This window comes from Spodoptera frugiperda, chromosome 8, assembly GCF_023101765.2.
Source record: "Spodoptera frugiperda isolate SF20-4 chromosome 8, AGI-APGP_CSIRO_Sfru_2.0, whole genome shotgun sequence".
NCBI classification, from domain to species: domain Eukaryota; kingdom Metazoa; phylum Arthropoda; class Insecta; order Lepidoptera; family Noctuidae; genus Spodoptera; species Spodoptera frugiperda.
Genome location: NC_064219.1, coordinates 6,476,173 through 6,752,334, shown reverse-complemented (window position 1 = coordinate 6,752,334; position 276,162 = coordinate 6,476,173). Strand labels below are relative to the sequence as shown.

Sequence of the window (276,162 nt, the reverse complement as noted above, 5' to 3'; positions counted from 1 at the left end):
GGCGTCATTTCAAATTTACGACATTTGTGGTGCGCTGGTGTAGTGCAGAGCGAGTACGGAGCGAGTACAGAGTGAGTGCAGGGTGAATGCGGGCGAGTATGGGACGTGGCCAACGCATCGATCACTCTTTATTACTACCGACCGTCGCTCTCCAGCATACTGGCGGTAATCGATTGCATGTTCAGTTTTTTTATTAATTCTACATTTCCTATTTATTGGCCGTAACTTTATTTTGTTGGTCCAGTTTTGTTTCGGTTATCTGTTCTGAACAATGGACGTCAATATTTCATTGAGGTTTTTTGCAATGCGCACATAATTCAAACTTTTTTAAACCGCAGCCAATACGCTTCTGTTGTGAAATATGGCTGACTTACAGAAAGCTTACAATATTTTCATGAGAAATAAGTAAGTATATTTACTCAATAAGACCCTGTTAATAAAAGGAACTAGTGAAGTCGACAAACAAACCTATTCATGAAGGGTTTCAGTAAAAAATCTTCTATAGGTACCGAGACGTCGCCGTCGGTCGTTCAAAGTGGATATTTCTAAAACTCACTTCACTGGAAAGAATCTTGGAAAAGTAAGAGGTTTGCGGAAAACTTCGGAGCGGGAATTAACAAAGAACGTGTCGCGACTTGAATGGAGCAGGTCGATGAATGGGATGCATCTTACATACGACCACTGAAATTACGACACTGAGATTTTTCGATTTACGTCGTTGGTCCAGCGAGTGATCGCAAGTACAAGCGTTGAGATCGTAATAAAGATGGTTTCGGGCTGATTTTCTAGTAATGCAAAATATTATTGGGCAGTTCAATTATTTTTGACTAGCTACTTCCGCGCGGTTTTACCCGCTCTGCTTGGCTCCTATTGGTCATAGCGTGATATTTTATAGCCTATAGCCTTCCTCGATAAATACACTATTCAACACAAAAATAATTATTCAAATCGGACCAGTAGTTCTAGATTAGCGCGTTCAAACAAACAAACAAACAATCAAACAAACTCTTCAGCTTTATAATATTAGTATAGATAGTATATCGGTGTCTAGGCACAAGTTGTAATTAGCAAAAAATAGGTGTACCCCCTACGCCTTTTAGGAATTAATACACAGAACAAATCAAATGCTTTTTTTATGGAATTAACCGGTAAACGAGCAGACGGATCACCTGATGGTAACCAATCGCCGCCGCCCTTGAAACACCAGGGTTATTACAAGTGCGTTGCCGGCCTTTTGTGGAATCGGGGATTGGGGAGATTAGGAAGGGGGGTCTCCCTCCTACAAGGAACTCACTACCCCATTGAAAGTCAAAGTGACTGAATAAAAATCTATTTTTAAATTAACAACCTAATGTACCTACACTTTATTCCTGAGACATCTCAATCAAAGAGAACGCAACTACTGCAAATTATGTACTAGCAGCTAATTCAAACCAGTACCCAATATTTGTGAACTCATAATTACAGCTAGTTTCATCATAAATATAATATATTGTTGACTCTGCGTGAAGTTATAGTAGTGTAGGGATGTAACAAGTCAAATGTGATACCTGTTATTTCTGTTATTGTTCCATAAAATCACTATTCTTAATCATTATCATCATCACAAAGACTTTAGTCCTCTTACTGTTCTTAATATCTCTCTAAAATAACAGGTCAGAATTAACAGACATACTAAAGAGTCTCCTACACTACAGTAACAGGTATACGTAACAGGTATCACACTAAATACTAGAATAACAGTTGTTCTTGCGGGTAAATCACAGTTTAGATAACAGTTAAAATTACAGTCTGCTATACGTCACTACTTGTTTTCATAATTAACGGATATTTACCCGTGATTTGCCAGCGCGAATAACTGTTATTTGTACCTGTTACTTGTACCTGTGACGATAAATACGCCTCATGCCTAAATTATAGCAAACATGGGTTGTACAATCGTTCGTATTACGGTTTGCGTTTAACCGCGTTTGATATTGCCAAGCTGTTCTCATTAGAGACCCAATTCGCCCATATTAATTTGGAATCAATTAATTATCTTATAAAGGGTTTATCTTCAAAGCGATTCTATTGTATTAAAAGGGATTGGCTAAAGATAGACCTGTTTTGATTTTTACTTTGTGTGATATACTTCTAGTTACATAGTTTAATATTGGTTTTTAAACCCAAAAATGTAAAAACTTGTCAATCGAACCGTGCAAGACCAACCCTTGGCGGTTGAGAGGAAGATTTTATAGATGGTTGTGTTGGTTTCAATTTTGACCGATCTGTTTGCCGTACATAGATCACATACAAGTGACCACTGCTGACCAAAGGCCTCTTCTCACGCGGAGAAGTATTGAGCATTAATCACCACGCTTGCTAAATGCGGATTAGCGATTTCAAACTTATAATTAGAAATTATAAGAATATAGAAAATATGATATCTTCCTTCATTGATTGTCAATGGTGTCTAAATAATCTTGGAAAGTACATATAAGTCGTAAAAAGTCACATTGGTTCTAACCGTTGTGAGATTTCATGCCTGCACACTCATGCAAGAGAAGCGGGCGTCTTAAACCTCCGGGTTACCATGACATATTATGTATATGAACGTCACTATCATGTAAGAAAGGACAGTACAACACATATCAGTTCTCCATTTCCTTAAAATAAACTTTGTAAGAAGTGACTTCTAGCCTTAATTACGTTCTTACAACAACTGAAACTTCCTTAACAAAATAACTGAGAATTCAAGTAATAACGCTCTACAGTTGTTTGTAACTATTTCTAACCACACAGTAATAAAGTTGGATTAAAACGCGCCACACTAGTGGCAGTCTGCTTCCGACTAGTGTTGGTAGTTAGGTAGCTAACATTTTAACTTATTTTTAATTGATTATTTTGAGTTATAATAGTCGACTAATATTCTTGATACGACCTTTTCTAATACAATAGAAATTCTTTATTTTCCAAACACGCAATAAAGGATTTATGCTCGGTGTATAGCAATGTACTCACCTTTTACTACACGTGACTCATAAACTAATAATATAACAGGTAAAAAATAACAGTGTCAAATCCACTATTTGTCAATTAAATAAACGTACAATACTCATAGCAATAACGATCACAATAAAACTAAGTTGACCCAACACTAAAACAACATCTTCAAACAGTTTCAAGTTTCTCTTAATTCTATTCTTAAACCGCTATTCATAGTACAATATGATTCCCATTCTTGGGAACGTCTATGATTGCCAGACAAAGCGACAGTTGTGAGAACACAGAAGCCACGTCCCAAAATGTTTAATCCCTAGACACAGAGGTTGTGTCGCGGTTTTGGCAACCTCTCCGCTAAGATATGCCGTAGGGTTGTATTGGAATTTCAATGGTTATGGGTTATTTTTGATAGATGTTTATTACATTGTAAGCAATTTATTGATGGGTCTCAAATTATATTAGAAACGTGCCATGTAATTTTTCTTTTAGTTTTTTATAACAAATTTGTGTTTTTATGATGATGATGATGATAATGATAATGATATCATTGTCTATGTGTCTGCGTGTATTATTTGTAGTAACAGTTACAAATAGATACACATTTATTAATACAAAACTAAAATAAGATACTGAATCTTTGTTGGATAGTATTTTGTTGTTAGATAGGTGTAGGCTTTGTTGGATAGGCGCAGTGGCTGGGCAACTGGCTACCGTGCTACGTGTAGCAAGTTTGATTTCCGCACGGAGCAAATCTTTGCCGTTTCAGTTCTGGGTGTCAATGACATTGTATATTTGTAATCGCACCCACGACCCAGGAGAAAATCGTAGTGAGGGCAACGTTTTTAAAAAAAGTATTTTCAGTATTACAAAATCCTGAATTGGATCTCATTCTTATACGTCAGAGACAATGAAAATCAGTGCTCATACTCTTGATTGAATCGTACACCTTTCAATCTTCATTTACTAGCAGAATACGATCTACTCAGAACATATTAAAAAAATCAGTAGTCAGAAGCCAAACTTGAGTATATATGATAAACACGCAAGGATCGTGTACATGAACATTTACCTTAATTAGTGTCTGCAATTAGTTAAACTTTAATTAGCTAGATGTCAACCCTGGAGTCACGCAAGAAAACCTACTTATTGCAGCCTCTCGGAGCTTAAGTTTGTATCACGTTGTTATTTATTACATAACCCCACTTAACTGGCTGTTTTGAACTTTAGTTTTACAAATAGTTAAACAGTTTACTTGGCAATGGTTCAGTGTTATTACAAGTTGTGCTTTAGTACATGTCAATTGTGTTTTATCTATGTTTACATGGTTTTAATGTCGAGTTAAAAGTTTGATTTTGTCGTTCATTTATTTATTTATAATAGTTGTGCAATACATTAAAAAAATATATTATAAAACGCAGTAGTAAAACGGGAGAAACAAGCTACCGGCGGCGGTCAGACTTAAGAGAGTTGAATTTCCGAACAATACGCGCCGTGTCCAGAATATTGCTTTCTGCATCAGGCCCTTGCCCTTGACCCAACCATCCAACGTTAGTCTACTCAAGTATTTGTCGTGGCTTTTGGCTATGAGGCCATTAGCAGATACGACTATCGGCACAATGATTACTGAATCTACTGAATAAAGTTATTTTTAGAGAGAAAAATTATACGTGAGAGTTCATGTATTGCTTTTTACTTTAGGTTACTTGGTGCTTATTTTTAAAAACCCAAACTAAGACTGCGAAAAATAAAATGCTAAGTGCGACCCCGAATTTCCAAAGTTCGTGAAAAATAAACTTCACTCATACGCAAACAAATACAATAATGATTCGAAAGTGTTTTTCCAAGTTGTTTGTAAAAGCTAAAATATGTAAAAAATATGATAAAAGAAGCGACTCGTGCCTGATTTGTTTTTTCCAAAAGTTCAAACGTTGCGAAAAACTTTCTTCGAATCTACACGAAATCTTATTTTCCTGCATTTTATTATGTAAATTCTCTTCAACTTTTTCTCACGTACAAACAAGCGTTTCCGTCTCTATAGAGTATTTATTCCATTTAAAGAACAAAAAAGAACTAAATGTTAGTTTTATTTTGACTCACTGTTTTGTACTGCGATTGCTTCGCTGCTACGGTGCTACGCGGCTACTGCGCTACGGCGCTACGCCGGTACAATGGCTACGAACATGCTACGGCTGAGTGAATCCGAAACTGTCGTGTTCTCTTTACAGTCTGTAGATATAAAATATTCCTTACGCTCTGTTTACATGGGTCGCTGTATTTACTACAATCCTGTAATGAGGCCCGCATGTGAACTTTGTTTACGTTCCCCGTTTGGTACAGTTACGTTTGAAAACATTAAATAGAATATTCTTTTTGGTATTTTTTTTACAAACAGTTCCCAATTTTAGTCCTGAATGTGTATTTAATAAAAAGCTTTCCATTTACATTTACCAGAAATTCTTTCCTAAAACGTATCTTTTTAGTAAATAAACTAACTATAACTTTACTTTACTGGAAAAATATTACAATTAAAACTACATTAGTCACTTTCAATCATGTAACCAAATGTCGTATATTTTTTCAATTAATGTAAGCACACCCTTATTACCAGGCTATCGTTAAAGCACATTGAATTTCCTGAAAAAGTTTTTTAGAACTACATCGTACGAGCAAATGTTTCTACATTCGAAGATACAGTCTTACACAAAGGTTGTGTAAAACGTACAAAATGATGTAGAAGAATGGTGCAAGTAAAAATATTTTAAAGCTAAAAGGAGTCTCTTGGACGTTTTGTGATATTGGCGATAAATTAACCAGTTTTGTAGTGATGCGTGGAATGCGTGCGTGCGTCCATCATCATCGTCATATCTGTCACGAGATCCAGAGATTAGACCTAGGCCTACCAGATCCGGAGCCGCGGACTGTCTAGCGGGAGACCGGGGCTCCGGCTCAACAATCAGGCAGGCAGCAACTGGGAGGTTTTTAGTCAGGAAGAGTCTGACAGTCCCACTCGCCTCGCCTAAGGCAGCAGAAGTCATTGGATGACTTCAAAAAAAGGCCTACCAGATCAGCCAATGGGAATCGACCTGCATCCAGTAATTCCTGATACCTTTATTAGATCGTCGGGTATTTATAATATATCTCTTATATCAATCAAATATTTTACACCACGTACCACCCACGTACGTACAATGGCAATAATTATAATGTAATGTAGATTCCAAAACATTATACCAACCTATATATAAAACAACCCTCCTTAACAATGATCAACAAACCATTCTTATACGCCATCACCGTTCACACTCGGATATCACACCCCGTGCTCAGCATTCTTCTAAGCAACCAACAAAGCTGACCGCTACTCGTTTTCAAAAAACCGAAATATAAAGCCTTTTCCTTGTACTCTTTCCTAATAAATTATAGAAGCGATATCTTAAAGGCGAGTCCATCAACGAATGACCTCTCCCGACTAACACGTTTCGATTTAATGGTTTCAATTTGACCGAAAGTGCTGCCCAAATAAAATGAGTGAAAGAAAGGTCGCCCTCCAGTAATGATATTTTTAGACTAAAATAAATGTAGGTAGGGCTTCTGTCAGTGACAAGATAGAGTTGTATATTATGTTTCTTTTTTTGTATTTAGAAGTAAATGTTTCACATTGAATAGAACACCCACTCCTAACCTTAATAAAATTAAGGTTATCACTTTTCGCTGTTCTTACAAAGTCTCAATAGCATTATACGACACTAATTTTGAGCAAATTGTAGGTACCTACGATATGGGTTATTATCAATACTAATTTGTGGACTAGTGCAGTCAATAGATAGATTACTTTTGTAATTTCGGAAACTGTATCCAATAAATACACACTCATACATACATAACCTCATGCCTGTCTCCCATGGTGATAGACAGAGACAATGGAACACCAATTGCAATGGATCTTAAATAACTCTTTCGTTCATCAACAGTCATAACTCTAAAATGGTTAAGTTCGTTTTTATTTCTGTTTAGGTATTTTTAGTTATAAATATTTTAGTCGTAGTTATTATTATTATTTAGTTAATACAACGCAACGCAAATAGCCCAGTAATACTTTACAACAAGACAGTCATTAAGGAAAATAAAGATTATAGTTTAGCTCTAAAAAATATTCTGCTGTTGTCCTGGACATTTGACAAAACATAAAACTTACAAGTTTATATCATCCAACAAAAATAAAACATTTCAACAAAAATAAAACATTTACGCCATTCCACATCCCCAAACATCACCTTGGAACACAGAACAGACGTTACGAGCCCTTAAATAATTACCTATAAAACCCATTAAAACCTTCATTACGTAAAGTAGCTTATCTCAAATTTCCATATGTTGGTTGGGTTAGAAATAAAATAAGATTTACGCCGTTCCCGGCACAGCGGCAGATATTTATTAGCGAGGCAAACAAGAGCAGAAGAGCAAACTTTATCACTGCTGTAAAAACAGGAAAGTAACCTGGGTTTATAGCCCCTGGAGTGAACGGCTGTAGTCAGCAGGGAACTTTGGATTCTGTAAGGGAGTCTGAAATAAACTAAGTTTTGTAATCTGTAGATAAATATACCGTGGCAAGGTTCAATAGATATTATTACTTCATTTCTGTTTCTTTTTTAACTGACTTCAAATTAAAGGAGTATGTATGTGTGTTTGGGCGCGATTATCTCGTGTTTGGCTAAACTGATTTTGATGCGGTTTTCAGCATAGTATTTTTCAGACTTAGGAGAAGTTTTGGGTATATTATATTATTTGACTTAAAATATGGAGATTTGCACTTTAATTTTTGATGGCGGTGCCCTGTGTTTAATATAAAAACGTATTTATTTATTTATCAATATATAAAAACGTATTTATATATTTGTCTTAATTTCGACTGACATTGCTACGTATGACTATGGGCACTTATTTTATTTCTTGTTATTACCGATCCGCCAATTAACAACTGTGTGGGTAGGAAACTACAAATAAACTTTTTCAGTAAACAGTATATTAAATGCAAACTCATCTCCAGTTGCACCATTCCTTTTTCCAAAGCAAACAACAGATAACAACAGACATCAGCCAACCTTTCATAAAATAAAATAAATCCACAGTATCCAGTAACGGGATCTCAAACAATCAAATAAAAAAAAAAATACAAACAATAAAATATCTTACGACGGCTCCGAGTTGCCGCAGTTCTTGCTCAAGATCGCATAAAATTGAAAGATGGCCGCCGTGCGCAAGTAGTGGGTGGTGTGACATGGGTAGCGCTAGCCCATCGGTCACGGTGTACCAGACAACTTACTTCCCTGCAATTGATTTCGACTTGTGATAGAATGAACAGCTGCACCGCCAGCACCATTTTATCCTAGCAGATTACAAACAATACATCGAATATCGATACAACCGTTCTTTTTGCTGACAAGGTTGAAAATTGCTTCGGAATTGCAACGTGGTTTTCTTGCTGCTGCCGTACTTGGAAACGCTTGTTATTGCAAACCAATTTGGCTGTAATAAGAATAAAAATTGGTTTCGTTTATTTTCGCTACATATTGCTGTTGAAGTTAGAATTGGAATATTGCGTTAAATATTGTTAGTTGTGGGAGAACTAAAATTGGATTGTGAAGCTTAAAAAAAGCTATGCACCATAAAATTAATTTTAAAGAGAATAGATGGATTTCTAAGATTATTTAGATACCACTGACAAACGGTGAAGAAAAACATCGTGAGGAAACCTGGGGTTATAATTTCTAATTATACGTTTGAAATGGCCAACCCGCATTGAGCAAACGTGGTGATTAATGCTCAAACCTTCTCCGTGTGAAAAACCTTGGTCAACAGTGGCCACTTATAGGCTGATAATGTAATAATGTGATGAGTATCTTAAATGGCTGTACAAGATAAATATACGTATAGAATATTAAATTGCCTTCCGTATGTCTTTCTGTGTTTACTCAAGAATCACTCGCCCAATTTACATTTTCAACTCATTACTCCCAATCTTCAGCTCGTTAAGTCCACGTGAGCGGAGCCAGGAGTACATACTTATAGCTGCCGCGTCATATACGATCATGTTATTTCTGAATCTTAATATTATATATTTTATCGAAGGTGTAAATACTTTAATCTCTTTAGTAGATGTGCATACTTTTTGTAAGTTATATTATAAACTAGCTGCTTCCGTGCGGTTTCACCCACCCTGCTTGGCTCCTATTCCTCGATAAATGATTCACTATTCAACACAAAAAGCATTATTCAAATCGTACCAGTAGTTCTGGAGATTAGCGCGTTCAAACAAACAAACAAACAAGATCTAATCTTCAGAATTTTCCCTGCCATTTCCCTTATAATTACTTTTCTAGTTCTGACAGTTTGAGTATTTGTGCGACCCACCCAAATGTTCTTTTGGTAAATATTGTTCATCGGATCAGTCAGCAACAGCCGTTTGGAAAAAAAGCTTTACTAATTTCGTGTCACAGTCATCATGACGAAGTCAGCACGCTGCTCATGATGAAGAGTTATTTTTCTCGAAATATTTACGTAAGTAAACCGTAATTTGTAGTTAATTTAGTATGTCTCACTACACTTATTATAGAACAACTAAAAAAATATTAACACCAAAGAACATAAAAACACTAAAATCAAAAACCTAAACTCAATAAAATTCCAGATCTAAAAACCAAGGAAGAAAATCAAAACGGAAAGAAATAAAATGTAATGGAAAGTGGAGATACCTTCTTTTACCTCATTCCCGGCACTTCACACGGACCGTAAAACTGTGAAGCTAAATTGAAATTGAGGAGCATTGGTCCTATATACCTAGACCTCGGTCCTATATACCGGCGTTAGGACACGGCGTGAAACATTTCCAAGTAAAATGGATGATGTGAAATCTGAGGATGTATATATTATGCTGGTGAATATAAATGCACATGGGTATGGTTTGTATATAAGCCCAGTTTATGTGTTATTTATGTTATTTAGAGGTGATTATTCAATTAATAAATAATCCCTATCTGTGGAATATAATTGAGATTTAACACTTTTTAGTATAGAAAAGATTATGTGCAAAATATTCTTTCGACAAAATATATTTGGTGTTGGATAAATCAGCCCAAAGACTTTTAAATGACAGAGCAATTTTTCATCATCAAAATAATTACCAGCGAAGTACATATTATTTAGTTACGCCCAGTTATCGTTAATTTATGAGTACCAAATAGTAGAATCTTAATATTTCCAAATGCAAAAGTCCTACAAACATTTCACGCGACTGACTAACTAACCAGAGCCCAGAGAACCTCTTGACAAACGAGGTAGTCCAATAAAAACATAGCCCAGTTAATTAAAACACCAAGTACGTGATCCTCCACGCATCGCAATATCGACCTGTCCGTCAATCCCGAACACACTCATGCGGACCGATTCCCATACACGTAATTAAAAACAAAATGAGTGTCCCTACATACATACCTGGTACACACAGATAGCCGACCTTTCTATAAAGGGTCTGGCCCGTAATGAAGTGAATAATCCAAAGCAAGCGACGCGGAAAATTATACGAAATTTCATTTCTAACAAAAATGCTGGAATGAAAACGATCCGACGATCGCCCGTATAATTAATCTTTGCATTTCGATTTCTTAAAGTTGAGAACTGTTTTCAGATCTTTTGAATTGTGTGAGACTGGGGGCCCTAAAAAGCGGGTTTTTTGTTATGAAAGTATTATAGAGGCTTAGTTTAATTAGCGTGGTTTTTCATGAATCAGTTCGTTGAGTATTGGTATAATGATTTATTTTTATTTTTGTACGATTGTGTGGAGATTTATTTATTTGTTTGATAATTATTAGTTTTTGTATTGTGCCGAATATAATAAAGTCGGTTTTAATTTGAGTGGTTTTGTAATTACGTGTTTAATTTTACTTTCATTAAATTATATGTTTGACGAAGTGATCACAACTAAGACTCAGAAGTAAGTAGTTAGAAGCCCTGGGATTAATTCGCAAAATTGATCGCTAATAATGTAGGAATTCTAATGTATCTACTATACGAAATTAAGGGCTAATAAAAAAACTTTGACACGACATTTTTTTTATTAATCGTTGCATCACACTTGAATTTTCTCCTGTATCGTGCATGCGTTTAAAAACATACAAGTTCACATACACATGACACCCAGACCCGAAACAACAATCTGTGGATCACACAGAGAGTTACTCCTTATGGTAACCGAACGTTCCACGGCAGCCAGTTACCCAGCCACACCGTGTCAACCTTGCAGTCAATTAAACAAAACCTAAATGCAACCCCACGAATCAAATACAAAACATAATAAATAAATGAAGTTATTACACCATCAAACAGCTTTAATAAATAAGTTTACAAACAACACCGAAACCAGACGAAATATAGAACTTCAAATTCAATCGACGCAATCAAAATGTAATCACATTATTCTGCTCAACTTGATATACATACGGAATCGAGTAATGCAACTTAGTAACTTGTGAGTAGTACGTATAGTTTGGCGAGAACTCACACTTGTTTGGTGTTGCCAACTACTACTGAGTTGTTGAGATAATGCCTTTGATTTTATAGTCGAACTAGCTGTTGCCAACGGCTTCATCCGCGTTTCCATGGAATAAAAAGAATCCTGTCTCCCAAATCAACTCATATCCTGTTTATACCAAATTTTATCAAAATCCAAACAGCAGTTTCAGCGTAAGTGATGGATAAAACATCCAAACAAACAAACTTTCACGTTAATAATATTACTGTCGCACTCAGAGTCATTTAATGATTACTTAAACTATTCCTTAGTAACGATTTTGTATCGAAAATAATTGCTGAGGACTGGGTTAAGTAAGCATTCAATGACTCTGAGTACGGCGGTTAGTGTGATTTCGTATGATGTGACGATTAGTAAGCACGAGGATCAGAGTAAATGCTTATAGTGGTCAAAATCATGACTTTATAAAATCTGAAGAAGTTATAGCCGTAAAGGCTAGTTGTTAGAATTGTTTAGAGGTATAAACATATAATTTTAAGTCATGTGTACAGATTTTTTTAAATAATCGTGTTTTAATAAACAGACCACAATTTGGTCTACGACAATATTTGTTACCCAACAAGTAAAAATCTACATAATACTGTGTACTGTCAAAAACAAACGCAACATACAATGTAAGGGAACGAAGAATGCTCATTACACTCAAAATCTCCAAAAACTTTCCAAAATAATATCGGTTCTCTGTGTTCATATACTATAGTTAGAAGTTCTACAGAAGAATAGCGGTTCCATAAATATTTCAGAGTTGTGTGGCGAGGGTACGTGGTCTGCGAGAAGCACAAACATGTCCATTAGTCGCGAGTTGAGCGCATTTTTCGCAATTTCCTCCACAGAACGTCCCGGGTAGGGACTAAATTTTTCAATCCTGCTGAACTTATCTATATTGTAGTATGTATTTTTTTATATTCTGACCATACCATTAACTACTACTGGAGTAATAGTTTTCGCTTTATAAGAGAATTCGTTCTTATCTCGTCACATGGCATGTCATATGTTATTATCAGAGAACGCTGCTGTCCACTTTCTGTAAAATGTTAGTTAGTTGGCTTTTACCTACATAACCGAAAGTAGTAGAGGAGGTGACCAATATATTACCCTGTAGCGTTATCACATGTAACTATTCCAAAATAACTATTAATAAAAATATTAATTTAGCGCCGTGCAATGTGTCGCCGGTTCGATTTCCGCACGGAGCAATTCTTTGAGTGATCCACAGATTGTTGTTCCGATTCTGGGTATCATGTGTATGTGAACTTGTATGTTTATAAACGCACCTACAACACAGGAGAAAATCCTAATGTGGAAACGTATTTAAAAAAAAAACCAAAAACATCGGTTTAGTCACGTAAATATACTGATAAAAGCTCTACTAGTCTCGAATCACAGAGGGACTCTTCCTCATGAGCAGCGGGCACGGACGCGGTTACGTCGCGCAGCCTTACACAGCCGGCGAACGATATTCTCTTTTAATATATAAAATTCTCGTGTCACAGTTTTCGTTGCCATATTCCTCCGAAACGGCTTGACCGATTTTGATGATTTTTTTGTGCTTATCCGGTATTTATGAGAGTCGGCCAACATCTATTTTTCATCCTGCTAAATGTTAGGGGCAGTACAACCCCATTTTTTTTAATTTTCCGCGGACGAAGTCGCGGGCAGAAGCCTGTACACATTATTATAGCCTTTATTTTTGTAACATGTAAATATATATGTATGTCGTGACCACAGATATCTTATGTTTCAAACATTCGTTTGTAGATTGTTTCTTTTGGCTGTTGTCCAAGTGCATTGAGCACTACTGATTTTAAAAGTAACCTTTGTCAGGAGTTTGCTTGGAGCGACTTTGTTAGAGAAGCAAAGAAGATATATACACGAGTATATATGTAGTAGGGTATATATAGGTGAGTTAAACTAACTTGTTCGTTTGCTATCTGTTGTCTCTCTGTTAGTCGGATAAAAGGCAACTTTATTTTAGGAATCTTTACGTTTCTTGTGACAGTTCCAATTAAAATCTATTTAAAATCTATCTCTTTGTAACTTTCTTACAGATCTACAACCTCTTCTAATTATTATTTTATGCGCGTGTAAATATAAATATATTTTTGTTTTTACAATATGAAACTTAATATCCTAAAGCTATTTTCAGGTTCTAATTGAATAGGATAGATGACTAAACGTAGATTATTTTAAAACATTAAATACGTATTTTGTTACGGAAACAACAAATTTCAGAGATAAGTTGATTTGAAAAATTGCGTAATATCACTTCTATGTACAATCCACATTAGACAAAGAAGAATCCATCAAAAAGACAAACAGAAAAGATTTAATAACAAAACCCATTTTTGAGAAGCTTCTTAATGGACTTTTAATTATTTATTTACTTTTCGAAAATACGATTCTGAGGAAAAGACAAAAAAAAGCAAAAACATTGCCTCCTTTTTCCTCAAATTATTACAGAAAGGGTAAAACACGAACAAATCCAGTCAAAATAATAAGACATACTAGTATATAAGACATATAGCCAATTATAAGAATTCAAATAAAAATAGTTTCGTATTTTTCTACACGTTACTATGTATTTACGTTAATAAATAACAACATACGATATTGTACAAACAGTAATCGCCTTGAGGGCTCAAACTCTCGAATGTTCGATCGCAAATATACTTTTGTAACTAGCTCAAATACTATTTCGTCGGTCTAGTCATTTTTATTACAAATATCGAGTATAAAAAGTTAGTATTAAGTTTTAGTTTCAATCGCAGATTTTCATAAAATAAAATCTTCAACATACGTTTTCTTATAATTTACCTTCTCCCATTCCCCTTAAATTCCTAACCCCCATTAGGCCGACAACGCACTTGTAACACTCTGGTGTCTCGGGTGTCCAAGAGGCGATTGCTTACAATCAGGTGATCCGTCAACTCCTTTACCGCATTACACCAGAAAAAAGTAAAATGTAACATATTATATTAATGTAAAACGTAACGTATATTCTACTTCTGTACCCTTAGTATGAGTTTATTTACGTCGAACGAAAACTAAATGAGAGCGCGTTCGGCGCTCTGATTGGTCGGCACAAATGAACTAACCAATCACAGCGCCGAACGCGTTCTCGTTTCGATCTCGTTAAGCGTAAATCAAACTCATACTATAAGCCTCTAACTACCAAAATCTCACTACCAGTAAACTACAAAATACATCACAATTTCAAAAAAATCACCCTCTATTACAACACAACACTCATAACAAAACTGACATAACCTACCATACCACTACAACTTTATATTAAGCAACTACAAAAGTACTCTATGTCGTATAAGTTACAACCCTCTTGACCTAAGTACGTTCTCAAAAAGCGAACAGCTCGCAAACGAAGGACCATTAGTTGTAAGAGCTAGACAAATTAAGTAAAGGTGATAAGTTGTGGGCAAGAAACACTGGGCAATAAAAACGTTGCCCGATCTTATGTACGGGAGGTAGTATAAAAGACGTGGACCGAACTACTAGTGTACGAAGTATACGTATGTGTGAGTAAGTTGAATTAATTTATTCTTGGTCCAACGTTCGTTGTGCTGTGACAGCTAAGCTTGAGAACTTTGTTTGATCTTTGACTATTATTTGATGCGTTTGATCCTTGGACTGTGTCACTGACTCAAGCTTGTATAGCAACAATACAAGAGAGAGATAAATAGGCATATAGGCACAATTACCCCTTGCCAATCTTCCTAATTCCCGATTACCCAATAACCCTTAAATCCTTAACCCCCAAAATGCCAACAACGCACTTGTAATGCTTCTGATGGTTCGAATGTCCATTGACGGTGGCGGTTGCTTACCATCAGGTGATCCGTCTGCTTATTTACCGGCAGCCATAAAAAATATACCATAAAAATACCGTACTCTATACTCTATATTTTACACCATTTAATGTCAGATTACATTGTGAGTAATCTACCTAAGTTGTAGCATAACAAAGTAAACAATTTTTTGACCATATAAGTATTCGAACTAGACAATCTCAATCAAAAACGCGACGCATTTAAAAGTCGATCACCCAGTCACTGCACCAACCGCAGACAAACAAAAACTACCAAATGAAATTCACATCCATACTAAACGAACCTTTGCATCCAATTTAGTTCCAATCCTATGTACATAGTCTACGAACAGTCTACACCAACAGTCCTTAAATACTTGAAAATTAAATACCTAACACAGACAACTAAATAAATTTGCTAGAAACATTTCATTTGCGCTCATTTCGAACTGAACAGAACTATCCAAAGAGATCCATAGCCCACATGTAATTGAAAACGCTGTAGCAGAAAGCCCGGCGCAGTTTCCAGAATTTTCTAAACACGACTAGGAAGGAATTGAGGCGAACGTAGTCATTAACGTAACTGCCTAACTACCACTCGTTGTAAACGAGGCAGGCATAGCATGAGTCTGGAATCTTGGCTCAGTTCTAGTTAACGAGTGTTTTCGTGTAAACCCAACAATAAGCGAGCCGTTTCTTAGTTTTGTGCATATTTATGGGGATTTTAAGTACGTGTTTTAGGGTAGTATTGTTATGTGTTTAGTTTCAATGATCATGCCGTTGGTCAAATGGTTCCAAGTACAACCGAGCACAGAGTCTTAGGTCTGGTTTAAATACTTTCGGATTTTTTGGTAATTTCTTAATAATGCCATGATTTTGGAATTGTGCCTGGAGTATGGCACTAAGCCCACTCGCTTAGCGAGACTTCATATCATAACATAGGTAACTGGTGAATAAAGGATATACATTTTACATTTGCAAATCTTTCTAACCTTTCAAGGATTAAAATGCATATGTGTTATACATACAAGTTATATATCGTCATACGTATCATAACAAACACCGATACGACTCCACACTCACCAATACCACACACAACCACTTGACCAACAACAAAACCGTTCAATATATTCAGACAAAATCATCGCAAATCAACAGAACGACCGCTGAAGCAATGAATTATACCGTAAATAAATCAACGGTTGTACTCCCATTTTTCCCCGATCCCATTATGGGTGTGAATGGGAGACGTGAAGTACTGTGGGTCATTTGGGCCATAATTTTACGGTACAACGATACTAAACAGTCCTTTGTTTTCACCGGCAAACTGCTTTTTTGTTGTGAAACAATGTGCTACTGGTACCTACTGGAAAATTATGTTTCTAATTGAAGTTTTGCGTTATATATTTTTTTTCTTGTAAAACACTATCCGCCGTACTCAGAGTCATTTAATGTTTACTTAACCAAACCCTTAGGAATTGTTTTCGGAACAAAATCGTTACTAAGGAATAGTTTAAGTAAACATTAAATGTCTCTGAGTAAGTAATGATTCGTGGTGGCAGAATTTTAACACACCAGCTTCTCATGCATACCAACGGTAAGTACCAATGTGACTTTTTCCGAGTTATATGTACTTTCTAAGATTATTTAGACACCACTAATACACGATGAAGGAAAACATTGTGATAAAACCTGTACTTATAATTTCTAATTATAAGTTTGAAATCGCTAACTCACATTGAGCAAGCGTGGTGATTAATGCTCAAATCTTCTCCGTGCGAGAAGAGGCCTTTGGTCAGCAGTGGCCACTTATAAGCTTTTGATGATGATTTATAAGTAGACTAACACAGTTCGCTCCGCACTTTTATAATAAAAATCTAAAGTTTCCGTGTATTAACAGTGTACAATGTTTAAAAACATAGTTGCTCTCAAATAGTTTCGCGTTTTAAACAAAGTCTTAAAAGATCGTAAAGTTTTAGTTATCTTTGTATTTTACGAGAAAGTTTTAGTTTGATACACCTACAGCGTCTAGTGGCTCTTTTTTAAAGCTAAAGGGGTAAAGCGATAGCGCGTTCGACTTGCTACAATACATTGCGCATATTTTTTTAAATACCTATAACAAGAGACTTGGACACAACTCCAAACATTATCACTGATATAAATCTCCATATTACAAGGTACGCCCTCATCTATTTGCACTTAAGTATCCGCTCGCAATACCAACGGACCCTAATTATGTGGAATTCCATGAAAATCAGACTGTAGTTATTATACCTGAAGAAATAAATTAAAATCTGCTGCAGTGAATGCGACTTAGTAATGCATACGCTACATTTTATACAGTTACACGACAAAATAATCGCAAAGTGCAAAACGTGTGTAAAATCATCCAATGACTTCTCCCACTTTATGTAAGTGCCTAACTAAAAACCACCTACTCCTGTTATGATGAGCCGGAACTCCGGTAACTCACTAGGTAATCCGCAGCTTCAGATTCTATTGTACATAAAAGGTAATTTGATTCTTTGACTATCACTTTTACCGCTATCTTCCTAACAAAGTGTCTCTCTATAGAAAAGGATTCATTATAATACACACGCGATCTGCTTCGAGCTGGACACAGTTTTAGGACATACCCTTTTTTTATGGGTTGAAAATCATACAATGACTTCTCTCGCCTTAGGCGAGGCGTACCCTAACCATAATATTATTATGATGATGATACTACGAGTATACTGCCAGTCAGCCACATAACAATTTACGATTGTTGACCCAATCAGTCGCACCTTAAAAGTAGCCCGTCTACCTCACCTAGGGCCCACCACTTAAAGAAATATCCGACTTCCCCCTCCTTTTACCGCCTGCGTATTTCATAATACTGCACTTCCCTGGTTTTAATTAAACTCCAGCTAGTTCAAGTATATTTTTACTGAATCAAGGGTCTGCAAGAACTTTGAAACTTTCATACAAAACTGTTTTTATTTCTTTCTATACAACTTGTAGGCTTTCATGGAATAAATAATTTAATTGCTTGGTATTCTGTTTACGTGCCTCGATATTGCTATAATTGTGGATGCTCGAAATTCTCACTTGTGATTTGGAGTCTGGAATTATGCCAGGCTATGTGCTTATCTCCAAACACATGGGATTCATAACTGGTGTTAGGTAAACTTATGTAATTATGCGTATTATGCCACATTGCTTATGAAAAGATACAATTACCTACCAAAAATTACTCAAAATATAAGAGTAGAAACAAAGGAGTATAAAGGATATGACACATTTAACAAGAACCGCTCCAATCCAGCAATTAAATTTGAACTTTAAATCGTATGTCGTATGATATACTTTATAACGTCAATAGAAAGAGGTGGTAAGCGCGCTGCAAGCACGCTTGCAGCCTACTTTCTATTGTTTCTAAAATAAAAAATGACATGCCGGAGCCGTGCTTGTTAAGTGTCTTATGACCTTGAAGAGTATTATGTTTTTACGGTGCTTACTAACAAATAATTTGTTACAAATTACCTAACTGCATAGATCTGCTGCATAGATGCAATCTTAAGGTATAAGGTAAAAACATTGTAAACAAAAACCTTAAAAAATATAAATCTTCAGTGCAAAACTGATATATAACATCCACATTTTGCAGCAAAAATAAGGGTCGAAAAATAATACTTATTCATACGTGAAATTGCGGGAATCGGAACAGAGAAACCGCAGAGTAGCCACAAAAATGAACGAATGGTAAAACAATTATAACAGAGTGTGGCGTGGTTGGCGCAGAAAGCCACAATCGTCTGTGGCCGGTAATGGGTATCGTCCATTAGCTTCAGAGATGCGTCGTACAGTCCCCATTACCGACCGGCATGTGTAGAACAATGGAGGGAAATGATACGCTTCAGAAATTGTCTCTATGATGTATTTTTTCGATGGGTAGATAGCTTATCTTTAAGATGTTGTGGAATATATGTATACCGTATATCTAAGTACATAAAAGCCACAATTAACATGTTAACAAGGATAAGCCGGCTCGAATAAACTAACCAATTAGATCGCCGAATGCGCTCTCGTTTCGATTACTTTAAACGTAAAACTAATTCATACTAAGAGTACAGGTGGGCCGGTGCGAATGAACCAACCAACCAGAGCGCCGAAAGTGCTCCCGTTTCGATCTCGTTAAACTTAAAACAAACTGGTACTAATACCTCTGATTATTGTAACTTGATAAAGTAAACCAAATAACACCTATTTTGAGTTAAAACTGGACGAGGAATCCATAGTAGATGATCAGTTCCACGCAGAAGAGACATGTGCATTGATGACGTCACCAACTCATCCTTTCAAGAAGTACCACTCCTCAACCTCCTCTTAATCTAAAAAGAAAAAGACATATGTATATTCAAAAAATAGACAAAAAAGCAAAGGCCTACATAATCATTATCTAACCGCAAACAAATTGATATATAACAGCGTTAAAAATGCTGCATAAAATAAGGATGCACGTAATACATGGATCTACATGAGCTATCCTATTTTGTATGGAGATTGGCTCTTGAACGAGCAACCGCTCTCCCGCCAGCGTCCAGTGCTGAGCCAAATAATACCACAAAACTTTGCATTTTTAATTAATGAATTTTTCTTTCAATATTCATATTGGATTAGCATTAGGTGGGCTGTTTTCTGTTTAAAGCTAATAAACATGCTAATTATTATACTATTCACACACATATACATAACGTTACGCCTTTTATCCCCTAAGGTGTAGGCAGAGGTGCACATTACGGCATGTAACGGGGCACGGCGGTAATGCCACTGTATAATATTCACAAAATTTTCACTATTAATGTTATAAGTTCAATGAAATAGGGAGCGTAAGCATAAGCGTGTTAGGATATACTGGGCTCAATTCTAGGATCCGTGCTACTACTAAGTTCGAAAAGCAAAAAATGCTTAGCAATACTATGCCGACCCGGGAATAGAACCCGAGACCCCTTGCCCGGCAGTCACGCTTGCGACCAACGAAGCAGTCGCTATTATATTATGCCACCAATGCTAAGCTATGTGTACCAATGAATATGCTTGGTGGAAGCCAAACGCATCTACAGCAACGTAGCATAGCACATCTCAGGTAGAAAAACAACCTTGATAAAAAAAAACTAATTTGAAAACGTCACACGTCAATTCAAAACACCGACCGTTTAGCAACAAATAAGCTCACAATCACACACACAAAGACAAAACAGAACCTTCACGCATCTCACTACAAAAACAAAAAACCAGAGATGACATTACCACCATAACACGTTTAAAAAACCATCTTTAATTTCCGCATATCCAACCATTCAGTATCACTTTACGGATTAAAATCACCAGTGAACGCGTGCCCGCATAGTATGGAAGACAATTGTTCACGGGAACATATCAAGCCATGCAATCCAGTATAAACTGACCTTTAAATATGTAGAAGAATCATACAAAGCGAGACTATAGTATACTGGTTTTGTATTACTTGATGTGAACGAATGCAGTTGCATACGTGCACAGATAAACAGAACGTAGCTCGTTGACAGGTCTCTGAATACGGCCGGTGTATGGCATCGACCTAATTACGTCAGTGAAACCGTGAGTGGCTAAAATTGTATTGTTTTCGCTGTGAAATCGATATTAATTTGTGTATTTATTTTGTTAAATGATGATTGTTAGTTTATTAAATAAATATGTTTTATACTTCGTTCAACATAGGCATGTTTTAGCAGATGTAAAAAGAATGAAATGCTAAATTGCATTCTTATCATGAACATTATCAAAAGCCCGCGTGACTACTCAATTGAGTATGAGCCTCCTCTACATAATATAGAGAAGCTAGAAAATTCGAATTGATCTTTTATTTAAAAAACAAACGTTACCCCACACTAGGATTTTCTTCTGTGCCGTGGGTGCATTTTCAAACATACAAGTTCATATACACATGACAAGACTTGTTCCATGCTATTCTACCTTTTACAAGTGAATTTTTCCGCTTTAGATTAGTTTATATCAAGAAAATTAGTTAATTATATTTAAAGCTTTACAAGGTAAGAAGCAACAAAGCAAACTTACTCTCATATTCATAATATTGAGCCGCCTATCACACAGCAACCAAAGCTTTACTAATTGGCCGATATCATAAACCATTCATGGAATTATTAGTCTTCTAACAAAGTTAGCCAATCAGAGCATTGGATCATATTGCTAAAGGCCAATGAACTTGGACGCAGCAGACCAGAAGCATCAAATTTTTACATCAACACACAACTTTTGCTTTGTTTGTATCGCCAACGGACGGTTGATTAAACAGGCTTACATTGATCCTGGCCTTATACACTTGGGTTAAGAGATAATAGACTCTGTTACAAAGGTGTAAGGGTGGTATTGGGTGCATTATAATTGTTGGTATGTTTGCTATACGCTTTGGAAGCTCTCCATGATTCTCACTTACTGACAGGTCGATAATCCCAGTTCGACTGGGGACATATCTAATCATGGTTTGTGTGTTCAATGCAAACGTGTTCAGCTCGACTGTTTAAACAATGTTGTGTAATTTTCTCTTTTACCTTTATTTTTTTTCTGGCTATTTCAGTGGAGCTGACTTATCTAATGGAGCAGGCTGAGTCTTTCGATTTCTAGTGCGGACTAAGTATTACTTTGGGGAATACTTCATTCGCAAGATGTTCACAAGATTTCCAGGTCTGCCTCTGATTAGTTGGAGGCAAACTGCATTCAATGACACCTTTTCTTTTTGAGGTGCGAAAATCATCCAATGACTTCTCCCGCCTTGGGTGAGACGAGAGGGAGTGTCGGACTCTTACTGACTAAAAACCACCCCGTTCCTACTCCTACTTTTCGAGCCGGAGCCCCGGTAAACCCGCTAGGTAATCCGCAGCTCCGGTCAGCTCCTACTATCTGATACCTTTATTATTAAACGGAATAATTACCATTAAGAAAATGCATAGTAAGACTGATTAAATTATCCCCCAATATTCCAAAACAATAAACGAGAAAACAAGACATTATTAAAAAAATATACACGCCACATTTCACACGCTATGATACCAAAAATTCTATTAAGTTTAATCGCTATAATAATCAGGGATACTTTTCCCCAATTATGGAGGGCGAGTGCCTATAGCCTCCTTTAGGGGGAGTCGGAAGGAGCGCCACCTAGCGGAAATTGCTCAGCAACATCAAGTTGCGCTTCATTTCGCTGTGACAACGCTCGACGGGTGTCTGCAAGCAATTCCTGGCTTCCTATGTAAGGAACTATTGTAATTACTCTATCAGACTGGAAATTAGCGAACGAATGACTAGTGGAGTTTGTTTCACATAAATGTGACTGCCTCGTTGTCAGGACTGTCGTGTTGTCTGTGTGGCTGGTAATAAGACATTATATCGTCGATAGCTTCGAGTCTTTTAATCTCTCTTTTTTTTTCAAATTAACGTTCCCCCCACTAGAATTTTCTCCTGTGTCGTAAACGCACCCAGCATTTACAGACATACAAGAACACATACACATGACACCCAGACCTGAAACAACAATTTGTCGATCACACAAAGAGTTGTTCCGTGCGGGAATCGAACTCGTTAAGCGTTACGCGGCAGCCGGTTGCCCAGCCACCGTGACAACCGTGCAGTCTTACTAGTTGTGTTATACTACTTCCATCTCCTCGTAAAAGAAGGTGAGACTATTGTTATTTACCAAGTACTATTCCACACTGTGCTATTACTGACTATGCAAACAAGTTTCCGAAACAGAATAACCATACTTCGCTAAACAGGAATCGAATTCAAGACTTTTAGTCAGCAATCTTCCAAATATGGCTGTATGTTTTCATCCCTTCTTTCACTAAAACTTAGTAACAAAAGTTATAGCTATAAACAGTATTTGTTTGGACTCCTAACTAAATACATAATTCGTGGTAGTGCTAACGCGACCAAGTTTAAGGTTGTAATACGTGAAATAGGTACGAAGTTAGTTTCCTTTTCTCTGCAAAACGGGTGAGGGACTGGCTTTTTAAGTTCAATGGAGGATATAGCTAATGGAGTGTTATGTTGGAAAGCTAATGTTATTTGAAGTAACAAAGCTTGTTAAAATAGAAGAGGTGTGTAAAAATCCTTTTTATTTTTTGAGAGGGAATATCATCCATTTACTTCTCCCGCCTTGGGCGAGGCAAGAGAGAGTGTCAGAGTCTTACTGACTAAAAACCACTCCGTTCCTACTCCTGCTTTTTGAGCCGGAGCCCCGGTAAACCCGCTAGGTAATCCGCAGCTCCGGTCAGCTCATACTATCTCATACCTTTATTATTAAACGGAATGATTACCATTAAGAAAATGCATAGTAAGACTGATTAAATTATCCCCCAATATTCCAAAACAATAAACGAGAAAACAAGACATTTTAAAAAATATATACACGCCACATTTCACACGTTATGATACCAGAAATTCTATTAAGTTTAATCGCTATAATAATCAGGGATACTTTTCCCCAATTATGGAGGGCGAGTGCCCACAGCTCCGGATCAGGCATAAAATCTACTGGACCCCAGTGTAAAAAAAATCCTAGTGCCACTATATACTTAGTATCTATATACGCATAATATATTCCAAAACTCCAAAAAGCAACTTTTACACGAAGAATTAAGTATGATTAAGTAAACTTGTGGTTACCACCTAACATATCAATGACTATGACTCCCATATAAGTGAAACTGATCACTAAGAATTTTTAAAAACAAAAGTGTCAAATCTTTTTTCTGCCGAAAGAATACGAGACCTTATACAGGAGTGACATTACCGGTCGACAGGCAAAGCTGTGAGCACTCCATTAATTACATAATCCTAGTTTAACACCTATTTACGAGCCTGTTTTTCCAGTGCACGAGGAACTTGCACATTTTACGTCCCCCGACCGTAGCAGACTTTATAAAAGTGTAAAGAATATCGTGGAATATTTACTTTACATACGTCAAACGTGGAGAACGAATCCTTTATGCGCCGATGCAATATTCTATGTGGACTCTCCGTGCCTTCCAACTGTATCTGTAAATAATATAGAACGAGTCCACTGACTTCTTTTACCTATATCTATATTCTAACGACCTTTTTCGAGCTATATTTCACCGAGTATAGTTCTAAAAAGGTCAAAATGTACTTCTAAAGGTAGCATTGGCGGCCAGACTGGCGGCTGAGTCAGTGCCATTTTTTTTATGAAACACGCCGGTTATCGAGCATACGTATTACCTGATGGTAAGCAATCCCCGCCGCCCATGGACACTTGAAACACCAGAGGCGTTACAAGTGCGTTGCCGGCTTTTTGGGAGTTAGGAATTTAAGGGTTGTTGTTCGGGATTGGGAAGGGGGGAATTTGGCCTCCGGTAACCTCACTCACACAACGAAACACAACGCAAGCGTTGTTTCACGTCAGTTTTCTGTGAGGCCGTGGTATCACTCCGGTCAAGCCATAACGTGCCGAAGCATGGCTCTCCCACACTTAAAACTGATCCATGCAACATTATAATAATTAGTGGTGGCGCGACCGGTTTGGATGCGCATCCAGTAAATTTATGTTCTACCATCCGAGCTGGTGGCGCCGCCAGATTGGATACCCAGCGGACACCAGGTGAGTAACTCTCTATAGAGCTATATACCTTTGGTTTACAAACATGCAATTTCACTAACACGAGACACCCAGTCTCGAAACAAAATTATAGATCACACACAGAGTTGCTCCGTGCGGAAATCGAACCGGCTACACGTTGCGCGGCAGCCGGTTACCCAGCCACTGCGCTAATTTAACTGTAATTATGTGGCTATTAAACGCTAAACATTGCCTATTATGATCGACAAGTCTTTGGAGCAAATGCATGCTGCATACATACAGCCCTGAGCTTAGTAGCAACCCATAATAACTAAATAAAAAAATTCAAAGGCTCTCTCACATATCAAACACAGTCACCATTTACCCAACCTTATTGTTAAACATAGCACATAAATAACACAAGAATACGAAAATATTACAAGTCGAGCTAGTGCGACGTTGCCAGATCGACAGTTCGCAGATAACATATCTTACGTGACTCGGAGAAATGAGTTTTTAAATGGATTCTCACCGTGTATGCACCGGTGAGGAACTAAGGACTGTTATCTCGCCTGTTAACTAAATTACGAAGCGGAGACCACATGGGTTCCTGCGACGATGATCGAGTGTGTTAGAAAACGTATTACAGTTGTACTCGCTCCGTAAGAGTAAATAGAAGGAGAAAATAAATCCTTCTGTAGTCATATTTAATGCAGCTGAATTTTATTATAACTTTCGTGAGACATGCTAAATTAATTATTATGTTATCGGCTTACTTGTTAGTAGCAGCACGACAATCGCCACGTCGTGTGTTGCGAAATAATGCTGCTCATGAATATGAGCCTCTAACATGGCTTGAAACGAGTCGAGTTCCTTGTCAAACAGCTACGTGATTAAGCCGATAACAATAATTAAGAGCTGAATTTATTTTTGATAAAACATTGATGACTATAGAATTTTATACCTTTTATACGTTAATGAAAATTTCATACCTGCTATGTGATCCAAAACTTAACCCTACACATGTGGTTTTTGGTCAATAAGAGTCTGCCACTCCCTCTCGCGGCGCCCAAGGCTGGAAAAGCCGTAGGATGATTTTCCCCCCTAAAAAATAGATGTAGCTAATCTATTATGGTTGATCACCATGGACCACTGTACAAAACACATTGTTTTCTTGGAACAACTAATATCTAACTACTGTGAAATCAGTCCTAAAGCCCTAATATATTGTGTACTAAGTTTAAACTAGACAAATAAATCAACCATGTAGGAATATTGGTCGACACACGTGCTTTGAACGTTCAGTGAGGGATTATAGTCAAATATATGCATAGTTGATAAATAATTGATACAAATTACAATGATTTATTATTCCAAAAATTATTTACATCAACATTTCAATAGGTGTGAGTGTGAGAGAGCCAGGCTTCGGCACGAATGGGCCAGCTCGACCGGAGTGATACCACGGCCTCACCGAAAACCGACGTCGTCGCCTCTGGTGTTTCAAGAGTCCATGAGCAGCGGCGATTGCTTATCATTAGGTGATACGTCTGCTCGTATACAGGCGTGTTCCATAAAAAAAGGTGTTAAAGAGAATACAGTTTTCATTAATGATAAACATGAGGATGTTTAACAGATGACCAATCTCAACGGCAGAACTCGTAATAAATCACATGTATAAAACGTTCTAATTAACCTAATTTGATAATTTGCACAACCTACATGCAGGGACGTCGTTCAGAATTTATCTTTGCAAAGAGGCATATAAACGCTACCCTTTTACAGCGGCACTCGTCAAAAAGATAAAACTGTCGAATATCCTCGTCGCGTTAATCCCCGTCAAACGCCAAAAGATCATAAAGAACATTTGCATAAAATTTAGTCCATTCGAAGAGAATCCGCGGCCGGCGCGAGATTTTTTATGCGCGCACATTAGGGGACATTACGCGATACGCCTCCGCTCCTACGTTTACCGAAATAATATTTTTCAAGCTGTTGAGTTGCTTTTTATTTCGGGGTTCGCGGCAAATGAGTTTCTAAGCGTAAATAAATCTTTCACTGCCCTCTGCGGGTAAGCGAGAAGTTCCATTATTATAATTTTGTATAAGGCGGTGCTGAGTGACAGAATGTGCGGGCGCAGTTTGAGTTCACCTCGGTGTTGTCACAGGCGATATAGCGCTAGTTAAATACAACAGACCACAGTTGAATATAGGTTAGTTTGTTCGTGCGTCGGTAAGCGGTTAATTTTATCCCGTTGCGGCCGGGCCTCATACTGCGGCGCGATCCAATTGTTGAAAATGAATTACTTTCAACAGAAAATATTGTCCGCGCCATTTGCAATTATTGCGATCGCTTTGGCTGCGGCCGCCGCTGACCGAAGCCTTTACGACTCGTTGTTTGTGTTTGTATTAAAAATGCTACGTTTGCAATATCCATTGTGCAAGATATTAAATTGGAGAAGCGGTTTATAAGGATTGATCTTTTTACGTTTAGTGCTATGTCGTGATTATTAAAATGTTATAATTGCTTCACACACATATTATACATATAATTAGGTATAGAAAAACATCTTTCAGATACTTATTTGTGTTTATATATCGGGTTTAAAGCGAAAAATTCTAAGGAATTAATCATTATTTTTGTATGTCGCGTAGGCAACTTTCTCTATAAACAACAACCATAATTAATAGCATTTATCTTACAAAAAAATGTACTATAATCATACTTTAGCGAGCTAGATTCTATATTCCTTTATCAAAAATAAAATCGATGGAGAACGTAATCGAGCAAGAATATATCGATGCAGTTTACTCCCAAAATAAACCGGTACCTACGTTTATACAGCGCGCACTACGACGTAGAGGAAATTTAATTAACCAGCTCATAAATAAACTTGCTTACATCTTAGTAATAGTAAAAGGTATAAAAATAACCTCCTGTTTCTAAAACTTAGGAAATGTTGCAGTTATAGAGTTGTTAGTACGACTTTCTTAGCACTCACGTAGATACTTTAATGTACTATCACTATGGGGTCTCAATCCACATTGTTGGATTATTCTATGAAACCTTTATATACTATGTACATTAGTCATAGTCATACTACTTTTTAAAACATTAGTACCAATTGCCACCGTGACTGCACGGTTGGTGCGGTGGCTAGGCAACTGGCTGCCGCGCAACCGGTAGCGGGTTCGATTCCCGCACGGAGCAACTCTTTGTGTGATCCACAAATTGTTGTTTCGGGTCTGGGTGTCATGTGTATGTGAACTTGTATGTTTGTAAACGCACCCAAGACACAGGAGAAAATCATAGTGTGGGGCAACGATTTAAAAAAAAAAAAAGGCTGAAGTTTACATAGTTCACATAAATGTGACTGCCTCATTATCAGGGCTGTCGTGTTGTCTGTTTGGCTGGTGATAAGACATATCATCAAAATAGCTTCGAGTCTTTTAATCCATCAGTCTTACCAGTTGTAACAATACGACAACGCACTTGTAACGACTCTGGTGTTTCGGGTGTCCATGGGCGGTGGCGATTGCTTACCATCAGGTGATCCATCGACTCGTTTACCATCTTATCCCATAATAAAATCTACTCTCCGTCATTACAGATCTAACTGACTATAAGTAGATATTATTAGGAAAATAGGTCTTAGTTTATTTACGTAAGGATAACAGATACAGCTTAGCCAAGGTGCAATGTAGGTAATCCCATTTGGACTATATGTAAACATGATACCCGCACAAGTATTTGTCTTACTCGGGTATTGAACATGGCCAATATTTGCTTTAAACAAATATATAGTTTATGCCAATTATAGTAGGAATATTATTCAATGATATTATCCGATATGTATATGTATCATCATCATCAGCCTATAGCAGTCCACTGCTGGACATAGGCCTCCCCAATTGTTCGCCACTTTGCTCTATCACTAGCGACTATGTATATGTATACTAGTGCTATATACATATTATTTGTATACAGTCCCTGGTCACATTATGTATTTTTTTTATTTAATTTGTAATAAATTAAGACGAGTTTACTCTGTATTTATATTCCATAATTATACGTTTAAACATAGTGTTATACAATATATTTATTAAGGAAAAATTTATTTTATAGATTTGCATTTATTTTTTAATATTATACTACATATTATATATTATTAATCTGTTTGTTTCAACGCGCTTGTCTCCAGAAGTACTGGTTCCTATTTAAAAATATTTTTATCGAAGATACTCCATTTATCAAGGAAGGTAATAAGATATAAAACATCACACTACGCTCAATAGGTACCTCCAAACACACAATTTTTTTTTAGATTTAGATAAGTCTAAACCTACTAAAAAAAAGTGTGTTTCTAATAATGTGGCCAGAGTCTGTATGTTAGTTTACATAATCAAACTAAGATAAAATCTATGTACCACACCTACATGTACGGTACTTAATTGCTCGTAAATCAAATAAATAAATAAATAGAAATTCAAGTCCATAAACATTTTTTATCACGAAACTCAAACATTTTACGTTCCATTTGATAAATGGCGAAGATATAACGCGATCCGAATTGATCGTTGAATGATGTTGATGAATATCACTTTTGTATCAAAAGAATTTCAATAAAGCATGTGATGACGTCATACTTACCAAAAGGTTTTTAATATCATGGTGTTTACCATTAACGCTTTGCCGGAGTCTGTGTTTCCTGATGGGTATAACCTGGGTGTCTTCAAAGCCCGAGTGAATAGGTTGCTTATGGCAGACGTGCTCCATCGTAGGCCGCATCATCACTTACCATCAGGCGAGATAGCGGCCAAACGTCGGCAAATTTAACATAAAAAAAAACTTATACCCTAATAACTATTGTATCATCAATTTCGGAGTGATATCGCAATTTAAAATAGAAAGAAAAAATCACTAGAAATTACAAGTAATCCCTAATTCTATTTCATTGATAATACTGGATGTAGGTCGCTTCCATCCGGCCTATCTGAAAGTCATTGGGGGAGACCTAGGTTCAGCAGTGGACGTCTTATGGCTGATATGATGATGATAATGATCAATGAAATAATATCAGACTTTAGGCCTTATTCAACCTCTCGTATATAAGACAATAATAGAAAATATATTGTGTCAGAAAATATCCGCGTTCTGACATACTAAGGTTCAATGTTGCCTTAGTGGAGAACCCAGTATAATGATGTTGGTGGTTTTATTGATGTAAGAATCCCACACTCCCTACTTTTTTCTCCACATAAAAGCTGTCTAGCAAATCTTCCTCCTGTCGTAAAAAAGGACATTACAATTCACGCACATCTAGTCTTTGTATAACGTGCAAATTGCATGATTAGTATGTATGTTCATGACAGTTCCATTGTTACAACAGCAAAACCCAAGACACATACCAAATAATAGAAAAGAATAAACAGCACACAAAGCCGGATAACAGATGCCTAATACTCGTAACACCTGGATATCCTCACGAAAACTTATAAGCAGATAGACAGAGAGATTTATATAAAAGGAAATTCGTATAAGAAGGTTGTAAAGGACGCCGGGACGCCATCAAGAGCGGGCGAGGCGTCAAATCCACAAGTTATTCCCAATATAGCAATATCCGGGAAAACGTCGCGTGTGTCAACCCTGCGGATACATGGTGTACATGGTGCAGTCGTAAATATGTATGTCGATAGATACTTACTAGTACAAGTGTGATATATTGCTCTAGTTTACCGTTTGTGGTAATTAATTACAGTTAGATATATCTAACAATATGTTTTATTTATTTTGTACAATTGGCATGTACGTGTTTTTAATTCTTTAAGTTGTTATAAACAGACAAATAGTTTTTAAGGTCTGATGTAAGGTATGAATTTCTTAGACTTTCTTAGTCTAACAACCTAATTAAGTATTAATTCAATTCATCACTCGTATTACACATATATCACGCAAAATTGTCTCGGAAAATCTACCGTAATATTTGTGAAAGACACCAAAACACACACATGTTCATTATTGTAAAAAAGGTAAAGTATACAAAAATCCAATCTGTGCACTGTGAGAGCATAACTCTACAGAATTCTGTACAGGTATGTAACGCAAAATCGAGTTAGACCCTCGTTCGCATCGTATCAAAATCCTTCATTTCGTAAATCTTGGGAACGAGACGACATGTGGAGGAAAATCTGAAGGTACCTTCGCACTTACGTACGCTTACAAATCTTATTTGTGCTCGTTTCAAACGGAATTCGTCGCGTCATCCCTACTTTTGTTGCCGGCTCCTGCAACATAGACTTACGACACACGCTGTATATTCAAGTGTGGGAGAGCCATGCTTCGGCACGTTATGGCTCGACCGGAGTGATACCACGGCAACACAGAAAACCGACGTGAAACAACGCTTGCGTTGTGTAAGTGAGGTTACCAGAGGCCCAATTACCCCCGTTCCAATATTCTCAAACCCCGATTCCCCAACAACCCTCAAATTCCTAACCACCAAAAGGTCGGCAACACACTTGTAACGCTTCTGGTGTTTCGAGTGTCCATAAGCGGCGGCGATTACTTAACGTCAAGTGTTCCGCCTGTTTGTCTACCGGTTTATATTTAAAAAAATATCTATGTAAATATTTCACAAATTCCCTGATCCTAGAATATCATGTTTAAATTAAAATGTCTGATATATCTAGCCTTGTAGCTTCTACCTCCGAGTGACGCGGCAATCCAATCCAGTGGAGCAATCTCTCGTTATTGCCTCAAGGTGTGGTGTGAATTTGATACCCAACAAAGATATTACATTTAATTCATTACAAAAATGTAATAACTTCGCTTCTTTCATTTCATTGAAAGTGCTATATTACAAGTGGTAGTTACTCGTACATTGCATACTAATCAAGACCAGAACTCAGTGCCATCATTGAGGACTTTAATATAACAAAAGTAGAACTTGAAGGATGTTAAATCGTATCTCAGCAAAATAATCATATCTTCTCTAAAGTAGGTATATTCTCACAAGTAAAACTTCAACATTACTATCAGGTAATAATATAAAGTGACCCGTGTAACGTTTGCTACAAAACAAGCGTACAATTTCGAATCATATGGTGAACTAGTTTACAGTTTACTGACAGCAAAAGGATGCATTTGAAAATGTACCGTGTCGGAGAACACTAAAATCCATTGAAACACAACGTGGATTTTACAAAATCACACTGGATCGCTGGTTGGCTAGAGGCCTGTCTGCAGAATACAAATCCAAAGGTGATACTGACCAGCCCGTATAGACCCCTCATGTCTTTTAAAAATGCCCTCCAGTCATCCTCATAATATTAGGACCCGGGGCTGCGGAAGGTCAAGTAACGGTGGCCAACTCGAGGCGAGCAGGCGACCACCTGAGATTTCAATTTTGCGACGCTGAATAAATTTATTCGTATTTCACCGCCTTCTTTGTTGAACTTATCAACATAAAGCAATACCGGAATGGGAATGTAATGTGATTCCGTTCCTTAAATAATATTCTTGAAATATTTTACCAGGCCAGACAGTTTCGTGATCCAACTCTTTGTTACATATACCTTTTACTAGAACCTGAAATATATGATACATATATCTTGTTTTATTTACGTAAATCGACATAATAGTATTATGGAACTCACAAATTACCATCAAATTTTAAACACTACTCGGTCAGAAAACTTAAATATTACCCAGGATCGTGTACCTAACAGTAAAACTTCGGTCACCACCAAACCGCCAAGGTAGTGCGAGTAATTAAATTAGCCAGTAATCACGGATTCTCACAAAGCTGTCTACCGCACCAGACGAATATTTAAGTACCTACCACTCCAGTATCCAACCCGAATGCATTAAAAAAATTCCAACAAGAGAACTTTCATTTGATTCGATGCATTAATTGCTTCCAACCCGGATAATTGCTTTATTGTTCCAGTCGAACGATTGATAAACCGATATCATTTTACTTGCATTTAATTCCCATTCCAGACAATGATTACGCCGTAATGGGCAAATATAAAGCGACTGTCGAAAAACCCCGCCACGTTTTTAAATACGCCATTTTGTTTGGAGTATTGCCAAGTGGTGCTATCTGTTGACGGCACCGCGAACCGCAGAGCGTTTATCACAAATATTTTAATAGCGACATGACAAACAAAATCTGGCAATATTACATTTTTTTTGGGAAAACTTCGAAACATTTCCATTACATTATCCGTGCTCCTTTCTTGTTTGAATTATTCAACATTCCTGACGTGAGCGAGCGAGAGGGCAAGATAAGCCTCCATAAGGCCTCGGCCTCGAATTTTGCGGGCAGCGGGGCGGCGGCGGCGCGGGAGCGGGAGCGGGGCGGCGGCGGCGGACCCGTTCTCGAAACTAGCGGGCAGATCGCGCGGCACTACAGCGGTGTAGTGTTGTGTTCGTGGTTGTGTTGTCGAGATATTTGTTTTTATTAGCGAACGAAATCTTTTTGATTCAAATTTATTCCTAACGCTCGATTTACTGTGGGCAAAAGAAGAAGACCTACTATAGGGCAAGGAAAATAAATGGCGAGTTTTATCGAAATTATGAAGAACAGAGACAAAATCCCGACAAATTCTACGACTACACTAGAATGAGTGTAGAAACTTTTGACTTATTCTTGAAACTATCAAGAGTGATTTCAGTTTTTGCTTTAGTCTTCAATATTCAGTTCGTTTTTTATTTCTTCCCATAATTGGTTAATTTTTCTTCTATTTTTATGGTTCACATCTTTGCTGTTCCGTATGGGTGTCCTCTCAAAGATTGCCGAAATCATTTGCTCTTGCACGTCCGAGGACATTTTGATACGTCACAAAAAAAAATGTAGGTACACAACACTATACTACAATGCAGACGCGCAACGCGGGCGGTCACCGCTTGATGGAGTGCACCGCTCGTTGCCCGCTCCCGCGCCGCTCCCGCGCCGCTGTTTTCGAAAACCGGTCCATTTGATTATACGCAAAAGATCCTGCCGCTGCCGCGCCGCCGCCGCCGCCGCCCCGCTGCCCGCAAAATTCGAGGCCGAGGCCTTAATGTGATTGCTACAAAATGTTATTGTCTCTTTCTGTGTAGGTCTAAACTTTTTACCTTGAATATTGTATTTTGTAATCACAAATTATTCGTGGACAAAGGCACAATATGTGCTTTGTATCCAGATTACTGAGATTATCATAACATAGTATGATATTTCACACCTAGAAGGATAGATAAGAATAATAGATGAGTACTATAAAGGTTTTCATAAAATATTGTTAGTCTAAGAACAAGTATTCCGTTCAGAGGGCTTAGTACGAGTTTGTTTTACGTTTAACGAGAGCGCGTTCGGCGTTCTAATTGGCTGACTCGAATGAACCAACCAATCAGAGCGCTGAACCCGCTCTCTTTAAACGTAATCTTAGTTCTTTTCGGAAATTGTTAATTGAAACGACATAAAAGTCTCGATTTTCGGCAACTCCATGTTTTCCAAGTATTGCGCTTCGTCCAAGTAGACGCTCCGTTCTAAATTAAGCAAAATTAATCAGTGAAATCCAATAATCGTTTACCCGACTGTAGTAAAAAGTATGATATTTTCACATATATTTCAATATTACCCTGCTCAGAGCTGACCATTACAACAAATTAAATCCCGAACTGAAACGTAAAGACAAAAATTTCTTAGAAAAAGTAAAAAATAAATCTACAACCCCAGATCAAAGAATGTACTAGAAAGAGTAATCCTCGTCGTAACTTGTGACTCATGGCCGCAAGTGAAATGACTTATTGATCTTAAATCGTTTGCTGAGCACTTCAAATCGAATTTCCTACGCCACTCACAAATTTTAGACAGGTTTATACATTTTTTTTTTTTGGTTTAAGTCGGTAAACGAGCAGATGGATCACCTGATGGTAAGCAATCGCCGCCGCCCATGGACAACCGAAACACCCAAGGCATTATATGTGCGTTGCCGGTTCTTTAGGGGTTAGGAATTTAAGGTCTGTTGGGGAATCGGAGATTCAAAAGATGGAAAAGGAATAATTGGGCCTCCGGTAACCTCACTCACACAACGAAACATAACGCAAACGTCGGTTTTCTGTGAGGCCGTGGTACCACTCTGGGTCGAGCCAGTCCATTCGTACCGAAGCAAGGCGCTCCCACACTTTAAGCTGAAAAAAAAATTTTAAACACCCAAATTTTGTGAAAACCGACATCTTTACGCCACTATTGCCTCTGGAGTAAGACAGAGAAGTCAGCCTTTATCTATACTGGTATATTAAAGCTGATGAAAGTTTGTTTATTTGTTTGTTCGGTTTAATTTACGTTTTTATATCTGTATAAGAACGTTGATTGTAGAACGGAGTATAGAGTATCAGTTTCATTCGTTTTTTTTTTTTGTTTCTATTCCAGAAGTAGGTTAAGAGTTTTAGAGCTACCTTACGTAACGTTTATTACTTTTAAGAAGAGAGGTTCTTCGTGAATCCAACATCTAAATAAACATACACGAGATACACTACACGAGAAATTGACTAGCTAATATAACACCGAGGTGTCACTAAGCAAATATAGCTATTTCCGAACCCATGGGTTCACCAGGGTTAGCGGGTTTACCGGGGCTCCGGTTCGAAAAGCAGCAGTAGGAACCTGGTGGTTTTTAGTCAGTAAGAGTCTGATACTCCCTCTCGCCTCACTAAAGGCGAGAGAAGTCATTGAATGATTTTGCGGCTTACCAAAAAGAAAATTGATTCATTAAAAAATTATACGACTCTGTAAATCAATGTCCAAAGAATATTGAAACTTTTATTTCTACTTAATATTCGAAATGAACTGATAAATCAAATAAATTGGCAATCTAGAGCGAAACCTTCTGGCCATTTGAAATATTTACTTCGAATATGGTAATAAAATCGACCAAAACACCAGACAAAGTTAGTTACACGCGAGAAATAAACCAAAATAGTACATTCGTTTAACAGAAACCGTTTTAAAATAAAATTCAAATGAAAAATGTAATTAAACCACTGAGATGTTCTGTTTTTATATTCGAAATGAAAACATTTAATTTCATCATTCACCACTACTGTTTTCTTTAACATTTCAACTAGAGAGCGGCCTAATTAATTACTCAGACTCATTAAAAAACCGTTTTACTGAGTGTTTTTTATTCGCTCAAACCCTAGCGTACCGTTATACCCATAATGCTCGAATTAAAAATACAGACTCCAAAGCTGTGGAATATAAGAATAAATTAATTAAAGTAAAAGGATAAAATACGGTCCTTAATCTGCAATAACTGATTGGAAGAGTCACGATTGTGTCTCTAAGTAAACACCTTAAGCCGTCCGTGATTACGGTAGCTATCCGGGCCGGAGCCGGCTGCCGCCCGGGTGCCTCCGGCGGCGAGGCACGTTACGCCAGAATGCAGAAAATGTGTTCTGTTTTATTAGAGAGGCCAATAAATTCTGTACGTGAGCCGACGCGACGGCTCACCTCTAGCGTCACGTGAAAAAATATACTCGAAGCTCCGTATTCTATAGTGTAGTTCGAAGGTATTCAGAATGTTCTCGATATGTGTATATTTTAGTAAAGATAACCAGTATTTTTAAATACCGTTGGCATGGCCATGGACTAGTGTCGATTACATGAACAACATGGGTATACATACGGCCGGTTATGATAGATTGCAACTTTATTTATAGCGAAACATTTTTGGATGACTGTCCCTCGCCAACGTTGCCCCACGCTCGGATTTTCGCCCGTGTCGTGGGTGCTTTTACAAACATACAAGTTCACATACACATGACACCCAGACCCGAAACCACAATTTGTGGATCACACAAAGAGTTGCTCCGTGCGGGAATCGAACCCGCTACACGCTGCAGTCGGTTGCCCAGCCATCAAGCCAACAGTGCAGTCAAAACATTAATTTCTACACACGACAAAATAAGCTTCAAAATCATGAATAATTTTTCTGACAGTAATAATACCTTCGACAACATGAAAATTGGTAATCTACCACATCAAGCCGTCAAAAAAAGATATCTATTCCGACAAATGAATAGCAATCTCAATACGAAATATGATGTGCTAGGGTAATGTAATAAGGAGAGATTCCACGCTGTAGGCTGGGGCCAAGTATCTGACGTAGACACGTTCACTCCATCGCAGGAACATATTTTGCAATTTCATTTCCCCTGGGAGCCAGACACGGTTTACGCGACACCTTATACCAACTTTAATATTTCTCGTTGTAATCTTTGGACCTGTCCGCCGATGGCAATAAACGATGACTCTTTAAAATAAATATTGTCACGTGTACGTGATATTAAAATGGATGCAGTTTATGATCATGTTTTTAAAACAATTTAAGTGTGGGAGAGCCATGCTTTAACACGAATGGGCTGGCTTGACCGGAGTGATACCACGGCCTCAAAGAAAACCGACGTGAAACAACGCTTGCGTTGTGTTTCGTCGTGTGAGTGAGATTACAGGAGGCCCAATTCCCCCCTTCCCAATCTTCCCAATCCCCGATTCCCCAACAACCCTTAAATTTTCCTAAGGTCGGCGGCGATTGCTTACCATCAGGCTTGTTAAAAAAATAATGCTTTGATGATGATGATGTATCTTTACTATACACTCATACTACTCTTACTACTATTTTTTTACCTTCCTTCCATTTATTCTTAAACATGAACATTAGGCATGATGACGGGGTATTAAAATTAAAAATCTATTTATTAAGTCCGTCAGTTAGGTAATGGAAAAATATTAGACACGTATTTTTTATTTTGTCATAAAGATAAAACAAATCAAATTCTAAGCGTGGGAGCAAATACCTTATTCCTACGTATAAAACGTATCTAGAAGTGACGTTACGTGATGTAAAGTATTTATTTCCGTACCAAAATTAAAAAACGCATGTCTAATAATTTAAAATAATCTACAAGACGGACATTGAAATAAAAATTAGTCATCTACCCTATTGTGACATAAGGTTGTCCTGTAACGGCTATTTAGTTGAGAGAGGTTTCCGATCAGCCGCTCTTGATAAAATACAAAGGGTACCGCATTATTATCTAGGATAATAAACGTCTTCTTTCAAACCAGAAAGATCTTATCAAATGATTCTTCTTTTTTATGAAAAGCTTTTGAATTTACTTTCTTTTCGTTACAGACAGGTAAAGTAATATCAAAATTCTGACCAACTTACTAAGTTTATTTATAGGCACATTCTTAATGTATGTATAATTGAATCAAGATATTATACTGTACACTGTGTATTGATTACGTATGGGTTTTTTTATGGTGGTGTTATATCCTTTAAACAGCGCCTTACTTTTGGGGACAAAAGGCTTTTTTATGAGCTAAGCCCGCTGCAACTTCTCCAAACCATAAAAACAGCGGAACACTGAAGTCCGTCGCGTCCCAGAGAAATTAATGACTGTCTTAGATCCCGCAACGAGATAAACCAGAAGATATTATTAGAGGAGAAGTAAAAGAAGAGCCTCACTTTATTTTACCTGACTAAAACCACCACGGTGACAATTGCAGCACCCGTAAGCGGCACCGGTCCTCTTTAGACCTACTCCGGAGCCCCCACGGTGCAACGCCTGTACCCCTAGTCACCTGGACTCAATGAAGCTTATTTGAACATCAATTTTACAGTGTTGTGTTAACAAATTAAATACTAGAAATCAGCAAACAACAGAACAAGGTATCATTATCTCCATCACTTCGAAACTCCCCGATAAATAAGCCGATAGAATTTACTTTCTACTCAGAAAACGTCCCTATTGTAATCAACAGACTTTTAGGGGGAAAACACATTGAAACTCGGAAAGCCTAGACTTTTTAAATTGAAAAACATTTCAGGACCATTCCATTTACGGCTTACTGTTTTTGTCTGATTCAAAACAAAGGAGGATGTAAATAAGAGTTCGCATTTAAAATTCTCTAAAGCAATTTGAATCTACAATATGTACCGGTCGTTAACAGCGTAAAATCATGTTTTGCCTCCGATATGGATAGGTTACACACACATGTTAGTTTTTTTTTAAAAAAAAAAGAACGTTGAACATAAGAAAACAGGAGAATTTTTGGATCACACCAAGAGTTGCTCCATGCGGGAATCGAACTCGCTACACGGTGCACGGCAGCCAGTTACCCAGCCACCGGGCAGTCAATTTATGTTAGGTACACAAGTTTAGTAAGACAAAACATGAATGGGCACAAATACAGATTACTATTTATTAATCAATTAAAAAGTTTCTCTACTCAGATTCTCTACTCAGGATCAAACTCATATAACGGCACCTATTTTGACTCTTGCTGTATAATCGCCAAACGAACAAAATTACACTTACCTGTACATATCTAAATTGACCAACAATATGAAGAGCTCCAATCAAGCTTGAAACTAGTCGAGAATACCCGTAATCATTTAGGCTGCATTTCCATAGAAGCTGAACAACGCGAAGTTAAACACTTCTGTAGAAACACATATAAAAGTATAACATGAATAAATCACAAAAATATTATCTAGCTTAAAAATAAACACTCCTACTATCTACTCCTCTTGGCATAAATATCAACCGAAAAACGAGATCCAACCAAAAAAAGTATGACATAGAATCCTATAGACATGTCCGGAACATTAATCCTGTCTGTAAGGTATTAAGTCAAATGCAGCGAGCTCTTGGTGGACGGCGGCCATGATTTTTACAAGAGCACCCATTACCACGTTTAATTTAATCCTCACTGTTTTAATTTGACTTGGTAACGCGATAAAATTACTGGCGCGCATTGCAATCTCGAAAATTTTTAATTAATGTTCCTCCGTAATTGTTTTATAAGTATTTTTGAGTTTATATTAAATCCATTCTGTGTTATAGTTAATAAGTATAAGTAGCTTGTGCTTCAGACTTCTGTACATATAAGTACCTAATTTTTTTTTACTCATCTTAGTAGTATATACGTACGTTATTATTACTTTAAATTAAAATAAAAGCAAGAGGTTTTAAGACAAATCTGTTCACTCTTTATTGCACAGAATTCTATAACAGTTTTGAAGCACGAAGTGATATCAGTACACTTGTCCGCATATTCACAGTTCATGTCCCACTGTAGAGCCTATTCGTAGCGCAGTAGCTACGGCTACGGCGTAGCAATTTCCACCGCTACGCGTGCTACGCGCACGATACAATGCACAGTGCTACGTTTGCAGCTTTTATCTGCTACAAGCAAATTTTGCATGAAATAGGCAAAATTGTTATTTTTGTATTGCATTTCATGAAAAATGCTGAACATATCATAGTTTTCGTAAATAAATGATAACAGTCCCATTAAGTCATTAGTTATTGTCATCACATCTGCCACAAGACTTTGGCTGAACACAGGCCTCCCCGACTGATTAGAATCATTCCCATTACAAACATCATAAAACATATCCAATCAAAAAGCCAGTACACGACTCAATTACAACTTCTAGAACGGACAATACAGAACTGGAACTCATAGTAAATTATTTGTATATAGTACAAAAAGCAAATAGTTGGTATTGCAGCTCGTTTGTATGACGGCCCATCCAGTGCATGTGTGTGACAAGGCGCACCGACGCGCTCCAACGAACGCTTTTTTCACAAAAAGCCCGAAACAAACTGACGCAACTTTTTAGAACAAAATAAAACAAGGAACTTTATGTTCCCTGAAAACAATTTAGTTAATTCGTTGCTGTTATACCACTCTTTTTCAGTCCTGAAGGATCTACTTCATCATAATTACACATTCTGTAGACACGGCTATATGTGTATGTAGGTAGGAGTGTATGCATCGTTTTTTCTTTTCATAAATATTAAATTAAGCTCGCTGCGTTCAGCATTTTATTCAGCAAACGAATGGGATGTATTTTGAAAACTAATTCCGAGTGGCAGCCATCAAAAGGTCCGCTATATAGAGAGTTTTGAAAACACGTTAAATTAAAAAATGCTATGGAAATCCAACTTTTCGACGAGTGGTTTTTTATCTCGATATGAAAACCTACACACTACACACCGATGACTGGGGCTCGACTATCTCTAGGTTCGGTTTTCAGAAGAATAATTTTTAGGGAGTGTATTTTTTGCTGTGGCCAGTGGCCGGCGCTACCGTTTTATTGCACACTATTCCGGCGAATAAACGCGGCGAGGGTGGCAGGGGGTAATGGACCAGTAGGGAGTCTCCTCACCCCCTACCCCGTACCCCCTTCCGCGGCTGTATTGGCTGCGAATATTGAATATTTTTGCCGTGTTGTGAAGCTAGGCTATGCGCGGGTAACCACTAATCAGTGGGCCGTGATGTACGACTGTTTATTGCCGCACGCTTTACATAATAAGGTTGTATTCAGCGTTTGAAAGCTGCTAATAATGATTGCCAGCCGGATTATCTGCGATATTTAAGTGATTTACTAATAGAGAAATTACATTGACATACAATAGAAACGTAGAAATATTATAATACTAACACTGCATGTTCTCACGCTTGACAAAGAGGGTTGGAAACCTACCAACGTCAACGGCAAGTAACGATGTGACGTTTTCCGAGTTATATATCAATATATGTATATAACTCGGACTTATATATATTAATATATAATCGTACTTTCTAAGATTATTTAGACATGACTGACAAACAGTGACGGAATAAACCGTGAGGAAACCTGAACTTATAATTTTTTATTACTAATTACTTTACTAATTTACTTATTATAATTTTTTATTGAGCAAGCGTGGTCATTAATGCTCCAACTTACTCCGTACGAAAAAAGTCCTTTGGTCAGCAGCACTTAAATATGACCATTTTTGTCTTAAATATGGTCCAAACTTAATAGACCGATTTGCAAAATTCTAACCCTTAGTCTTTCCATCATAAGTCTACGAAGCAACTGTAATACAGACAAAATAGTAGAAAGTACGCCATTATATTTCCAAATATTTACAATATAAGCTTTCAATAAAAAGGTACACACAATATGAGTAAATAATGTGTGAACAACTGAAACATGAACAAACATTCACTCAAACCCCATACTTGTTCATGACAGGATTTTTAGTGATTTTCTCTTCAACGATGATAACGGGGTAGAGGGGGTTTACGCGGGAAGAGGGTGGAGTGGAGTGAATCGAAACAACATTATAGACTACTTAGAGGTTTTATATTTTGGAAAATATATCTTCTATACCCTTAGTACGAGTTTGCTTTACGCCGCCGGCCAGACCCAAAACAAAAATTTGTGGATCACCCAAAGAGTTGCTCCGTGTGGAAATCGAACCCGCTACACGTTGCACGGCAGCCCAGGCACCGCGCCAAATATGCAAGTTATGTTAATTTTCCCTTGTAGTTTCATTCCTGTAATCGCGAAGTAAAGTTATCAGTGCTACGATACACAATTTAAACATAAATATTCTATTCTTAACCCTACAACCGAACAAGAAACCACGTTTCCAACCCTTCGACCTTCTTTATCGTACTAAATGAAACTGAAATCATTAAAACAAAATAGAGGGCCCAAAGGTCCCAAGATGTGAGTCCGGGTTAAGTAAACGCAAGCCTATTATGGACTCCTTAGCGCTGCCGCGGTAACAATTCCTTTCAGTTTCCTGAAATTACCAACGAGTGTAATGAAACTCTTACTAGCTAAGGAACCGTTTTATTTTAGTAAGGAGAATAGAAAATGTTTTTTAAGGTAATATGTATGTATCTATGCTTTTATTATTTGCACGTTCTATTTTATACACCTCTGCCTACCTCTCCTTGGAATACCTACAAGGTGTGACGTTAGGTTTACTGTTTTATTATTTCCTGTTTAAGGTAAGCGTCCAGAGGCCCGCATCGTACGCATCGCATGCAAGGGATTTTAGTTTGTCTTGTATAGAAACTCATAGAATTGCGTCCACTGATCTGCATCGTACAGACCGCATCATCAGCAATGCCTACATGCGATGCGTACTGATGACGTCAAACGGAATGCGTACGATACGTGTGATTTGTACGATGCGGGCCTGTAGACGTTTTTTTTCGAATTTCGAAAACAAAATCACATATAAAATAAATCAATATTAAATTTTGTGTGAACAGCTACTTGTATTGTATCAAGACTACAGAAAAGCTGAAATGTTGTAGCTTGTCTATGTATGCTACGGATTGCGCCTGTTATAATACCGTATTTGTAAAGCGTGTTCAAATGAGCTCAATGAGAAATATGCAGATTTTGGTTTAACTACTGGGCCTATTTCGCTAATTTTACGTACATTGTCAGCCAAGATGATAACAAATATTTTTATATACTTAACGCTTAATGCTAATATGTTGATCTATAAGTACATATTTCATAACGTAAGTACCATATAATTTCAATTTCATGATTTCATGATTTATCTGTGCACACACATGAGGGCACTCGATGCACTATTCGCATCGCAGCAACCGAATTGGGTTTGCTTTCTAATACATAGCTACGTAGTACCGTACTTTACGAGTATATAGATAGATGTATCATGGATGATGACGTGAAAATCAAGCTTTTTAATTGATTTTATACTGAGAATTTTCTAAAAACCAAAAATCTAATAATACTTTCGCCGACAAGGAAACCAAACCGGAGGACCATTACTCAATAGTCATTCTACACGCTACATAAGCGTTATACCACTTATATATTATATTATTATACCTAATTAATATATTTATGAAAACTCTCATACCAACCATTCGGTTAAGTACATCATGGTTGGTGGACTCCAACAAACGAAACCACTTCACATCTATTCGTAATACACTCGCCTACTTACTGACCTTAATTCACCGCTCGTTATTAATTGAATGTTACCCTTAATTAATTTATTCGAAAACCTAATTGCCCATCGCAATCAATTTGCCGTAACAAGGCCGCCAATTAAACGGTAACGAGGTAATATCAACGATCAACTGTGATATTCAAAAATATATTTCAGATGAAAGAGAAAAAGTTAAGGTTCTTTTTTCGAGGTTCTCTTTACACTGATCTTGCGATAACACGAACTTAATAGCATGAAAAGATTTTTTCTGCTTACACAAAAAGCCGACATAAGATCTAAAGCAAATGTAGCCTAAAGATAAAATACAACCCTACAACCTTGAGTTAACTAATGCCTGCCTTGCGACAACCTCACCGATACCGATCTACTGAAATATTCACACAAATAATTCAGTTTCAACAAGTTTCAGTTCGGCCTTATTTGGTTTATATTAAGTTAAAACTCAGCGCTTTAAATCTCAAACATGCCGCAATGCCTCTTTGAAATTCGAGTCCAACATTAAAACTTCAATAGTTTAAAAAGTAGGTTAAAAATCAAGCAAGCTGCCTGCTCAAGTACTTTGAAATACTCCTGTAACTCACATTCTAACGCATCAAGTATTCCGTTGGAAAAACTTGCGATTTAACGACGTGTCGGACGTAAGACTTGTCGCAAACCCGTGCGATTGTATGCACATTTGCTTACTCGAGTGATGGAAAACTTTAGCAACGTTTTGGTAAAAGTGAACAGTTGTTCATGCGCTTGCTCGGTTTAATTTTATGCTTTGCCGCGTAATATTTTTTACTAAAGAAAGAGTTAAGTTTTTGGAAAGAAATTTCTGAGGGTTTATTACCAGTTTGTTTTATGTTTAACCCTTTAACCGCCGCAGTTGTGTATAAGCAACTATAAAATATTAAGTTGCTTATACACAACTGCGGCGGTACGAAACGGCGGTACGGCGGAACGAAATCAAAACGAAAGAGCGTTCGGCGCTCTGATTGGTTAGTTCATTCGCGGCGGCCAATCAGAACGCAGAACGCGCTCTCGTCTCCTTGTAAAGCCAACTCATACTAAGGGTACTGTTAGGAATAGCGATAAGGGAGAAATAAGAAAACTTTATGCAGATAAGAAGTAAAGACTTAATATTCGGGATGAAATTCGGGTCACCAAAGTTCATCTGCCACTTGGCAGGTCCGCCGTGGACGCTATCTGTGGACCTAAAGCGCCCACCACACGGCAAGATACATGAATTATTCCACTAGTATCTTAGTTACATCGTCTGGCGACCTTCGAGGTATATCTACTTATCGACTTGGATCGATTGATGTCTAATTTTAATTTGTATTCGGAAACGGACCAAAGGTTCGTATCAGCCCTTTCTAGATATTGGCAATATATAATAGAAAGAGTTTTAAACCAACAAATAGTAGTACTTAAAGTTATGTATGCCAATAATAATATTTAAAGCGAAATGTATCAGAAAGTACGATAGAACAGCTATATGGTTCTGGATGATAATGAGGTAGATATTACTTAGAAGCAAATACGTCATTTCTGCGCATTAAACGTACCTCGAAGTGACGTGACACGGTGTTTCAAATCGATAACTAAAAGTATTTACTTGTTTCCGTAAGAAAACAAAAATACATATCTAATATTTTAAAATAATCTACAAGACGGTCGCACAATCTAAAATAAAAAATAAAGTCATCTATCTTATTGTAAACCCAATTCAAATGATGGTGTTGCGGCGCAAACGCCTCACCTAGATAATACAACGATATGTTACTTATACGTCTAATTAATATAATAGTTTTACCAGGCGCAAGGTATCCGTTATGTTAGCCTGTGTGAATTTTGAATTTGTCATTCTACCACCGACATTCTTTATGTACGCACGATTGTAATAAATAGTTGTTCCTTATAATTGGACTTTGATTAGCCCCAGTGTATAGTCAAAATATAAAGATGGAGTCTTTAAACTAATACTCCGCAAATCAAGTTGAATAAGTTGTGCGATTGTATGGTACACTTCGCCCGCCATGCTCGTAGCCTCACATCTGCTGCCCAATGCGTTATGCCTCCAATTCAATGCTCTAGAACGTTCACATGTTTCCACTTCAAAATTTTGCTTTCAACGTTCTGCATCGCCTCATTTTATGCACAGATTTCACGGTAATACGAAACGAATTGTTTTACGATAAAAATACCTTGTGATAACACCATCCTGTGGGATTGAGTCTAAATAAAATTCAATATTCGCAACTTTTTGAATTGAGGAAGAAAAATTGAGATTATAAGTTTTTAAACTGACATGACTGTAATATCATTAAAACTTAAAACAGGATATTTACCATGTTTATTAGTTTTTGTGAGTTTCAGATATTTCGGCAGTATTACAAGCCCCATGATCACAGATGAACTGTTCATCCGTATAAATAGAGATTAGTACTACTCATTTGCTACTTGCAATAGAATCGTTGGATATTACAAAAACTATAATAATGACTGCCTCGTTAGCCGAGTGGTTGCAAGTGCGACTGTCGGGCAAGGGGTCTCGGGTTCGATTCCCGGGTCGGGCGAAGTATTATTACTGGGCTTTTTTCGGTTTTTCGAAAATTTCTCAGTGGTAGCACGGAGTCTGGAAATGTTCCCGGTATATGGCAATAGGCTCACCACATATTACAAGGGACTTACAACATAAATTGTGAAAAGTGGGTGTACACAGTGGCATTACGTGCCATAATGTGCACCTCTGCCTACCCCTTCGGGGATTAAAGGCATGACGATATGTATGTATGTACTATAATAATTGCAACTGGTTGAAATCGACTGTACGGTTGGTGCAATGGCCTGCTGACCGTTCACCAATGATTTGCGGCGGTGTATGGCAATAGGCTCCCCCTCCTATGTACATGGAAGTTGGAACTAATAACATAACTCATGAAAATGGTGTAGTATGTGAACACTGTGCAGTGTACACTTTTATCTAAGTGTATCAAATGAATAAATTAAAAATTAAACGTTAAATATGTATCCTTGTAATAAAATGGCGTGACAATGACAAGCAGAACATTCAATATAAATCACAAAATATACATAAAAAGAAGATACTTTACACAGCATGTACAGTGCGCTCCACAGGAGTTTTAATAACAGGTGTAGCCACAAAGGCCGGTCGGTGCATTGTCTGTGCCTCATCCAAACTGCAAACAAACGAAGTACTCATTCCCTGCAACCACGAGCCGCGACAAACCCCGAAAATATTTGCAACAAGTTTGTTGACGAGCGTACGCTGTGTAACGAACCACCGACGCAGCGAGCCGGTTTAAAAGTTGATAACATGCGAATAGATTCGTCCTGTACCCTTAGTACGAGGTTGCTTTACGGTGAACGAGAAGAGAGTTTTCGACGTTCTGATTGGCCGACGCGAATGAACTAACCAATCAGAACGCCGAACGCGCTCTCGTTTCGATTACTTTAAGCGTAGAACAAACTCATACTAAGGGTACTGTACCCGCCCGGTGTGCAATCGACAAAGTTGGCGTTCGACCATCATTATTGCACTCGGTGTGAGCAACCAAAGGGAAAACGCGGTATCCGGAGCTGCGCACTACCTCCGGCTCGAAAAGCAGGAGAAGGAACGGGGTGGTTTTTAGTCAGTAAGAGTCAGACACTCCCTTTCGCCTCGTCCAGGGTGGGAGAAGTCATTGGATGACTTTCCAAAAAAAGAGGGAAAACGCGGTGGACAGCGAGTTTCGTTCGGCGACGCCCATCCACACCCGTAACACCAGAGGAGAACCAAGTGCGTTATCGTTAGCCGTCACCGGTCTAACCGTACCTACGTAATTATATCACTCTGCGTTGGAAAGTTCTCTATTTATCTTAACTTAAAAAACATGTCAATCATTTGCAGTTATGCCGTGAAAGACAAACAAACAAACATACAGATACACGCACTTTCATATTTCTAATACATATTAGAATGGATTATAAAGCTACATTTTATCTCCTTCAAGCTAAACGCTTCGTATGTAACGCCTGACAACACAAAATGGCGCTAAACTTATATTAAATCGGATTAGATTACGTAATACTGTCAGCAGCTGCATTTACTATTACAAACAGGAAAAATTACATTTTAATAATGTTTTATCACATTACATACCTACAGGGTCGCGGTCTCTGATCCGGAACTGCGAAGGGCTACCGGGGCTCCGGTTCGAAAAGCAAGAGTAGGAACGGGTTGGGTTCTAGTCAGTAAGAATCTGGTACTCCCTCTCGCCTCGCCCAAGGCGAGAGAAGCAATTGGATGATTTTCCCCCTTAAAAAAAAGGTTGAGGTCTACGGTAAATTACTTCAAGAAGGCTAAGCATGTACCTAAGCAAGTACACGTTAACAAACAATCTGTCAGTTTGTCCTCTCAATATGGCGCTGAACTTAATATGTTATTCCCACCCAGTCCACTCCGCTTACGTCACATCAACAGCTGCGCTTGCGATACCTACTCAAAACAGGAAAAAGATATCTAAATGATGTATTATCATTGATATTACCTTGGTAATAACATTGAAATTATATCATATAGATGTCAGGGGCAATGAGAATGGGAAGGAATCAACATTTATAACCCACTGTGTTATAAACGCTGTAAAGGATGACCCGAGCTGTCATCAAGTTTTCAAACACATATTCATTACGCCTTCTAATTTCACGACCAGTGATGCGAGTATGGTATTAACGACATGACTTTCTTGAATACTCGTTCCAACAGCCAGCGAATACTCGCGGCCCACAAATGATCCAGGCGATCGACGATATCTACTATAAGCATTACCAGTTGGTTCTTATAGTAGGCTCGACTGAACCGTTCATCAGGATACTTTATGGTGGAAGGATTCAACAAGTCGTAGTCGAGAATCCAGTAAGCTCGACGAGAAGGCGTCAATGATATGACATCTTCACGACTTTGTATATAAGTAGCTGAAGCAAAGCTTCGGTTGACAGTGACAGACGGATCAGAGGGCATTGGGAAGGTTTGGATAACAATGTCGTATATTTATTGACCACGTTCATCTCTTACGAAAACTTTGCTAGCGTGATACAGAACCAGATCGTCCATCTATCGAATAAATAAATAACTAAAAGGATAATGGTTAAACAAGGGCATAGTAAAATCCATTTCGTTTTCATAGTATATCATAGATGTCGCTATTATATACACTTTAAGTACTAACTATATCTATATTCAAAGAGCCACTCATAGCGCGTGATTCACCATCTTCATAATAATATAAGTGCGCGATCACGGTGCGCGATAAACGTATGTGACAGATAGTGCATACAAATTGTGTACTAGTTATCTGATACATAGCGGCTATCCAAGCATAAAACAAGTCTTTAATAGTAAAAACCTAAAAAGTAGTTAGGAAGGATAAACATTCTTCTTCATCCAAATTACAGCATCAACCAAACCGAATATCGGTGACAATGGAAAAATTACTCCAATTACGGTAAACACAAAAGCGCACGTAAACAAAACGTTAACAAACGATCCGTCGGGTGGTGCGCGGAGATGAGATCTAATAACGAAATACACGCACAGATAAGTAAACAAATAAGCGAGTAATGCTGCATGATGGCAGCCTATTCGCGAGCCGGGGAAGGAAACGTTTAATAATGAGACTGCCTATAAACGGCTCCGTTTCTTTTTATTTTCGCCTCCCTGCCCTTTGTCCTGAGGTTTGCATTTAACATGACCCGCTCTTCGGTGATCCTACGGTTTTATACATGACCATGGAAGATAGATAGAAAGGACGACTTAGTATTATTTTGTTGTTCTGCCTCGATTATAATAATAATAATATTCGATAGTCGTGTCGGCCAACGGATTAATACCCAATAGCCTCGACAACCACCTTAGAGAGCTCGAGTTGGGCAGATGGATCAAGAGCCTGATGCAGAAGGCAGTACTTCTGGACACGGCACGTATTGTGAGGAGGTTTCTGTCTCTGGAGCCCTAACCACCGGTAGCTTGGACCATACTCCCGCTACTGGTCGGCTCGGTTTACTTTGTATTTTGTAAGTAGTATTTAAAAATGTAATTTTAGAGGATTTTAAATAAATATAATATGTATATTCATTCATTTATTTCTCTTATTATCACTTAAGGCGCTGTGCATAGTCAAAATAGGATTGATTTAACAGTGTTTTTGCCCAATGTTTACATGTTAGAGCAACAAAAAAAATATATGTTAATCTTGATCATTTTTATAAATGGACCACCTTCTTCAAAACACGTTTTCTATAAATTTTCTCGATAGAAAAAAATCATAAACTAACCATTTAAATTGAAATTCTAGCCATTGTAACTATATTATTTATGAACATATCTTAATAAAATTAATAACAGTGACGTAATTTAAAATAATAAAAGGATCTGCCGCATTTATTTATCGATTGAAATGAGATATTTGTAAGAATTAATATAATTCATGATAAATAACTCAGAACGAATCGAACAAAATGTCGTCCGATCATGACATCTATTCGTTTCTCTTTCATTCCTACGCGGACCGGCAGTGACCGCTGAGGCGCGCTGCTTGGTGGACCTATGTCAGTTTGTGTCAATCGCCGCTCAGAAAATAATCATTCACTAACATATCTTTTTGCTGTTTGTAATATTTTATTTTGTAATTAGCATTTTCTAAGTTGGGTTGTCAGTATATTTTTTTGTACGAAATCGATTTGAATTATAAGTTGTGTAAATACAATTAATTTTTTCTTATACTATTACCGCGTAGCATGGTGCAGATGACACATTCAGTAACGTTCCGTATCATTCTTAAAAGGAGAAGGGGACTTTTGGGCCCAGCAGTTAACTAGTTGAAATGTATATTAAAAAAACCGTCATATTTTTCTAAGGGAAATCACAAAATATGGTACCTTGTTTCTATCTAGGAAGCGAGAAAACTTAAATTAAGTTGTGTAATAATGTATGTAAAATAATGTATGTATAACGTACTCTTTGATTTAAACTTCTTAAAACACTTCTGTCTGACTTCAGTCAGTCACCGATTGACAGATGACACTTTCCCTATACTTATTATACTCTTTGGATGACACTCGTTCGTTGTGTTTCGTTCTAAGTGCGCACGTATTTTCCATGTTTTATTGTTTAACCCCACGACCTCGGCTTTATAAAGGACTTTTGACGGATCTTGAATCTATAAATTACCTGACTCTCTATTTTGGACAACTGCAACAAGCCTATCAATCGAATATTGACGACATAGATCGCTGTGTAAATTGTACGATTGCGACTGGTCGCTGTAACTCTATTGGCAGAAGAGTCTTGGAAGATGAGGCGACTTTATCAGTTATTCGTCAGTGGCGTGCATCTCAGCCTGTATAATATGGTATCTCAGTTGGGAAAGATACCAAGAAAATATACGTACCCCGAACCCCTTCACAATTCTAAGATGACATTCTCCTAATTATTCAAGATGATTAATACATATTTTATACTAATATTGGTGTTTTATTTATATATCCTCCTGTCCCTTTTTTAATTTTTAAAAGGTTAGTGCCTACCTACTGCTTCTAAGGGCCTATGCACACCACGTTTTTTAAACGCGCCGGGGCCGCGCATTTGTATCGATACAAACGACAACAAACTGCTCTGTAGGAGAAAAACGCACCGTCGACGCGTGTTTGTAGCGATACAGTCGCGATGCAAACGCGCGTGTGTAGCGATACAGACACGCGTGTGTAGCAATGCAAACGAACCTGCGCTTGGTACAGGCTCAGCAGTTGTTTCTATCTATCTTTCTATCTATCATCACTGACAGGACTATTGTAGCCAATAAACCTGATATAGTGGTGATAGATCGGCAAGCGCGCCACACGATGATAATCGATATCACCATTCCTCATGACGAGAACCTCGTGAAAGCTGAAAAAGATAAACAAATAAAATATCTTGACTTGGCTCACGAGGTTGTCGACATGTGGAGTGTGGATTCGGCTATCATTGTGCCGATAGTCGTGTCGGCCAACGGATTAATACCCAACAGCCTCGACAATCACCTTAGGAGGCTGGGGTTGGGCGGATGGATCAAGCTGGGCCTGATGCAGAAGGCAGTACTTCTCGAAACGGCACGTATTGTGAGAAGGTTTCTGTCTCTGGAGCCCTAACCACCGGTAGCTTGGACCATGCTCCCGCTACTGGTCGGCTCCTATTTTTATATTTTTAAATATTATTTTATTTTGTATGTTGTAGTATTTAAAAATGTAAATTTAGATAATTTTAAATAAATGTAGATAAGAAATTAATGAGAATTCAATGTACGCTGCGAGTATCGATAGCGATAAAAAAGATCTTTCTAATGTCCATCCCTAATCATGTGGTACTGAGAGACGTCAACGTCATACAGGCAACTGTCACTAGCGCAAAAACTATAGTAGTAGTAAGTTTATGTAAATTATTGTTCGATTTCGGTTTTAGTCATAAAAAAACAAAATAAAAAAATAAATAAAAATAAAATAAAAATGTATACAACATAATATTGAAAAAATAAGAAAACAAAAACTAATACGAGTAATGAGATTCGATCTTAAGGATCACGGAACGCGATTCTAGACAGCAACGCATTGGGCCAATCGTCCATGAAACTATGGAAGCGAAATTACGCTCCTAAATAAAATGGAATACGCGTATCAATGACATTTGCGCGGTGCACCCCTCAGTACACGAGACCCACTTCACCTGCTTCACCCCCTCAAATACATAAAAGTCGTCTATTCACCGCGCCTTAACAATGAACAGCAATTGGGCGGGTTGTTGATAATGCTAGATAAGTCTGCCAAGTTCAAGTTATTATAGGACACAGGCACGGAGCCTTGTGCCTGTACACTGTCACTGCACAAATAAAACACATTTATTCATATAGAATAGAGTCAGGCGTACTTTGCGGAAATCCATACTAACAATGCAGTGAGATTTTTTAGTTTTAATTCGCATTTGTTAGTATACCATTTATTCAGTTTATGCAATTCGACACGACATACAACACCGCGATTGTCTCGTTGGTCGAGTGATTACAAGTGCGACTGCCGGGTCAAGGTCAAGGTGCAAGGGGTCGGGCAAAGTATTGCTAGGCTTTTTCAGTTTTTCGATTTTTTTTTCAGTAATAGCACGGAGTCTAGAATTATGCCCGGTATACCTATATGGCAATTGGCTCACCCCCTATTACATGGGACTTATAACACAAATTATGAAAAGTGGGTGTACTTTGTACAGTGGCATTACGTGCCGTAATGTGCACCTCTGTCTACCTCTTCGGGGATAAAAGGCGTGACGATACAATATACAACAAGGCGACTCGTGTCGTGCACTTTTTTCCTTACACGGTACTCGTATCTGCATACTCCCTGTCATGTCCTTATCTTTGTTTAACCGTAAACCGCGGACCAATTTTTGGGCGGGAAATAGAATGTGCTTTATCTGACAAAAAGTTGGCAACACCAACGTTCACGGCTGAGATGCCAGGGGTCGTTTGACGACGGTTTTGGCTCCATTATCACATATTTATAGAGTTATTACAGCAACTTGAACATGGACATTTCATTTTATATTAGTTATATATTTTTTTTATAATATAACTAGCGGTTGTATCTACATAATGTATTTAACTTCAACGTCATGCCTTTTAATTCACAAAGGAGTAGGTAGAGGTACACTCATTCAGGGCCGGATTTAGGCGAAAGCCCCGGGGCCTCCACAAGCAGGGGGCCTCCACAATAGAGACTTCGGAAAAAAAAATCTTTCAAATTTCAACTAGTAAACCTAGTAAACATCTCTTCCTTTGATATTTTTTTTTCGCTTTTACCAAAGTACCTACTTAATGCATACGTGATTATTTGATTATATTAATCTTAAATATTAACAGAAATCATTGATCTATATTTGTTCACTCCAATTAGGCAATCAGTGAAATGTCAAAATCTTAAACGGCCCTAATAAGCACTTCCAATTTACTACCCATCTTGAGGGAGTACCCCAATGGCTCAATGGCTCAGTGGGGTGGTACTTGCCCGCAACCTTGGAGGTTGGGAATTCGATTCCGTGTCCATCAACGATTCAACAACAAATCATCAACGATTTTTCGGCAAAAAAAGCTCGAAAGGTTCCGTTCGTTAACACTAAAATTTAATTTCAGATAATTCTTGTTTCCGATTATATTTATATGTTTGTTAAATACTAAGAGAATCTACTTGGTTTCACAATAAATTATTTATTGAAAAACTCGACTGAAAAAAATTGTTTATTTTATTTGGAAAATAATTTGGGGCAAGGGGGCCTCCACTCCTTTGTTGCCCCGAGGCCTCTGGACCCCTAAATCCCTGCACTCATAAGTCATAAGTATCACACACATCATCAGCCTATAAGTGGCCACTGCTGAACAAAGGCCTCTACTCGCACGGAGAAAGTTTGAGAGAGGAGAAATCACCACGCTTGCTCGATGCGGGTTGGCGATTTCAAACTTATAATTAGAAATTGTAAATAGGTAGAGGTACAAATGGGTATTATTAATTACAACTAAGAAAATAAAGATAAATAGGAGTTATAAATCTAATACTATCTAGTTTTATGATAGACTTGGAGGGCTGCGGAAGAATATTTCCCGCACCCACGTGTGAGATGGGACACCGGTGTAATTTATGGTTAGTAAGAGTACTAACTGCCGTACTCAAAGAAGTTTAATGATTACTTAAACTACTCCTTAGTAACGATGTTGTTCCTAAAACAATTCCTAAGGACTGGGTTAAATAACCATTAAATGACTCCGGGAGTACGGCTGTGAGAGACTGAAAGTGCCTTTTGTCCACCTAAGGCGAAGGGGTTCAATGATGTTCCTTTGGATGTGACTTTAAAAAAATCACAATAAAACCAAACCAAAAAGTTATCTCCAGTAATTTATTTATAAAAATACTTATGTGAGTAGATAAAATCATCAGATTAACTACACAACTTACCACAAGACCTCGTGAATCGTGATCTATAGCAGTTGGAATATCAACGAGATCGAATCTTGAAAGATACCTTTCATTAATTCTTAACATATTACCAACTGCATCACTCACGAGTCATTTAATGCTTACTTAAACTATTCTTTAGTAACGATTTTGTATGGAAAACTATTGCTAAGGACTGGGTTAAGTAACCATTAAATGACTGAGTGTGCTAGTAAATAAACTATACAGACACTTACATAGTAACTTCTTAAGTGCACAAAATACATTAATTAATTATGTACAAATACCACAACTAAGTCAAGTCGAATATCAACATTGAAGTAAGCAGAAAGGGTCATAATATGACGGTAATAGAGATGATGACGGAATATGAAAATTCGACTTGTTCGTCAACTCGCGACTGGTTACTATGGTCTCATATAACTGCAAAATTAAAAGATACCTGGACTATTGATGAACACGCGAATTTGACACTCGCCAGTTGACGAACAAGTCGAAAATTCAAAAACTATTTCGTCCGTCAGTTAGGTAATTATAAAATATTTGACACGTATTTTTTATTTTGTCATATAAGATAACAATACTTGGATAAAACGAATCAAAGTTAAGGAGTGGGAGCAAATACGTCATTTCTATGTATAAAATGTACCTAGAAGTGACGTATTTCAAATCGATATATTTTCGAAAGTATTTGTTTCCGTAAGAAAATAAAAAATAATTTACAAGAGGGACATTTAAATAAAAATTAGTCAAAATGTACCCTATTCCCAATATAGTTTTAAGGCCCATATTGCTACTTATTCACAACTCAAAATACACGTATAAAACTTTTAACAGGACTGAGGACGAGTCTGAGATCCCATAAGATCCTAAGTTCGTCCCCTTAGTCAATACTTACAAATATACTAATATATAATAATAATTTAACTAAGACTACTATAAACAATGACAATTATGGACAATTAACAACTAATAAAATATGAAATCACACCTGACCGCAGAGATACAATAAGGTGGTTAACTTTATGATATAACCAGTGCCGGCACCAAGGTCTGAAGTTGGAGTCTCTTGCCTCTCCTGGTGCAAACCCTCAGAACTGTGCTCTACGCTCTGTGCATAAGGAAAGATGAAATTCTTAAATAATTTTACTTGGGATCAGCAAAAAACTAACACTTGATATTGCTTCCCTCAAGTGGGCGCTACAATATTTTCGCCCAGGATATCAGTGGCCCTTACGCCGGCACTGAGAATTTTGCTTGATAAACTTAACAACGCTATGCAATCCAACCTGAGACCGCCATAAAGCATTCGTACTGGCTCCCACTTGATCACTGCACTATTATATTTACATACAGCAAAGAAAATCACATAACCACTATCAAAAGTCAATGTAGAACCAGCTTTACGAATGCTTGGCGCTCTTGTCAATCGCTGTGAATCTTCATGGGGTCAGTGAACTGCGCAGTTAGGATGTAGAACAACGCTGGGGCAGGCACCAGAGATAAGTACCACAATTCCTTGAAACCAGTCAGAGAGATGATCCCATAAGCATGTATCACCCAATGACCCAATAGTATAATCAGGTTTCTCGTGTTGGTAAGGGATGACATCAGGAGCGCTGGCGCTGTCTGCTCGATTTTGATTGAGAAATGCGATGCTGATGTCATCATTGATATTATTATGATGATGTACGGGAATGAACAATCTGGAATACGAAAATTAAATAATTAATGTCCGAATACTCAAACGCTACTCAATTTTAAGACACTCTCAAAACTAGTTCTGTCCCTATCAATTCTTTATAAAATAACAGAGATAGCACGATATTTAAGTACAACTTAAAATTGAGTAGCATTTCAGTATTCGGGCGTAAGAGTAGTTAATTATTTGTTGTTGTTGTTATAAAAATATTAAGTTAAGAATGTCGTACAAAATTCGGTGAATAGTAACCATTTTGAAAATACCCATATTTTTATCTTGGCACCGTCGCGGTATATAAAAACAAAAAAACTTTAATACTTACAAATCAATCCCGCAGCGACAGTATGTATGAGCACTAATATAGGATAGAAGTACAGTGCGCAGTATATTGCCTTCTTGCCAGGATTGACCGAGTCCCATGTCAACAACCACGGCCTCAATGTTATTGTCATCAATAAACTGAATGCATATATTAGTAGGACGACTGTGTATCTAGAAAATTATATAACAAATTGTGTTATAAGTATTTTATTCATGCCAAATTCCAAAGTTGCTTCATGTGATACAAGACGATAACACATAATTATCAACTCATAATGAACCTCAAACCTTAAAACAAATAAAATACTTTACCAAGAAGTTTCTAATAACAAGATACTTACAAAGGGTACACAGCCTCCTGAGTACAATGCAGGGTCTCCTTATAATCAGGTTGAGGGTTATGCAGTAATGTGTACCAGTCAGACAGTGCCTTAGGAGAACAGACATGTAAAGCTATAGTGCCTGTTGGGGGCAGCACTAGTAAAGCTGCCAGCGTGCCTGTTGCAACTTCCACAAACGCACATATGTGTTGAACCAGAATATTTTTGGTGCTGGAAAGTTAAATAATACTTTAGATACAAGAATGTACTTTCCTAATACTGGGTTAATAGTTACCCAAATTTACAGTAAAATATGGGCTATACAATACAGTGTGCTGGGATTACTTTGTCACAAATTCTATAACCAATAGGAATCTAGTTAAAAGTGTATATTAGATTTTCGTCTGTCTAAAAGTTTTGGCCAAAGTTAACCTGTAGGGTCGAAGAAACCAGATCTTTCAATATAGTATTGATTTTAAATGAAGTGTTGATATTATTATTTCAAATGTTTGTTAGTGACTGTTTTTCTGATTCATAGATTATTCTAATTAGTTTAGGTCGCGATAGGATAATGTCTAATAGGAAAGAATGAGGTCGGTGGTGTATTCATATGGGCTAGAATAAGAAAATTCGCATAATAAATAGGCTGAATACACTCACCCCTTGGCCACAGCAACCATGTCTATAAAAAACCAATGCAGTACCATAGGTAATAAAACCATGAACCCAAGATACAGGCCGTCATATAAAGTTGGTTTATCGGTACATGGGACGCAGTAGCTGGTGGAATTAGTGCGAAATCCTCGAGGGCAAGCACCGCAGTCGCTCCACGACCCATCATCGAGTTCAGTGCGACCGCAGTACAAGCCAGGACATGTTCTTACAGCAGTCATTGTGCCACACCAAGAGGCGATCTTATGTTTCTACAATAATAACTAGAACATTTGTATTTCAGTAAGATTTTATACAAATCAGGATAGTGGAACACAAAACCAAAACAAGTTTTGATGGTTAAATGACATTGACAGCTAATGACTTTTAAAATAAAGTTACCAAATTATGTTATTTTGAACTTGCAACATTATATGTTTGGATAAGTAGTCTTTTTAGACAAAGAAATGGTTAGTTTAAATGTAAAATCAGGATTGCTAGGAAAACACAACACAACTTGATATTTACAATTTTTTTATTATTATTAAACATTAGTTACAATTTTTACTCTTAAAATGTACCTAAGGGAAAGTACATGTTTAAATTAATAAATTATAATGCCTTAAACTTTCCTTTTGTTTCTAATTCACCCGTATGGGTGAAGCGAGAGCACAATCTTTTTAAAATAGCTCGTATTATTATGTACGCTCCAAAGAGTGTTACAAAAGTAATCAAAAATAGATAACAGACAACATCCAGAAGATAGTATTTAAAGAAGGATACACCAACAGCTGGAGAACGAAGGAGACGAATATTGCGGTGACGTAACAGGTATTCAGTCCACCACACAGCATTGTCAGGGTCAGAGACCATGGGATCGAAAACTGCACTATTCAAAACCGAAATCGCCTGTTTATATCTGAAAACAAAAAATATTATAAACCTATTATTATTTTCCATTTAAAGTAAAGAGAATAGAACGTTCATGGATTTTTATGAATTTAGTAGGTATAGCTTAATATAAATCAAATTGAACTTACTTTTCAGTCGAAGCCACCTTAGTTATAGTAGCCTTAACAGTTTCCTTATCCAGGTTATAAGGATCCAGAATTTCTCCAGCCCCATGTCTCGTAATCTCGTTAATAAAGACTTTTCTAGACTTGACAAGCGGGAGCCCAATTATTGGTACTTTGTAGAAAACAGCTTCTTCTAGGGACCGAGCTCCACCATGCGTTATGAAGAGCTTGACATTGGGATGAGCTGTAAAACCGATTAGTTTAGTTTCCACACCTAATCTGTCTAGGCAAATTGGGCCTCTTTTTTCTTCACTTACCAAGAACTTCTTGCTGTGGGTACCAAGACTTAGTAAATACATTGTCAGGTTTCTTGATCATCGTCGTATCATCAATCCTCCAGAGAACTGTGTACGGAACCTCGCTGAAAGCTTCTGCCAACGTTTGTAATAGAGATGGTGATAGCTGTTCCGCTTCTTGGATTGCACCCAGACTAAAGTATATGACACCTTTAGTTGCAGAATCTAAGAGATTTTGTAGGTCCTGAAAATAAAAATCGTTGAAAATATATAACTCCTAGACGCACTTTAATTATAGATATGTAAGGTACCTCTGCAGTTTATTTGACTTACCTTTGGTAATTTAAGCCCCGGCTTAATATGCATACGGTCGACGTACACAACAGCTGGAACATTCGGGCGGTTACCAATCAAAGCTGGGTTTCCAGCTACGAATAGAAAATCAATGTCGTGTTCAACGTCGAGAAGACTTCTCTTCAATCCAAATAACTTCTTAGCGGCCAGTTCACAAAGTGGCAGATAATTATTGTAATATTCATTTCTCGTTTGAATGTGACGATAAAATTCTATAATTTTTTGCCATTTACCCAGATTCCTGTAGTTCAACGTGTTCACATCTGGGTACAGAATGGGATGGGTAGGGTTGCCCTTTGATTCGTATTGGTGGATCCTACCACTACTTGCTGTAATGGCAATATGGGGAGCTTTATATTTTTCTGCAACCGCATAAAGCAGGGGCACATCAGCCTCCGTGATAACCAGGTCGAAGTATTTCACGTTGGGGTTGATGAAGAGAGACATCATCGCTTTGGACTTCAATTGAGCTATTGCCAATTTAATTGTAAATTCATTTATAGCCTTTTGCCTGGGATGGTAGTCGTCAGTATTGGTCATTAAAAGTTTGTATTCATCCCAGAATGGCGCTGATTCTTCACTGACGTCGAGTTCAACGATCTTCTCTATCTCTGGGAATTGGAAATGTCCAGGGTACGGAGTCATGACGACTATATTGTGTCCGCTCAAAGCCAGTCTTGATAAGTATCCTCTAAAGACTAGATGATCAGTGTAGGATAGTGTTGAGAAAAGTGCAAGAATCGAAGTTCCTTTCACTGTATGACAAAATACCAATAAAAACACTGCACAAAATGGTTTCAGCGCCATAATTTGTTCGCTTGAATCACACTGGTCTACTCTAGATATAGGTCTGCAAACTAATAACTTGAATCACTGATAGAGAACCTTTAAGAAAGTACGTAATACAATAGGCATAATAAATAGAAATAGCATCTACAGCTGAACAAACAGTTAATGTGTTACACCTGAAGTAAGTACAAATGGGTACAAAAGACATTTTTATGTCGTACCTGTAATGACAAGCGTAGCTTGCTTCTTTAAAACATTACACAATTTCAAGAGACATTTAAATACCCGAGTAATTATTCGCACATTTACTGCAACTAAATACCAGAATACTGGTTGATTAAGTGGCCGCTACCCGCTACTATGACTGCTGAGTATGGGTTGCGATTCTCAAGTAGGGTGAAGAATTATTTTTCGGGATTTTCGAGAATTCTCGTAGTGGCAGTGACTGGCGTATGGCGCCTGTGGCATTTGTGATATAAGGGTCACCCTAAATACATGGAAGTAGGACTCATAACATGATTGGGCTGGAAACTCTTTGCTTCCATCAACTTTGTGCCCAATCCTGTCGACCCCCTTCAAATAAAAGGCATCAACATCAACCCAACTGTCAATGTGTTACCATAGCAACGACAATCAACACATCAATCGTGTTTGTTTTGTAAATGTCAACATTTTGCTCTTGGAGGGCAAGAATTCTTTAATTTCAATTTATAAATGTATATTTAAATAAAATGGATAATGATGTAACGAATTATACGGTGATTGGCCGAATTGGTGAGGGGGCTCATGGGTTAGTTTTCAAGGCAAAGCACATACCGACTGGCCGTGAGGTAGCTCTCAAAAAGATCTTGATAAAAAACCTCGAGGATGGGATTCCAGTGAACGTGATGAGAGAAATAAAAGCACTGCAGTTGCTTAGATGCAAATATGTAAGTTGTATTCTAGAGTGAATAGGCTCTTAATAAACTAGTGCACCTCACCATCAACGATTACATCACTACTTACCATCAGGTGGGATTGCAGTCAAGCATTAGTTTATATCGAATAAAAAAAAGACAGTTTGACCACTACGATTTAAGCCAACACAAGGCTGCCCACTGCTGAAATGGGCCTCAACCAATGGCGTCTAGTACTAGATCGGTTTAAGTTTATAGCCACAATCATGATGTAAAAAAATCACACTTACCTAATCGACATCCATAGTTATCTATCTGCTGCTTTGCAACGTGTCACAGGTCCGATTCTTGTACTTTGATGTACCTACGAATGTGTGATATGTATGTGAAATAAGGTAGGACAACGTTTTTAAACCGTTTTGTACAATAATCCACAGATTATAAAACTCTACGACATGTTTCCCCGAGGTATGAGTCTGGTTCTAGTCTTGGAGTACATGTGCTCTGGCCTCTGGGATATGCTGCACCACTCACAGCAGGAACTCACCTTGCCCAGAGTCAAAACGTATGCCCAGATGCTGTTGAAAGGCACAAGATATATGCACGCACATTATGTGATGCATAGAGTAAGTTATGATTGCATTTACATAACCTGAAAGAGAAGATAGAATATGCTCATAACAGGCACAATTCTAAAGTCAGTCAAACGTTACTAGGCCCGGGAATCGAATCAAAACCCCAGTTTCGCTTGGAGCTACTCTACCGAGTTACCAACGCGACTTCTTTGGGCTTCTTCAAATTATACGTCACTCAATATAAGATTACGTAACTACATACAAGCTTGTATTTAAACGTAAATAATTGTTAATTACCTATCTAACCATATATATTTTATCAGGATTTAAAACCAGCCAATCTGCTGATTAACCACGAGGGTATATTGAAGATTGCAGACTTGGGTCTCGCACGACTTTACTGGCCTGATGGGGGCAGGCCGTATTCACACCAAGTCGCCACAAGGTACGACTTATATGTTTTTATTATTGCTGTATAATGTACATAACTTGACTAGTTTCAAACCATACTAAGGGCCCATAGACATGAGCAGCATGCGTTAACGTAGGTACTTGAATCATCTCTATGACATTAGCGCCATTATTGGAACGATTAGATAAATTGTAGAATCGAAAGGTGCCAAGAATTTTCTTGGATATGGTTTAACGAAAACCTCTTGACATCCTTGAAATTTAATAGATATCCTTTAGGATTACAGAACATGCAGGCCATTTGAAGGATCCAATTTTTAATGAACAAGGTTTGCTAATTTCCAGATGGTACCGAGCTCCAGAGCTATTGTATGGTGCTAGGTTCTACTCAGAGAAAGTAGACCTGTGGGCTGTCGGTTGCATTCTAGCGGAATTAATTACGAAGCAACCGTTATTTGCAGTAAGTCAATCACTAGTTAACTTTCTTGAAGATTATCCTAGATAACTTCGAAATTCTCAATAATAATTTAATTTTCCAAGGCGATGGCGACCAAAAGCTACACTAGCGCCACTCGCAATGTTTTCAAAACAAATATTAAGGTTTTAGCGTCTTTTTTTAGGGCGAATCAGACATCGAACAGCTGGCAATAGTACTTCAACACCTTGGAACACCGACTGAAGAGACTTGGCCAGGACATTCAGAGCTGCCCGACTTCCACAAGATTACATTTCCAGAATCTTCTCCCACACCCTGGCCAGAACTCCTGCCGGGAGTCGAGCCAGACGCTGTGGACCTTGTGAAATCGTTTATAATGTACGATGCAGACAAGAGGATATCCGCTAAACAGGTACCTACATTTGTTAGTAGGTAAAAGATCGGTTTCTTATTTAGAAATTTACAGGTGCAACTGGCAACGCCCTGTAAATAACAGAGCTACGAACCGAATAGTTCAAATTAATCTTTGTTTCAGGCATTAAGACATCAATGGTTCCACAACCGACCACAGCCGGCTGCCTTACAAGATATGCCAAAACCAGTTATGAACAAATTGAAATAAATACTATACTAGGTCAGGAAAATGAAATAAAACAAAACTTATAATGTATTTACCATTTAATTAAATTATAAATCAGTAATAATTACAATATCAAGTTGTACTTTAAATCTTATGTACATTTGAGCCAAACAGTGAATGCACAGAGATACCCTTAATTAACCGCTAAGAAAATATCTTAAGAAAGGCGACACAGTCAGATACACGAACCAACCACTAGTGACTCATACACTGCCTAATATACCATGCATTACCACACGTTAACTACCCATAAATACGAAAATAATGGTAAAATCATCCACGTTTACTATATGGAAGAATTTATTGCAAGAATTTACAATCATACTAAATCAATAAAATACTTAATTCCTTCGCAGCTCACGATCCCGTAAGTAAGCACACACATTCAATTCAATGATAGGAAATGTTAATCTTAACTACTTTATTTTTTGGAATCATATCGGAGAAACCTAGTTCCGTTAATAAATAAAACTATACTTTTAAATAATAATCATAATAAAATGCAGATAAACATTAAGAGAGATCAAAATTATATAACTTCACAAACATACAACTTTTAAAATCGCGTGGAAGTCTACTAAACTTTCACAATTTTGTCTTTATTTCCATATTATATGAGGGAAAACATTAGCCTTATTTAATGTACGACATTACTATAAATTCAGATTAAATATAGTAACACAAATTATCGATCTAACACAGCCATTGTTACAACTAATCGAAAGTTAAGTAACATTGGACTTCGATGTAGAAATTTATTATACATTTTATTATTTTATTTCACGAAAAACATGACATAAATTGATATTTATCAACAAATATAAGATATCCCAATCACACCGAATAGTTATTTTTTACCAAAAAGTGACAATGACGTCACGTGTTGGCGTACACCTCATCTTTTTTAAATCAAAACACACTAAATAGCTTCTACCACATTTATTATAGTGCAACTAGTAAACTATTGTAGGTGTCTAAACATTTACTAGTCGCTACTTTTCGTTACATACTAGACAAAGCTCCCTAATAAGGTGAGCAGAGGTATTACCAGATTGCAATAGTACCAAAACGATTTTAATACCAACTAATAAAGTCCAAAATAATTTGACAAAGTACGAACGAGTGATGTGACAGAATATAGTGTGTTTTGACAGTTATTGAAGTATCATTTGCTTCGCTAAAATAAACCTTATTACTACTTTGGTTAGTGTCACAAGGAGCCATCAGGTACTCTATGTGTTACACACCGTAACGGAATACTATTGTGCTGTATTTAAATGTAGATATTTACTTACTATAACTAGGAATTAGCTAACAGTATGGTACCTTCGGACACATACAAAGTTGCAATGCAACAAATAATTAACTAAAACGCGTATACGTGACGAGAAGGTTGCGCCATCTGCCTTAAGACACAAGAACTAAATGTGCTCACAAGAACTTTCAACAATATTAGCTATTTTGAATTCTACAGCGTATAAGATAAAGGATATAAAAGACTGCACCATATATACATATTTGGTTTCGCAAATATCATTTTGCTTAATACCTTTATGTGTACAAAATAGAATTCAAATTGGAAGGCGTTTAAAATGGAGTTCAGTATAATAGATTGGCAATATTATTGGGGCTAACAATTGATAAAAAATATCTATTTTTATGTGGAATCATTTTCTATGACAATATGACACGGGCCGATGGCCGTTGGAAGGCTTTCAACAAATGCACATCTCCTTTTAAAACGTTTTAGTAAGCACTAGAGCTCTGGTTTACTCAATCTACGATTACTAGACATTATTGATATTTGCGAAGAATCAACTTTTCTAGTACATATTTATATTTTTTTCACATATTTATATTCACAACACGAAATCATTCGAGATTGCTTTACACTTTCAGTTTAATTTGTACGTTATCTTTTGAAAATGCCTAAACATACAATATACATATTGTCGGCCATCAAAACACAATGCTCTTTATTGCTGTTATTGTTGGGAAAGGCATCGAACACTCAAACAAAGTAACACCCGACTGTACAGGGCAATAAGAACTTAATATGTAAGGGGGAAAGATTGAATTTCGCATATCTAATTTGTAAGGTTGATTTTCGCATATAAATTTTATGTAAAATTTATCATCGTACAATCAGTACAGAATTATAAATTAATCGTAATTAGTCTCCCCCAGACATAATCTACGTATTTTATGGACATTTCTCAGATAAAACTATCAAGTAGCCGTGACATAACGTATAACTTACTGCCGCACTCAAAGACATTTAATGATTACTTAAACTATTCCTTAGTAACGATTTTGTTCAGAAAAATGTTGCTAAGGACTGGGTTAAGTAACCATTAAATGACTCTAAATGTGACGGTTAGCTTTTTAAGTTAGCGTCGTACAGTCGGGTGATAAAAAATAACAATACATATTTACATTGGCATTATTTACAATGCTCTATAAGAGCAGTCTTACATGAGGTTACCTTCGTGCAAAATGATACATTGACAAAAGTGTCAATTTAACTAACTAATAAGAAACAATATTACAACGCATTATGTATTAAAAAGTTATACACATCATGGTATAAGTAATAATAAGAAGAAGTAGATTACTACTTTTGAAACAAGTTCAATACACATTTCCTAAACACTGCAGTTCGTACAAGCCCAAAAACTACAGTGGCGCCAACGGAAAATCGCAAGAAACTTTTATGTATTGAATATGCAAGGAAACAATCGAAAAGTAACACGGTAGGAATAGAAAAAATATTATGTATTTTTCTGTATAAGTAATTTAAAAAACTTGTTAATGAACACTAATACCTATAAAACATAACGAGCACCTAGACTGCATAACTTTGAATATACGCAACATCTTACTATAGGCGAGATAAATAGACATTGTATGATTTTGACTGAAATAATGCCGTCTCTTTTACTCATATCGTATTTTATAAAGCAAGATAGAGATGGAAATATACTGTAAACAGCAATATACATAATTCTCGCTTAACATCGCGAAAAGATGAGATTGATGATTGGCTTATGATAGTCATAAAAGGACTTAAAAAAATGACGATGGTTCCCAAGTGTTCAATATGTCAATTTCATAAAAATGTCTATCCATATCGACTTAAATGTCTCCTATGAAAATTTCAACAAGTGCTTAGAGATATAAGTATGAAACAATAGTTATAGCTATGAATACGACAGAAATTCCTGTTTCACAACCAATGTATGACTGTATTAACTTTGTACATTTATAAGTCGCTTTAAGCGCGCCATCAAAGGAACAATGAAGGATTTAATATGCGCTATAAAAGGCTTGTTTAGTTACTGTAACAGTATTATATCAACACCTATAATATATCTAGCGATCTATCAGTGCATTGCTAGACTTCAACTAGTTACGTGTTCAAACTATAACAAACACTAGACTTAATTCGATGACCTGTCGTTAAGAATTGGAGGGAGATAACAAGAGATTACATAGTAGAAAATCAACGGTTATAACACCTATTCAATAAATATTGTTGGAATTTATGCCCGAAATTAATAATACAGTCTTTAAGGTTTTTGTTTCGACACTTCGGGCTGACTATTTGACTAGTATTTTGAGACCCTGGTGCGAGGTTTCTACATTCGTTCGATCGAAACGTTACTTTATTTAGCTCTCTGATTGGTTGGTTAATTGGAGCTGGCCAATCAGAGGGCCGAAAAGCATAAACGTGTCAATAGCGTAAACGTAAAGCAAACTCGCACTAGATCCTCTGGTCGGATTAAAGTACTGAATTATCAATTTCGGGCATCAACCTCAAAGGGACGAAGTGATTAGACAGCGCGCTAAATGTGTAAGTCGTACGTGGTTGAGAAACAGGGTGTTGGTTTAGTTACGTATCCACCCGGCGGAGTGCAGGTAGTGTCGCACGGCGATGTCCACGTCGGCGTCGGCGGCCGCCGGCCGGCGCAGCAACACTCCCTTCATCGTCACGTACTGCGCCGGCGGCAGGCTCAGCGCAGAACACAGCTGTGTAAACACCATGTACGTGTTAATAGCAATAGTATCATTGCTACATAATGAAAACTATTTAACATATTCAGTGCCACCAACACGCCCAGAAATTCCACGTAAATTTAATTCCAGAACCGTAGAGTCTTTAGTCTTCAGTATTATTTTAAGCAGAAAATACACCATGCATTTTGAAAAGAAAGAGCAAAAACATTAAACTCGCTGGGTGAGTCTACGACACTGGAATAAAATTTGCATGGACTCTCTGGGCGTGTCGTTGGCACTGAATGTGTTAAGGTTTGCTATTGATGACTTGGGCTGGTCTATGTAGTTTGGAGATACGATGTGGCAATGTATTTATAGAAAATAGCTTTTATTTCTATTGCAACAGTCGTATTACCCAGCACTGAGTTTTAATTAAAGATCATAGTAATAAAAAATCATCATAGTAGATTCATGCTAAAGGATTCTGCCTAACACACATGAGTTTAATATTTTATGTGTGGTGTAGAACCTTTTCAATAATCTTGACATGACACATGACTCATAAATTACTTAATACAGCTGCTAGGTCAAAAAATAAAAACACAATGCAATCAATATAACTATTGTTTGAACGAAAGAACAAACATTATTACGTCAACACAATGTATGTGTGCAAGTATTTACATATACTTAATGCATATGTTTAAATTCAGTAGGTAAATGTATTATAACATTGAACATTGTAAATTATTTCCAGTCAATTTGAGTTCAATGTTTTAACCGTGAAAACTTGCTAGTCAAGGACTTTCTTAAATACACACACAGACGACCGTGTGGCCCAGACCAATATTATAATAAACCTAAAATGTTTTTTATATCCCAAATGCGTAGATACCCATATTAAATACAACACCGGGTTAGAGATTGCAGCAAAAAAGATCAGATTTATCAGAGAGCGCTGTTGCCCTATCTGTATTAGATAATGTAGTCCCGTAAGCTAAACTGCTGCAGACTACATATTAGGTTACCGGGGCGCCGGCTCGAAAAGCAGGAGCAAGAACGGGGTAGTTTTTAATCAGTAAGAGTCTTCCCTCTCGCCTCGCCAAAGGCGGGAGAAGTCATTGAATGATCCCCCCTCAAAAAAGTAAGCATATTTAAAAATAGAATAAATTAAAATTATTATCAAATTTTAAAATTTAATAATAATATGGAGGGACTGGAACAATCTGCCTGCTGCTGTTTTTCCATCCGATTACAATGTGGGTGTCTTCAAGTCTAGAGTGAATAGGCTCTTAAGAAACTAGTGCGCCTCACCATCAACGATTCTAACTACTCACCATCAGGTGGGATTGTAGTCATTAGTTTTTATCGAATAAAAAAAAAATAGATAGGTTATCGGAATTAGCCGTTATTGTTTCTAGTTGCTAAGAACGTACCTGTATTTCATTATTGGTCAGCAGATGCCTCGAGCATGCGCCGTTGCTGTTGCTGCATGAGCTCTTTTTGGAGCATCCACATGCGGTACTTCCGTCCCGTGTGCACCTTGGGCTGGTGGAACTTGAGCCGCTTTCTCCGTCTCTGTGTAACAATTGGGTAGTATCCTCGGTCAAAAATAAATTATTACAACTTTTCAATACAATAAAATATTAAAAAATAATCACACTTTCATTCATAAATTTGATGATCTATTTAATTTTCGATTTTTTCTAGCTCAATTTCTAGACATAAGTCTGCTATTTGACGTCAACTTATGACGTCATAACGCACTATTTCATACAACAAAGTTCATAGAAAATATCGTTTTTGACGTTTCGAAAAAAGTATTGAATTTGACTAGTAGGAAACTAGCCTATTGCATGCAATCATTTCAAGTTCAAGAACTAAATAACCTTGACTGCACAGTGTAGCGTGTTCCACAAATTGTTGTTTCGGGTCTGGGCGTGTGTATGTGAAGTTGTGTTTGTGAACGCACCCACGACACCGGAGAAAATCCTAGTGTGAGACGGATAATGTTTTCAAAAAGAAAAAAATACCCATATCGACTCGATCATGATAACGAGGCACAGTTGTAACTAGTAGCACATTAGGAGATACAACATTATGCTACTTATATCTAAAGTTTCCAAGCAGAGGGCGCGATAGGCGCGAAACGCTACTCATGAATATGAGCCTCTAGCATGGCTTGAAACTAATCGAGTTCCTCGTCCAACAGTTACGTGAGTAAGCCGATAACATAATAATTAATTTTCCTAACGTCATCATCATCAGCAAAAACCTATAAATAGGCCACTGCTGACCAAAGGCCTCTTCTCACACGGGTGAGGATTTCTTACCTTGTAATATAACTTAATTCTACTTCACGAATTGATCGATTCTTCTTTCTTTCTTTAGTTCTTTACATTGTTTTTTAGTATGTACTATGTACCTATATTAGAGTCTTAACTTACATGTTTAAGGAAAAACTAATAATATAGCATTGTTATTTTCCTGTCATAAGATTTAGTGCTTAAACAACATTGGAATTTATCCTAGAACAGCAAGCGACTTGCTTACAAATAGAAGGTAAATAACCTAATACCTATATGCTAAATTAAAAAAATATGATTGTGTTGTTGGCTTGTCCACTTATCAAGAAAGGCTATATAAGCTACGAGGGCTTAGTACGAGTTTGTTTTACGCTTAACACGATCGAAATGAGACCGTGTTCAGCACTTTGATTGGCCAACTCCAATGAACTAACCAATCAGAGCGACGAAAACGATTCGTTAAATGAAGAGCAAACTCGTACGAGGTCCTCAGAGTAGCGGGTGAAACCACGCGGGAGTATTTTTTATGTTATTTTTTTTTTATAAGTAAGTTTTTAATCTATACTAATCTATACTAATATTATAAAGCTGAAGAGTTTGTTTGTTTGAACGCGCTAATCTCCGGAACTACTGGTCCGATTTGAATAATTCTTTTTGTATTGGGTAGTGCTTTTATCGAGGAAGGCTATAGGCTATAAAACATTACGCTATGACAAATAGGAGTCAAGCAGAGCGGGTGAAACCGCGCGGAAGTAGCTAGTTTTCTATATGGATACTGACCTTTTTCTTTGCGGCTGCGTGCTGTTCTGCGTTTGCTCTTTTGTCTGATTGGTTTCCAGGCACCCACTGCTGCCCTGGCGAATACAATAGTTATACGGGATCAAACCCAAAACTACACGGTACAATCAATCGCCTACGGACATTTGTCTATGTTAAATTGTATGTTTGTAAACGCGCCCACGACACAGGAGAATATCCTAGTGTGCGGTAACGTTCAAAAAAAGAAAAATAAAATTTCGTATATTTTCATAATATGTATAAATGGTACGAGAGCTAGCAACGTCGAAAAAACAAGCATTTCAAGAAGGCCAGTTTTTAGATATAGTATGTCTCTCAGTCTCCCAGATATCATACGGGCTATCTGGCACCTGGTGGTGGTTGCGTTCACCAGTGCGCATCGCATTTGTACATGTAAAATTTCAATTTTTCAAACCATTTTAAGAAGTTATTTTTTATTATTATTATTTTTATTGAACTTATAGTAACATGAATCTCTTATTGCCAGGCATTTTTCATGTTGTTTAAGGTCTGCCAGGCGCCAATTTTGAATTAAAAAAAAAAATTTTTCAAATCATTTTAGTATGGCTGAAATTTTAGTATGATGTTATTTAAGTAAGAAAAGACCCAAAATTAATTTGCCAAGCAGTTATTCGGTTGTTAACCTTCAGCCAGACCGATCTAAAACTGAAAAATGATGTAGTATCATTTCGCTTGGTCTAGAAATATTTGTCGAACGAATTACAGAGAAAGGGATTAAACAACCGGCCAAGTGCGAGTCGGACTCGCCCATGAAGGGTTCCGTAGCAGCAAGTAGACGACTAAATAAAAAAGTTTTAAAATAACTTGGTTTTACATAGTGTTTTTATGAACGACAAAGTTATATTTGTGGTTTTGGAAAATGTTTTATTTCTTAAAAACTAATAATGATATCTCATTCAAACCAATTTTAGTTGAAACATTTTATTGAAATGTATATATGCATATATATTTTTTTTTATTTCCTCACTCTCTTATTTTAAAAGTTAGAGGGGGTACACTCATTTTTCCACTTTGGAAGCGTCTTACTTTCAAACGATTGATTTTGACGAAAAATGGCTTTAGAAACCTTAATGTCTTTTTTAAAGACCTATCCATAGACACCCATCACGGATATGTTAGCTGTTTTTTTTTTTTAAATCAGCTCCATGTATGGAGTGGCCCCCTTAAATTTTTAAATTTATTAATTTTTATTCAAAATTCGAATTGCAGTTACCGAAATACATCAACCTACAAAGTTCCTCGTCAAACAGTTACGTGAGTAAGCCGATAACATAATAATTAACCTTAATTTTCATGTAACCATTCAATTTTATGTTTATTTTTATACTTGAGATATCTTAATTTTGTACAAAAATAAATCAGTATTTTGATACCGTATTAATTTATGAATTAATTTGATAGTTTTTAGGGTTCCGTAGCCAAATGGCAAAAAACGGAACCCTTATAGATTCATCATGTCTGTCTGTCTGTCTGTCTGTCCTACATAGTTGAAACTTTGTAGGTATGTATTTTGTTGACCGCTATTCGAATTTTGAATAAAAATTAATAAATTTAAACATTAAAGGGGGGCACTCCATACATGGAACTGATTCAAAAAAATTCCGTGATGGGTGTCTATGGATAGGTCTTTAAAAAAGACATAGAGGTTCTTAAAACCATTTTTCGTCAAAATCAACCGTTTGAAAGTTAGACGCTTCCAAAGTGAAAAAATGAGTGTACCCCCCCTCTAACTTTTAAAATAAGAGAGTGAGAAAATTAAAAGAAATATATGCTATACATTTCAATAAAATGTTTCAACTAAAATTGGTTTGAACGAGATACCATTATTAGTTTTTAAGAAATAAAACATTTTCCAAAACCACAAATATAACTTTTTTGTTCATACAAACACTATGTTAAACCAAGTTATTTTACAACTTTTATATTATGTGATCTACTTGCTGTTACGGAACCCTTCATGGGCGAGTCCGACTCGCACTTGGCCGGTTGTTTAATCCCTTTCTCTGTAATTCGTTCGACAAATATTTCTAGACCAAGCGAAATGATACTACATCATTTTTCAGTTTTAGATCGGTCTGGCTGAAGGTTAACAACCGAATAACTGCTTGGCAAATTAATTTTGGGTCTTTTCTTACTTAAATAACATCATACTAAAATTTCAGCCATACTAAAATGATTTGAAAAAATTTTTTTTTTAATTCAAAATTGGCGCCTGGCAGACCTTAAACAACATGAAAAATGCCTGGCAATAAGAGATTCATGTTACTATAAGTTCAATAAAAATAATAATAATAAAAAATAACTTCTTAAAATGGTTTGAAAAATTGAAATTTTACCTGTACAAATGCGATGCGCACTGGTGAACGCAACCACCACCAGGTGCCAGATAGCCCGTATGATGTCTGGGAGACTGAGAGACATACTATATCTAAAAACTGGCCTTCTTGAAATGCTCTCTCAAAAACGTTGCCAGCGCTTATACTAATAGTCTTTACTTGACTTTATACATGTATCATTATGTATCATGAACATTGACAAATAACTTTTTGTTGCAATCCATAATATTTGAATTGAAATCGGTTATAGTCAAACCAACAAGGATTTGTTTGAAGATAAGAAATTGTTTCCAGATGTTGATATTTACCAAGGTCTGGAAATATTTAAAAAGATTACTGAGAGACTGGATTGGAAAGGGTTTCGTTTGCCTGTAAGAAGTCTGGAATTTGACAACAGGCTAACCTCCTATTACATGAGACTAATAACATAACTGATGAAAAGTGGGTAATACATATATTCTTTATAAATGTACTTTAGATTACTCCTTTTCCTAAAAGGCGATGTTATAATTGAAATATCCACTATACCCTCCACAAAAACAAAGCAAAATATCATGTCCATACAACAACCAAATTCAGTACCCTTAGTACAACTTTGCTTTACGTTGAACGTAAATAAAAGGGAAACGCGGCGCTCTGATTGGCCGGCGCGAATGAACCAACCAATCAGAGCGCCGAACGCGCTCTCGTTTCGTTTTCGTTCAACGTAAAGCAAACTCGTACTAAGGGTCTAGTAAAACCACGTCATTATATTATGTAGAAGCCACGTGCAATATTACTTGAATAATAGTACATAGACTATAGATAGGTATAATTATATTATTTATTTTATACCGTACACTCTTCTAGGCTACAAGTCATGCAAAACCGGGAACACACCACAACACATTGGAAGCACATTGCGTAAGCGTCAATGTATGGAATTCAGGGCCGCATTTAGACTTTACACAAGAAGTTATGCGAATACAAATGCGGCCCTGGTTCGATGTGGAATGTATGAATTTCTATTATTTTTGTCACATTTAAAACAGTGAAGGTTTTGATGCAATTATTGAAAAAGAAAACCAAAATGAAAATTGTTTTATATGTTGATTCCTTCATTAAATACGAAATTTTAAATATTTTTTAACGTTATAATGAGTCAAACAGTTAGGAACTATGACATGACGTGACGTATGGACGTGTGTGCAGTGATGGATTAAGCATGCGGGGGACCCAGAGCAATAATTCATATCGTAGAATTTTAGATTTCGAATTTTCATTGAAATGCGAAGCATGGGGTACTTCGTAAACACAGGTCCCATTTCGATCGGACCCAGGTTGAAGAAAACCCTATTTTGTCAGGCCCCTTTAGACCAATATATGTTTAGCGCGGGTACTGTAACATGTGTAATCCGTCACTGTGTGTGTAGCGTAAAACGGGGTGAATAGGGATCGAGAGGTGAATAGGGACAGAAGAGAGGTGAATAGGTATAGGGAAATTCATCATAATATAAGTTTTTAAACTGACATGGTCACTAACACTATTATTAGAACTTATAACGGGATATTTATCGGAAACTCGATAAAATGAATAAACATGGTAAATATCCCGTTATAAGTTCTAATAAAATTCTTCATAGTATCTATTCCTATTCCTAGTCCCTATTCACCTCTCGATCCGTATTCAGCCCGTGTTAGTGTAGTGTAAGTATATGGGTAGCTTAGCTCGGCTGTACCAGCAGGCGGGGTCTCACGTGTGGCGGCGCGTGGCGGCGGATGGCGGCGTGCTGGTCGTAGTGGGCGCACTCCTCGGCGCGCGTGACGCCGGCCAGGCGGTAGCGGTGCAGCTCGGCCAGGCGCACGCGCAGCTCGCGCTCGCGCCACAGCCCCGCCACCACGCCCAGCTGCTCGCCGCGCCCGTAGAACTGCGCCGTCCAACGCACGCGCTCCGTGAACTCTCTGCACATAAGTTAATACTACATTAACACCTTGAATGTCACACAAAAATCGTGGGAGGTAAATCCTCTATCAACGTTTGTTATGGTAAATAAAAAATAAATAAAAATGTTTATTGCAGAAACTTTTACCACTATTACAGTTACAATAATAACATAGAGACCTCCTTTTAAGTAAATGGTAAACGGGGTGGAAGTTGTGTTAAACATGTGTCTAGTTTCCAGAAACATTTTAATTTTTTGTACCAGTCTACAGAAAACTTCTATACTTATAAATCTTTAAATAAATTGTGATTAACAAGCAATAATCCTAGACATTGAATTATAATTAAGCCTCATCTTCATCAATTATTGCTAAAACTTAGTAAAACTACATATTGTAGCGGTAATTTAGAAGTGCAAAAATATGACATAATATTAACTTTGTTTGCAAAATGCACAGTACGAAACAATATGAATCATATGACCTAATAACAAAGGTCAGAACTCAGTAATAATAACATGTTTTTTCTTTCACATAAATTATGCAGCCTGTGTATCGTAGGTATTATAATGAGGAAAGATTTTATTTATTTGTTTGTGGTACTACAAATCTGAGCTGTGCCAATACTGAACCAATTTGAGCAAATCTTTTGCTATACTTATGACAGTTTATTTACTATGTAAGGATCAGACAGCGTAGTTTAATAGAGTTGTTTTATTTTTATTTTTTTATGTTTTACATTATTTGATTAGGACTTCGTAGGAAAAAAAAGTGCAGGCGAAGTTTGTCAAATTTTCTTAAGTGGAACAGAAGGATGAGACATGTAACCTTAATTGTTATTCAAGTTCAAATATTAATCATCAAACTATTTTACCTAATCCAATACTTGATTAAAAAAATGTTTAATTATAAAAAATTATCGCCAAAACCGCGAAGGTGTGCCAAAACCTCATGCAATTTCTTATTTTGAGGTTCGCCCGGTGTTGGCGACAAAATGTACTCTTACACATGCAATAATGTTTAATGCCATTTTGGCATCTATTTATAACAAGAAATACGTACTTTTTCTCTTTGGCAAGTTTTCCAAGCGTCTTCTGCTTATTCCTCTGGTTGTTGAAGAACACCGACACAAGTTGATAGTCCCTCACCAAGCGCTTTCTCCTGGTCCTTTCTCGCAGCCGTCGAGTGTAAATATCCACTTGTGATAACTTTAGGGCTGGAAATTAAACATATTTTTATAAAATAAGAAGTATTAAAAAGAAGAACTTAATAATATTAGTGTTTCTTCAAAAATAATAAAGTCTTTGTGTAATTGTCACCATTATAAGCCTGTAACCGTCACACAGCTGGGCAAAGTCCAGCAAGGAATAGTAACAGTGAAATAAAAGTTAGTAACTTACAATAAATTATTACATATTGAGGCTGACATTTTTGCTACATAAATGTATAAGTTAATAACTTACCAATATCCAACTCATCATCTTCAGGATTTAGAGATAAAGTTGAAATCAACTGTTCCGCTTCATGATCATGCTCCTGAAAAGGACACAAATAGTTCATATTAACATAACACAGAAACAGATTTGTTTAAACTCAATTTGAATGCACATTTATTGGGATTCTACACGTAGTAGGTATCTAGCTTTTACCCACGGCTTTGTCCTCATGGATAAGACTATCTGCCAATTTCAATAACTGATTTCAATCCAAAATGTTTAGATTAAGATCCATTTTTGACATTAGTTCTATAGAGTTTTTGTCAAAAATGCAGATTGATCGAATGATTTTGGATTAACAGATCTTGGTTATTGAAGATTGGTTCATTAAATGAAACATAAAGAAATAAACAAAATACTTTTTTACATTACAATAACGATACTATAACAGCCATGTAATGACTCATTGCACTAAATGATGAACCAGTTAAGTTTGCTCCGATGTTATAGTAGCCTGATAAAAACTGATATAGTTGCAGCACACTTCACTTAGTACATCCTTTACATTGTGCAAACAAAAAAACATAACCAACGGATTGGCACTAACACATCTACAAATGTATAGAAAAATCTGTACGCTGCATCACATTTTCTAGTTGTTTGTGATACAATGTTTCTCATATCTATGAGCCCTCTGTGTGGCTTGAAACTAGTTGAATTAGAAAATTACCAGAACAAACAGTTATATGATTGATCTTAAAAATAGTTGTATGCAAATATGTGGTAATCTTTAAATGTCAACTTACCCTTTCAAAATCATCTCGGTTTGGCATATATCCTAATTGTGCGGCTTCATCGGTGGTGACTGCGAGGTGTGGGAGACGGGATACTGCACTGGGACCCAGTGGACCTTCATCTTTGTCACCAGTGTTTAAGGAGGGGCGGCTTGTGCTTTCTAAATTACCCCATGTCGCTCTGCCAATACTGCCTTCCAAGTACCTGGTGATATACTCGTCTTTGGCCTCTGAAATAAGTAATTTTCATATTTGACTACATCTACTTTTAAAACAACAACATCTCTTTGAAGGGTTGAGCAGAACTGCACATCACACTAATATTATTATTGTGAAAGTTTGTTTGTTGGGGTGTTTGTATGTTTGTTTATTAATCACGCAGATACTACTGAACAGATTTTAATAAAATTTGGCATAGTTCAGGAATAAAGATGGCAAGAAAAATATCAAAATAGTGTTATCGATTTAGTTTAATCTAAAATAAGAAATAAACTAGTTCTATCAGGGTAAAGCAGCTGAAGCTGCTAGCTAAAACTAGTAACGAGATAATCATCATCATCATCATCATATCAGCCATAAGAAGTCCACTGCTGAACATAGGCCTACCCCACTGACTTTCAGCTAGGCCAGTTCAAAGCAACCAGCATTCCGCGGTTCCCTGCGACCTTAATTAGGTTGTTAACGAAATATTGACTAATATAGACTATAAAGTTTTGAATTTGAGCTTGATTTTTGTGAAAAGTTGTTAGTTCTGTTTGATAAGGAGGCAAGTAACTAATACACCAGTCACAATTCAAGATTCTATGCTTCTATACAGATTTATTCATTGATTGGGCCGGCTGAGCTTATAATTTCTCATAATAAGTTTAAAATTGCCAACCCCAGTGTAATGCTTAAACGTCCATGAGATAAGAGGCTTATGCTCGGTGGTGAGTATTTATAGGCTGTTGATGTCATGTTAAATTATTAGATAAATGAATTGATTCCTTGAATTCTGTATTAAGAAATACCTCTATGCTACTACGGGCAAGAAATACATAACCCTTAAAAAGAACCTTAAGGCATGTTGGAAAGCTTTAAGTGCATTACGTTATAAGGATAGAAATTGTAACACAATATATTTACTTCAATAAATAAGATAAATTAAAACATACCTTCTGGTGTCCGTGTTTCTATGTGTTTAGCTATATCTTCCCAATTTCCAAAACCAAATTGTTCTATTGCGTCTAGTAATCTAACTTCTTCATTTGCAGACCAACTACTTCGTCCCAGGAATATCCCAAATGCTCCAGAGTCCTACAAAAACACCAACAATATTTTATCAAATGTTTAAAAGTTTAAACAACATAAATATTATTATACCACTGTGTACATTTGATCGTATTTATCAAATCTATGAATTGAGATTGATAGACAACTATAAACAAAATAACTTACCATATATTGATAGGAGTGATCATTTTTGTGTGTTCCAATTTCAGCGCCAAGAGAAAAACACTAAAAAAGAGAAGATTTTTGGTTCGTAAGAAATTGACAATTTAAAATTGTGCGCCAAAACTATAAACAAAAATGGCAGCAAAGCAACTCTACCTGCAAACAAATATCAAAATCGACGCATTCCGCGCATTTCACGCGTACACCGTTTATTTCTTCTTGGCAATAGGTACAATTATATTTTGCGTATAAATCTGAAAACGACATGATTGTAAACAGAAAAATAAACAACTATCTAACGACGAACGTTGGCAGGGCTAGTTTGCTACTCACCAGCCATTTTTTTTAATAATGACCATGCGATGTAATGTTGCCAGTAACCATTCCTTATTCTTTCTGTTTGCCTGTGGAGTTGCCAGTATAATTTTGTGTTTTAACTCATGTTTTTTTAGATTAATCTTTTTAATTAGTTGTTATAAACTACTCAAAACTAAATAGGGCCCACCATGTTTTTTTGCTCTAACTTAAAATTGAACCGAAAAATTCAGTTTTCATGAATGTACAAGTTTCAAATGGGCTTTCAGGAATACTGTAAAACAGAAACAATAAAAACTTTGGTTTATTTTGTTTATTTAATCAATAAATTACACTTTTAAGGCAAATTTACAAAAAATAAGGGAAGAACATAATCTTGTAAAGCACTACTATTCTGGGGAAAAGTATGGAGTTTGTTATTTGTTTATAACGAGTGGGCCCTCCTCTGCGCCGTATGCACTCTCTGAGCCTATCTCGGACACTTTCAATCAAGTGTCGTCACGGTTTCTTCCGGTATTTGTTCCCAACAGAGTTTCAGGGTGTTTATGAGTTCCTGCTGGCTTTTCACATTACTGTAATTTTCTTTGAGGCGTCTTTTGAGCTGATCCCATAAATGTTCAATAGGGTTGAGGTCGGGACTCATGGCCGGCCATGGTAAGATGGTGATATTGGCTTCAGAGAGTGCTCTTTGTGTTAGACGAGCTGTGTGTGCTCGAGCTTTATCATGCATAAAGACAAAGTTATTGCCCAATCTTTGTGAAAATGGGATGACATGAGGCCGGACTACTTGCTCGATGTAACTGGAGGCGGTTACGGTACCTTCATTTAGAATTACAGGCTCTGTTTTGGCATATAAGCTAATTCCACCCCATATCATAACACTGGGACCCCCAAAACGGTCTGTTCCATGAATGCAGGGTTCAGAAAAACGTTCCCCTTCTCTTCTCCACACGCGTACCCCTCTATCGACACTGAAAAACTTCACTTTACACTCGTCAGTAAAAAGCACATTCTTCCAGTTGTCCATGGTCCATTCCAAATGCTCGCGAGCGTACCTGAAACGTGCCGCACGATGAGCCCTCGTCAGTTTCAGTCGAATAGCTCGTACTCTGAAGCATTGTCCATCTTCATGAAGCCGATTCCAAATGGTTTGATCGCTGACCCTCGGTCCTGTAGATTGCCGTAGTCGAGTTTGTAAGGTACGAGCGGTTACAGTACGCTCCCGGCGCGCAGTCAATCTTAGGTATCGATCTTCCTGGGCAGTTGTAGACCGAACTCTTCCTGTCCCAGGTCTCCTGGCTACACTTCCCGTCTCCTGAAACCGTTCCCAAACGTTTCGGATAGCTCCTCGTGATACACCGAGCTACATAGCCACAGACCACTGAGACTGTCCCTCCTGAAGCAAAAATACCGCTCTTGCAGCGGTTTCCATGTCCATATGTCGGCGAAAACCAGGCATAGTGTTCACAATGAATACAGAAATCAATCAAAATCGTTAAAAACGCGAGTGTTCCACAATAGCGTTTAGTATAGACTGAAAACATAAGTGACTGTGAATTTGTGCAATCGATGTTTTTACCAATACTTTAGTTTTTAGCCACCCTCTAGAAAACAACATGAATGCTGTCGGAATAAACATTGATAAGGCACTCCTAAACATGTCAGCTTGACGGTTAAATGCATAACTTTGTTAAAAACTACTTAAATAATTATATATTAACCGAAATTGTGACTAATTCGAAGTGGGCCCTATTTTGTTTTGAGTAGTTTATTTTATAGTATAATCAAAAGTTTGATTCATGTACCATTTCTATCGCTGTTTGCTTCAAATTAATTTTCAAAGAGCGTAAATTAAACCGCATTTAGTATCGATTTATAAATTTGGACGTGTCGTCAACTAATATCGATTTTAATCAATCAAATCTTGGATGGATCAAATGCGCTGAATACGTAGTGGTTTACAATTACGATGTTTGAACGACGTCGATATTTTTTTTAAACCAACTTTTATCATTGTATATTTTATTGTAGACCTGTAAGCCATTAGAGTATGTACTATAATATAAATCGTACCGTACCCACAGACGTATAATCCACCTGTGACCGTACCGTTGTTTACCACTACAAAAAGAAACAATAATTATGTATCATCTACTCAATGTACTATTCAATTAAACAAAATAATATTAGATTTTCATAACAAATTAAAAAGTTAGATATTTTATAAAACACTTTTTTCAGGTATCAAAATAGAAATTATAAAATTCTAAGCCAGAGACAGCATTTTAGAGGATAATCGAAACGTCATAACGTCACGTCAAAAGTTGAAAGATTGTGGAATAGGTACATTGATTGTATTTATTTAGGAATTTCTTATTTGCAAGTTGTGTGGAAATATTGTGACCTAAAATAAAATTTCCATAAAATTAAAGGTTTTCAAATCTCTGTTTATGTGCTGATGTACTGCGTAATGTGATGTGATTAATATTTTGGTGTGTAATTCGCCTTGGACCATGAAATCCAGTAAGCGAAGGCTCCAGGCCCTTACCGAAGGTTCTGATGGATTGCCTAACTACCTGAAGATGGAAGATTCCGAAACATCTATTCCACCAGTATTTAGATCACGGTTGCACGAATTATTTTCTCAAATAGAAAAAGAGTTTGACCTTCTCTACACAGAAAATCTCAATCGTAAGTCTAACTGAAGTATAATAATATTTATTTTTATAGTTATTGTTTTCTTTTGGAGTTATAGTATATCGGCACTTATCATTTATTATATTTTATTCACTTCTAACTTGTAATGTTATGATTATGTCCAATATAGGTATGTATAATGTTGACATTTGTTTGCATTTATTCTTGTGTAGTTCTTACACTAAAATATTGCGTTTGTTTAGTATATTGTTGTTTGAAAGGGTTTTCTTGTCGAATCTAAGTTTTTAAAGGTTGTATTAGGAGTTATAATACCTTTTCTATTAAAAAATAATATTTTTTCTATCTGATATGAATAAATGACTTATTTAGTTTAGCTATAATATGGTGACTATTATTAATCAAAACAGTTTGGGGCTTAATATGCTTAGTTGAACTAAATATTGAACAAAGGTACCCAAATGATTGTGAAAGCATTAACCTATGTTCACATAGTAAGCATTAAGTGAGCATTTTGATAATGTGCACTTACTACTACATACATTTTACTACACATGTAAAAGACCTGAATGGCCTAGTTGTCTAAGGTTATCCTATTAAATAACATATAAAATGCATAAGTATGATAAATTAACAATAAGTGGTTAGCACTACAAATGTATTAATAACACTGGTCAACATGATTTTTTGCCGTTAATTAATTTATGTATTTTCGGTATCTCTCATATATAAATATTTAAAAAATAATAATAAAAACAATCTATTACATCGAAATATCTAAATAAACGATATACTTTGAATTTGAAAAATTTTGACGGTCTATCGATAATAAGTATTGTGGTTGGCCATTCTAACAAAAACAAAACTGATATTTGTAAGAAAACGATATACCCTCACATTTGTGCACATTTAGTGTATGTTATTCTTAGTTTGTTATCGCGTTATATCGCTATTCAACACTAGACGACGTTCGATTTCCAGTGTTTTTTCAACTGTTTATTGAAATTGTGACTAGTTTTTTTTTTGTTATTTTTTTGATAAGTTTCAGTTTAAAAGAAAATGTAGAAGTACAATATGAATCGAAAGTGCTTATATTCACCGGACCTCATTTGTTCTATTTGTGGAGAGTTTACTTCAAGTTCTAATCGAGAACGACCTACACCATTACTTAATAACATTTACTACAATTTTGGTTTCAAAATCCCTGAAACTATTAAAAAAGTTGGGCTCTGAGTTATTTTGTTTAAGATGTGTTCGTTATTTAAGGAGATGGTTTAAAGCTACCCACCTAGCAATGCCTTTTTCTAAACCTACACTTTGAAGAGGACAAAAAGATCAAATTACTGATTGTTATTTCTGTTTAACGAAACTTATAGGACATTCCTACAAAACAAGAGATAAAATTATATACCCTGATGTGGAATCAGTAACTTAACCGCTTCTTCATACCGAAAACTGTCCACTGCCGCAACCTCCACTAAAGGAAAAAGTGTCAAAGAATTTTTGGGAAACACAAAGTCTGCGAACTATAAGGGGATAGTTTCTAAGCTTCTACAAGATTTAGGATGTAATATGTCTTTGAAGATACATTTCCTTCATCCCCATCTAGATTTTTTCCCCGAAAATTTGGGTGCAGTAAGCGATGAGCACGGGGAAAGATTCCATCAAGACATCATGGCGATGGAACGAATATACCAAGGAAAGTGGTCGCCGAGAATGCTTGCAGATTTTTGTTGAACACTAAAACGAGATCATCTGTCTTATAATTACAAGAGGCAAGCAAAAAGAACAAAAACATTCTCAGAATAAATTCTTTTTAAAAAATATTTACGAACGTCAGTAATTTTTGGTTACTTCTTAACAAATGTATTTTATGAAAAAAATGGGTGTTTAAATTTTTTTTTACGAACATATTTATAGTAGTTGCATACCAAGGTATGAAAAAATACCACATTTGAGCAACGGCAAAAAAAATATTATTATTTTGTTGACCAGTGTAATTACTCACTCATAAAACTTCTCTTTTGTTTCCAGTTCAAGAGAAAATAGACATTTTGAGTGAGAAATTGGAACGGGAGAGCTATGTGGGAGATAAACAAAACCTGGATTATATTGAGTTTGACGTTGCTGGGAAGAACTCTAAAGTAAAATGTAAGTAACTAGGATCTCTATTGTGGATATTGTACAAGTCTGAGAAATAAGGCCAATATGGCTGACCTTATTGGCCTTATTTCTCAGGCCTCAGCAATTGATTTTTATATGTATAGGCCTGGGCCTATACATATATAAATCAATTGCTGTTCATTAGCCTTGCTAAAACTTGAGAACGGCTAGACCGATTTGGCAAATTTTGATCTTGAATTATTTGTGTAAGTCTAAAGGGAAAGAAAAAATGTTTGAGACGGTACGAAGTTTGCCAGGTCAGCTAGTTTATAATAAGTATCCGATCCAATATTTTGATATTGAACCCTGAGAATGAATAACATCATATTAAACTGAGAAATAAGGCTAAAAACAGGGCAATACCCAAAAGGTCATTAGCTTAGAATTTAGATGATAATTTACGTCTTTATAATGTCCACAGTAACACAGAGCAACTCTCAGAAAGTGAAAGCGAGTCACAAACTCCGAGTGCAGACCAGCAAGATAGTATCCAGCTTCAAGGCTCCAACATACAACTGTCAGTTAGTGCGGGAGTTCACGGGACACAAGGATGGGATCTGGGATGTGTCGTCAGCTCGTCCTGGACAAGCTCTCATTGGCACGGCGTCTGCCGGTAATTATTTCAATATTACTAACTATTAACTGTTTAGTTAAGTATTTTAGTGTAAAACGTGTTTAAAGAATATCTGAATTATTATTGTTTTAAAACTTAATCTGATAGTTCATTATTTTTATGAAATAAGCCAGTAAAGCAGCAGACGGATCACCTGATGGTAAGCAATCGCCGCCGTCCATGGACATTCGAAACACCAGAGGCGTTACAAGTGCGTTGCAGGCCCTTTCGGGGTAAGAAATTTAAGGGTTGTTGGGGAATCGGGGATTGGGAAGGGCCTCCGGTAACCCACAACGAAACACAACGCAAGCGTTGTTTCACGTCGGTTTTCTGTGAGGCCGTGATAGTTATCACTCCGATCGAGCCGGCCTATTCGTGCCGAAGCATGGCTTTCCCACACTGATCTCAAGCAAATAAATATATGTGTATTTTTCATAACAGATCACACAGCTTGCGTATGGAGCGTGGAATGGGGTAAATGTCTCCTGCAGTACACGGGGCACACAGGTTCCGTCAACTCGATTCGTTTCCACCCAAGCAGGGACATTGCTCTCACAAGCAGCGGAGACAATACTGCTCACGTGTGGCAGGCCGCCGTCAATTGGGACCTACCAGTTAGTAAACTCATTACTTTTACTCAACTTTAAAAGAGACTGTGACTTAAGTTTTTTCTCAGATTTGTTTAATATTCGGATAGAAGTTCTGTCTAATGCCGTTACCCATGACTATAATTTAATTTATTTCATAAAGGTTAGTTGTCATGATTTCAGTATGTTTCGGAAACTAAAATCTCTTGCTCGGTTGTCACTACTAGTGATCTCTCGATGAGGCAGACATAAACAAAATAATACTTGTTTTAGCGCGGCCAGTCCTCTGAGGAAGAGTTAGAAGGGGGCGGCGAAGAAAGTCTGGGTGAAGGAGGAGACAGGCCAGAAGTACTGCGCACTCCTCTCACGGAGCTGGGTGGTCACCAAGGTGTCGTGGTCGCCGCTGATTGGCTGACCGGCGGCGATCACGTCATCACCGCCTCCTGGGATAGGACCGCTAACTTATATGACGTGGAAACTGGAGACTGCTTGCAAGTTCTTACAGGTTTGATGCAACTATTTTTATTACATCAATATGGTATGAAATCAAAATTACTTGTATTCTGACTGCATGATCAAAAACAGTAGACTATGTAACTCCCCAGCCTCTTTCTCTAAACACATAAATCGTATTTAGTAAATATAAAACAAACACATTAACACTTTCTATAGTAAATATTATATTTTATAGTAAATAGCAAGTATTCCTACCAAATATTATTGTTTAGGTCACGACCACGAGCTGACGCATGCGTCTGCGCACCACGCGTCCCGGCTGGTGGTGACTGCGTCCCGGGACACAACGTTCCGTCTCTGGGACTTCCGTGAGCCGATACACTCCGTGTCCGTCTTCCAAGGACACACTGAGTAAGTCGAAGTTGTATGGATGGAAAATCATCAAATGTTTTTTCAATTTCCCCCTTCCCAATCCCCGATTTCCCAACAACCTTTAAATTCCTAACCCCCAAAAGGCCGGCAACGCACTTTTAACGCCTCTGGTGTTTTAAGTGTCCATCTTACTGACTAAAACCACCCCCATTCCTACTCAATATATGGTCAAGATTTTAATGAATACAGTAATGTTTTATCTTTATTTTACAGGAGTGTTACATCGGCTGTGTTCACACGAGAAGATAAAGTTGTTTCTGGATCTGACGACCGTTCCGTAAAGGTAATGAAAGATGTTTATATTGCTTAACTAGTTTACTACCTTAAAAACACCACAGATAAAGTTGTTTCTGGATCTGACGACCGTTCCGTAAAGGTAATGAAAGATGTTTATATTACTTAACTAGTTTACGACCTTAAAAACACCACAGTATTATTGAAATGGCGTGTTTTTTTATTCATTTTAGGTTTGGGACGTCCGCAACATGCGTTCGGCTCTGGCCACAATCAGATCAGATTCTTCAGTAAACCGTGTGGGTGTGAGCGGGAACGGTCTGATCGCGATCCCACACGACAATAGACAGGTCCGACTCTTCGACCTGCAGGGCCAGAGGCTCGCTAGACTGCCTCGATCTAGCCGTCAGGTAATAAAAAATATCATGATTTTTTTTAGAGTCATTACCGTTAAACGGGGTAAATTGAATTAGAGGGGTGAATAGATACAGAAGAAGAAGGAATAATTCTAACATCTATTCACCCCATTCTTGTGTCTATTCACCCCTTGAATTCTGTTTACCCCGTTTTACAGTATTGTTCTTACTTATCTTGTCTAGACTAATAAACAAAATTGAAGTGTCTGTTGGTAATTACTACATTCACCAAAATAACAGTTTTTACAATTTTTGTCTGTCTGTTTGTACTGGCTAATCTCTGAAATAGCTGGACGTCTGCCCTACAAATATAGAAACTTGAATTTAAAAAAAACTTGCAATAATCAACAACTAATAATATGATTGCAGGGTCACCGTCGCATGGTGACGTCTGTGGCCTGGGCCGATGACATATCGTCCAACATAAACTTCTTCAGCTGCGGCTTCGACCGACGCATCCTCGGCTGGTCCATCCAACCTTCAAAGGAGAACTAAATACTAAGACTTCAGGTACTAGTCCATGTTTTTAACAAGAATCACTCGTCTTTTAGCTCGCCACCACTAGTACTAGTGGGTGGCAGAAGTAAAAAAATGGGCAGACTATACCGCGGTTATACACCCGGGGTATTTATTGGACAGAGGTGCTACACACCTTAACTATACAGTTCAACTATACAGGTACATCAAACTTATATCAAAGGAGACAAGTGAGAGGAGTATCCAATAGTCTCTAAAAATAGTTTCGTGAGTGAATGAGAAAACCACATGAAAAAAGTACCGTAATACTAGTGCTCCCTATATTAATAAAAATTATAAAAGTGGTACTTGACCAGAAAAAGGTTGGGAACCCCTGACTGTCCATGTTACAAGTAATATTACAAATGAAAGAACAAAGGAAAAGAAGCTGTGTTGCTATTATTTTAGAATGGGATTTTTATGTTTTATGTTTCTTCCGAGAGGGCGAAAATTACAAACTGTACACGCCTGTCCACATTTTTAATGTCTTTACCTTATTTACAAACGAAATTAATAATCAATCTTAAACCAAAATCTCTGAACTACTAAGTTTTTGAATTGAGTTCAAATTCTAATATTTACTCCTTTTCAGTGGTTACAGGTCTCCTCAAACTTTACGGTCGCTCTGAAAGCGGCGAGGGACAGTCGGCTACTACAATCATTCGTCAACCATATTAGCGAGCCTACTTTGGAATGGCAAAACTTTTTGTCGTGGGCTGCACATAACCTTTTGACCGCCATGTGAAATGAGAAGCATTCCCTCCAGCGTCATACTTCGAATTCGTGTAGATAAGGTTAAAATTATTATTTTGTGTCAATCTTACAGGGTGTAAACGGAACACTCCCGAAAAACGTTACATATTTTTTTGTTTATAATTTTAATTGTTTTTGTTTTCGTGTTATTTGCGCTACATCAGCTTTAAGCCTTTCACTGCCAACAAAAATCTGTTAAAGGCTATTTCTTGTTCCTTCGGTCAGCATTGGCCTCTATTGTGTTAAAGCATTTTGATTACAACTATTATTACATAAAATAAACATTGAATTCCTTTTTTTTTGAAAATAAAACTAGGTTTTTACCGTCATCTATTTGTAGAGTTCCGGAGCATTCCGTTTATACCCTGTAATTATTGTCACGATAGAAAATTCATGGTATTTTAGTGGTAATAATCGAAGTAAAATTAAAAGAACTTATTTTTTATTTTAGAGGTTGTCATGACGAACTGTATTTTGTTTTGTGGCGATAGTTACGTGATACATGCGGTCAAAAGGTTAATGTTTAATTTTATTTTCGTCCAGTTATATTATAATTAATGGCAACGGTTGTTGGTGTCATGTAACCTTAATTACATAATTAAGGTAAGCGTTCACAGGCCCGCATCGTACGCATTCCGTATGACGTCATCAGTACATTGCTGGTGACGCCGTCCGTACGATGCGGATCAGTGGACGCATTTGTATGAGTTTCTATACAAGACAAACTAAAATCCGTTGCGTGTGATGCGTACGATACGGGCCTGTGGACGCGTACCTTTAACGGGTGATGTGGTTTTAGATAACTATTCCTGAGACATGCATATATACCGTCTCACTCTAGATTTTTCTTTAAATAAAAGTAGCGTTATGGAATTTCTAACATTCTAGTTTTATGTTATTTTTCGTCTTCTAATAACATTAATCGAAATTTAAACGGATGTGGTTTAGTAATTAATATTAGTTTCAATTTAATATTTAATTGTCAATCTGTAAATTAGATTTTATTGCTGTCGCACAAAATTATTGTTGATTTTTTTTAATCTCGCTGTCATTGTTTGAAGCTGTGTCATTGACAGTGCTACAGCTGTGTTGTGTGGCGTCTCTTTTTGTTTAAACGTGAGTAATATTCCAATATCGCTTCCAGAAAATCTACGTTAATATAATACATACTGTCACCCAGATTGGCAATTTAACTAATAGATATAAAACCAGTAGAAACTGAGCTCTTTTATCGCAAATTTTCCATTCGACGAGAGGTCATGTAATAATGAATTTAACGTGTAATACAACATATCTTTAGGTATACTATCCAAACGTTGTAAAGACAGATTCACCTAGTCAATATAACCAGATCACAAATAAACCAAAGAACAGTCTTACCCAGCGTGTTTTGGCATTTTGTTCAGACACACATCACCAGCCTACGAGTGGCCACTGCTGACCAAATACCTCTTCTCACACGGAGAAGGTTTGAACATTTTCCGTGTGAGAAGAAGCCTTTGGTCAGCAGTGGTCACTCATAGGTTGTTGATGAATGATGAAATAACTAATTTTAACGTTTAGGTAACAAACATGCTCCACAAAAATCTTAGGAACATTCTAAAAAATACGCATAAATATTTGTTAAAAATTATTATGTTTTTCTAGTAACACCTTAAATCGAAATGTCCTCCAAGTATATTACTCATCCATGAATACCATCAATGATATTACAAATTAAAATGGTGTAGGTAGGTTATACAACATTCTTAGAAAATGTCACGTTAAAATATGGCCAATTAGCCTTATTTTACCTCAGAGTCGTGTTGCACCGTCAACGTATTCACGTGTGTGTTATGCGTGTGTCGTTTTTGTAGATCAAACGTTGTTTGGGTACCTTATCTACACCTTTTTACTTATAACTAATATCATTGATGGCCATAAATAAAAAACTAAATCGAAACTAACTAAAGGATTGATCTCTAGTCTCACACATAATCGAATCTAGAAAGTTCTTTACACTCTGTTCGCACATATCACAAATGAATACAATGTGATGGCTTAAAAATATACAATTTATAGAAAAGAGTTCGATCAGTTTGATAAACACCTTAGAAAAAAAGGAATCATCCTAAAATTATCCTATAAGTAATTGTTATAAAAATATCAGTATAAATAATGGTTAATATATAATATGATATGAAAGAAATATCTATTGCTTGTTAAAAGTAGTTGATCTAGTATCATGCTAAGGGTGCTTTTCTACCGGAGATGTGCTACGCTACGTTGCTGTGGATGCGTTTGGCTTCCACCAATCATATTCATTGCTACACATAGCTTAGCACTGGTGGAAACGGACTCAGCTATGTTTTTTTTTTTTTTATATGGAATCTTTCCATGTAAAAAAAAACTGATAAAAAGGATGCGTCCTTCAGATGCGTGCTGTGGATGGCTTTCCTACTTTCAATATAACGCATACTCGAGCTGCACATCTTACTCACACAGCTACATAGCTTAGTATCGGTGGAAACGGTTACATAGTTTCCCAGCTTAGCTATTACATCTTTGTAGCATAGCTACATAGCCCATCTCTGTCGGAAAAGCACCCTAATCATAATATAATAGAATGAAACATGACAATACCATGTATATAAATATACACAATTGGATCACATATAACTAATGTATCTATATTGTCAAAAACTATCCAAAAGTCCATCTCAAGTAGTGAATGGCCCGTAGTGTAAATAAGAAATTGTAATATTTAAATTATTTTTCCATTAATAATTATAACTGAATATGTTGCTTTGTTATATCTGTATATTTTTATTGATGGTTTTACATAGTATCGATAAGGTTATCAACTTGAAAATTCTCATGTATTGTTTGTGCTATACCACTTAATAAAAATAATCAGGTTAAATGAGCTCACGTACACTTTCGAGGTTGCTCTACTAGTTTCGAGCCAAGTCAAAGGCCCACAATCGTAAGCAGCATGAAAGTAGTCGAGTAACCTCGTCGAAAAGTTACGTAAGCAAAATGTATATAACCTAATTAATTTAGTATGTCTCATGAAAATACAAGGGTGACTATGGTTGAAAAAAATGCCATTCGCCTTTACGTGTACAATATGATCTTTTGTCACACCACCCTTATTGATCTGTGTAAATCCATCAGCATTATGTATCTGTGGTTGTGCCAAAGCCCTCTATCACTTCATAGAGGTACAGGCAGTAATAGACACCCAGTTCATACTTATATTTTGAATGTTAGTGATGACAAAAGTAATTTTGTATCTTCTAGTCGAATAGTGCACTTCATTTATTACTATTGTATTACTTGGTCAAATCTTTTGTGTCTACTATAATAATATAAGGATGCCTGTCTGTATTCACGATCATTATATAAATCAATATGCATAATATGAGTATTATTAATAATTGTGTAATTATGATGTCATCAGTTGTTAAATATCTTCTATTAAAATGATCTGAATATTTTTGTTATGCCAAATATGGTATGAAATAAATAATATTTAATGAATTTTGTGTTTCTATTATTTAATTGTCAAAATCACTTCAGCCTCTTTCTATCCTTATTTATTAGTTTCCTGATTTCCTATCTAACTAACCAATCACACTTATATTAATAATGTGAAAGTTTGTTTTTGTCTATCGATCATGCTGAAACTACTGCACGGATATTGATGTGATGATTTGGGTGATAGGATGTACTTATACGCATTTTTATCACACGGGAACGTCGGCGAAGCCGCTGGCAGAAGCTAGTATAAAAATAAAGTAATATTTCTTATGTCGCGTGCAATACCTGGTTTAGTACAGTACCTGAATGATATTTTGATCAACAAGTAGACACCCAGTTACGAATTCAGGACCCTCGGTATTATCCTTAAGGCAAGGCATGTACCTAGGGCCAGGTTACAGAGGAACGCCGCGATACGCTTGCGCTCCACTGAACATATAGTGGCAGCGGTGCCAAAAATAAAATTAGGGGCGCCTATGATGTGCTTGCCTAGGGAGCTCTCTTGATTTAATTCGCCACTGCTTGGGGTATCTAGATAATTTTGTTTTAAGATAATTTTAGAACGAAAATCTTAACATCAACTGTAAATAATTTATTTATTGGCTGTCACTAGTGTCACTTCTATCCATATCCATATGTCACATATGTCATTGTCAATTGAGAAAAAAACTTCGATACAATCTTCGAGTTGTATTTAAACTGAAATACCTATTATTTTGCTGAAACTTCATTATTTTTGTTGAGCTAAGGTTTCATATTGTGTAAACACAGCGAATAAATACACTGAGCATTTTGTTTCAGTCTTTAGTTAATCGTTTATAGTAGTAGGTATTCGATTTCTACGTTAGAACTTGAAAATGGATGAAGTTCGAGCATTTTTTATGAATCCAACGCAAAGAATTAAACTCAGGGGGCCTCTTACTGGAGGTGCTCGAATTATTACTGAAGATGACGATGACCAGTACATGAGCAGAAAGATGGAACATCGGCATTCAGCGTTGTCTGATGTCGGTACCGATTATGCCCGCGAAGTCAAGGAAAGAGAAACTGAGTTATATTTGCGGGTAAGTATGATTTTTCTAAAAAATCATGTCATCGGTCAAGAGAGCGTCAAGATTCTATGTTATAGGGTTATCATCTAGATCTTTTAAAGACTAATTCCAAGCGATGTCTGTTTTGAACTTGGTAATAACTATTATAATATACCTATGTTTTCATTTTTTCTCCGGCATGCCGGGAAATCTGATGGCGTGCGCCTAACCCAAGTGTTCATCAGTGGAGTTATAGGTTGTTAGGGGTCTGAACTATATTCTCAGAGTCACACTTATTATTATTATTATTTTCGGCCTATATTCATTGCTAGTAATGGATTGAAAAACTTCAATCAACTTCATCACATCAAATAAGTCACATTTTAATTCAATACACAAGTATGTTCAGTTTATAAATTGCATTGGTATCATAATCATAAAAATAATAATTCTCACAATCTATCAAATGACACAATCCTTGCATTCTAATTAGGAATGTAAAAAATACTTATTGTTCTAGAATGAATTGAACCGTGAACAAGCTGCCAGTACAAGCGTGGCAGGAGGTCTAGAATCTATGGAGCACCTGTCTTTCGGAGTCTCTGTGCCCAACATAGACGAGCTTAATGATGAAGCTATGACAGAAGTATACAACAAGTATTCATTCCAAATGAAAGAGGACACTCAAAATTTGGCTATCAATGCACACAAACAGCAGGTAAGGTTTTGAAAAGTCAAAAGATGTAAAGATTCATCCCATTGTCTCTGTCTACCCCATAGGAGACAGGCGTGAGGTTTTGTATAAATGCACAGGCAGCAACAGTCCTGGGAATCCTAACCAAGGCTATTGTCAAACAAGGCATAAGGGATGTGGTCGGCGACGGCGACCTCTCGTGTCCAGCATTGGTTCAGGCCATGGTGCGGAGCGAGGAGGACTGGGATGCCGTCTACTCCTTCTGCGAAGCTGTCATGCTAGCTAAGGAGGAGGTGGGGTGTATGAGGGAATGCACCTCCTTACAGACCAACCGTCGTGAGACATGCCATGAGGCTCTGCGGACAGCGAGCAATGGTAACTCCCCACCCGACCAGAACCAGACCAGTGCTCAAAGAGACGTCAGACAACCACAGATGGGGCCCACTAAGGCTAATGCTTGATCCCGAGCTGTGAATACCTAACGGGTTTACCAGACTCAAAAAGCAGAAGGGTGGTTTTTAGTCAGTAAGAGTCTGACACTCGCTCTCGCCTCGCCCAAGGTGGGAGATGTCATTAGAGGATTATTATTTATTATTTATTTCTTTCTCTGACTCGAACAGCAGAAGTAGGAATGGGGTGGTTTTTAGTCAGTAAGAGTCTGACACTCGCTCTCGTCTCGCCCAAGGTGGGAGATGTCATTAGATGATTTTAAGTCATATAGTTTTTAAATTACAATGACTTATGTGTTATCCACGAAAAAGTGTACTCTGTACCAGTCCTTTATCTCTTGTTACTACAATTCTTTTACTATCAGATCATTTGTTTTCTTATTTGATGTCATAAAAAAAATTTTGACTGCCTCGTTGGTCGAGTGGTCGCAAGTGCGACTGCCGAACAAGGGGTCTCGGGTTCGATTCCCGGGTCGGGCAAAGTATTACTGGGCTTTTTTCGGATTTTCGAAAAATTTCTCGGTAGTAGCACGGAGTCTGGAATTGTGTCCAGGATATGGCAATAGGCTCACCCCCTATTACATGGGACTTATAACAGAAATGGTGAAAAGTGGGTGTACATTGTATAGCGGCATTACGTGCCGTAATGTACACCTCTGCCTACCCCTTCGGGGATAAAAAGGCGTGACGTTATGTATGTATGTAAAAAAAAATATTTCTTTTTCCAGATCCTGGATCGCATCCACGGTTTTCCAGTGGTTATAGTGGAAGGTCCAACTGGGTGTGGTAAAACTACCCAGGTCCCACAATGGATCCTCGATGACTGCTACCAGGCCCGACGACAATGTAAAATAGTGGTGACCCAACCAAGGAGGATTGCAGCCATATCTATAGCAAAAAGAGTTGCACAAGAAAGAGGCTGGGATGTTGGCGGTATTGTTGGTTATCAGGTAAAGTGATCCTTATTTTTTGTTTAATAAGGTTCGTTTTAGTTTATAAATGTGGTATGGAACAAAATGTGACCGTTTTTTATTTCGCAGGTCGGATTGGACTCTCATACTTCAACTGACACACGTATTTCTTACGTAACTACCGGTATATTGTTGCAAAAGCTAGGTTAGTATATGTTTATGATAATCTTACAATGTTTCATTCATTCCTGTGATTTATTCTGTGAAAATATCTGTGCTCAGTTCAACTTAGAAAATGTGTTAAAAACATGTTCTATTTATTTCTCCAATGAGATACATGCATACAGATCAAACTGAGAACCTCCTTTCCTTTGAAGTCGGTTAAAAATACCAATATTCCTCAAACGATTCACTAATGAATTACCCCTTTTCAGTTGCTGCAAAAACAATGAACGAATACACACATGTGATACTAGATGAGGTTCACGAAAGAGGGCAAGAGATGGACTTCCTCTTACTGATCGTGAAGAGACTATTATACACAGTGTCGCCAGGGGTCAAAGTAGTATTGATGTCGGCCACGTTTAACAAGCAGTCCTTCGCCGACTACTTCATGATCCCCACCCCACGAGGCCTGCAGATGTCCTCCTGCATCAAAATTGAGAAACAAGAACAAATGTTCACTGTTAAAGAGTTCTACTTGAATCATTTGACGAAATTTGGATCGGTAAGTTTACTATAATATACGTATTTTTTTATTATCCTAAGATTATAAGTTTTAGAATTGATCACCATTGACAAATTTCCGAATAAATCTATAATACGCCAACAATACTAATGGCCGTTTTCATCAATCACCCCTAAATTGTCTACTTAATTAAAAGTAATTTAGCACACATAGCACTTAAACTAGGGGGCCCCTACTTGTGCTGTTAGGTTTCAGTTATAGGAAGGTGAAAACGAACATTACGTTAAACAAGCATTAGTTCATTATAATAGTTGTATTTAGTTATTACCTAGCTGACCCGGCAAACTTCGTATCGCCTCAAACATATTTTCTCGACTTTTAGACCTTCCCTGGACTTCCACAAATAATTCAAGGCCAAAATTAGCCAGATTGGTCCAGCTGTTCTCTAGTTTTAACGAGACTAACGAATAGCAATTGATATTTATATACAGAGAGATATATTTAGTTATTTATAATATTCTTTTAGATACTTCACCAATCAACACCAAAAACTGATGAGCCAACCATAGCTCCGGAGATGCACCATCTTGTTCTGAAGCTTTTGAACGCATTTGAGCATATAGACAAGCACGAGGACCAAATATCAGATCGTGATGATGCAGAGCTTCCGTCTGTCCTCATCTTTCTACCTGGTATTCATGAGATTGAGGACCTGTATTCTTGCCTCACGGACCTGGATTTACGGTCAGTATTAGAAATATTCTGTGTAAGTTCACATGCATTGGCATGCTAAGTGTTGCAGAGCTTCGGCATGAATTGGCTTATAAATTAGACTTACAATTTTAGTGATACCACGGCCTTACAAAACTAACTGCCAGACGTGAACTACAATGTTATGCGTAGTGTTTTGTTGTGTAAGTGAAGTTACCAGAGGCCCAATTACCACTTATTAATTGACAAATCCCCCTTCTCAATCTTCCCAATATACGAAATTCTCCAACAACCTATAAACCTACTACAACAAGGCCGGCAAGGCACTGATAGCCCCTTGGTTTTTGGGTCCGTGGGCGGCAGGTACCCAACCAAATCAATGTGATCTATCGTTATTTACGTTGTAAATGTTTTATTTTTCTAAATTACAGAGAAAAGATATGCGACAAAGAGTGTCGTACGTACAAATGGTACGTGCTTCCACTACACTCCACTATCACGTCGGAAGAGCAGGCTCGCGTGTTCCAACGAGTGCAGAGAGGGCACAGGAAGGTTATACTCGCCACCAACATCGCTGAGAGCTCCATTACTGTGCCTGATATTAAATATGGTAAGCTTGTTAACATGTTAATTATTTGTGATCTTTAAATCTGACCCATTCATTCATGGGATTTTCACATCATTTGGTCATCACACACACATCATATGGCTGATCTTACCTACCTTATTAGGTATTGACCACTAGCAGTGTCAGTCACCAGTAATATTGAATGATAACATTTCTTCTTTACAATATAACTTCATTTGGATACATGGTGGAAGCGCGCGGGCCACGTGCTTACTGCTTGTTGACAGCGAGTTGCCCGCTAGGCGCAAGCAAAACAAAGTCGTATCGTATTCGTAACCCGCGCACCGCCCCGCGGTCGACGCGCTGTAAGCATACTAGCAGCTAGCGGTAGCCACAATTTGAAACAACGCCTTGCCGGAGTCGTGCTGGTTAATTAACTAAAGATTTCTTTATTAATTGTTCAACAGTGATAGACTACTGCCTAATGAAAGTGATGGTGGCCGACCCGGAGACAAGTTTCACGTCGTTACGCCTCGCATGGGCATCGAAGACCAACTGCGAACAACGTTCCGGCCGCGCCGGTCGAGTGAGGGACGGACGTGTGTACAGACTTGTTACTGATAAGTTTTATGTAAGTACTGGTTATCAAATATAAGCTTTATTTCTATTGTGTTAAAAGCGACGCATATTGTTCCTTAAAATCTTAAAAGATGTGCACATATTAGAGGGCAGACTATTGTCATACGAATATCTCTCAGGCTCCTTAACAGGAGTCTATGATAGCCCGCCCCCTGAAACATTCAATTCTAAAGATCGAAGTGAACTCAATTGTCATTGGTTGTAAGAGTAATCTCTAGGGGCGAGACTGCGATCGAGCTCACTTCGACAGGTTCGAATTCAGTTACAGGAAATAGCCTAGCACATTCATAATCTGAAACACAGATATTTATTATATACGAAATATGTAATAACAAAACTAGACTTTATATCATAGCAATAAGGTTTACATTCCAAACTCTTAACTAAATCCTTGTATATTGTTGTAGGAAGGATTAAAACAAGAATGCACTCCGGAGATAATCCGGTGTCCGTTAGAGAGATTGGTTTTGTTAGCCAAGCTGATGGACATGGGGCCGCCGAGCGACGTGCTAGCTCTGGCCATGGACCCGCCAGACATCAGCAATATACAGCGCACCATACTTTCTCTTAAAGAGGTAACTATCTATACTAATATTATAAAGCTGAAGAGTTTGTTTGTTTGTTTGAACGCGCTAATCCCTGAACTACTGGTCCGATTTGAATAATTATTTTTGTGTTGTATAGTGCATTTATCGAGGAAGGCTATAGGCTAAAACATCACGCTATGACCAATAGGAGCTGAACAGAGCGGGTGAAACCGCGCGGAAGTAGCTAGTTTATTTTAATACGAACTAACTTTATGCCTTTTAATCTTTTCCCCACTTTAGGATTTTCTCCTGTGTCGTGGATGCGTTTACAAACATACAATTCCACATACACATGACACCCAGTACAAAACAATAATTTGTAGATAACACAAACAGTTGTTGCGTTCGGGAATTGACAACTGGTTACCCTGGCACTGCACCAACCGTGCAGTCAATTTCCCGAAAGGATAGACAGAGTTGCACATAAGCAATGTTAGACACAAATCTCACTAGTTACGTTATGAATCCCATGCATTTGAGGTAATCCTATGGCATACGCAAGGCAGAACTTCTGCGCCGTATCGAATAGCAACCATCTGTACCTCTATCTTTTTAAGGTCGGTTCATCGTCAACAAGTCGCGTATCTATATTATCGGCCGCGGTAATATTTTAATCATTTGGACTCCCAACACTTACATGCTAGAATATAGACATGATGAAAGCCTTGGAAATCACATTATGCAATTTTAATATAGCGCAATTGAGTTAAATTCATAAATTTTCAAGAAAATATACATAAACATAATACAAATTTGAAATCAGCTTATACTTTTCATAGAAATTCCCAGGTATTGTGTGTCAAATTAAACCTATGTTGTCTTTTAATATTGAGTTAACAAAGTTACAATATGTGTTCCCGGCAAAACTTGCGTTGATTAGTTTCTTTTTACGTGAAACTTTAAAACTACTACTTAAATATGAACCAGGGATGTTATGGATATGGAATTTCGGATATGGATACGGATAATAAACTTTTTTTTATATCGGTTCCGGTTTCGGATACGGATAAGAAATTATTCCAAATTCAAAATCAGGTAGTTTCGGATAGTTTCGATTACGGATATTGGATTTCTAAGGACTTCATTTGGCAGGTACTTCAATCTACCTATAAGTAACTTTTCGTAACTTGTCTCATGTCTCATTTACAATCCGCTTGCTCCTATCCGAAATTATCCGGAACATTTATTTCAGTTTCGGTTACGGAAATGGATATTTATTTTATTTCGGATATCCGATAGTTTCGGTTACGGATGTGGATAACCTTAACATCTATACTAATATTATAAAGCTGAAGAGTTTGTTTGTTTGTTTGTTTGTTTGAACGCGCTAATCTCCGGAACTACTGGTCCGATTTGATTAGATTTTTTTTTGTTGACGTGGAACTTTAAAACTACTACTTAAATATGAACCCCATAAATGATCCCAGACAGGAGCAATGAAGAAGACAGTGGACGAGGAATGGTGTGCCACGGACGGTGACCTGACGTACCTGGGTCGCGTGGCGGCCCGGCTGCCTGTCGACGTCAAGTTGTCTAAGCTCATCATGCTGGGCTATATTTACGGTTGCCTCGAAGAAGCTGTTATTATGGGTATGTATTTAGTAATATTATGAAGTTAATACAAAGAGATGTATGTGATATATTATATAGATGTGCTTCATCGTAGGCGGCATCATCACTTACCATCAGGCGAGATAGCGGCCAAACGTCGGCCCACTTAACATAAAAATAAAGAAGATGTCATAACTGGATTTACCTTTAATATAACGCGTGACACTTTACTGAGAGCGCGAGACTGCCACACGCCCTGTTTTTATCTAACGGTCTAATACTACAAAAACGTTGCCAATTGTTCAAATTGTTGGACTTGGATTTTGTTGGATTGTGGTTGGTTGCTTCATTGGAGTGTGCCAATCACAGCGCCGAACGCGGAAAACGAAAGATCTCGTTAAACGTAAAGCAAACTCGTTCTAAGGCCCCAGTAAATTGTCACGGGTTGTTGATGATGTGGTTAAGTTACTATTATTACTATAGTATAACACTGTTAAGATCCTCTTAAAGTTTTCGTCACATAACTAGTATTTGTGTCCTTACAGCTGCCGCGATGTCAGTGAAGAACTTGTTCAGCAGTCCGTTCCGTGAAAGGCTGAATGCTTACAACTCTAAGCTGACCTGGGCAGACGGGTCTACCAGCGATTGTATCGCTTTCCTTAACGTTTACAAAGTAAGTGTATAATTAGATGCACTTGTAACTTATAATGCATCAAGTTAACTAAATTACTACTTTACTTGAATTTTCAGCACAGCTAAAATTCTAATATTTAAAGGAAACAAAAGATTCGTTTCGTGATCTATATATAGTAGCGTTAGTCAACCGACAATAATTATTTCTAAGAGTTTATTAACAGTTTTAACGTTTTGTTCGGTGTGTGAGTGAGAAACGGAGGCTTTATCCTCACCCCTATCACCTATCTCCTATCTTTCAATTCCTGTTCCCTAACACCTATGTCCCATCCCCCATTTCGCATCCAGTATCCCCCACTTCCCATTATTCTCAATTCCCAGAAGGCCGACAACGTACTTGGAACTCTTCTAGCCCACGGGTGGCGCCGATTGCTTACCATAAAATCATCCGTCTATTCGCTTGCCTGAAAATAAAAAACACTCTATAGGTGAGGTCTTTGTGCCTCACTGGACATCTACAAACGAATGACTATCTCATCTCATCATCATTCTATGTCCCAAGGTATGGAGCCACCTCCGTCAACAACAGTACTTCAGATCGGCCGGTCAGTCGGAGGCAGCCTGGGCGCGTCGCTTCTACGTACAAGCGCGAGCGTTGCGCGAACTCGACGAGTTAGCGAAGGACTTGCGCAAACGACTCGCTACACTAGGCATAGACCCACCCAATGGCAAGTCGCCGTGGAACAAACATGAACTTTCTCTGCTTTATAAGGTATGTAGATCTATAAAAGTTTCATAAGTAACCCATGTGATATTCCCGACAGTAATTAATCTATCTCTATTCTAAATTTCATTATCTGAATAAGTTTATGTAGATTTTGTGTGAAAGATTTTTTTTTATTATACATTGCCCCACACTAGAATTTTCTCTTGTGCCGTGGGTGCGATTATAAACATACAATTTCACATACACATGACACCTAGACCAACAATCGGTGAATCAGACAAAGAGTTGTTTCGTGCGGGAATTGAAACCGCACGACGTTACGCGGCCAGCCACTGCGCCAACCGTGCAGTCGAAAGACAGAATTACAAACATACCTACATAGATCTTCACAATCTTTCATATACACACACACAACTTCACGCCTTTTATCCCCGAAAGGGTAGGCAGAGGTGCACATTACGGTACGTAATGCCGCTATACAATGTACACCCACTTTTCACATTTATGTTAAAAGTCCCATGTAATAAGGGGTGAGCCTATTGCCATATACTGGACACAATTCCAGACTCCGTGCTACTACCGAGAAATTTTCGAAAAACCGAAAAAAGTCTTCTATACATCTAAATCTTTCATATAGTTACTTTCGCTAATAACTTTTATTTGGCTACAGGTGATAATAGCGGGCGCGTTCTACCCGCAGTACTTTATTCAAGTGTCGGAGGACGAGGGCCGGGAGAGAGACGCCGTGCGCACACTCGGGGGACATGATCCTAGGAACACGGTGTGTAATCTATAAGTATTTCTTATAATAACTTTTAATTCATGTGCCACTGCTTGAACCTTTACATAGAACAGTTTTAAAATCAGTTTATACTTTTCGTCAAAAAAACCCAGGGCTTGTGTGTCAAATTATACCTATGTTGTCTTTTAATACATATTGTAGTTTAATAAGTTACAAGAATATGTGTTCCCGTCAAACTTTACGTCGATCACTTTCAAGCCATACCAGGGATTCATAGTCCTGAGTAGCGTAGCATTACGCTATAATCGACGATTCTTTCATTCGTTTTGAAAATTATGGTCGGTTCATATCCAATCGAACATGCGTCGGTATTATCGGTCACATAACGCCAGAACAGACTCATGTATAGAAAAACACTTGACCGTTCACACTCAACCGATGATACGTTAGTGCGGCTGATGATACGCTCGACGTATTTTACGTCAGAAATGAACTGACTCTTAATAATAAGTATGTTCCCTGTATAGGTATATTTGAAGAACTTCCCCGACGACCAACCAGGCGAGGTGTACGCCGGTGCGATCAAGAAAGCAGTTCTGAAGCAAATCTCTGAAGAGCCGAGAGTTACATTTGATGGGACTAGCAAGTAATGGTCTAAGGCAGTTGTCCCACCGGCAACGATGAACGAGTAACGAGTAGAGCTAGAACTAGAAACGAGTGAAAACGAGTGAAAACAAAAACAAACAAGTGAAGCGAGCACTCGCCGGCAGTTTGAACAGTCAGCGATCAACTATTTGTATATGCATCTCTTTTGTTTACACGGAAAGTATATCTATTGTACGTTTCTTGAGCGAGAAAATAGCCGATAGTTAGTCGTTCACTCGCCGTTGGTGGGACAACTGCCTAATGTCTATATAATATTATGGCCTGTGCCCTCAGTATGAGTTTGCTTTACGCTTAACGAAATTGAAACGACAGGTTGGTTCATTCGTGTGCGGCCAATCAGAGCGCGCAACGCGCTCTTGTTTCGATCTCGTTAAACGTAAAATAAACTCGTACTAAGCCCTCTGTTTCGATAATATGTAAGAGTGATACTAAAAAGTGTATTCCATTTTTTATTATTTTGTACAGGAAAGTGTACTTGACATTCAATGATGGATCGGATGTGAAAACTGGCAAGCAAAATAGTGGCGTAAGTTCATATGACAATACTTCTCTTACTAATGTAATTATATTGAAGTTTCTGGTTCTAAGACACTGTTATTGCAAAGTAATATTTACTGGTATAAAGATAAAGATCGTTTTATTTAATTAAATATGAGTATTACATACAATATACTCGTACATGTAAGGTCGTAGTCGTGTTTAGCCTTTAAGACGTACAAATGTTAATAAAATTTAAGAATAATTAACTTATTTCTATACACACTTAATACATTCGTCCTGTATATTCGTAGGACCCCACAATACCCGGCCAAGTGGTCCTGCCAGTGTACAAAGCTGTGAAGGCCAGACAGTTACGCATAGATGTCAGGATACCATTATTGCCGTAAGTATAATCTATTAAATTATCCGACATCGAGTTTGTTTGACCGCGCTAATCTCCGGAACTACTGGTCCGATTTGAATAATTCTTATTGTGTTGGATAGTGCATTTATCGAGGAAGGCTATAATTTTATTGTAACTTTCGTGAGACATACTAAATTAATTATTATGCTATCGGCTTACTCACGTAATGTTTTGACGAGGAACTCGACTAGTTTCAAGCCATGCTAGAGGCTCATATTCATAAGCAACATTCAGCGACACATGACGCGGCGATTGTCGCGCTGCTACATGCAGGAAGGCTATAGGCTATAAAACATTAAGCTATTATAATAATTGTATTATTCAGTCGGGACAAGGCACAAACGGTGGCCGCTTCGATTGCCTTGGACAAGATGACGTTGGACTTGGAACGGATGGTGCCTCGCCTGCCCGAAGTCGACGATACACATTTCCCATTGAAGATTAGTCAGGTAAGTCGTTTACCATATTATTGGAGGTTAGGACGAGCTTCTCTTATGTAGAGGAGCCCCATAATGATAATACAACAGTAGATTATCACGAGCAGCCTATATTATGCGTTTTTGTATAATAGCTATCGTGACATATATCAAATCTAATTGGGCTTAATCACATGTTCCATTACGGGAATGACCGATGACCGACTAGTTTCGAACTACGTCGAAATTAGTCGAGCATCTACGTAACCGCGTTATTGTTTTTGAAATTTTTGAAATTTTACTGCCATAATCAAAATCATCAATTGTTTTCATTAAATGAAAATAAAAAAACTATACAATTTTTATTATCAAAATCCTTCTAAGTAATAATTTATTATTATGTCAATTCAGATGACAAGTATCAACAAGTTCTTCGTACAATACGCGGACGAGAGTACGGAGCGTGAGTTGCATACAATCCAGTCGGCGTTGAACAAGTCTACTCTACTGGCTCACACGGGGCCCGTAGTGGCCGGGGACATACTGGCAGCTCCTTATACTGAGGCTGGGACTACGCAGATGTGCCGTGTCAGAGTCATGGCATTATTGCCCAGGGAGATGGTTGAGGTAAACATTGTTTTGAAAATACTTAGATTAAATATGTCAGAAGTTTGGTTCTGTTTGGACACTCCTATGTATGTCATTTGAAGTATGTATTAACAGCTTCATGTAAATAGTAATGACCTTTGCCAAAGTACTACACCTAATTTTAAAAGAAATGAAGTGAAAGAAAAAGGTAAGATAGAAATATTATTTATTTAGCAACGGGCATGATGCACTAAAAAATTTAATAGGTATTGGTATTCTCTATTCTTCTATGTCGTCGATCCCACCATGAATTAATTGGTATTGTTCCAATATATTCGTGGATTCTGATCAGTGAGTATCCTTAGGATTACAAACCCTAGCCAGTTTTCCCGCAACTAAACCACTACACCGACTATAAAACCATTTGTACACCAGGTATCATACATAGACTACGGCAGCGAAGGCCGTGTCCACGTGTGCAACCTGCGCGTGGTCCCCCCCACCGCCGGCTCCACCCCCCCGCTGGCCATGCGCTGTCGGCTGGCGGGGCTGGCGCCCAGTCCACTGCTGGACGCCCACGGCCACTACACGCCCGCCGCCACGCAACGCTTCGTACAGCTTTCGTCACGAGGCAGATTGCTCGCCAAGGTAATAACATAGCCCTCATAGTTAACCGGTTAACTATTCCACAGCCACCCACACCCATATCCCTATCATTTCTTTTTACCATATCTCACAATAGTCCTGCATCAACCGGGGATTGTCCTTTGGTGTACTTCCATAGTGCATACAGGGATAATCGCCGGCTGATGTCCCATTACATCTAGATCAAAATTGTTCAACGGGCCTCTGCGAGTTGGCTTCGGCTCCTCGTATGCCTTCCAAAGGTCCGGGACCCTGTGGTCCCGAGAAAGGAATAGAACGAACATAATAATAAGCAAATTGTGGACGTTAAGTACTGCATTTTGGCTCATAAGATGGCGCTAGTGTGAACCTCTCGCTCTTCGTTCAATAGAGAATTATCTATCGTCACGCCGTTGGACGTTCAATTTTTGTCATCTGCAATGATTGGACACAAAACAGATAAGTTGTTACAATGCTCTTGCGCTATCTAGTAAGTAAGAAACGGTAGTCGCCTTTGAAGCCTCCACGTTATAATTGTCAAAGACAGAAATAGTTGCCATGTCAGAAATATTATCAATCATATCTCAATTTTATTACAAAAGTATAGGGTTGAAAGTCTATTACTTACTTAGCAACAGATTGTCGCCGTAACGTCAACATATTGTCCTGTCCTACTCATAAAGTTTATATTCTTAGTTTAAAATAAAAAACACAATATAAATGCATAAAAACAAGATTTGAAGTGAATATACTATTCACAAAATGTTTTCGTTCTAGGTGTATTCGGTGGTACATGGAATAATAAACATCGAGCTATTGGCGGAAGGCGGGAGACTCAACGTTAACAACGAGCTCATCCGGCTAGGCTTCGCTGTTGCCTGCGATGAGAGTTACGAATCTAAGGTAATATTATTATTATATTTATCTTATTTAACAATTAAATGCACTTGAAATAATCCGCAGTGAATTTGCGCAATTTTCTTTGCTATAAACCTCACGGAGCCCGAGACCTTTCCAACGAATGCAAAACCGTGGAAATCGGTTCGTGCGTTCTGGATTATAGCGTCAGGAAGGAAAACCCGATTATTTTTATATAATAGATAACAAGTAAATGCACTTGAAATAATCCGCAGTGAATTTGCGCAATCAGAGAGCTTAGTACGAGTTTGTTTTACATTAACGAGATCGAAACGAGAGCGGGTTGGGCGCTCTGATTGGTTGGTTCATTCGCGCCGTCCAATCAGAGTGCTGAGTGCGCTCTCGTTTCTTTAAGGTACAGAGATCCTAATGCGCAAAAGTTTTTAACTCTATTTTGTGAATAAAACTTTGAACCTTTTATTCTCCGAAGAGGTGAACATGACACAAACAATATTTTTACTGAGAATATGTCACGTTTTTAATATCCAATTACTTTCTTTAAAGTTCTAAGATTCTCCTCAAGTTAAACAAGTTCTCAATTATATATAAGCACTAGCTACTTCCGCGCGGTTTCACCCGCTCTGCTCGGCGCCTATTGGTCATAGCCTTCCTCGATAAATAGACTATCCAATACAAAAATAATTATTCAAATCGGACCAGTAATTCCGGAGATTAGCGCGTTCAAACAAACAAACTCTTCAGCTTTATAATATTAGTATAGATTACTTTTTTTAGGATGATCAAAAAATAATTGAATGAAATGCCTTTTGCAGTTAAACCACGACATCAGAGAGATGGCAATAGATATGAACATGGTACAGAAACGCGCGCACAACAGGGAACAGTTGGAGATGGCTTACTACCAGCTGAACGAGATAGAACCACCCAGCACTAAGGAATGCGACTCCGATGTATGCCTTAAAGGACCTTTCAGGTAATTCATTATCAATCTTTTTTGTATGTAAAAAATAATGAATTACCTACTCCACAGGAAGAGAAGTGGGCACACAGAGCACATGATGTTAGATACTAATTACTCCACGAAACTTATGGACACCAACAGCATTAGAGGCGTTACGTTACAAACATTCCAGTCTATGGGGGAGAGGGAGGGGGGATTGGGTCGTCTCAGTGAAGTGGCGAAACACAACGAAAGCGTTGTTTCAAGTCTAGGACTCAAGGTTGGGCGAAGAATTGCTGGGCTTTTATCGGTTTTTTGGAAAATTCTCAGTAGTAGCACGGAGTCTGGAAATGTGCCAGGTATATGACATTAGGCTCACCACATTACATCCCGCCGAATGCTTATCAGTCGCCCTTTTATGCCTATAAAAGGCGTGACGATATAAAAAAAATGGTTACTGCAGGATGGGTCTAATATATCTTCATTCCATAGTCCGCTGGAGACGACAGTGCACAATCTGATGTTCGCCAGCCGCGACCTGCCCGTCACTATAGAGTGGAACTCCGTCAACTCTGTATTACTGGACACTGAGCCACAGGAGAGATATGAAAGGTAGGTGTCCAAGTATTTTTTGTTGTTAATTATAATGATTGTTTACTTTTAATAGATACACTTCTTTCTGAAAAGAAGACTCATACATTGCTTTATTTCCATTTGTAAGCTTGTGCGGTTCAAGCAATTGTTTTTTGTGCAGAAATAGTATTTTATTGAAACCTTTCCATTGATATTATGTATAAATTTACAGGACAGTTTCTTTTTTCCTATATTTGGTTTGATTTCTAGTTCAACCAGACTATTATTTAAAAATCTATTAATGTAATGGTAAAACGGGGTGGATACAATCCGAGAGATGAATACATACAAGAGAGGGCTGAATAAATATTGGGAACATACTCTAACCACCTTCCTATATCTATTCACCCTTTTAATTTAGTTTGAATTAGAAAATATATAGAAATGAAAATTTCGTTTAGTGGACTTGTCTATCACCAGGTTTTAAGGTACTTTCCTCCATGTGGCGTTGTCTTCGAATGTTTTGTAATACACATTTTAGCCATCTATTGCCTTACACCGGGCTCCTGCATACCTGTTAATATAGTGTACCCCCCCCCCCAGACTGGTGGTGGCGGGCGCGGTGGGCAGCAACGAGCAGCGCTCCCGGCTGACCCTGCGCCACACCACGCTCATGCCCAACATCCCCGCGCTGCCCGCCATACTCGCGCTGCTCTTCTGTCCCGTGTACGTAGCTTACGCCCGATTTTAAGTTGTACTTAAATATCGTGCTATCTCTGTCATTTTATAAAGAATTGATAGTGACAGAACTACATTTGAGAGCGTCTTAAAATTGAGTAGCGTTTGAGTATTCGGGCATTATTCTTGTATTATGTACAACTAACATTATTGTCTGTAAGTATGTATTAAGTAGCTACTATAAAATGTTGTATGTCTGTACAGACACAATGTAGCGAACTACCAGAATGATATCTACCAACTATTGTAAGATAAAATAATTTATATTTGCAGAATATATCATTATTGAAGTGCAAAATGTAAAGTGATAATGTAGTATAGTCAAAGTCAAAATCATTTATTTCAAATAGACCAGGAAGGCACTTTTGAACGTCAAATAAAAAGAATATTACTAAAAAATAAGCCGAACGCAAATTACCGTTTTAAGGTAGTAGCCAAACGACTAACGTTGACTTTCCAATTGTTCCTACGATATGTATAACGGCCAAAATTAATACATCTATGATAAAATGCATAATGCATACGTCACGCCTTTTATCCCCGAAGAGGTAGAGGTGCACATTACGGCACGTAAAACGTCTAAACGTAAACTCCATGCCAATATTTAATATAAGAAGATTTTACGGTTGGCGCGGTGGCTGGGCAACTGGCTGCCGTGCAACGTGTAGCGGGTTCGATTCCCGCACGGAGCAACTCTTTGTGTGATCCACAAATTGTTGTTTTGGGTCTAGGTGTCATGTGTATGTGAACTTGTATGTTTGTAAACGCACCCACGACACAGGAGAAAATCCTAATGTGGGGCAACGTTTTTTTTTAAAAAAAAAGAAAAAAAATATTATCGACCGACCAAACATCGATCGCAATCCAAGGATTTGTTCGTTTGAGATCGGTTCTTGATGTCGGCTTATAAGGCAGTGAAGTTTCCTTACTAATGGTAAAGTTTCGTCCCCGTAGTGCGGAGCTCCGCCGCAACGCGCTGGGCACGCGGTACGTGTGCGCGCTGTGCGGGCTGGGCAGCACCGACGCGGGCAAGCCCTACCTGCCCGAGCATGATCTACTCATCGACATCGACGCTGATCTAGACGTAGAGGACATTGGTCTTGTGAGTACCCGCTTATATTCATTCGTTACTATTCACCTTTTTCTATGGATGGTGACATACCAGCAAACGGATCACCCGAGGATAAGCAATGGGCACGACCCATGGGGATATCCATCTCTCTCTCTTTTTCTCTCCGCGGAAGTTGCAAGTGCGTTGCCGGCTTTTTGGGGGTTAGTAACTTGAAGAATGGAGATGGGAAGATGCAGGGGAAGATTAGGCCTACTTTCTGTAACCTCACTCAAACGGCGAAACAACGCGAGCATTGTTTCATATCAGTTTTCCATAAGGCCCTGGTATTAATCCGGTTGAGTCGACTCATGATAAAGCATGGCTCATTATTTGCTAAAGATTGAAGGCTAAAGGTTTGTTCACTATTTGACCACTTTTGTTCACTATTGTTTATGTACATGTAAGGTGAAGTACTTATACATTGTTTACATTACCAGATCAACCACATCCGCCACTTGATGGACTACATGATGTTCTGCTACGACGGCCAGGAGCAGCCCACTGCCGAGGACGCGTTCAAGCCGCAAGTACCGCAGCTCATCCGCAAGGATCTACTCGCGTGAGTATACTACGGTTCACAAACATAATTTCCTCGTATACATGAGAGATTTTTTATGAAAGAGGTCGGACCACTGATGGTATGCAATCAGTGTCTCTCATACAATTGAGGACAAGTGATACGGTTTCAGTACTCACACGCAAAATACAGTTTACGACTCAAACACAGAATTCTTTCATATAAGGTTTTCACATTATTTTTTAAACGCACTCAGTATGCATACTCGAAAACTTAAAATCGAACAGTCAGTTATTTTATTGTAACTTTCGTGAGACATACTAAATTAATTACTATGTTATTGGCTTACTCACGTAATTGTTTGACGAGGACCTCGACTAGTTTCAAGCCATGCTAGAGGCTCATATTCATGAGCAGCATTGTGCGACACACGACGCGGCGATTGTCGCGCTGCTACTCAGCATGGCTTGAAACTAGTCGAGTTCCTCGTCAAACAATTACGTGAGTAAGCCGATAACATAGTAATTAATGAACAGTTTGTTATTTGAATCTGGTGAAAAAACTCCACATCAGCATCGTACATTACCTTCCAGGCTCCTAATGAAGCGGCGCCGGCACCGCGAGCCGGAGTACGTGTCGCGGACGTGGGAGTGGCGGTCGGTGGGCGAGGCCGAGCTGCTGGAGATCTCGGTGCCCGACATGCTGCAGTGCGCCGTCATCTACCCGCTGCTGGCGCCGCAGGAGCTGCTGCCGCCCACCAGGGACCATCTCATGCAGCTCAAGAACGATAATGAGGAACTTAAACTGCTTGTGTCTAGGTATGTATGGGTATCCGGAGCTGCGGACAACGTAAAAGGGGCTCCGGCTCAAAGCAGGAGAAGGAATGGGGTGGTTTTAGTCAGTAAGAGACTGACACTCCCTCTCGCCTCACCCAAGGCGGGAGAAGACATTGGGTGATTTTCCCCCCCTCAAAAAAAAAAGTTATGTATGGCTCTTGTTTTAAATATGTGTACTATGTATACTTGTGTTTTCTTATACACGTGGAGGGTACAGGGAAGGGACAGTTTTGTATAGTAAAATTGGTACCACTTTCTCAGTATAGTTTGACCGTTTCACTTCTTAATTATGTTGTTGTATTATGAGTCATTTATCACTGAAGTAACTATATACAAGACATAATTTGAGGCGTAGTTTAAATTAACATCACTGAAGATTTCGAAAAACAGAAACCATACTAGCCTTTTGAACGTCAAAGCGAAAATAATAATATTAAAAATGTCTGTCTGTCGGTCAGACCTCTTGTGAAGCTATTTGCTTGTTCCAAAGTGTACATTCTTAAGGAGAAGAACGAGCAACTCCATAGGTTACTACTCCCTTTTTGTTAATTCGAAATATTTGAAAAGTCCCTCCAGTTTGAAATTAACTAGAGTCGACTGTAGCACTATCTATGACAACGTAATAAGCTAATTACCGCAATTTGTATCCTATTACACATAATAAGCAAATGTTACCGTAGTTGTATCATTTTGTAATAACACCACTTATTTTCTTTTGTAAAATTATGCCTAATATGTCACGCGATACATAATGCCTCTATAATTTCGCATGCTATGATGATACATGAATACTTTTTATGTTAATTGGTTCAATTTGGGCTCTGTCTCTGTTTAGTGATCATAAACTTGACAGACTTTTAGGGAACAGTAAGTAAAGTTCCCTAAGAAAAGGAGGATCCTCCGACCAGGCGATCATGTCTGGCTTTCTTCCCAACTGTTGTTCGTTGGGATTTCTATCCAGGTTTATTCACATGTAAACTTCATATGTGCGATTTCTGTCATCTGTCAATAATTATTTTTGTGCTGGATAGTCCATTTATTGAGGAAGGTCAGAGATGGCAAACCTTTACATGACAACGTGCCAATTTTTTAAAACAAATGTTTTTTGACGTGCTATATGTGCCATCAAAATATTTTTTTTTTTCGTTATCCAAAATTCATGCTTTACTGCTAGCCTACACTGTAATTGTCAATTCGAGTGTGGTCGATCGCATTCTCGCCCGCCATTGTGGCCGAGATTATTCTGGAGCTGGAGTCATTTGTGTAACTCTGAATCTTTAAACAATTTCATATCTGAAAATAAAGACAGGGAAAAGGCAGTTTTTGTGTTCAAAGACGTGCCCAAAATATTGGCACGCGTGCCAATGGTTTGCCATCACTGTTATAGGTTATAAAACATCACGCTACGATCAATAGAAGCCGAGCAGAGCGAGTGAAATCGCGCGGAATTAGCTAGTGTATGTATAAATAAGCAATTTTTAATGCCATGTTGTTCTACAGGACACCAAACGCTTCAAGCATGGAGTTGACATGTAAACTGTGCAACACAAAGACGATGTCTCTACACGCAATGCGTATACATCTATACTCAAACTCTCATCGCGACAAAGAAGAGGATTTCCAAGGACTTCAGTCGTAAATATTACGGTTTTTCTTTATATTTTTATCTTAATACTTACTTTTTGTATTACTTATTTAGTTTTAATGTCGATTTCGACAATAATCATTTTGTCGTGAGTTGTGCAAATTCGCGCGTCTAGACAATTTGTTATGTAAGTATATAGAATTCTGGAATCTTAATCCTAAATTGACTATATATAATTCTATGTCCTATATACGTAGATCTTATATTAGACGCGGATCTATATAACAATCCTATAATCTCCGACGATTTTCGAAATTGCCTAAAAAGATCTGTAAAAAGGTACCTACATTTTTCGTGAGTACTTTTTATGTGTTCATACTATTAAGTTAGGTAGTAGGCAACGTTATTGTTAATGCCAATTATAATAGCAATAAGTAATCTTTATATATCCAGCTTGAATATAAAGGTTGTCTCAAACTATTACCGATAGGTTAGTTATTTTTGTCGATGCCTCTTCATCGCGACATCTACTACGACTAGTATCGACTAAAAGACTCAATAAATTCAGGTGCAAAGTATAGTACAAAATATATTGTAAAACATGTATATCAGTAGCTAATGACTGCATTTTTGATACTAACAATTACAATTATTTATCAGTTAGGCTGAATTTGACAGTAGCAATTTGAAAAAACTTTTTTTTTTCTTCTAAAGTTTGGTTCATATCTGACGGAACGTGCGTCGCGTAAGAACAGACAAATGTATAGAAAATCACTTGACCGATGATACTTTAGTGCGACGCGTGTGTAGATATGAGCCGACTAAGGACTGATTTTTCAGTACAGTACCCTTAGTATGAGTTTGCTTTACGTTTAACGAAAACGAAACTAGACCGCCTTCGGCATTCATTGGCCGGCTCCAATTAATTAACCAATCACAGCGCCGAATGCGCTCTCGGTATACGTAAAGCAAATTCGTACTTTGGCCCCAAATATTTCTTAACCATAGAATAAAATTGACATCGTATAGTTTTTAGGTATTGAAGAATTGTAAAAAAAAATATTCTTCTGATAAAAATTATCTAGCGTAGGATAAATCAGCTGTAATTCTTATATCAAAGTTTTTTGTTATATGTAAAAAATTTCAGTGTTTATGTTTACGTTTTTTTTTTACTTACTACTTATTCGATATTACTTGTTATTAAAAGTTATAGTTTTCTTTGTTGATTTATTTTCTTTTGCATACATCTATGCAAAATGTTTAATTGTTTTCATTAGAAATCCATTTTAGTTAAGTTTGTGAACAAAGGACAATTTCGTGTATTTCCTTTTCTTATACTCTTTTGTTTATTTTCATCCCGAGTTCGTTTTAAATTTTTCTGTATCGGACATCTTGAAGATCTGAGATATTATATAAAAAGAGCGTTCATCCTTCAATTTTATGTTTATTCGTCGTTTTTCCGTCCATTCACATACACTATATAAATGCTCCAAGAACATTGTTTTTATCTTGCAAAAAATTATAGAAATGTTATTTTATCCCACCGAGGTTTGTCCCTACTTCCTTTCTAGTTTTGTAGTTACTTATGTATGTGATATTCTGACTTTTATTACTGTGTAAGATTCACCATAGTTATAAAACATTTATTTTTGTATACTCACTTTAAATAAAAGTTAAACGGTCGTAGAATTTATGTACCAAACAATATTGTGAGCACTATTCTATTCGAACCATGGTCAAAAAATGTGATCTGTATTTGTACTTGTACTGGTGTCAACTTGGTTGCGCAACTAATTGCCGGCAACCTTATCAGCGCGACGTACTGCGTGAGCGATTTAGAAGCGAACGCGAAGCGGTGCGGTGACACCGAATTCAACGCGATGCGGTGCGACGCGGCGATTAATGTCCTATATATTATAGGTGTACGTGAATTGTTTCGTTTTGTTTAAAATGTCGGAAATACGACATTATAAACAAAAACGTAACGGCACCGCGTCTAGTTCGCGCGAAAATATCAAGCAAATTGATCGCGTACGGTTGGTCACGTAGGCCACATTTTGACAGTTTGTTGTTTTCGCGCCGCACCGCACCGCATCGCATTCGCGTCTAGATCGCTCACGCAGGAGGTCGCATTAGTATTTGTTCTAGCGTATCTATGTAGACAACATGGTTAACATACGACAAAGGAATTCTAATAAAACCGTGCTCTAATCCTTAGCAGCTGATTGTAATAAATACTGTGTCTTATTGTTAAAGATATATAGTTTATATTCATTTAAATTAAGTTAATATTAAGTAGGTTCTGTGCCTTTTGTTTTGCCTCTGATTTGATATTACACGTTGACAGATTCGTGTTTAGTTCATAAGTTACGATATTTGACTAAATAAATGTATATTAATTAAATATGTACGTATTTTATTTACCCTTATATTTACCCCATTTAGTTACAACAACATCAAAAACACATGAGAGGCCACAGCTGGACTATAAGTCTCCTCTAGTTATAAAAAATTGCCATAATACATATATCAATGCTTAGCGCGTGCGGGTAAATTGGTTAACAATTTAAACTATATGTATGTATATAACCCGAAGCTGACTGACAGCCCAAACCTCTGGAGGGATCAGGCTGAAATCTGCCATGCAGGTAGATGTTATGACGTAGGCATCCGATAAAAAAGGATTTTAATCAATTCTATCCACGAGCGGATAAAATAGGGGATGAAAGAAACCGATGCGGCTGAGACTGCAGGTATAGAGCTACTATGCCATAAAAAATGGTTTGATAAATTCCATTAATATTAATAATTATTCTAGTAAGCTAATTATCTCTAAAATTAGATTAAACGTGAATTTCCAGAATGGTAATGTATTTTTTTTGTTGAAGTTCTCTATTAACATTCTGTTTCAGAATACATCATTTTATAAATAAATGGCACTGACTAAATTATCATGGGTCTGACTCGTGATCAGTATTGCAATGAGTTAATAAGTAAATCACGTCAGTTGTCAGTGTGTGCGCGCTATGCAGTTTGAGGAAGTTGTTATAAGTCTGTTGACATGGCTATCGTTTACACATGTTAATTACATGACAAGTTAAATTATTCTGTACGGCTTAAAATATACGTTGGACAATTTTAATCAACAATAAGAATATAGTTTATCTTCTATGGTGATTCGATTAGTTTCGAGGCACGCCGGGGCCCTCTCAGTTACGTGCTGTATATTCATATTATTAAAAAACCTATTCATTTGGGTTAACACCCAGCTATATAAGGTGGTATCTGCCACGGCTTTAATAAGAGGTAGTGTAGTGTTTGAAGATTACAATAGTGAAGAAATTTCGTACCCCGGACCAATTATTTCAATTTGAGAACAAAAAGTAAAATAAACATTGACTCTACTGCACGAAGATGTTCACAAATACTCGCGATGCATCGCTTCGTCAATGAAAACAATCGTTTTCATTCGATAGAGACATTGAAAGAGAAAGCTCTTTTACAAACGCATAAGTATATTTTTGTATAAAAAAATTTTTACAATCAATAATTTATAATTACTACTGTAATCTACAAACACAACACTACCTCCCATTAAAGCCGTGGCAGATACATTTAGAACACCTTATATACCAAGGTATATACAATTATATGCACATAGCTATTGCATTTGCCTGTAACCAAGCTGGTTGCAACAGGATATTGCTGACGAGGGAGGTGTTAATCTCCTTATCACACAAAACTTCTTATCAGATTACATAGCACTTACTACTTCCAAACATACTTAATTATTATGTACATATATTCCACTTATATTTTCGAGCTCGCTCGTGTTCAAGTGTCATTTATTTACATATACTTTAAACAGCCGGTCAGCTCGTTATATAATAGAATTCAAGGTTTTTGAAATAATACATAGGCAACAAAACATATATTAGGTGAGTGAATGCATTTTATTAAGACGTTTAAAAAAATATCGATAATTAAAATTATTTTGCCGGTTTGTGACATCTCAAATTTGTAAATAGTTAATTAGGTGCTTGAGTTTACTTTAATAGTATAGAAAAACTCGCGGTTCAAAGTTCTAACCACGTGTTTATACCTGTACGACAGGTTTTTAATTCATTCCATGTCGTGCCGACGTCAGTAGGTCGAAAACTGTCGCCAAAGACAGCAAGGCGCGCGGCTATGTGTTTATAAATAATGTGTTGTTGTTTGTTCCGTTAATTGTTTGTTTATTTTGTTTTTGTTGTAGTTTAAGTTGAAGTGTAATCATGTGGGAGCCGCAGGGAAGCTTGGACCCCGTCTTAGAGTGAGTACAAATTATTTATTTTGTTAGTAATAAACTAACTTGTTAGAAAATTTGTTTGAATGAAGAAGATGAAGTTCAATTAAGAAACTATTAAAACGTTTAGAGATAAAAATATACTACGTTAGTTTTTCGTGATAAGATAATATGTTAATTTTATTGGATTTTAATTAACATGTTTCTTAATTTCTTACCTTTTTTTAAAAGTAACATCGAAGTCATAATAAAAATGCATGAAACTGTCTATACCTAATCGAATTATTTGCGTGTAAATTATAAGCGATTGTTTTCCTGACGTTATCGTATTATTTGCTAAGTAACTTCATAGACAAACACTAGCCTACGGCATACAGGAATAAATAAACAATATGACATAAATACTTACTTACTTACTAACATTAATTTAAAAGGCTAGTAACTTCTCGTAGATATCTCGTGTGCGGATGTCCAACTCTCACGCACAGTGCCAATTGCTTACCATCAGGTGATCCGCCTGTTCGTTTGCCCTCTACCCCATAAAATACTATGACTTAAGTATATGACAAATCGGGATAGAATGGTTCTTTTAAACTTCAGATTTAAATACGAACTAAAACCTGCTATTTTCATATCTGCACTGCCTAAAGCTTGACTTTTTTTTTAACGGGGGAATATCATCCAATGATTTCTTCCGCTTTGGGTGAGGCAAGAGGGAGTGCCAGACTCTTACTGACTAAAAACCCCCCGTTCCTACTCCTGCTTTTTGAGCCGAAGCCCCGGAATCCCGCTAGGCAGTCCGTAGCTTCGGGACCGAAAGCTTGATTGGGAGACAATGCCCAAGGCATTAAGACCGCCTTTACAGGTTTTTGTATGAAGTTAAATAAATAAACTGGTCCTTAATTGGCGGGCAAGTGAGTGCATTTGAACTTAAAAGTGGCTGCGCAGTTTAAGGTCTTCAGTTTCTAGATATAGTTAGTTAAGTACATACTAAGTTAAACAAATATTATGTTAGTTTTTGTAGAAATAAAATTTGGTATTGTTTCCAAATTTTGGCAGTTATTTAGGTAGTTTGGACACAGTTTGTGTACCTATGCGACTTTTTTATTTAAGCTGATATCTAATAGGTACATGAAATGCTTAAGTAAATATTTAGTTGAGTTACAGTTTCACGTGTTAAAATTCAATTTTAATATTTTAGGGGAAAGTGGGGTAAACGCGAACGCGGGGTAAACCCGAACCCAATAGTTTTAATATGTTAGAAAGATATAGCCGTATATCACTCGCCGGTAACTCAAAGATCACGCCACCACCAGTGCCAGTCAACGACACGGGAGACGCGGACGCACGTACTTTTCAAGGTATGTCAATTTTAATATTTTCAATGTTTTCGATGTAAGTTTTTGATAAATTGAACTTAGTGTAGCTTTATTTCTATTGAGAATAGTTATTTAACCTTTACATAGTGGGAAACTTACATACTAAACCATTCAAATGACAGTAACGTATTTGGTAAAAGTTTTATTACCTATAATATTTTTTCCATTTTATATTTTTCGACTCGGTGGGGTAAAGGCGAACGCTGCATGTCGGGTAATCTCGAACGTTCGGCATTACTCCTCTCTCCTTTTTTTGTTAGTTCCCTGTTCATATTTATTTTCCAACTAGCCACTAGCAAATAGGGTATTGTGTTTTCCAGTCTATATTGATTTCTTTGTGGCACTAAATTATGTTGTCGGGTGATTTTGATAATGCTAAACATTAAATAAATTGTTTCAGATGCCCCATAATTATAAAAGAAAAACTGAAACTAAATACAGTTTAGAGGATCTCAAAAAGGCTATAGTCGATGTTCAAACCAAGAAACTCAGCATTGGCAGAGCAGCAAATACTTGTGTTCCAAAAACTACAATTTGCCTTAGTAATGTTAGTACGTGATTACCCCACTTGGTGTTCGGCTTTACCCGACATCAGTTGGGTAAAACCGAACACTAAGGGTTTTATTTTCGGTCATTTTGTTATATTTTATTGAAAAAAATAATGATGTTGAGTAATAATACGTTAGCTAGATAAGTAAAGTTTATAATTCAATAATTAAAGAAACTCTGTGATTTGATTCCACTGTTTTATTTATATTTTCCCTTAGGTGTTCGTGTTTCCCCCACTTTCCCCTACGTAGGTAAGATGTTAATTTTAAATTACTTATGTAAATAAATACTAGATATGCAAAAAATCCGTGCAGTATGTGCGTTGTGCAGACGATCTTTAGCATACAATGGAAAGAATTTTTAAAATTAGTTAGGTAAGTACCTACCTAGGTAGCAAGTATATTAAAACTGAACTTTTCACACACAACACACCTCCCAGAACAAGACTTATGGATCACACTAGGAATTTTTCAGTACTGGAATCGAATATTATAAGACTAAATAAGTTACCAGATAAATTGCTACGCCCTAACAGGGTCATGTACTGTACTAGTAGATTACCTATGTATGTACATTATGCAACAAAAATATAATATATTATATGCATCGTCAGGCCTGTTATTCTGGGGTAGGCAGAGGTGGACATTACGGCTTGTAATGTTACTGCACAATGTACACCCACTTTTCACCATTAATGCTATAAGCCCCCTGCAATAAAATAATATATAACTTTATATGTAGCGCAAGAAGCAGTAGGACAACCGGCCTATTAGTCATGAAGAGACGCCTATGTTCCATCAGCTGTGGTCATCTAGTGGCTGATATGATATAGCCTATAATAAAAACAACATCAAGTTGGTTTAGTTGCGATCAGATCGCTATTTTGTACCATTTTAGAAGAATACACTAAACCGGAATGGAAGACGTGAATTGCAAAGTAAATAATATGCTTGTTTGAATAATAAATACAATTTGACAACGACGTAATACTTTGTTATGTTAGTTGAGACTTCACAGTCGCTAATTATCTACAATGCAGCGTACGATGCGATATGATGACTGCGAAATTTTCCATTTCAAATTCGAATAAAATGAATGAGAGTGGTAGGTATTTTATAGGTTCTTGACTTGCTACTATAAATGATATTGCATATCTAAAACCACAATTTAAATTAGTAAGTAGGTATAGGTAACGTTTTCGTCTTTTTCCTGTTGTCGCAGTACGTCCCTAATACCTACCTATTCGAGTACCTATAGTTTTTATTTCTCAAGTAAAGTTTATTAAACAGTTTTGTTTTTTATATGGGTTATAAATATCGGTCTTTAGATAATAAATTATTTAGCGCAAGTAGGTAGGTACCTATAATCTATCATTTACCTCTAGTTTCTGAGAAGAATAAGGTTAGGCAGTCTGGGATTCTTACCGCACTAAACCCATGTCTGTGGCCACCTTCAGCCCATATAACGGAACACATTTTTTGTGGGTGGAAAATCATTCAATGAATGTTTATTTCACATCTTTTAAAGATCATTTTAGAAATCATAATTTGATATTTACATTTCACCAGTTAAGTTTTGAGTGCCATGTAAAAATAAAAACAGCATATTAAGTTTATTGCCGCACACCGAGTACGATTTCTAATTTCACGTTATTTGGTACTCATTTTATTTCATAGCAAAACTAATTTATTTCTTGTCAAATGTGTGTTGCAATGACTTTGCAATTAACAATTAAAATATACGTAGTTGTGATAATGATTGTGCTTGTAGCTGTTTGTTATGTACAGTATGTAGGTATGTAGGTATATAACATCAGGCTATCTGCTACGTGCTTACGTTGTTGCCAAAATATAACAATATTGGGCTTGTACTTGTGACTTTGTTCGTAAAAAGAGTAGCATAAAAAATAGTTTGATATTCCTGATATTTTTAGGTATAATAATATGATTTAAAAGTAACCGCCTTGCTCAGAGACATTTAATGATTACTGAAACTATTCCTTAGTAATAATTTTGTCCTAAAATATGTTTTTAACAAAATGTTGCCCCACTCTAGGATATTCTCCTATATCGTAGGTGCGTTTACAAACATACAAGTTCACATACACATGATACCCAGACCCGAAACAACAATTTGTGGATAACACAAAGAGTTGCTCCGTGAGGGAACCGAACCCGATACCGATATGTTGCGCAGCAACCGCGTCAACCGTGCAGGCTAATATTAATTGTTAATGGACTGGGTTAAGTAATTATTAAATGACTCTCAGTACGACGGTAAGTAGGTTATTTCATACAACATTAATAAACAGGCCTAACATAACTTACGCTTTTCCGAGGGTTCCAACTTTCTCTGTATCAAATAACAAGCTGCTCTCACTTCTAACCATGTAATAACAGTCTACGATTTCTCTATGCAGTGAACTTGACTGGACGCAGTAAGTAAGCAAGCGGACAAACAGTCGTACAAAATCATCAATTTCTTTAGTACGGATGTCAAAAGTCATTTACCTCTAAGATTTAAAGAACTGATTCTATCCGCTTTTGTGCCAGATTTTAGTTTGAACCAGATTTTGTTTTCTGGTGTTTTTCGTCCATGTCGATGGGGTTATCAATGCATGCATGTTACGTTTTACGATATTCTTCAATTCGGAAGTCAGTTGGTTAGGGATCGAAGGAAGACGCGGTCAACAGCATGGAGTCTCCAATCACGGGCTTTGCAGTGGCTGAGTAATTATATTTTTGTTTCAAATTCATTAGTTATTAATTAATCATTAGATCTCTAAACAATTAATATTTTGCATGCATGATATATCATTAGCTTTCTCTATCCATATAATCTTCTTTTAACTGGCTGCGCAACGCAAAAGAGGTTTATTTTTTAGCGATTCTTTAACTTAGGTGTTCGTCAATAGCCTTTTTTTTCCTAAGTGTGGAAATCATCCAATGACTTCTCCTGCCTTGACCGAGGCGATAGGGAGTGTCAAACTCTTACTGTTAAAAACCACTCTGTTATTCTACTCCTGCCTTTGGAGCCGGAGCCCCGGTATCCCGCTAGGTAGTCCGCTGCACTTGATTAAAGTAGGACTTGAAATGTACCTGGGGAAAGTTAGGTCTCAGTCTACCTTTGCCTATTCTTTGATAAATCTTAATAATTATTTATTAGCACAATTACTACTTAGTTATTTTATCTTACCTATCATATTTTGAATTAGTTATGTTGTTTGCATTTATCGAATTTTATTATATACCTACTTACCTACGTCTTGTTCTTGGAGAACGGTCTTCTATGATTTTGGAATGAGATCAGTTAATGTCTTTGGGCACTACCGTTTTTGTTAAGAACCTAGAGATTTTTTATTACGATCGCTTATTATTATGGCTGCAAAAGAAAGGTACTTAACTATTAAATAGGATCATTGCATGACATCAATAACTTAAATTATAAGTACTACTACAAAGTTGCATCGTTGCATAACTGTACATACGCTTAGCGACACAACCTAGGCAGCTAGATACAGAGGCCAATAAATCCTAGATTAAGTTAGGTCATGCATACAGACAAAGGTCAATGTAACCGTTAATGAATTCGTGGTACGTTTTTATGATCTAAGACAGTACTGCTCATGCATTTTAAGTGTCAATAAACTATTATAATGCGGAGTGGATCTGAAGGTTATTTGCCTCGATACATCAATCATCAATCTTTTCTATAAAAAAAAAACATAACATTAAGCCATTTTCATAAAAGGTGTCGACAATTTTTTTTATTACGCGGGGAAAACCTTTAAAAGGCGCCTAGCTTTTTGGGGAGAAACTCTCAGCACCTGTAAGTTGCACCGGGTCCTCTTAAAGACATGCTTCGGAGCCCTAATGGTCCACCGCTTGTTACGGCACATCCCTAGGGAGATGTGTGTCCCATGAACCTCGCTGTTCAAATTGCACGTGACCACTGTACTACCGTCTTCCCCGACTTAGAGATAAATTAAAATCAAAGCGACAAAGCATAGTTGCATAACCTTTTTTTAAGGGAGGAAAATCATCCAATGGCTACTTACGCCTTGGGTGAGGCGAGACTGACACTCCCGTCAACCTCTTACTGACTAAAAACTACTCCGTTTCGAGCCGTAGCCCCGGTAGGTAGTCCGCAGCATACTTGCATAGAAAGCTTAATGGTAACTGATCATCGTAACCTTAGCACACCTTCAATACTAAGTACCTACGTTGCGCGTACGTTGAGCTAGTAGGAATCTGTTCCAGAAAATGATAGTGCAATCAAACAGGGAGTTGGAGTTGGCTGGAATTCTCATTTACGCAGCGACGTTACGTCAGTATTTCACACTGGTATTCTGTGATAAGTAGGGTGGTACTTCCCCGGTCGAGCCGGCCTAATCAAATCGTATGAGTAGCTACTCCTTTTCATCGGTCAAGTTCAAGTATGTTTTTAATGTGATGTAATAGCGAGAGGGCTTACTGTTAGACACCGTGCATAAAAAAATTCTGTTCCATATTATTATTGCCAATTTTGGAAATATTAATTGTGTTTGGTAGTCCTCGGGTGTAATAGATATTCAATAATGTGACAATAGGGTAGATGACTAATTTTTGTTTTAATGTCCGTCTTGTAGATTATTTTAAAACATTAGACACGTATTTTTTATTTTCTTACGTAAACAAATACTTTCGAAGATATATCGATTTGAAATATCGCGTGACGTCACTTCTAGGTACGTTTTATACGTAGAAATTATGTATTTACTCCCATTCCTCTTAAACTTTGATTTGTTTTATCTGAGTATTGTTATCTTAAATGACAAACTAAAGAAAATACATGTCTAATATTTTTTCATTACCTAAATGACGGACTAAATAGATATTTAATTTTCATACCCCGTATCCCTATTCTAACATAATAATTGCTTGTTCTTGCTAAACGATCACTGTATCTCTTATCTCACAATTATGACGCGGTCCCCATTTGAAACAAAAACAATGTGTTTGTTCTACAGCTGGTAAACAATTTTATGCTCAAATTGTCAATACTTATCATTAATATTTTTAAAGATAAATATAGTTATTAACTAATTCTAATATAACTATTAGACAGTTATTAGAAGGAGGTCGTAGTTTAGTTTTAATAGAAATACGTGCTCATGTTTTTGCTATTTTAAATTGATTGGAATAAAAAATATGTTTTTGTTAAGACGGTTGCCTGTTATACAAGTTGTTAGACGTTTATCTAACTCGACTGTAAGGTAGGAACTTGTGATTTGTCTTGCATGTCATAAATTGACGGATAATTATACCCACAATGCAATATTCTTACTTATTACGCGAGTAGGAAGATAGGTTACCGGCTCTTATACCGCTAAGTACATATATCTGCTGTATAATAGGATGAAAAATAAATAGTTTGATAATGTTAATGTGTGTTTTTTGCCTTTTAAACAATATTAGCTATCTGTTTCAATTTTAACAAAATAAAACTAGTTAGGTGTCAAAAGTTCATTTTTTTCTATATATTTGAAACCGATTTCATCCAATTTCGTTCAGTAATTTTAGATGTAACCAGATTTTGTTTTGTGGTATGTTCTATAAAGTCACTGGGGTTATCGGTTGGGGTTGAATGCATGCTTACGATGTTCGCCTCATCTGTTCTTTAGTCAGTCGATTAGGGGCCGAAGGAAGATACGGTCTACGAACAAAAAATGGCGAAACCAATTTCGGGAACTCAAGTGGCTAAGTAAAGATACTTTATAGATATATTTTTAGGGCTTTCTATTAAGTTAGCGTGTAGATAAAATTGCATGTTTTCATTCATTACTTTTACTTTCACCAATGTTGTGTTTTGAATCGTTTTAGTTGACATTGATTTTTTAGCCACGTCACGTAAATTTTCGATCCCTATCATAATCAATGCCATATTTCCTGTGTAAAAAAATATCTTGTATAATTAAGGTACCTATAGGTACTTAAATTGGCGTAATTTTTAAAGTTAATAAAAAAATACTTAATTTTAGTTGTTAATGATGCCGGCCGGTTTTTAATGTATCCTCTTCATCATCAGATCTATCGAGAATGAGCTTCGTGACCAAGTGGCTGAGGCTCGGTCGCGCTGGGCTGGCTTCGAGCCACGGCTGGCCATCGTGCAGGTGGGAGGCCGGGAGGACTCCAATGTCTACATCAGGATGAAGCTGAGGGCTGCAGAAAACATCGGCATCACTGCTGAGCACATCCAGCTGCCCAGGGACATCACTGAGACTGAGGTAAGACTATAAAAATATTATTTTTGTACAAATAAAACATACTTATCGAATTTAATCATAACTTTCGTGAGATATACTAAATTAATTATTATGAAATAGAAATATATTTATTTGCTCCAAAACATGGTATACAAAGATCTTACAATTTAAATGGGATTCACATGTTTTGCTTAAATTATAAGCATGCAAATATTTAAAATTATCACAGAAATGTGAGTTTGTATCTATGGTAATACAACATGCAAAATTCTGCTGCTATGTTATCGGTTTATTCACGTAACTGTTTGACGAGGAACTCGACTAGTTTCAAGCCATGCTAGAGGCTCATAATCATGAGCAGCATTCCGCGACAATCGTCGCGTCGTCTGTCTAAACTAAACTAGTCGAGTTACTCGTCAAACAGTTACGTGAGTAAGCCGATAACATAATAATTAATATATCGAATTGTTTCTAAACACAAAACTTGAGAACGGTTTACAACAATTGGCTAATATTTTTTGTCGAAGTTACGCGGAGGTTTTATAAAAAAAGCGGTTCAGGTAGTTAAAGAAGGGTATAAATCGAAGATCGGGTGTTGTTACCCAGAACCTGCTCGGTTCCATTATTTCAGTAGGTAACCCAAAATAAGCTAGGTAGAAATAAACTAGAAGATTATACTATTATTATATTGTAAAGTCGTTGAACATAAGAAGTTCCCTTGATGCACCTATTCTGCTTTTAACCCGCCTGTCTAGTTGTCATTCAAGAGGGTTATGTTCAGCAGTGGACGCCAGAAGATATGAGGCCCAACATCTAAATTAAAAAGTATCATTATTGTTATGGACTTCATTCAACATTTAAATAAATTAAATCAGTATTCTTGTAACTGTAAGACCTATTTAATAAAATTTTCGGCCCCTTGTAAATAATGTATAGCAATGGATTGTAGAGAGTAAATTTGAAATGTTATATTTGGCAGGCGCACATGTGTATTGTTGCTCGGTTTTTGTACTGTGGTGTTTTGTCACAGACAAATAGGGATGATGACGGGGTATGAAAATTAAAAATCTATTTAGTCCGTGAGTTAGGTAATGAAAAAATATTAGACGCGTATTTTCTTATTTTGTTGTGTAAGATAATAATACGAAGACAAAACGGATCAAACTTTAGGAGTGGGATACATAATTTCTAAGTATAAAATGTTCTTGAAGTGACGTCACCCGATATTTCAAATCCATATTATATCTTCGAAAGTATTTGTGTCCGTAAGAAATTAAAAATAAAACGTGTCTAACGTTTTAAAATAATCTACAAGACGGATATTAAATAAATAATAGTCATCTACCCAATACTAGAAAGTTGGCACAATACATATTTGTAGTTCTCTACTGACGACTTCAGCAGTGACTCCTTACCGGCCGCTAAACAAAAATTTATTTATATGACGTAGCTCCTAAACTAACCCCTTGTACTGTCAGGTGTCACTTAGGTATACGAGTAGGTTGGTTGTAACAAAAATAACGTTAAAGGTTACCTATCTTAGTTTAACGGTTTCTTTAAATTAAGGAAAGGTATATATACAAGCATGTAAAGGTAATAAACTACTTGTGTTGGCCTGGAGGTTTAAGACGTCCACTTCTTATGCATGAGGGTACAGGTTCGATACTCTTTCGGAGTTATACATATGTATTTTCTAAAATTATTGAGACATCATAAACGATGAAGGAAAACATCGTAAGGAAACCTGAACTTATTATTTCTAATTATAAGTTTGAAATCACAAATCCGTGTTGAGGAAGCACGATGATAAATGCTTAAAGCCTTTCCGTGTGAGGTCTTTGGTCAGAAGTGGCCACGTAGAAGCTATACTTACCTATGTAGTCTAATACAATAATTAATGGATAAATAAAGAACCCCCACGTAAGCGGTGGACTTGTTCGTCCATCGCTCCACAGTCCACCTTGACCTCCATGACATAAGATAATACGTATCATTCATGTTTATAACAATCTGTTTACTGTTTTCTTCGCATGATGTAACAAATATAATAAATCACATGATGCTGTACAATCTTCGTTTTTAATTATTATTCTTGTTTATAAGTTATATACACTTTCGTTTGATAACATCTGCGTGAATGATTTAATGGATCATTCTTCTATAGTACAAAAAATAAATAAAAGAATGTGTTGCGCAAAGGAGAACAGCGAATTCTTTTTTTGTTGGGGTTATTTTTATAATAACTATCGTGAGACATACTAAATTGACCAAAAAATCACGGTTTACTCACGTCAATTAATGGAGAAAAGCTCTACTAGTTTCGAGTCACAGAGGGACTCTTCATCATGAGCAGCGTGCGCAGACGCGGCGACGTGCTTTTCTCCATTAATTTACATGAGTATACCGTGACTTCTTTAGTTAATTTTGTTGGGTTTGTTATTGTTTGAAAAAGCTTCTTACATAAGAAAAACGTGGAACTAGATTGCCGAGCGCTTTAAACTTCTAAAAGTTATGTTGTCTTTTGTTTCAATAATTCTACAATTAAGCATCATAAACGATATCTCGCGTCATCATCAATCATCATTGTTGTCTAATCTCATATGCTTTGCAAGCAGCAGACAAATTCCCCCTCCACCCCCGTTTGCCTACTAAGGCGCGGCCAATTAGTTCCGCATGCTCTAATAATACCGTCAGATACCAGAATGGGTAATGAAATGTTTCAGAATTATAAAAGGATTGCCTCCTGCAATGTGACTAATAAGAGTAGGTACTTACCATGTTTATATCCGTCTCTCTTTTTTATCAAGGTTATTATATTTTTAATTAATAAATTATTTTATATGTTTTTTTTTATTAAGGAAAATACTTTTAGGCGGAAAGACTAGGATGTGTCATTAGCCTCTTGTAATAAGTTGGACTGTGTCCTCTACCTAAGGTCGAAATTATTAAACGATCTTCGATAAATTTTTGACTTAATTAGAGGCGGTATGGAGTTTTTAGTCGGTGGTCGCGACCAACAAATGCGGCTGCCGGGCAAGGGGTCTCAGGTTCGATTCCTGGGTCGGGCAAAGTATTACTTGGCCTTTATCGGTTTTTTGACGACAAGTAAATGGAGCTCCTGTCCCAAACCCGTGACCAAATAGTCTAGGGTTTTGGACTAAGTAAATGGACAACAGACGTACAATGAGGTATAAATAGCTTTCTGGTGGGAAACGGTCATCATCGTATAAATAATGTATGATGTCAAATATTTCATAATACATAAGAATTTCATTGTCTTGTCGTTTGTTTAGACTACATGGTTCCACACTGCATAGCGCCCGTTGTCTTTACTCTCGACCTCTTGTCCAGATAGATTTCGAAAAACTGAACGTAAACTCAGTAATTTACGAACTGTGGGAGAGCCATGCCTCAACACCAATGGACCGGCAGAACCGGATTGATACCAAGTTTTCACAGAAAACCGACGTGAAACAGCGCTTACGTTGTATTTCGTCATGTGAGTGACGTTACCAGAAATCCAATTACCTCACCCCCAATGTCCCAAATCCCAGAATCCCCAACCATCTTCAAATTCCTAATCCTCAAAAGCCGGCAACGCACTAGTGGCTTCGCTGATTGCTTACCATCAGGTGATACATCAGCTCGTTTAGGTTTATCCCATAAAAAAAAATATGCACCCGATTCGAATATCAAACCTTTGTTCGGCACACTCTCGGCCACTCGATCAACGAGGCGAGGAGAGGAGAGGATTTATTATCTAATACTAAAGCAAAAATTCGGCCAACCTCCATCTGTGAACACATACTTATTTAAATAAATTCCATTAATCAACGTATTTCTTCTCCCTTCAGCTGCTGGCCAAGATCACCAGCCTGAACGAGTCCCCGTATGTGCACGGTATCATCGTGCAGATGCCCCTGGACTCTGTGCATCCGATCGACTCTCACGCTATCACTGATGCCGTCTCCCCCGACAAGGATGTGGATGGGTAAGTGTGATAGAAGAAACTATCTACAAGAGTGAGAAGAATGTTGGTTGCTTGTTATACATATAAGCATCAAGAGTAACCCTTACCTGAACACTAATTGTTGTGTAGAACAGAAATTAGCTGAAAATTTAAAAGTTTCAAACCGATTATTCTTTTTTAGTGATTTTATGACCAAAAGGTCTTTTGTTAACTTAATTTCTTTTCATCTTCCTCAGATTGAACACAATAAACGAGGGGCGCGTAGCCGTGGGCGACTTGTCTGGCTTCATTCCCTGCACGCCAGCTGGTTGCGTGGAACTGATCAAACGTACTGGCGTCACCATCGCCGGCAAGAACGTCGTGGTGCTGGGCCGTAGCCGCATCGTCGGTACTCCAGTCTCCGAACTGCTGAAGTGGGAACATGCCACCGTCACCGTCTGCCACTCCAAGACCAAGAACTTGAGTGAAATTGTATGTTAGATGTTACAATAATCTATCAAAAGAATCTTTAAAGATTCTGCCATTATCAGTTTGTCTTCTGTATCAATTTTGCACCAACGAGACACATTTGTAAATATTTTCTTCGTGTATTCACAGACCAAGACTGCCGACATTTTGGTGGTAGCTATCGGTAGGGGCGAGATGGTTCGCGGCTCCTGGATCAAACCTGGTGCTGTAGTCATCGACTGCGGTATCAATCCAATCTCTGGTGAGTCATCCTTCAACATTATAAATTCCTTAGAAACAGAACAATGGAAAAGACGGGAAAAGTTCAGAAACAATTTTAAAATATTGATGTTAGTAGGAAATGTGCAATATGAATGACAATAGACGGAACAGGCGTTGGAAACAAAACATTGGCGACGATGTGCCGACTGCAGTGCTGCCCGGCTCGGCCCAACGCCGCACGGTGATAAGCTACTGTACAAACAATTCGAATTATTACTGCAATGACGACTTGTTTCGTTGTGATTTATTACCAGAAAATTGGATATTTTTGATAAGAGTTTATTTATTGAAGAGAATTTTGCGAAACGTGATTAGACGTGGTCTTTTAGGAGTGAGATACCGTGAAGAACCAATTAGAGCTAAAACAAATAGAGTGATTGATTAAGAAAGTAAACTATTGCTGATTTGTTGGATAGATCCCTCGAAGAAGAGTGGCCAGCGCTTGGTGGGTGACGTGGCTTATGAGGAGGCGGTGCAGGTGGCGTCCCACGTGACGCCAGTGCCCGGAGGTGTGGGCCCCATGACCGTGGCCATGCTCATGCGCAACACAGTGCAGGCCGCGCGCCGACAGCTCGACCGCTTGCTGGCCCCCACGTGGCCACTCCGGCCACTCCGCATCACGCCGCTGTCACCGCCACCCAGGTATTTTTCCGACAGCCAAGTGTTTAGTCAATCAATCTAGTTAAATCTAAAAAGTTGTTTAAGTACGTAAGTAAAATTATTGCTGCAGAGAGCCAAAATGCTGGAGAACAGAACATTCAGGGTAGAAAACATAAATTACGTTGGCCTTCACAATCGTTTATGCTCAATTACTTTTTTCCAAAAATGAGAGGACAATGTAGTTGAAGAATCATTTCTTAATAGTCTTCAGAAATAGAAGTCAATACCTAATTTCTTTTACAGTGACATTGTGATTGCCCGTTCTCAAAAGCCCAAGGACATAAGTGAGTTGGCGCATGAGATCGGTCTGTTCTCCAACGAAGTGTCGCAGTATGGACGCACCAAGGCCAAGATCTCTCTGTCAGTGCTCGACAGGATGAGGAACCAACAAGGCGGAAAGTACATCGTGGTTGCTGGGTGAGCACGAACATGTATTCTTAGAATTTCATAAGGAAATGTTGTAGAATTTTACAAGGAAATGTACAAATTATAGGTGCAGTAAAATATTATCCAAAGACTGTAATTAGCTTCCAAATGGAAGAATGAAGATGGAAGGATGAAGCTGAACTACTATTGCTGCAATCAATCTAAACATTGTTTTGTTTTGTGTCGCTTGATAGAAAATGATTGTTTTTTTCTTCTTTTTTTATCAAATACATTTCCTTTCACAGAATTACACCAACTCCTCTGGGCGAGGGAAAGAGTACAACCCTCTTGGGACTGGTGCAAGCGTTGTCAGCACACCGTGGTCGCAACTCGTTCGCTGTGATGCGTCAGCCCAGCCAGGGACCTACCTTCGGAGTCAAAGGAGGTGCCGCCGGTGGTGGTTATTCACAAGTAAGTAGTTTTTGATATTAAACATTATTGGCAATGTAAGATGTGAAGAACTGAAAGTCGAGTTAAATAGTGAACTGATCTCAATACCAATGACTGGTATGATGAAAATCAGAGAACAAAGAGTGAAAATCCTTATTAGTCTGTCATTTCTGTAGTCGTATTGATAAAAATAAATTTCTGTCCTGTCGGTAAAAATCTGACGAACGTGTTTGAATCTCCACAGGTCATTCCCATGGAAGAGTTCAATCTTCACTTAACAGGAGACATCCACGCAGTGACTGCTGCCAACAACCTGCTCGCTGCCCAAATGGACGCGAGGATCTTCCACGAACTGACCCAGAAGGACGGCCCACTGTTCGACAGACTTGTACCCAAGATCAAAGGAGTCAGGAAATTCTCCCCTATCCAACTTAGGAGGCTGAAGAGGCTGGGCATCACGAAGACAGACCCTGACACCCTGACAGAAGGAGAGAAGTCCAAATTCGCTCGTTTGAACATTGACACCTCGAAAATTATGTGGAACAGAGGTAATTTTGTACATACCACTAGTATCATTGGATGGTATGTTCATACCACTAGTATCAAATAAGTATAAATTTAATTGTTCAAAGTACTTTGTAGTAGGTATATAGTAGTTCCCAAAATTGTTGTCTATATGTATACAAGGCACACGTGTTCAGCACGTTCGTAATCGTTTGTGCTATCAATAGTTTTGACCTCAATGAACGAATGTCAGAAAAATCCACATGAATTCAAGCAATTATGATGCTTATGTAAAGTGAATCGAGAATATTATTCACTGTGTACTCATGGTAAGTAATGTATGGTAATTAAAAGTCTGAAAACCCAACTCATTAATTAATATGAAACAAACCATGACAATACAATTAACAATGATGAATGGAGCGCCAGACGCGATGCAGAATGAGAAATAATTGAAAATGGAGACAAGACACATTGAACGTTCAAATTAAACGTTTCGCTGAATTTAACACCAATTGCCTTAGGTATATGATCAGTTATGGCGACTTCTATTGGTTCAAGCAATTATTGGCTATTGGAAATTTCATCAGTGACACTTTTACTATAGATCAGGATCATAAACTCCCATGGTACCACATTGATCAAATAGAAATTACCTCCAATTTTTCTTTGCAGTTGTGGACTTAAACGACAGATACCTTCGTAAGATCACCGTAGGACAGTCCCCTACAGAGAAAGGATTCACAAGAGAGACCGCCTTCGATATCTCCGTAGCTTCGGAGATCATGGCCATCCTTGCTCTGGGCAGGGATGTAGAGGACATCAAGGAAAGACTAGCCAACATGGTGGTAGCCCTCGACAAGAGTGGCAATCCTGTCACCGCTGATGACTTGGTACGTTTCGAGAAAATTTCTACTTTAAGACCTTGAGTTTAGAGTTCTATATAGCTTTTTGGATGAAATTGGAGTACGGTTTTCGTGACGTAATAACAAGTTTTGGTGTCGTTTCCAAAGTTTTAATTTAATTTGAAAGTCCTTAATATGTTTGGGATGATACTATGACCTTGACTATGAGCTTAAGTTCTTGAAAGATTTATTTTTGATGGAGCAACAAACCGTAACTTCCACTTTTCTCGTTTCACGTTAACAGGGCATGACAGGAGCACTTCTGGTTCTCTTACGTGATGCATTCGAGCCGACTCTGATGCAGTCCCTGGAGGGTACTCCAGTGCTTGTCCACACTGGTCCATTCGCTAACATTGCCCACGGCTGCTCATCCATCCTGGCTGACAAGATCGCCATGAAGCTGGCTGGAGAGAACGGATATGTTGCTACTGAAGCTGGTTTTGGATCTGATATTGGTGAGATTACATTGGTATTCTTTCCTACGATTATGAGAGTGACAATATTTATGAGAGCGACAACTGGATTTATAGGCTTTTTCCCATAGTGGACTTAGTGTAGGTACATTTGACTGCCAATAAAAAACTGTTGAAGGCAAATCCTCCGCTAACGTCGGTCACCGGTGACCATCAGGGCGTTCAATGTGTTAATAAACAGAAGGAAAATTGACCAGGAAAAACCCACAGAAAGTTATATCAACTGCAAAGGTGATCTATGTACTGAGTTTAGAAACAAAGATAAGGAGAATTAAACCACAAACCTTGAACAAATTCTTAGAAATATTTCAGATCGACTGTGGTTAAAGGTAGTTTACAATTCACAATTCTTCGAAGTTGTGTCTTACCTGTATCTATTTAGCGGTCGTTCTCAAAAAAGTGACACAGGTTGAAAAAAATTGTGAATTTTAAAAAATGTTCCGGATATCCTTTTTGGATAGAATTGGCAGTGTTTTACTCGAACTAGGTATATTAATTAATGAAAGGGAAGTAGATTTACAGGAAATTTTATGGAATAGAACATAATGCAATTATGCAAAATCAATGTTTTAAAATAATATAAACTAACAAAAAGAAAGTCAAGGGAAAGACCAGTAAGCCTAATAAAAATACTCGTATCCTCTAAAAACTGACCGATAGGTTACTGCGCCACTGAGGACAGAAAAGAGTTGGACTTTTAGAGGGCTGGTCATTTTGACACCGTTGGATATTTTGACTCTAAACGCTTTGACGTTTAGGTATGGAGAAGTTCTTCGATATCAAGTGCCGTGCGAGTGGTGACACACCTCACTGCGCCGTCATCGTATCTACAGTACGTGCCCTGAAGATGCACGGTGGTGGGCCCCCAGTGTCCGCTGGTATGCCGCTCAATGATGTCTACGTACAGGTAATAAAATTGACAATAACTCTATTAATCAATAGTTAAATACTCCTCCGTTAAGGTAGGTACAGACTAATGATACATCATAATTCAATGTACCGTATCATACTTCCTTTCATGGTATGCTCACTGATCCGTGTATTCAATACGAATCTTTATGTGTTGTGGCCTTGCGTGGCCCCTTTGTATTCGACCTAAAAAAGGAATGTATGAAAATAAAAGATACAGAGAAAATTAGGGATAGATTCAAAATATTATTTTTCCTATGGCAGCATTGGCTATGTTTTAATCGCCAGGAAATTCAAATTTAACGACCCATAAACCTATGTATTTGCTCTCAGCTGCGATTTCAAGGTCATACTACGAATCTTGTGATTACGACATTTATGAGCGAACCGTTTGATGACGGAGTTATTTTTAAATGATTAATGTCACATTGGAATGCTTTCAGGAAAATCTGGAACTTCTTAGCAAAGGTCTTTGCAACTTGGGCAAACACATAAGCAATGGAAACAAGTTCGGTGTCCCAGTTGTGGTTGCCATCAACAAACATGGGTAAGTAATATCTACATTCAAGGAACTAATTGATATGCAGCATGAATGAAAACAAAAAACTAAATTATTCACCATTTGTAGACTAGTCTAGTGATAGACGTATTTAGGTCTAATACATTATTCATTAACACGTCGCCACTTTTGTTCCTGACTAACCACATTCTATTAATGTTATAATGTAAGCACTTAAGCAAAAGGCTAAGTGCTTATACATATTTTCGCTTAAAATGTATGTTGGCAAGATTTGGTCGTTGTCTCAAGTACGAGTATATTGGTTCAAAACCCGTCACTATCAATTCTTACAGCAATGACACGCCCGCTGAGCTGAACCTGGTGAAAGAATTCGCAGTTAAGAATGGAGCATTCAGAGCAGTGCTGTGCGACCACTGGGCCAAGGGTGGTCTTGGAGCCCTGGAGTTGGCAGACGCTGTCATTGAGGCCTGTGACTCCAAATCCAAGTTCGATTTCTTGTACCCACTGCAGCTGTCCATCCAAGAGAAGATTCAGATCATTGCCAAGGAGATGTATGGAGCTGGACAAGTCGAATACACTGATGAAGTTCTCGAGAAGATCAAAACGTTTACAGATATGGTACGTCAGATGTTTTTAAGTGTTTTATCATTGGTTCCGTTACGATAGAGAACAGCGTATATCAGCCGTGCGTAGCGGGATTTCCATGGGTTTATGATCCCATTATTTAGGGAAATCAAGGAATGAGAAATACATTATTTTCTGATAAACATTTTAATGGGTATTCCCACCCAGCCTAATAAAAATAACAGATGTCCGCCTGCCCTTCACCACGCCGTCACATGTTTTCAGATAAATAGCTGGCAACAGCAACCTGTGTGTGTAATGTTACGATATGACAAATTATTTACGTGTATTACCTACGAGATGTAACATTATTCTTCAAGTGATAGGCAAACGCGAGCATTTTTCGATCTTTATGTTGCATGTCTCGTATTTTTCATTATTTACTCGCGAATAAAAATAGCGATCTATTATCGAGCGATAATCTAATATCGAGATCCTGTTTGCTACTAATTTAATTATGGACTATATGAGTCAACAACAACGCAATTACTTCATCTAAATTGATAGACTTCGACGAATTAAATCGAACATTGTAGGAACTAGTAGGTATGGTACATTACTAACAATTTACAATAACTAGAACTACTAAATGATTATTACGAACTTTAGTTTGGGTTTACCCCAGTGTTTTTCAGCTTCAATTAGCTACTTATCTTATCTTATAATATATCGTACCAAGACAAAGTCTATCTAAATGTGATCTTGTGCTGTGTGTACGTAAAAAATACCTGAGCCAGTCACAATTGAATGATCTTTTACCTTTTGTTTTTTGCCCCACCCTGCGTTTTTCTTGTGTCGTGAGTCGTGAGTGTAACCACAAACACATTATTCTACCTAAAATAAATTAAACATAAAGTGAAGATTATTGTTTAGATTTACATTAGGTCTAGCTAGGTTATTAGTTAGTCGTCTATATAGTTATTATGTCATAGTGACCTGGTGGTTAAAGACGGCTGCTTCTTATGAGACTGCGGGTCCGAAACCTACCAACAGCAAGTACCAATGTGACTTTTTCCGAGTTATATGTACTTTCTAAGATTATTTTGACACCAATGACAAACGGTAAAGGAAAACATCGTGAGGAAACCTGAGTTTATCTTCTATAGTATAAAAATTTGTCGGGTTTTCCTTCCTGACGCTATAACTCCAGAACATATAAACAAATTTAACTGGTTTTGCATTCGTAGAAAAGGTCTCGAACTTCAGGAAGTTTATAGCAAAAAAAATTTAGGAAATTTTCAAGCGAAAAGCAGGAAAACTGGGATAATGATTGGTGGCGAAATGGAGTTGACCGGGTTTGCTAGTTATATCTAATTATAAGTTTGGAATCGCCATTTGGTGGTGAAGCCGTGGTAATTAATGGTTGACCATTTTAATTAGACTTTTTTATTTTTCAGTTGAATTAATGTTGTTGATCAAAGGCTTCTTCTCACTGTACTTATAGGCTGATGATGTGATGTGGTAAATAGTTATGTTTTATTCAGGTACCTAAGTTTACAAAAGTGTTCCTGAAAAAAATGTGTAGTGTAATTTACCAGAAGCAAAAACAAAGTTTTTGAACCCAATTATCCATCACGAGTAGGACGTGGCCAGAATTCCCTGGGTCCAATTTGGTGTAGTTGTTTTCAATTTATCGATATTTAAAGTGGGCAGAACCCATAAAATGATTCCGCTCGTACAAACAAATTTAGAGCACAGTCTTCAGACTCTATATTTAGCTCGATTGATGTGTTTACCATGTGTGCTCTAGAGGTTTTTAAAATTGCGTTGATATATGATGTATGAAGCTGGGTTTTTCATGCTGATTTTTCTTCGTGAATCAACATTTTTCGAAGATACTATAGTTTCATTTTTATGTAGTCTATATTCGACTGCACGTGTTGTGCTTGAGTAACGTGTCACGAGTTCGGTTATTGGGTTTCAAGAGCGTGATGTGTTTTTGAGCTTGTATGTTTATAAACCCACCCACGACACAGAAGAAAATCTCAGTGTACTGAGAATCAATGTTCTATGACAAATCCACAGCACAGCTATCTACGTACCAACTCCTTGAAAGCTACTTCACGTTACCGTACCTCATATTTTAACTTTTTAATTACAGGGTTACGACAAATTCCCGATCTGTATGGCCAAGACATCGAACTCGTTGACTGGAGACCCAGCTGTAAAAGGAGCGCCTACTGGATTCACGCTGAAAATAAACGGTATTTTTGCCTCCGTCGGTGCCGGCTTCGTTGTCCCAATGGTGGGAGAAATCTCCAAAATGCCTGGTCTTCCCACTAGACCTAGCATTTACGACATAGACCTCAACACGAAGACAGGAGAAATCGAAGGCCTTTTCTAAACTAAATGTCTGATTCACAACGGAACACTCTATGTATAAAATGTTAAGATTTATTTTTATATAATCAATGTTAATAAAATATCTTATTTTTAATCTTGGTGTTTTTTAAGTTCGTTAATTAACACACACTGCTATTACTACACTATTACCATTATTATTTTAAAATGAGATCATTTTTTTTTATGTCTGGTAAAATACATTTCAAGGTGCGTTAGCAGTTATCTTGTTTGACTCTAAAATAAATGGCAAAAGATTGAAAAAATACCGATCGCTTTATAAATAATTCAGACTTCAAAATGTACCAAGTAATACTGTAGTTTGCATTTAAAATCGTCTGACCTCATTATGCAGGTATGTTGTTTGAACACCCAAGAAGCAGCAGTAATAAGTTTACTTGTACCGCTACATACAGGTGTACACTTTAGACAAATATCGAGAACTAATTCAAACTATACAGAGGATGTTAACTAAAAATCCTCGGCGACGCAAGGTCGCGCAGCCTACTGCGACTTCGCCGCGTCTGCGCACGCTGCTCATGACGAAGAGTCCTTCTGTGAATCGAAACTAGTAGAGCTTTACTCCACTATTTTACGTGAGTAAACCGTGAATTTTAGTTAATTTTGAATGTCTCACGATAGTTATTATAAAAATATACAGGCTGTCCCAAAACTCAACGTATAATTTAACGACGTAATTAGCCTTCTTATGATGGCTCAGGAAAGCACAAGGACACAAAATATTTTAATTTTTGAAAAAATCGACCACTCTTGTAATCAGACACTTTTTCAAACATTTAAATTTTTTATAATAGTAACTTGAATAGTTAATTATTATGTTATCGGCTTACTCATGTAACTATTTGACGAGAAACTCGACTAGTTTCAAGCCATGCTAGAGGCTCATATTCATGAGTAGCATTCCGCGAGTCGTCGCGCTGCTACTGGCGACTCGAGTTTCGCGCCCATCGCGGCCTCTGCCTGGAATCACAGGCACTTTCAAATACTCATCGAAATAAGTCGTCGTCCGAACTGAACCAGAGACTGTACATACTTTTTTACACTGCGTTGGGATAAAGTGGAGAGAAAGTAAAAATCTTAGCAAAAGGAGAATGCTCAAAAAAAACCCAGGCCCGGCGCAAACTATACGTATCCAGTATAAATGAGTAATGAAATGCTATATAGGTACCATCATCGTAAACGATGGCTAAATGTTAGAAATTGATATTTATTTTTTAGCATGGATTAATTTTTATCATTGTTTTGATTTATGAAACTTAGTAATATCTCTTTATTTTATTGAGATAATACGCTTCGTATACGCCGTGAGCATCAATCACAGATCACCCCCTCATCAATACAGCGTGATATAAGACGTTTTATATAGTAGAGGTAGTGGGAGAAATGCAATTGGCGAATATTATTGTTCATGCATACATGGGAAAAGGACGCTAGGTTGTTGTGCCCATGTGATGTCCATCATATATACTACCTTGGGTGGACATGGCACCAAGATGAAGAAAAATAAATAGCAATTTCCTACATTTAGCCATCGTTTTCGACGATGGTAACTACTTACTGATAAACTGAGATACAAATCGTTTGCGCCGGGCCTGGGTATTTTCCCCATACTTCGTTGAGCATTCTCCTTTGTTAAAATTTATTTTTAACTGACGTTTCTGAAAAAAATTACCTTTATTTTCAGTTTTAAGAGATAGTAGCAGATAGCAGCATTATACAGAGTATATAATTATTTATATTAAACATGTTGTTGACGTCATTTATTCAAAATGGTTTACGCGCATAAATAAATCCACCAAATAAGTGCAAACAAGTGTGTCATTTAGGTATCAGGTGATATAGGAAAACAACACCGAAAAAGGATTGCATATCCTTTATTTGAGAATAGAACGAATACTCATCGTCGAATAACACATGACGTTAACTCCTGCTTACAAAAATAAAAATAATGCTTACAAAAAGGAATACCTTTTTATTATAACTTTTATGAGACATACGTAATTTGTTATTTGTATACGTGAGTAAACCGATAACATAATAATTAATGTAGTACCTATAAACAGTTTTTCGAAAATACAAAACAGCACGCGCTTGTGAATCACCCATTAGTTGTGATACATAACTATGTATGCTCGTAGTTGTAGTATGTAACTACATACGTGGTGTGGGCGCATTCCAGGTAGAAACTACATACGAAAATTTACCGGAAAACATTTCTTTTTTTTACACGTAATTTTTGTCGAAAATACCCAATAACATTGCCCGAGCTGGGACCAGAATCTGGAACAGCGTGTCGAATGACTGTTAAGGTTTAGCAATTTTGAGCAGAAAAGAAATCAAACGTCTTTCACTTTATATATACGAATATTTATTTTAACACTTTATGTACAAAACGAATATAGGCGGGCTTAATACCAAATGGCATTCTCTACCAGCCAACCGCAGGGTGGTGCAGAGAAGTGTTACAGGGGGTTTGAAAATTAATACGTTGTATGGAAGTGAGTTCCCAATATACATATCAAAGTTATAAACAAACACTCATAATACACCGTGTTAGGTAACAATTAGGTAATACCTATGTAACTGTGGCGCGTAACTGCCTCCATTGTTATAATATAACCGAGCTAAGATATTATGGCAGCAGTTCAAGGACAACAATAATAAAATTGAAACGCAGTTGCTTAGCGAAAAAGATTCGTCACAAGATTTAAAGCGTTATTATCTACTTCTTATTGTTTTGATATAGATATAGTTTTGATATTGATATACCTAAGTGGACGAAAACTTTAAATGCGACGTTGACAACGTTGTGAATGAATATGAGTGTCAAACGTGGCTTTTGAGCTTCTCGTCAAACAACTGTTACGTGAGTAAGCGGTTAAACATGTGTAATAAAAATATGAATTAATATTATACGTCATGACGTCACTAACCAAAAAGTAAAACAAGACAAATTATTATTAAAGTTGCTTTATTAAACTGTTCGCTTATTTAAATTACAATTAAGAGGTATCAGTGGGGTTTTCTTCAACTTCGTTCACAATGTCTGTCGGTTGGAATGCTGTACTGGTGTCTGTACTGGCTGGTTCGTCGTCATCACTGTCATTGGCGCCAGGGTGAGCATGTTGTGCGGGCGGCGCGTGCGCTGGACGAGAGGCACGCGATGTTCCCGGGGCTGACCATACGCCTTGAGAACGCTGTTTAAATAATAGAGTAAAGATTACATCAGACGTCTAGTTACGCTATATCTTTTTAATTTATAAATTGGGTCGATCTTCTGCACCTCAACTGCCTTCGACAGTTTGCTATTGTACTATAGGATTTTTCTAGAAAGGAGTATTTATAATTTCCAAGTTCGGTAGGTGGGTTGGAGATCGAAGTTTCCGATCAAATCATCCGAGAGCTATCCTTACGGTACCCACGAAATTGCGGAAAGAGTAGGGATGGCGACAAATATGTATTCTGTGTTAGTACAGAGTAGTAGTGAGGAACACCATGCCGTCTTTATGATGGTGTCGTCATCGTGCTAATAATAATGCCATTAGGTTTTACTATTAATAAAATGGAACCTAGAAATAATGTCATGATGTCACTGCATTGTGACCACTCCTACATGATTAAAATATTTGACGAAATCAGCAAATCTTTATATTATAGACAGAAGCAGTGACATGATAATGAATCATACACAAAATTGCAATATTGCATTACAATTCAAGTCACTAGCTTCGAAATTTAATACATAATATGGTATCTGTTTAGACAGAAACATTAGTGTATAAAAAAGCTAATTGATACACATGGTATAAAACCTCGATTGAAGCAATGGAACGGACTTTAGCCTGTACGTGTGTAGCGAGTTAAATTAAACTATTGAATATTCTATGCTTCTTTGAATTATAGATGATTCTTTGATATTCTCACTTTAACTTTCAACAAACCAAAATAATTAGATATGATTAAAAGTAAATAATGGAAATAATCATAAAATAATTAAAAATGCACAACCCGCGAACTTAAATAATTTAAATATCCCCACCGCGACCGAATTTTGCCGTGGTTCGGTTCGGGGACTCTCGAGTCATTTGTTTTTTGGCCGACATAGGGTGAAGACGTAGGACGCGGGTCGTCGTCTTTGACTGCCACTAGAAAACTGATGGAGGTGAATCCTCCAATACTGGCAGACACCTGTCAAGACGTTGATGATGATAGTTACTCATAATATTAAATTAGTATCTTACCTCATATTGGTCCTTGCACTGTCTGACTCGTTCAAGGTACATGTCATAGACATATTGAGCCATATGTGGCATGTCTCGTATACGTAGTGTCATGGCGTCCGGCACGTTGGCTGCAGCGCTGCGCTGTGCAGGCCAGCGTTCACCCGGTACTAGTTCCAACTCCAAGGGACGTTCCACGAGCTAGAATAAAGGGATTTGTTTAGTAATTCTATGCAATGTGTACTACAATCAGTCCACAAAACCGTAGAATTATCCAACTAACTATTGTAGTTCGTATTCTGTTTTTTCAATATAAAATGTTAAAATTTCAGTTAATATATCAGTCATGTCTAATAAATTGAGCTCGTTAACATAGCAAGTGTAGGTGTAAAATATTTATTTTGTTCTATTTTAATACACCAGTTCTTCGTCAAGGATGTTATTGTTTATAAAATGTTTTAAGAATGTTAGTAATAACAAACCCTCGTACTCTATACTCATAAAATCATTCTTATTGGCTTGATTAGTTTACTATTATAGTACTATTGCCGAATTTATTCGTTTTTAAAGATGTTTTGTTTTCATTATGGCTTCATCCTCTTATGCAATTACTAAAATTAAAAAAAAAATACAGCATATAAAAGGGGACCCAGGGACCGGGCTGAGACCGGACCGGGGACCGAATTTGCAATATCTTTCACTGAATTTATACCTCTGCGATTACGCATCTATACGCATTATCTTATAAAATATAGTTTTATTTATACTGATTGAGCGTCCATAGTTTTGTGGGTGGGTGAGGAGGAAAGTATAAACATTTTTTATATCAGTCGTAAATATTATAGATAAAATTATGGCTACTGGCTATTTCATATCGTGGCATCTGTTCGCAATATTGAAAAAATGATTAGCCAACAAAATGTAAAAAAAAAAACGAATTTTATTCCGGAAAATCGAAATAATTGATTTTGACTGAGAAAATTCAAAGTCCAGTTTACCGACCGTTCCTTGACAGCAGCCATACTTATCATTTGTTGTTTTTATGGTTTGATTATATTGTTAAATTCATGTATGACATGTATTTTTGAGGTAGGAGATAGGAATTTGCCGCTGATTATGATGTCTGATCTGATTATGCTGAATATGATGATAGTTACCTGATTGAATGTAGGTTGTAGTTCGAAACAGTTCCTGAAGAGGTTGGCTCTAGCGAAGATGTAGAGGCCGAGACGAGCTCTGGAGGCGGCCACGATGAGACGGCGAAGGTCCCTGACGTGACCCACAGCACGGGTACGGACCAACGATACTAGGGCAATGTCATTCTGTTGACCTTGATACTTGTCCACTGTAGTTACCTGAAAAAGAAAACTTATTAGTCAGAAACTTAGACAATGCGATGACTTAGACAATGCGATGAATTTAATATTAGCAAAAACGGAACAAAATCGTGTTGCTTGCGCTGGATGTCGCAATAAAATAAAAAACACAGAATTTCTCGATTCTTGCGAGTGTAAATCGAGATATGATATTTTATATGTAAACATACCAAAAAACTACTTTTATCTCATGGACCAGGATTCTAAGTCCACCTGGAACTGTAAACAGCTAAAAACTGACAACACTGATACACCTGTCCGCCCGGCTAAAAATACTGTAAACGGAATCCAACATCGAGCCATGAAACTATTCCTAAAATTCGCGATACTCCAAACACTCCACCTGATGCGATGAATGTGACTCTAAGGAAGAACAGCAGTCAACCCATGTCTACTCCTAGCAATCAAGAAACATTCTTGAATGAAAATAGGCTAAGAGATATTATAAAGGAAGAATTGGCCGCGGCTCTTAAATCATCTTTCAAAGAGTTACTTACCGAACAACTGAGGAACATAAAAGGAGAATTATCGGAGTTCAAAAATTCGTTCGGATTTTTCAACGAGCAATTTGAAGAATTCAAAAAACGTTTTGATGAAAAAGACGCTATAATCAATCAACTGCGTAACGATAATGCAAACCTCCAACAAAGTGTCAACTACCTTACTACGCGTTTATGTAACGTAGAACAATACACACGCGAAAGCAACGTGGAAATCAGCGGTTTGCCTGAAGACAAGTCTGAAGACCTAGTGAAGACGATACAAACAATCGCGAAAGTAACTAGCTGTGTTATTAACGACAATGACATTTTGCAAGTTACAAGAGTTGCTAAGCTGAATAAGGAGAGCAACCGTCCACGTGCTGTGATTGCTAGACTCAGCAGCCCCCGCCAGCGTGACAACCTTCTGGCTGCTGTTGGATTCTTTAACAAAAAACAACCCTCTGACAAATTGAACTCACGACACTTAGGTATTGCTGGTAACCGAGTACCTATCTTTGTCAGCGAGCACTTATGCCCCACTGGCAAACAACTGCACGCGGCTACACGGAAACTGGCCAAGGAGATGTCGTATAACTTTGTATGGATACGCAACGGTCGAATTTTTGTACGAAAGGATATCCATTCGAAGTCTATCTATATTCGCAATCATGATAGCTTAAAGTTAATGAAAACAAGTGACGTCACAATGTAGGTTTAAGTAGATTATGTTTGTATTGGTTTTTTATATGATTGTTCTTGGCGTTGACTGTATTCGTAATGCTTGATATTTACTATCAAAATGTACGTGGAATGAGGACTAAAACTGATGATATTTATAAAAATATTTTGCTAACAAACTATGATATCATTGCATTCACTGAATCTTGGTTAAACACTAATGTAATTAACGGAGAGTTCATTGACCCGCGGTACATGATACATCGAAGAGACAGATTAAGTTCTAAAATATCCAAAAAAGATGGGGGTGGAGTTATGATTGCAGTCAATAATAAAATTAAATCTACTAGAATGAAAAACTGGGAAAGTGATTTGGAAGATTTATGGTTGTCTGTTGAGTTAAATGTTAACAATTATAATAAAAAAATTGCTCTTTGCGTTGTATACATGCCGCCGCCTGTCAAACTGGATTCTCTTCAATGCTTCTTAAATAATGTAAATAATGTGCTAAACATTGTCGATGACGTTGTGATTCTTGGAGATTTAAACCTGGCTTTTATTGAATGGAACAGGAGAGACGATGACCAACATCTTTCACCCTTGAATTATGAAAATTCACTGGGTTACTCGCTCGTGGACTTTTTGTCAATTAATGGACTCCACCAGTTCAATTCCTTTTATAATACCGACCGTAAGATTTTAGACCTTGTAGTAAGTAACATACCAGAATTAACAGTTACTAAGCCTGATGACCTGTTAAGTAAGTTAGACGCCCACCACCCAAACTTGCTTGTATCTGTTCCGATACCAAACGCGAAACAATTGGTTACAAATTATCGATCCGGTTACAACTTTTTTAGGGCTGACTATGAACAAATTAAAACTCATCTTAAAAATATAAACTGGTATGATACCTTCCATGAGTGTGTCAATGCTAATGAGAGACTTAATGCCTTCTACGTTGTGCTGCAGAGCGTTATAGATAATTTTGTACCCAAATACACAAAGAAAAGGTCTAAGTATCCTGCTTGGTATTCTGACTCACTTATTAGAGCTCTGTCAGAAAAATAGAAATTTAGACAGAGATACCGCAAGTATAAAAATCCACGTGACAAACTCACCTTCGAGTTGCTCCGTAGTCGCTGCCATACTTTAATAAATAACTGTTATAACGCCTATAAATGTAAGATAGAAAATGATATTCCCAAAAACCCCAAAGCTTTCTGGAGGTACATAAAAGATAAACGCCGCGGAGAATCTTGCATACCAGCTGACATGTATATGAACGATAGGGTAGTTAGCAGTGGTCCAGATATTGCTAACCTTTTTGCTGATCAATTCGTCTCTGTTTTCAGTCAAAACCCAACTACTACTTATAATAATACTTTTAATCGATTCCCTGGTACTGATTCAATCATAAGCACTATTAAGTTTACAGAAAATCAAATTCTTAACAAACTTAAACTAATAGATGCATCAAAGGGTGCTGGGCCAGATTCCATACCACCATTATTTGTAAAACGCTGTTGCCGTGAGCTCGCCTTACCGTTGCAAATTATTTTTAATTCTTCCCTTGCCGAAGGAATCTTCCCTGACGCATGGAAATGCGCAAGAATTGTCCCGGTTTTTAAAAAAGGAGATCCTGCAAATGTAAAGAACTACCGCCCTATTTCTATATTATCATGTTTTTCAAAGATCTTTGAGTCTCTTGTTTGTCCAATCATTACTCGTCACATAGATAAAATTATCTCACCAAGTCAACATGGCTTTAAAGCTGGTCGTAGCGTTGAGACAAACCTTGTCGAGTTTGTCTCTGATGTGACGTTAGCTCTTGACAATCGCTTGGAGGTGGATGCCGTCTACACGGACTTTAGCAGCGCATTCGACAAGGTTGACCATTCGCTGTTACTCTCTAAGTTAAAATACAATGGTGTGACTGGTCAACTTTTGGACTGGTTTGCATCTTATTTATCGCGTAGATCACAGATTCTTGTTGTTAATGGCTATGAATCCTACCCATACTATGCTGACTCAGGAGTTCCCCAAGGTTCCCATCTTGCTCCAGTCCTGTTTATACTTTTTATTAATGATATCACTGACCAAATCCATCACTGTAAATGCCTGCTATTTGCCGACGATCTCAAAATCTACAGAACCATAACTTCGCATAATGACGCTGCCTTAATTCAGGAGGATTTGGATAGAATAGAGCAGTGGTGTAACCTGAATCACATGAAACTCGACGTACAAAAATGTAGTCATATACGATTTACAAGGAAAAAACAATCTAATAGTATTTCATATAATATAAGGGGACTTTTATTGGAAACTGTAGATGAGGTTCGTGATCTTGGCGTCATCATGGACACTAAAGTTAACTTCAGAAGCCATATCGATAGCATTGTTACAAAGTCGGCACGGCTTCTGGGTTTTCTTAAGAGGAGCACCAGAGGGTTTAGGCTGGTGAGAACAAAGATTGTTTTATATAACGCTTTAGTTCGTAGCCACCTAGAGTTTGCCAGTGTAGTATGGAACCCGCACTACGCAGTACATTCACAAAGAATAGAAAGCGTCCAAAGAGCCTTCACAAAGCATTTAGCATGGACCTTCGGTGATATATCTCCCCGGTGTCCATATGAACAACGTCTTCAATGTTATGGTATGGATACTCTACGCAACCGTCGACTGACGCAAGATCTTATGTTCTTTTATAAATTGGTAAATAACAAATTGGACTGTGGCAAACTAATTGAACAAATAGGTCTAAGGGTGCTCCATAAGTTGCCCAGATATCCCATAACACATCTGTTCCATAGTCGAGTATCTAATACGAACTTAGGTGTAAATTCACCTCTCAATAGGCTCGTTCGTGAGATTAACTCCTTGACAAAATCCGCCCCAGATGTAGACGTATATTATGACTCCATGAAAGTTTTTAAGGCCCAGGTCCTTGAATCCCGGAGGTCGCAGCTCACGACTTAGTTCGCAATTAAATTTTACTGTATTAGTAATTACGCTAAATTAAACTTTGTAATGTTAATGTTAGGTGATTGATCTCATTTCATTTTTTTTTTCTCTTATTGTTTATTGTATTAAGTTTATTTTTTTAATTTTGTTATTGTGATTTAAAGTAGTTTATTTCTAAAAATAATTCATTCTCTTAGTTTTAAGTTATCACTTAATATTAAATGTTGGTTAACCTATAATTGGCGACTGTATAAGACCAAAACTGATATGTATTTATTACTGTACTTAATATTATGTATACAGAAGCTGTTGGTAAACCTTTATTAATAAATAAATAAATAAATGACTTTATGGTTACCGCGAGACCGCCCACGAGATATTTTTTGTTCGATTCTTAAATGAGGCATTTGAATGGAATCTCTATCTCGATTTGTAATAAAACGACACAGTCTACAGGACCAGTAAAAACAAAAACAACAAAATGTGATATTTTTGCCATGATATGCCGTTTGAGGTGCCAAAGTCCATACTAATATTATAAATGCGAAAGAAACTCTGCCTGTCTCTTTCTCACGCCTGATCTGATTTTCATATAGTACAAAGATAGTTTGAGACTCGAAAAAGGACAAAGGATATTTTTATTTCGAAAATTCCTGGTGAATAGGGACGCCGAGACTTTTAAAACACCGAACCTATTTGGGTGAAATTAGGTACAATGACAGTTTGAGACCCGTGGTAGGACGTAGCACAGTAGAAGAGCACTGTCAGTCTGCGGTGATCTCACAATTAAGAAAACTTAGGTCCCGTACTGAATAGATTCTAGTGTAGTTTGATACAGTCGTAAATTACAGCTTGGAAAAGACAATACATTAAAAAAACACTTGCTAATTATCTACTGAAAGCCATTATTGCACGTGAACGAAGTGACAGGCAAAAGCTACAGTAAACGTATATCTATATTGACATCCTTGGCGGTCAATAGGTTAATCGACCTCGAATACCCATGTTAATTTGCAAAGTTGAGTGTTTTTTTATTATACCGGATGATGCCGAAATTCGTTTTCACACGCCTTTACGAGCCATAACAAAAGCCATCATGGCTATTTTAATTTTGCTTAGGTGTCTGATCTCATATTCCACACTGTTCTGAGATTGCACACACTCATGAAGTCATGACATCGAAGGTTTCCTATTTATACGCATCTCTAAATCACAATTATTATATCTAAATATCATTAGAATTGTTACGATGAAATATATCTTGGATATTTGGAGTACCAATAAGGCCGTGAAGAATTTAAGGTATAATCGCATAAGACACATCCATTCTCGCTTCACTGCACACCAAGATCATGCCGGGATCACCCACGTATATTTGTATGTCCAAATTGTTTAGTTGAGTTTTATCACAGAGGTTACTTTATTTTTTATAGCAGCAACAATTCATGCTAAGCAGTCACGATAATATTTTAACGTCTGATACGTATCATTCGTTATACATGTACACATCTATGTATAAAGTATTGTTTCCAAAATATTCGTCCATTGAAATAAGATAAGACACAAAAGGCATAATCTCTAAACCATCTAGACTTCTCCGCATAAGAACAAAGAACTTAAGTTCGTAAGAAGGTTAACAAATTCGGACAAAGACGGTCTTTATGACATGTACGCTAAAGGCGAAACCAACGTGAATACACGTTGTGATTCATTGTCGATAGTTAATTTCGAATGCGATGTACCATATGTCTTGTATAAACAAAAGACACACCTCTAAGCAGCAATAGACAGAGTCCTTGCTATGAAACCGTTCCAAGGTATTGCATTCAGCGTTGTCCAGTAAAGCCAAAATGCGATGTCAAAGTTTATAAAAGTTCAATAACAACAATACGAAAATTATCTATTGGTAACAAACAAGTAGTGTGTACTTCTCACAATATTTTTTTCTTTTTTTTTTAATGTTGCCTCTCACTAGGATTTTCTCCTGTGTCGTGGGTGCGTTTACAAGCATACAAGTTCACATACACATGACACCCAATCAATACAGTAGTGGACTGATCGAAATGAGTAGCTGCGTGCAGGTGTTCTTACGACTACGACGTTGCTGTATTTGTCCCGACAAGACTACATCACCAAAGTTAAGGAAATCGAAGATCGTAGAGTCATTGAAACTGTAAACCAACTGGAACTTGGAGTGTTAAAAAGTTGAAACCGCGTCACAACCGACTACACGAGTTCCTACACATCGTCTTAATAAGTTCCTCAAGGTAGTTTTGGCAGAAGGGTGTCACACATGGCACTTTTACTCACATTAATGCTGCGCGACGAGACGTCGCGCGCCACGGAGTCACGTTCTCTGCTCACGAATAAGAGTCCTGGTATGACTTGAAATTAGTAGAGCTTTCCTACATTTCAGGATTACATATTTCAGTTGAAGTGTCTTCTCATGATAGTTGTTTTACAAAGTATTACTATAAGTACTAGAAATATTTATGACTCAGATCCTGTGTTGCTATAAATTTATACTACCGGGTTAAATTAAAGCTATATTTAGTGCTTAGTTAATCTTTATAAGACCCGCCCCGAAATGATGTCACATGGCATATATCCATGCAATAATAGGATTATAAGATACCTAGAGTTTGTCTTGGGATATTGGCATATTAGCAGCAGATATTACATATGTGCATTTGAAAATTTTAACCCACTATATCACTAAATTATCAAACGATCTGGATGTTTGATAGATTAAAATCAAAATGTGCGAATATACCCGAATGCGAATGATCGAAATCTTTGAGTAACTTATATCATCGCTATTTCGATCGACAATGATCTCAACATGTAATAGTTAGTGTATTTAAGTGTCAAACACCTCTTTAAATTGGTAAACTGAACGTACTGTCTCATTGGGATTCTGTATTGCATTTATATTTCCATCTTACAAACATTATACATATATGCGAAAGTTGGTGAGTATGAATGTTTGTTTCTTATCCGTGTCAAAACGGCTGAAGGGATTGGGATGAAATTTGGAATAGGAGCAGAACATGGTGGCATAAGCTAATAATGAATATTAGAAGAAAAATATACAAATGTCTAGAACTAATCATACTAAAACGGTTTTATTTAGACATATCAAATACTCACTACTACTGTCCTTTTTTTAACCGGGTAATCATCCAATGACTTCTCGAGATAGAGTGTCAATAATGCATACGTGTTCAGTATCGCGTCACCTAAAATTAGGAACGTGTGACAAGCGTAAATTATGACGAAAATTTTTCCGAGAATATTTTAAGAAAATTCATAGATAAACATCGAATTATATTTATAAGATGTAAAACCACATTGTAAATATGTTACTTAGGTTTGAGTCAGAATTGGTATGCACCGTCACGATAACAAAGTCTTCCACTCATTGCTACCGAGATCTACTCAGAGTCAGACTGGTCAATGTACTATGGACTTAAAAAACCTAGACGGAATAGTTACTTACTAGTGATGTAACAGCTGTCACTTTTTAAAACATTTCCGAACGCGAATGTGAATATTGACTTAACAATTTGGACCATTTTTTCTAATGCTTTATTTTGACAGCTTTAACAGTTGAAATATCTTTGTAAATAAACGTTTGAGTTGAAAAATGTAAAGACTGATAAAAATATAAGAAAATAAAAATGTTTGAATGAAAATGGAAGGTTTAAATCTAAAGATCATTCACTATACTAAATGATCACTAAAATACACCTAGAGTATATTATAATTGCAATATAATTTAGATGGTAAGATAAGGTTTTGTAGTAGGTAAATATACTTATAAAAGAAATTAACATCTATTTATCTATTGAATTTACCATTTTGTAACTGTAAAATAAATTATGAAGTTCATATTCGCATAAAAAATTGCGAATGCGAATGTCAAAATATATGTACGAATATTCGTTACATCACTAGTAGGTACTTTAGAGTTCCGGTATGATTGCACAAACAGTTTTTTTAAGGTAAAAAAAAACCCATCTTAAGATTTTTTGGCGCCAATGAGTAACCGTTTTTGTAATGAATAACTCATTCGTGAAAAATGTAATGAATAACTCATTCATTAAAAATGTAATGAATAACTCATTCATTAAAAAAAAATCGGCCAAGTGCGAGTCGTACTCGCCCATGAAGGGTTCCCGTAGCAGCAAGTATGATGACATAATTTAAAAGTTACAAAATAACTTGGTTTTACATACTGTTTGTACTCGTACGAACGACAAAGTTAGATTTGCGGTTTTTGAAAATGTGTTATTTCTTAAAAACTAATTATGACATCTTGTTCAAACCAATTTTCGTTGAAAGTTTCCATTGCAATCTACAACATATATTTTTTTTTAGTTTTCTCACTCTCTTATTTTAAAAGTTAGAGGGGACACTCATTTTTCCACTTTGGAAGCGTCTAACTTTCAAACGATTGATTTTGACGAAAAATGGTTTTAGGAACCTTAATGTCTTTTTTAAACACCTATCCATAGACCCATTACGGATATGCAGGCTAAAAATTTTATTTTTCTTGAATCAGTTCCATGTATGGAGTTTTTAAATTAATTTCATTTTTAAATTTACTAATTATTATTTTAAATTCGATGAGCGTTTATCGAAATACATAAACCTACAAAGTTTCAACTATATAAGCCCAACAGTTTCGGAAATAAATGGCTGTGACATACGGACGGACAGACAGACAGACATGACGAATCTATAAGGGTTCCGTTTTTTGCCATTTGGCTACGGAACCCTAAAAATATAATGAATAACTCATTCATTAAATTGTAATGAATAACTTACTTAAACTTTTATGAAAACTGAGGTTATCTTCTAAAATCGTTGTTAGTTAGTTTTAATAATGTGACGCACGTTTAAGAAGAGAATGATTCTAATTTTAAGAGTTCGGTAAAATTTATTAACATTTGTTACTTAATTATCAGAGAATATTTAACATCTTCTATAATTGAATTAGCAGTTTCCATCTGATATCGATGAGCATCAGAGATTGGAGATGATATGAAGATAGATAAAGCAAAATGAAATAAAAAATACTTAAATGGTAACGTCGCGTCGTCTGCTATGGTAACTTTTTGACGCAGCGCTTGTGTTCGTCACATCATTTCCTAAGGCTCTAGCCAAATACCATTTTAGCGCCTGACTACCAGGATCCGGTGACCTGGGACTCGAGGTGGCGCTCCACAAGTCCGAGGACATGTTTTTTTAAGGGCTAGTTTTTTTTTAGCTAAATAGGATTCCAACGTCAATAGGGGTTATGACGGGATATGAAAATTTAAATTCTATTTAGTCCGTCAGTTTGGTCATGAAAAAAAATACAAGACACGTATTTTTTTATTTTGTACCTAGTATTGTTAGATAACAATACTTAGGAACCAATCAAAGTTTAGGAGTAAATACGAGAAGCAAATACGTAATTTCTTTGTACAAAACGTACCTAGAAGTGACGTCACGAGATATTTCAAATTAATATATCTTGGAAAGTATTTGTTTCCGTAAGAAAATAAAAAATACATGTCTAATATTTTAAAATAATCTATAAAACAGACATTAAAATATTTTGACTTATCTGCCCTATTCTTGAAAATGAAGTTTGTTACGCTTGTAAGTCTCGCCAAACTTGACAGCAAATTCAAATTCTTTTTGGGCAAGTTTAAAAGCAGGAAAATAATCTTAAGAAGTACGTAAGTGAAATATACGATTATAAGTACCTTATGTGGTCGTCCGATGAGCGGGTTTTCGGCGCATCGTTTATCTATAACGTCTCTGATGAGGTGTTTCTGTCCATTGTATGTGGTAAGAATTGAGATGCGGTCCGCTGGCCAGCCAATCAGCCGCATATACATGAACACTGCCACTACATATTCAGCTTCTGCCAGATTCTGAAAAAAAAAACATACAGTTTACTTTTATGTTCCACAAGAAAGGCAAAGGTGTACATGTTAATTTATTGTGTCTACTTTTTGTTTTGGTTGAAACAAAGCTCAATTTGTAGATATCAAGGTCGTCCAACTTGCCAAATTCAGTAGTATCCTTGTTTTTATTTAAGGCCTCTGGTTATTCTACTGATGGTTAAAAAATCCTCCCATGGACATATATTTATTGTTGCCATAAAATATTATTTACTAACATCCATAAATAGAGTTGGCACGTTAATTTACGACCCCTGTCAGTCATGTGATACATATCTAGTGAGCGTGATCAACATTATCATAATTTTAATTTGACCAATAATAAAATCCAATTCTATCTTGGAAATTACATTATAATGTTCTACGTAATTAACATATCAATGACAGTTTTTTATATGCGATATTCGACGTTTAAACTTGTCTCCAAAGGACTGACACATATGAACAATTGCGTTATACACGTATTCACGTACATACATATTTTACCTATTAGAGCTAGCTGCGTCATTCACATTGACGGAGAAAAAGACGGATAAGTAAAATATGATGACTTTGCGTACTCAAAAACAAAAATGACACAGACTTCATTGTTCTCTTACAGTTTGAATGAAATAAGAGTGAAGAATGATTTCATTATTTAAATGAATAGTCGTGGATATGGAGGTTAAGAAGCTAAGCCTTTAAGATTATATTGGTGTGTTTCATTACGTTTCATAGAATTAGTTTAGTAAAAATAGTTAATTCTTTTGATTCTTTGTACTGTGTGTGTTTTTTGTTCATTACATCAGTTTGACAAAGAATCCGATTGTATTCTCAGTATTTAAATGGCCAACGGTGTGTGCGCAGTGAACGTAGAATTTGCAAGCACACTTGTAGTGAGACCACGACCGGCCCAAGACTCGGTTTAAGAACGATTGTCATGTTTAAATTCGACGTGACTTTAGCAATTGTGTCAATTTTAAAAGAATCAAGATTTACTGGCTGAATATAATTATAAATTATTATGATATTTGCATTATGTATTTACCTACGTTAGCTACTACTACAAAATAGATATTTACTACGTAAATCCCTCATAAAGTTTTCAAACGTAATATAATACCTACAAACTTGCTTGTGTAGTATGATCGGAATTTATTATTTATAGGGCCCTATCATCATTCGCAATCTTTGCCAATATTCAAATGACTTGGCCAGAGAGCCATTGTAGACTGAGTACCTAGTTAGTATTACTTACAAATAAATTGATACATACTGAGAACATAGGCAATGTTTATGCTCTGGCTGTGCCCTTAATAACGTGAGTTTGAAATCGTAAAATGGTAATGGCAAGTTGTAAATTTGCAAACAATAGCGAAATATATTATCAAAGCCATCTGAAAACTAGGTTAGGAACTTTGATTACCTACAGATGATTGAATCTAAGAGCTTTAGAACTTCAGATGAAATATTATACCTATACTACGACTAAAACAGAAAATACTGATCTCATCTATATTTTGTCGTGTCATGGTGGCTTGCAAGTTTAAGATGCCTGCTTCTTATGCTTTAGACACCAGTGACATGCGGTTGTGAGGGACTGAGACCTGGACTTATAATATCTAATAATGAGTTTGAAATCGCCAAATACAGAAATTTTTTGAGCAATAATTTTTGGTGATTATTGCTCAAACATTTCCTGTGAGAAGAGGCCTTTGCTTAGCGGTGAGCACACTTAGTTAGTTGATGACGACGTTGATTGCAGAGATAACCAATTTGCTCGTCAGACAATCAGTAGCGTTACGTTGAGCATTATAGTCATGATACCAAAGTCCTCTTAACGGTTGAATAGTTTGACTGTGAAAAATGTCTGGGAAGTCAATGACCTTAATTGAGGTACCGTTAGTCGACTTGAATCATGAATTTCAACATGAATTACTTCCTGAATACATTGTACACAAACCGGTTTTGCCAGTTCCGTGCTGTATGACGTTTCGGCTGAGAAGCTGATCAAATGAAGTATCATGCACTGGCATGACTAATAATAAATGGGAGAAATCGCAAATAGACGATCGACGCTCAAATTAACGGATGACGTCATAAATCCTACATCACACATATGAAGTTTACACGCGAACAAATATGGATTGAAAATTCCAACGGACAGTTGGGCAGAAAGCCCGCCAGGCATGATCACCTCACCTGGTCGGATGATCCTCGTTTTCTAAGGAAACTTGACCCTAAATACTTATTTGTTTGCAGGCACCAGCACACGTCATTGTCAAGTGTTAATCCCGTCACGCTCCCTCATTTACCGCCTGATGCAGGTGCTTACATTTCGGTAGGTACTTGTTTCGGATTCGGCGGGAGGAAACGCCCGGGTATCGTCATTGCGAGGACCACCCGGAGGACACGGTGGCGGTTTGCCCTGCATGGGCTGGGGGCCCAGTGTGGGCTGATGCCCGATCTGGAGCTGCAGACTATCTAACCGGGTTGCCAAGGTTTCGCCTCAAAGCAAGGGTAGGAATGGGGTGGTTTTTAGTCATTAAGAGTCTGACACTCCCTCTCGATTTACACAAGTCAAGTGGCACGAAGTGATCAGCAAGGTTCCAACTGTTATCAGAAAAATGTAAAAAAATCCAAATCTTACGTCTGGGACACTCTGTACGTATTAGGTTGAAAATCTGTTGAGGTTTTGGTTGTAGATTTTTTGACGGTATCTGTTCAATGTCTTGATTCTTGTCTACAAGTGAAGTTAACAAAGTATTTTGAATTATACTTTGACGTGCCGTGACGTCATAGTTCTTGAGAATAGTAATCTTGGGTCATTAATAGTGGCACCTTAATAGTTTGTAGTACTTGACTCAGATACAATAATAACATAGTATAAACAGTAATTCCATTGTGGAACAAATCGTTGATAACCAGATGTAATTGTTTTAAATAAACTTGATTCATCATCTTATAACCTAGGTTATGACTCTTACAATTAATTAGCCATTTAATGTGTGTAGATAGAAAACATATATACAATATAATAATTACGAATATTTGCCGAATATTGTACCCACGCAAAGTACCTACCTAAAATATTAAATTAAAAATAAAACCGTTTAAAAATAATTCAATTATATGTATGTACCTATACATTTTTTTTTGACGGGTAAAATTATCCAACGACTTCTCGCGCCTTGGGCGAGGTGAGAAGGAGTGTCAGACTCTTACTGACTAAAAACCACCCCGTTCCTACTCCTGCTTTTCGAGCCGGAATTCCGGTAAACCCGCTAGATATATAATTATTTAAGCGAAGTTCCTATACAGGAAATGTACGCTACATCGACTCACACTTTGTTCGGCATTTTACTGTTACTATTATTGGATACTTACTTTCTTAAGACAAAAATAGTAACGACTTTTCAATGCAATACAAATAATAATAACAATTAATTGATTTTAGAATACACTGAATAAGTATAGAAAAATACTTCTAGTAATTATTAAGAAATAAGCAATGTTTGATGCAAAATAAAAAAAAAGTGAAATCGCATTTATAATACACAATCCTGTACAAAATTCATATAAAAATAGTTTCTGACAGTTCCAAATAAGTATTAAATTTGACTAATTGAAAAGTATCTACCAAATTGACTCAGAGAGACTAAATTTAAAAATTTCGTTTTAGTGGAAAAATACAGTATTTAATTTGTGTTTTTATGACCCTATATTTTTTTTAAACCACAAACACTTTTTTAAATTCATTTACTTTTTGTACCTATATTAAATGCGATACATTGGTTTATCCACTAACTTGGGATTTCTTTAGATATTAACATTGCGGTTTCTTAAATTGCTGACTTTTTTGTCATAGTACGGAGGTATTACCTTTACCTTTGACTGGAAAAATAGCTACAGTCATCCTACAGTATTTTTCCTACTAATACAAATTTTAATAACTTCTTTCCTTGTTCCCATAGAATACAATCACACAGAATTTTCTGTAGAAAAATAAATACAACAAAAGAAAATAATAGTATTTGTGTGTAGATAAAACACTCTCAGATTTTCTTTAAGAAGCGTCTAAACGAGTGCCTGATTGGGTGCTTTTCCACCAGAGATGTGCTATGCTACGTTGCTCTTGATGCGTTTGGCTTCCACCAATCATATTCCTTGGTACACACAGCTTAGCACTGGTGGTAACGGACTCAGCTAAGCTGTTTTTATATGGAAAGATACGTGCCATGGATGTGTGTGACTATCGTTACATCGCATACTCGAACTGCGTATCTTCATAGTAATCTTACTCGCACAACTACATAGCTAAGTATCAGTGGAAACGGTCGCATAGTTTCACAGTTTAGCTATTACATCTTTGTAGCAAAGCTACATAGCACAAATCACCCTAATATTTTATAATTTTAAATATGCTGCATTACAGTAGCTGGCAACATTGCAAACCTTAGAGATGACATAGCAGTTATAGGTATTGATCCGATCATTTGTTTAATCTAAATATTGAGCCATGTGTGACCTAAATTGCACATAGCTGCGAAATAACTTGTCTATAAGTAGTGCAGCTATGCTATATATTTCAGAAAAATCTGGCTTGTTTAGCGTTTGTTTATACTTATGTCAATTAGAAATTTCCAGTAATATATTTTTTATTTCATCATTTTCACATCTTCAAAGACCTCTTCTCACAGGGAGAAGGTTTGAGCGTTAATTTTTACGCTTGCTTAATGCGGGTGGGTGATTTCAATACTTATAATTAGAAACTATAAGCCCAGGTTTCCTCACGATGTTTCCCTTCAACGGATTTTGTATTTAAACTTTACTAATTTGTTGATTTATTAGCACGTAGCCTGAGGGTCACATGAATCACGTTCAACATACGACTAGATGATATAATTTTGCATATTAATTTTCCAGTTGAATACTAAACAGTTGAGTACTAAGTAATATTGAGCTATTGTTGGTTATAACGTAAATAGGTACAGGATTTGACGGCTTCTAAGTAGTATTTATTTCTTGGTTTTTTGATTTTATAGATATGTCTCATCGCAGTGAAACTATGATATGGAAAATTTACATAGCTTTGGATTGAAAAGTCGAAATAATTTATTTCTGACTGAGGAAACTACCCAATTATGTATATAGGATTGAAGTATATTTTAACACTTGTCAGTGTCATTGGTTTTTCTGCTCTACAAGTAGACAAGAGCTATAGAGGCATTTGACTACAGGCTCTATTTCGAATAGATTTTCTTGCTGAAAAGTCAAATTATAGAGGTAGGCCATGAAATATCATGCTACAACCAATAGGAGCCAGGGCCAAGCATCAGGTGAAACCTCGCGGTAATAGATACTAGAACCATTTCCCAATTCACTCTCCTTCTGTATCTTCATACCTTGAATTTTATTCACCTCATTTTACCGTAGTTATTAATTATTTCTTATAATTAAAACAATTATTGCATATTTAGCCTCATCAAGGCTCGTCGTCTCATATTTCAACAACAAAATTCTTTTAACCAAATAAGGCTAGGATAAATTGCTTCTCGTAGTAGAAAAGTTATTTTCAACATTTGCTAATGAACTCACGCACCTAGGTGGGTAATAAAACTATATTTAAATTTCGTGGGATCACCATCTACTTATACTTATATCTAATTGTGTTGTTACGAAAGTCATATTTAAGAATATTTGCTGACAATATTCACGAGACTGTAAAATATTCAATGTGATATACCTAATTATGACAAAACTTGCAACACTATTAAAGAATTTAAAAAAAAATCTAAAAAAATATGGCCGCCTCCTTTTTTTAAGTCTGATATAAAAATTATAAGAATTCATAAGGAGTACAATATACGTATCGTAAACCCACTCGTAGATGTGACGTTATAAATCGTGATGTTATTTCTGACAAATAAGAATGACTAAATTCGTGATAAATAAATATTTATATAAATTGAGATGATTTCAATATAATTAGAAATCGAATTATTAAAAAAGATAAATATTTAATTGGAAAATACATTATAAACTATTTGGGTAGGTCATCTACTCATTTAACATAACAAGCTTTCCATACTTATAAAATTCTTAGGTACTTACATCATTTTAGTCTTTAAACCAGATTTTATATTTGACTCATTTAAATATGCTAATGCATATTTTTTTTTACATTTAATGGGTCGACGTTTGGCCGCTATCTCACCTGATGGTAAGTGATGATGCGGCCTGATTTCAAAACCAAAAACCCGATTTGATAATACCCCGTATTGAAACGCAAAACCCGTGTTATCATCGGTTTTTCGTTGTGAATTACATAATTATGTACATTCTGATTGAAATCAACTTTTTTCAAACGTACTACTTTTATATAAGTAGTAAGGGTTTTACAAAAGATTGAAGTAAGCATTACAAATTTAAATATCCGTAAATAAAAACAATATATTTGGATAGCTAGTGTTGTCATGTCATGTAGGTATTAGCTGTTGAAATGTTTGTATTACCGGTGTGACGCTGGCTAAATTATCTTTCTTTCGATATGCCACATAAATTTCAGAAAGTAATTTGTAATGCCTCTAGTGTTTCGGGTAGCCAAGGGTGGCGCCGATTATTTACCACCAGGCGATCCGTCTGCTTATTCCATTAGAAAAAAATAGATTTCGATTTTTCATTTCAATATCACCCGCCATCACACTTTACCTGAAGCCCAATTTCCCCCTTTTCCCAAACCCCGATTTCCCTTTAAATTCCTAACCTCCAAAAAGCCGGCAACGCACTTGTAACGCCTCTGGTGTTTAAATTGTCCAAGGGCGGCGGCGATTGCTTACCAAGGCGGCGGCGATACGTCTGCTCGTATACCGTAAAAAAATCCTCTTGACCAAGACAAATTCTCGAGATAATTGTTGCACCTTGCTACCTCACGGCACAGAATAATAAGCTCACGGTATATGTGATAAATTTTATTGAAATAAGCTAAGGCATGTTTTGCATTATTATGCCTGTATTCATATGAGGATAGGTTCATTTTTCACATTCTTTTGGGACTTGTAAGTATAACGATGTGTCAAGTACTATTACGATAACCGTACGTAATGAACAGCTTTTGTGGATAGTAACGACCACTCATGCCCCTTTGGAGAAAACAAGACTTGATGTTACGTTTTGATGTTAGTATTATCTCATAACATGATACGTGTTCGAAACCACGTATACACTGGGGACTAGGTGACTCAAATCGCGTTTTACGGTTAAATAAATATGCTATTACTCAGGTCGATAACCAAAATTCTCAGTAAACTGTATTTTGGATTATCTAATAAAATAAACAAGGCATTTTAGGGTAACCGTAACAAGATAAAAAACATGCTCATTTTACTAAGAATACTTCACTGTCTGTCTATTTATCTCCATCACCATCATATCTTATGATGCGTGATAGACAGTTGAAATGTTCACAGCTGATGTACAAGTATAAACTATAAAGTTATACGGAGCTACCCTACAACAAACGTAATTCTTTCCGCCGTTTTTTAGAGAATAGTACGGAATCCTTCGTGATATGTCCAAGTTATACTTGGTCTGTTTTTTGTTTGTATGTACCTAAATGCAAAAGATAAACGGTTGATTCCGTTTATCTTATATAGATAAACGGTTAATAATCAGGATAAAGACATGTATACTCGTATTTCCTGTAGAATATATATATTTTCCCCTTTCCTTAGAATTCTTAAAAAAGGTATAAATATATTAGGTTACATAATAATATAACGTTCGTTGGTGCAGCTAAAGGAAAATAGAATCACCTTTCTTCAGAGTTTTAACAGTTAAGTCTACGCTTCTATAGCCAAATTCAGGCAAAAGAATAAATATTAATATTTCTACAGAATTTTATATCGTACGCTTTCCAGTCAGTCGATTTAATGCACTCTCTGTACGAGGAAAAGTCAGTGAGAATGGAAAAATTAAATGTTTAGGGAAATTATGTGAAAGCGCAAAATTACTTAGAAATTTGGAAACAATATAATGTTTGTACGTGTTGCGGTCTAGGTGATAAATTTAGAATAGGGAAAATAGGTACCGTACTGCAAAAATTAATATTATGCATTGTAAATTTACAAAATGGTGTTAGCGTTCATCAGCTTAGCTGTAGGTATAACAATAGCTGTAACATAATTAGATTAGCGTGTCCGTTGTGTGTTGATCCTATCGGTTACAGCCAGTTTAATAATATGATCTATCTGTCGCCGAATGTATTGGTAGATAACAGATATGTCGGCGTCGGTAAACTTGCCCGACAAGAAACAACTTGCCTGGTTAAGGCTGCAGTCTGTTTCCATTCATACCTTAAGTGTAAATTCAATCATAATATGGATATATTATATATGTATATTGCCAAATAACAACCACGAATTAATACTACGTACTACAAAGAAAACAATTTAGAAATAAAAAATGCTAATGCACTAAGCTGAATATACTACGGTAATGTGGCAGTCTTGAGTAAATGGAAATTTCAAGTGTTTAATAAACATTAATTACCCAACGTTAAACAATTCTTGATACTATATTGAATCGGCTAATGGATGGCATAATTTTACAATCCACTTAAGAGTTGGTTAAGGTCTGCTATTTTTATAGGTAATCTGGGTAGACATGTTTAATATGTACCACGGACATTTAACAATTTTAATAATACGAAATGTTAAGTATCGATTAATTATTCTTTTTCTAAATACCGGCAAAAAATTAGGTAATTTATTTAGGTTTGAAAGTAAAACAAAAATGTTTTCTTAAAATTCGTTATACTATTTCTTTTTAGTTAGTCAGGTCGGAATTGTCAGCAACTAACTTATTTTTGAGTAATGAATCTGGGCACACTGGATACGTTCTGCGATATGCGGTCTTGCGGTCAGAGTGAACGACGTCCGCATTATTTATATGAACATCATTATTGCTCTGTATATTTCGTATAAATCCAAAAATGCCAGTACGATCAAAGAGCCCTGGGGAAAGCGGAACGCGTACATGCAGACCGTCATGGCCAGTCTGAACGTTGAACCCTATAAGGTAAGTGCCCTACCCTGCTCGCATCACTGACCGGTTTCCGTACGTTAACAATGCGGTTCCTACACAATACCAGCGGCGTATTGCATTGCTGGTATTTTGACGCATCCAATTTCCTTACTACTGCTAATTATTTATTCCATATCCTTAATAGTGTAATTCTATAGCCCATTTACTGAATAGAACTTTGAAGTTTTTGCTAAATTATAAGTAATTCACGACTGAATGCCGTACTCCAAAAAACGAAAAATAAAATGTTTATTTCAAATACCTAAGTTTTGACGACGCTGAAGGGTATTGAGATTTGTGTGTCAACTGACAATTCAATTTCTCGCATAAGAAAAAAAAAACGTTATATACCGTTATTTCTTTGACCTGATATGAGACATACACAGAATCTAGTCCATTGAAATTACAATTTATAACAGATTCTTTATTCCAACGAATTGAAACAAACTGTAAAGCTAGTAATAAATATAAATCAGGTCGAGGATTACTGTCTGAAAACACAAAGAGAACTATACAAACGTATGTACAGTTACACTGTAGAGTTTACATAACGAAGTAAATGCAGAATAAGGCAAAATATAAAATTTGTTTTTGACCAAGGTGAAAAAGGTACTTAAAATGTTTTGTCTTCAGCATCGCTAACATGCGCAAAACAAAGATGGAATTAATGTAAAAGAGACTTGTAAGGATATTTATGAAGCAAGAGATAAAACAAGATGGAAAGTCAGTAAGAGGTCGACACTCCCTCCCGTGTGACCCAGTGCGGGAAGAATTATTATCTGAGGATTTTTCATCCTTACAAAAGGGGGTATTATGAAGCAAACTAAATACGTATGTACTTACTTGATAGAAATAAGGGCTAGGTTCAGTCTCCCCTGCTCCATTGAAGTCATCTACATTAATCAGCTGGAAGTCGTATCGAAGGCCAGCATTCGCGGCTCGGTATTCAGGTAGGCGGGTCACATGACCAAGGTCACCCAGTGCCAGGTAACGCCAACGGTAGAGGTTGCAGATGCTGTATAATAAAAAATAAATAAATAAACACGTTTTGGTATAAAAATAGACTTTATATAAAATAAAAAATATTTTTAACGTATGAACAAATTGAAATATTATGTAATAATCGTTATGATATGCTATGACTCACAAGTTATTTGCTGAATTTATGAGTCACTATAAGTCATTAGTTAGTGCGGAGGCCGGGCAACCGGCTGCCGCGCTACGTGTAACAGATTCGATTCCTGCAATTTTTTGTGCGATCCACAAATGGATGTTTCGGGTCTGGGTCTCATGTGTATGTGACTTGTATGTTTGTAAATTTTACGATATTAAAAAAGAACAAATTTTCGCGTAGTATTACGTAACGATTTATTGACGACATTAATCTCGTAATGTACCTATAACAGACACCCGTTTCAGGTTATTTGTATGATAGTTTGATGTATATGTTGATATTTGATGATGAGAGAATTACTTAAATGAATATTATTATTTTAGCAATACCTATCTAATACATATGTGAGTGAAAAATGTTAATATGTGCATTATGCATCCTCACATCCTCTACAAGGATGAAGTAGTGACACTTTTAACAGTCACAGTTTTCAGTAATCGCATCACGTCTTGTATACTAATCAAACAAAACGACGAGCTCGTGTATGTATGTTAAGTACACCGTTTTATCTAAAAAAGATGCAAATCGGGGACGCAAAGTCTACGTCAACAAAATTAAACATGTTAAAATTCACATTATGTGCTTAAGTATGACTCATATAAAGAAGGAAGGAAGGCTTTGCCCAAAACCACAACAAATACCTACGTAAATTTTTTAAAGAGAAAATCTTGTATTATATTAACACTATTTATTTATACTTTGGGTCGAGGGGAATATTCTACTAGTTTCAGGGCTTCAATATCATGCAGCAATAAACGCGGCAACATGGTCGATTGCCTTTTTCAATGGTCGGTGTGTAATAATAATAAACATTTATCGCCGGGTACTGTAATATGCGCTTGGAGGAATAATATAGGTGCGCTTGGTTAGGTGCGCTTCAAAACAGTTGCGCTTGGAGGAATACCTCTAATAAATACGAGAGAAGTGTACTAACCTTGGTCTAGCTCGTCCTTGAGCATCTAGTTCCACGTAAGGTACTCCAAGCCTGACCATCCTGGTAAACAGGCTCTGTTCCATGTTGCAATACTTCTGGAAGGCCATGTTCTTCACGACCGGTGGCAACTGGTGGTGGTCACCGATCATGATCCATCTCTTTAGCCGAGACCGACCGTCTTGTGGGTTTTGTAACAGTAGCGGAATGAACGTCTCAATCTCCAGAATTTGGGCTGATTCTTCCATTAATATGTTGTCGTATTTAAAGCCTAAAATATAGTACAAAGTTAGTTAAGGTACAATAAGGCTATGTTTCTTCAATAGAGGTCTTTCTCAGGTTCAATAGAGGATTCATAGCATGATTTTATGTGTAATAGACTTCTTTGGAACTACATATTAGAATAAGACCAACGAGGCACTTAAGTTTTTTATATCTAAACACAATTGTAGCAATCAAGATCTAAATTATTTACAATTTCATAATATTAAACAATCGGTATCGTTTGACAAGGGTATTTCCATCCAATAGACCATTACAGAATACGTCATTCATTCATGGTTGTGATTGACGGCCTCATTCTGATGCTGACTCCTCATTTTCATTGAGAGTTTCTAAGAATTTCCATTGAGAATAATTACGTACCCATTTGTACCAATTCAGATCTCTTAAGTGCTGCATGTGTACATGTCATAGCTATAATTTTTGCTTCCTTAACAAGCAAATATTTCGATCTATCCAACCCTGATCGAAGCAGTTCGAATGCACGGAATTCTTCAAGTTCCTCGAAAATATGATCAATGTATCTGTGAAAAGAAAATTAAGAAAAATGTCTGTTTGTGGAATAGAGTTGCCTGTAAAAAACTCAACCGGGTATAAGCCCCAAGTAATCAAATATTGAAAAAGATTTAATGTAGGTACCTGTAACAACTCTGAGCGACTTCCATGTCTTCTTCGTAAGATTTTCCAGGGAACAAAGGCTTGGGTGCATCGTCAAAGAACTCATGGAACGGAAACTCCTTGCTTATTGTCTCTATGGACTTGTTCTAAAAAAGTAAAATAAATTATTGGATGGTGTGACGGTTTGGGATTGATGTAAATTCAAGTGGTCAGTTTAGAACCATAGTTAAATTACCTGGTCTTGGGCACACTTAGCGAGGAAAGTCTCCCATCTTGGCCGCACATGATACACGTGGAAGTGGTGGGCCAGTTCACAGGTGGCTCCGGCATCCTCACCAGCCTCCAGGGTCTTCTGTAGCCTACCTACGCGCTCCAAAAGTTCCAAGCGCTTTGCTAAGACGTAGTTTACACGACCATACCTGTTCAAAAATAAGAGTACATTAAGATTCACAAAACCTGACAATTTATTTTTAGCTTAAATATGTACTGAATTACTTCACGACAGACTTTGATACGTTGCTGTCTGCACCGGATATTGTATTAGTCCAATGATTTGACACATTTGTCGTCTTATCATAATATTATTAACATTTTGCATCATGTCTAACCGTAGCACTCCGTACAATCTTTGCAGTTACAACGCAGTTATTTTTAGACGAATTAAAAGGGGCAAAGGGGAATGCAAGTGCTTTGATGGAGATAGCAGTAACTTCATATCATTGCGTACTCCCGGCTTAAGTGCGTTTTATTATTACACTAGCTTTTGACCGTAATTCGTCTGCGTGTAATAATCATTTCTGGCAGAATTTGAGTTTTTAGATTAGTCTTTTTCAAGGTGTATTTCTATGTCTTTTCTACTTAAATTTAATGTATTTCCGTTGTTTAGTGGAGATAAAAAATATCAATCCCACTGAGGTCATACGCGTACAGTATAGGAGGTTTTAGCGATTAACACTATTTGATGCCTTTTCCCGGGTCTCAACCATTATTGTACCGAATTTCAAAACACTTTAGTGGTTTAAGAGATAGTGAGTTCAGGGGATTTAATGCTTTATTCCTGTTAAAAAAAATTATACCCAAAATCAATCATTTATATTTACAATTTTATTATAATCTTCAAACACAACACTACCTCCCATTTTAAAACCGTGGCAGATATGTTTAAAGTTCCTTATATAGATATGACGTAAATGCTAGGTACCTACTCTACTACATATGTAACTCTCCTAAAAAGGACCCTAGTCCTTAAAACACCAACTGGTAACCATAAGTCACGTTATCTATTTTTTTATCTAATACGCATGAGGCACATACTAAGTGGTTGCTTCAACATTCAAATAATAATCAGTTTTCCAAATCTGATGTTTGTTGACTGTATTTTTTATATCCGCTTACGAAACACCTATTGTTTATGATGGCGGGGTATGAAAATTAAAAATATATTTAGTCTGTCATATAGGTGTTAAAATATAAAACACGTAATTTCTTCTTCTTAGAAAGTATTTGTTTCCGCGTAAGAAAATAAAAAATACCGAGTCTAGTCATTTTTTTTTTATAATCTACAAGTCGGATTGACATCAAAATAAACTATTATGTCAAATATCTACAAAAAAAAACCAGTTGTTAAGGATATAAATAAGGAAGTTAGTCTTTCGTATATTTGAAAAATTAAAAATAAACTCAGTATAGTATATAAATACCGTTTTTATATATTATATCGACGCTGGAAAGGCAAAATGTATTAAGCGCCACTTTGGTCGAAAATGAGTTATATATACCGTTGGAATCGCCTGATTTTTCTCTTTCGAATGGTATATGTCACGCCTTAATATGAGCATTTTGATGGCGGTTAATACACCGGTGATTTTAGACTTTTTCGTATATTTTTTTGTTTTAAATCCATTCATTTTTTTACTTTGGCTCATAAAGCGTACATGATAGTAACAAACTATTGATAAGTCATTTATATCTGCTTAAATTTACAACTAGATTGGTTTTAAAACTCTTTACCTTTCCATTTTTCTAAAAAAATACGCAATAAAACATTTTACAGATTGGCAATTATTATAAAATCTACACATAAGTCAATTTCCCATAGAATATAACACATTTTTCTAGCTCATTTTATGCAGCTTTTTGTTCGTTAAAACATCTTTTACCTGGACACGGTGAGTATGGTTAACTGACTTAAGTCAATTTTACCTAACCAAGATTATGGGCCTGCGTTGTATTAACTCCAAAATCTTGGACACGAAGACACCTAGATTATTTTCTATTATTACATTTCATAGTAAACATTATTTGTAATAACTATTTTGATTTTCAATGAAAAAGCTCCAGTAATTAATTAGTTATGAATTTTTTTGCAAAATTTGAAACTTCAAATCGCTCTACTGAACAATTCATATAATGGCGGTTAATACATTTTGCCTTTCCAGCGTCGATATTATGTTGTACGTTCAGCTTTAGGAGGAATTAAGCGCGCGACCGTTACTCGTCGTCAACTCCTTTTTTTATGTCTGGCAACTCCGTATGTGGGATAGGATGATGAAACATCTGCCCATCCGTTTTTACAAGTTTTTTTATCAATAAAGACTCGTCGGTGATTGAATCATTATATTATTTTTCATTATCGATATTCAATCGTAATTGTAATGGCATAGCATGGCTTAGAAACTGCGTCCATGCGTCAAACGTTTGATAGTTCAAGGGCAAATACTTGCAACAAAAACAAAGGCAATTGAGACTAACGAATCAAAATTTAATAAAAGGAACAATAAGCTTTTTATAACCACTAGGGTTATTTTAAGGCACGTGGTTATGCTATCGATTAAACCAATCGGTCACTGCCATTCTTAGTAGATTTGTACGAATAATTTAAATTGAATATCCATAAAAAACCTACAAAATAAAATATGCTAATTAGCAAATCATCAATAAACAGGAATTTATTATTATTAACAAATCTATATCTATAAATATACTTATTTAGTTATGTTATACACTTATAAATTATAATCTTGCTGTTAATATAAAAGTTTGTGAATTTGTGTATGTGTTTGTTACTCAGTCATGTCAAAACAGCTGAAGGGTTCGGGATGAAATTTGGAAAAAAGTAGACTTTATTTTGGAATAACGCACAGGCTACTTGTTATCCCACGGGAACGCGGGCGAAGCCGCTTCTAGCAGTTAGAAGGCTTTAAAAATAAAACATTATGCTACGATCAATAGTGAATCCGCGCAGGAGTAGCTCGTAAATAAATAAATACAAAAACAAACCGCCATTGGTCAGGTAATCGTAAATTTCAAATGTGTGCAACTATGCAATGTGCATGTTCATACAATTTATGACATTCGTCATTCAGGTCACCACACCATTATTATCGCATTACTTAAATACGTACGTACAGTACATTTGTCAACTCACACGAGGTTTTCCAACTAATACGACTAGTACTAAGAAACATTAAAGTGGATACTAAGAAATATTTTTGCGATCGCGTAAACTTTGTAGTCACATAATTAACATACGTTGTAAGTACACATGATGTTTTGTGTGTGTTTGTCAAATATGCAATTTTTTGCTCTTGGATGACAATAATGATCAGTTAACTTACCTGGAGAAATCCTTGTCAGTTTGCAGGGCTTCCTCACCATGCCCGAGACGTAGCAGATGCCTTTCATCCACATCTAACTCTGCTACTTTCTCAAAGAGCTGATTTAGAGCTTGATTACTGTGGGTAACCACCAGGTTTCGTTGCCATGGGAAATTGTGATACAGGTTTGATATTATTTGTACAGCCACGTCCGTCTTACCTGTTAGATTAAAATGTTGTGTAGAGGTAAATTGTTTAAGAAAGACAAGGTGTGAACACTTAGCACGTGTCAGGTTAACAAAGATAAAACAGGAAAATTTGTATTATGCTTTATGACAGCAAATTAATTTTACTAATAACATAAATGCGAATGTTTGTGAGTTTGTGTGTTTGTATGTATGTTTGTTACTCAATCACGTCAAAATGGCTGAAGGGCTCAGGATGAAATTTGGAACAGGGGTAGATTATGGTCTGGAATAACACATTGAACACGTTTTATTCCACGTGACTGAGGGCGAAGTCATTGGTAGAAGCGAGTATTACATAAAACAGGTGGAGATAAAGAAAGAAGGTACACATGTATGAGTAATTGAGAAAAGTAAATAATATTATGTCATCTAGTTGTGTACACGCGCTACTAAATGAAGGTTATTTTTACTTATAATTTTGAACTTACCTGTCCCCGGTGGACCTACAACCAAGGTCAATCCAGGTTGCATTCCAGACCGGATAGCTTCAACTTGGGTAGGCGTGAAAGGTATAGTATTTCTGAAATAAAACCCGTTATAAATAGCCAGTTAACAGCAGACACGTTTACGGTTTTACCATATTGATATGCAATAAACGGTTCATTGATAAGTTTATCGTACTACTATGCCAAACGGTATTAACGGTTTTCTTTGTACTCTACAAATAAAAAATGAGTAGGTACCTATTTATAACCAAGGACAGAACTCAAGTTTGATTTCGTTAATATTTTTTTTGTTTGCCAAAGGCTGTCACACCATTTATATTCATATTTTACTTCTCATCTATCTAGATGGCTTGATCACCAATTATCTTCAATATTACTTACTTTTTAGGTTCATTGCATAGGTAGGGTCCTCTCTTAGGCTGGACGTGAGGTTCCACAAGGATCACCTTCCGAGGTTCGTCCTCGTCCATAGGTTCACCACCATTCTGCTGTTTCTGGAGAACATTCTCGAACGTTACTCTGTCAAAAATTATGTTCATTAAACGATAAATAACTTTGATATGAGGATATCAAAGATCAGATGTGATGTTATTGTGATGGTATCCTATTTACACAATTATAGAAAACATAAAAGGTAACGTAAGTATATTAAGGTCATATCATTTGAGATCGCTTTTAAAGTTTATGCAAGGACGCGAAAGAACACATCATACTGGCTATATCTACTAGCTAAAAGTAGCATTGTCACGTTATAATTTTTTTGATCTCCAGAAATAGATGACACAGTATTTTTTGCACTTACTTAAATGGTCTGACTAATTTTCTAGGGTCATCTGTCTGCACTTTTATCTCGTAGCCGGGGAAACTGTTTCGAAGATGTTCCATGTCTAAAAATGTATCGTTAAAATCCAGTGTCGGTATCTCGTTGGGCATTCTGGAAAAAATGACAAGTACTCTTTAGCATTAAAGTATGTTAAGTCGTTTTGATGTTCCGCCAATTCTCCATTTGTAACACTAGTTTTTGTATACCTAAGTCGGTTAGTTATAAAAACCAGATAATGAAATTTTGTCAGTCATAAGGATGACGGTTAGACGGTTAGGTTAGGCCAATGAGTTTTTGCCAAGGCATCTTACACGGATGATTCTAGGAAGTTTGTATAGTATCTCTTTAAAAGACCATAACATGGTGTCTAATAACTTTACCTGGTATAATGAGCTTGTCCTGGGTCCCCATAACCTAGAACGATATCATGGAGCCACTCGGGCACAACGCACTCTGTGTTCATCAGCTCTCGTATCGTCTCCAGCACGGCCTTGAAGTTGTTCTCTTTAGGTTTGCGTCTCATTACTATATTGAAAGTTTCGTATACATCCTGTATGGAAGATAATAACATCACAAATTATGGGCTCGGGCTGTTCCCCAGTGTATATTTACAGATAGCCAGTATCAAATGTAATGTGATATGTAGCCATAAATCGGACAAATACCTTTCTACTAATCAGAACTTTCAAATACCTACAAACATTTCCATATGCTTGACACAGTTACAGTGACTCATAACGTAACTGGTGAAAATGTGATTAAAAAGGTGCACCGCACAAGACACTGTGAATGTAATTGTTTTACATATTTAGTTCAATGAGGAAAGCAAGAAACATTTTTCCGCAGTACGTGACTTTGAATCAAATTCGCTGTATGCTTTCAAAACATTCTATTTCAAGAAACCTAAACAACGACTGGTTGATGGAACGGTGGATAAAAATGATAAAAATCGGTTAACTACAGACAGGACTTGTGCACTCATGTGAAAGATTAGTTTATTGTACTAATCATCCTATTTTTGGAGTCTAATCTCTAAATCATTTACTATTCTACACTATCTACATATATATACTTTCCTTACGGCTTCTTTTCAGTTTTAATTTTGCATAAAGAGGATATTTCATTAAGAAAGTAAGTTGACGTACCTCATTGCCTTTACTGGCATGGTCAAGATCAAGCCTGTACTGGTTAGGGTCGAGTAGCAATCGGAATGTTCTGGAATTTTGCATAAAGAGGATATTTCATTAAGAAAGTAAGTTGACGTACCTCATTGCCTTTACTGGCATGGTCTAGATCAAGCCTGTACTGGTTAGGGTCGAGTAGCAATCGGAATGTTCTGGAATCTCCTTCGAGCTCAGGCCTGGGCTCGGGTCCCTCCTCAATGACTCTACCAGAGGCATCTACAAGAGAAAAACAGCGCAGGCTTCTTGGGACGAAGCTGCGATGGCCCGAGCCATTAAAGAGGTCACAGAAAAGCGTAAGTCAGTTAAATCTGTGTCAATAAAATACGGTATCCCTCGCACAACGCTGAGAAGGCACCTAAAAACTGGATCTGCCATAAAAAAACTTGGCAGATTTACCACAGTGTTTACACCACAACAGGAAGAAGGCATCTTAGAGTAGTTACAGTGCTTGTTTCATATGGACAACCTTTTTTTTGGCCTCACAAAGGAAGATTTTTTGCAGCTTGTGTTTCAATATGCTGAATCAAACCATATTCCACATCCTTTTAAAAATGAAACGGCTGGACACGGTTTTTATAAGGGGTCCATCATGCGTCATCCTAATTTGACCTTGCGACAACCAGAACCCACATCCATAGCCAGAGCTCGTCCCAAGTATATCGATTATTATAAATTACTTTTATGACTGACTGTGATTAAAATAGGTAAAATGTTGTTGATTTTTTTTATGTGAATTATATGTGTTGATTTTTGATTTTGCATTTTTATTTTGTCAATCACGGTATTTTCCAACAAAAAACAATTCATTGCTTGAAAACTTTTGGGGTGGCCACGTTGCCCTTACCCCCGTGGCCGCTTTGGGCGACCACTCGGGCAAAGCGGTTTTATGACAAGTTTTCGTAATCTGCAAATCATACGATTATTATTCAACTTACGCAAATTTCAATTGGCCATAACAAAAATTCGATAAATTCTCGACTAGCTAGTATAAAATTCTCTTTAAAAATCTTTCGTTCAATGGCTTTTTTTAAACTCAAAGTTAAGGTGGCCGCTTTGAGCTGACTTCCCCTATACGTACCAATGCCTTGTGTTGGCCGCACAGTGATCAAAAAGCACACATCGTGTTTGCGTAAGCTTTCCCATTCATATTTGATCTCATTTCTAACGCTGAGGGTGACTGTAACGTCAGCCCTTACACATGAGGGTGCTTTTTCTCCAATGTTGGGCTTAGCCACTTCCACTACTGCGAAGCTCGTTATGGGATGCGCCATTCGAGCCCAGCCACCGAAATATACGCTCCCATCTTCAGCACGCCTGCGAATGATTTGTTGTAAGTTACAAAGAAAGTTGCTCAGAAAGAACCTGCATTTTTTACATAGATCTTAAATTACTGGATATACAATACTTACCACGGTGCCAGCCGATATACAGCATCTTCTATATCTTGACGGATTTCATCTGAAAGATATGTTTTGGATTAGTCGTTTTATGCAATGTGCAGGAAACTTCTTAAGAAGTAGCAAGAGGGTAAAATACTCACACGTGCTCTCCAAACGAAACAGGTTGAAGTTTCTCAGCAAATAATCATGTAAAGTAAGGAACTGCAGATTCAGTTTGGGTAAAGCAAGACAATTTTCCCCACTATAGATTTCTGTCGGGACTACATTTTCATCCCATATGACTTCCTCTGTAGGGTACAAAGGCATGGTATTCAATTCTTCTAGTTGTGAAATGCGGCGTTCATGTCGTGAGATCTGAAATTATTATTAAGTTATCGAAGATCTTTCATGTTCGAAAGAATGAGGTCTGATAGCAAATGTAGATCCCATCACAAATTATTTGATATCGGAAGTTATAATACTAAGACGAGACCATTCATAAGTTGACATAATCTTTCACCCTCAATTTTATTATAATTCATTATTTCTAACGTAAGGAGCGTATAAAAATCTTGTAATATTTTTCTTTTCTTACCAATAACTCCTTTAAGAACGGTTTGTCTAATCGATGCCAAGGAGCTTCATTTTCTTTTCCTTCAGGTGGTACGAGATTCAAATACGTAGCGATAGCGCGAAGTGCATTTTCACTAAAAATATAACAATTATTGCAGTCAATAAACACAATTATATTCAAATATTATTATGCACTATGAATGTTTTACCTTAAATTACCAAAATGTTTCTGCAATGACTCTCGGGTGTCAACGCTAGCAACATTTGCAAGGGCAAATAAACGCAGATCCGGGAATTTAGAAAATGCTGCTTTCTGAAATAAAAAATGTAAACAATAATTTAACAGGAATAAATTAGTAATAATTTAACTTAGGTACTAAAACTAGCTGTCTCACTCAAAATTCATAGAAACAGTTTGTTTTTTTATCATTGCAAAAATATTTTTTGAATAATTGTGAATGATCATTACTAAAACTTTAATATAAATCTTATAATTATGTATATAGTAATGAAATGATTCATTTATATTTATCTGTATATATAAATGAATCATTGAGTTCTCATAATGTCACAAGGAATTATAAGAACCAATAAAATCTATACATATTATAATAAAACTGTAAAAGTGTTAATTCTGTACATTGAAAATATTAAACAAAAAATAGCAGGGCTGTTATTAGAAAGACACTAAAGCCAAAAATGAGATTTAAAAAGTTTCGTCTGTCTGTATGTTCACGCATCATGTAAAATCTACCGGGCCGATAATGATAAAACTTGGTATAATTATTTATGAAAATCCTGGGCACAACATTGGGTACTTTTTATCTCGAAAGTGTACTGTACAAGTGTACACTAAAAAACAAACTTAATTGTGCGGGTCGATCCCTAAGTAAGTAGTCGTTCCCAAAGATGACAACTGTACCAATCGCAAAAATAAATTTGTCGAATGTTAGGTTACCTTCAACCTGAGCGTACCTTACGCTGTAATTATATTTAGGGACATAATGAGGACGTAAGGGTAAGGTATCGGTATAGTTGTAGGTGTGTGGGTGTGGGTGCGAGTACGGATGCGGGTGCTGGTGTGTGTGTGGGTAGGGGAATCTATTAAACGACTTAAACAATATAAATGTCTGGCACAATTATAGTTTGAAAACTAAAAAAGGAAAACGATATAGAAAACTTGAGTACCTACTGAATCGAGTCAGTACCCTTAGCACGAGTTTGCTTTACGTTTAAAGTAATCGAAACGAGAGCGCTTGGATTGGTTGGTTTATTCGAGCCGGTCAATCATAGCGCCGAACGCGTACCAAGGGTACTATTACAAGGGTACTGTTAGGATGATGTTTGATACAGATCTTAGAAGACAATAAGTCTAAATCTCAAATGCTGGCAGAAGTCACTATTCCACGCGCCGCGGGCAAAAGTTTGTTACACAATAATTTATTCTATTTGCTTATTTTTATACAAATTTTGGCGGATTCGTTATTCTATTTCGTTTTCTAGAGGAAAATAGTTTAAATGCCAAAATCCGAGTTGTTGTTCTCTAGGATATATTTATTTGTGCATATTTTTGGTGATTCAAATTGTCATATTCTGTTGACGATTCAATGAAAAGTTTATGTCTTAAATATTGTTTTACATTTATATATTTTAATACATACCTGAAGTGAAGTTATTCTGGAATAATGTTGTAAAGTCATGTCTCTATCTGTCATAGGATCTCCTGTTTCATCACTTATTTCGAATCTTGCATAAAATTTGAGCATGTTTAAGAGCTGAAACAAACAATACATTTTTCTTAATATGAATATACATACATATATAGGATAGTATGAGGTTTAGAAGTATCGACGAGGGTCGAGTGGTAAATTATCATTATTTCGGGTCATTCAGAATATAACAATAATTGTTGTATCGGAGCTCTCTTTAAATATTCACACATCAACAGCCTATAAGTGGCCACTGCCGACTAAAAGCCGCTTCTCACATGGAGAAGGTTTGAGCATTAAGGCCACCATAGACCTAGCTATAATATTGTATAGGTGATCCTGCATAGTCGAGCGAGGTGACGCATGACACAAAACTACATGTTCATGAATTTTGAGTGTGGGAGGGCTCGACCGGAGTGATACCACGGCCTCACAGAAAACCGACGTGAAACAACGCTTGCGTTGTGTTTCGTTGTGTGAGTGAGCCCAATTCCCCCCTTCCCAATCTTCCCCATCCCCGATTCCCGAACAACAACCCTTAAATTCCTAACTCCCAAAAAGCCGGCAACGCACTTGTAACGCCTCTGGTGTTTCAAGTGTCCATGGGCGGCGGCGATTGCTTACCATCAGGTAATACGTCTGCTCGATTACCGGCATGCTTCATAAAAAAAAATCCGAAAAATTCATGAACATGTAGTTAGTCCACTCTCGGACCCTCGGCCCCCGATAATTTATGTTTAACTAGGGTGTCATCTTTTCCTTTGAGATCCGAGTGTGGATTTTTATTATCAGGAAAATTTTATTTTCCACGCACACACACACAACTTCACGCCTTTTATCCCCGAAGGGGTAGGCAGAGGTGCACTTTACGACACGTAATGCCGCTATACAATGTACACCCACTTTTCACCATTTGTAAGTCCCATGTAATTGGGGGTGAGCCTATTGCTATATACTGGGCACAATTCCACAATTTTCCACTCGGCACCCAAAATACCTACAGTTGCTAAAAAAAAATGTCTACCCCAATTCCATACTATTCATTGAAAATACCCTCCATATAATTTGTATGTGGTGTTACTTCAGTGTAATACCAAGCTACGTGAATATAAGCTTTGCATGAACGGCTGTTAGCAGTGAAGGCCTTCCCCTTAGTCCTCCACAGTAAAATAAAAATATTTGTATGGCCAAATGCTGTCAGAATTCATTATTCTACGCGGATAAACTGGTAGATAAAATAGTTTTTTTTTTACAGCAAAAGTTAGTTATTAAATAAATTAAAAAAACACCTCGTAGTGTCTTTTAAACTTTTGTAGTCGACTGTACCAAAATTTATTTTTTGACTAGGGGACGAATGTGGACGAGGTTTCGTTTGTATGAAAATGCCCCCCCCCCTCCCGGGTGCAGATTGAACTAGGGGACGAGACCAATTAACATTTTTTTTTAGGGCCGAGATTGCCCGGCTTGACGTCTGTCTATACACCGAAGAAAATTATTAATGGAAGAGGTCAGGAAATAACGATATATTTAAGACAGCAGTGCGTGAATGAACATGTTTTCGTTGCCAGTCAGCCACCAGCTGTTGAGTGTGGCGCTAGGGCACGGTGCGGCTGTACGACCGCAAAATATAAAATTTCTTCTTATAACGTTGCGTTTATTTGTAAAGTTTAACTAGTAATTAATATCTACAGTATTTTGTGTATTATGTGGATAGTACAAGTGTGGTAAAATAACAAAATCGAAATGGGGTTAAATTATATTCTAACATTATTCTTCGTTGTCCTAGTTGACTATGTTGTTGCCGAAAGCAAGTGTTGTCCACCAGGACAAGTTCTACTCATGAGAAAGGATGTGTGCTGGGAACCAAAATCTAATGTCACAGAACCAATACCGTTAAAGTGTAAAGTGACGATAAGGTTCATAAAAAATTATTATCTCAATGATAAAGACCAACTGAAACTACACTTAGGAGAAGATTTAGACGATGAAACAGTCGACGCTAACTCGTAAGTGACAACAACATAACTGTTATTATTTATTTAAATAGAACGGTACAAAATCAATAACATTACTATATACTCATATTTATATTTATATTAAATACATAGTTTATAGGTTATGTATGAAATGAATGTACCTTTGATGAAAACATCTAAAGAAATAAGAAATAGAAATATAGATAAAATGATAGGGGGCCTGTGTAAAAATAAATCCTCTTCCCTGACAACAAGACCGTTAATTCACATACCTACTTGTCTGAAGCAAAATAATTTTAATAAAAAAAAAATATTTTTCGCGGGCAAAATGCGTACGCGACAGCAGCAGTTGTCAGACAGCTGGTTACAATTCGTTTACCAATTTAATTCATAAGCGCAGCGTCTAGCGGTTAACATTTTGCATGTAAAAGATTTTATATATGAAATAATAAAGTAAATAATGCATTTTAATTAAAAGTATATTATCGATCGTGCGTTTTTCCAATGTAACGACTCCGAGACGAAATTAAAACTAGTCGTTGTGTCACGACTAATTAATGTACACAAATCAACAAGATCGACCTTAGCATCGACCACGTGGCTGCCATGGTTACGGAATTTATGTTTAACATATTTTTGCACCATTAAACCAGATTTGGTTTGTATTGGTACTAATTTGATTTCATTGTGAATTTGTATGTTGTATTAGGAACCGTGACTGAGGAAAACTACTACTAAAAAAAAAACAAAAAAAGCATTATCTAAAACAAAAAGTTAAAACTAAAAGGTATAAAATGACTATAAGTACTATCTGGTAGGTTAGAAGTCGGTGCCATTAGTTCTAAACAAAATTATTCATCAAAACCTAATATGTAAGTTGTTTACAATTTCGTGACCATTGGACTATGGGCATCGACTGGATTATGGACATTGTAGAACTTGCCCCTCAGTACAGTAATTTATGGATTGGTCAAATCGGATACGCTGCGGCGTGTAACTTATGGCAATACAATTTTTAATGAATTGTACACTTGTACATACTTTTTATTCAGTCCGAGTTATGCAGTTACGAAAATAATTTCAATTTATTTCCAAATTACCAACGATAAAACGCAAATATTTAAGCAATTTACTCTGTAATGTTAAGATATTTTAAAGGATTGATTTAGTTTAATTATGTATGCTTTGTTTTTCTAATTTATCTATTTAAATATAAAAAGTAGTAAAAAGTAAAATAGTAGGGCAGTTAATGCAAAAATGTTCCAAAAGTAGTCAGACTTTTATTGTTTGTTTTTACGATATATATTCTTAATTTGTGTATTTTTACTAGGTATATATACCATAAGTATATACCAAAAGTATACCATTTGACGCAGAAAGATTATGACTTCCTTAAGTTTGTATTTCATACATATTACAAAAAAGAAGGTATCATTTTTGACATTTCAATAAAAGTATTGAATTTGACTAGTAAAAGACAGTAGTAAAAATAATACGATGTATCTATAAAATAATCAAAATTTTTCTCTAACTAAATCAAAAACAAATAACGGGATATATCAATGTAAAATTTTACATGAAAATTAATGATGAATCTATTTATTAGTAATTATATGGGTATCAGGTAAAAAGCATAAAACGGTATCCAGTAAAACTATATAATTATTATGCCTAATGAATTATAAAGTACATTAAAAATGTACAGTAGAATCCGGTTATAACGACTACCAAGGGACCGGTGACATTACGTCGTACTAACCGGAAGTCGTATTAAACGAACAGAAAAAAGTTTTTTTTATATAACAGATATTACAGTTAAATGCCCGTTTAGGTGATGAGCAGATAAAAAAACTCATTTTAATTAAAATAGTTATTTATTAATTATTCAAATTATGTAAGGATGTGTAATGTACGTACATAATGTACCGCTTTCTTATATGGAAGTGTAAATCTATTCTAACAACTTTACATTTAATGCAAATGGTCTGTAATTTTTGTTTATTTCTGGTTTTATTCGCGTTTTATCGCGTCACTTGGATTTACCTACAAATACGTACTGCCATAAAATAAACAGTCAATTTCCAATCAGAGGCGTCGCGCGGGGCGATAGTTGAGATAGCTAATCATTTATTTCATTATTTTCTATGAATTATTTGTAAACACGGCAACGCTCGTCGTTTTGTCGTTGTAACCGGACAATTATGTGTGAAATTCGGTCGTTGTAAGCGGAGTCGTAATAAACGAATGTCTATTAATGCAAGTTTATACTAAAACCAAACAAATGCCTAAACTTTCGTCGCTAAAAACGGTTGGTCGCTATATGCGAAGTCGTACTAAAGGGACTACACTGTATTTATAATCACAATGTAAAATGAAGTTTAACGTAGAATTTTTCTTAGCTATCAGAGATTGAATAGTAAACATCACTTGAGCAGACAAGGTCGAATAAAACAAAGAATGAATTATTATGATAAAGTGTTCAACAGTATGGCACGGTATTGTTCAAGTCCACAAATAGCTAGCTGCATTTGCGAAAATATCACCTCCCGTTATGTATGTTTCACAAAAAAAGTTCAGTAACTGATAACCAGACTACTAAAAACACGCCTCGGTTGCTATTCAAGAAAGAGAAAAAAAAAACACGCCTATGTAGGAAATAAGAAAATATACTCCGTTGAAATTATTATACGTTATACATTCAATTTGGTGACGTATAAAATACGTTAAAATGTATCGTTTATATAAATAATAAAAATACATATCCACCAACCATACACGTGCGTATGCACGTTGCTATGCCAACTCGCGCCATCTATTGAAAATTGGTAGTACCTATCAACTAAGAAGCTGGTGGGCTCTCTCACATCTTTGCTAATCGATAGGTCTAATAATAACACTAGTTTACAAAATTTAACTTTTTATTTATACCCCGAAACAAATGTATGTAAATATGTTAATCTACCTTCCTTAAACCTAAAAGTCTTAGCAGAAATATTTTATCACGTCTTAATTTTTTCCTACAGTAAAATGTTTTTTTTTAACTACCCGACATGGTGACGACATTTATTGTTTATTCGTTCGCTTCAAACGACAGTTATCTTGCTTCGGATTGATTTAAAATGTCTAGTAGAAAGTGCAAACAAAATCCTGATCGTTTTTGTTATGTTTGTGGACAGTTTATATTTTCAAAAAAGAGAAGACCTATTGTATATTCGTTAAAAAATGCATATCTTCATTATTTTGGATTTCCTGTTGCAAATCAAGATAAAAAGTGGGTACCTCACGTGTTTTGCGAAAGCTGTAGAATCAACTTACTCCAGTGGTCATCGGGAGAAAAAGTTTACCTTCCATTTGGTTCACCAATGCTATGGAGAGAACCTAGTAATCATGAAAATGATTGTTACTTTTGTGTTACGAAGACATTGGGATATAATAAAAAAAATAAGGCAATTATTATATATGCCGAAGTTCCGTCTGTTACTAAGCCGATTTTACATTCGAAAGATCTACCACATCCACAATGGAACTTGTTACTACCAGACACAAAAGTTACGTTTTTCAGAAATAGAAGCAAAGTTTACTCAGAATTTTTCCAAAGAGAAGGTGAAATTGTTAACAATTTATTGAAAAAATTTCAGGATATGGGAGTAAACATGTCATTGAAGATTCATTTTCTACACTCTCATCTGAATTTTTTCCTTGAAAACTTAGGAAGTATGAGTGACGAACAGGGTGAACGTTTCCACCAAGATTTAAGGATTTTCGAAGAACGACATCAAGGATTTTGGGATGAAAATATGTTAGGGGATTACTGTTGGTCCATCATAAGAGAAACTGATTCAAATAACTATAAAAAGAAAGCAAAAATTACTCATTTTTAATTTGTTTGGTATTAATTCAAAAAAATTGTATTTCTCTTTAATTTAATAAATATTTTTTAAACCAGACGTGACCGAATTTTTTTATTATTTTTTCTGGGTAGTTCTGCCTAAGTACAAAATAAAATAACAACTTTCAGCTGGGGTATGAAAACCGTGTAAACTAGTGTAATCAATCATCACATGATCAAATGCATAGTTTACAATTCTTATATAAGGGATATACAGACAAGCATTCATTTTTATATACATACATATTGACTTAAAATGTATAATTGCCAATTGTATACCGATAATAATAGCTGGCGTAAATTATGTGTACTGTCATGTGTACAGTAGGTTATTAGCCTATTAACCAACATTTCCAAATTAAAGAAATAACCACACGTATAAGTAACAAAGTATTGAATGATCGTATTAATTGATTTTATTTTATTTACAGGTACTGTTTAGGGAACTATACAACAATAAAAGATGTCAATCTGACTAAAACCAAGGCGGTGGCGATAGTATGCGCTGATGAAGAAGAGGAGATCATTGATGATAGGATTCTCGGCTATACTATGATAATCTCCATTATATTCCTGGTGATGACCATATTTGTTTATAGCTTGCTACCTGAACTTAGGTTAGTACAAAACTTATACGTCAACTCGTGTGGTAAGAAAGTCGAAAGTTGGCCCCTTTTTATTTTACAAAATTTTGCTGTTGTCAACTCGGTCAAACATGAATCTAAAGTATTTATGCATAGTTAGCAACAGAATCGTTTCATGAAATGCAATATACCCATATTTTTATGAAATGTTTTTAATGTTAACTGTGATAAATGCGTTAGTTTCATGTTCAAGGGAGTTGACTATAACAAAATTAAGTAAAATAGGAAGGCGCTGCTAACTCGCGAGTTTCGTAATCACAAGTTGACGGAATAAGTCAAGTTTACGATGTAAAATCATAAGATGGTATACTTAATTATAAACCTAGTTGAGCTCTAAATATTACAACTTACACAATAAAATGCCTTTCTGTCGTAGCGATTTCAAATCTCTAATATTAAGGATATAAAAGATTTACTAAGCTGATAGTTTAGACTTCAAAACAAGAATTGAGGGCTGTTTTACGTAATAAAAACTCGTACTATTTTATTTTTATAATAACTATCGTGAGACATACTAAATTAACTAAAAAGCACGGTTTACTCACGTACATTAATGGAGAAAAGTTGTACAAGTCTCTTCGAGTCAGAAGGACTCGTCAGTTTACTGATAATAGACTACACTGGCAAGGATTACTGTTTTTTAAGAATGTAACTACATATAACGAAAGTTTTGAATTCAAAACCTAAACAAACCTCTACTGATTCGTGTACTAAATAATATCCTTTTTTGCAGAGATGTTCAAGGTAAAAGTATTATAAACTTTTGCATTAGTCTCGCTATTGGCCTAGGAATACTCGTCATTATGAAACTTATGACTTATTATGATATGGGCTGGTGTGCAACCCGAGGTAAATATAATGATGTTATTTTCCTAATTTATATTTTAGTATATATGTTAGGTATCTACCTATATATATTCCCTCATATTATTTACCAGTCATAGTACCTATATGCCTATAAATGCATTTACATATGTTACATATATAGGCACAATGTCATCGAAATGCGATACGGTGCAGTACCTAATAATATATTATTTTTTTTTAGGTTTTCTGGCTTACTTCTTTTTAATTGCTGCGTTTTTCTGGTCGAACGCGATATCAATACAGGTCCTGATAAACACAAGGTCAGAAACTATTATTTTTTTCGACTATTACATTTGTACCTAATTGTCGTGTTACCAAAGCTAAAATACATATTTCTTTCATGTGAATCATATTTTATTCGGAATGATAATCTAATTTTAATACCTAACCTAAGTATACCCAACTTAAGTTTTTACTTTTGTTGTAGACGACCTGCGATATCAATGGACCATGGCTGGAAACACTTTAAGTTTTATATGTTATATGCATGGGGCTGCCCAATAGTCCTGACTGCATGCATGGCAATCGTGAACTTTTATCCGGGTAAACATCAGAAACCTGGAATCGGATTGAATCACTGCTGGTTCTTTAGTAAGTATTATATTGGTATATTTTTTTATCAGTATATTCATCTGTACCGTCTATACAGGTACGCTTAACTACAAATTAAGGGCCTTAAGAACCGATTTTTTATGACGTAGGATGGCAAACAGGCACCCGGGAGACCTGATGGTAATTTGCTAAGCAATCAACACCACCCGTGGGTACTCTTAATAGAGAAGTTATATGTCCGGTGTCGGTCGGTCTTTTATTGTAGAGACTGCAGTACAAATACAATCTTATTAAAATTATTTATGTTTGCAGATAAACATCAACAATGGTACTACATGTACAGCATCATGTTCCTACTCTTGGTGATCAACTTTTGTATTTTCGTCTACACATCGTTTCTAATATGGCGGATACCTGTATCATCCAGTATTAAAAGAGCGGTGAAATACAAGTAAATATTACATTTGTTTCATTATTGCCAACATTTGTATATCCAATGGAGCAAAACAACTATAAAAGCGATGAAAATAGATACTTATAGTACTTACAGCTCTAATAATATCAATAATATAATTATAATTTACCTATTATGTACTTTTTTCCAGGCTCGGGATGACCGTGCAACTTATCGTGCTGATGGGTCTACCTTGGGTTTTCGAAATGATTAGCTCATTAGCACCGAAACACATTATTTGGTTAGTATCTATTTTACAGACTTAAAAAATGAGGAAGTAGGTATAACTCTACTAAATGCAGGTTGAATTAAAAATATACAGGGTGACTTTGAATTCGACGTATTCCTCTCGGGGGTGATAGTACAACTAATTTCCTACAAAATTAGCCCTGAGGTCCTTGGGCGGAAAGTGGCTAGTTTCTGAGATATTCAACATTTTTGGTTTTGGTAAAAAAATCCAGAATTGATTACAAAAACATCAATAAATAAACAGTCGGGTAAAAAATACTGGTTGGATTTTAGAAGTTTTGGTTTTAATCAGTTGCCAATACATCAGTTATCATTTATAAATACTAATAATGGCACAAATATCATTCGTTTTAAAATAGCAAGTAATTTCCTATCAAATTTTGTTTTGTGTCACTAATTTGGTCGATAGAAAACTGGATTTATTTCAAAAATAATATATGACACTAAGCGTACAAACTATTAGAAAAACTTCCTTGGTTTATTAGCTACCCAGAAACATAAAATTATTTACAACATTCTCAAAAATAAATGAATTAATTGATGATAAGTAGAGTGTAAAGAGAAAAGGGCAATTTCACAAACATCTTTATTAGCAAAAATTTGATCGAAGTAACCTTCCCTACGACGAATACATGCCCGAACACACTTCCTTATCTCTATGACGGTCACTCTTGGACTGAATATGCGTCTAATTTCGTCATTATCTTCAAATATGTTTTGGTGAAGAATTTCGATACACGGCCTATTCCGTCTGTATAAACTAGGGACTTTATGTAAAAATCAACCGGTGTTAGGTTCTGGTCATTGTGCATGCCATGTAGTCATGTAGTGGGACCGCCCTGTCAATATAACACTTGGGAACCGAGACATCCTACCATTGCCGCACAGTGGATCGATAGTGCTCTGATCAAACTATCACAATATCCATTATTAGCCCCAAAAAAGTCAACGAAATCTAAAAAAGCAAAACCAACAGGTCCACGGATACGGTTTTGATTCAAATGGGTCGATAGGTATCATTAGTAATGACTTGATTGGGCTCTACTTTTTACCCAATAATTTAAATGGTGAGAAATAAGATTAATTTTTAAGGAATGAGCTAGGATCATTGTTTTAAATTTGAATTTAGAAACAAGATTATGAGTTTATTCGAACACGACGATTGTTTAGTGCACTATCGAACTACTGTACGGCAGTGGTTGGATACATCGGTTTTCAGGCGTTGGATTGACAGGGCGGTCCCACTACATGACTACATGGCATGCACAATGACCAGAACCTAACGCCGGTTGATTTTTACATAAAGTCCCTTGTTTATACAGACGGAATAGGCCGTGTATCGAAATTCTTCACCAAAACATATTTGAAGATAATGACGAAATTAGACGCATATTCAGTCCAAGAGTGACCGTCATAGAGATAAGGAAGCGTGTTCGGGCATGTATTCGTCGTAGGGAAGGTTACTTTGAACAAATTTTTGCAAATAAAGACGTTTGTAAAATTGCCCTTTTCTCTTTACACTCTACTTATCATCAATTAATTCATTTATTTTTGAGAATGTTGTTAATTGGGTAGCTAATAAACTAAGAAAGTTTTTCTAATAGTTTGTACGCTTAGTGTCATATATTTTTTTTTAAATAAACCTAGTTTTCTATTGACCATATCAGTGACACAAAACAAATTTCGATAAGACTTTACTTGCTATTTTAAAACGAATGATATTTCTGCCATTATTAGTATTAATAAATTATAACTGATGTATTGGCAACTAATTAAAACTAAAACTACTAAAATCCAACCAGTATTTTTTTATTTATTGATGTTTTTGTAATCAATTCTGGATTTTTTTACCAAAACCAAAAATGTTGAATATCTCAGAAACTAGCCACTTTCCGCCCAAGGACCTCAGGGCTAATTTTGTAGGAAATTAGTTGTACTATCACCTCCCGAGAGGAATACGTCGAATTCAAAGTCACCCTGTATATAACTTGCGAACGGATATACTGTCGAGGTGGTCATATTTTCATAGTCAGGATTTGATGATGGCATTCCAAGAAATTGAAAGGAACTTTCGAAAATTGTCATCGAACGACCGATGTTATTTTTTTATTGTTAAATAAGCACTACAATATTTTGTACTCCATACCTGGTGTCGATTTGATGATGAAAGACAGGTGAGAGAACTCGAGAATCAACAGCAGTTGCCTTGTGTTTGGCATTGATGATTTCTATTTGTGAGAACTTGGAGGTGAGGTAGGATTGTCATTAGGGAAGTAGTACTTACGATAATCAAGGAAAAAAATATAAGCTGGCATTTAGCAAGTCATATGAAAATACTTCTGAATCCTTTTTTTGAATGTTCATCCGACTTTATTTTATAAATGATGCTTATGAAATGATCATTCTGTTATTGATGCAATTTTCGCTCATTACCATTTATTGTCCTGAGGTGATGTAAAACATAAATTAAGTTGCGGATTAAGAATCGGCATAATTAAGAAATCTAGTCATAATAATTATGAGCTCATAACAATAACGTTTGCGTCCAACTTACCTCATCAAGGTATAATGGACCTATGCATTCATATTCTCTCGGTCTTACGTAAGCATCGAGTAAAAATCATCTACTTCTTTAGGCTATGAGTGGAAAAGTCAATAAAGGAAACACCAGAAGGCACGCGTTTATTTGCGCAAGATAAATGTGTAAATTGTTATCGTGATCTAAATGCACACTTAGTGATGCAGAGCAACTACAATATTTTTCCAAGAAAATTTGATAACAGATGCCGTGGATAAAAAACTGATACTTTAAAGGTGATTATAGACTACAACATTTTCATTTTGAACATTTTTGTGTAATGTAACGTTCTTGTGAATGGTACAATACAGGCAAAAGCTCAGTTTCCAAAGCATTTTAGTTTGTAAAACAAATATAGGACTGAAACATACAATGGAGCGGCTTGTTGTTCTGTTACAAGTAAAGGTTGTAGTCTATACTCACCTTTAAACGAATTATGATCTAAGTAAACAATTCCCTACGTACAGTATGATAGCATCTAAGGAAAATGCGCTACTGATAAGATTAAGCAAGTACACAGTGTCTGGTCAGTTTTCTCATCTTAAATATTACATAATGACTGTACCTAGTTCGCTTAAAATAACAGTTAGTACAACATATTTATATACAGATTTTTTGTATAAATTGGGTACCTACCTTTCTTAATCAAAAATAAATTGTTTCGACGCTTCAATACATTAAAATATAAAACAATAAGCAGACTTAATTGATTTTATGATATACTTAAACTCTCGATATTTTCTAGCCACTTTAGACAAAAAATGTGTGCTATTTGACGCTAAATACATGACGTCACGAGACACATTTTGTTACATTTAAAGAATCGTGACGATTTTGACAGTTTGCAATAAGTATTGAGTAAAGTACTAATTTATTGTCACAGTACATGACTTACGCTGAAACAATTTATTATTACAAGAATTAATAATGACCTATACGATGAAATAAATGAGTAAAATCAAGGAAAATGTAGTAATTGTTTGTTTTATTAATTTTGAAGTGTTTGACAAGTTTATCAATGCCGTGTGACGTAAAGCAAAAGTTAACAATAATATAATGAATGTTAACCACAAATTGTAATAATATTTGATATAATTCAGTCACCAAGCTACTTTATATGGTATATATATTAACATATGTTGGTATGAAAATAAAGATTTATTTAGTACAGAGACTAAAAATTTGATATGTTCAGAGCCGAGCAAAGAAAAGAAATGGTTTCATGACGAAGCTAAATAAAATGTATTTATTTATTTATAATAACAGCTTGTCTCCGTACTGAGTTAATCTTTATTTTCTTACCTGCATACTTTATTTATTTTAGGTATACTGCAAATGTACTCGACTGAGACTATAAAGCCGACGTCAACTTAACGTCTACCTACAACGTGCACATCTGCACATATTTACAAAAAATAAAACTCGTTGTTTCATTATCACGTAAATTATCAATTCATATTAAATATTTTTAAATTGTATCCCCGCAGTTACAATTAGATTCTAAATGTGATGATACGTGAAAACAACTTGAAAAATTCTTTAAAAAATTCTTAGTCTGCTACCATATCTTATTAGTACGTATAATAGTTATTATTTTAAGAAGCCGGTTTTTCTTATTTACTTTTTAGTTTAGAACTAGAATAAGTATACTGACCCGGTATCTATCGGTACCGGTACCTATAACCCACATGGATGCAAAGCAAAATTTTCATCAAAGCCAATTATTCAAGCCAGAACACCAGGTAGCTATTGTTAACCGTCGAGGAGTTCCCTCAGCTATCGTACCACTTCATCATCAGACCCCTAATGATAATCACACTCCATTTAGGTGTAAAGTTAGATTCTAGGCTAAACACCGGGCCATTACTGTAAATCTTCGAGAAGTTCCCCGACTGTCTTTCTCTCTACTGTCTGACTCCATACTTTAACCAAATTGTAGTGGTTTTAAATACTTAATAAAAAATAAACAAACGCACTAGTTGCCCCTACCACATTTAAAAGTTCCTATCGGTTTCCCTGGAATCCCATCATCAGATCTTGACCTGGAGACCATGGGACCACCTGAAAGGTATACCCTATCAAACAAATAAAGAAAATTAACAGATTTGAAACATTTTCAGGACAATATTGGATATCATCAACACGCTACAAGGAATACTAATATTTTTGCTGTTGGTTGTGTTCCGCAAACGAGTAGTGAAAGTGATGTACCAACATGGCTGGCTGGACTGTATATCAAACTTCGTTGAGAAGTACTTGGCAACGAAAGATGACGAAGAAAACGTGGTTCAACACACAGATGTCCCAATGAATGACAGGACAGTCCTATAAAACCTTTTCGGCTCTTAGTCGAAAAGGTAGACTGAGACTAGTCGCATTTCGATCGCTTGGCAAATTAGTATATGAACGTTTATAACGTAGACACGTAGGCTAATTTTTAAAGTGCACTTGACTATAAAAAATATTTGTTAATTTTTGGCGCTCTGCCTGGGCAGCTGGACTGCTGGGCAAGTGCGCAACGTCGCGGGTCGCTTGGTTCGATTCCCACGTGACACGACAAAAAAAATCCTAGTGTAGGTCGACGTTAAAAAAAATGTCACAGTTAATATAGAAATAACAATGTAAACAATAATAAATCATAGCATGACTCAACTTAACATACTCGTACTTATCCTCGGGGACTTCAATGCCAGGATCTTGGCTTGGGATTCCCGGATCACCGATAAGCGGCGTAGGATGGTAGAGGACTGGGCTTTCGAGACAGGCCTAGTCGCCCTGAACTGGGGTCCTGTCTATGTGTATGAAGTATTAAATAAAAAATATCAAAAAGAATTAACGTTACTTATGATCAACGTGCTTGTGTATTGATCGAGAGTGTTCAAAAACGCTTTCTTTGGCACGTATAGAGAAGCCTACAAGGCTTGATTACCTAAGTTAAATTATGTGAGTGCAGTGTTTATTTTTAAATTAATTTTATACAGCTTTTGTACAAATGTAAAATAAGATAATAGGGCAGTAAGTATTTAGGTAGGTACATGATAATAAATCGAAATAAAGGTAATATTTTTTTTAAATTAAAAAAAAAATCATGGATAATTGTAGTACATATATACATATAAGTATAGGAGTAACAGCGCGTTAATAAACTAGTCCAGAATACAACAAAATAGACTGTAATCTGTTTCTGTAATAAACTTCATTAGTATGTAATGAAAACAAGAAACCTGAATTACGTGCAATTATAATAATTGCACGTAATTCAGGTATTGTATTGTAGTACATCTATAATATTGTTGTATATCTACATATAAAAATAAGTCGTGTTTTCCTTTCTGACGCTATAACTCCAGAACGCACGAACCGATTTCCACGGTTTTTCTTTCGTTGGAAAGGTTTCGGGCTTTGTGAGGTTTGAAAGGAAAGAAAATTCAGGAAAAAGTATAGTAGTATCGATACTACGATTATGCGCGCTGACGCGTGTCGCCGGGGTGTCGTCATTATCAATTTTCAGTGATGAGAAACATTACAATTAAAAGAATGTTTTTGCTAGTTTTTTAAACTACATACATATAATAATAATAAGGTATTAATTTATTTAAGTTGTAAATAGTTTAGTTTTTAGTTGCATAAAATTGTAAACATGTATTTGTGTGATTATTTTAATACTGCAAGCGCGATTAATAAAATTTATATAAAAATACCAAGAACTGTAGGTAATAAAATACAGACTTCGTTACATGTGAGGTGTGACTTCCGTAACTGTATAAAAAAAAATGGGCGTAAAATTATACCTACAATTTATTTCTCGTTTAGTATCCTACGGATGTTTAACTTTATTTACTTACTTATCTATAAACTTGCTATTTTCCAGTGACATAAATCATAAATATGACTCATGCACATCGTTCATTATAACAAATGTAATGTTAATGTATTAAAAATATGACCACCGTAATCTGTTTTTTATTTAACCATAACTAAATAATATTATAAATGTAAAAGTCTGTTTGGATGTTTCAACGTTTGTCCGTCAATCACGCTGAAACGAATGAACGGATTTTGATAGGTATACAGACAGGATATGGGATGACTTGGGCGATCGATTTTTATCTACAGCTAGTATAATATTATACAATGTGATAGGGGTGAGACTTCTAACCCGTTAAGGCTGAGTACTACATCTAATTTTATCGACAAAAGTCGGGGGTCGAAGGGGTCGAATCCCCTCCCCTTAAAAATTATGGCTATTTTAATATTTTTTTTACTTTTTTGATATCAAAGGTTGTATGCATCGTAGAAACAAAAAAAAACGACAAACGGTAGCTAATAACCTTGGCTAACTAATTCATTACTTTTTTCATATGTTTGATAATGTTTTGGTGAGAAAAAAAATCATTTGTGATTTATTTTTACCGAAAAAATCACTATTTTTCAATATTTTCAATTAGGGGTTCAACCCCCCATATTATTTTTTTTGTCGATAAAATTAGATGTATTACTCAGCCTTAACGGGTTAGAAGTCCCACGCCTATCACATTGTATAATACAGGTACTTCTATTGTAGCTTAATGTGGATCATATTTGAATGAACCGCGCTCCTCCTCACCTTCCATCTAATATACAATTTTGACAAGACAAGTATGAATTTATTTACGAAAAGAAAGTAAGTATAAGTACTGCTCAGATAAGACATTATAGCACTAAATGATTAAGGAGGAATTAGTAATTAGAAAAAGCGCCTACTGTATTAACTCACACCTATTTCTTTCAAGAAACGTATTGCTATTAATTTCTGTCAGTGAATATTGTTACGATGAGTTAAGACTAATTGGTCGAGTGGTCACAATACAACTGTCTCGCATTCTAGGGTTTCATTACCGAGTCAGGTAAAGTATTATCGACGTTTTTTCAGTTATTCGCGAATTCTTAGTAATAGAACCACATATAACGGAGTCTGGAATTACGTCACGGTACTGCTCACCTTATACGACATGGGATACGTATTAACTGACTAAAATATAGTGTCGTTGAAACAAAAGATGTCATATTGTATTCTAATAAAATATCTAGGTATACTTAATAAAAAATAAAACTGTATAAAAGTGTGTCTGTACATTAGATACTTTCGAAATAATAAAACAATAGGGTAATTGGCACATATTTGCAATAAAATAATCCGTTTGTATGTTAAGACTATTAGCTAATCTACTGAACTAATGAACGGAATTGTAACTTTTATTATATAAAATAGCCAATAGAACTGAGCAAAATTATGTGTGTGTCAAGGGTTGTTTTGAGAATTGGAATAAAAATTCTGCCAAAGTCAATATTCAACGCGGACGAAGTTGCGGGAAGGATGAAGCTAGTAAGTAATCATATAAAATACATATCTGTTTATGTTCTAAACCAAAGCTAATTAGTAATCACCGCTTATCTATCTAGACCACATTTTATAAGCAGTCATAATTGTAAAACAGAACTAATGACAAATGATATAAATAATAATCAGTAATAGAATATTATTGATATAACATCACGACCGATGTTCGTTTAAAAGAGTAAGTACAAATACCAGGGCAATATTTATACAATGTGATAGGGGTGAGACTTCTAACCCGTTAAGGCTGAGTACTACATCTAATTTTATCGACAAAAGTCGGGGGTCGAAGGGGTCGAATCCCCTCCCCCTAAAAATTTTGGCTATTTTAATTTTTTTTTTACTTTTTTGATATCAAAGGTTGTAAGCGTCGTAGAAACAAAAAAAACGACAAACGGTAGCTAATAACCTTGGCTAACTAATTCATTACTTTTTTCATATGTTTGATAATGTTTTGGTGAGAAAAAAAATCATTTGTGAATTATTTTTACCGAAAAAATCGCTATTTTTCAATATTTTCAATTGGGGGTTCAACCCCCACATTATTTTTTTGTCGATAAAATTAGATGTAGTACTCAGCCTTAACGGGTTAGAAGTCCCACCCCTATCACATTGTATATTAAACTAGCTACTTCCGCGCGGTTTCACCCGCTCTGCTTGGCTCCTATTGGTCATAGCGTGATGTTTTATAGCCTTCCTCGATAAATGCACTATTCAACACAAAAAGAATTATCCAAATCGGACCAGTAGTTCTGGAGATTAGCGCGTTCAAACAAACAAACAATCAAACAAACAAACTCTTCAGATTTATAATATTAGTATAGATTTTAACAAGTATTGATCATATTTATGCCGAACTCCTTGAAAATTGAGGACACTAATGTTTTTTTAATACAAAAAATATATAGAAATGTTGGTTATATGTAAATAGTGTTGTAAATGTCACAAGGGATGATCATTTCGAGGATGTCAATTATTATTTGTATTATTTTGTGAGTAATCATAGAGTAAGTAGTCAACTCGGACCACATGCCTACGGCCCATTTGGGACGAGTTGGGGAAATTAAAAATAAATAAAATTTTTAGTGGTCAACTCGTCCCACGTCACTACCACAATGAGATAAGGTACAGTCAGTAGCAAAAGGGTTAGTGTGGAAATAATAAAGTTCTATTACTTTGTTGAAAACAAAAGATTTTCTAGGAACTTCATTCTATCTATGTTATCATTTACTTCATAAGTGACCGCCATGACCATTGTTTAAGCCACACATGTTTACTATTCTTAGTAATTTTGGATAACACATGAATTTGTGCGATTGCTAAAATAAATTGAGCTAATAAATTATTAAACCGACACTAAAAAAAGAGGTTCTTACTTCGTAAGGATGTTGTAATATGAAATAATCTATAAATAAAACGAAAGTAAAGAAACAAAACAATAAAAAAAATATTTTAAATCTTGTGTTGCTAACTGTATCAAACATTGATAAAGTTTAAAGATCCATACAAAAAAAAAAAATTTATTTATTTTTAATTTCCCCAACTCGTCCCAAATGGGCCGTAGGCATGTGGTCCGAGTTGACTACTTACTCTAATCATAAACGTTTTTCATTTTAAGACATTGTGACTTATATTTAAATTAAATTTAAGACAGGCCTAGCTCATCTTCATTGTAAGAATAGCTACATGTGACGGTAGCCAAAAAAGTACATTTGTGAAAATCGTAGTGTTTCAGCCTACCCCCATTCTTTAGTATATTACGTAGTTTTAGAGGATTAAGTAACAATTATGTATATTTTAGACTTTCAGCGAAGAAAAGAACTATTTGTAAATAAGTATTTAGATTTTGTATTTATAAATAATATCATTGTTAGAAACGTGTCATAATGAAGTATAACAAGTTCCATTAGATATATTAACGTACCTTTTTTACAAAAGACAAAAGCGTACATACATATCTATATACTTACATATTTATTTCTTTTGTTTGACTAAAACAATAAGAATATTTTCAACATAACATCATGTCACTCGATTAACCAAGAAGGTTATTGCTGTATTATATTTTCGATAGAATACTTATCTCATCGCACCTAATAGGTACTTAATGGTTTTTTTACGAAACATTATACAGATTTGACAATCTCGTAAAACCTTATAGTAAGTACACGTTTTACTCCACACAGAGGGAAAAAATCAAGACCCTTAGTTTGTCGATGAAGAATTAAAAAAACATTAATATTTTTTTTAAAGCTGCAAATCATTGATTAGCGAGTAAAATGCATGTAAGTTATGCATTTTGACACGTTACGTCTATGCGTAAATATACCTATTAACCTACACCCGTTATGTTGACTCTGTACGTAAAGAAATTAATAAAAGTCTTGAATTAAATAAACATTGCATTAATTTAATTTTATTATACACTACTATTATGAAAATATTATTTAAACATTATTATATTGACTACTACAATAAACAATGACTAAGAATTCCTCTGATCCTGGGTCATTATAATTACAAACAGGTACGTTTTACAAAAGAATGAAAAAACATAAACAATACGAACGCCTTCGTTCAGAAGTTAATACACCTCAAAGGATAGTGTCGACCACAAGTGTCATTCGCTTTAATCGATATAAAACAGGGACATTTTAAATCGAGAACCGATTGGGAGTCGCTATGATGCGATAGTAATTAACAGCACTCATTCGACAATCGTGCGCCGCAGAAAGAAACCAGTGTATGTTGTGTTAGTGATTATAAAATTATTTATAAGAAAATAGTTAATATGAAGGTGAGTTTATAAGATATATTGCTTTAATTATCGCGAAAACCTAGATATTTGCGTAATGGCAATAATTTAATTAAGTATATAAAAAGTTGTCGCTGCAAAATCGAATTGTGGGTATTATTTTTTAAGTATCGTCACAGGGATCGTGTTTTTTTGGTATTTTTTGTACGTACATACAGGCATAAAAAGTGTTAAATTATTTCTACATAAATGTGAAAAATAATTTCGAAAACAATATTTTTTACGCATTTTAGCGCGTTATTGGCCAAACTTCGGAGATATGTCGAATTGTGAATACCTATGCTTATAAATAAATCGTTTGAGATTTAGTATGATTGATATAATAAAGACAGACAAAATCGTAAAAATATCTTTAAAAAATATAATTGATTGACTTTTAAAATGGAGTTATGAGAACCGGTATGAACACTGTCTACCTGCATGATCAAAAAATAAACGTTTCATACAATGTAGTTTTAACACATTTTTTACAATTTTTTTTGATCTATCTTTGGATATAAGGGAACCGGTTCGAAATGATGGCATCATAAATAAATCTGTATAAAACTTAATATATTTTGCGCAGTTTTTGTAACCATATTTTTATTGGTCTTCTGCGGGTATTATTTACTTGTACTTTATCAAATATGCTACGTATGTAATTGCAAGATATACACAAGATAAAAGATAGTATGAGAACATTAATTTTATAAGTATAACTGAGGGTTTCTTTTGATCGCAAAAACAAGTCTGGCAAAGGATCTTTGAGATCTCCAAGCCGATGCACTTGTAGAACTAAATATAAGTAGACACTTGAAACACAAATAGCTTGCCCTGTGCGAACTGTAGGTACTTGTCCGACTATTTATTATAATATTTATAAAATTACACTTGGACTCGTCTCAGGGCATTCACACCTTGCGTGTGTACTATATTATACTTGTATGCTCTGTCGGTGACGCTTAAGCTAAGTTTGAATCTTTCAGTTTCGATTACTAATAAGTAGAGACCGGATAATATGCATTTGCATATTTGCATATGCATTTGCATATTTCAGCGATTTTCAAGGCTAATAGCATATTTTTACTAATATCTAGTGATGATGCATATTATTGCTATAATTTACAGTGGTATTAATGGTCCGACGGAAGTTTTGCCAGAAAATATAAGCGCTAACATAGCACCCAAGCTTATTCTGCCCCGTTACCTCAGTAGATGTGGAGCGATCATTTTCGACCTATAAAAATATTTTGAATGATCGAAAACATAATCTTACCACTGAACATTTGGAACAATACTTGATTGTTAATGTTTACAAAAATATTAAATAATGTTACATGTTACTATGTCGATCAATGGATAGTTTTCTATAAAAAAATGTATGCTGATTTTTTAATAAAAAAAATAAAATAGTTTCTTTATTTCATCAAATAACAATAAATTAAAAAGATACATACATAATAAAGTAAAATATAAGACAAGTATTTACTAACAAAATACTTAAATCTAAAGGAATAATATTTACAAAACAAAAAAACTAATTTAATGTTGCATATTCTGTCAGTTTTCGTGCATATTTTAGGCATTTTTCATGCATATTTGCATGCATATTTCAAGCTTTTTATGTTGCATATTATCCGGTCTCTACTAATAAGAAGCACATTCAATACATATAATTATAATTCTGATAATATTTAATTGAAGTACATACTCGGCCCTGACAATATTTTGACATATTAAAGTTTTACAAAATGCTTAGTAGGCGGAGCAAGGAGACTGGAATGAATAGCGGTGAATAGCATCATGGAACAGAAACAGTTTTCTATTGTTTATATTAATGTGGTAAATAATGGAGTTCGAAAAGAAAATATTTTAAGGATCGGTAGATGTGCCTACGAGCCGTAGAATTTTGACACATGTATACTTATGTCATAAAGCAAATTAACCGATCGGTAGTTTATTGGAATGCGCGTAAATTACAGTGTTTATGTACTGATAATTAAAGCCGAATTAAAATTCCTAACTTATTGCACATTCATAATTATAAAATTCCATTGTTTAACATGCTAACACAGGTGAGTTCATAAAAAACAAATTTACTATTTGAACATGAATGGCTAATTACTACGTCAAAGAAATCATAACGTTTTATTATAATATTTGTCATAATTAAACAAAACTCATAGTTTTTCAAGAAAATGTGTTGATTCAGTGTCATCTACTACGTAAATGTAGGTACCTACGGGTAACAGGTATTATTTCTAATTACTGAGAAAACATGTCGAATATTAAATGAACCATTTTGCATACCATGAGGATTTAATATTTTTTTGCCTAATAGATACTGTTATCTATTGTTTTGTACTTAACTACTGTTACTAAACCACAGTTTGGAAATTTCCGGTATTTAGGGACACAAAACACAAATCGTCGGGCCGAGTTATTGTGCAAGCTAATCAAACCACAATAAATATCGAGCAGTTACGCATTTTATTTGAAAGTAAATGGAAATCCGGTGGATAGTCACTTCCTAACATTCCTAACAAACTTTATCTATTACTATTATCGTAACACTTCGACGTAACACAAAATACATGTGACAATTACAATTCCAATATGTTTCTAAGTCATATCCCGAGAAAAAGGTAACAAATATAATTGATGACATCATGAATACATATGTACATAATAGATATTAATATTATTTAATAAGTAACGGCGTATTAGAGGTATAGGTCACGTCATAGCAATATTAGTGACATTACTTAATACTGGCTCATACAATTTCTACTACCTAAGTAGTAGAAGTTACCACAATGGTGAATAAATATTAAACACGCAGAAAACCTGTCCTATTTTAATACATATATCTATATATATTTGTCAAAAAATATAGCTATATCTAATTACAGCATAACACAATGCCTTTGTAATTTACTGAATAACTAATTGTTTTCATCTTTACGATGGTGAATTGGCGACTGTATCTGATGATAGAAAGCGACGACGAATACATTTCCTCTAATGAAACAATCACGCGGTTAACCATTATCAATAGCTTATTTATACGTTATATTTATAAAAAGATTATTTATACATACATACATACATAACCTCACGCCTGTCTCTCATAGGCGTAGGCAGACTATGGAATGCCAATTACAATAGGTTATTTATAGATAGGTATAACCGTTGATCACATTTAATAGGACAGGCTAACCGCAAAATCCTTAACTGTACCATAGCGTCGTGCCTTCGATTCATATTCATCGAGGATACATGGGTGATGCGTGAAAGAGTCAGAAACATTCATGGTGTTTCGGGTGTCCATGGGCAGATGCGATTGCTTACCATCGTTTATCGTCTAATAGATCAGCAGTCAACACGATATCAAAATGAGGAAAATAGATTTGACCCTTGAACATCTAAAGCTTCTTACTGTAGTATAAATAAGTTCTTAAACAACAATCGTCATTACTTCTAGAAACTATCATTCAGACGTCGTGATCCAAAATAATGTTATTAAATTGTAATTTTTTAGGTACCTATGTATATTCTTAGTGATATTCACTCAGCCGAGTGTAATACCAACGCGTCTGTTTTGCACTAGCGATAACACACGACCTCATGTAGTGTCAATTAGTCTTTTATGTCTATAATTCGCACAATAATATCATGTATTATATTAAAACATATTTAATAACCATTGAGTAATTGTGAATAACTTCGTGGCTGGTTACAAGTGCTTCTGATGAGCTATGGGTCTCGATTTTTAAACAGTTTTCTAAATCTTTAGTGTTAAAAAAGCGTTACTATTACAAGCTCATAGCTCGGAGAGAAAAATTCCATGTATGTTTCATCATTATCATATTTCTGGAGACGGTTTGGAAAGGGAAGAGTGTGTTAAGTATTCCCTGAAATTACAAGTTCCTTACAAGTATAAATTAACCTTAGAAATAAAATTACTTTAGTTAAGTAAATAAATTCAATTGTAATACATCGTATTAACTCCTATAATAGTCTTACACAGCAATAAACAGAGTATACATTGATAACAAACGTATTACTTGCTGATAATGGAATACGATGCATCTTTCAAAGTGACAAGATGACAATAATATCGTAATGAGTTTGCCTTTTATCAAAAACATGAATGAAACTTATGAGGGACAACTGTTCCTTAAGAGTCACAAATAAGCTGATTCAGAATGAGATACGAAAGTAATTAATGTAGTAATTACTATTAGTTATAATGTGAATGCTTTCTAATTTCATAAAATATTTGTTATAGAAATTGTTTTAACGGATTTGATGCAAATGGGACGTAGAATTCGGTAGATACCTAGTTGTATTATCATCATCTAACAATATTTCTGTTGACACTGTAGGTACGGTAACGATTTTAAGTGTTTCCCTTTCCTACCGGACAGGAAAAGAATCAAAGTTTCCCTAAACTGACTAGTTTAGAAAAACTTTGATGCGGATATTCTTTTTCAAAAATACACATTGGCTGCTACAAAGTCGCAATAAAAAGCTAGTCAAATAATAAATGTTCGTTTAATATGACTTCAAACATGTTTCAATGAATACGTTGCATAGACATACGTACAAGAGTTCCGGATACAATACTAGAGCATAAGATAGGTTTATCTTTATACTCAATGACTTGCTGACCTTTAGGTTCCTGATCTATTACAATGCGTTTGGCAATTCCCAAGATGAGTCCGTTTCACACTCGACTGCACGGTTGGTGCGGTGGCTGGGCAACTGGCTGCCGCGCAACGGGTAGCGGGTTCGATTCCGCACGGAGCAACTCTTTGTGTGATCCACAAATTGTTGTTTCGGGTCTGGGTGTGATGTGTATGTGAACTTGTATGTTTGTAAACGCACCCACGACACAGGAGAAAATCATAGAGTGGCAGCGTTTAAAAAAAAAAACATTTCATCAAAAATTTCCCTACATTAGTAATTAGTAGGCATACAAGTAAATAAGATACGTAATTTATCATTAACTGGGTTTATGTCTGATGATCTCCAGTCATCATCATCATCATCATCACGTAAACTGTACTTCCCCATGATAGCACGAAAATAATTCGAAGAACTGTTTTAAGCGTCCACGTCCTCCGTTTTTCATCAAAGCTGTTTATAAAGCTGATAATAAAACATTGTTTTTAACTAAATATCTATATATTAATACGTGATGCAAAAACTTTGGACCGCTTTTTACGAAAATTGCGCGGACGTAGGAGCATAAAATTTGGTACACTTATAGTTTATGTGTAGGAGAAGTGCAAAACGCTAATATTTATCAAAAATAATGCTTATAAAGTACATTAAATCAATAAATAAAACATTACACACACATGCATAGTATCTGATCGTATTTGACAATACGTCAAAATCGATAGACATTGCGATGATATTCTCACGTCTCATATGAAAAGAGTTTTATAAAAGAGTTTGTTTGAGTTTGAGTTAAATAAAAATTATCCTTGAACGTATGTTAAGTGGTATTGTAAATTTAATCGTACATATATGGTTGAATTTCGACCACTAGGCGACCACTAGTATGTATAAATGGAAGTTAAATGTAAGGACATTGTGGGAAAATATCATTAACGTTGACTTTAGAGATCTAAGCCTACTACTTATTTATTGTACGCTGTATCAAAACAAAGTTAAAAGTTTAGGTTTAAACGAATAGATTAATCTCCGGGACTGGTAGGTACCTAAGAATCTGTGCGTTTAAGCAGGACACGCTGAATTGTGATTTTTCAGAATATTTAAAAAAATAATTACGATCTTTGGCGAAATCGAAAATACAACCTTGGCGATTTAAAGGAATACAGTGACTTTAATTAAAATTACTACTTATAATAAATAAAATAATGATGATTAATTCTGGATAATTAATTCTGGTGCATAATAAATCGAATTCTGAAGACAAAGTACAGGTTTATTTCTTTAAGAATAGAAGTGTAATGACCGGCGCTATGTTATATGTTAGTAGATAACACCAAATCATGCTATGTGTCATCAGGGGCACCAAGGCAAACAATGTAGGCAGCAATAACTAGAATACTTAAGTAAGCAATTGTTTTTTGATGAGCATAAATCAATCAAGTGATAAGTACATTAGATATCTAATAAACTCATTGGTAAACTTCAACAGTGCCGTATCGGCTAAAAATACTACAGATACATTTGTATTCAAACCGTTTTGCCAAACGTTTGTGGATGCTATTTCAATAATAAATCTGTATAAATTAACTAGCTGGACCGGCAAACATCGTATCGCCTTAAACATTGTTTTTCCTGGATTTCCGCAAATTAAATCAAGACCAACATTTGCTAAATCGGTCCAGCCGTTCCCGAGTTTTAGTGAGACTAACGAACGGCAATTGATTTTATATATGGAGATTATGCTTTTACTGTGATTTTTCCAGACTAAAATAATGCGTTCCTTTACAGTACATTTTTCACTATTAACTTATTAGTAAATACCTATAGATAGACGATTCAATCTTGGTATGAATTGTTATTTTTGAAAACACGCCAACTAAGTATATGACTTAATTAGGTCACCTACATACTTAGAACGTACCAAATAAAAGTTATTTTATTAACAGGACATTATTGGTGGTATTAGAAAATAGGAAAACATTGATTTTTCGTAAACGAATACCTTTCTCGTTATTTATAAGGAAATTAAACACAAATAATTCAAAATATTACTTATACGTAGGTAATCACCAAGCAAGCAAGCACAGGATTTGATCATTTTAAATTGGCAACCTTATTTGTATTTTAAACTGCAAACCACCCTTGCCTTCAAGGCTGTTAGTTTCCAAGTTCCTACCCAACACAACTGAAAAAGTCAGGCCATCCTAATTTAGATGTTCAGAAATTAGGTTCCATTTATATGTATAAATATTTTGTTTTCATTTAATAAATAAAGAGGAATGTAAATCAATATCTATTTGCGGTGCTGCTTTTGTCTACATCAGTATAATTTAATACGAATGACATAGTTGCGTATGAAATTCAATATCTGTGATTCACTGTAAATCAGATTTAGACGTAACTTGTAAACAATGTATGTATGACATGTAATGTGAGCAATATTAGTATGGATGCAACGACCATACAGTCCATGTTCGTTGAATATGTATGTAACAGAAGATCGATTTAGAATTGAAGCAAGGCATTTACTCACCCTCTATATTTATGTTATTTGTAAAACCTATATGTAACTTCTGGTTAAAAATAAGCATTGCATTTGTGTCTAATAACCGCACCTCTACCAACTCCAACGGAAAATAAATAAGTTGATGTTATTATATGTGGGTTGTTGGTATGGATTTCGTAATAAATAATATGTATAAAAGATTTTTCCGTAAGCGAAATACGCAAACAAAATATATATACGCCTATATAAATGTATAACCTACTTCCAATTTGCGTAGGTCCATACCTTTGTAGGTAGTACCTAGTTACCATTTACCTCCTGTTTACTTTGATTCTATGCAGTCATCACACTTATATCATAAATGTGTAAGTTTGTTTGTAACTACAGAACGGATTTTGATAAAATTCGGTATACAGACAGGGTATGAGCTGATTTGGGTGATAGGATACTTTTTATCCCACGGGAAAGCATACATATGTTCGTCTTGTTCATAATCTTTACTCTCACAAGTCACAACCCATTTCACGGGTCCTTGAAAGTCCACCGTCGTATATGTGTGACATAAATCTTTAATTGCATAATATAGGTCTGACTCTGACCTTAGTTTCAAAGCTAACTGAATTACCCTCCTTACATATATTAGTCATCTGATTTGATTGTTGATCGACCTACTTCTTGATCTGATTCAATAAGTCACCGATTTATAACAAGTAGGTACCTATCAGGAACTGTCAGGGTTAATATGTTACATATTCTTATGTGACATATTATAATAATTCCTGTTATTCTCTGAAGATGAAAGCATTAGTACTTATTATTTATTTTTGCGTGATTAGTTTCATTGTAAAATTAGTAATACAGTGACAAGTTTAATAAAATCTCTGAAATATATTGTTTTATAAAACATTTGATAGGTTGACAATGCTGACGTCGAAATCTCTAATTATGACTTTAAAAATAATTAATTAAATCGTGTCATTGCTCTCTAGTAATACGATAAGAATATTGATGTCAATGTGTTAATAAGATGCTACCAGAGGGCAATGAAAAAGCTTTTTCTAGTTAAAAAATAAATTGTACAACGTGGTAGTAAAAAATACTGTGGTTACTATAGATAACAAATAGTAACGCTTTACAAATCTACGCAAATCTAATTTTAATCAAAATCTTTAATTTCAAACATCTCACTGGAGTTGAATTGTGTTTACTAGCCCCAAATAAAAAACGCGAATTTTATCAGTAATTTTATCATAATGTTAAATAAAATTACAACACATTAAGAGAAGAACACACAATAATTGATAATAGAAAAAGAGGAGGTCAATAAACTATCAATGAATAAAGGTTGGGGCAGACTATCGCTGTCTCTGGTCCATGTTAAATACAACGCGTTATCGGGTTGTTATTATAAATGCATCGAAGCTAAACGTACTCTATGACACTACAGAAATAGCTGTTGATAATCACATTATCACCGCTATTTATTCTTTAAAGTCACAGTATACAGTCTCTTTATAAACAAACGTTTAAATCTTTTAATCCCAGTGTTATAGTCAGCCAGTCAGTTAGACGCTATTTCAAAAATATTTCAAAACCTTCATCATCCTTCGAAATAGCATTTCTAAATGGTAATTTAGAAATGCTATTGTTATTAAGAAATATTATTATAACACTTCGTCGCGTCAAGAAAATTGTCGCGTTTAGATGAAAGAGACAAACAATTAACCTGCACATAAACTTAATGTAATTACGACCAAGTCATCACCTTGTATAACATATCTTATATAAATTACTGCGTTCTGATTCTAATTAAATCCCACATAGTTGCTTTAATATACTACAAATTCTATGTTAAAGTAATTTGTTTCAATACATCACAAGTTCAAAGTTCATTGATAAAGAAGAAACTGATAAACGAACTAAGACAACATGTTTTACATTTTAAATGACGTTATAAAACTGTTTCCTTTCGCAGGAAATTATATTTTTAGTACTGGTTGGGTGCAGTTTGGCACTGGCAGCAACACCATGCTGTCCGAACGGGGAAACGCTTATGCCCAAGGGTTTCTGTGGTACGGAGAAGATGACAGCGATCAATTGCACGAATGGACGAATGGTTCTAAGAGATATTATTCTAGAAGGAACAAAAGTCTCCACTCAAGACTCACCCAGCTTCGTCTTTGTAGAAGATCCTAATCAGTAAGTATTTCCTTTCCACCACTTCCTGTCGTTCAAACTGTTCCATTCTAGTTTATTACACTATTACTATGTATCAGTTATGATCTAAAAACTTCTCTTCGATTCTTCTTCTCAACTTTTTTTAAACGTCTATTCATTCATATACACAAAGATAAATTGGTATAAAAATTGTATGCCTAAAAATGGTTGCTTTTTGTAATGCTCATACAATAGGCAGTAATAAAATGAGTAAGTTTCATTGATAGTTTGTTTTCAATTATTTCTTTTACGCAAATAATTGAAATCGTGAATGACTAAAGAGTGAATAAGTAAATATTTATATGTATGTTACCATTGTGCCCTTTTGAACAAATAAAATTGTCTCCTGCCTAGCTACGTCAACAACAGAAGTATTAAAACGGAATGAAAGCCGCAGTCGATTATGAGTCTGCTAAGTATTGCATGAGAATTAACAGTCACGACTTTCATAAATTAATTGAAATTATTTGCCAGGTATTGTGTCGCCAACATGTATAGAAACAACAGCAATCACTCGTTGGGAACCCTCCCGGTGGCAATAGTGTGTTTTGAAGAAATTTCAAAGACAAGTGACATAGAAACCAGTGGAGTACTAACCCTGATTTCAGTATTTTTCCTCGTTGCGACCATTGCTGTGTATACCTTCCTGCCGCAATTGAGGTAAGAATTAAATTATTATAAATTAAAAGTCATTCGTTTACGTAAATTAGCTTACACAGATTTCTGTACCCTCGTCACCCTGTGTGAGGTGGGACACTTGCAGATATCTTATGCAACTGTCCTGTAAGCGAAATTGAATTAATTCGTTTAACACCATCCAGTTCATCCAACAAAAATGTAAAATAGGTATATAATTAAAAAAAAAACAATTAGTTTCCGAAATCTATCTAAAACTTTGTCGAGCAACTATTTATCAATATCAAATTTATCACCGAAAACGCCCATATTTTTTTGTATCTGTTAAACCTGGACGAACAATGTGCATAAAGCTAATAATATTTAAATGATTTACATGGCAAATGTTTGCAGGGATCTTCAAGGACTATGCTACATGTGCATGTGTGTCAGTATGGCTCTAGGATTCTTATCTTTGGGAGTACTCCAACTGAGCCCTGGATTCCGAGGGGAGATTTGTACCGTCACAGGTAATTCGTTTTTTTAACAGCATTTAGTGCATAACTGGCTTTTGGACAAAGTCAATAATCGATCTAAAACCAAGATCTCTGAATTGATCTTAGTTTTTGGTACAAACTCCATGTAACGAATGTTATCGTATGCGTGTATAACTAAGGACCACCATTGCCATATCGCTACGTTATTTGGATAAAGGCATTTATAAATACAAGGACAATAGTATTGTGGTTATTTTTTGTATTTAAACATGAAATGCAAAAGCCGTAAATATTATTAATATATTATGTACTACATTCACTATTTTCCTCATTGTTATAAATGATATTACAAAACTGCAAAATAAAACTATAAGTACGTTATTTCTAGGATTAGCTTTAGAATAATAAATAGTTCAAATAGTACAAACATATGTTTTGTCTCTTTCAGGATTTCTCGTCTATACTTGGATGATGGCAACTTTCTTCTGGATGAATGTTATTTGCATCAACGTCTACCGATCGGCACTGTAAGTAGAAACTTAGCCTTTATCTAATACTTTACAGATAGTTTCAAATTAGGAATATACTTTTATTAATTATTTAATTTTCCTCTGTTCCAGGGACTCGTCTTATTTAAAGAAGACTGAGAAGAAACAGTATTTCTTGTACAGCTGTTATGCTTGGGGTTGCACGCTTTTGTTCCTGACAGTCACCCTAATTGCTAACTTCGTTGAGGGGCAACATTTCAAACCAGGTTTTGGTAACGGCAGCTGCTGGTTCAGCGGTAAATATCTTTCTTTTGTCACAACCGTATTTTATTCCGTCTAGAATTAGGCAGAAGTGCACAATACGTATTAAAAGTAACACCTATTTTTACCACTTTATCCGTAACATACCTCCTATAAGCAAGAAGTATTCTTTAACATACCTATGAATATTTTCGATATTTTTGTGTCATACAATATGATCTTAATCCTATTTTTATTAAAGGTCGAACGGAAACCTGGATATTCTTCTATGGACCGATTGCTGTCCTCATTACTGCAAATGTGGTTCTTTTCGCTATGAGCTCATTCAATTTGTGGAGGCAAACTCGGAAGTACGAAGTGAACACCCTGAACGTTCTGAAGCATAAGTGAGTTCCTTGTATAGTATACTTTCATTGACATAAAACATTGGCAACAAGGAGGCAGCATTAGAGCCTATCTCGAGTTAGCGCAATATTTCTTTCTTATTATAACTCACTAAATGTCCCCCAAATTGCTCACCTCTGGAAGCCTAAAACGTCAACAAAAATTAGATAAAAAACGTAATTTAATCCAAAACGAAAACGTTCCAGGTTCCTGCTTTCTTTGAAATTGTTCCTGGTTATGGGCATCTCTTGGATTTTCGAGATCGCCAGTTTCGCTCATGGATCAGTTCACATTATCTGGTAAGTTGCGTTCAGTCAAAGTCAAGTCAAAAGTTACCTAATTTAGACAAAACCTAATTATAAAATACTTTTTCCAGGAAAATAATGGACACGTTCAACTGTCTTCAAGGAGTAATCATTTTCCTACTGCTAGTCATCTTTAGAAGGCGTGCTATGCGAGGCTTGGCTAGTGAGAATATCTGTACGCGCTTCAGTCGCCCTCTGGCGGAGAAACTAAGTCCGCACGATGACTCCGATGACCAACAGATACTAGGTGACGATACTGTGGAGGTCAGGTTAAATTGAAAAGGCACTTATCTCCGAGCACACCGTTCCATTTTGAAATTTTCCATTGGGTTAAAAGAATTTCCTACCTAGTCAATAAAAAAATCCGATCGAATATTTACAAACTGTTTATATTATACGAGTACGAAGGTATGAATTGAGGTTATAATTATTCAATAATTTTTGAGGCAACACTATAATTTTTATTGTTTAATAATGAAATAGTACTATGATAAAAGCTCTCAGTTGTGGTTTAGGTGCAACAATATGTTATCAGAAAACAAAAATATTTAGTAATCCATCTCATTATGTTTATAAATGTTAGGTCACCGCGCCACAATGAAATCGGTACTTATTTTTGTATAAAGTGATAAGTATCCATTAATTACGAATTTATACTATATAATTTTATTCTTATTTTTCTTATCTAAATATTTAATACTAATTTCTGGTTTGCTACAGTTACCTAAATCTTGATTAACATGATCTGATGCTTCTTCTAGGACACGCTATTATACTTTTAGGATCACCAGTGCCATAAGTGTAGCTACTTTAAAGAGGGAACTCAAATAAATATTAGGTATAATAAACAAAGATTATAATTAAGATTTTAGGAATGTTCTAGGATTTACGTAATGTAAATACTATAGAGTAATATTTCTGTAATTTAAGGTTTCTATAAGAAATTAATTGTAATTGTTCTTTTTATTCAAGAATGCATGTTGGTATAAAATACTAATAAATCTATTTAAATTAAATTGTGTTTTTTTAAGCTGTCAACAACTATTTGAGATACAATCTCTTGAATATTATTCGTTGAAGCTGAATTTTCTACTACTCAACAAATATTTAAATAGATACGTATGTCAAGGTATTTTTTCTATTCAATTATAAAATAAACATATCCATAATTTTTTTTATGTTTTTCATTGAAGCTGAAAATATTACTAACATTCAAACTTAAACATCATACATTTATTTATTTTAAAAATAATATTTCCCAATCCTATATTTAACGTATGTAATCCAAAACAAATGTCTTGAAGCAAGCCCACAAAAAAAATATTCCGATCGTCTCAAAAGCCAACGTGCCAAACGCACACTTACTCAGTGTTACGAAAAAAAGTTGAACTAAACATTTCAAACGTCAAACTTCGGAAGCAGCGAGCGGAAACGCAAACGAACCGACTTCAGAATCTCCGACTTAAATCCAAAGAATAAAAAAGTTTTAAATATTAATTAAATGACAAAAGAGAACTACGTTTAGTGACATCAATCTATATGGTTCTACTATGTGTTGTGTTTGTGATCGTAGAATCAACTGTAAGTGCCTTATTGTATGACAAACAAAGTGTCGATAAAGGCGACAAGTACCTTGTGATGAAAGTAATAAAGAGCCAATAACAACATGTATGCAGCACTGTTAACGTTGTTATTACTGTGTGCACCGCATCAACTACACGCGGAAGTCGGGGATACAGATCTCAATGAACTCTCGGACAAACAGAATGGAGTCAAGATAAATAAATGCTGCGAACATAACGAGATTGTTGTGGACGGAGTATGTAGGCTAGCAGAGAGATACAACCAGAGTAAGTTCATGCAAATAATATGCTGAACATGTATTATTGAACTGCAACTGTTCTTTGAAGACAAAGGCTATCTGTGTAATCATAATTTCTACCTGGACACATTTCGGTGAACAGCAATTTGGTTATAACAAAAAGCTGACCTTTTTGTTACGTTACACAATACAATTTGCAGCTTTGTTTATTTTTTGTAACATACCTTTATGTCATTCACCTACTTAGCTATTTTGATGAAAAAGTATATTATGATAATTTGCAGGTTTGTGGATACCACAATTTAAGACTGAGGATGGCAACGAAGCCAAAGTAAAATATTATAACTATGTATTTGGTGTGCCTGATTGTGCCACCACACAACAGAGAGCTATATTTGATTTAGACAAATCCGAGGACAAGTATGAAACTTTTTATTCTGCTTAATGCTTTTTTTAACTGGCTGTTTGAACCTTAATTATTTCTATCAGTGTTGCATTAAGTTCTTGAAAGGAGTTTAGAAATTAAATCTATTATACACCATGAAATTATAATTAGATTTAACATGCTATTTTCCCTTCATTTACATTGACAGTAATCTGGTACCAGTTATTTTAAGTCTATTCAAAAATAAAATCTGATAAAACAACCAAAAACTTAAACATACATTATTAACAATTTTACAGGCTTAATTTATTAACCGATGGCCGCTTACAACATGTTATCAATCATATACCCAGCTCTGATGTTAAAGAAGAACCATTGTTAAGTAGCTTCAACCTACATGACAGCATAACAATACCAGAAGAGAAGGAGCCGTCATCTTACATACATAATCAAGCTAAATATTGTATGGATAAGGTTGGTATAGTCATGGTCAAAAATATCTAAAGAGTAGAATGTGAGGCAGACTATAATCTTCCGATAACCGAGAGTAACATGAGTAACTGTAGAAGTAAATACTAAGCTCCTTATTTTATTTTAATAGAGAATAAAAAATTAAACTATATTAAAGTATAGATATATCTATCTATATGTAAAGGAAGCTTTCTTCAAATAAATACTTCTACTACAACTGCTAAATGGTCTTCTTAGTGTGCAGCTATTACTGTTGGTAAGAAAAAGTAGCTATAGTTTCAACTAACTGAACAAATCCTTGACCGTTTCAAATGGTCCATAAATCTTGATAGTCTTAATTAAATAAATGGCTGAGTCTCAGTACTCTCAGTGCTGTCCGACTAACATCCAGTACTCTTAGTATGAGTTTGCTTTATGTTTAAAGTAATTGAAACGAGAGTGCTTGTGGCGCACATGTTTTGTGACAAGAATAAACATAGCTGAAATTTTTAATCTAACTTTATCCTGACCTCTTGACCTGGTCTAGAATAACTTTCAACTATCTCCATTATCAGTGACATTGAAAAAAACTTTCACATTCTACTTTGTTTAAGCTTGTTCCTATCTGAGTCATTAGGTTGGTGACTCACTGATTACTGTACCTACAAAAAGAAACAGTTGTGTATGATACTTTTTTGTATAGGATAGTTAAAATACACTATCTAATCTATGTATAGATGCAATGCTATTTGCATTTTTTAAAATACATCTTGTAAATTGTTTTGTGGACCTTCTTTGTAATTCTTGAATAAGAACAAACTGATTGAGGTTTTAATTATTTTTTTCATTGAGTTAATGGTTTTAACAATACATAACATAACTAGGTACCAAACACAAAGTACATATATCAAAGTTTAGCTAGCTATTATTATGACTGCAATTATATTTCTGTCATTTCTACTTTCAGATACTACTCACAGTAAAAGACTCGCAATTAAAGAAAGGAGCTAACATAACAGGCAAATATGCATTAGTATGTGTACCAGAGGTCAAAATTAATTGGAGAGATACAAATTTTTTGATGAAGAAGATTCTTAATCCTTTATTCCATGCTATTGCAATGATATTATACCTATTGGTAGCAGTGATATACTTTGTGTTGCCAACACTTAGAGATTTGGCCGGCAATATAATCACAACTATTAACATGTGTCTGATAGTTAGCCAAGCAGCAGATTTAGTGAGAATATTCACTGAGTTCAGCAATCATGTTAGCTTCATGGTCACTGGTGTGTACTAAGAATAGTAAAAATATTTTTTTAGTAAGTACATTATGTTTACCTGTGTAGACTAAATTGTTAACATTTATTATTTTCAGATATCATTCTGTATATCAGTCTACTCGCAGCATTCTTTTGGCTCAACAGTTTTGGATTTTATGTCTGGAAAACGTTTAAGTATGTATTGTATATTTTTGTCGCTTCTAAACTGCATTTTAGAAACTTTTTAAAGTGGAAAAAGTATATTTGATTTTAAAATGAGTTACTATTATGTTCTCGAGTTTTAATTTCTAACCTGTCTTGATACGCATGACGAATTAATAGAATAGCTAGTCAATAAGATAGAACAGATTGATGTGAAAAAATATGGGAAAAAATAAGTTATTTGGGTATAATAAAGCACTACTCCCCTTTTGCATAATTACCTAAAAACCATGAAAAAATAATTAACCACAACACTATTTACCTATTTGCAATGTAATAAACAAAGCGCGTTGATAATAATGCTTAAATAAATTATATTTATAGGTCTCGCAACGTGTTTCTCCGCGTGACAGATGTGCGCAAGTACTGTTATTATTCAAGCGTGGTGTGGTCCAGTGTGTTGGTAATGGCTGGTATGGCTATATGCGCACATTTCCTACTCGACACTGGCACCAACCCTAACAGGAAGACCAGGATCCAGTTCTCTTCGTCAATTATCATTGACGATGTTGAACAGGAAACTATTGGTAAGATATCATCACGCCTTTTATCCCCGAAGGTGTAGGCATATTAAAGTTACTTACAAAATAAGTTTGATGTTTACAAGTATGAAACTTGAGTTACATGCGAGTTCGATAGTTAATTCTACAGAAAGCCATGTGGGTAAAAATACTTAACCATGTATAATTTTATCAATTTCAGGGTTACTCGGTATCGCGATATTCTTCACCCCAGTTGCATTCACCATAATTTTCAACGTATTCTTTTACGTTACGACGTTAAAAATTATAAAGAGAATCAACATTTATGGGAGGATACATCATAAACTCAAAGGATGGTACGTAGATTTTTCATTATATAAAACTATAATAGTAAAAGTTCAGATATTACCGGCCTATTTACCAGATTTACCGTCCAGCTTTGTACGTAAGCTACAAGATGTTATATTTTAAAGATTTTTATTTTGTTACAGCTTTAATTTATTCCTTCAACTATTCCTCATAATGACGACAGCGTGGCTGTTTTTATTATTATCCTGGCTGAACATCGACGAATTGTTATACGCACACATCTTCGTGAATCTATTCCAGGCAATTTTAATATTCTATGTGTGCATACTGCGACAGTCACATGTAACGTTTTTGTTGCGCAAAAGTTGTTGTTATGCCGAGCCTGTGCCTACGGGGGAGTGGGGAGACGAGATGACTCACATGAACGGAGGGAATTACTGACATATCATTGAATATCAAGTAGAATCTCATGAATAGTTTTAAACGCCGGCAAACATTAGCTTCACAGTAGAGGCACGGTCTGTATGAATGTGACATAATTATTTATATGTGATGAAAATGAGCTATGTTAGATGTATGGATAGTTGTACTGTTAAATATTATACTCAAAGTTTCACAGTTATACATAATCTGTGTACAAATGCGTGTGCCTTTTATATGTGCCTCAAATTATGTATTAGAAACACCAACTTAGTGTTTAAGATTGTTTCCCTTGTATTTCAATGCCTCTCTGAATATCTATAATATTTCAACTAACTGTGATTTTAATATGTATTGAAACCGAGTGTCTTATAAACAAGTATACAATTTAACTAATAGTATTTGGCAAGAATTTATGAAAATGGCTTCAAAATGTAGGTATATTTGGAATGATCTCTCGTGGTTTGGAATTGATTGCTCACAAAAGATACTTAAATTCGTTTAGGAAACTAACCAAAATTAAAATTACTAACACTAACAAATTGATATTATTGTTGTATGTGACAAAAACTTTGTTGGAGAATCTCAATGATGTTTGAGCAAAGAATTGTAACGAGCCTATTATAAACTATCTCTTTTCATATGTCCGTCCTTTTTCTGTACTAAGCAGCTATAGGTGGTTAGTGAATTTATATATTATTATGTACATGTACATAGATATGTATACATTGCGCTCTTGCACTATTAAAGAATAAGTATGATATTTTATATGTTCAATATTTTTACTTTGACTTTCTTTTACTTCGAAACTATACGATGACAAAACGGCATTTATAAATATTTTGTAATTCATTTTTGATTTACTTTAATAAACACAGCTAAAATTTGTAGTGATTTTTTTTATTTTCCTTTATAAAAAATAGATGTATCTAGATTCAATGAATTCAAACTTCACTTTAAGTTTGAACTGTACCTATTAAAATTAAGACGTTAACTGCCATATAGGTCCCCACATTAGCGGAGGATTTGCCTTCAACAGTTTTCTGTCAACAGTCAAAGGTTTTATTTACTTAATATCTACCGTAGTATTTTTATTTTTATTTATATAGACAAAGGAAAGATAAATTAATTATTTAAGAAAGACTCCGTATTCTGAATGACCAATACAATTGTACATAATGTAAACTAGTATTTCAGTTATCTCTTAACATAAAACAAATATAAAAGCAGTTTCATGCATACTTTAACTCAGAAACTTTTAAAAGTAAAACCGAACCCTTGCCTTTGTTTAATAAAACTTACCGCCGTCCTCAGAGTCATTTAATGCTTACTTAACTCTGTCCTTATACAAAATCGTTACTAAGGAATAGTTTGTTTAAATAATCATTAAATGTCTGAGTGCGGCAGTTAATCAGCATATTTAGTTATTTAGTATGCAGGTAAGAAAATAAAAGATTGAAACTAGTCAAGTTTCTCGTCAAACAGTTACGTGAGTAAACCGAAAACGATAATAATTAATTAAGGTTGACTTAGTAGCTGGTTAGGTTAGCTCAGTAGCCAATTAATTGTTACTGTCTCTGTTATAAACCAATCTCTTTTCACTTGCGTATCAAATAACTTGCCTAACTGTACACATCAATTAAAATTTTCATTTAACTAAATTCTTTTATCTAAATTTCTGAGTCAAAGCATTAGAGCAAAATGTTCACTTACCTGACAGAACAGCTGTCCTTCAGGTCTGCGTGTAAGTGGCGCCATCTGACTGCGAACCACCAAGTGACAATCGTCCATGACTGTGTTGAAGAATCTCCGCGTCGGCAACAGAGCTTCCAGGTCTATCATCAGCTCCAGGAATCGTTCACAGTATCTAGAAATAGAAAAATGTTATTATTAATTGTTTAAAGGTGATTAATTCTTATTCCTAACCCCAAAGGGCCGGCAACGTTCTTGTAACATCTTCGGAGTTTTTGTGTCTATCCGGCGGCGCCGATTATTTATCATCAGGTGATCAGCCTGCTTGTTTGCCGGCTATCTCATATTAAAATCACGAAACTAAGTATCTGTATCTATTGAAAAGTAAACAAACAACAATTTTTTTAAAGAAGTTCTGAAATAAATTAATTTTTTTAAAGGAGGTTAATTCTTATCAATAAAAAATGATCATATTCTGGCAACGTCGTTAAAATAAGAAACATGGCATTACAGATGTCTATAGGCTACAGAAATTTTGCTTTCCATCAGGCGAACTAGGTAAGTTTGTTTGCCAATTTAATAGACTATTTTTTTACCTTTTTTTATTTAGTTCATAGGCTATAAGTTCTCACCTCACGGCATGAGCATCAATATCCCCAACTTCAGGAATAGCCTCAAGTATCCTCATGAACTTAATCATCAGCCTCTGCAGATACAGTCTCTCCCAGTTCAGTTTCTCCAACAATTCTGGCTTGTCCTTCTTTTGAATTGCGCGCCAATATTTCCGCCATTTTGGCACTATTTTGAATTCTTGGTTTCTGCGACCTAAAAACAAAAGTAATTTATATCACTAAATCTTTCCTTAAAAAGATATTTGTAATATGTCATTGATCTAAATAATAATTGTTTTAATCAATTTAAAATGTAATAAAACTCACATTTCGTTTATTTATATTATAGTTAAAAAGTTTATGGCGCCAAAATTACGCTTTAAACAATTTTATAGCGTGTTCTCTATTTAAATATGAATAAAAAAATAACTATCCAGTGTTTCTTAATTATGTGACCAGCCAGTAAGCTTGCAATAATATGTTGAGGTTTTATGTAAAAAGTTTATATCTGAATAAAACGACAGTGCAGAACAATTTTGGTAGATGCAAAAATCTATTTGCATTTACGTAAAAAGTTAGAAAAAGTGTATGTGCTAAGTTTGGAAAAATATTGTTTGAAGTCGTTATAAATTATATAACCACAACTATGTCATAACTATTATAAAATCAAGATTTAACCCATGTTTATGATTGATTGAAAGATTGGAACATACCTTCTTGTAAACTGATCCACATACTAAGTGAGACGAGCCTCTTCACCTGGTCTCGACAGAGTTGCACCTCCATACTACCAAAGCAGTGGTTCAGGAATAGCAACAGAGCCGTCTGTTCCCGCATATTACTAGTGGTCTGATCATCTTCCACACTGGCGCGCAGGACTTGCTCGAAGAACGCTGGGAAATGTTCCGGCTGCTTCAGAAATGCCTGCATAAGAAGAGAAATGTTTGTTTTAGTTTCCATAAATCAACATTTTTGAACAATCTACAAGAGGTAAAAATGTAGTTTAGTCTTGAAATGTTATTAAAACCTCTTGGATAATATACAGGGCAGACTAACAGCTTTATTAATAATATACTATCCAAATGGGAGACAGCATAGTCTAACGTATTTTTTTTTTATATTTGATGGGTCGACATTTGACCACTATCTCGCCTGGTGGGAAGTGATGATGCGATGTTCGAGGTCTTGTACTAAGTTACTATGTCTCAGAATATCATATAAGTATGTTAATATGGGACTATTGTCTCTTATTTCAAGGCTCACAATACCCTGACGTTCACATATATATCTATTGGTCCTAATGAAAAGTAATCAGACCTTTTAAGGCAAACTGTGGTTTTAAAAGGTTTAAATCTGAAATAGTGCATCAAGAGTATCGTCAATCCCTAAAGTACCTACTGATAACACACTAGGAACTCTTCTGGTGTAAATGGGGCGTCCATGAGCGGCGCTGATTGCTTACCATCAGGTGATCCCAACAGTGCATCCTAAGTTACTGACCTGCCAAGCGGGCACACGTTCACGGAACTTCTCGTTGATCATGACGATGATAGACATCATGTGCGCTGGCGACGCCTCGCCCGCCTTGTAGTGTGGCCATAGGTAGTTCTCCAGGTACTGGGAGAACTCCAGCATCATGATCCGACGTACTGAGAAACTGGAAATTACGAAAAATGGATCATTTTAGTACTCCCACTGCTCCTAATTCTTTACGATTTTTTTTAATTTTACTATTTTTAGTAAACATCTTGGAATTGAAATAATTATTTAATACTTTTGTTTAATGACCTATATGTATATGTATAGTACATAATAACTAACGAACAATTAAATCGCAGTTAAATCGTAAGCTACAAGTACTAGTTAATTTTAAAACTACTTACACTAAACATTTCCATTTTAAAAACAAAACTTTTTGAGAAATAATTCAAGTTTATGCAAACAAAAAATTATTTAAATAAAATCTTAAATGCACAATTAATCTCAAAATAACCGCTATTTTTTAAACTGATTCAACACAAAATATAAAATATGGAAACACTGCACCAAAATTAAAAAATAACTGGTGTTTTGCAAAAAAATAAATAGGTCATTGCACTCTATTAGGCTGTTGACCCCTAAAGCTGTTCATTTGTTTAAATCACTTGGGCTAAGAAGGGAGAGTGGTTGTATTACATGAAGAAATTCTTTAATTTTATAATTACTTACTGGGATCCAAGTATTTCTGCTTGATAGATTGACTCCACGATTGAAGCATCATAAGGTAGGTGGCTCTCCTTGGTTTGTGGCGACCAGTACTGATTAGCAAGCTGTGAACAATGCAACCATGTTGATTTGTAAAACAATTCCATGAGGATAGTTGTATAGATTTGTATCCTGCCCTCCTACATAATGTAATACCAGTAGGCTCATTGTAAATTAAAATTATCAAATTATGTATAAACATGACTGCCTAGATGTTTCATGGAAGTCATACATTATTTGATTTTGTACCCAGATATGTTTAGTTGTATTTTACAGCTAGTATAAAATGTATGCATAGGTGATCCAAGATTACATGCTGAGTTTGATTTTAGCCACTCAGACTAATTAGATATTTACTTTCAACAATAATAATTTACTACATTTTACTACTCAATTCAAATTTAGCCAATGCTACTATGGACTGCACAATTTACTAAAATACCAGTTAGTACTGCATGATTTCTCTTGGTGCCTGGTTCCTATTTGTTATAGTGTGATGTTCCATGGCCTATGGTCTTCCATTTTAAATCAAGTAATTGCAACTTCACATACTAAAATAGCATTCTTTTTTAAACATTGCCCCACATTGGCATTTTGTCTTGTGTTGTGGGTGCATTTTCAAACATACAAATTAGTGGATCACACACAGAGTTGCTCTGTGCATGCATTTTGATTATGTTACAGAGGTAATCTTGTGGTAACAAGGAGTCCCCACATTAACTAGTAGTTTTAATGGCAGTTTAGCTAAGTTCACATAAAACATATCAAAGCATCAAAAAATTATTTCTATAAATTGAATTAGTTACTTTATAAACTTACATTTCTTTTTTATTGCAAATGAATACTTTTTTGATAATTTAATGTCAATAACATGACTTCACAAGTGTGTAGATCAAACTCACAATAATATATGAGCCAACTAGAAACTTTTTAACAGGGATATTCAACCTACAATAACCTAACAATGTTATTAATATGTTTAAACTGTTATGTTCTCATAACAGTTTAAACAGTTTTTATAATCTTGCAAAATTTTAGTATAGTATTATTGTATTAATATGGGCCTTCGTTGCCTGATGTAAATCAATAAATAAATAAAATAAAAAAAATAAATAAAATAATATAATTTTGGCCCCACACTAGAATTTCTATAACAACTAGAATAACTGTATGTAAGGTTATATCATTAACAGTTGTTTTAGAGCATATGGCAAAATTCTATCCAAATCATTTTGAGAGATTAGCTTACCCAAGTAAGCAAATCTCCACATACAAGTTAACATGTATGACATTGACAATTAGTTATATTATAAAAAAAAAACAATCCCTTCAATTACTTGTGCACACACAGTATATATGCGACATATCCATCTCGCTCATATTGTATTGCTGCGACAGAGACCATGCATGATGTTTTCGTTCTATTCACATGCCTGCTCCACTTTATTTAGTGTTGTTATATTTTTTTGCCATTTGTAGCAATGTTATACCATAATAGATATTTAACTGGACACTTAGGTTAAACTAATTCTTACACTAAACGAGATGGTGATAGCAGTTAACTCTAGTGTGATGTAGAGATAAACATTGCCTACTTAGATACTGCATTTATATTAGAAGATGCCTGTGTAATAATCAATCTTATTTCAATATGGCTCACATTTTGAAAGTTGTACATTTATCATTAAATATTTTGGGTTCAACATTTCAAGTATTAAGTGCGTCTATGTACACTATTCTCATATTAATTGTGAGCTGTTTAATCATATTTGGTGAGATTACTGTGAAACATTTCAAAATAAGATTGAACCATTCACTATAGTTTTAAGAACTAATGAGCCCAAAACTGTTGTGTTCACTTGCCTAATCTATATTAAAGAATAGAGAAGAATTAGCGGGAACTATTTCCTTTCGATGAGTTGCTAATATATTTTCTATGGGTGGGATAAACATAACCTAATTTTCCAGTTGCAATTATTTGATTCACTTATAGTGTTCAGTAAAACTAGACCATAGTTCCAGTAGTACAAATATTTTGTGTGAAATTCTTATTATTCAAATGGGTGATTCATAAATTATTGTAGCCCATAGTAAACATAGGGTGTAACATTTGTCCACGGTACAAAATTTTGGAATGTATTTGTACTACATTTAAGACTAATTGTACTATGAATTACTCATCAGACGACCTTAAACTATAAATTTAGGCATGTAACTGTTGATTTTCTTTATTAATTATCCAATGTTATGAAATGCATAACCTAACTTACCTGAGTTATTCGATCGGCATTGATCTGAGAAAGCGTCGGCAACGGTATTTTAGGTTTATCAGAAGGTGGTGCAGTTTCTGCTTTCATCTTGAATACTATTTTGTACCACACAATTTATTACTGTTCACAAGATTGTAAACAAAATATGACAAAACAACTACCAAACACCAGTCCACTGACATAAATGACATCCACCGGCACTTTGGCAACTGAGAGAGAATAATGTCAAATCAGACAAGACAAATGTTGCCATTATGAAAAAAAAACGGTTCATTTTCGAACGAAACAAACCTTCCTATACTACCCAACTATAATTATTATTGTGTAAATAGTAAAAGTTTGTTAATTTAATAAAAATAACACTTTATTTTATGCATCTTAGATCTGTAGATAATTTTTTAAATCATAATAAAATTAATTTACTCTTTCAGCCGAAAATATGATGTTTGATCCACCTGACTATCCCTACAAAGAATTATCCGAAACTTATGATCCAGATGACTTGCTGTTCACTAACGTTACTGATTGTAATGAAACACTAACGAATAAAAATACACAAGACGTAACCACAATAATGAACACAGTGGAAAATCATTTAACTTTTCATTCAAACGACTCCGGAAGATTTTTCAATGTAGAAAACTCTTCTTACTTCCAAGAAAATAATTTGAACTTGGTTCAAAACACAGAACTGTACATTGTACAGTCGGATAATTTGTTTAATTACGAACCAACATTACTTGATGAAAATACTGTAAATCAATTTTTACTACCTCTGCAGGGTTCTTCAGAGAAATCTCAGGTTTTTAAAATTATAAGGACATTACATATTGTACCTAGATGACAATAATAAGTAGGTTTTAAGAATTAATACCAAGGAATGTAGATATTTAGCTTAGATTATTCGTAGGTAGTCGTAGAAATAGGAAATAGCGCTAATTTTGAGTCTTAGTTAAGTTAAATTCGTTGCAGACAAGTGAAAGCACCGGGCCGGACTTACTAGCTCTGCATTCTTGTGTGATATGTCATGAGATATTTACGACTGAAGCCGATCTTCTGGACCACACTATATCGTTCCACACTTCTGATAATTCTGTAGGGCAACTTGAAAGTACCTTGTTACCTACTGAACAAGACAAAATTGAAACCAGAAATGTTCAAGGTTTGATGTTTTTCTTAATATATCAAATCATTATCATCATCATCATGATTTAATGACACGGGCATCATTATGACGGGAAAACGTGTAGTGCTGAACACAGGTTTCCACCTTATTTCGTTACTTCCATTTCAATAACGATTGCTCGTGAATCTGACGATATCAGCAACCTGTTTATGATGTCCATACTGTCTACCTTTGATCTAATAACACCACTTTGATTTCATACATACAGAAAAAGAAAGAGAAGCTTAACGACACTGCGTTAAATGATGTATGTAAAAACGATTTCCTAAAAGTTCTTAATTTCTTTCAGGAGCTACTCAAAACAATGAAAACTTTGAGACAGAGTGGCTCGTGTGCCGAATGTGTGAACGTGTGCTATCGACCGCTCTGGAAGTTGAGCCCACGGGTAAAGTTAACAGGGATTACATTACGCATTGTTTTATTTTTTAATAATAAAGGATTTACGCACATTTCTAAAAATAGAGGGTCATTGTGTATTTAGCGAGGACAGATTTAGAACCCAAAGGAATTCGGGTTTAGTTTTACTTGAAGTGAAGTTTTGAATGCTTAAGGATAAGTAGGAATCTAAGTAGGTACCTAATACTTACTCGTTCATACATAAATACTGAGAATTAGCATGTAGGCACCTACTTTTTTATTTTGGAGTAAATCACACGAGCATAATTACTCCATGCTGTATGATGCATGATGGTAAGCGATCTGTGCCAAGCCATCTATCTTCAATTACTCAGATCGCTTCACAGGTCATCATCATCATCATCAGCCGTAAGAGTATGCTTTTTCTTGAAGGTTTGAAAGTCCTCCACGTAATACCGACCGACGCCAGCTCATCTACAGTTACTCGGCATGTCTCTACTATCTTACTTAATTTTAATTAAACGTTCTAGAACAACTATGCTGCATCTCCTCCGACGGGAAGAGTAACGTGGCATCTCGGAAACTGTACACAATGTACGTCTGCGACTTCTGCAGCGGTCTCTTCGCGGACGGCGATGCTCTCGACAAACACCGACTCACCTGCTTCATTGAAGATCAGAATCATTATTATGAGGAACAAAGTGTAAGTGTTACCATCTAATACTACCTAAATAGTAATCATCTTGTCCGGTTTCGGAAATAAAATGCGTCGCTCCTCTGTGATCGTGTGGCCTAAGTAGGTATAAAGGTACGTCACCCAAGCAAGAGCTCATCGGTTCATGTAGGTTAACCAACCTCCGTCTACCCAAGAATAAAAAAAACACGTGTTATTTTCCAATTTATCGATATTGCCCTGATATTCCTGAAAAAGTGAAAAAAAATTATTTAAACCTACCTGGGTTACTTTTGGTACCTATGTTTTGATTCCCACATATTATGAAGCCACACATATACGGAACGCAACTAAGACTCACTGAGAACCTATTGAAATTATTTTTAAAACTTATTAATTAATTTTCATCTCAATCAATTAATTTTCATAGGAGAACTGCACCTTAAATGCAAACACCCATCTTGGTCCCATCGTTTGTTACGCATGTGACATTTGTGGTAAGCAGTATGGGTCTACCGAGGAGTTGAAGATCCATTCAATGGAGTGCCATAAGCCTCCACCTACCAGGGCAACACGACGAAGCTACACAAACAGCGGCAACAGTAAAATGTGGAATTGTGGTTCTTGCAACCAACTTTTCGCAACTGCCAGGTAAAAATTAACAAAAAGAATATTTAATTACTTATTCTTATGATTTCTTTTATTAATAACATTTAATGATTTCATACAAACTACAAAATCTCCGAACGTAGAATGAACAGAGTATGAATTATACTCTGACACCAACAGATGGCGTTAGTTGGTGCTTATGTACATTAAGGGCCTGTTTCACAATAATTTCTATGAATGATCTGTCACATAAGTTTATCGGGTACTTATATGAAGGCGGTGAAACAGGAGCTAACAGTTGCAAAGGAAAATCTTATGTTAAACTTTTTAATAAGTAGTTAGAAAAAAAAACCTTTATTGACTAATTATTAATTTGTTGACAGGGACAGGGTCTACAAGGTAGATAAGGCTATCATATTTGATTCCTAGGTTCATCAGTCTCTCCTTACTGCCTGAATAAAAACCATGTTTATGATTGTATATGTGGTTAGCTACAAAACATATATCTTTCGTTTTTTACATGGTTATTGTAGCACATACAAAATATCCTTGTTGTAGAGAGTTGTACCGCCACAAGCGTGGGGAGGACCGTCCCCCAGGCGCTCCTCTGATGGCCTACGTGTGCGAGGAATGCGACAAAGTGCTGGGCAGCATGTGCGCACTGCATACGCACAAGAAAATGCACAAAGTTACTAAACCAGTAAGTTATACAACGGACCCGCTAGGTAGCGTCACTTTCCTACTTATATTGTTTCACTCTGGTTTCTGTGTTGAAATCAATGAAAGTGACTATGTTATACGTATAGTTATATATAGGCTATAGGATAGGATATTTCTAGTATTTTTACTGTGTTCTTAGGTAATTTTGTATTGTTCGAAATAAATGCCAAGACGCGACAATTTAAGATAAACTTATGTTTAGTTAGAGATAGATAGAATTATCTCAAATGTAAAGATGAGACAAAGGTCCACTTTGTCGTTGTTACGCTATACTTAACCATGTAGCTGTTGTACGGCTTCCCAGGTTCAGAATTTTGGAACGTTTTTCTCAATAAGTTGATTTATTTTCCTACTTACCAGCTTGTCTACCAAAGCTTAGGAAGGTACTGCTCGTGTATTGGCAAGCACTTACTGTAATCTATAAACTGCTAGCTGCTAGACTATGTAAGTAGATTCATAATATTATGTACCTACGAGTATATGGACACCAACACCAAATGTGTCGTTCGCATTACGGCATTGTCGACCTAACATTTCTTTGTTCCAGGGATACCCTTGCCGTGTCTGCGGAAGACGCTTCAACCAGTCAGGACACCTAGCCATCCATATGAGGATGCACACTGGAGAAAGGCCTTACCCCTGTGATCTATGCCCGAAAGCTTTTAAAGTCAAGGTTTGCCTACTCTACTACGTGTTCTTATTTTTGGCTATTAATGGTAAAGGATGTAAGGAGGTCCTTATGGATAGGTACAATAAGATTTTACAATTTTCCCCCAGGATAAGGTACTTAAAGTCCAGTTTCAGTTTCCATTATAAAAAATAGGAGGTAGAATATCATATACTGAACGCGTGTATACGGATATAATTCAATACACCTAACAAAAACCCTATAAGGAAGACAAACCAACACATTACACATGCATACTCCGTTAACTTATATAATAAACAACTATAACTTAAAACAATACGAAGTACGTACCTATAACTGAACACAAATACTGGGTAATCGCAAAAAGCTCATTGCACGCGCTATTTACTATGGGCTGGACGGGGATAGTTCCCAGTATTTTTTCCATATGATAATGTATGTGGAATGGTGTCGGTGGCAGGTGGAGCGCGACGACCATCGCAGGACCCACACTGGCGAGAAACCCTTCGCATGCACAGCTTGCCCCAAGACGTTCACAGCGGCCGCACGGTTGCGTGAGCACGCACGAATTCACACAGACCAAAGGTTATCATACAATCCTTTTGTTTAGCATCCAGACGTAATTTTATTAGCTTTTATACTAGTTCTGTTCTAATTTATCGTCATAGACTAGTAATTGTAATGTATCTAGGTACTAGGTACCTATCTGATTGTTTTTCCGCTTTATGTTTTTATTATAACAATAAAATATAATTATTATATGTATGTATTTTCATAAGAAATAGGTAGATGTAAATATTATTTTTAACCCCCGACGCACAAAGAGGGGTGTTATAAGTTTGACGTGTCTGTCTGTTGTCTGTTTGTAGGCATCATAAATCCCGAACGGATGCAGTGATTTCAATTTAGTTTTTTTCGTATGAAAGGGGACTTATGTGCGAGTGTTCTTAGACATGTTTCATGAAAATCGGTTGAGCCGTTTTAAAGTTATGGGCGGTGAAAGTGGGGAGATTAGCCGAAGGTCTGACAAATATACTGGGATGGGGTCTCAAATTAAACCGCACTGAAAGAAGATATTGAAAGATATTATTATGCTTCGTATTAACAAAAATAAAAAAATTAATAAAAAAAAAAAAATAAAAAATTAAATTAAAAATTTAATAACAAAAATATAAAATTTTTAATTTAACGTTTTATTATAAACAGTTCCAGTCTTGCACCATATATAATCTTTAGCCTACTTATAGAAACAAAAACTAGTAATAAATAAGTCAAAAAAATAAATAAAAGCGAACGAGCTTGATCCTTAGGTAATCTTTACCAACAAGAATCGAAATTATAGTAAGTATATGTAAATACTAAGCCTAACTTAACCCAACCTACCTATAAAAAGTATAAAATAAAAAATTAAATTAAAAATTTAAAAAACCCCGCGTGTATAAAAACTTAATTTCCCAAAAACCCTAAAAAGATAATAAAACAAACTTAATCTTAAAGTAGCTAAGAATGTACAATAATTCTAAAAAAAAAGGTACGTCTCGTTGGGGGACCGCATTCATACGGACTGTACACCGCAAAAAGCCTGCGCCGCTATATTTCTATTTTCTGCGTTATAGTACTTAAACATCAATTTACTTTAATGTTAACAAGCATGTGATACGACTTATGAACAAATCGTAAATTAAGAAATAATTAGGAGCGGTCCCCCAACGCGACGTTCACACAGACCAAATTATCATACATTCTTAGCTACTTTAAGTAATTTCTTTTATTATTTTTTACTTTTTAAAGGGAGTAATTAATGTATCTAGGTACTAGGTACCTATCTGATTGTTTTTCCGCTTTATGTTTTTATTATAACAATAAAATATAATTATTATATGTAAGAAATAGTTGTTGGTTGGTCGAGTGGTCGCAAGTGCGACTGTCCGGTATATGGCAATAGGCTCACCACCTATTACATGGGATTTACAACATAAATTGTGAAAAGTGGGTGTACATTGTACAGTGGCATTACATGCTATAATGTGCACCTCTGCCTACACCTTCGGGGATTAAAGGTGTGACGATATGTATGTATTTTTACATGTAATGCAGTAAACGTTTTTGTTAAACTATTGAGAGAGAAATGTATTCCTACATTAGTAATTATTTTTAATTTTGTAGCAAAATGATTCTAGTTTGAAGTTCGGACGTAGATTTGACGTAGATGGCGTTAATGGTCACGCAATCTAAAATAAGACGACCTTTAAATAAATTACAATACATTAGCGAAATCTTTTATGTCGATTCGAATTCGTATATTAACTAGTTAGTCAGTAAGTATAAGTATGTTTATTTCATATACACTGTATTTAAAGATTTACCCATTTCGTCTTACCTACTTTTAATACTTACTGCCGCACTCAGAGACATTTAATGACTACTTAAACTACTTATTCCTCAGTAACGATTTTGTATCGAAGACAATCGCTAAGGTTTAAGTAACCATTAAATGACCCTGAGTACGGTGGTTAGAAAATTTATTTTTAAATAAGTATGTTGGTAACATGTTTTGTCTACTTTTATATTCGGACACTCACTTCTCAATAGTTTTGCGAGCTATGTATAAATACCTATATACCTATTATAGTATGTATTTGTGAATATAATAATAATTGATATTTACAACGAACCGTTAATTTGGCCGGGATTAATTCTCGGAACTCGTGAATACGGATCGTCAGCGGCAGCGTACGTACGTACACAGAAATTCGCATTATTTCGTTTTGCACTCGCTTTAGAAAACGCACTGGTTGGATATTTCAATTAATTCATAAATGGAACTCGTATTTTTGTGAAAAACATTATATTATAATATTATACGAATAAGTTCTCATTCAGTTATTTCATCATTCAACATTAAAAATATTGTATTTCGTAATCTATTCAAAATAGTACATAATTAGTTTGTACAATCACAATGAGAGAGCAAGAAATATCCACCAGCTTACCACCAGGCGAGATAGTGGCCAAACGCCGATCCATCCCAGTAGATAAAAAAAATCCGAATTAATCCTAAGATCGGACTAAGCATTATTGGGACTTTTCGGTTTTTTCGATAATTTTTAATAAAGCACGGAGTCTAATCTAGTAGGCACATGGCTCACCTTCTATTACATATTGTCTAAATATCCTACCTAAGTACCTACCTACTCCTTTTTAAAGGCTACATGTAAGTATGTATGACTAGAGACTCCCGCGCGTTTTCACATCTCTGCAATAGCGTTCCTCGATAAACGGACTATCCAACAGAAAAAATATTTTTTCAAATCGAACCAGTATTTACAAAGATTAGCGAGTTCAAACAAACAAACAAACAAGCAAGCATACAATGTGGACGTAGATATGTTTATTAATTAACTATAGTTTAGCGATTTAGTTACATTATTAAGTTGTCATACATAATTAAATCGTATTGAGGACAATACGATTGCCACTGACCTAGGTCAATAACTGCTTAGGTATTTCTGAGATTCAGAGAATTAATTGCGAAGTACTTAATTGTCTTCAAAAAAGATATTATTTCATCAATAGAATCTGGTCACGATAATGGCTGTAGTTGATTGCACGGTTGACTCAGTGGCTAGACGAGCGACTACTGCGCAATGTGTCGCCTGTTCGATTTCCGCAACGGAAGTACGGACTTATTTGTGACCTACAAACTATTGTTCAAGACTTCAAATAATTATTGGATCCATAATGTCCAAAGTGGAAATAGGTACAATATTAGGCCACAATTACGATCCCGGGTACTCACGAAAAAAGAAGAAATCTAACTGAAATTCCTGTACCCTAAATCCTAATATTCACAATGAGATAGCGAATTTTAAACATTACATCTTGTAGTTCAAAGTAAAAGAAATATATTTATGCTCGTTAAATTTACACGTCATTACCACTTTTACAAAAATATTTGTCATCAATCTTGTCTTCGCTTCGTATTACTATTACGAGTTTATAAAACACTTATGTCCGAGGTATTACATATCTAGTAAAGTCCTGAAGCATCCTAAGCCATATCTTCCTTGCAGGCCATACCGCTGTGACATTTGTGGTGCAGCGTTCAGAAGACCGTACGCCCGCACCGTGCACACCCTCATACACACTGGAGAGAAACCTCACGAATGTGATATCTGCGGAACTGCCTTCAGGTATTTACTTGAAATAAGTATATCAAATTTTCCCTTAACGGGGAGGAAAATATTATCCAATGACTTCTCCCACCTCACCTTGGGCGAGGCGAGTTGGAGTGTCAGACTCTCACTGACTAAAAACCTTCCTACTCCTGTTCCTACTCCTGCTTTTCGAACCGGAGCTCCAGTAACCCGCTAGACAGTCCAAAGCTCCCGAGTTGAAAGTTTAAAATCGTTAGTGAACCCTAAAGAGTATTTATTTGATATTTCTCCCATTTTTAGCTAACGATACTTTAAAAACGCCAGTAAAAAGCGCAGCGTTAACAAAATCATCGCATTACCCATTATACATTTAATATCTCCAATATACGCCTTTACATTATCCAATGACTAACTAGTTTAAATAAGACAAACTGCCGTACTTAGAGACATTTAATGATTATTTAACCCAGTCCTTACAATAGCAATTGTTTTAGGAACAAAATCGTTACTAAGAAATAGTTTAAAGTAATTATTAAATGTCTCTGAGTACGGCAGAAAGTATCAAAAGATCACAGAATAAAATCAGCTCTTAAACCATATATATATAGTTCACCTTCACGCTAACTAATACAAGAAGGGTAAGCAAAGAATGTCAAAGACGGTCCCCCAGTACATTAAACCAAAATGATTTGTGTCATTGTGTCGTTTCTACCTGCACTCGGGTCTCAGCATCGTACCTTTATCCTTATGCGTATCGCCTCATCTTTTCAAGTTCCGTGTAGTGGGAAAAAAATATATTGGTAGGTAATAAGAAATTGTTCTTTAGTTGCTAAAAACATTAGCATGACTTTTAAGTTATTTTTAGATGATGTTTCATATTTTTAGGTACCGTACTAGGTATTTGTACCAATAGCAATAATGTAGGGGAAATGGTTATTTGTGCTAAGTATTGTTCCAAATTCAAAGTCAAAGCATTTGTTTGAAATTAAACCTTAAATAGGTAATTTTGAAATGTCACTCTTGAACAAGTATGATCATTAATGCTCATTCCTTATCTGCGTGAGTAGAGGACTTTGCTGTTTGCCCAGCAATTTGATGATGAGAAGAAGCTGAATAGACGCGGTTAATCACAATGGGTGAAAATCCCGTGCAACTACTATATTGGTCTTCCACAGAAAAAAAACTTTTTATTAAATGTGCAGGGTGTACTTCTGCCTACCCCTTCGGAAGCTACGGAATGAATCTTCGAATAAGAATGTTACGCTTTTCATTCAACTAAGCTAATAATATTTCGAATTAATAGACTTTTACAATTCGCGTGTTGTACGTTCCTAATTATTATTTTACGCATTTTAAAAGATTGTCTAACTGAGATTACATGTTTGTTATAAATACGTATTAGTGATGTAACGAATATTCGCGTAGAAAATTTAAAAAGGAATAAGAAAATAGAACCTAATAAAAAAACGACGTGGTATATATAGGTAGTTATGGTATTTATGGGGACTTTGACATATTTGTACTTATATTCCTACTTCAATCCAAGGTCTTCACCAAAATTTTGTTCTACCCTAATTTTATTAATAATTATTATTTCAATAGTCTGTTTTGATTTTACTGTTTCGACTTACGACCATAGCAAAGTGGGTATTTATATCATGTGTATACTTATATTCGTTTAAAAATAAATAGGTATATTGTGTGAAGTTCGATCTAAGGGGACATTTGACACTTTATACCGAATGCTGATCCCAGTACTTACTCTATTTTTTTTATTTGACTACTGTTTTGTTGTTTAATTTGACTAGACTAGATGCAAACAATTACAAATCTGGTGCTGAACTTCGCACATTTAATCAATTGTTAAAATAAAACCATAAACAAATACCATAGACAAATTCTTATTCTTCGCAGGAAAAGCCATGTACCTAATTGTAGGTGTTTTATCATATTATGCCTCTATTGTCCTACATTATAATCATGTAACTTACTCTTATTTTTGCCTGTTACAAAATCCCATGTAATAAATACACCATGCATAAGACTATTATAGTACTCATTAAAATCCTAACGATACTTTAGAACTGAATACGAGACCCTTCACTTGCGTGCAACCACTCGGTCAACGAGGCAACTCACTACAATAGAATTTAATAATGTTCTTTTAATAATTTTGATTTTCACAGACGATCAGGTGACATGTGGAAGCATAAGAGAACTTTACACGGTGTCCAGGCAGTCTCCATCGACTCAGAGTTCAAAAAGTGAGAAAAAAAATCAGCGCCATGTTGTTCGAGCCTAGTTCTAAAATGTTGTCAATAGGTGTCGCTAGGTGTACTAAACTAGGGGAGAAACTTCATTCAAGCGCTCGGCAGTACCAAACTTAGAATTATATTTTTTAAAGTTTTTAAACTTATTGTTATTGTGAATATACTTAGATATAATAATATATAAATAGACTTTATTTTGTGTTTGGTTTTTATTGAAACACATTCCTTGTAAATAAATACATTCAATATCTTTTTTTTTTGGTATATATTGAGTAGGTAAGTACTATCACAGTTTATCTGTTACCAAAATTGCAAGTAGATAAGCACTGTTTTATTTTGTCTACCTACTTATTTACTTTGATAGGTACATACTTTGTATATTTACTCACAAACTGATGCAGGAATTTAAACTTTTTCCTTGATACATAGGTAATAGGTACTTAGATTATTTCTTCTGTTAGACACAAATAGTTTTCTATGTTTCAAAGGCACGATGTGACCGAATAAAATGAGTAATTGCAACTTGAAAATATATTACAAATTCTTATAATTTTCCTCTTTTTAGTTTGAAAACAGAATAATAGTTTAATATTCATGTTGTTTATACACCAGGGACCAATGTGTATTGAGACAGGCTTGTTATAGTCAAATTTGAGGATTAGTTAAGTTTATTGTACCGATGCGTTAGTACTGACTGAGTATTGATGAGTCTAGATGGGTCTGAGTATAGATGGATCAGGGTTGACTGAGTATTTTTAAGGATTATTAAATTTTATACTAGCTATTGCCAGCTTCACTCGCGTGAATGACGGACTTTATAACATCATTTTCTAATAGTTACTTCTTAAGTAACTTAGGATAATTTTATTTACATCAGTTACCGTCCCGTCAAGATCGGTCCAGCCATTTCAGAGATTAGCCGAAACAAACAGACAGACAAACATTGTAAAAAATATATTTTGATATATGTAGATATATTTTGATATATTTATTTGCATGTAGTAAAAACGGTTATTTCAATATTACAAACAAACTCTCTAATTTTGTTTTATTAGTTTAGATGTAGTTTATGTTATTTTCTCTGTAAATAACATAGCTGCCATGTCTCCTAATAAATAGGTTTAAACGAGCAAACGAATCACCTGATGAGAAGCGATAGGCGTTGCCGATGGACATCCACATCTCCAGAGAACTTACAACTGCGTTACCGGCCTTTTGGTTTAATTTTTGGATTCGGAATTTCGGGATCATGTAGGTATTGAAATCTGCCGTGAATTATTCAGGTGATTCGTTTCTCATGAGATCACTAGTAGAACTGATGAGTTTAAGGTCCCTGATTCGATGAATATATTACCTAATGGGTCTTTTGACTTCACAATTCTTTGTATTAGCAGTCATATTACAGGCATACATCATCAGCCTTTAAGTGGCCACTTCACACACAAAGAAGGTTAGAGCATTAATCACCAGTCACCACGCTTGCTCATTGCGGGTTGACTATTTCAAACTTGCAGAAATTATAAGCTCAGGTTTCCTCACGATGTTTTCCTTCACTGTTTGTGGTGTCTATAATCTGAGAAATTACATATAACTCGGAAAAAGTCACATTGGTATTTGCCGTTGGTAAGTGTCATGCATGAGACTGGGCCACCACGACACACAGTCAGATTACTAAAGTGAAATACGGGAAAAGTGCGAGTGACTTTGCAATTACACCTTGTCTTATCAGCTCGGGGAAAAACAGGCCTATGTATGACGTTGTTAAAATTGTGTTTCAAAATTGTTACTGTTTTTAACTTGTCAATTAGGTAGTAGTAGTTAGATAGGAATAGCTAAGGATTCAGAACAAGGCAGGCTCATCGTCGTCATCGTTACGTGAGCCGATAACATATAATAATTAATTTAGTATGTCTCGCGAAAGTTAAAATAAAAAGGCAGGCTTATGTTCAGCTCTGCATGGGAACGAGCTGATGATGAAGATGATAAAGTCGAAGTTTTTGTAAGTGCGCTGCAGTTTTTATGTGTGGGTATTAATAAGTTGGCACGGACGGTCAGTCATGAGTCAATATATTAGAAAGTATCTGACTATCCAAGGACATTTTGTGGTCACTTGTATTCCTGGACAAACAACATCAGGTTATTTTCTGGTGCGTATGAATATGTAGGTGTTGTTGTATGTTAGTAAGTTTGATCAATTACAATATTCAATTCTTAGTTTATTATAGGTACCTACATAAAGCAAAGTCCCAACCAAAGTTTTTTTGTTTTTAATTAATGATTACATGCTATAGAGAACGTACAAAACTCTTCTACAACATAACTGTCGTCGTTCATACGAATCACAGAAAATTACAGACTTTTAATATTCCAAAAATATATTGATTACGATCAAATCAGTTGATCAAAGCCATGGCCGTTACTCGACTCAGGGAATAAGGTACCATCCAAAAAACCATGGTAATATTATCGGCCCTTATCACATGGGGCTTGCGACATAACAACACAGAACTGCGCACTGTAGGTGTTCATATAACTCTGCCAAGGTCTTTTAAGACTTACAGGTGTAACGTTACGTTTGTGTCATGTACTGCAGTGACCTCTAGTTGCTTCAATGTCCCAAAGACGAAAGGGCAAAGGCCTTATTTGTTTCGGGAAAGGAATGACTGTGTTTACTGAGTTAGCTAAGTCTAAATCATCATCAACGTCAACTGTAGATAATTATATCTATACATATCTTTATATATATAATTCTTCTGTAAGTGTGTATGTCACTGAACTTCTCTTAAACGACTGGACCGATTTTGATGAATTTTTTTGTGTGTGTTCAAGGGGATCTGAGAATGGTTTAGATTCACAATTTTGTTCGCTGGACAATGTTTTTTTAATTAATTTTTAATTTATTAGTAGTTGTTGATTTTGGAATGTTTTACATAGGATCCGACAGACGGCGCTATCATCGCAGTGTCAAATAAGATATTATCACATTTGAATAATAATTTTCATCAATATGGTCCAGAATGTTTTAGCTTATTAAAAAAAGTTTAAAATTTTCAAATTAAAGACGTGTAGACAGGACAACGTCTGTCGGGTCCGCTAGTAGGTATATAAAAATCTATTGCTATTCGTTAGTCCCGCTAAAACTCAAGAACGCCTAAACCGATTTAGGTAATCTTAGTCTTGAATTATTTGACCAGGAAAGTTTAAGCGGTGAGAAAAAAATGTTTGAGGCGGAAAGAAGTTTGTCGGGTCAGCTAGTATTCTAATATTTATGTATGTATGCTAGTGTATATGGCACATATCTATGGGCCATAGTTGCTTGATGATAAAGATTTAAATACAAAAATAAATCGTTGTATACTATTATGTGTAACAATATATTACGTTTTTTAAAGCATTAACTGCTAAAAGAAAACTTGAAGACAAATTCTCCGCTAAGCGTCGGTCACCAGTGACAGGCGTGGCGGTTAACGTGTTGATTTTCGAAATGGTAGGAAGAATAAGTAAGAAGAAGTAGGGGCGTAAGCACGGTGCCGTATTATATCGTGGTATTTATTAGGTATACTTGGTTTTAAACTTGCTCCTTATTGTGATCAAGGAGCAATTTTTACTAGTTATGTGTTTAACCCCACCTTCATTTATGTGTGTCCACAAATGGGTAGTTTCCTCAGCCAAAAATAAATTATTTAGACTTTTCAATACAATATAATATTCAAAAAAATAACATACTTACAATAAAATATAGAATAAAAATAACACATTCATAGATCATCAAAATGATGTACCTACTTAATTTTAATTTTTTCTAAGTAATTTACTAGAAACAAAACAGTATTTGATATAATAATCTGATGACCTCATAATGCAATATTTCATACCAAATTAATAAAAAATATAGTTTTTGACGTTTCGAAAAAAGTATTGAATTTGACTAGTACCAAACTAGCCTATTGTTTACAAAACTCGTTTATCTGCTAGTGTCTCTCTTTACCATTGGTAGACGAAATCAAAGCAAGATGGACGCGATCGTGCCGACCAATGCGAGAGCGACATTGGCGCGTCGTGTCGTGAACGAGTGAGCGAGTACGATAGTGCAGTCTCCGCTCGCACGTGACGACGCAGGCACACGTACATGAGCGCGTACGCGCGAGTCAGTTAGTTGACCGAGACAATGTTTTCGAGCGGCAGTGTCGCGAGTGTTGGCAAAATGGAGAAACTTATTGAAGCTGTTCAACACGAAAAAAGTTTATACGACGTAAGAGACCAATATTATCTGAACACAAAATTAAAGGAGGCTATTTGGGAACGAATCGCAAAGACGCTAAATTTCAAGAGTGGTAAGTATCTTAATATAACTATAACTTAATCTTAAAACTCATAAGAGGTAACAAGATAACACAGTGTGCGCGAGCGCCGTTGAGTTTTGAACATTGTGCTCGATAGATGCCGTTGATCAAATACGTCATCAAACTAGATCGCGGTGTTAAGATACTCACTTCAGTTTAAAACTAATCTGACAGTCAGTCAGACTTTTTTCTACAGAACATACGGTCGTGTCGTAACGTAGTCTAATTATTTTAATTTGATTAAAATGCCTCGGAGAAAACGGTCTAATTTGTCGTATTATTCTAGAGTAGCTAAACGCAGAAGGTTAGCTAGATCTCAGGAATCTAATGCGGAAAGGCAAATGCAACTCAGTGAAGATCGGCAACGCCATGCATTGGCTCGGTCTTTAGAAACCTCTTCTGAAAGAGAATCTCGGTTGTTCGCTGACCGCAAGCGTCACGCTTTGTCTCGGGCTTCGAAAACATATACCGAAACGCAGTCTCGGTTGAGTGCTGATCGTGAGTTAAATATATTAAAAACTTAATAACACACAAGGACCCGCTGACGGAGACGCCGGCAAAAGGCAGTTAATTATATTTATACAATCGTGTACTGATAAGTATTTTTATTACAGGAGTTGAAGCCAAGAAAACTTGGGAAAAACTGAGAAACAATCACCGGGATGCGCTTCGTCGGCAGAAACTGACTAGATGGAAAAATGAACCTTTAAAGCCGTGGCGATATCAACGACAAATGGCGTTCTTAGTCCCGTATATGGCAAAGAGGACAAATCCGAATAACGCTAACATTGGCGTGAATGAAGATACACTAAATGACGAATCATGTCATAGTAATTCAAATACTATAGAAAAAGACATGCAAAAAGATGTTAGTGATACTGATATGTTACAATCAGAAGATGAAGAGTCTGATGAATCGTATGCTGGTACAGCAAGTGATCAAGGAAATGGAAGACGACTAAAAGAGAGCGCTTTGGATAAGTTACTAATCAAATCGATTAAGAACCATGAACGTAGAGCAGCTAAAAGACAGCAAGAACGGGAGCAAATAATTGCTAACACTAACAATGATTGCACCATAAGCAATGTTAAAAATGATTCACTTTTTCATTTTTTTATTAGTATGTACGAGACTACAAAAAAACTGCCGCTACAGTCTCAACTCAATATTAAAACAAACTTATTTTCATTGGTGACCACAGAAGAATCTAAACACATGATGGAAATGTTGGCTTGTGAACATCCTTCCTTTTCATAGTATTAAATTTAATTTTAAAATGATTGTTGTACTTCGAATTGTTCCACTTAACTTTGTATTTTTTTATATAATAAACTCACTTTAAAAAACGACTGATTTTTCTTCAGTAGATACTAATTCGTTCATGACCACCATACCTTGATCTATTTAATCAGAAGCAAACATCGCATGTACTTCCTTAAAATCTTTCCTAGCCGTTCTAAAATGTTTATTAAACATTTCGCTTGAAAATTTTAAAGTTAATTCGAATTCTTTTATTTCTACATAATATGTTTTCCTTTTGGACAGATACAGATAATTAGTTCCATATTTTCTTTCCGATATTTTCCTTATTAACAACAATATGTTTAAGAATTAGTCATTACTGTCGGATTCTGAACTTATTTTTGATTTTTTATTTGCATTTGCTCAGCGGTGTAGCCGCGTCTACCAATGGCAAAGCGACGAGCATGTGCGGCGGGCCTAAACGTGGCAATGGGTGATATTTCTCCCTGCAAATATAAGTATACAAGAGAATACTTTTTTATAGTTTTTTAACGTTACCCATCACACCCGGACCTAGAAGCAACAGCAGTAGATTTTACAATTGAGTGCTGTACGCAGATATACAAGCAGCATCACCGTCTTTCTGTAGCCCATCATCCAATCACTATGCTATCTAGCCAGTTTCAATGTAGTCAATATCAAAGTATTTACTATGTATTTCCAACATTGTTGGTTACCTGTATTATAGGTAACCAATATATATACATATGTAGCCAAAGTAACTGATAAAATATTCTTTCTTATTTCATTTTAACACAAGCCTTACTATGTACCTTCTCGTTTCAAACCATTAGCTAGTGTTGATAATCGATTCTTTCCTAGTTGTTACTGAAAATTACACATGAAAGTAAGTTCTCGATAATATGTAGCCGAGAGCCTTTACTATGGTGAGTCTAGATCTCATAGATTCATAGTCTTGAGGTTTGTTCTCATAAATATAGTGATTTTTTATTATTAAAATCAGTTGATTTAATTTAAACCGTGGTATTTTTACTAGGCGTGGTATTTTTCTGCTTTCTGCGGACCACTGGTAGTCCACCGACCACTCTGGTTGAAGACCATTGATATAAAAATGTAGTTTATTTTTTATCAAAGAGATATTTGCTCCTCATGCATGAGGGTGCCATGTAACATTTTTCGAGTTAAATGTACTTTCTAAGATTATTTAGACCACTGACAAACGGTGAAGCAAAACATCGTGAAGAAACCTGGGCTTATAATTTCTAAGTTTGAAATCGCCAACCCTTATTGAACAAGGATGTTGATTAATGCTCAAACCTTCTCCATGCTAAAAGAGGCTATGGTCAGCAGTGGCCACTTATAGGCTGTTGATGTAATGATAAAAGAGATATTTGTGACTTCATTGGTTATTGTATATGTACACTGTAACATGACTATAGAAATTGGTATACTTGCAGCTCTTTGGTGCACCTTCTACATTAGGTCATTTCTCATACAGAGAAGGTTTATTTATATTTTGACATAATACGTGTAGTGTAGGTATATGTATGTAAATGGGTATTAGGTATGTGTGTAATTATTCGTTTATCATATTGTGTTAAATACCAGCGCCTGCGATTGCTTATTTCACAGCGGCGTCACAAAGGAAAATAGGAATAAAAGTCTGAGATTCTTCAACAGTAAATATTTATTATAAAAATTGCTTTTATAGCCACATTTCTGTTTCTATAATATATATAATATTTATGTTCATTCTTTGTGCCATTGTTTCACAAAATTATTCCTGTTCTTGTTATTTTCGATACAACGGCTTAAACAATAATATATTACAATTATATATCTTACATTAGACAAATCGAGAAACGACTTTGAGACACTCCCAACATGAGGAACGATTTAACAATTCGATGTGCAATATGAGCCCCTTCAAAATGCTTTTCTCAATTTACTAACGAGAGTATTCTTTCTAAAATATATTCACAATAGTTTCAATAAAAATCCTGTCATTTTTGGTAACCAATGGCAATGAAAAACACTAAGGAAATACACTTATACAATGTAGTCGTAAAGTTACGTATGAAAACGTTGCGAATGTTTCTTTGAAACGTTTGCAACAGAGTAAAGACGGATGCGACAAGGAGTCTACCTGCCATCATAATTATTGCTGGAGGTCACAACACAGTGCGCGGCGTGCTCGCGCGACCGCCTGCCGCACGGGCGAGCGGCCCGCGCCGCCGCGCGGCGCGCAGCGGCCGGGCCGTGCCCACGACACAAACGATAACAGTTAAGGAGTATTAAATACAATTTAAACGTAGGGTCCTCCACTTATTTTTGTACAAAATTTTACAATCAAGACGTACATACAATCATAAAATTCATTCACTGACAACCCGACTTGAAAGAATCAGTCGGCTATTTTATGAAAATGACAGGATAAGAAGTTTCTGTACCTACATTATATTGCAAGCATTTATCGTTTCGTATTCCTGACGCACGAGCATTAACAAATATTACACTAATTGAAATATTTAAGAGGGATGACTGAAAGCTTCGACTATTTAGGTTTAAGTACTTTCAAAAATTAAGTCATACACAAGTGCGTCAGGAATACAAGACAGTCTCAAAAATGTTAGTACAAATATAGAGTAAAATGTAATAGGTAGGTACAAGTGAAACATGGCAATTTGCCGGAGTCGCTAACTTACTTAAGTAAACCATCACAACCAACCATACGGACATCATCAACAAAATATCTAACATGAAATAACCCATAAAATAAAATAGATTGAGCTGATCATTCAGTTACTCAGTGCATCACTTATGAGTTTAGAACCCAAAATATTATAACTAAACGTTGTTCATGTATATTGGTCTGTACTGGCGATAAAATTTTGTGACATCTTATTATATTAATAATGCATAATTATGTAACTTGTATATCTGTACTTGTTGAGTGTATTGGACAGAATAGAGGTCGTAATATACAACAGGGCGGCGGCATGGGTTACCGAGGCCGAGCGATGACAAGCTACCCGACATTCGACATCAATAAAATTATTACTTTACATAATATATTTACAACGGGCGCGATCACCACGCCATAATGCCCATCTCCGTATATAATATGTACACTAAATTTAAGAACATAGAGTTTTCTCTCATTAGCTACCGAATCACAATTCAAATATTTGAGTAATTGACAACGGTGGACAAACATGCGCCGGAGCACTAATGCATCTTATTATTGAAATTTGTACTTTGCTCTATTTAGTCGTGCTAGGTATGTTTGGTCCATGCAGTCACAGGTCCGTGGGTCGCGGGCGCTGGCGCGGGCGGGAGGGAGGCGGTCGGTAAAATAATGGGGTACTGAGTGAACCTATTGCTTAAGTACGAAATGATGATCAGAAGACTGTGTGAGTAGCAGAGGTAGGTAGAGTGATGCACACAAATGTCCGACCGCCGACCGCCGGCCGGCCGCCAGCCGCGCCGCGGGCACCGCGTTACACAAGTACACAACCCGATGTTACTAATGAGAGAACAGTCACATCAAGTATTTCGTCCAGACAGTACGGTTTCGAAGACATTGTTCGTTATCAGTCTCTGTTTAGAAACGACGGGTTGTTCAACTATTACACTATTTACACACAATTAATTCAGTTGATTTATTTGCTTGTTACACTTTTCAAATCTCAATGCATTTACAGAGTCCTTCAACGAACTAATTTGTTGGCTCTCGAAAACCTAATCTGATGTTCGGGTGCCTCCTAACAATAAAACTTTAGTACAAAACTAGAAGGTAAATGTTTCGAATAAATTAAAGATTGTTCTAATTAGATTTAATTACGTATTAGGAACTGCAGTTCACTGTTAGTACATAGAGTAAGTAAATAAACTATTCGATGACACGTTTTATTTATTTCGATTAAGTCTAAATGAAACTTCTTAACAGCTATATATAGAGATGAATGGATCGTTAGAAGGCATCCGAACCAATGGACAGAAATCTCAATTCCGAAATATGAGTTAAGTACCTACAGCCACGGCTCAGTCATGTATTACAAATTCCAATTATTCAAATGCACGATTCCTGTAATCATGAAACTTTCATAGTCACAGCTGGTAAGGCTTATTAATTGACATCCAGTTACGAGTGACACTGCGACTCTGTGGTGGATGTGGAACTAATGAAAGTTCATCAGTTACGTTAAGTACTAAGGTACTAGCTATTACAGTTTGTTCGTGATTGTTCGCATTACCATCGCACTGCACTAGCACAACACAGCAGTGACGCGCTTGTCGAACGGCACATGTCCACACATTACTATTTATACGACCAACGTCGACATCTCCGCGGTACAGTGCGCTCCCAGCTCTACGACTCGCTAGTAACTAATCTGAAGTCAGGGCAGTCTCGAGCCAGCTACCGCTCGGAGTACACCGTACCGCGGACATATCTGCGAGTCAACATAACCCATGAAAATAAAGTCAAACTCGTTGTTCCGATACATCTTGCAATGAAAATATCAAGACAGAAATAATTTCAAATTGTCACTTTTCTTCTTCTTCTTCTGGTCAACGAAATAAATATAGTTATTTACCTAATTAATTACATAATAATTTCAACAAAATTTCAAACACCTGAGTTTTAATTTAAACGATAATAACGTCATTAGCTAAGTCACTTCTTCATTCGGTTTGGAATTCACTTAAAGAAAATAAAACTATCAAAAATAACTCGGCTCGCATTTAGTCCTGCGTCACGTCCGAAGCTAGCACCTTCCCTTTTGCAATTACATAATACTAACTACTGACTGCGTGTATGCGTCGCGTCGCGTCGGCGCGCGAGTCGCCGGGCGGCGCGGCGCGTCCGACTAGAGTTCCGCGCGGCCGCACGCGCGAGCCGGCCGCGCGGCCCGCGCTATCACAGGCGCTCAGTGGGGCGCGGGCGAGTCCTGCCCGCGCGCCGTGCACTAACTCGTCGGCACTAGCAGCCGCACGAAGCTGTCCTCGCTCCAGCCCCAATCGTCGGGCCACGCGTCTTCGGGGGGGTCGAGCGCCGACCTCGACGACAGGCTCAGGACGGAGCCCCAGTCGATGGTGCGTTGCTCTTCGTCGCCGTAGCCGGAGTCTCGGTCCGGCGGTGGCGGCGCAGGGAAGGGGGTGGCACGACCAGCCGCCGGGTCGCGAGAGCTCAACAGCTCGCAGCGCGCTACTCCACCAGCTACGCACGCCGGCTCGAAGGGCGCCTCCTCGGCACTCTCGCGCTCCATCTCCCGCTCGATGCCACGTAACGTGTTGCAGACGAGCACAGAGCGCCTCAGCGACGGATCCGCCGTCTGGCGTAAGCGCGCCAGTTTCAGCGCGCATAGATTCATCATCTTGAACCGCCTCTCGCGGTAGCAGCGACGAGAGGCACAGCGGCCAGCTGCGCGGCCGTCGCAGCAGGCGCGCGCAGCAGCACCGCCTAGCTCCAGGTAGGACTTGCCGTTCTCGGCCCGAATGGTATCGTGCGCACCGCACCAGCCGCCACACCAGCGCCGGCGGCACGCGCGCCGCTCCTCCTCCTCGGAGCGCCAGCAGTCTCCGCCGCCCGCGCCGGCGGCCACGGCCTCTAGCCGCGCGATCGAGTCTTCCCAGCGCGCGACTTTGCCGCCGCCCTCACACGGGGAGCCGGCGCGCCGCTTGGCGCCGCACCCGCCGCCCGAGCCCTGCAAATACAGAAACAATTCGGTTATTCACACACATTCTAGATGAACTTACGTGCACAACTATTGCTAATCACTTTTTATGTTAGAATACAAATTAAATCCAATAATTAATGGTATTTGTAAATAGGTACCATCACCAGTATTGGAAACGTCCGCAATGACAGTGACGTTTTATATTTCGTCTATTTTTTAAAAGTTTGTGAAACGACATCAGTCTATAGTTCTTATGTTGACAAGTAAAACTGAAGAATAGAAGTGGAAGTGGTGTCTGAAAGTAATGCATGCCCGCAGTATGGGTGTACGTGGCGAGGTAGGCGTGTAGACGCGGATGTGAGGCAGCACAATGGTGCGTGGGCGCTGCTTGGGCAGGCGGAGCTGCGCGGCGCCGCTCTCTAACTACCACAAGTACCGTAAGCTGAGACGCTTTATGCGCTCCACGGAAAACTAATGGAAAGCGTTATTATAACGATTTATTATAAATCTGTGTCCACAGGCACATACAGGTTTATTATTGTACTATATAAGACCGTCTTAAAATATTCTGTGAATATTACACGTGTTAAGCGTTATTAAAATCGATGGTTGCACTGAATCTCTTATTAGTACCTATTTCCAAATAAAATATCAATATCCAATGTAGACTAGGACTGGAATAGGATTAAAAGTATCTAGGATAATATTCAAGCGCTTTGTTAAAATTATAAGATTATAACTAATCAATTCCTTAAGTCCTATAAACTAAATAAATATTTTGGACACAGAATAAAGTGAAAGAACATATCTATAAACTGACAGTTGTCAAATATAAAACGCATGGAATGTAGCCAACACAGTACGCTAGAGTAACAGACGGCGTACAAAGGTACCTGGTAGGGTGGTCTGAGCTCTTTTGTGCTCCGACCCTACTCAGTTTTTTTGCCGACAATGTGCCGGGGAGCAGCCCCTAGCGTGGCTCAGGTAAGGGCTCCACGCACCCGCCGCGCCGACCGGGATCATCGGACCCTTCTGTCGGAACGCATTCTTTGTCCAAACAGAAGAACAGAAAATACATTTAAGCATTTCAAGTCTTCAGGACTATAAAACTTCCAGGCAGAAGTACCTAACCTGAACTTGGTGTACATTTTATTGTGTCCTTATCTTTATATTGAACTTGAATAACAAGCTATCATTGTTAGCAGCTGCAGTGGCGCGGTACTAACCGACGGACGTGCAGGCAAGCGCGTTGACTTTTACCGCAACATCGTATATTCAACGAATTACCTTCCAACGATACATGGCTACTTTCGTTAGTAGCCATCGCGAAATTTTTCAATGCATCGAGCCAGTGGACACCGTGTGCAGCGATACACACACGTTGTAGAAAAAATAAAATATTAAGTGTGCGAGTCCAGCAGGCGGCAGATGCCTCCACACCTGCCGCTACAATTAAGAGGCACACGCGTTTCGCAGAACCTGCCTAGATACACTAGCCTTTATACTGCCTATTATTATACAGAAAATGTTAAATGAAATGAAAATTACTCGGCTACACATATTTTACGGACAAACATCAATCATTAATCCATGTTATTAAAATTATAATTACTTGTTCAAGCGCCAATAATAATTTATTTTTATTTTTGTGAATAACTATAACTATAAATAACGGCCACATTATTTTTACAATAAAGTGGATAGCTGTAGCGTAGAATGCTGAACGAATGCACAATAAAAGCTAACAACGCATGATCGGTTAGTAGGTTAGGTTGCGAGCGCTGGCGGTGTTGCGACTTGCGACGGTCGCTGCCTGCCGTCGGGTTGACTCAGCGACCACTCATCGCAACGCTGCAAATAATCACTTTGCGTCACCCTTTTATCGCTCAGCGGAAAACGTGCCGGCTCACTGTACAGAACGATTACTGTACGCCTGTACAACTATACACCTACTGTCCATTATAGGAAAATTATAAATGAGCGCGACAAGTTTTCAATATGCAGAAATAGCTAGATAATATCTAGCGTGAGGTTGTATCACGCGGCGCCCGCGAGCGCTATATGTATGTAGCAGTGTCGTCGCCAGCGCTGGCGCTCATGAAAATAAATTTAGTAAATGACGTTGGCGCTCGGCGTTGCCACTCTGTGCCTCTGGAACGCGGCTGCGCGCCGTTGCCGCTCCGCTCGCTCTTTCTAATCTTGTCGTAAAGTTCTTTTTCTGATGCGCAGCGCGTCGCTCGTTCTCTCCGTTCGAAACTTGGAAACGTCAGACGTTTATTTTATCGCTAGTCTCAGATATGCGGCATTTTATAACCGTACTGCTAGCTATAGCGCAAGGCGAGGAGTTAGTGCTTATTCAAAATAACAACCATAAAGAAATCTACTGAGTGCGTTCAAAAGTCATAGCCGACGAGTCGTCGGAGCGGCGACGTTGTTATAACGCCTCTCGCTCGAGGAGGTAGGAAAAGTTCGGTCGACGAGGCGAGTCGAACGGAGACTTTCTATGGCATTGTGGAGACCAAATAGACGGCGGCACAGCAACGGCATTGCCTCACAGCGCCACAGTCATGTCGAGCGGCGCGCAGAGGGACGCAGGCGGGGCGCGGCGCGCGGGCGGCGGGGGCGCGCGCCTGTGTGCACGTGCAGCACACAGGCGCGCGCGTAATGACATCGCGTAGCGGCCGCTTGTATCTATCGCTACAGCTACCTACGCTCGGCGCGCCACCATCGCCAGCCCGCCTCGCTGCTGCCGTATTATATAGCCCACTATAACGCGGGGTAGATAGCATGGGGTGTACTGTGCCATATTATGGGGTCGCTCTACCCACATGAGAAAATACGATGCGGCTGTTATGCATCAGATGTTATGAGCTACGGAATTTGGATGTTATATTTCGATGGTCTTACATTACATTACACATTATAAAGCTACCTTCCTATTTTCGTAGGTCTTTACAACAACATCACCTATTACTATAAGAGACAGTAAATATGTAAATATGTTTAACAATTCCACGAAATAAAAACAGCTTTCTGTATTTATTTGTTATTTCAGTGATTTCAGCGTTGTTTAGTTTGAGTGGAGAGCCGATGTGACATTTCCCCGCCCACGTGTTTAGCAAGTTTCGTGTTTGTGTGGAACACATCGATGCCTGTATAAATAACGATTGTTTACGACGGTACGGTCATAACATCGTAGTAGAATTTTTATTTCATTTTTTTTCGCCCATTCATGAAACGGTGCGAAGAGGCTGCGCTATGCAGTATCGAGCCGATTCAATGACCGATTAAACCATTAACGTTCCTTTTCAGTACAATAGACCACGTGACCGGCGGCGGTGGTAATTTCATTCATCTCAGAAGGGCGGTTTGTTGTGGACCTGTTCGGTGTAATCGAGATTAGAGATCGTAAACACTTCACTTTATTCACATGTTGGTGTATTGTTTCAGTGCTGTTGTTGTGCTCACCGCTATTTGGCGTATGCAGTATGATAGTGTCACCCTGATTTATTTTTAAGGTGTGTGAAGTGAGACGTATAATAAAATACTCATATTAAATTTCTACACTTTGTAAAGCATTGCAATTTTTTACTAACAATCTGCTGGAGGACAACGAATTGTCAAAAAAGTCGGAGGCTATCGTGGCATGTGCATGGCCGGTATTGCGGGCTCGGCACGAAGGTAGCCTCGCCTGTCACACCAGGGCTGTCCGCCACCACTGCACACCATGCTCCACTACATACCAACGCCAAAAATAAAGAACATTTCACCGAACAATACAATTACCATTTTCCACATATCCACGACTTCTTTTTATCCCTGTACCCGTACTCTCAAAAGACTATAATCCCCAGAAAATACTGTGTTTTTACGAGCCGATAAACTTGCAAATTTCAACGGCAGCATGAGTGGAAGGAATGATAAAAATAAAATATGTAGTCGAGTCGGTATGGTCGTGCTCGCAGCCCTGGCTGGCACGCACATTTCCGTGAGCGGAGAGCGGCGAGTCGAGCGGCGAGGCCGCGCGCGCGTGTGTGCGCTGTGTGCGCACGCGGCGCGGGTGTGTGCGTGCGCCAACCAGTCCCACATCCTGTTTCGTGCCTTCGTGGGCCGGCGCTCGCGCAGCTTCGTCGACTCGCCTCGCCGTGCTTCTGTCGAGCTTTTTATTTCACGCCTCTGGCTACTGCGCACCCGTACACGATTGATTTAACAGTAGTTGTGTAATACAATTTTTTGCCAAACACCTAACCGTAACAAATGGTAGCTTTCATGTCAATTTTGAGTTAGGATTTACTGCAAACAATATGTTATTTAGCCACTGTAACTTAACATTCGTGTAGATGATGACCACCAACACTAACTTTGTACTTTGCAGTCTACCTAGTGTACCGTTATGCAGCTCTTTTACAAAACAATCGCGTCATACTTATCATTGTAGTACTGCAATAGTGTTCATCATCCTGATGATACAAATTATAATCCTGATGAAATAATTTAGGACAAGAAGTCTTAAAAGAAACGATGTATTACAATATCAATAAGAAATCAAAATGCTTACTCAACTCAAGTATCCGATCCCAATAAATACAATTCAAGAACAGCTAAGTCACACAAAAGCGTGTGAAAGACTATATATCAGGTGAATGGGGTTCACAAAAGCTCGTAATCCATGCGTCCCGTTATACAAGTGTCAATAGAGACAAATAATTTCAAGGTGGCGGGGAAAAAATTTAACAGTTGAAGGCAAACAAAAGGAATCCCTCAGGAATGTGATCCCGCATAAAAAGAGAGGGAATTCCCGAAACGCATTGTTTACAGTGAGCGCGTGCGAGCCGACGCGTTATGCGTTTATTATGATGAGCGTGGACCGCTGCCTGCGAGCTGCGACCACTCGATGCAATGAAAGGGAAAATTTGTAGTTTTTGTCGGTAGAGCGCGAGATGACGCACGCTTCCCCGAACACAGACGCCGCCGCTCAATGCTCGGAATGTCGGCTTGCCAGGGCTCCTCCGCCGCGCGTTGCCTTTCGCGACCACCACTACACACGTAAGCAAACATCCGAACCTAACTGTTCCACGGAACCCATTCCTACTCCTGCGAACTAAAACACACCGACCTGTTATCAACTACGAACAATATATCTATCTCGTGCTCCTGTCAGATTCACTATTCCAGGAAATGTTAATGCACTAGATGTCATCAACATCAATACATTTGTTCCACTAACAGACTCAGTCAGTCCTCTGAACTGCATGGTGATATTCACTCTCGTTATAGGATTAAACACATCGGATGTGACGAGGTAGGATTAACACGTTCATTTAGCAAATGAAAAGTGCATCTGACGTGAAGTGATTAAGTTGTGATGTGATAATTCACATGAACCGTGAAATATGCAGCACCGGCCCAAACACGTTAGACAGTCTCACACGGTGCACTTGATACGGTGAGCGGTATAAATCAAAGCGATCCGCAGGGGTGGAGTTTATATCGCGCTCTGTCGAGATAATAAATCAGGTGGCGGCGTACGCGGGCAGATAATGACGTCACTGGCACGTATCTCGGAGAATCCCCGGAAGAGAGCGAATAAAATAAAAATGTCACGTAGCGATCAGCTGTTGGGCGGTGCGAGCGTGACGGCGCGGTGGCGGCGGGCCCGCGCCGCAGCGATACGCATAACGACGCCGCAATAAAACTTATTTTTATGTTTTTCGCTCACAATGGCCGCGCGAAGGTCGAGCTATCTAAATGGGTCAATACACTCTGCGTAGTACGAGCGGTGAACACGTGCTCCCGCGTTTGTAAATAGCGAGATATCGGCCGATTGTTGCAGTGATTAATGGGGGCGCGTAATGACTCGGCGCCGGCCGCCGCCCGCGCCCGCGCCGCTCGCTAATATGCTCATTCATCGGTTCGACACTATTATTATTTGCCGGCCGGAGATGGTTTTGTTCGCATTCCGACAATCGATGCGACGACATTAGGGCGACGGCCAATGTCAAGGCTGCACTTGCTATGCGCCCGCCCGCCCGGCCGCTCAATGCTAATTGTCTACGAGTTGACTCGACCCCGTTATGCCAATTTACTGAACAGACTTGTTGTAAGTGGGTTTGTACACCATATTGCAGCGGAGGGAACAAGTGCTCTACTTCGAACATGTTCGAGTATGAATCATGTACTACCTAATTGTGCTTTAACTAGTGCATTCAATTATTGCACTGACTGTACTATGTTTATTCTTCTTGAATATCAACTTAGTGGCCTTAGGATTGGTACTTTGTCAATGAATCAATTTTTTAGCCCTCTTTCCACTACTTCTATGAGAAATCGTTCTTGCACCAAATGAATTGATTACTTACTTAACAATTCGTCTGATGCAAGGTTCCTTTACCAAAGCTCTTATTTGCATGTATCATAATAAGGAAACACTTAATAGATTGAAGTTAGTTTTAGCAAGTTAGTACTAAGTTACAATAACAGCTGATAACTTTCGAGAGGTGCTAAGGGATAGTTAGAGATGATGTATGCGGGCGTCATCGAGACTGGGCGATAAGGACGAGGTCACGGCTATCAATGGAGACATCTCCATACGCGCACGTGGCGGCCGGCCACGACATCTCGCGCCCATTCACTATGAAGACGCCCCCGCGGCCCTCCGCGAGCTCCCCCCGCCCGCGCCCGCGCACCCGCGCCACCCCCGCACCCTCCGCGGTGCATCCATGCAACAAGTTAGGGCACAGCTCTGTCTTGTAAGAAGCCCGGAAGACGAGTCGCGCCGCGACCGCGAGCCCGGCGCTACGTCCAACCTGCCATCTATCACGCACCACTCGCCGCCGTCGTCTGCGGCCCGAGTCGCGTGACTTGGACATGATTTATAATGAACACAACATTTCAGTGTCTCACGAACACCTACTACTAAATTATAATCTTAAAAGGGCTTCGTAGCACTAGCACCTACCATGGTCTACGAGATATGACTACGAGCCGTAGCACGCATTAAAACCGTAGCAACGTAGTCAGAGCATAATACAAAACATTTTGCAATTATTGGTAATATCAGCTGCATCATAATGTAACGCAATTCAAATAAAGTTCTCATAAAACATGGCGGTTCAAACACATTTTCCAGCTTCGTGATGCCCAATTAAATATGGATGTGATTGAAAAACGCGTGTCCGGTAACGAGCGTGTACATAATTGGTGGGCGGCCGGGGCAGGCCCGGAGTGACCCAGTTGCCGTTGCCTGGCGACCCGGGGCTGCTCCCTCCCCGCGCCACCTGCCACCCCCGCCCCCGCACTAAATAACCTGCCCGAAACCGACACCTTAGCAAAGGTCGTTCAACCGTCACAGAGGCAGTTGCTCTCGCCATTTTAACCCGATGTGCATGCATCACACACGATGGCTACTCATGCACCTCCCGAAAATTACTAAATAAAAAATCAATACTAAAAAATGTTTTTGCACCAGTAGGTACTCGAAATTTCAGTAAAATCCGGCGTTAATTAGCCATCCTTTTCGTTTATTTCGAATATTTTTGTGCTGAAATTGTAGTGACCACTACGGGCTTTAATTAGTGGTAAACCTATTTTAAAACGTACACGCGCTATCGCAGCAACAACTGTACATTTCGTAGTAACCTACTTCATGAAATGAGGATATATTATTTACTAGTGATCACGTTTGTTAATGTTTTCTAATATTGCAGATCTCTGGAGTTCTTACCTAGTGATCTTTTTCTAACTTCACTCGTCAATAATGTTGTGTCTAATATAATGAGGGCTCGGTGTGGAGACGCCAGGCAGAGACATGGCGGTCGCGACGACATCACCGAATAAACTAAATGAAATTATATTCTTCAACTCTTAACTTGAAATGTTTTTTGTTGAGTCCAATAGAAAAACCTGCGAGCGAATAAACTTAATTGTTATAAGCCGCGTTTGCCGGCTGCCACCCCCACAAGTCTTGGGGGGGCGAGGGGGCGACGAACACAGTTGTATTTCTCCGAACTTGTGCTAAATTTCACTTTCTCTGAAGACGCTGTGCGTAGACTTAGCCACCCACCACGTCCCCGACCTCTCGCAAACTTTACTAAATAGTTTCGACAGTACTCAGTGCCTATCTTCTTTAAAGTGTGCCGTCATCTGTCAGTTTAGTGCATACAATATTTATGCACGCCTCACCATCATGTGCACCAAGTCAACGAAACAGAAATACCCTCAAATATGTATCCTCTTTGAGAGCGCTCCACCCTCAGAGAGATGTCGTTATCTTAGCGAACCCTAACCGAGTAAAACATAAAAAACGTTACTCAAAAAAGTCCTTCCACTCACAAAAACTCTGCTACCTCCTCGCCCTCTGAAGTTATAAAATGCTGAAGGCGAACGACAAAGGGCGAGCAACTTGCAATCTTATTCCTTTGCTATAGAGTCGAGTTCGGCTCAAGCCTCCCTGTGCACACCAGCAAGCAGCGCCTGAAAGGCGAGCACACGAGCGTGGAAGCTTTAGCAAAATGAAAGCCGACTCGCTCTTAATTCACCAGCACATAGACACGGCGTACGGACGTCGATAGCACCCCCTGCGCCGCCCACCGCCCGGCCACCCCCACGCGCCTCGCATAAATAAGGGGGACGAACTCGGGTTAACAAGAGAGTGAGTGCCCTCCCTCACAGCAATGCTAGAAGGGAGAATTAAGGGGGCTGCGGCGAAGGACGAATTAAGGAGATGAGAGAGCACACGCTCTCTAGACGCGCCACCTCGCACCAGCAGGGAATTAAGGGAGAGCGCAGAGCCACAGTCTCACTGCGACATGCTAGGTTTGGTTTCGTTATACTTTTTGGTTTGTTGTGTATAATGGTGTTGGAGTTTCACAAATTTCAGAATTGTATCTTTATAAAAGTACGATGCTATTGATTTTCCAGAAGCCTTTATCGTGTTGGTTTAGCGCAAAGTAGATAAAAAAACTTAGAACTAGATGCGTCGCCCTCATAGCCACCTCGGAGGATCGTGACGTCACTGCTGCGTTTTCAAAGCACGTGAGCCACTTCGTCACATAAATTACAAACTATATCCCACAGGAGTTAAGGTTTGTTTTCGACGAAATTGCTGGTGCTCCTTTGTCTTGCTCCGTCGAAGCAGGCGAAAATGTTCTTTATTTCTGCTAGGGTAGGTTGAATTTAGTGTAGTCGTATCGTAATGATCTTGGGAAGAGGGTGGGTATAAATTTTCCATGGGGGCAGACGGGGCGACGTCGCGCGAGGGCGCCGCTGAGTCACGGCGGCGGCGGTGCCGGCGTCGCCGGGGCAGAGTGCGGGGTGCGGGGCGTTCCTCCAAACATATTGTAAGTATCTACCACTCACATGTCACAAAGTTTTCTCCGCATCGGGAAACTTTGTTAACGTCAACGGAGCACGTGGCCTTGTCGATATTATACATAATTGCTGCACGAGTTCCCGCTCAACATGTGACAACTTAGCGACAACTTACTTTCACACTTGGTTCGGATAAAAGTTTGACTTGATGAACTCACACGATATAGTAGTGCAGGTTTGAGTGTTGATGTAAACAGTCCTGCAGCTGATAGTGCGTTTAATTTAATAAGTCCGCGGTTCGTGACTCATTACGGCGTGCTGTTACTGTGTAATATCCGTGTTATTGAACTTGCACTAGATCATACGTGCATTACTACTGAACCGCGATATCGTGCTCGGAAGCGTCAAACTGCTAAGCTCTGAGATTTTAATGTCTGTCATCATGTGTCTGAAGTCTTGTGAAAATCACTGCAATCGATCCCGTTATCATATAATTGTGAAACGCAGGATTGGACTGAACACATAATAATTGTCAGCCGTATCTTTAGTCGTGCAATCGACTCACATCGGCCCGTCACCTTGAAGCCTGATAACGTGGCTGTGCTGTGATAAGAGCCGATACCAGCGACCCGAACAACTCGCTACACAATCTTATATTATTATGCGCTCGACATATTGTATTGTTATTCAATAACCGTGATTCCATAAAGCAAGCTCTTGTAAGCTTTTGAACTCTCGTGATACATTTGTTGTTGTACTTATCAACCTAGCTATCGTTACGTCAAAACAATAAAATTTCAAGATAATTGATGACATTACTATAATTAGGTATACTTGTGATTATTGTAATGAATCGAGTAATTAGGTAAATGTGTAACTTAATTGAATACACTGAAGCATTCAACTTTTTATAATATTTCAAATATTTGTTTGTATCTGAAATCTACCGACATTGCCTAATGTTACATATAGCATTCGTTGATGATATGGAATACTAGTCACAGTGAAGTATCATCAACTCATTCCTACATAAAGACGAGGCAGTTGCCGAAGAAGTTTTCCGCCAGGGTGTGTTGGCAGGCCGGAGTCGCTGGCGTCGTGCGGCGTCGTGCGGCGTCGCTCGAGCGAGCGGCCACAATGCTCGGGCTGAACATCGGCCGCTGTTGCCAATTACATTATGTACAGCGAGGCGGGGCGAGGGACGCCCGGCTCTTATATAAAGCCCTCCCCCTCCAAGCCTTGGAAACTCACAGGTTATAAAGCGCGGGAATGAGTTTTCGCGCGAAAACTTTATCGCAAAAGCTCATGCGCTGAGCAAAGCTTTTTCGCAAGCTTAGCCTAGTTCGACGACATCGCGCAGTTTTAGTATTTTATTATTGTTTCTATCATAATTGGAGTACAGCTTGGTTATAAGTTTTGTATTGTGTGCTACTCGCATATAGAAGTAGTGACAAACGTATGTATTAGATAGGGCATAACACACTCATTTATGACCGAATTAATTTCATTGAGTTGAACCTTTCATATCTTTCTTCATTACTTTTTACATCCTTCAGTAGGACAATGGTATCCTTTATGTTCAGGATCTAATTAAGACTTTTGCTTTGCTGTCGCACTTTAAATACATTGCATCCAAATGTTGAATACAGTACGAAACAAAAGTCAGGGGCGACCCTCCTGCCATCCCGCGCCGAGGGAGAGCACAAAGAGCGACTCTCAATTCAGTAACGAGTCCCGGGTCCCGGGTCCGTTAGCTCATCGCCAACTCAGATTAGGGGCCCGGGGAACTTTGTCGGCCGATGCGATCCCTAACAAAGGACTTTATTCGACGTCATCAGGTAAATGAAACAGTGACAGAATATTAGAGCTGCGTCAGTTTCGTTTGGAGGGTCGATAAATCAATATAGAGGTAAGGTCAACGTGTGGTGGGCAGCAGGGTCGCCGGCAGAGTGCGTGCGAGCTGGTCGGCTCGGCAGCCGCAGGCCGCAGCACGCTGCTCGGCCGCTCGCAGTACCGATGCTGTTTTGCATAAGTAATGACCGCCGCCGCCCCGCGCCCCGCTCCCCCCGTAGGCCTATCGATTGCGGCGGCGCGGGGCGGGCCGCATCGTCGTAATTGTCACACTGAGCGAGCTGAATTTCACTCCACCCTCGCGTTATCGACCTTACTACCCCCGCATAAAACCCACTCTCCGGCGGCAAGAATTACTGATTGAATACCAAATGCGTTATAGTCCGCTCTAAGTTTGGAGGCGGCTCGTAATAGAGCCTTCGAAGAGTCTATGACAGAGCTTAATTAGACAGGCGTGCGATGGCACCGAATGGATTTTACTTGTTCGATATTTCAGCGCGAATTAAAGCACAAATTGTTGGGACTGAATTAAAGTGCTTAAATTAGTGGACTGGAGAACTGTGGCGTCAACCTTCGGCGCGAGCGTGAGCGTACAGTTGGCGGGCTGTGTTTGTACAACACATTAGCGAGCGCTCGCAGTCACAGCGGACAAATGTGATCACACACCGACTGGGAAACTAACCGCTTGAGTAAATAAGTACTCTCAGCTGGAAAAGTGCAAGCTACAGCTAATCGACAGCGACGACAGTAGTAGCAGGTGCGCGCTGCGCCGGGGAGAGTCGCTGGCGGACACTCACGCACGCCTGTCGCACGCAGAGAACAATAATTCCGTATCGTTTCGCGCGACAGAGCGTGCGACGTCGCATCGTATGTATTAATAGTCGTCGTCTAGGCGAGCGAGGTTTTTTAGCGCACCAGCAACGACGAAAGTATGGAGAAAGTGGCGCGTTGACGTCACTCACACACGCGCAGCACACGCGTGCCATACGCTCGCGCGGTTGAAGACAACGTGACAGCCGCGCCGCTCTCTGTGCTCGATACAGCGGACTCTTGCTACACGGTGAGGTTGCAACACCGCGCTCCGTATGAGAAATACGACGACAGCAACACCGATACGCGGGGCCGCCTCTCGACACGTTCACTTGCTCAACTAAATGCCTTTAAAAATACGTCCACTACGGGTTTGCAACGACTTGATACTCGATAAAGGCTAGACACATCAACCCACAGGATGGTGGGCGTTCCCCAATCTCGTGATAATTGCGTGTTATAGGGGCGCTTGCGTTCATTACTGTATGCGGGCAGACTATTACTGCGGCTCAGACGGCTCAGACAGTTAGTTTGACTTTGACTTGAAATGAATGCAAAATAATGCCCCATAAAGCAGGCACCTGTTTCGGTAGGAACGCGTGTATAACAGAACAAAGGACCGGTCGTCTCACAAACACGATTCTTTATTGCGGTCCATTGCAGTTGTCATTGTCGATTGGTCACGGGCGAAAATCGCCATTGTTAGCGGTACATGACATAACTCGGCTCGTGCCCACGCGATCACAACATCTCACCGCATAATAGTGAGAAAACAAATAAAGAAAGAGTAATGATCATCGATACGAGACTGCGAGAGAGACGAAACGATAAACAACGGTCACCAGACGTGTACTGGTCTCGGAACTAGATTAAATTGAGATCAAACGCGGTTCATTCATAATCTGATCACAACGCCGGTAAACGTAGTAAGTTTACAGAGGCTTTAGTTCAGCGGTTAGTCGGCTTAACCGTGAGCTGAGCGCGCCCGCGCCGCCCGCGGCGAACAATTAATTAAATAAAGTGCAAGATGAAAAGGAAAACGGCCGCCGATCAGCTGATCTGTGATTGATGCGTACATCATCACACCCCGCTGCACGCGGCGCACACCGCAACCGGTTTAGGACCGTTATTATTGAAAAAACCTTGTTTATTTACTGTTCCACGCCGATTATATCGTGTATCAATTAAGGTTCGCAAGCTGAGAGCCTACTCATTGGGTGTCATATCACAAACTGTCGCTGTCGCTTTATTGTAACTCAGTTTCAAAAAGGGTGAAGTAATTAATACTTCGTCCGTAGATAAAATCAATACGTACATACCAAACATTGGATGTTAATAGAACAGCAAATAAACAATACAACGACCTCGAAGACTTAAAAAGTGAAAGAAAATGTGTAATAAATATAACTTCATCACTTTTTTCATTGCCAAAAAAGAGCTGTAAGTGGTGACGTCACTGGTCGGGAGGGTGGAGGATTAGGCCGGAGGGGGGCGGGCGGCGGCGGGCGGGGCGCACCCTCGCCGCACCGCCCCTACCACCGACACTCGACACGATCAAATAAACTACAAAGCAACTAATTGTAAGTGCACTTTCCAAATAAACAAGCTGAAACTGAAAGCCGTACTTTAATTTTTCATGTTCAAGTTACCAGGGCTTATTTGCTCCAAAAATATAAGTCAACTTACAGATTGTTTATATTTGGAGTGACACAGATTTAATAACTTCAGTACATAATTGTATTTAATACATTGAAATAATACTAAAATTTAAAGGATAGTACGTAGTTCGTTACAGATCTTTTTCTGGAAACTGAACCGAAAATATTTCCCTTCGACAGTTTCGTTCGAGTAACATTCGAGTGACTAGCACATAGTACGGTACTTCAAAGAGACGTGTTGGTGTGGGTAAAGGGGATGCCTCCCCCACCCGATGGGGAATATGGCGAACACACACATACGAGACTACATTACTGTAATTATCCAATTATTAAAAAATGTATGACTATGCATTTAATTACTAGCTATTGGGTTAGTGACACTCGTAAGATAATGCTATTTATATACCTGCTGCGAAATTATTGCTGCTAATGGAAAAGGAATCTAACGCGCTTTTGTTACGAGTCAAATTCGAAATGAGAACACGAATACTTGCTACGAAATTATCCTTTTTCGTAGCAGGAATGCTACGACTCGTTGCTACGGCGTAGTCGGTAAAAGGAATGAAGTTTTAACTGATTAAAGTTCCTTTCTGTTACGGTTATTTTTTATTTTAGTTTGCTTGTATGTTTAGTAAGAAGTATTAAGGATTTACTTAACAGAAACTGAAGGCTACTGTTGCTACCTCGTGAAATGCTTGATGTTGTTGCCAAGGCCCGAACTTCTCAAGGACTTGACTGATACTTATATAAACCTCTTTTTTCTACACAATCCTGAAGGAACATTCGTACAGCAGAAATGTGTATTATTACGAAGAAGTAATTTCAACTTCTTTCTAAGTCGAAAGCTGAAAACTAATAAATCAGTAGACGGAGAAGAATACGCAGCACGAGTACAGCATCCCCCTTGCGGCTGATTACGAGCGAGCTACCAAATAAGAATGAATTTTTAATGAGTACCCACCCCCAGCCCGCCTCTTTCGAACAGTACGCACTTAGGAGATTAGTCCCGAGAGCGTTCCAGTTAACTTGATAACAACCAACAGTACATCAGCTAAAAATAATTTCCGCAGACATACAAATGAATACTTTCCACTTTGTGAAAAGTATTTCAGGACTTTAGTGTAAATATTAAATAGTACCTATCAGAAATTGCTCAATGAAGCTGCTTGTCTGGAGGAAGTGTCTACACAAGAGTGTGACCTACTCGTACTGTGTCACCACTCATTCAAACATGAATAGATGTCAGTGTTACGAGATCGAGAGACAGGTAGCCAATAAAGAGAACCGAGCCGTAAAGCAATAAAGTGATAAGACGACGACCCCACGAAACAATAACAATGTAAATACCGTTTTATAGTGTAAACAAAAAGTATAATAAATGTGTTACGTAGGCAGCTACGTCAGGACGTACGTCACGGGCGACGTCACGAGCGGAAGTCCGCACTAGATATATTTACTGTAGGCGTGCACCGCAGCCGCCGGGACGGGTTCAATGTCGAGTCGCGACTATCTATCGGCCATCAATCACCGCTCGCCGCCGCCGCCACCACCCGGCACCCGCTACCAAAGGACGCGGCCGCGATCCGCTGCTCCTCGGCCGCTCGACTCGAACTCATCCGATACATTGTTGCTAAACATCCGCGGCGCGGCTCTGATTTACGCTCTCGACGCTCCGATAACATCGCACCGGTATGCGCGTGATAATAGTTTGTTGTTACACCCGTAGTAATAGTAATCCACCTGTCTTCGATTTGCAGATATGAATCGAATCGATTGTCACGGTCGGTCGGGTGGTACATTATCATTTTCATTCATAGATTGATACAAGTGTGTAATTGGATATCGGAACACGTCGATATAGATTGTGCGTGACCGGGTGAGTGCGGCGTGATGCGGCGTGGTGCGGCGTGGTGCAGCGGCCCGCACCGGGACCAAGGCCGGCGCTGTTTACAAACTTCCGTCACGACTCACGAGCACTTGTCACTCGCGCCGCCATTCCTCGGCCGACGCACACGTGTCTACGCAAATAATAGCGAGCCCTCACAGTTGACATTGTCCCAGTTCGCGCGACTGCCCGCCCGTCTAGACTTGAGATACGATCACCGTCGATACGCTCGTTGTTAACATTTTGCATTCGTTACTGTCTCAGCAGCACGCTGTATCCTCTATTATTAGCCATCGAATCGCAAACAACTGTAAGATACATCACGTCATAGATAGTATTCTTAAATTTCGAAGTCATGCACCCTTGTTGTAGTGGTGCCCTACGCGGGGTGAGAACGAGGGTGAATGCAGTAGGGTGGCGGAGCTCCCTCGGCCCGTTACCCCCCGGTGCACAGTAGGCGCGTAGTAACTGCAATAACGGAGCAGTGAAAGTGTCGCGGGGCGCTTCAACCGTCAATGGGTGAAGACTTTACTCCCTTCACCCCGCCGTCTTGTGCTCAAACTTGTAGCTAATAGTACGATCTTCCTAGTGTCGGTCGCACACATGTTTGTGTTCACATAAACAATGTTTATGTTGAAAGTTTCTCGTGGAGCACGCGAACGAGCGGCGACCCGCGAGTAGCGACTGGCGACATTAGTAATGTTACTGGGCGATTACAGAGTGCCAAGCACGAATAACTATCGCATTCGTAATGTAAACGTATCGAGATGACGATACGTCATGAGACGTTAACGGAGTGTGGCAGCACGAAGCCTATTCTTTCAACTATCGAGAGCTCGAATCCAATTCGATAGTGACGTCATGCTAATGTAAACTAGAGAAGCAGCCAAGTGAACGATTTGAATGACTTGTTGAGCATAAAGATTTCGTCTGAAAACTAAATTAAATTTATATATATATTTCAACCTTTGTGTACAAGTTTTATGAAATAATATTTATTAAATAAATATTAATTATGTGCAAAAAGTTCTTAAAGCGAGTTAAGAGAAATATAACGTGACATTATCTATGAAAAAAAATAAGTACTTAGTTTCATAAATTTATAATTTTTTTTATGATTTCCGAACGTCGTATTTGACATCACATTTGTCATGCCGGTTGTTTGTTTGTTTATGTAAAATGTAAATAAGATAAAATTACAATTTTAACATGTTACATTTAAAATGAGGACGATTCAACTCCAATATGAGCTAATGGTGGAATTTATGCAAAAGTAAGTAAAGATTTCTAAATGTTTCTTTGATTAGCCCCTTTTTTTATGTGATGGACAATAGTTTAACGGAGATTTGTCTAAACCCTCCCCAGGGTGGCAGTTACTAGTGGTTTGCACCGGAGCGAAATCTGGCGTACCGGCGAAATTCACCGGTGATTTGCCGATCTCCGGAGATTCACCGGTGATAACCGGTGATGAAAACCATTAATTTCAAATCAAGTTTTTATTAATTGAAAAACAAAACAAAATAGATAATTGGACTTCAACGAACCCTGAACTCTTTGGAAAGCTAATAGCAAGTGAATTGTGCCACATAAACTGCCAGGAGCGCTTTGATTTGATGACCGAAATAAATAATATCATTCGAAAGAAGCAAATCAGTAAATAAATTATCTTAATTATGTATTAAATTAAAAACTGATGGTTAATAAATATTTCTATTATTTTAGTAGTATTAATATAGTATTGAAAAATAAATTTTTTTACATAAAAATATTCCAGTTAGATATAATACAATCACCAGAGTTTAATCGGTTAACAACCGATTGATTTCAATCGAGTACTTTTACCGGTATATTACCGGTTATTCTCCGGTACTCACTGCTCCGGTGCAAACCCCTAGCAGTTACATTCAGGCTAAATGGAAGGAGCCATTCAGGCAGCAGCGGATACTTAAACAATATTTGTAATGTAATATTTGATGTATTATCTTTTTACAGATTGGAATATTTGTGGGACCAGTCCAATATTTCTGGGAGCAGTGGGCCTACTGTATTCCTACCACACCACTCACTGTTCCTCACAAAGCCTACACTTCGCCAGCGCCTCCACCAACACCACCGATCCTCCATCCGAGGAAGATAGCTGGAATCCTCCACCAGTGAAAAAACCTAAAGCGAGTTTAATTAAAATGTGTATAGAGAATGACAAGAATGCTATGCTAAGGAGCATGAGAAAAGTTATTATTTTTTATTAGTTGATTATTTTTTATAACTTACTGTTAATTTTATATTTATTTGAATTTTTCTGTTTTTATGTTATTTTAAAATATTATCAAAATATTGTTAATGGCATTGTATTTATAATAATTATTCTAACTGTGTCAATACTGTGAATGTGGTGCATGTCTATAAATTGGCATAAGCACATGATCTTGTGTCTTCATCTTGTTTTTCATTAATGTCTTATAATAATAAATAAATAAATTATATATTATTGGGATTAAGATTAGGATAAAATAGTTTTTAAGTTAGTTAAATAATAATAAATAAAAAAATAAAAATGTGTTTATTGACAAAAGTTAGTACAATAAGTTGCCGGGGCTTCCCAAAAAGTAATCCGAAGATACTTGTGTTGGGATAAGCCTCGCTCTTCCTTGTTATACAATTGTTTCGCTAATTATAACTACGTTATTAGTTATATATGTATATACATTTTATTAACTATAAAAAGAGGATTTTGTACTAAAAAGTAATAAAACACTTGAAATAACTATGGAGTCTATTTATTCTGTCCACCAAAATGTTTTTTAGTAGGAGTTTTCTTTACTTATTTCCTATTACTGTGGATTACATCCTTCGGCATGAATGGGCTAGCTCGACCGGAGTGATACCACGGCCTCACAGATAACCGACGTGAAACAGCGCTTGCGTTGTTTTGTTGTGTGAGTGAGGTTATCGGAGGCCCAATTTCCCCCTTCCTAATATTCCCAATCCCCGATTCCCCAACAACCCTTAAACGTATTCGTTGTTGTTGGTACAATCGTTGTTAACGATCTTAAGTACTTGTTGTAGGTACTTTGTTGGTACAACGACGGTCTTGGCATTTTATAAAAATCACTGCAAGCACTCACTGACTTCACAATATAATATTTTTTGTATTATTACAAATTTCGATACCTTTCTCACCGACAAATTCTCAGTGACAAATGTGTCGAGTCGTTTCGATAGCCAGCTTTCGAAATTTACGTTACCGTACGTCAAATGCTCGTTCGTGCTTCCAATTTGTGTCAAAATGTTCTAGGTTTCGATACCAATACGATACGATTACTACACGATAGTTATCAAAAACATTCGTGCTTGCGATATTTAGTTCCTTTTACGCACGGTAGGGGCGCTGTTCAAATCCCATAGAAAATTCTTTCGATTGCGATACGAATACTTTCTCGATAGTTTTCGTGCTTAGCACACAGAACAAGTTGTGCGTGTCGGCCGAGCACAAAGCCGCGAGATGTGCATCGCGAGCAGTGCACATAAATCAGGCGGCAGTCGATCAGCCGGCGATCGAGTATGTAAAGCGGCCGCGAGACGTGTCCGGACACCGGCGGCGACAAGCAAAAGCAAATAAACAAGCGGAACGAGTACGTCGTCATTATCTCGAGTCATGAATGAAACGGAACGTAAATTGAAATGTATCGCGTGCCATAATCCGCGCGCATTAATCTCACTCAAACGCCGATCGTTGCGTAACAGCGAGCACAACAAACGGCTCAAGTTCATTGATCCACTTAATGTCCGCGCTAAATGTGTCGTTGTTGAATGTCAAAACATTGTTACATAATTATTCGCGTATGCGTGAGGCGTGAGGTGTGCGGCATGCGCGCGCGCCTACGTCCCGCGGGCGCCGGCCGCCACTTCCGAGTCCGGCCGATCAGTGATCACCCGCGATACGTCATCATGTTTATTTATGAGCTTATGATTATAAAATGACGTTTACAACATTCTGATATCGTTGACCGGTTGCCGTATAATAATAACATTCATTCATTCATAAGTGATTAATGGTTACTACCTACGAAATAGATTTGTAGTAGTATATAATAAAGCTATTATCATAATTATAAACAAGATTTTACGCTACTTGTTGGCTGTAGTAAAACAATATTTACAAACATTCGAAGCCGAATCCAAATTACACCTTTGTTTTACTTTAACGTTCTCGGTGAAGCGTGAAGTTTTTTATTTTATACGTTTACCGATATTTTTGATGATACCGCGGCGAAATTTTACGACTAGCGTAAACATTCATTTATTTATTCATAAAACTATCCTTTGCAACTGTATTTACGAGGCAAATCAAAGTAATTGATCGTAGAGCCGAACTATTACGTTAACATGTGGAGATTGATATGTTTTCGTAGTAAAACAGCTGTAGTGGCGGATTTACTGTTGTACATAAGAAAATAGTGAACACAGATCGTAAGTTGGACGTTAGTGCCGGCACTCGGCCGCGGTTCCCTGCAGTAGTGAGTCGCGGACACATGGCGATGGCGGTGCAAACTTAAGAGTTATTGTACTTGTATAACTTTCGCCGCGTGCCGAACTTGACCGTCAAAACAAGATTGCAATAAAAACATCACTCTTATACAATGACGTGAATTTACATAAATTATTGGCGGCGGCACGTCTCGTCTCGCGTCCGTCGCGGACTCGCGGCTCGCGCCCGCCTGTTTACCCAGATGCAATGTTTACATAGCCATCACACCAAACTGGAGGGTTCAACGACTCACATATTGTTTTATTGCCAGACGTAATTGGGTCGCGGTGCGCCATTCAGGCCATGGAATATATATTTAGAGCGTGAAAGAGACACTTCGCGAATGCCAAAGATATTATTATCCCCAAATTCAATTCTACGTTCGAATAATGGCGAGGCTCGATAAAATATATGTATCGAAAGATATTTATGTATAATTGTATAGAGTACCTACACAATTAGCAAAAATATCAAGAACCAAAAAATTCCCAATACCCTATCACGCCGGAACATTTAGCGAAGATAAGATTGCGATAGTTAGTTCTGTAATCTGATATTTTGAATGTTGATTAGCGGACTTGTGCAAATATGAAGTTATACAAAGCGTATTATAATAGGATGCGAAGTAAATGAGAAAGCAAACACGAGTCCGTCAATGCATCTCAGACATGACAATAAGGTACGACAAAAAATTGTAAACAAGGTGTGGAGCGCGCGGTGCGGCCCAAACATAACAGTACGATATATAAAATAGTGGCGAGCATTGAGATTCGGTGCACCTGACATTCGCATATTTTTTCTAAACAGGTGTCAGCGGCGCGTCATTCATCGCGCGTGTCGATGCCCTATATTATTGTATGTCTTTCAAGTTCATTGAGTCACACAATGGCCATATAATTGGTCGTTAGCGTATGTCAAAACACGTCGGCGCGGTTCATAATGCTTTACATAATTAGGTTCGTTTGCATAAGCGATTATTATGCGTGTCTTCGCCGATGACGTCGGCACCGCTATGGCTAATTCATTCATTTGTTTATGAGTTTACTATTACTTTTACTCCACGTGGTCGATTGTTTACAATGCGAGCGTGAATTTAACGGCAAATGTGTAATAAAAGTTGTTATTATTACGCGGTGTGCTTAAGGAGGAGCGGCTCGGTGTGACGTTGATTCATAATGCGTCTTGATAGATTGTTTGTTTACATAAATGTTTATTTAACGTGCGCGGAGTGAGGTTAGAATCTCTGCCGTGTATGGCAACTATTTACATTGTTACGGTGTTGTAACTGAATACGAGAAATTGAGACGAACAACGTGATTTTTATGCAAGTTACCAGTAGGACTTGGCACTGTTTTGTTCCAACAACCTCTGATGTTGCATATTGTAAGTTTTAGTACTATAATATAAGATACAAATATACGTTTTAAGTCAATTTCTGCACATAGTTACATCAAAAGCATAGTTGCACACAAAGGGCCCCGTTTTTCGTAGCGCGTAGCAAAACTGCTACGAAATATTTAAAACCCGGTTGTTACTACAAATTCCGCGAAATCATGCTAGTTATGTCTTTTTATTTAAACATTAATCTAATAGACTGAAACGAAAGATTCTCTCACAATTCTATCAATGTCCCTTCATAATACATTTGCACACGTGCACTCCTGAAGAATGTCAAGTAAAGAAATATAATTATTCTGAACACGAGACAATGGACTTGTAAGTAAATAAATAAATAAGAAAATTCTTCATAATTAAGATGTTCCTTTCTTTAGTCCGGCGGAAGACGCCCAACTGCGCTGGAACACTCGGATACATACTGTATATTTTTTTTAGAAGCCCGAATTGTTCTTGCCTTTGTACGTCGTCTTCCGGACTATCGACACCCAACAAATGTTCAGACAGACATCCCTGGCTTATTTTGGATTTCCGATAGGAACCTTTTGATATCATATTTTACATTTAAAACAAAGGATTGTTATAAAAATGGCGCAGAAAGGAATGTTGTAGGAGAATTATTAATATTGAAAGAAGAAACTTCAATGATCTAACTAAAATCTAGATTCAAATCAAAATATCATTCATTTAACGAATCTACTGTACTAAATCCTTGTTATAACACTCGATATTCTATTCCAACAGCCGATTAAACTTCTTAATCGAACCCTCCAAGCCACAAATTGAAGCCTATAAAAATACATCAAATTACAAGGTTCATTTCAAGCACTTGTTGATCGCATTTTTTGCTATAAAGATGTTAATCTTATCAGCTGGCTTTGTACTTGCTCTTGACCCGTCGGGATTCCTCCTTCGTACCCTATTTCACTATCGTTGGGCCAGACTAGCCCAGTCATTGTGACTGGCACTTTTTGCGCCTTTAATCAACCATAGTTTTTATGAAACAGTTAAGTATATGACAGATCGTTCACTCAAAAGAGGTTAACAACCGTTCGAACGAACTATTTATTTATTATGGTAATATATTATGTTTTGTATTCATACGGCTGTTTTTTTAATTAGCATGTTTCTTGTTTTTTCTTCTTTACGCTAAGAAATCAGTTACCTACTGTGAAGTTATGTAATTTGAGTAATAAAGTTTTTTATGTTTCTTAGTCATGTCTGAGAGGTTGTAAACATTACCTAAGTTAACAAAGACTTGGAATAACACACGGAGGTTGTGTTAGATATAGTTTTGTAGCAAATTCATGTTCGGTATATTCTTATACTTAATAGTTTTTTGGTTCCAAACTATGGACGCAAACAATAGCGCGATAGAACCTGGGAATATTATTCTAAAGTCACAATTTAACTAATGTAACAAATGTTTTGGTAAAACTAGTTTCGTTATAGCGCTTCTCATTAACTGCCAGTGATAGCCGCGACGGTAAGGCAGCGAACGAATCAAACCGGGTATCGCATCTAGTCCATTACATTAGGTGGTCAAACTAGTTACTGTTAAACCGTCTGCAAGAGGGACTTTAAACTCTATTAGTTGTGTGTAAAGTTTGAAGTCGTTTGGGGCGGGTGTGTGAACTACGTAAGTGCATAAGGGTAGTTTGTGCATAGTTTCTTGGTACACGTGACTGCAACAAGTCGCATTCCACGCACCCCCACCCTCCCAGGCCTACGACCAACCCCCTACCGTGTCATAACTTGTACACCTACAACTATAGCAGTATTTATGACGGCTCGCATCACATGACAACATGCATGTGGTATATAAATAGATTGGAATTTGCTTTTGTATTAAATGTTTATTTATAATGTTGTATTTTTAGAATTTGGGTAACGAGTTTGTATCTCCATTAATGAGTGAAATTCTCGGAACGAGGCTTGGCTTGGAAACAAATGTGACATCACATTATTAGAACTGAAATAGGCTTTAGTAGTTATGTACTTAAATGCTTTAGAATTTTATTTAATCAATACCATTTCTATGAATTTGTTCGCAGTTTTGATTTTTTATGTACTACTGAAATACTTAAAACAATAAATCTTACTGGTTATTTTAGATTTTGTATTTCCATTCTATGGAAGAAGAATGATTTTTTTGTATCTTCCACAGTGTCTGTGTATACTGTAACTGAGCTTATGAATAATGTATTCTAGAAGGATTGAAGTTCCAAATAAAAGTTTCTAACTGTTGTCGCGAACGAGACAAATGCCTTATCTATAGTCGTTTTCGTATTTTTGTTTTGTCCCTTCTGACTTAAACATGTTTGGACTTTAGTATAGTTTCTAAATATTTGAAGATAAATTCTATTTTGGACTGAATTTCGAATGAGGTCAGATATGAACAAAGAACTGAAATTATGCTACAAAATCGAGTTTCAATTAAACTCTTGAGTTCATCAGGGTATAAAGAAGTATGGAAGCGACCAGTGGTCTCGCCAATGGTGATTCCAGTCGAGGAGTAAATCTCAATAAGTAGAATGGAGGAGGCGCTCCGAGCCGGTGCTGGGCGGGGCGCCCCAGCCGTTACCATGGCAACGCGCCCCTAGCCGCGCCGCTCCGCTACCAGGAAAACCCACCAACCTCCGAACAGTCCAATTTTTTTTATAAACGAGGTCTTCACAACTAGACTAAACTACTAACTATTACTAGTGACTTGCCCCGAATATAAACTTTAAACATTTCCAACGTCCTAATTCCTATCTAATCGAAGGTCTACCTAATTGTCCGATTGTAAACCAATGTCATGTCGATTTTAGTATCATCCAGCTTAACGAATCGCAGTGGACATGCATTTATTCATTACGTTCGTGTAAAAACCACGACGCATTGTAAAGAGTCCAGCAATATCGCAGCAATATAGAAAGTAAAGTGCGTTAGCGCTGGCTGGCGATGGCGAGCCAACTCGCCGATAATTAATGTGGAGTCAGTGGAGTCGAGCGAACGGGCGCCGCGCCGCGCCAGCCTCGCCAACCACACAAAAAACCCGCTTCGACACAAAAACACCCGCCGCCAGAACGAGAGCGCGCCATGCGATAGAGGGAGACAACAACAACTACGTATTTCTGTGACGAGTTCTCGCTCGCCTCGAGCGTCGCGCAGTTATCGAGATTCGAGTCGAATACCGCGCTTTGATTTAAAACTCCACCGAATGCGCCCTTCTATCTATCACATGGCGTTTGACAGGTCGCCGGAAACGCGCCGACCTGTCAGATTTGAAAAAAAGGCGCGCATCTCTCGTAGGTTTATGAATATTTTAAGGGCTTGTATAGAAACGTATTAAACCTTTATCTAAGACAATTACTGATGTAGGCATGATGAAAGCAACACTGTGTGGTTGCACCATATTATTCTAAGTCCCAGATATAAAGAAAAGTTAGTTCAAAAAGTTGTGACAAAGATATTGGTGCAATAAGTATAATGAACAGACAAAGAGAATGTGGCAATATTCCTATAATATCTCATCCTTAAATATATTTTTCCATTCAACAAACTGTTTACGGAATTTTTGGAACAAAAAATATATTTGACCAAATGCTGTAGTTTAAAGTGAAAACCAAGCCCGTATAATATTCACAGTGCGATGCGACTATCATCCTAATATAAAAACTTAAACTTTTCTACCCACTTTACAAAACCTCTGTTACTAAACATTGGTAAAACTTTTTATAAACTTCATCCCCGCACAGTTACTCGTTGCCCCTACAGACTTCACTTCGAGTTTCATCAGTATTACAAACTTGTAACAAAATTGTAGTCAACACAAAAACTATGACTGAGAACACAAGTCGAATTTGAAATAAATGCGAAACCTTCGCTGCCGCCTCACTAAACTTACTGCTACAACTAACTACGATCACTTACCTGGAAATCACTCCACATTTTCATTGGGATACACCATAGTTCCGATACGAAAACATCACACGATTCACGATAACAACTGTCAAATATGTCACAGCACGGCGTCACAGACACGAGCGAACAAGGTGGTGGCCGAGCGCAGACTGAAGCTAGCGGGTAGCGCGGCGCGGCCCGCCGGCACTTACGCCGTTCTGGCGCGCGCCGCTCGGGCCCGGTCGCCGCGGCTCGGCGCGCCTCGGCTCGCTCGGCCCGCAGCGCCCACCTGCGACTGTTGCGACTCGCTTCCACGAACAACAAAACCGAACACGGACCCATCCACAGCCTGCCGCTGCTGCCTCCACGACACATTGAGGATAACACCACCACTACCGACCTTCTGTAGCTCCTTGTTGATGCAAGATACATGTATGTTTACTGTATCTATAAAGTTTTTCTTATAACTTTTTATTTTAAACAAATACTGCATTAAATGAAGTTATAAGAATAAGTACAACAAATACAAGTCAGTATAAAACTGGTCGCCAGGCACGCAGAATGTGAGACACAGTATCTTATTCACCCACTTGATAACAACGCAGAGTAATGAAATCTGAATCCTAACACTCAAACATAAAGAGCTCAAGTTTTCAGTCAACTGATAACAGAAAGTGACAAATAAAAAAGCTTTCTGAACAAAGTTTTGAGTGCGCCGCGCTACGGCCGGCGTAGCAGGAAGTTCGTAGCAGTAAAACTTCGTAGCGCTCTCGTAGCGTGAAAGTTTTGATTTCAACGATTTGCGTTGCGGCGAAGAGGGCCGCGAGGCCGCACTAGCTCTGCGACCCTGTGCCTTGTACCATGGAACTACACCAACCGCGTACACTAGCGAGCAATCACTGCTGTACGAAGTACATTGCCGCATGGCTACGTGTCTCGATTTGTTGGAAGCGGAGCAAGCGAGCAATCGAACGTGCGACGTGAAATGTATTCGTAATATAACTTTGCTCTCAGATTTATCTGTTCGTTCATCTCTCACGAGAGTGCGCCACTTGGCTGTCGACCGACTACGCCCTTACCGTGTTTAGGTACGTTTTGCAAATCACCGCATGACAAAAGAACCTTCAGTTTGTCGCGTTCCATTCCGCGTGCAGTTCGGGCAGCGCGCCGCGGCGTGGATAGCTCGCCGGCAATGGGGCGTGTGCCGATCGATACTGTGGCTACAGATACCGCGCCGAAGAGAAAAATCATTCGGCGGTAATTTCGAGTACTCGCTATTATTATAAATATTTGGGTCGCTCGATATCATTATAGAATTGAGTTTATATTTTTAGGGATAGTAGAGTAAAGTCAAACGTGTGCATTGTACGTGGTGCAGTGGTCGGTCATGATGACGAGGCGTTTATGAAAGATAAGTGAACGCGCTCGTGGCGAAATAAAGTTAAGTTACAAGTTGGCTGCGTGTGCACTTATTGCGAAGTAAACTTATCCTGAATACTTAACAATATACAACGTAAATCTTACGAGATCAGTTTAATATTAAAGACTTTATTTATTAGTAGCATCCATGTTGTAAGATTGGTGTTTGAGAATAATAAGAAATTAATAACTAAGTACATAAGGTAAAAATATATAACTATGTAGTTTATAAACATCCCATTTATCGGATGCAGCGTACAACAGGAAAAAAATATCTTAAAAATTGTAGTCGTTTATATGCACATGGGTAACTACAGATAGAGGTATGTAAACAGTACAAAGAGACTAAAAAACAAAAACAAAGAACATACTGATTAAAATAAAACTCCAATAAACAAGACAGTTTAAATAAAAATATATATTAATAGATTCGATTTCAAGCAGCAAGAAAGCCTGTGGTGTAAACGCAAGGTGTGCAGTTTGCGCATGCGTCAACCTGCCGGTGACATGCACGGTGCGCGCGAGTCGCCAACCCGGCAATTTACCGACGACGCATGCGCGAAGCTGACTCTTCGCAAGTATCGTTTTACTGCTTGCACTTGAAAAATATGTAGGTACGATTTGTAGGTAACTTGCATTAAATAAAGCGTTTGCATTTTCTATGGATCTGCTGTTTATGTAACTGCAGTGGAGGTATGGACTTATGTACTCGTATATTTATTTAGACTTGGTTACATAGTTATTTGGAATCAGTTCTGACAGAGAGAGAAGTATGTCTTACTATGTCTGATCAATTACATAATTTAGTAGACCGTATTGGACTAAAATTAATATAATATTAACAATCTTTTACGTGCAGGGTATATCATTGTTTTAGGTCATGTAATCATAAAAAATCCATTTTAAAGTTGTGATTTCATTAAATTGCATTTTCAAATATTATTCAAAATATGTATTACATTTCGATTTTTAAATATATTCGGTATGAGTTTAAAAAGGAATTGGGTAGGAGTCACTGGCCACTAGCCTAAACAAAGAATAAAGAAAGAAGAAAACAATGCAACAAAGGAACTATTTAATAACACAACTGTGCTCTATTTTAAGCTGTAAAAGTGTGATGTTACGAATATTATAGTCTGCTAATCATCATCATTTACTTCATCAGCCAGCCCTTAGTACCCTACATCGAACAAGTATCTTCCACCCGCATGCCTTGGTTACCGTTCTTTTTTATGGTATAAGCCGGTCAACGAGCAGACAGATCACCTGATGGTAAGCAATTGCCGCCGCCCATGAACACCTTAAACACCAGAGGCGTTACTGGCGTTGCGGGATTTTGGAGGTTAGGAATTTAATGTGTCTGGGATTAGGGGATTGGGAACATTTGGGAAGGGGGATAATTAGACCTCCTAAAAAACTAACTGTTACTAATTATGTTAAATACATAATTAACCAATTATAATAATAAATATATAAGTATATAACAAAATACATCCATTCAAGTCTGAATTTGAATGAACAATGATTTTATTTGAGAAAAGTTTTCGTAGGTACAATATGTTACCTAATTACTCTTATATTTCCCTGTTTATACACACATAATTAATTACTACATATTTCTAAAATCATTCATGAAATTAAATTATTTGATATCTAGTGTTATGTGACAATTATAACATATTGTTATAGAATAATATAAATAAATAATTAATCATGGTACGTTTATGTGGAAGGAAAAATATATTATATAGGTTATATGTTTACACTCATATACATACATAGTGTAAACGGAACGCTCCCGAAAAACCCAAAAAATAATATTTATATAATTTTAGTCGTATTTTTTTATGGAAAAGGTGGTACACTAGCAGACCGGTCACTTGATAGCAAGCGATCAGTGCCACCCGTGCATACCCGCAACACCAGAGGAATCATAGATTATTGTTTTGTTATTCATGCAACATCAGCCTTAAGCAGTTGATTACAAGTATTATTACATAAAATAAACATTGAATTTGTTATTTTTCAAAGAGGTATAGTGGACTAAGGTATCCTACGCGTGCATTTGAAATTAGTTGAGCCCTTAGAACAACGGCTAAGCAATCCGAACTAAAATCCTAAAACAAAGTTTGGTCGTGGTCACCCACCCCTTGATAAACCTTGGTAAAAAACTATATCTCAGTGTCTATGTAAGTATGTATCTCCAATCGTATATATTTAGCCGGTTGCCATGGCGACGAGAAATTCAGAAGATTCTCGACAGTCGGGAAGAAATCCGTTAAGGTTTTTTAGGGAACATTCGGGAAATAATTCATTTTTTGATACATAGTAAGTATCTATATGAATTTATATAGTTTAAATTGTACATATTTATTTATTTTTATTTCTTAGTTTTTTATGTTCCTATTTCATGTAAATATATGAATAAAATTTTCGGAACAATATTTATAAGTTGTGCAAAATATTATTGGGTTTTATCAATTTTTCAAAAACTATCTAAGTATATTAGTATCCTAAAGCTGAAGATTTTGTTTGTTTGAACGCTCTAATCTCTGTAATAGCTGGGCCGATTTGAAAATTTATTTTTGTGTTAGATAGTACATTTATCGGGGAAGGCTATAAAACATCACGCTACGACCAATAGGAGCCGAGCAGAGCGGGTAGCTAGCTAGTCAGTAATAAAAACCACGGAGTCTGAAATTGTTAGCGGGGAAGCAATATGCTTACCACCTAACTATTACATGGAATGGGACTCATAACATAACTGACCCCTTCAGAAATTAAAAAGTGTGACGTCATCTCATGCCTTGACTTAAAAAAACTGTGACGTAATAATACTATTTACCCGACTGCGCCAGAAGGAGGGTTATTTATAATACTAATTTGTTACCACGACCATTAAAACCTGGTTTCGTAAAAATTCAAAAAGTTAGGAAATACCACTTTACTCATAGTTCCTATTGTTTATTGTTAAGAAAAGAAGAAAGGTCGTCTTATCACTCCCAGCAGAAATTTGTAGATAACGGCTATTCCAGGTAACAGTTTGATTGCCGTCGGTGTGGTGGCTGGGCGACCGCCCGCTGTGAAGGTGTCACGGGTTTGGTTCATACATGGAACTTCATAGGTATATGTATAATTTGTGTGATGTGATTATGAAGTACCTACTACCTACATATCTAGACTAATACATAAAATTGGAGTATCTGTTTGTAATATTGAAATAACTATAAATACATTATTATACAACAATAAATATTTTGACTAATCTCTGAAATGGCTGGACCGATTTCAACGGGACTTTTTAGTACAGGTAGCTGATATACTAAGGAGTAACTTAAGTTCCTTTTATTAGTTACAAGGTCCGTGATCAAAGCGAACGAAGCTGCGTGATCAGCTAGTTGATAAATATGTCTAAGATACAGGAAAAAGTCCTAATATGTAACAACTCTTTTTATGTACAATTTAAGTGTTAAATTCGTATAGAGAAGTTGACTTAACTAAGATTTGTGCTTTAAAATTTCAATAAACAGCTTGTTTAGATAGTTCACTCTTATACTACAGTCCATAAATAAAAGGTTTGTAATAATTAGGATCATTCAGTACCCTTAGTATGAGTTTGCTTTACGTTCAAAGTAATCAATCTGATTGGCCGGCTCAAATAAATCAACCAATCAGAGCGCCGAACGCGCTCTCGTTTCGACCTCGTTAAACGTAAAACAAACTCGTACTAAGGGTACAGGTTTATCAGAGAGCGCTGCTGCACGGTCTCTGTCAAATGAGTGATACCTTAGTCGGTTCTCACAATATCCTAATTATTTGTACATAGTAATATACAATTATATTTCTGTACATGGATTATATAATTATTAATAATCCAATGACTAATTTCTTGTTTCTTTCTAGATGATATATTTTCCCGTCAAAGTCCGAGAACGAAGTTTTACCTGTTAATAAAGGCTAAATATATAAACTATACTTAGTTGTACATTTCAGAAAATAACTGGTAATGTAGAACAGACGATATTCAGGGCAGCGTTAGTCATATCGGCTTCTTAGCAGACCGATTTATTTTTTCTTTAGTTCCAGAAATTAAGTGTTTCATTCCTTGAAAAAGTAAACACAGTTGTATTTATGTGGTTTTACATACTTTCAGGATAATTATCATCTGAATATCAGCTATAAAATGTGTGGGACTGAACAAAGGCGCCTGGCAATGCCTTACAGATCGACTGGTTGAAAGTAACCCGAATGTTTTACGCGACGTCTTGCGTGAGCGATCTAGAAGCGAACGCGAAGCGGTACGGTGACACGCGAATTCAACGCGATGCGGTATGACGCGGCGACTATATCAAGCAAATTGATCGCGTTCGCGCCGCACCGCACCGCGCCTCACCGCATCCCACATGCAGTTGGTCACGTAGACCACGTCGACAGATTTTGACAGTTTGTTGTCTTCGTGCCGCACCGCACCGCCTTCGCGTCTATATCGCTCACGATTATCCATATAATAGGTTACGCTTTACGCTATCTAAAAATCGAATCGACATTACCTAGAGCTAAACCTAAATAAAAATCCAGAAACACGACGATCTCCAACGAAGCAGCAAATTCAACCTTATATTATTTCGCAGTATCCAAGTACCCGAGTGATTACAACTATATTCTGTCATTACACGGAGTTTTAATCGCTATACTGCATTATAATAAGTGTTATTTTCCTGTCAGCGCTTGCGCATGGTGCGTCATCACCATTGTTATAGGAATTCTCTGTTTTCAGTACGTCAAGGGTAATGACAGTGACTGCGGTGTCATAAGACAATCTATGGATTGTACTGACATACTTACTTTGATAATGGGGGGTTTTAAGGCTGAAGGATTGATATATAAGGTTTGATAATAAATATGTTTGTAAGTCTTCAAAGGGCCATACGAATTGGCTGTAACTACTGAAAAATTGCACTTAAGTCTATGTCAGTTATGTTACCTACATGTATTATGTTTATTTGGGCATTAATTTACGGTAAAATAAAACATCATCACGAGGAAACCTGGACTCCATTTTGAGCAAGAGTGGTGATTATTACTTATTCCTTCTTCGTGTAATAAGATACTTTAACTCATCAGTAGAGGCATTTACATGTTGAAGATGATGATGAGATTTACAGCAATGAGACATTTACAGGTTACTAGTTTAGAAAAAAATAGCTGGCCTTTAAAAAAACCAAGCCAAGCATCTCCAAACTCCGTACTGCTACTGAAGATTCGAAAGTATATCTGCTTACCTCGTGGATCGAACTCGGGAAAATGCTCACTATATTTCCAATCACTCAACTGCTGCAGATATTATTATTGTGTGTTTTTACACTGAAGTTATTTTTAGTTTGGTTTTTACGTGTTGGTAACCGACCTGATACAGTTGACTCATATAGACGGTGTTTTGTTTTACTCCTATTCGCAACGCGATTTGGTCGAGTCATACTATTTATGCCAAAGTTTGTGTGTATGTTTGTCAGTGTTTACTGCTAAAATTACTGAACATATTTTGATGGAATTTAGTAAAAATATAGACAGTGGATTTTTGAACTAACAAAGCTATCGTGTATGTTAATTAGATGAGCAATAAAAGTGCGAAAACATAGAAATATAAAGAATAAAAATTTAACGACATCAAAACATTAGTTGTTGATAGTAAAATAAAGAATATTGGTCTTAAAAATCCGTGTAACACATCGATTTAGAAATTCAAATACCCAATATAAAATTTTAAAAAATAAAACAAATCTATGTATATGTAGAAATGGTCTAAAACTGTCATGTATTTATTTACATAACATGTCGGCTGGATATTCCGTCATGTCGTGGGCAGAGCACCTTTCTTACGACGAGAGAACCTTCTTACAATTGTGGCCAACTATTGGGGAGAAAGACTAGTAGTGTGGAATTTTTACCTTACTACCAGCTGAACTGTATGATGGTGGATGGTGTCCAAATCGTCCATAGGTTGTAATTGGTATACGTCCGATTTAAAGCAAGCTGTTGTTATTAAATCCAAAGGAATATCAAGCATCATTCCATTATTAGATTTTGAAATTAGATATGTAAACAGAGTATTTAGAAAAAAGACTAAATTTATATAACTTTCTCTCACTGTAGTCTCTTTTTTGCGTTTCAAAATCGTATAAAATTAAACCTTTTTAAAATTATTCCTAAAGGTATTCATGTAAAGTTAATATCTCTTTAGTTTTCACTAAAGAACCAACTACATAATGACTATTTACACCAATTTTCAATCATCTTCCAGCTACTGAACAATAAAACAAAAACAAAGTCTATAAGAGCTATTTTTGCCTGAAATTTTACAGTTAATTCCACTTTTAACAGGTTTGTCGGTGCTCACAATGCTGACAGCCGAAATGCTTAGTGCTTACTGGTGTCCACTTTAAACAGCTGTCCTTTGATATTAAGGAATATCACGCCAGTTTCATATTAGGCTTTAAATTAATTAACACGTCATTAAGATTGGTATTACATTTGATATAAGTCGGTAGTTTATTTTTCACCAGCTCTGCTGGCCTGGGGGGTTATAGACAAAAACAATATATCTTTAATAGGGACCTGGCGTGCAACTGCCTGCAGCCTGATCCTTTCTCTTATAAACCCTAATTCTTTTAAAGCACGATTTCCTAATCGCCTGCCAAGTGTGGTGATTATTCCGGAGCTGCGGACTGCCTAGCGGGCTACCGGGTCTCCGGTTCGAAAAGCATGAGTAGGAAAAGGGTAATTTTTAGTTAGTAAGAGTCTGACACTCCTTCTCGCCTCGCCCAAAGCAGTTGAAGTCTTTGGACGATTATTAAAAAATGTGTGATGATTAAGACAAACCAAGAGTCAGTCTAGAATTTACTAATTTATCAACAAAATAAAAACTGAACAACTTATCAACAACGAACACTTATTGTCGTCTCTACTTCCAAAAGCGAGTTACTACAAAAGCTAACGAAATTAAAATACATACAGACAAATACACAAATACCATAGTACGTGTACCTAACATAGTGAACAACGAACAAAAAATGACAAGTGGAAATATGACAGTGTATGAGTTTGTAGAGAAAAATCCTTTACACCTAAGGTAAAACAATTATAATTACGAATATACTGAAGTAAAGTCACCTTTACTCGAGTTTGAGTCAGCGCATGTTTGTTTACAACTCGGGTTTGTAAATAAACGAGTCACTATATCGTCCTTCAATGCGTTCATACAATAACATCACGCTCTTTATCCAACGGAGGGATGGTAGAGGAGAGTTAGTCTTGTTATAGATGCGATTGTTTCAGAAGGGTGAGCTACGCATGCTGTTGCTTGCGTTACGTAATAGTGATAAAAATGTCTAAAATTGGTTATGTATTTAGAGAAACTGGTAGGGAAAACATTGTGAGGAAATGTAGGCTTATAATTTCTATTTTTTTATTATGTATGGTATAAGCCGGTAAACAAGCAGACGGATCACCTGATGGTAAGCAATCGTCGCCGCCCATGGACACTCGATACACCAAAGGCGTAACAAGTTACATGGCGGTAGTTAGTTAAGTTTTTTTTAATATATTTTTTAATATTATAAGTTTAATATCACGCATTCTGGAAATCAAGTGACGCGTCCACCTTGCACCTGATCTTTCCAGGCGAAAATAGATACAGATTGTTATCTATATTAATAATGTAGGGAGATAAGATAATCATTGTGCAATCTCATCATTATAGGTACAGTATTTTAGGTGATTACTTAATATAATAACACACACTACGGTAACTTTTTTAAAAACAATAAATTACTCATAATTTGTGACATACATAACAAGAATAAGTTTTGGTAATATAAATCGAATAAGTAGTTGTTTCTACTGTGATTCGAATAGTTATATTAAAAAATAATAGAATGAATAAGGACGGACAAAATTTCGGATATAAATAAGAAGGATTGATTATATAGACTTTTAGTTTTTTTAATAACTGAAACCACAAACCACAAGCGGTCGTATTCCATTTTCTAATACTAAGTAAGTTAGTCATGAAAACTAGAAATATTAATTTAACTAGTTCCCTAGTATTACTAAAACCTAATTTAGATAATAAGGTATACTGTGTAATCTGGCTTTTTACATCAAATAAACATTTTATTTATTTGTTATATTATTTATTTATTAAAATAAGCAGCGTAAAGTTAAAGTCAAAGTCAAATCATTTATTCCAATTAAACCATATACTTAGGTACTTTTGAAACGTCAACAAAGAAAGAAATAAACAATAGTCTGTCAGTCTGTCCGTCAGTGAAGCTAGGTGTTCGTTTCAAAGTGTAGTTTCGAATAGAGAAGAACGAGCAAGAAACTCCATTCGTTACTCCTTTAAAAAATAGATGTTAACAATTTCTCTGGTACATTTTTCCAATCAGTAATTGACGGTTTAAAAAAAGTAATCAAAAAGTGCAATGCAGAGTTTGAAGAAAGCCATTGAAAACAGTCGACAGGTTATCGACCTGGAACTGGTGTAGATAATTCCTGATAACGTATCTGCCGTGATGGCTCGCCAAAATATACTAAAGTGCCTATATTTAGTTTCACAAGTACATATGACAGAACGCCAATATATTATTTTGTACATTTATATATTAACCTCTATCATCTAGGCCTTATTGTTATATGGGGCCCAGTAGGGCTGATGCCTGATCCGGAGCTGCGGACTACCTAGCGGGTTTACCCGGGGGTGGATTTTAGTCAGTAAGAGTCTGACACTCCCTCTCGCCTCAATATAATAATTACTAAATTTTACACCAATTTTATTGATAGACTAGCGGACCCGACAGACGTTGTCCTGTCTAATTTGAAAAAAACATTGTCCAGCGGACAAAATTGTGAATTCAAACCATTCTCAGATCCCCTGAAATTTTTTGTGTGTGTTGACACACAAAAAAATTCATCAAAATCGGTCTAGTCGTTTAAGAGAAGTTCAGTGACATACACACTTACAGAAGAATTATATATATAAAGATAGCCCAACACGTTAAAATACAAATCTTAGGTCTTCTCCTTAAATCGAATTTGCTACTATCTCCACGCTTGGCATACATCCTAGGCATCATAGTCAGGTTATCTAAAATTTGGAGGATGCTGCTGCCAGTCCCTCAACCACTGGTAACAAGTCCCAAAAAACATGCAATTTTACGCACACAGAGAAACTAAAACTACATACCGGATACCATCCGTAATGTGTTAAACAATTTTAAACTCAAAATTAACCTGGATTATAATCGAATATTGGTTTTAAAATACACACGTGTCCGCATAAAGCTGCGTGTGCTACAGATCACCCTATACACAACCAGTTTATCTTGGTCTTGTTTTGTACGATCTATACACATATTCAAGGGTCAGTATGTACTGGTTATCATCGCTGGATGTGTATGTACTAATTGATAGTTGGGTATCATTGTATCAGAGTGCTTTAATGAGTCTGTGATGCGAGTACATGTCATGTTAGTGCATAGTGCATACGCACCTATTGTCACAATAGTGCATGTAGGTGTACAGATGTATGTGATAGGTGCAACTCTATTTACTGAGCTGGGAACGAAAATTATGTTTTTTTCTAGCTTTCTCTGTCGCCTGGTTTATGGATGGCTTTTTATGAAGAATTTACTTAAGAGTAAGAATGCCTTTTGCTTTTTCACTAGAGATGTGCTATGTAGCTATGCTACGAAGATGTACTCGTAATAGGTTAGCTGTGAAACTATGTGACTGTTTCCCCTGATACTAAGCTATGTGGCTATGCCAGGAAGATGCGCTTCGAGTATATATAATCGGATGCAAAAACAACAGATTATCGGGATTTTACTTCGATCCATAGGTTTTGTCTTTATTTTATTTTTTTCAATGTGAAGCCTGTAATTTTCATTTCGGTTGCTAAACAAAGTTTGGTTTGGTTTCTTGAAGGGGCAAAGAATTTTTAGGTTTTGTAAATATGTATGTATAGAAGAATATGAAAACAAGTTTGTTCCCTATTAAGTACTACTAACATAACTGGCGAAGATTGTCGGT

The 276,162-nt window shown here is 36.8% G+C and overlaps 14 protein-coding genes and 1 long non-coding RNA gene across 22 annotated transcripts; 10 read left to right on the top strand and 5 right to left on the bottom strand.

The window, feature by feature from the left end:
* Positions 1–54,783: 54,783 nt before the first annotated feature.
* LOC126910939 (JNK1/MAPK8-associated membrane protein) lies at positions 54,784–58,231 on the bottom strand. Its single transcript, XM_050695421.1, has 4 exons — positions 57,865–58,231; positions 57,226–57,435; positions 56,886–57,055; positions 54,784–56,567 (listed from the first exon to the last, which is right to left on the bottom strand). The coding sequence occupies exons 1-4, from the start codon at positions 58,095–58,097 to the stop codon at positions 56,287–56,289; spliced, it is 894 nt and encodes a 297-aa protein (XP_050551378.1). The 5' UTR covers positions 58,098–58,231; the 3' UTR covers positions 54,784–56,286.
* A 141-nt stretch (positions 58,232–58,372) lies between these two features.
* On the bottom strand, positions 58,373–60,410 carry LOC126910937 (UDP-glycosyltransferase UGT5-like). The gene is made up of 4 exons (XM_050695419.1): positions 59,501–60,410; positions 59,189–59,411; positions 58,896–59,115; positions 58,373–58,774 (listed from the first exon to the last, which is right to left on the bottom strand). The coding sequence occupies exons 1-4, from the start codon at positions 60,326–60,328 to the stop codon at positions 58,468–58,470; spliced, it is 1,578 nt and encodes a 525-aa protein (XP_050551376.1). The 5' UTR covers positions 60,329–60,410; the 3' UTR covers positions 58,373–58,467.
* Positions 60,411–60,931: 521 nt separating this feature from the next.
* LOC126910938 (cyclin-dependent kinase 20) lies at positions 60,932–63,344 on the top strand. The gene is made up of 6 exons (XM_050695420.1): positions 60,932–61,239; positions 61,644–61,832; positions 62,105–62,226; positions 62,538–62,652; positions 62,813–63,040; positions 63,164–63,344. The coding sequence occupies exons 1-6, from the start codon at positions 61,042–61,044 to the stop codon at positions 63,248–63,250; spliced, it is 939 nt and encodes a 312-aa protein (XP_050551377.1). The 5' UTR covers positions 60,932–61,041; the 3' UTR covers positions 63,251–63,344.
* LOC118275629 (transcriptional adapter 2B) lies at positions 63,289–78,668 on the bottom strand. 4 transcript variants are annotated; one of them, XM_035593657.2, is made up of 10 exons: positions 78,466–78,668; positions 78,313–78,372; positions 78,030–78,171; positions 76,888–77,105; positions 76,109–76,181; positions 75,708–75,861; positions 74,444–74,666; positions 70,351–70,424; positions 68,701–68,842; positions 63,289–67,297 (listed from the first exon to the last, which is right to left on the bottom strand). In XM_035593657.2, exons 1-10 carry the CDS (start codon positions 78,574–78,576, stop codon positions 67,157–67,159), a joined length of 1,338 nt encoding a protein of 445 aa, XP_035449550.1. In that variant the 5' UTR covers positions 78,577–78,668; the 3' UTR covers positions 63,289–67,156. The 4 variants fall into 4 exon arrangements, with proteins under 4 accessions (XP_035449550.1, XP_035449552.1, XP_035449553.1 ...); XM_035593659.2 differs by having other exon boundaries at positions 74,462–74,666; positions 78,466–78,667; XM_035593660.2 differs by having other exon boundaries at positions 67,149–67,297; positions 70,351–70,419.
* Positions 78,669–80,936: 2,268 nt separating this feature from the next.
* Positions 80,937–90,971, top strand: LOC118275627 (WD repeat-containing protein 37). Its single transcript, XM_035593656.2, has 10 exons — positions 80,937–81,315; positions 83,314–83,430; positions 83,864–84,055; positions 84,497–84,669; positions 84,916–85,147; positions 85,371–85,509; positions 85,744–85,813; positions 85,998–86,174; positions 86,550–86,690; positions 87,289–90,971. The coding sequence occupies exons 1-9, from the start codon at positions 81,138–81,140 to the stop codon at positions 86,673–86,675; spliced, it is 1,404 nt and encodes a 467-aa protein (XP_035449549.1). The 5' UTR covers positions 80,937–81,137; the 3' UTR covers positions 86,676–86,690; positions 87,289–90,971.
* A 641-nt stretch (positions 90,972–91,612) lies between these two features.
* LOC118275626 (probable ATP-dependent RNA helicase spindle-E) lies at positions 91,613–113,685 on the top strand. Its single transcript, XM_035593654.2, has 27 exons — positions 91,613–92,035; positions 92,523–92,720; positions 93,874–94,095; positions 94,186–94,261; positions 94,491–94,783; positions 95,271–95,488; positions 95,887–96,065; positions 96,491–96,654; positions 97,070–97,237; positions 98,677–98,839; positions 99,346–99,473; positions 99,996–100,205; positions 100,831–100,941; positions 101,430–101,548; positions 102,034–102,094; positions 102,360–102,451; positions 102,798–102,921; positions 103,300–103,515; positions 103,912–104,124; positions 104,878–105,003; positions 105,792–105,952; positions 106,412–106,531; positions 107,096–107,218; positions 108,185–108,332; positions 108,779–108,900; positions 109,452–109,676; positions 111,195–113,685. Exons 1-27 carry the CDS (start codon positions 91,829–91,831, stop codon positions 111,331–111,333), a joined length of 4,326 nt encoding a protein of 1,441 aa, XP_035449547.2. The 5' UTR covers positions 91,613–91,828; the 3' UTR covers positions 111,334–113,685.
* Positions 113,686–115,128: 1,443 nt separating this feature from the next.
* LOC118275625 (C-1-tetrahydrofolate synthase, cytoplasmic-like) lies at positions 115,129–136,283 on the top strand. 5 transcript variants are annotated; one of them, XM_050695415.1, is made up of 16 exons: positions 115,129–115,217; positions 115,535–115,591; positions 123,559–123,757; positions 127,591–127,727; positions 127,943–128,177; positions 128,304–128,415; positions 128,852–129,077; positions 129,339–129,512; positions 129,767–129,932; positions 130,156–130,459; positions 131,091–131,308; positions 131,565–131,775; positions 132,552–132,700; positions 133,146–133,249; positions 133,555–133,840; positions 135,948–136,283. In XM_050695415.1, the coding sequence occupies exons 2-16, from the start codon at positions 115,554–115,556 to the stop codon at positions 136,188–136,190; spliced, it is 2,802 nt and encodes a 933-aa protein (XP_050551372.1). In that variant the 5' UTR covers positions 115,129–115,217; positions 115,535–115,553; the 3' UTR covers positions 136,191–136,283. The 5 variants fall into 5 exon arrangements, with proteins under 5 accessions (XP_050551372.1, XP_035449544.2, XP_035449546.2 ...); XM_035593651.2 differs by lacking the exon at positions 115,129–115,217 and having other exon boundaries at positions 115,430–115,591; XM_035593653.2 differs by lacking the exons at positions 115,129–115,217; positions 115,535–115,591 and adding an exon at positions 120,080–120,221.
* Positions 136,284–139,161: 2,878 nt separating this feature from the next.
* Positions 139,162–217,627, bottom strand: LOC118275815 (RNA helicase aquarius). Its single transcript, XM_050695417.1, has 27 exons — positions 217,422–217,627; positions 215,116–215,216; positions 214,408–214,564; positions 213,621–213,831; positions 212,929–213,121; positions 212,318–212,471; positions 173,866–173,979; positions 172,414–172,517; positions 172,227–172,338; positions 171,793–172,006; positions 171,662–171,710; positions 171,293–171,566; positions 170,335–170,505; positions 169,449–169,618; positions 169,048–169,179; positions 168,627–168,764; positions 168,228–168,319; positions 167,573–167,771; positions 164,191–164,374; positions 163,977–164,101; positions 163,701–163,861; positions 163,059–163,326; positions 161,794–161,965; positions 151,687–151,857; positions 141,585–141,782; positions 140,449–140,628; positions 139,162–139,404 (listed from the first exon to the last, which is right to left on the bottom strand). The coding sequence occupies exons 1-27, from the start codon at positions 217,506–217,508 to the stop codon at positions 139,210–139,212; spliced, it is 4,326 nt and encodes a 1,441-aa protein (XP_050551374.1). The 5' UTR covers positions 217,509–217,627; the 3' UTR covers positions 139,162–139,209.
* On the top strand, positions 175,465–189,077 carry LOC118275819 (G-protein coupled receptor Mth2). The gene is made up of 8 exons (XM_035593908.2): positions 175,465–175,919; positions 180,210–180,395; positions 181,156–181,271; positions 181,471–181,549; positions 181,717–181,880; positions 182,154–182,292; positions 182,447–182,536; positions 187,243–189,077. The coding sequence occupies exons 1-8, from the start codon at positions 175,657–175,659 to the stop codon at positions 187,451–187,453; spliced, it is 1,248 nt and encodes a 415-aa protein (XP_035449801.2). The 5' UTR covers positions 175,465–175,656; the 3' UTR covers positions 187,454–189,077.
* LOC118275818 (probable G-protein coupled receptor Mth-like 3) lies at positions 193,106–206,268 on the top strand. The gene is made up of 9 exons (XM_035593907.2): positions 193,106–193,296; positions 202,461–202,684; positions 203,177–203,362; positions 203,732–203,847; positions 204,263–204,341; positions 204,435–204,598; positions 204,805–204,949; positions 205,154–205,246; positions 205,324–206,268. Exons 1-9 carry the CDS (start codon positions 193,291–193,293, stop codon positions 205,529–205,531), a joined length of 1,221 nt encoding a protein of 406 aa, XP_035449800.1. The 5' UTR covers positions 193,106–193,290; the 3' UTR covers positions 205,532–206,268.
* On the top strand, positions 206,641–211,494 carry LOC118275817 (probable G-protein coupled receptor Mth-like 5). The gene is made up of 8 exons (XM_035593906.2): positions 206,641–207,102; positions 207,359–207,494; positions 207,759–207,933; positions 208,877–209,198; positions 209,288–209,366; positions 209,718–209,920; positions 210,096–210,231; positions 210,367–211,494. The coding sequence occupies exons 1-8, from the start codon at positions 206,919–206,921 to the stop codon at positions 210,623–210,625; spliced, it is 1,494 nt and encodes a 497-aa protein (XP_035449799.1). The 5' UTR covers positions 206,641–206,918; the 3' UTR covers positions 210,626–211,494.
* Positions 214,821–228,201, top strand: LOC118275816 (zinc finger protein 470-like). Its single transcript, XM_035593905.2, has 11 exons — positions 214,821–215,170; positions 217,853–218,223; positions 218,394–218,583; positions 218,897–218,992; positions 219,495–219,667; positions 220,068–220,288; positions 220,805–220,946; positions 221,514–221,639; positions 222,076–222,200; positions 225,689–225,808; positions 227,959–228,201. The coding sequence occupies exons 2-11, from the start codon at positions 217,861–217,863 to the stop codon at positions 228,038–228,040; spliced, it is 1,638 nt and encodes a 545-aa protein (XP_035449798.2). The 5' UTR covers positions 214,821–215,170; positions 217,853–217,860; the 3' UTR covers positions 228,041–228,201.
* Positions 228,202–232,126: 3,925 nt separating this feature from the next.
* LOC118275511 (uncharacterized) lies at positions 232,127–233,740 on the top strand. Its single transcript, XM_035593499.2, has 2 exons — positions 232,127–232,376; positions 233,000–233,740. Exons 1-2 carry the CDS (start codon positions 232,211–232,213, stop codon positions 233,641–233,643), a joined length of 810 nt encoding a protein of 269 aa, XP_035449392.2. The 5' UTR covers positions 232,127–232,210; the 3' UTR covers positions 233,644–233,740.
* Positions 233,741–235,318: 1,578 nt separating this feature from the next.
* Positions 235,319–265,044, bottom strand: LOC118275276 (uncharacterized). The gene is made up of 2 exons (XM_035593178.2): positions 264,685–265,044; positions 235,319–239,357 (listed from the first exon to the last, which is right to left on the bottom strand). Exons 1-2 carry the CDS (start codon positions 265,027–265,029, stop codon positions 238,620–238,622), a joined length of 1,083 nt encoding a protein of 360 aa, XP_035449071.2. The 5' UTR covers positions 265,030–265,044; the 3' UTR covers positions 235,319–238,619.
* On the top strand, positions 254,086–257,608 carry LOC118275277 (uncharacterized). The gene is made up of 2 exons (XR_004783560.2): positions 254,086–256,116; positions 256,836–257,608. It is a non-coding gene; the product is annotated as an uncharacterized LOC118275277 (long non-coding RNA).
* Positions 265,045–276,162: the final 11,118 nt, after the last annotated feature.

Excerpts from the sequence above, each read along its gene's own strand:
- LOC118275625 (XM_050695414.1), top strand. The coding sequence starts at position 122,682 with ATGTTTTTGTTAAGACGGTTGCCTGTTATACAAGTTGTTAGACGTTTA. Across the intron at positions 128,178-128,303 it reads CCAAGAACTTGAGTGAAATT|ACCAAGACTGCCGACATTTT; the intron begins GTATGTTAGATG and ends GTGTATTCACAG. Across the intron at positions 129,933-130,155 it reads CCGGTGGTGGTTATTCACAA|GTCATTCCCATGGAAGAGTT; the intron begins GTAAGTAGTTTT and ends GAATCTCCACAG.
- LOC118275627 (XM_035593656.2), top strand. The coding sequence starts at position 81,138 with ATGAAATCCAGTAAGCGAAGGCTCCAGGCCCTTACCGAAGGTTCTGAT. Across the intron at positions 83,431-83,863 it reads GAAGAACTCTAAAGTAAAAT|TAACACAGAGCAACTCTCAG; the intron begins GTAAGTAACTAG and ends TAATGTCCACAG. Across the intron at positions 86,175-86,549 it reads TGCCTCGATCTAGCCGTCAG|GGTCACCGTCGCATGGTGAC; the intron begins GTAATAAAAAAT and ends ATATGATTGCAG.
- LOC118275276 (XM_035593178.2), bottom strand. The coding sequence starts at position 265,029 with ATGTGTCGTGGAGGCAGCAGCGGCAGGCTGTGGATGGGTCCGTGTTCG. Across the intron at positions 239,358-264,684 it reads AAATGTGGAGTGATTTCCAG|GGCTCGGGCGGCGGGTGCGG; the intron begins GTAAGTGATCGT and ends CTGTATTTGCAG.
- LOC118275629 (XM_035593657.2), bottom strand. The coding sequence starts at position 78,576 with ATGTCGTTTTCAGATTTATACGCAAAATATAATTGTACCTATTGCCAA. Across the intron at positions 78,373-78,465 it reads ATTTTGATATTTGTTTGCAG|TGTTTTTCTCTTGGCGCTGA; the intron begins GTAGAGTTGCTT and ends TCTCTTTTTTAG. Across the intron at positions 74,667-75,707 it reads AAACTTGCCAAAGAGAAAAA|AGAGTTCACGGAGCGCGTGC; the intron begins GTACGTATTTCT and ends ACTTATGTGCAG.
- LOC126910939 (XM_050695421.1), bottom strand. The coding sequence starts at position 58,097 with ATGACTGCTGTAAGAACATGTCCTGGCTTGTACTGCGGTCGCACTGAA. Across the intron at positions 57,436-57,864 it reads ATGGTTGCTGTGGCCAAGGG|CACCAAAAATATTCTGGTTC; the intron begins GTGAGTGTATTC and ends TTAACTTTCCAG. Across the intron at positions 57,056-57,225 it reads CAGGAGGCTGTGTACCCTTT|ATACACAGTCGTCCTACTAA; the intron begins GTAAGTATCTTG and ends ATAATTTTCTAG.
- LOC118275626 (XM_035593654.2), top strand. The coding sequence starts at position 91,829 with ATGGATGAAGTTCGAGCATTTTTTATGAATCCAACGCAAAGAATTAAA. Across the intron at positions 96,066-96,490 it reads TGTGCCTGATATTAAATATG|TGATAGACTACTGCCTAATG; the intron begins GTAAGCTTGTTA and ends ATTGTTCAACAG. Across the intron at positions 101,549-102,033 it reads ACATTTGATGGGACTAGCAA|GAAAGTGTACTTGACATTCA; the intron begins GTAATGGTCTAA and ends TATTTTGTACAG.
- LOC118275815 (XM_050695417.1), bottom strand. The coding sequence starts at position 217,508 with ATGAAAGCAGAAACTGCACCACCTTCTGATAAACCTAAAATACCGTTG. Across the intron at positions 169,619-170,334 it reads ATGCCAGTAAAGGCAATGAG|GATGTATACGAAACTTTCAA; the intron begins GTACGTCAACTT and ends TCTTCCATACAG. Across the intron at positions 141,783-151,686 it reads TCATCGGACGACCACATAAG|GTAACTACAGTGGACAAGTA; the intron begins GTACTTATAATC and ends TTTCTTTTTCAG.
- LOC118275817 (XM_035593906.2), top strand. The coding sequence starts at position 206,919 with ATGTATGCAGCACTGTTAACGTTGTTATTACTGTGTGCACCGCATCAA. Across the intron at positions 209,921-210,095 it reads TGTTGAACAGGAAACTATTG|GGTTACTCGGTATCGCGATA; the intron begins GTAAGATATCAT and ends TATCAATTTCAG. Across the intron at positions 210,232-210,366 it reads CATCATAAACTCAAAGGATG|CTTTAATTTATTCCTTCAAC; the intron begins GTACGTAGATTT and ends ATTTTGTTACAG.
- LOC126910938 (XM_050695420.1), top strand. The coding sequence starts at position 61,042 with ATGGATAATGATGTAACGAATTATACGGTGATTGGCCGAATTGGTGAG. Across the intron at positions 61,240-61,643 it reads AGTTGCTTAGATGCAAATAT|ATTATAAAACTCTACGACAT; the intron begins GTAAGTTGTATT and ends AATAATCCACAG. Across the intron at positions 63,041-63,163 it reads AGAGGATATCCGCTAAACAG|GCATTAAGACATCAATGGTT; the intron begins GTACCTACATTT and ends TCTTTGTTTCAG.
- LOC118275816 (XM_035593905.2), top strand. The coding sequence starts at position 217,861 with ATGATGTTTGATCCACCTGACTATCCCTACAAAGAATTATCCGAAACT. Across the intron at positions 218,993-219,494 it reads TCTGGAAGTTGAGCCCACGG|AACAACTATGCTGCATCTCC; the intron begins GTAAAGTTAACA and ends TAAACGTTCTAG. Across the intron at positions 225,809-227,958 it reads ATCTGCGGAACTGCCTTCAG|ACGATCAGGTGACATGTGGA; the intron begins GTATTTACTTGA and ends TGATTTTCACAG.
- LOC118275818 (XM_035593907.2), top strand. Across the intron at positions 203,848-204,262 it reads GGAGATTTGTACCGTCACAG|GATTTCTCGTCTATACTTGG; the intron begins GTAATTCGTTTT and ends TGTCTCTTTCAG. Across the intron at positions 205,247-205,323 it reads GGATCAGTTCACATTATCTG|GAAAATAATGGACACGTTCA; the intron begins GTAAGTTGCGTT and ends TACTTTTTCCAG.
- LOC126910937 (XM_050695419.1), bottom strand. The coding sequence starts at position 60,328 with ATGGCGCTGAAACCATTTTGTGCAGTGTTTTTATTGGTATTTTGTCAT. Across the intron at positions 59,412-59,500 it reads CGGGGCTTAAATTACCAAAG|GACCTACAAAATCTCTTAGA; the intron begins GTAAGTCAAATA and ends TTTTATTTTCAG. Across the intron at positions 59,116-59,188 it reads CCCACAGCAAGAAGTTCTTG|CTCATCCCAATGTCAAGCTC; the intron begins GTAAGTGAAGAA and ends TCGGTTTTACAG.
- LOC118275511 (XM_035593499.2), top strand. The coding sequence starts at position 232,211 with ATGTTTTCGAGCGGCAGTGTCGCGAGTGTTGGCAAAATGGAGAAACTT. Across the intron at positions 232,377-232,999 it reads GACGCTAAATTTCAAGAGTG|GAGTTGAAGCCAAGAAAACT; the intron begins GTAAGTATCTTA and ends TTTTTATTACAG.
- LOC118275819 (XM_035593908.2), top strand. The coding sequence starts at position 175,657 with ATGGGGTTAAATTATATTCTAACATTATTCTTCGTTGTCCTAGTTGAC. Across the intron at positions 180,396-181,155 it reads AGCTTGCTACCTGAACTTAG|AGATGTTCAAGGTAAAAGTA; the intron begins GTTAGTACAAAA and ends CCTTTTTTGCAG. Across the intron at positions 181,881-182,153 it reads GAATCACTGCTGGTTCTTTA|ATAAACATCAACAATGGTAC; the intron begins GTAAGTATTATA and ends TTATGTTTGCAG.